Below are 288,358 nucleotides of genomic sequence, written 5' to 3'. Positions count from 1 at the left end.
CTAGAGACCTGAATTCTAGATTTAGCTCTGCCACTAATTGGCTGAGCGACCTTGGGCAAGTCCCTTTCTCTCTCCAGGTCTCAGGGGGAATGTGATGAGTGGTCTTTGAGGTCCTCTCAGTCCTGTCTTTGACCGTATGCCTTCCCAGTGGGGTGATATCACCCTCAAGGAGGCAAAAACTCGTTCTTTGGGGGGCGAAAAAATCTTAAATATTCCAATGGTTTGTGGTACTCCAAAGGGCCAGGGTGTATAAATAGATATACAGTATATTTGTGGTATTAAAATTTGATGGGGGCGGGGGGAACGATTAGGGAAAAAAATGTCTAAGAAGATTCCTTAGTGGGTTGATACTGAAAAAAGGGGTGAGAAACACTCTTCTGTTGCAGAGTAGAAACTTCTCCCTGAACTAGGTCTCCTGATGTGGGGATCTCAGTATGAAGAGTCCCCAACTAGATCATCAGTGCCCTTGCCTTATTCAGCTTTATATATCCCCAGTGTAGACAACAACAACATAATAATGATGATGATATTAATCATAGTAGCTAAACAACTGTTGGGTGTCTGTTCTAGACATGGTTCTAAGTGCAATACGCTCGTTTAACCTTACCAACGACTATGTGAGGGTAGGAACTATTATTGACCCCACTTTATAGATGAGGAAACTGAGGCTCAGAGAGGTTAAAGAACTTGCCACAGGTCACATAGATAATAATTGATGGAGACAAACTTTAAATCCAGGCACTCTTAACCCCACGCTATATTGTTTGTACTAATAGCTGTGGTTAATAATTATTAAAATAACAGCAACCCTCTTTTCAGCATTTACTATGTCCCAAAGACTATGCTACGTACTTTACGTATATTTGCTTGCAGAATCCTCACAACAATGCTAATGGTATGGAAGGTGGGAGTTATCCCCATTTTACAGATGGGGTAACTGAGACTCAGAGAGGTAACCTGACTTGCTCAGGGTTATGCAGACAGCGAGTGGTAAGGCTGGTCCCCCAGCCCTGTGAACCCCCAAATGCCAAGCCAGGCAGGGTCCTCTGAGTTGCAGCCCCTCTGAATCCCAGAGCCACAGAGCAGGGGCCCAATTACCCTTCTTCCTCATCCCCAGAATATCCTGCGCCAGACAGAGGAGGGGTCCAACCGCCAGGAGAATGCCCAGAAGGCTCTGGGTGCTGTCAGCAAGGTTGGAGGGGGATGCTGGGGCTGGAGGAGGTGAGGAGGCGGTAGGGAGGGATGGAAGGGGTGGAAGGGAGTGGGGGTGGGTGACTTGGCTCCCCTTACCCAGATCATTGAGCGGTGCAGCGCCGAGGTGGGGCGCATGAAGCAGACAGAGGAGCTGATCCGGCTCACGCAGAGGCTGCGCTTCCACAAAGTCAAGGTCAGATCCTGCCTGGGCTCCCTGCTTCCCTTTCTCCGCGGTGCTGGCGCTGCAGGGAAGTCAGAACCTCCTCCCTGCTTCCTCACAGGCCCTGCCCCTGGTCTCCTGGTCCAGGCGCCTGGAGCTGCAGGGGGAGCTGACTGAGTTAGGATGCAGAAGGGGGGGTGTGCTCTTCGCCTCCCGCCCCCGCTTCACCCCCCTCTGCCTGCTGCTCTTCAGTGACTTGCTGCTCATCACTCAGCCCAAGAGGTGGGTCTCAGGGAGGGAGGCAGCCCAGGCAGGATTCCAGCTGGACCCCTGCTCTCCCTCTGAACTTCCTTTTCCCTGGGCAGTGGGCAGCGGCTACAGGTTCTGGACTATGCCCATCGCTCCCTGGTCCAGGCCCAGCAGGTCCCGGACCCATCTGGACCACCTACGTTCCGCCTCTCCCTTCTCAGCAACCACCAGGGCCGTCCCACCCACCGGCTACTCCAAGCTTCATCCCTGTGAGTTGTGTCTCTTTCAGAAAACACCCTGGGGACCCTCACTTGACCTCTCCGAGTCCACCACCCTCCTCCCTAATCTCTCTCCTCCGAAGCCCGTGCCTAACTAACCCCCAGGAGGATCTCCGGGGCCAACTGTGACCCTTCCCTCTATTCCCACCAGATCAGACATGCAGCGCTGGCTGGGAGCCTTCCCTACCCCAGGCCCCCTTCCCTGCTCCCCGGGCACCATCTATGAGGACTGTGGTGAGTTCCCTAGAGGGGAGGAGGGACGGAAAAGTGAGTCTTCAGGGGAAAATGGGGAGAAGCTAAAAAGAGTCTGGATCCCACTGTAATGTCACCCACCCCGACCAGACTGTTCCCAGGAACTCTGTTCAGAGACTTCCACACCTGCCAAGACTGAGGGACGGAATCTGGAGTCCAGGGCTCCCCACAAGCACCTATACAAGAGCCCCGAAGGTGAGAGATTCTTTTACTTATTCATTCAATAAATATTTATTAAGCACCTAGAGGTGCCACTCGCTGTTCTCGGCACCAGTGAACCAAACACGCAGATATTCCTGCCCTGCTGGACTATACATTCTAGTGGAGGAGAAACAATAAAGAATCAACAAGATAAATAAGGAACATATATACAATGGAATATTACTCAGCCATAAAAACAAACGAAATTGAGTTATTTGTAGTGAGGTGGATGGACCTAGAGTCTGTCATACAGAGTGAAGTAAGTCAGAAAGAGAAAAACAAATACCGTATGCTAACACATATATATGGAATCTAAAAAAAAAAAAATGGTTCTGAGGAACCTAGGGGCCGGACAGAAATAAAGACAGAGGCATAGAGAATGGACTTGAGGACAAGGGGAGGGGGAAGGGGAAGCTGGGACGAAGTGAGAGAGTAGCATTGACATATATACACTACCAAATGTAAAATAGGTTGCTAGTGGGAAGCAGCTGCATAGCACAGGGAGATCAGCTCGGTGCTTTGTGATGACCTAGAGGGGTGGGATAGGGAGGGTGGGAGACGCAAGAGGGAGGGGATATGGGGATATATGAATACATAGAGCTGATTCACTTTGTTGTACAGCAGAAACTAACACCACATGGTAAAACAATTATACTCCAATAAAGATGTTAAAAAAAAAAGTAAGTAAATTATACTGTCTGAAGGTGGTAAGTGCTGTGGGAAAACGAAAGTGGAGCAGAGTCAAGGGGGGGTCAGGAGTCCCGGGGTTGGGTAGGCTTACATGTTTAAGTAGGGAGGTCGAGGCGGACCTTGTTGAGGAGGCACCGTGTGAGCAGTGACTTGGTGGAGGTGAGGAATTTAGGCACGTGGTGTCTGGGGGAAGAGTGTCCCAGAGGGAGACAGGAGTCAGGCCGGTGTGTTTGAGAAGCAGTAAGGAAGCCAGTGTGGCTAGAGGGAGTGAGGAAAACGGGGAGAAGCAGATGACATCATAGGGGTAACGGGGACCAGATCACGTGGGTCCTCGTAGGTTCCTGTAAGGAGTCTGGCTCTCACTCTGCGTGAGATGAGCAGTCAACGCACGGCTTGACAGAGGAGGGAGCCCGCTCCTCTTTTCTTTTTTTCTTTAACTTTTTATTGGAGTATAGCCTATTAACAATGTTGTGATAGTTCCAGGTGCACAGCAAAGCAACTCAGCCATACTTATACATGTATCCATTCTCCCCCAAACTCCCCTCCCATCCAGCCTGCCACATAACACTGAGCAGAAGGACCCCGACCCTCTTTGATGTTGACGTTTCCTCCACCTCTAATGGCCTTTTTACCAATTCGCCAAGGCTTCTCCACTAATCCCCGCACCCGCCATGACCTTCAGGCGTTAGACCCCACTGGGCCTCCTCTCCGTCCTGACCTGCCCCCTGCCCTGGTCCCACTTAGGCCCTTGTCTCTCTTTCCCCAGGCTGGCTGAAGGGGCTTCCTGGGGCCTTCCCTGCCCAGTTGGTGTGTGAAGTCACGGGGGAGCACGAAAGGAGGAAGCACCTTCGTCAGCACCAGAGGCTCCTGGAGGCTGTTGGGTCCTCTTCAGGCTCCCCCAGTGCCCCCCAGCCCTAATGCAGGCCGGGGGGACGGGGTGGCGGCACAAGTTGGGACAGCTGGCAGCCTGGCACAGAGGAGACAAAGCCCATCCGTCCATTGGATTTGCTGTCCGTGGAAACGCTACCTCAGTGGCAACCAATAGGGACCGAGCTTCAGGACTGGGCAGCCAATGAAAACAGGGCCGTCTGAGCCCACGCATGAGGGAGAACGAAGATGGCTTGAGTGGATTGCCAGTGGAGACAGAGGCTCAGTGCAGAGTGGCCAGTGGGCGCTGAGCTGGCTGAGCCTCTGGCCAACGAGTATCCCTGCTATGCTCACAGCCAAGAAAGAGGAAGCTAGGTCAGTACAGCTAAAAGAGGGCTGCACTGGAGATAAAGTCCTAGGATAAAATAGCCAACAGCAGGGACACATCCAGCCAAAGAAGATGGCGATCTGGGCCCAAGACACCAGTAGGAACCCTGCTTGGTGCTATAGCAACGACCGTCTTGCCTTTTGAGTCTGGGAAGTATTAGATTCCATTCCTGGGGTGCCTCCTGTGTCCTCTTAAGCCACTTCCTCTCTTCTAGAAGAATCCAGAGTGTGTGTCTCAGAGAATCTGTGTGTGTGCACGTGTCTGTATACGTATCAAGGAAGGTGATTTTGCTGAACATGATGTATGTGTGGTCTTGCCCCCTTCCCAGATGATTGAATCCTCGATTTCTCCCCTCACTCCCCATTTTTCCTATTAGTCTCCTCAGGAAAGACACTAGGTCTGAGCTCCAGAGGAGAATGTGCTGGGTGTGGCTGGCAGCCAGAGGCCAGAGCTGGGGATGAGAGGCCTGGGTTCGGCCTCCATAATCCCTACCTGCGGATCCTCCAACCTGAACTATACCAGCCATTCAGCCTCGGCCTCGGGCTTCAGGCTGGCTCTGGGTCCCAGGGTCGAGTGAAGAAACAGGAGCCGTGGATCTCGGGCCAGCTGAGCCTCTAGGGCTTTCTTGCCTTCATCCTGGTCCTTTCACAGAAACACTGGGCCAAGCAGTGGGGAGAGAACAGAGAACCAGCATTACTGCCTAATCCCACCCAGAGCATCTGCTTCCAGATGAGAGACTGTCCCCGCACAATGCCAGAAGGAGGTGAGGAATGGAGACAGAGCGGAGCAGACAGTTGCTGGCAAGGGGGGGCCCGGGCCTGGCACAAGGTCATCCCTGAGCTAAGCCATCGCACCTTCCCTTCAGCTCATGCATGGCAACTTGCCCAGGACAGAAACTGCCACGCCGACCACTGGAGGTGCAAGGACTCTGGGAGACTGAGAGGGAGAAAGGCACTGGCATTTGGCGTGTCCATGACTTTGGGGATTCACCTAGCACAGTGCCTGACATATGAGAAACCCTCAATAAATGGTGGAGCTGCATTGAGGCTCTCCTGGGAGCATGTGCTTAAAGGAGCAGTGGTTTCCAAATGTGACTTTATTAGGGGGGAGGGGCTGGTTGAAAAGGGGTCCTTTGAGAGCAGGGGTCAGCTCTGCTGGGAACTGGGGCTTGGAGACCAGGTGCAAGGTGTGTTGGCGCACTCATAGCTCCTGAGGGATCTATGGCGGTGTGATGGGAGGAGGGTTGCAGACGCTGAAGCAGAGAGCTGCTGCGGGTTGGGGAAGAGGACTGGCAGAGCCAGATATGGATGGGGCTCTGGCAGGGAATGAAGATGCAGCAAGAAGGACACAAAGGGCAATCAGTCAGCAATAAAGATCCTTTACTGACCAGCCAAGCATCTCTGTGTCTAATTTATTTCAATTCTACTTATTTATTGAGTGCCTTCTATGTGCCAGGCACTCTTCTAGGATCTGGGGACCCAGAGATGAAACAGACAAAGGCCTCGACCTCAAGGAGCCTACATTCTGGGGGAGCAGGTGGGGGGAAGTTACTAAGTAAACAAGTTAGTAAGAAAAGATCAGGTAGCAGTGAATGCTATGAAGAAAATATAGCAAAGGCTATGATACAGAGTGGTGTGTGTGTGTGTGTGTGTGTGTGTGTGTGTGTGTGTGTGTGTGTGTGTGTGTGTGTGTGTGTGTGTGTGTGTGTGTGTGTGTGTGTGTGTGTGTGGCTTTGGGGAAGACCCTGGAGGAGGTAACATTGAGCTGAGACAAGAAGGGAGCATCTGGGAAGATCTGGGCAAATGGCACGCTAGGGCTGGTCTCAAGGGGATTGAAGTCCAGGAAGAGAAGGCAGCGGGCATGGGGAGGGAGCTGGCCTACAGGCTCCTTCCTTTCCTAGTGCGGGAGTCCCTCCACACAAACTCCCCTCTTCCCCTGACATAGAGAGACAGACACACATCCAGAGGCAGACACAAAGCTGCACATGTGCCCCATATATGTTCCATCTCAACTCCTCACTCTCTCCCTGAGTCCTGCCACTTAAGGAAGCCTCCAGGCTCCAAGTCAGAGGTTCTAATATTGGGATGATGGGGAGATGGAAACCAGTTAAGAATTGTTTGAGGGAAGTAAAGACACAAAATATAACCACATGTTCCAAAGGGATGGAAAGACAGGGAGTGAAGGGGACTGTCATGTTTCTGTTATCTCAGAGGCCCCTTTCCATTTTGGGGGGACCTGAGTGTGTGTGTGTGGTCCTGGAGGGGTCTGCATTCTGCAAGCCTGTTGGAGAGGGTAGAGGGGCATGAAAGAGGCAGACGTGAGGGAGCAAGGACCGCCAGTAGCATGGAGAAAGTGGATGGGAGAAGGAACGGGGCCCTGGTAAGAAAGACAGAGAAAATGGAATAATGGATGGTGGGGGCGGGGGAAGGTATGGGACATCCCTGGCAGTCAGAGGTTAAGAGTCCGCGCTTCCACTGCAGGGAGCGTGGGTTTGATCCCTGTTGGGGAACCAAGATCCAGCACGCCTCGCAGCGTGGCAAAAAAAAAAAAAAAAAAAGGGAGGGGGTACAGGTGGCAGTAAGTAACTTAGTATTAGTTCCCCTAAGCTCTCTCGCTCCCTTTCCTGAACACCCTCTGCCAGGCATCAACTTCTCTGTGTATACAGCCTCCTCCTGATGTCCATCATCCTCTCCATCCTGTGTTGCTCCTCCCCTTTCTTGCCCCTCTGGCTGCCTTCTGCAATTTCCTTGTAGGTGTGGCATGAAGACCCATGGGAGGAGAAGTCTCTCTCAGTGCTGCCCTGTCTGGCATTCCAGGCACGGTGGTGTTACTAACATCCCAGGTGGTAGAGAGGTACACTGACTGGCTTGGGGCATCCTGGAGCTGCCATTGCCCCATTCCTTCATATTCTATCATTCTGGGGAGGTGGAAGAAACAAACATTTTCACAGGCTTAGGAAAGGCTCACGTGTGTCTCAGACCTGGCGGAGGTGACTGGGGAGACAGATTGGGGAAGCCAGGCTCTGGTTGCGAGGCTTTCTCTGAATCAGTACGTGCTCTCTGCACTCACAGCCCTGCTCCTCATATCTGTGGCCTCCATATTTGGGGAGTCGATGTTAATGCAGATAGGATAGGGCTCTGACCTCCCTTTGCACTGGCCCTTCTATGGGCTCTGGGTCAACATCCTCGTGGCCATTGTTGCAGGTGAGGCTGGTTGCAATCATGACCTCAAGCAACAGGTGTTTGAGAGGAGCCCGCTTCTCCCCACAGCCTGCTCATTAGCGTTCTCTCCTCTCCTTTTAGCCCCACCGACCCCTCAAGCCCACTTCCTGCGATCCATGCCACAGCCCTTCAACCTGGCTCTCTGTCCATCCCTGAAAGCTTTTTTCTCTCCCTCCTTCCTCGCAGGGCTCGCATCTCGTCAGCTACAGTGGTATCTGCTGGTTCCTGTCCTCCGTGTTAGACAGTCGCCCAGGCAGGCATAGCATCCCGGTGCAGGAGTACCTCTCCTCCAACAGCGTCTCCAGAGAACTCCCGGAGGCCGCCCCGTCCTGGCTCCCCAGTACGCCCTCTCCAAACTACCCGCTCTCCACCCTCCAGCGGCCCGAGAGCGCCCCAGGCCAGAACAAGGGAAGCAGAGGGGCAGAACTCCCCGAGGATTCACTGGGACCCAACCCGTACTCCCCTCACCCCGGGGCGTGGCCAGGACCCTGCATGGACCCGCCTCCTGGATTGGCCCCGCCTCCAGGCCGAGCTCCGCCTCTCCCTGTGAGGCTGAGCTCTCCCTCTCCCTGCGGTGGACCCAGACCTACTGGTCGAGGAGAGCTTCCCGCACCCGGCCTTAGCAAGACTTCTGGCCAGGCTCGGTCTCCTGCTTCCGCCCCCACGGAGGAATCCTCACGAAGTTGAGGCGCAAGCTCTTCGTCTGCAGTCAACCGCACGCCCACGCCCCCTCCCCGCGCTGACCCTCCGAACTCTTGCTGTCGCCCCGCCTTCCCAGGGCAGGCGTTTAGCAGATTATCAACTTCGGACCCTATTGGTCACCTAGGCGCTCAGCTCCCGAGCATCGGAGGCCGGGTTGGCATTTTCCATCGGTCCCTGCACGCACCTCTGTCACTGGGAACCCAGCCTTGCCTTGATGCTTTTCCAGATTCACAAAGGGAGGCAACCTTGAGTTTAGCCGACTCTAAACCAAGAATGCATAGAGGCAGCCTGTCTGTGTCCTTCAGTTTATTGCCCAGGCCACAGAACTACCCTGAGCCCTGGTCCAGAGAGCTCAGAAGCATTTTCTCTTGGGGAGGAAACTGATTCATTTCTGAATATTTGTTTTCTTTTCATATTTGGGGTGAGAAGAAACAAAGTAGGCTGAGAAGAGGTGAGAATCAGACAGAAGTGCTGACAGGTGTTGGGGAAATGTCAGTTAAAACCAATAAACATTTCCTGAATCTCAGCTAAGTGCCCAAATCAAAAGGAGGATGGAAGGGAGAAAGAGGAAGACAAAGTGGGTGAGAGAGAGAGAGAGAGAAGAAACGTAGGAGGGAGGGCTTGTAATGCAGGGGTCAGATTCTGGCCTGTAAAGGCAAAGAGGCCTTGGATTCAGGAGCAGGACCAGAGACTGATTTTCCATAATATTGCTGATTTTTTTCCAGGTTGCTTTGAATATACCCAAAACTCTCAAGTGAGACTGTCCAGATTCAAATGCTGGCTCTACCACTTATTAGGTCTGTAACCTTAGCCGTGGTTCGATCCCTGGTGGGGGAAGATCCCACATGCCGTGGAGCAACTAAGCCCGTGCGCCACAACTACTGAGCCCGCGCGCCACAGCTACTGAAGCCTGCACGCCTAGAGCCTGTGCTCCGCAACAAGAGAAGCCACTGCAATGAGAAGCCCGTGCACCACAACGAAGAGTAGCCCCCGCTCGCCGCAACTAGAGAAAGCCTGTGTGCAACAACAAAGACCCAATGCGGCCAAAAATAAATAAATAAATAATAAATTAATTAAAAAAAGAAAAATTAGAAACTGGCCGTTTGTTTTCCAAAGTGTCTGTACCATTTTGCATTCCCACCAGCGATGTATGAGAGTTCTGGTTGGTATCCTGCTCTGTGCCTTGGCCAGTACTTGGTGTTGTCAGTTTTGTCGTTTTTGTTTTGCGTGCCGGTCCATTAGGTGTGTGGTGCTATCTCACTGTGGTTTTAATTTGTGTTTCCCTAATGACTAATGATGCTGAGTATCTTTTCATGTGCTTCTTGGCCATTCACATATCTTCTTTGGTGAAGTGTCTGTTCAAATATCTTGGCCTTTTAAAAACTGGGCGGGTTTATTTTCTTATTATTGTGTTTTAAGAGTTCTTTAAATATTCTAGATATAAGTCCTTTATCAGATATGTGATTTGAAAATATTTTCTCCCAGTCTGTGGCTTATATTTTCATTCTTCTAACTGCATTTTTCCAAGAGCAGAAATTCTTAATTTTGCAGTCATTTAAAAAAATATATATTTATTTATTTACTTATTTGTCTGTGCTGGGTCTTAGTTGCAGCATGTGGGATCTTCATTGTGGCACATGGAATCTTTAGTTGTGGCATGCGGGATCTAGGTCCCTGACCAGGGATCAAACCCAGGCCCCCTGCATTGGGAGCGTGGAGTCTTAGACACAGGACCACCGAGGAAGTCCCTGCAGTCACTTCTTGCTTTGTTTTAAGCAGCCATTTTTTTCTTCCTACTTCTGTTTAGTTGGTATATAGAAGGCAATGGAATGTCCCACAGGGGCAGAACCAAGCAAGCAGGACACACACTGGCAAGTGGGTCTGCCCATCATTCTCCCATGTGCCCAAAGCCTCAAGGTCAAAGGGCATCCTGGGAGGAGAGTGGACCTAGCAACCCAGATCTCTTACAGTCTCATTCTTTACTCAGTGTGTTATCCTTGGGCTGGCAGCATGGGCACCACCTGGGAGCCTGTCCGAAGTGTGGCGTCTGCATTTTAATGAGATGCCCAGGCCAGGAGTGCACACATTAGAGTTTGAGGAACACCAGCAACGACAGGCCCACATGAAGGAAGGATGCACATTTCATAGATGTGAAAGGGAGGGAACATTGCAGCCACTGAAATGAATTCTGGCCACTGAAATGTCCTAGCAATGCCACGGGTCTGGGAGCTCACCACAAAGGAGATTCATGCTGGTGTTTGTACCGGGATGAGCTGGCCTGGGGTAGGACTGTTTCTGAGTGTAATGCAGGTAGCAAAGCACGTTCACGTGGACAGTCAAGGAGTGACCAATAAGTCTGTGTTCTCGAGTCCATGTTCTAAGCCCAAGTCCATGTTCTCCAGGTCGGCTTTGCCCATGGGCACTGAGAGGCTATTGTCCCCTAAGGATGTCTAAGCACCTGCCCTTACGGATGGAACAGTGGGGCACCTTCCTTCTCAGAAAGCTCCCAGCCTTGCACTCCATTCTGGCTGCATCTCTGTACCTGTGTGAGCAAGTGATCATTATTTGCTGACTGCTCAGCTTCCTTTCTTTTGGGCAACGATCCCTCCCCAAATCCATGTGGTTCTGGTGGGCTGTCAGTCAAGGCATCCCGGCCAATCAGACTCTTGGGATTTGGAACCCTGCCCAGGAATAGACAAGGATGGAGGTTTGGGGGGAACAGGAGGGAAACAGCGGGAAGAGAGACCAGCTCATGCTAATGATACGTCCATGCTCCCCTGGTCTCTGTTTAGTTCTAGGCCTGGATGTTCTGCTTCCCCCCGAGTCTGTGTTTATTCAGTATTGCCTCAATACATTCCTTTTTTCTTAACTTCGTCTGGGTTCGCGCTTGCAACCAAAGAACTCTCACTGATACAAAACCTTGCAAGATAATTGGCCAGGACTTCCCTGCGGTCCAGTGGTTAAGATTCTGCGCTTCCACTGCAGGGGGTACGGGTTCGATCCCCTGGTAGGGAAAGATCACTCATGCTTTGCGGTGCAGCCAAAAAATAATTTAAGTTAATTTAAGTTAAAAAAAAAGATAATTGGTTAGCACTGCTGCTAGCCCATAAGGGGTCTTTGTGCCTTTAACCTTGTTGTTAAAAGGCAGCACCTCTGGGCTTCCCTGGTGGCGCAATGGTTGAGAGTCCGCCTGCCGATGCAAGGGACACGGGTTCGTGCCCCGGTCCGGGAAGATCCCACATGCCGCGGAGCGGCTGGGCCCGTGAGCCGTGGCCGCTGAGCCTGCGCGTCCGGGGCCTGTGCTCCGCAACGGGAGAGGCCACAGCAGTGAGAGGCCCACGTACCACAAAAAAACAAAACAAAAAAAACACTTTAATAAAAGGCAGCCTTTCTGAATAGATGGAGGTGTAGTTGACTTGGCAGAGAACAGCACCTTTATGAGATACAGAACAAGGCGCCTCTTCCTCCAGGCCCCTGGAGCCCCCTTGGCGGGGCTCGGCTTGTTGAGCAGAATGCTGGCTGGAGTTCAGTTCTCACTCACCTCCTTTGCTGCGTGCTCTTGTGCAGTGCCCATCCTGCACAACCTTACGTGGAGACTCTGTTGTCAGGTCGCCCACATTTCCCTTCGGCTCTTTCTCTTCCTTCCGCCTTCTAGTTTACCTCTTCTAGGCTTTTACTGTGGCAACATCAAGGTTGATAACAGCTATGTTTACTTTCATAGCCGTAGTTAAGTTTTCCGTGCTTTGTCCATCTGTTGATTCTAAAAACTGAAACTCGATGAAGAGTGTTTACCTTACATACTGTGACTGTATAAATATCTTTCATTGCAGAGCTAGTAATCACTAACATTATATTTCCTTTCTTGAGGAAATGCTGTTGGACTACTTTTAATTACCTTTTGAAAAACAATATTTGATACATTCACAGGGTTATATGAAATATATGTTAGTTATAAATGATTCGAATATAATGAATACCCGTGTACCTATCACCCAACTCAGGGACAAATTACTTATTGCCAATAACATGTTATGTACCAGTGTAACCCTCCCTGTCCCATTTCCCTGTAAACTGCTCCCTCAGTTTTGCATCAGAGTTATTCTAACCTGCAGCCAGGGAAGCTCGGGAATTTGCCCACCAATTCCCTATCTGTCATTAGTTCATAGGTCAGCCTCCAGACCCGGGTGACCCTGACCATGGCTCATGGGATGGCACCTGTCCCTGGCAGGGCCAGAGAATGTTTGGGCTTGGGATGGAGAGACAGCCCGCGGCTCTGGCGGCTAAGGACAGCCCACAATATAAGGGCCACATTTCTCACCACGTGGACCAGAGGAGGAGGTTGGTTTGCAGAGAAAGAGCAACATGGTCAGGGAAGGGACTTCCCTGGTGGTCCAGTGGGTAAGAATCCTCGCTCCCAATGCAGGGGGCCCGGCTTTGATCTCTGGCCAAGGAACCAGATCCCGCGTGCCATAACTAAGACCCGCGCAGCAAAAATTAATTAATTAATTAAAAAAAAAGATGCTCAGGGAGGAGCAAGACGAGAGTCCAAGTGCTACGGTCTGAATATCTGTGTCCCCCAAATTCGTATGTCGGGAAAGTAACCCACAAGGTGACGGTTTTAGGAGGTGGGCCTTTAGGCGACTCCACTTTCATTAATAGGATTAGTGTCCTTATAAAAGAGACCCCATAGAGCTCCCTAGCTCCACGTGAGGACACAGCAAGAACTCAGTGACCTGGAATCGGGCTGTCACCTGACCATGCCAACTATGATGGACGGCACCATGATCTTGGACCTCCAGCCTCCAAAACTATGAGAAATAAGTTTCTGTTGTTTATAAGCTACCCAGTCTGCGGTATTTTGTTATAGCAGTCCAAACAGGTTAAGACACAGAGGAAGAGTCCTCACAGGATTTGAATTCTGTTTTTTTTAAATTTAATTTTATTTATTTTTTATACAGCAGGGTCTCATTAGTTATCTATTTTATACATATTAGTGTATGTATGTCAATCCCAGTCTCCCAATTCGTCACACCACCATCACCAACCCCCCACCACTTTCCCGCCTTGGTGTCCATACGTTTAGGATTTGAATTCTTGATTCCAACTATTCTGAGGTCCAGCTGGACACGTGACCTCACAATCCGTAATTAACTCCCCTTTGGCTTAAACTAATTTTGGTTCCCTTCCATCATTTGCAGCCACTCATCGGCAAGGATGCCTGCCAAACACCTCTGTGTTTTTTGCTCCTTCTCTGTTTGCTAGTAAAAGAGTGCAAAACAGTTAAAACAACTTAGCAATAATAACTCCACTTTCTGGGAATTTACCAAAGTGTGCTTTTTGTTCATTATCTTATTCCATACTCAAACCAAATCTAGATGAGTATTATTGTGCTGTGTTACAGATGAGTAAACTGAGGCATAAAGAAGCTATAGGGGGGGCTTCCCTGGTGGCACAGCGGTTAAGAATCCGCCTGCCAACACAGGGAACACAGGTTCAAGCCCTGGTCCGGGAAGATCCCACATGCCGCGGAGCAACTAAGCCCGCGTGCCACAACTACTGAGCCTGCGCTCTAGAGCCCACGAGCCACGACTACTGAGCCCACATGCTGCAACTACTGAAGCCCGTGTGCCTAGAGCCTGTGCTCCACAACAAGAGAAGCCACCGCAATGAGAAGCCTGCGCACCGCAATGAAGAGTAGCCCCCACTCGCCACAACCAGAGAAAGCCCATGCGCAGCAACAAAGACCCAACGCAGCCAAAATAAATAAATTAATTAAAAAAAAAAAAGGAAGCTCTATGAATCCTGCAGGTTCACAAGACCATTAAGAGAAAGGCCCGTTATCCATGCCTCTGCCTGCTTGACCTGAAAGCCTGTGTTCTTAACCTCATGTATCACTGTCTTTGCAAAGTGAACCACCACTGGTGGGATCCAAACTCACATCCCAGATTTGAAAGTCTCCTTCCTCACGAGAATTCCAGAGGCTGACTGAGGTCTGGAAGGCGTGGTGATCAGGCTGCTGCGAGTGACGCCGATTTATTTTCCTATAGCTTAAAAGGGAGCTTAGAAAAATCTTCTCAGACTGTGTGACACCCCCATGTCCTCTCCTCATGCCACAAGGGCCTCTTCATGGGCTGCTTCAGGGCTAGCTGCCCCCAGAGCGAGCCACCTAAGAGAGCAAGCTCCGTTGCCTTTTATGACCTAGTCTTGGAGGAAAAACACTGTCACTTTCATCATATTTCTATTTGCTGGAAGCAAGTCGCTAGGTCCACCCCACACTCAAGGGGAGGGGAATTAAGCTTCACCTATTGAGGGAAAGAGTATCAAGAATTTGTGGGGGGACTTCCCTGGCGGTCCAGTGGTTAAGACTCTGTGATTTCACTGCAGGGGGCGCAGGTTTGATCCCTGGTCAGAGAACTAAGATTCCGCATGCAGCCCAAAAAAACAAACAAACAAACATAAAAAGGAATTTGTGGGTCTATTTTAAAACTACCAGAGTTTGCCTTCTGGTCACAAATGACTTACATTCCTCCCTCATGACAAATATGCTCACCTAGCCCAAGGTCCCCAAGCATCTCATCCCATTCCAGCATCAACCAGCTGAACGTCCAGACTCTTGCTGTGTTGTAAGTGGGGGAGTTAAGTCCCCTTTGTGGAGTCTTTGAGGATTATTCCAGCGTGGCTGTGGCAGTGCCACCTGAGAGGCGTAAGAAATTAGAGGTCCTAGAAGAGGGGCGCACGGCATGCCACGCAGGGGCCACATGGGAGGAGCACCCAGGGAGCGGGCTCCACCAAGCAGATGGAGAGCTGAGAGCGAGAGTGAGGACCCGTGGGCAAATGTCTTTACGGGGTCAGGGTGGAGTCCACAGGCAAAAGGCATGAGGGGATTTCATTGGTGCGTTTGAATGTCACTAGGTCACAGAGAGGGGAGACCAAGAAGGGGAAATTGTGCCAGGAACCAAACCAGCCTGATCACACTGGTGCACCTGGTTACCTGGTGAGGCATCAGGGAAATATGAAGTTTCAAAAATTTAAAATACATTTGCCAGTTGTTATGGGCTGAGTTGTGTCCCCCCCAAATTCATATGTTAATCCCCAGTACCTCAGAATGTGACTGTACTTGGAGACAGGTCTTTAAAGAGGTGACTAAGTTAAAATGAGGCTATAGGGTGGGCCTTACTTGAAATGACTGGTATCCTTGTAAGAAGAGGAGATTAGGAATAGAGACACCAGGGATGTGTGCTCATAGAAGAAAGACCATGTGAGGACTCAGTGAGAAGGTAACCATCTGCAAACTAAGTAGAAAGATCTCAGAAGAAACCAAACCTACGTGCACCTTGATCTTGGACTTCTAGTCTCCAGAACTGTGAGAAAATAAATTTCTGTTGCTTAAACTGCCCAGTCTGTGGTACTTTGTTATGGCAGCCCTAGCAAACCAATACACCATCTCAATCAAGTCCAGGTACAGATGAGGCTCTTTGGATGTAATTCCTTAAGTACAGCTCCTGAATACCTGTGAACTAAAGAGACAAGTGATCATCCCCTGCATACCCGAAATACAATGGTGGGACAAAGGATAACCATTGTAGACATTACCGTTGCGGTACACAGGCCTCTCACTGTAGTGGCCTCTTCCATTGCGGAGCACAGGCTCCGGACGCGCAGGCTCAGCAGCCATGGCTCACGGGCCCAGCCGCTCCGTGGCATGTGGGATCTTCCCAGACCGGGGCACGAACCCCTGTCCCCTGCATTGGCAGGCGGACTCTCAACCACTGTGCCACTAGGGAAGCCCTCTATCAATTTTTTAAAAAGGAGAAAACCAAGTGTGAAGAAAGAGAGAATATAGAGTTTAATTTTCTACAATGGAGAAAACTCAAGGGTTATACTTTCCTGCCTCCACAGAGCATTTGACAGAAACAGGTTGAGAACCCTTGCTGTACAGCAAGGAATGTCATTGAAGGATTCAACCACTGGGAAGGAAGAATTGTTCTCTGTGGGGGACCACTGTTTGAGGGTGAAGCTTGGTCAGTGGGATAGAAACTGTCCGTGGTATTTGTGAGAATTCTGGCTCTGTGTCTGTTTATCTGCACAGGGATTTGTCAAACACTACGTTCTACTGAATCCCTGAAATATACTTATGTACGGAGGGGAAAATGGCACAGGGGCTGGGGGCTTTCAGTCACCTTTTGGGATCTGCAACCTGGGCGATGAAGACTGATTGCATGGGAATTCCCTGGTGGTCCAGTGGTTAGGACTCTGAGCTTTCACTGCTGGGGCCTGGTTTCAATCCCTGGTCGAGGAACTAAGATTCCCCAAGCTGCATGATGTGGCCATGCTTGCATGGAACCCTGCTTCTGCAAGCCTAAGACTTACTGCCCTGTATCCCCATGTTCACAGGTCCCCAGGCCTAAGAACTGGTCACAAGAAGGCAAAGCTGTCTGTCTTCTTGGTGGGACTCTGACAATTAAAAAAATTTGTGGTGGGGTGGAGACACCATTTCAGAGTTACAGAAAAGTTGCAAGAACAGTACAAAGAATTCCTTTATATTCTTCACCCAGATTTCCCCAAATGTTACCATTACTACATTGCTTTGTATCCCTCCCTCCCTCCCTCCCTCCCTCCCTCTTTCTACACACATGCACACACGCACATACACACTTATTTTTCTTTACCATTTAAGTCGCAGACATGATGCCCCTTTCCCTCCCAATACTTCAGTGTGTATTTCCTAAAAACAAGGACATTCTCTTCCATAACCACAGCACAAGTCTCAATATCGGGAAATTAACATTGATATAATAATATAACATCAGATTTTGCCAATTGTCCCCGTGATGTCCACTGAAAAGAAAGTCCTGGATCATGCACTGAATTCATTTGCCATGTCTCTTTCGCCTACTTTAACTGCAACAGTTTCTCAATCTTTCTTTGTGTTCCTAACATTGACCAGTTATTTCGTAAGATGCCCCTCCATCTGGATTGGTTTCATGTTTCTTCATAATTACATTCGGGTGATGCATTTTTGGTAGAAACATCAGAGAAATGTCGTTGTGTTCTTCTCAGTGCATCATATCAGGAGGCACCAGTAGTTGTGCCAACAATGATGGGATGCTCATTTGATACTGCGTTAAGGTGGTATCTGCCAGGTTTTTCTACTGAGGATCTTACCAAGTCTATTTCCCCTGTAAGAAGTCCTCTGATGCAAAGGAGGCAGAATGTAGAATGTTCACTGGTGAACTGCAAACAGTCCTTCAAAACTCAGCTTAAGTGACCTTTGTGTGGGTCCCTTGTAAATCTTTGCTTTGTGCCCTATTTCAGCATTTAGCACTCTCTATCACGACCAATGACTTGATGGTAAACCAGCATGGTGTCTGGCACATGGTTGGTGTTTATAAATGTCAAATGGATGGATGAAAGAGAGGCTAGAGAAGTGGGTGGGTGAGGAGAGATGCAAGAGGGAAAGCCAAGACTGATAGATTTCAAGGAGGCTCTCTCCCTGGTACAGAGAATACCTGCATCTGGAGATGCGGAAGGGTGGCAGCTGCCAGGTGTCAGGACTGGCTCCCTCCACTCCACTGAGGGCAGAGACAGTGTTTCAGGGTTATTACTGGTGATGTGGGTTAAGTGTTGAGGCAAGATCCTAGGGGTCCCTGCAATTAAGGCAGGATTCCTGTCACTGCATCAGGAGAAAGGCATAGGGAAAGGGGATATCCTCCAAAGAAGAGCACAGAGGGGGGCAAACACCTGGTCACTGCATGGCCCACCTGTGCAAAACCCAGGGAGGAAAGACTCATGAGACCTCATCTGCTAGTCATGTCAAGGGAAGTGTCTAAAAGTGAAAAGAAATCCTAGACCAGCAGAGAAGTTATTCTGAACAAGGAGCTGCTCAACAGAAAGGATGTACCAGTTCAAATTAAATAGAACAGGAAGATTCTACAAAGGAGACTTGGGGAAACAAAAGACAAAATGTCAGGACCAAATTTCAAATGGAAAAAGGGAAAATATAATTAGATCTAAACCAAAAAATACATATATTTAATCAATTATAAATAAGAAAAGTAGATATAAGATAAATGCGTCTGTAAAAGGCAAAGCCTCATATTAAAGCGGAAAGCCAACTGCCTCAGGAAGCTCAGATTTCCTGTCCACTTTGTTTGCTAGGAAAACACAGCAGAGCAGACCATCTGGGGTAATTAATTCTGGGGTAAAAATATCAGAGCCTGGGTAAACAAAGATTAGTGCCAAGATAACAGTGATAAGGTGGAACCAGGAACCAAAAAAAGAAATGAAGTTTTAATAATTCAAAGGAATAGAATTTTGGATAAAATTCAGAAGAAGATTCCAGGGACAAACTTATTCTGCCATTGGCTAACTTGTGCACAACAGAGGGTTCTTACCCTTTTATATTTCAAAGTATCTCAGGTTTCAAATCAATTTCTGGAAAATTTCTCCAAAACAAAAGGAAAGATGTGTAAATCACATATTTAAAAACGGCTCCCCTCCCCACCAAAATGTTTCCCCTTAAAATTCTATTGATACAACCCAACGCCACCAAATCTGAAAAGGTTAAAATAACTAGGCAGAGGTAACTGGCCCACACAGTGTTGAACCTCACCTTGGCAAACCCTGCTTTAAATGGTCTGTTGCACAAAAGTCCAGAAAGCATGCAGAATAATTTGGAAGCAAGAGTTTAAGTCTGAGCTTCTCAGACACCTCCCCCTTCCTGTCTCAGAGCTAACTAATGACATTCCAATGTGTAGGCTCAAAAAACTACCGGGAATAGAATCTCAGAAATATCAAAAGAAAATGTTTTTTCTTCCCCTACAGCTGCAAAAAAAGCAGATTCTATTCCACAATATTAGGCTAGTTTTGATAAAGTCATAAATGGAAAATATTCACTAAAGCATCAGTCTCTGAGTCTCCCATCTTCTCTCAAAATATTTGCAAACCATATATCTGATAAGGGGTTAATATTCAAAATATTTAAGGAACTCCTTCAACTCAAAAGCAAAAAAACAAATAGACCAATTAAAGAATAGGCAAAGGGGAACTTCCCTGGTGGTCCAGTGGTTAAGACTCTGCGCTCCCACTGCAGGGGGCACAGGTTTGATCCCCGGTTGGGGAACTAAGATCCCGCATGCCATACAGCAGATATCACCTCACACCTGTTCGGAATGGTATTACTAAAAACAAACAAAAGCTAAGTGAGTGTTCGCAAGGATGTGGAGAAACTGGAACTCTGGGACAGTGTTGGTGGGAATGTAAAATGATGCAGCTGCTATTAAAACAGCACGGAGGTTCCTCAGAAAATTAAAAATAGCAATTAAAAAAACATAATCCAGCAACCCCACTTCTGCATATTTATCCAAAAGAATTGAAATCAGGATCTGTATTTGCACGTTCATGTTTGCTGCAGCATTATTCACAATAGCCAAGATGTGGAAACAATCTAAATATGTACTGACAGATGAATGGATAAAGAAAATGTGGTATACATATAAGGGAAGTTTATTTTATTCGGGCTTAAAAAAGAAAAAAATCCTGCTACATGTGACAACATGGATGAATCTTGAGGACACTATGCTATATCAAATAAGCCAGTCACTGTGTGATTCCACTCCCACTCACGTGAAGTATTTTTTCAAATAGTCAAAACACATAGACGCGGAGACTGAATGGTGGTCGCCAGGGGCTGGGGGGAGGGGGAAATGGGGAGTTGCTATTCAAGGGGGTATAAAGTTTCAGCTATGCAAGATGATTAAATCCTAGAGATCTGCTATACAACACTCTGCCTATAGTCAACAATACACTTCAAGTTTGTTAAGGGGGGTATATCTCATGTGAAGTGTTCTGACCACAGCAGAAGTGTGTTTGAAAACCAGAGTTGCTCTGTCCACTGCACTCCTGAACCACCCCGGGGGCAGATGGAGAACCGAGGTGAATTCAACCTTGAAGGTTGAGTGTGTCCTGACCCAGGGCTCCAGGACAGGCCTGTGGCTTGGAATGTGGCTGGACGCGTGAATATGCAGAGGGCGCTGAACCTTGTGCCAGTGGCGGAAGCCAGGAGGGAGGACCCAGTCCAGCACGGACTCGACTAGGACTTGCCCACGTTGGCTGCTTTCCTGCCTCCAAATCTTTTTTTTTTTTTTTTTTTTTTGGAGGAAAGGACTTGCCTGTTTGGCTGGTCATCCTGGGTAGAGACGGAGCTCTGTGAAAGCTCCCTAAACTGGACGGAAAACAAGCCCCTCCCCCCATGCCCATCCTCTCACACACTTTATCACAATTGGGATCATTATTATCATCATCCCCATTTTACAGGCGAGCTTTGAGCTCAGGGGATTTGTTCAAGGTTACGTATCAAGTTTACAGGCTTGAGCCTGTGGGAGAAAAATGCTGCAGGATCCTCACTTCACTGTTAAGTCAAATCATCTTTAGCCCATTCTCCATTTACTTTTCCTAGTAAAATTGAGTTCCATAGGCCACAGAACAGAATCCCAGAGATTAGTCTTAAAAAATGTAAGTCTTCATAATTAACAAAAGGAGCCTCAGAAAGATATGGCAACATTCCCTCTCTCCTGCGGACGATGTGGAGGGAGAGACACTGTTTTGCATTTTAAAATTAAGCCAAGGGGAACTCCCTGGCGGTACAGTGGTTAGGACTCCGCCAAAACAAAGCCAAATAATCTAGTTGGACAAGGTATTAAATTAAGATCTTTCTCAAGAACTGATATTGGAGATTTGTATGAATGTTTGTAACTGGTAACTCATTTTTTCTGTCTTCTGTTAGAATAAATCTGCCCTTGTAAGTATCATTTAAACAGGAGGGTTTTGTAAGCCTTCTAAGACTTTGGAAATTGTTGCCATACCTCATAAAAACTACCTCTTAAAAAACTGTCACACTGATTGGCTCCTGCTATATGGGTTGAACTGTGTCACCCCAAAGATGCTGAAGTCCTAACCCCCATCTCCTGCCTGGTACCTGTGAATATGACCTTATTTGGAAATGGGGTCTCTGCAGATGATCAAGTTAAAGTGAGGTCATTAAGGGTGGTCCCTAACCCACTATGCTAAGGGGAAATTTGGACACAGAGACAGACACACACAGAGGGAAGATGATGTCAAGACATAGGGAGAATGTCATCTACAAGCCAAGGAACACCTGAGGCCACCAGAAGCTAAAAGAGGGGCCTGGAACAGATTCTTCCTCACAGCAATCAGAAGGAACCAACGCTGCTGACATCTTGGTCTCACACTTATGACCTCCAGAACTGCGACACAATAAATTTTTGTGCCACTCAGTTGGTTACAGCAGCCCCAGGAAATGAAAACTGCTGTCCTGAATACAGTATAACCATTACTGTAGTTCCTTATCAGTCAGATATGTTAAAACAAGACAGTATCGCTAAACATTTTTCTCCTCTCCCCCATGCATGGCAGAAAAAATAAAAACCCTCAAATAACTTGAATCTGTTTCATATAAATGGACAGCCCTGATCTGATTACAAGTCCAGTGCACTTCCATCCCACCACAGCTGCACCAGGGCACAGCTACCTGTTTGTTTTTTTTCTGCAGTTAACCTCTGCTCTTTCCTTTTGGCCGCTCTTCTCATTAATTTACAAGTGCTTTTTAAAAATTAGGTTCTGTGCACAAAGAATGTCGCCTGCAGTATCAGTAAACAAAGGATGTTGTGACCATCAACTCATGAGTCCCTGCAGCCGCCCACGACTGTGCACGCTGAGGAGTCAGGATGGAGAAAAACAGGATACTGGTCCCCAGTTAAGATGCGTATCAAAGGGATAATTTCAATAAGCCCAGACTCTTGCATCTTCCCATACATAGAAAAGTGCTAAGCTCATTAACTTGAGATGTCTGTGTTTTTTAAAAAAATTAGCAGTAATCTTTTGATGTTCGATTACCTGTTTTGGGTTTTTTTTTGTTTTGGGGTTTTTTTTGGTGCCAAAACTGCTATATATCCTGGCTCTTCCCTTACCTCTTTGGACCAGTCCCCCAGAGCTATCTGAGAACCTGTATCCCGGGCTTAAGTCCTCAGTAAGTCTGCTGAATAAACCATAATTCTCAACTTTTAGGTTATGCATTTTTTTTCAGTTGACAGTCCCTTATGTCTGTTTTAGATGTTGCAAATATTTTCTTCCAGCCTGTCATTTACCTTTTTCTCACTTTTTTAAAGGTATTATTTTTCATAGATATTTAAAATTTTTATGTAGCCAAGTATAGTAACCTTTTCTTTTATGGCTTTCTCCATTCCAAGATCCCCCAAATCTCCTTTTAGTTTTGTTTTTTATATTTAGGGATCAGACTTCATTTTTTTCCAGTTGGACAGCTATATGATCCAGCACCGTTATTTTTTTTTTAATTGAGGTATAATTGACCAGCACCATTAACTGGATAATACAACCCCTCCCGGTTGTGAAATGCCCCTTTTATCATAAATTCCTAGAGGCATGGGTCTGTTTCTGGCCTTTATTCACATTCTGACTTCATTTGCCTTTCTTTAGCAACAGGCCACAGAAATGCATATGCAAAAATGCTGCAATGGCCCAGATGGTGGCCAAGTGTAGAACGCAGGCTTGCTTCCTGGGGGTTACCACTTGGTCCTCTGCTGCCGTGCAGAGATGCGGGGGGCCAGATCTTCCAAGTTTTCAAGAGGTGCTGGACATCCAGATTTTTATATGAAATCTTGTTTTGAAAGTGGTGGCAATTAATTTTTTACATTTAAAAAACATTAGGTGGGGCTCCCCTGGTGGCAGTGGTTGAGAGTCCGCCTGCCGATGCAGGGGACACGGGTTCGTGCCCTGGTCCGGGAAGATCCCACATGCCGCGGAGCGGCTGGGCCCGTGAGCCATGGCCGCTGAGCCTGTGCGTCCGGAGCCTGTGCTCCGCAACGGGAGAGGCCACAACAGTGAGAGGCCCGCGTACCGCAAAAAACAAAAAACAAACAAAAAAACACATTAAGTGGACAAAATATATTTGCAAATTGAAAGCAGTCAGTTCTGTTCCAGATGCTGAAATGTGTTAATGTAGAGTAAGGCTGGACCGGGTCTAGGTGTCCACTCCCGCTCTCTCCACTGCGACCCTAAGGACCAAAGGAGGAAGACAGATGCAGCAGCTCGGGAAGCCTAGGTTATTTGTGGCCACCCCTGGGAAAGGCAGTAGTGTCGTGCCTCATTTCACCTCCCACCCACACGAGTTGATGATGTGGTTCCTGGTTTGCTCCGCAACCAGGAAGTCAGCATGCGGGGAGGGCTGACAACATCAGTCGAGTTGGGCCTCCAAGGCCCTGCTAGCCTGAGCGATACAGAAAGGATGGAACGTGAGGTGCTGGCCAAGGATAGAGCAAGATTCTGGTCCCCCTGAAACAAGCTGGAAAGTGATATCATCTCCTCTCTAATAATAATGCAGCCTTCCTGGATATCCAGCTTAACACTGTTTAATCAGCAAAGGAATGGCAACGGACAGAGATCTCCAAAGCTCACAAGGATAAGATCTGCTGATAGCAAGGACAACTCACATCTAGAACTTCACATGCCTTATCTCACTGTCTTTCACAAAGACCCCATGAGGCAGGCGGCATCAGGGCTGTTCTTGCCTCTTTCAGAAGAGGAAACCAGCGCCAGGGGCAATCAGAATGGTTTTGAGATGCAGGAAGAATGAACGGGAGAATAAGGGACTGCAGCCCCCTTCTCCTTCCCAGTGTCCATCTCTGAAGAATCATTTGTTCACTCAGCAAATCCTTTCTGAACACCTCTGATGGGCTATGTACTCTTCCAGGCCTTGAGAATACAGCAGTGCACAGATCCTGGGCATTACTCTCCCCTTTACTCTGAACTATGACCCAGACTGGCCTTTGCTCTATTCTTCTCTGGTTGGAGCAGTGACCTCAGGCCAACTTTTGTATTTTGCTCAGGAGTGCTTAGTTGTTTCCCTGCTACTAGTCACTTCCTGGAATGCACTGACCCTTTCCAAGAATACATGTTGTGCCGTGCCTGAGGTATAGAAAACTGGCAGACTCAGACCCAAATCCCAGCCATGCCTTAATCTTGACCTATTTTTAAAATGTTTCAGACACATCACACAATAATCCCTGTGGGTGCCATTCTGAGAGCGGGCATGGTACATCAGGTTTCTCTTGAAGCAGGCAATCTCTGGGGCATGTTAGATCAACCTCTTTTCTTCTCATTATTTGTCCTTCACCTACATCTTTTTCTCTGATGCCCCCATCTTCTGGGTTATGTGTCTAGAAGCAGGAACAGGCACTAGATATATGTAAGGCAGTCCCACCAGCTCTACAGGCTTCAGACCCCATCAGTTCATGTTCTGCAGGCTAACATACTCTTCCACTGACTGTAGTTGGTAGAACTGCAGCCCCCCAAAAAGATACGTCCAAGTCCAAACCCCTGGCATTTGTGAATGTGACCTTACTTGGAAGAAGGGTCTTCACAGATGAAATTAAGGATCTTGGGGGACTTCCCTGGTGGCAGAGTGGTTAAGAATCCGCCTGCCAATGCAGGGGACACGGGTTTGAGCCCTGGTCTGGGAAGATCCCACATGCCATGGAGCAACTAAGCCTGTGCGTCACAACTACTGAGCCTGTGCTCTAGAGCCCACGAGCCACAACTACTGAGCCTGCGAGCCACAACTACTGAGCCCTTGTGCCACAACTACTGAAGCCCACAGACCTAGAGACCGTGCTCTGCAACAACAGAAGCCACAGCAAGGAAAAGCCTGCATACTGCAACAAAGAGTAGACCCCACTCGCCGCAACTAGAGAAAGCCCACTCGCAGCAACGAAGATCCAAGGCAGCCAAAAGTAAATAAAAAGGATCTTGAGATGAGATCATCCTCAATTAGGATGGGCCTTAAGTCCAATGACATAGATTTGGTGTCCAACAGTGTCCTTGTAAGAGACAGAAAAGGAGCACACAGACAAGAGGGGAGAAGACCCACGTGCAGATGAGGCAGAGACTGGATTTGTGCTCCTCTAAGCCAATGGATGCAAGGACTGCCGGCAGCCACCAAGGAGAAAGGCATGGGATGGATTCTCCCCCCTCAGAGCCTCCAGAGGGACGAACCCTGCCAACACCTTGATTTCAGACCTCTAGCCTCCAGAACTGTGGGAGAAGAAAGTGCTGTTGTTTTATGCCTCCACATTTGTGGTAATTTTTTATGGCAGCCCGAGATCAGAGACCCAAGTTGCTTTCCCCCTGTGAGCCAGGACTACCATGGACAGCTTTCCTGAGAGTGTGGCCTTCATTCCTTTCATCTGGGGCCTTGGCAACAGTTCTCAGGTGGCTACACGGTGCCCAGAGGCAGGTGTCTGTTCACCAGCAGAAGAGACCTGGGGCCCCTTGGGAGGTGCTGGGCTCTGCAGCTTTAGGAGGAGTGGAATTGACGTCCTCGTCCATGTCAGATCGGTCTGCTCCGACCTCAGCTCTTTCTTCCTGCCTGATCCAAAGGCTGCTTTCTAGCTGTTCTTCAGCAATTTCTAGTTCTTCTTCTGTTTGTAAAACAGACACAGTTTCCCGGGGTAAGTGTGAGGAATAGAGTCCAAATTTGGCTTTACAACCAAACATCGCCTCATATGGACTTTGCTGCAAGGAAACATCAAAGGCCTGATTCCTCACCAGCTGCATGAATCGCAGGCCTTCAGCCCAGTGATGCGAATGGTGACTCTGCATCCAGGCACTTAGCATGCTCTTGACATCACGGCTTGCTCGCTCCAGGGAGCCCTGGCCTTGGCCAGGGTGGTACTTACCAGGGACAATCTTTAGGTCTGGCCATACCTCATTGAGCTCATTGACAACCTGGTTTGTGAACTCCAAGCCACTGTCAGATTCTAACATTGTGGGTGTACCAAGAATTGTGAAAATATCCAACAGGACAGAGACCACCTCATGGGCCTCTTTGGCTTTTAATGGCCGTAAAATAATAAACTTGGTCAAGTGGTCCTGGTAATACAAAATAAACCTGAACTCACCATCAGCATTTGACTGCATGTCAAGGATTTCAACTTGGCATCTGGAGTCAATGTCCTTAAATGGCATGGGCTTGGGTGCGAGGCCTCTCTTGGATACTGGGTTCTTCTGGTGGCACTGTTTACACAGAGTCAGATATAAGACAATGACTTCTTTGGTGACGTTCCCATATTTTCCTTGAAGCTCCTTGAGCATGCGCGTCCGCCCGCCATGGCCAATACTGAGATGTGTGTCATGAAGAATGTCAAACAGCTCTTCCTTGTGTACATAATACCGTATTCGATCTCGTTCTCCATGAGTAGCCTCTATTAGTTTCTCTGTGCCTTGTACAGAGATCACATCATATTTTGCTGCACGGCGATAATCACGTGATGACTTCCTCCCCTTCTCCTTAGCTTCTTTCACTTCCTTTATTGTTTGAAAGTACTTTTCTTTGGAAAATACCTTGCTGTTGTAACTTTTGCTTTCCACTAACTTTGTCACGCTGATGAGAAACTTTTCTCTCATGTTACTTATCTCCTTTTCCATTTCACTTGGATTTGAAACCCCAGGGGGATCATTTCCAGCTCTCTGTGGCATCATGGAGAACTAACTGGAAGAAGGATCCTAAGAAAGGTAGAAAGAAACAGAACAAGGTTAAATTTGCTGATATTCCATCTGGAAGACTTTCCCTCTAAAGTTCCTCATTAACTCTTTCATCTGATTTTTGAACATATGGAAGAAAGATTACTAAAGTAATGGTATAAAGCAATAACAGAATAAAGATAACTAGAGGGACTTCCCTGGTGGCACAGTGGTTAAGACTCCGTGCTCCCAATGCAGGGGCCCCAGGTTCAATCCCTGGTCAGGGAACTAGATCCCACATGCATGCCGCAACTAAGAGCTCGCATGCCACAACTAAGGAGCCCACCTGCCGCAACTAAGATCAGGCACAACCAAATAAATAAACAAAGAATAAAGATAACTAGAGGGCCCACTGGGTCCATTCATAACCAGAGCATGTCAACAGAATTTTATATCAGCAAGATATATATACAGATATGTAGTAATTTTTGACTTTAGGCAAACAGAGTAACTAATAAAACTGTTAGCTCAAACAGTGAAACCTATTAATTCGTCTTTGCTAACTGAAGAGGAGAGGATAAATGGAAATGCCTAAGGCAATAATAGGCTGATATCTCGTCCTCCATTCCTTTTAAAATAATATAAATGGGAGAACGTTGCTAGAAGGAACCCACATAACAATAGTAAGTTGTGAACTTGAAGTTAGCACCAGAGACGGCTTTTCAGCTTTCCCACGATCAACTTAATTTCTTGTGGCTGAAGAGTCTGTCCTCATTTTAGGAGACTCAAGGAGAACGCGGTGGGATTTTTGGGGGATTTTTTTGGCCGCACCACGTGGCTTGTGGCGGGGTTGCAGGGGGATGGCGGGGGGGAACCTTAGTTCCCCGACCAGGGATCGAACCCGGATCCCCTGCAGTGGAAGCGTGGAGTCCTAACTACAGGACGGCCAGGGAATTCCTGGGATATTTTTAAATGATGGTTTTCCCCATCGATTGTACACAGGATTAGTAAATGAAGACAAGTCCTTACGCTGAGGGACTGGCTTCTTGCAACTGTCCAGCATTGTGCCCCTGCTGCAATCCTTCTGAGAGGTCTCTTGACACTTCCAATCTCTGGTCACATCCTCAAATGTCACTGCCTCCCGAAATGACACCAGCTGCTGCCACAGGGACGGTTCTGTCTCGGGTCCTGGGCTAAGGAGTAGCTGCAGCAGGACTAGGAAAGAGACAGTAGAGGTATTGGGAACAAAGGCGTGCCCACATGCATGACTGAATGTCAGTCATGTGAGTACTACACAAAGAAAAGATAACGGAGGGAGAGGAAAGGTCTCATATCCAGCAAGATGAGTCCAGCTACGTGGGTGAGGAAGAGGGGTTTTGTCCTCCTGGGAGGTCTGTAGGCCTAACCTGTTTTGACACTGCCGGAGCTGGAGCCCACATATTTCCAGAACGAAGAGAGTCCAAGAGAACTTGAGCACTCCAAGGCCAGGAGACACTTTCAGGTACAGGCTTGGTGGTTCTGACAAGGCAGCAGGGCCTGTTTCAAGAAATGAAAAGATTACATCTAGGGACATAGAGATATGTCAGGAGATTATCATGCCAAAGAGATACCCCAAATGGAGTCCACACTCCACCAAGATTGGAGAATTCCTCCGGAAGAGAACTTGATACTCAGGTGTCTAAACCGAGGTTCCTCAGTTAGAACAACTCTGGAACACAGGATGGTGATGAGGCCAGGGGAAGAGTTCATGTGATGATCACAGGAATTCCAATAATCTTAGGCAAACAAGATCCCTGAGATGCCAGCCATCAGATGAAGAGCTGAGGGGTAGGGCAGAATTCTGAGAAGCAGAGAAAGATGGAAACATTTAAAAAATATATATATATATATATATTTTAGTATTTATTTGTTTGGCCATGCTGGGTCTTAGTTGTGGCACACGGGATCTTGGTGTGGCATGCATATGGGATTTAGTTCCCTGACCAGGGATGGTACCCGGGCCCCCCGCACTGGGAGTGTGGAGTCTTAACCACTGGACCACCAGGGAAGTCCCGATGGAAACAATTAAAAGCTCTGAGCAAGAGTCTCAGTTAAGCTGAGCCTGCTTCCAGATCCTGAATGTCCTCCACTAAAAAGGCTTCGAATTCCCTCGACTGGCATCACTGGTTAACCATGGAACATTCCTGATTCTAAAGACACTACTGACTGTAAAACCACTGACATAATAACAATTTTCTTTTGACAGGAAAAACTGAGGCCCTATATTAAATGAACATATCCAGATGGGTTTTTTTTTGCCACGCCGCACGGCATGCGGAATCTTAGTTCCCCAACCAGGGACTGAACCCGTGCCCCTTGCAGTGGAAGTACAGAGTCTTAACCACTGAGCCGCCAGGGAAGTGCCCACACATCCAGATTTTTTAAAGGTGAAAAACATGCATTTCAGGATCGAAGAAACAGAATGTTTTTAATATGCTCTTTAAGCCTGAGCTCAAGACCCTCAGTGCAAACTGACATTTTTAAAGGCTCTGAGAATTCCTGCAGTAAGTAAACCAGTCTGTTTCATCCACCAGTCCCATATAATCACTGACATGGGGCTTTGTTTCCCAAAGAATATGTATTACCATCCCACAGTCCTTAGAAGAGACTTGAAACCACAAGATATTCAACGGGATGCAGGAGCACCTTCCAGACTCCTCACTGAAACCAGCATCTCTCAGAAACTGGCTGCACTGGCTGCTACTTGAGGCCCTTCAAGGAACTACACGGGAAGGAAAGGCCTCATCTCCATCCCATAAAAGAATGAAGAAGACACGCTAGAAATAGTTTATAATCAAAAGATGGAAAAATCTCAGTCTTTAATATGAGAAATGGTCCTTACCCTATACCATGAAATTCTAAAGCACAGCCCTAGAGTCACATTTGGCTAATAGACATATGTTGGTTAGTCTACCCAGTTGTTTGTTTTTTAAAAATTGAATGGTTTACCTATATTTACAGACTGGGGAGTTCATATAAAAATCTAGGTTTCTGGCTTTCATGAAAAATGGGACGATCCAGTCATACTGGGAGCTTTGCTACTTGGCAACAACTGGCTGGAGTAGAGAGGCAGCCACTCCCTTTAGATAGTCTACACTCTGTTTCCCACAGTCTTTAAGCCAGCTACTAACTATTCACCTTAGCTGCCCACCCCTGTAGTTACCTGAGTTTTCAACACCTGTTCTAAAGCAAAAGGAAAGAAACGAGGCCCCAAAGAAAGATGGCCAACTTCCTGGTGTGATCTGTGCTGGCGGGCTGATAAATGAGCTTGTTTAGAGAAAACTGGAAAGATCTTCCTTCCTCACCCACCTGCGAGTCTTTGCTTTGGCTGTCCCGGACCTGGAACAGGTTCTTCCAAATCACACCCAGCTCAAATCAGCATCCTTCCTGATGCACTCCAGCTGACTGCCATCTCTCCCGCTTCTGAACAGCCTGCACCACTCACTGGAGCGCTTTGCATTTTCAGTCGACTGGTTCAGGTGTACAAACATAGAAGGCAGGGGCTGAGGCTTCTACCTCGCTGTATCCCCTCAGAGGGCAGATGAATACAGAGCTGAGACGAAAAATGTTCAAAGGGCATTTGTCAAACACTTGGCTTACAAGTATAGAAGAGAGGCATTGCAGAGGCATGGTAAGTCAATTTCTGACGCTATTATTTACTGTGAGTAGGCTGGGCAAAGTTACTGAGGCTTCATTTTCCGCAACTATAAAATGGGGAGAATACCACTCTCCATCACAACGAGTTGTTGGGAAGACTCGGTGACAATGCAGATAATGACCTGGTTCGGGCATCAAGTCCTTTGTGCCGTCCTGGGTTCCGCGGTCTCGGCACCACCGCGCCAGGCTCCACACGGGTTCCGCCTGCTAGTCGGGCCCGCCCACTCCTCCAAGGGCGGCCAACTCCGGGGGAGGAGTGAAATGAATGAGCCAGGCCAGCGGGAAGAGAGGCCGATCCGGGTGGTTTTGCAGGAGAGGGAGGTCCGGAAGGGAAAAGGAATACTCCAGGGCCGCTGTGCTTGGAGCCCGCCCCACCCACGGCTGCGTCCGCCAGCGCCGCCCAGTCCTTTCCCGCCCGCGTGGGTCCGCGGCGGCTGAGGCCGGCCGTGCCGGCCGGAAGCGGCTCCGCGCCGGCCGGAAGCCCCGCCCCCCCGAGGGCCAGTCCGCAGACGCCGCGGCGGGAAGAAACCTTACTCCTTTTCTCGGTTACGAAGGCTGTGTTCCGGGGTCCTGCCCAGCCTGCAGCGTGCTCGGCGGAAGCTGCGGTGAGTGAGATCACCGAGGTGATAGCTGGGGCCGGGCCCAGGTGCGACCCTTGGCTAAGCCAGCCACTAACTCAGGTCTCCGGCGGCGGCAAAATTGGTCACCTATTTCCACACGTTGTCGTAAAGGCTCCAAGATAAGTAAATGCTCGCCTCCAGCCTGGAAAGTAAACCCCATTCATCGTCCTACACGTTTAAATGCTTAAGTCTAGAGTGAGGAAGGTGTTGCCAACAATTACTCTGTGCATGGTATCACTTAATCCTCTAGGAGAAACTGCATTTTAGGTGAGCACTTTTTGCTTCAGATTGTAAGCTGAAGATTCGTTTTGGTCTAACAGCACTCACAACATCAGTGCAGAAAACAAGGTTGTAAAGGGGGTCCTCGGGTATTCAGCTTTACCCTAAAGTGCTGCTGCCTCTGTAAAAGAAAATCACTATTTTATCAGTCCCGACCTCGGAATATTGTTAGAAAGCATTTCAATCATTAAAGAACTGATGCTTGGGACTTCCCTGGTCGCGCAGTGGTTAAGAATCCGCCTGCCACTGCAGGGGACACGGGTTCGAGCTCTGGTCCTGGCAGATCCCACATGCTGCAGAGCAGCTAAGCCCATGCGCCACAACTACTGAGCCTGTGGTCTAGAGCCCGCGCTCCCCAGCGAGAAGCCACCGCAATGAGAAGCCCAAGCGTAGCAACGAAGACCCAACGCAGCTAAAAATAAATAAAATTTTTTAAAAAGAACTGATGCTCAAAGTTGGTTAAAAAACCAACTCTCTCTAAACAGTACTTTTCATTACTGGAATCAAGCCACAAGATAAGGGTAGTCCGCCCCTAGATAGCTAACATCACCTGAACTTCCCTGAAAACTGACCCACCAAAATCTAGTCAGCGTCTCAAAGCACCACACATAAACAAAGACTCTTAATTTTAAGTTTTTAATGAAAGTTGTAAACAAGATCACTTCATTCCTGCATCTTCTCAATTGTTTCTTCCTTATATTTGCCCTTTTCCTTCCCTACTTGGCGAGACTTGGCTTTACGTTCGAGGATCTTTTTGCGGTCTTTGTCCAGTTTTAGTCTGGTGATAACCACCTGCAGACAAATAAGAAAAAATGCTCCTGAGCTTTAAACAATTACCAACACAGAACACATGGGAAGCCCAACATTCAGTGCCGTTCCCCACACCTGTGGGAGTGGATGCCTAAACACTGAAGCGCCAGAAATGATTCTTTACCCCCAAACCTGGCTTAAATTTAAACGTTCACTAATGCTCAGCCAACAAAGGAGAAGGCAACGTGGCACTGGTGGTTCTTCTCACGTCCTCTTCTGTGCTTTATTTGAAAATCAGCTTTTTCTACTGCAAAACGTTTCAACTATTCCACTTCTCTCAGTTTTATAAGCTAACAAAGTCATACACGTTTTTGTTTCTATAGTAACGTTAGTACCACAAGGTTGGAAATTAAATGTAGCCTTCACACATGCTTCAACCTGCAAAACCTTTAGTGAAGTCATAGAACAGACCTTATTCCAACAGACTTGTCACTAAAGACACCCAGATTATGATAAATTTTAGTCTTAGAGAGGAAGGTGAGGGAAGGCAAAGACAGCACTGAACAAGGTCTGGAAATATAGCATAGCGACCAAAAGACAATCTCCACCGCCATGGAGGTTATATCTAATATCAGATGGAATGCTGGAGGACAGGGGCTAAATCATGATCGACATTAGGCAAAGCCTCACGGAAAGGTCTATATTTGAACAGAGACCTGATAAGAAGGGTAGAGTATTCCAAACAGAACAGCAAGCACAGAAGTCCAGAGGCAGAAGAACTTCTAAGTTTAACAGGTGTGTTTCTCAAATTTGAGTGTGTCTGGAGGGCTTATTAAAATAGACCCCTGGGGGCTTCCCTGGTGGCGCAGTGGTTGGGAGTCCGCCTGCCGATGCAGGGGACACGGGTTCGTGCCCCGGTCCGGAAGGATCCCGCATGCTGCGGAGCGGCTGGGCCCGTGAGCCGTGGCCGCTGGGCCTGCGCGTCCGGAGCCTGCGCTCTGCAGCGGGAGAGGCCACGGCGGTGAGAGGCCCGCGTACCGCAAAAAAAAAAAAAACAAAAAAATAGACCCCTGGGTCCCACCCCCATATTCTGCTCCAGTAGACCTGGGAACAGAATGTACAATTCTATGAAGTTGCCAGGTGATCCTGCCAACCAGCAGACACACTGAGTAGCATGGCTGTAGGAACAGTAAAGAGTCCAGTGGACTAGAACACGGAGAGTGGAATAAGGTGACATCAAGAAGTAGCTGGTGATGGGACCTCCCTGGTGGCGCAGTGGTTAAGAATCCGTCTGCCAATGTAGGGGACACGGGTTCGAGCCCTGGTCGGGGAAGATCCCACGTGCCGCGGAGCAATTAAGCCCGTGTGCCACAACTACTGAGCCTGTACTCTAGAGCCCACGAGCCACAACTACTGAAGCCCGTGTGCCGAGAGCCCGTGCTGTGCAGCAAGAGAAGCCACCGCGATGAGAAGCCGGTGCACCACAACGAAGAGTAGCTCCCACTCGCCGCAACTAGAGAAAGCCTGTGCGCGCTGCAAGGAAGACCCGATGCAGCCAAAAATAAATAAATAAATAAAAAGAAGTAGTAGCTGGTGATCAGTCTTGTAGGCCACTCAGATGGTAACAATATTCTGGATACAATGTGACTGCAGTCAACAGGTCTTATCGACTCATGTGGGGTATATAATAATGACATTTTGGCCTGAGCCATTAGGACAAAGCTGCCACACACAGTGACGGCAACAAACTGCAAGAGGGTTCAAGGATAAAACCAGGAGTTTAAACATGTCAGGTATGAGATACTGATTGGGTATCCAAGTTGACATGCAAACTAGTCAACTGGATATTGAGGTTTGTCTGGAATAAGAGATGAAGATGAGCCACAAAGAAGGAGATCAACTGTCAAATGCTGCATTAAGTTCATAAAACACTAAGAACTGGTCACTGGATTGGTGACCTTGACAACGGCTCATCTAGTTGGGGGCAAAAATAAGACTGTAGTAAAGAATGGGAAAGCCTTCGCTCTTAAGAGATACACACTGACGTAATTAGAGGTGAAGTGCCACGATGTTTGTAATCCACTAGTGGGCAGGGAAAGGGGCAAAGAAAATGGTAGTTGTGAATTCTAGGTGAAAGATATGCAACAGCTGTACTAGTCTTGCGACTTTCCTGTAGTTTGAAGATTAGATTTGTGGTGCCAACTCAAGATCTTAAAGAAACGAACAGCTCATTATCTGAATAGGCACCAAGCACATTTATTACCTTTATATTAAACATATTTTTTTAATTGAGGGAAATTAGACAGCAGTATTGGAGAATTCACATTGAAGTCCAGGACATGAGAATCAGACCATTATCTTCTATTTTGGCTTAGGTACCACTATCAATGGGATCTAGACCCTGAGGTCCAGATTTTTTCCATCTGCAAATGACTTAATACCTACTTTGCAGGGCTGTAAATGTGCCTTACTGTTTACTCAATTCTGTTTAATACACAGGATATCAGCTCCATATTATCTAAAAACTACCCAATTTCCTATATTTTAAGATCTATTCATTTTTAGATTGATCGATCAGCTTACTAATAGCTTTTAAGGAAAAGGTACATTAAATACACATACAAAATAACTGTTAAAATTTCCTTCTCCCCTCTCAAGCATTCTTAAAAACACCCACCTTGCTGGGGTGAATGCCCACGTGGACAGTTGTGCCATTAGCCTTCTCCCGCTGCACTCGTTCAATGTAGATGACATACTTCTTCCTGTAAACCTGGACTACTTTGCCAATTTGCTGCCCTTTGTAGTGCCCTCGTACAACCTAAATGCAAATTCAAAAATAAAAGATGTATGTGGTTAAAAGAATATTAAACTTGAAAATCAGGAAACCTATGAATCAGGTAAACATCATTCACGTTATCAGATATACAGGATCTTCCAATTTTGAAAGACCTAATCATTCATGGAAATGTGCCAATAGTTCTATCTCTGGCTTCAATTAACCTGGAAATAAACTATGCTCCATATAAATCTACAGTGATGGACAGTGCATCCTACAACTGATGACCCACCAGCAGTGGTGGGCTTGTTAAAAGGTTAAAAACGAGGAACAAGCCCACCTTGGTTTTTTGTACCGAGTTGACAAGGAAACTGTCACTCCATCTCAAAGGGAACAACAGGCCATAAATATTAAATTCACAACCCATTAAAGGGCCCAACTAAGTGCCAAAGAGTGGGCAGCAGCTAATATTTAAGGAAACATGCCACTTCTTTCCGAGGTTAACTAACATCGTTCTGTACCCGCAAGTCCCAACGACCCTCAGCTTGCCAAAGGGCTTCTGAACAGCTGTTTCTTCCCAGTTGGAGAAAGCAGAGACTGCCTCCAAAACCTACTGGCAATTTTAGCGCCAGCACAGGAGCGACAAATGGCTATTCATCTCATGAAATGCTGGTAACGTGTCAGCTGCTTTAGAGACTGCTTGAATCTTAATCACTAGCTGCAAGTTACAGCTAAGAAACATCAATAGACATTTTCACTTAAATAGACTTGACAACTTATTTACTGGTACTCTCAAACAATCATGCAACTACAGCTCACTTGTAACTCATATATGGATTTTGATTCAGGCACAGAATTGTTTACTGGTCCTCAAATGCCTCTCCAATGCCCAAACACACCCAGAAAAAGATAACTCCAAACTAAGATTCTGGTTCCAAACCCCCTTTCTTCTGTTTAATTATGACTGCATCTGACGCCTGAGACAACTGATTTTCACCAAAGTGTAAAGGTGAAGGAAGCTACGTGCTTTTTGTTTAGTCCCCAGCGCAACTCCTTTTGCAGTGCTGTTCTGGGAGCCAATGTCTCAGATGTATCGCTCTCAGAATGCAATCCATCGTCTGTGCCTAACGTGCGGGATATTCGCCAAGATGACCTGAACACGGCACATACCTGAACTTCATCATCCTTCCGGATGGGCATGGATCGGACATTGTACTTCTGTCTCAGCTCTTTAGAAAGAGGGGAAGACATAATTTTCCTGCGAATGTGGGAAGGCGCATTGAAATGCCTTTTCCGGTTCTTGCTTCGGTCAGAAGTCACAAAGGGATTGAACTTCATTTCGGCTAAATAAAAAGTTAAAAGAGGTGTAAACCCTTAAATGACCAAATCTCAGTTTACAAACAAGTAACTGCAACAATTTCATCTGGAAAGTTCAGAATGCTCACAAAAGCTGTCACATTCTTTAACTTCATCAAAAACTGCTTGTAGTGAACTGCTTTACTGGGATGTTTTCTGTATTTGCTTATGGAACAGAAGAACGTTCCATTACCAACACACCTGTTGTAATTAAACTTTTTGTTTACACTCTCAAACTGCATAACCACTGCGTAAGAAAGCTAAAACAGGCCTTATATTTCCGCTGAATTAGGGCAAAGCAGACTGACAGTTCAACATCACATCACGTTTTAGAAAGACCAACCAACGTTAATCTGCGAACTTGAGCGTGAACACATTTAGCCCCATCCCAAATGAATGAAATCAGGCCCTCATCCCGAACCTGGAAAATGCACATAACTCGGGTCCAAAAAGCCTTCCAATGGGCGAGCGCCGTCTGAAAGTTCAGTAGATTTACCAAGAAGTTATCCTGAGACCATTCTTTAGGAAACTACACTGCCCAGACTAGACTCCATCACCATAGGCCCTCTCCCCTTCAGCTCCCGTTTCGAAGTCCCCAAATCCTCTTTCCTCCTCCCTTCCCCACCCCGGCGGGCCTTGAGCTAGAAGAAAGGTCGAGACCATCCTGGCCCCCCTTCCCGGCTGCTACTCGGCCACTGGAACAGTATCGGGGCCCCCGGGGTCGAGATACACCGTGCCCGTGAACGGATGGCTGCAGATTATACGCGTTGTCCCGGCAAACTCACCCGTTAGCGCTTCAGCGATGGCCACAAAAGGGAAGAAATCCACACACAGCTTCCGGTTTTGTAAGTTTCCGAGAGGTCTCGCGAGACCGATGTTTCTTGGAGCGAGAGAGGCGCAGAGTTTGAACGCGGACGGAAAACTGGGACAGAAATTGATCACTAGCGTCATCTCGTGGCTCGGAGGGGAACTGCAGAGCCCTTCTCCAGGTCCTGGTACGTTCCGTGGGAGCTCTGGGTTCTGCAGCTGCGTCCTCTGGGAACGGTGGTTCCCGGGCAAGTGGCGGGGGCTGCTTGGGGTCTGACTGCTCCGCCGGGTGTTGAGGGAGCTAGCGGCCCCAGGGACCCGTGTCCCTTCACTCGAACACCGGGCAGCGGGTACTCCCTTAGCCGGGAAAGGGCAGGTCCTATATTTGACCGCCAGGTGGCGCTGGGACTCCGGCCGGCCGGTCACCTCGGTTACCTGGACCCCGGGCCAAGGGCGTGGGCCTGTCGAGTGTGCCTGACAGGTAACCAGCCAGCTCCAGCCCGGCGCCCGCAGCCGCCCCAACACCAATGTGTGTGCTGACTGCTCCGCGGGGCCCGCCCGAGGTTCGGCTCCCGCCGGCGAGGGGCCTTCCGAGGACTGGGGCCGCGGGTCTGCCCCCGCCCCGCGGAAGTAGGTCTGAACCCGCGTTTCTAACGAGCTCCCAGGTGATGCCGAGGGTGCTGGTTCGAGACCACACTTTGAGGATAGCGGCGTGAGGAAGCTTTTCCACGTAGAGAACTGTGCCCTTTTCTTTCTTTTTTTAAAAAATAAATTTATTTTATTTATTTATTTTTGTCTGCGTTGGGTCTTCATTGCTACACGCCGGCTTTCTCTAGTGCGGTGAGCGGTCTTCTCATTGCGGTGGCCTCTCTTGTTGCGGAGCACAGGCTCTAGGCGGGCAGGATTCAGTAGTTGTAGCTCACGGGCACTAGAGCTCAGGCTCAGTAGTTGTGGCGCACGGGCTTAGTTGCTCCATGGCATGTGGGATCTTCCCGGACCAGGGCTCGAACCCGTGTCCTCTGTACTGGCAGGCGGATTCTTAACCACTGTGCCGCCAGGGAAGCCCCACTGTGCCCTTTTCTTAATTTTACTGCCTGCTCACATTCAGTTCAGGATCTGATGGAAGCAGGGCAAGGGGGTGCGCCCTCCTGAAGGATTGCAGGGCGGGGTGAACTCCCGCCGCGTGCCTGGCCGCGCACCTAGTAAGCGATCGGGTTCTGTTGAATGAATAACGCAGGTGTCATACTAGGGGAAGACACACGTTTCATGATACTTAAGACGTGCAGGCTGGCTTCCCAGCCCCTTCTGATAATTCCCTATATGGTCCCACTTTGTAGGAACCCACTGGGGTCAAGTCAAAGAGTGAGAAACATATCCTTGAGGGCCCAGAGTGGAGTCAGTGAAGAACATGTTTTCATGATTTAAAAATAGTTGTGTTCTTAAATATGCTGTGAAGATATAGCCCCGGATTTTATTTGTTATTCAAAACTTCAGTGAGAGCAGAATTCTTCTGCTGCAATTCTTTTCAACAAATGTTTATGGAACATCTTTCATGGGCCAGCCAGGTTGCACCCTGGAGCTACAAAAGGCAATTAGTCAAAGTTTCTGCCTGCAGGAAGCTCACTGTCTAAGAGATGAGATAAACAACAAAATTAACAACCACAGGACCCCAGAGAAGTGCTCGCTGAGCCTGGCTATCCTTGGTGCCTGGGTGCTTCGGGAAGAGAAGAGAACTCTGGGGTCCGGGAAGACCTGGGGTGAAGTCGCCCTTTAGTGAACTTTGAGGAATGTTAAAATTAGCTCCAGGAGGCAGAGGGAATAGCTTGAGGGAAGGCGTGGAGGTGTGAAGCCCATGACACACTGTCACCAGGTGCCGGGTCCCTGTGGCTGGCATGAGAGGGATTCAGAGAGGAGCCCATGGGGCTCTGGGGTTGAGCTGAGTTTGACTTGGACACTGAAAGTCGTAGGGAGCTGCTGAAGGCTCCTGCCTCCCTTTCTGGTCTTCACCTTCTCTCTCCTCTGTCTTTACTAGTTTCCTTCATCGCCTCTTCTTCAGGCCTCCCCATCATCTTTCTCTCTTCCCACAAAGGTCCTCTCTGTTTCTTCAGCCTCCCCATCATTCTCTGCTGTCACCCAAGCCTCTCAGGCCTCCCTCCCTCCATCCAACACAGTCATCGAAATTAAACTCGAGCCCACCCACCATGTGGAAGCATAACCACTTTACACAGTGTGAAGACTGTTGGAAGTTTTATGCACAGATGCAGATGACTGCTAGCCTAGTTATACAGTCTGTTTATCTTCACAAGTGTCTGTTGGGCGTCATGGCGCCACCCTACATGAACCTCTGGCCACCTCACCTCTCCACATTCTTCTTACGTTGAGTCCTTTTTTTTTTTTTTGCGTCTTAACCACTGGACCTCCAAGGAAGTCCCCAAGTGAGTCCTTTTAAACTGGCTCCTTCGGGTCATTTTGAGGGTGGTCTTTGTGTAGCCCTAAGACACACCAAGGTAGGTATTATCCAGGCTTCATGCCTACATCCCTGGACTAAACTTTTTTTTCTGGACCACAAACCGTCATGTTTACTTGTTCATTTGTTCATCCATTCATTCCTTCACTCATGCATTCTTCAAATATTTATCCAGCTTCGACTCTTTCCTAAATTCTGTGCCAGACACTTGGTATGATCTGAGCATCTTGTATGATCTTGTCAAGGAGCACGTTGTCTAGAAGGAGGAGATGGACTTGTCAACAAACACGCATCATCAAGTGTCTCGGGAAGATGGCGGAATGCAGCAGGGGACACAGCACAGGTGCGGCCAATTCTAACCAAGGTAAGGGTTGGGGGAGGTTTTATAGGTAACCCATGAACTGTTTCTGGAAAGCTAGGTAGGAGTTTTCCAGGTAGACAATGGGGGAAGCGTGCTCCAGGTGGAGAGAGCTACCCAAACGAGAGCCCAGAGGCCTGCACCAGCATTGCTTGTAGGAACTGCCAGTAGTTTGTGTTGAGAATTAGTTGTGGCGCTCCTTTGTTCTGGGTTTGAGGAGGACGAAGGAAAGGGACAAGTTGTGAGGGTGGGCCAAGGTTGTTTATTTTGTATCAAAAAAGGACATTTGGATCGTGAAGGTCAAAGAGAGAAGTGGTGATTGCAGAAGAGCTGCCCGCGTCCTCAGGCTTCACTGAGGGCAGAGGTCACGGGCCGAGGGGCAGAGCGGTCTCTGATGTGCCTGCCCAGACTCCTGGCAGCCCTGGCCTGGGGCCCACCAGTGAAGTATGCATCCTTCGGCTCGCTGGGTCGGCCTAGACTGTGTATGAGAGTTAAAGGTTATTGTAATGGGAGGTGGCAAAGGGAGTGAGTGTGTGTGAGTGTGAGAGTGTGTGTGTAAAGGCGGGGGTATGCCGCTGGACAAGGGGAGAAGGAGAGGAGTGACAGTTTATGTTTAACCTCGGGGCATCCGTCTGCCTGTCTACCTATCTATCTATGTTATCTTCCTGTAGTGCCCTGACCCAGGGTGGTTGCTTAAAGCGAAAGATTTTATTTGAGAAAGAAAAGGAAGGACAGAGAAGAGGGAATCAAAACAGGGAATTCCCTGGCAGTCCAGGGGTTAGGACTCCCACTCTCAATGCCAGGGGCCTGGGGAGTTGGAGAGCTAAGATCCCACAAGCCGCGCAGCACAGCCAAAAAAATCGAGAAAGAGGAAATCAAGATGAGCACATTAAATGGTGGGGCCCAGAGAAATCCCTAGGAACTTAGGAACGCTGAGAATATTAAACATTTCACCTTCCTTCCTGGGTGCCTGGTAAGCCTAAGATGTCATACCTCGAACGAGACACATCAGCTGACACTCTAGAACCACAGGTCAAGCAGTCTGGCGGCTCCTGGGGCCGACTCCTCACTGGGCAAGTGTGTACACTGAAGATATCTTTAGCTTCTGATATAATTTTTCAATTTAATGTTCAGATAATACCTACATTTACTTGGTTCAAAAATCCCTAAATACCAAAGGTAAAGGGAGAAGTTCCCTTTCCATTCCATCATTTTATCATCCCCATCCACAGTTCACCACTCTTACTAGTTTTTTTTTGAATATTCCCAATTGCTTTATGCGCAAATAAGCAAATCAGAAAGTAAATTCTTTTTCATTTTTTTGGGCACGCCACGCGGCATGTGGGATCTAGTTCCCTGACCAGGGATCGAACCCGTGCCCCCTGTAGTGGAAGCAGTCTTTTTTTTTTTTTTAACATCTTTATTGGAGTATAATTGCTTTACAATGGTGTATTAGTTTCTGCTGTATGACAAAGTGAATAAGCTATACGTATACATATATCCCCATATCTCCTCCCTCTTGCGTCTCCCTCCCACCCTCCCTATCCCACCCCTCTAGGTGGTCACGAAGCACAGAGCTGACCTCCCTGGGCTATGCAGCTGCTTCCCACTAGCTATCTATTTTACATTTGGTAGTATTTATAAGTCCATGCCACTCTCTCACTCCGTCCTAGCTTACCCTTCTCCCTCCCCGTGTCCTCAAGTCCATTCTCAGCGCACTCTTAACCACTGGACACCAGGGAAGTCCCGGAAAGTAAATTCTTATGCCCCCACTTTCTACACAGGTTGTAGTATCGGATACCCAGCGTTTCACACCTTGCCTCTGCCCATCGGCCATTGGATCTTGGAGACTTTCAGTCAGTTTGCAGGTCCTTCCTTGTTCTTTTTACAGCTGCATGACAGTTCCTGCATCTCAAGTTACACAACCAGCCCCTTCCGACTGGCATGCAGGGTTTCCCAATTCTTTGTTTTTAGGAACAACACTGCAGTTACATATGTCAATGCCGCAATATGCAAGTGTATCTGTCACATACCTTTCTAGAATGGGAATTGCTTGGTCAAAGTGGACATTTGATAGATAATGTCAAATTTCCCCTCCTAGGGGTTTTATCAGTATCCCTTCCTACCAACCTCACGTGCTTCCCTCAGCGTTGGCAGCAGGGTGAGTTTAGACAAGCTAATAGGTGAAAAACGGGATGCCAGCAGAATTGTAATTTGCACTCCTTTCACAAGTGTGGCTGACTAAATGTTTAAGAGCCGTTTGCATTTGTGTTTTCGGATGGTCTTTTTCATTTAAAAAGAATTATCCTAAAAGGCCAGGCTCATCGCTTCCCACATGCATTTACAGTGTGTCTGGAATCTTTGAGAAAATATATAGCTTTTGACATTCTTTGAAAATAAAAGGAGTGCTATCTACAAGTCACGACTGAACAATATGGAAACACTACAGGGATTTCGAAATTAACTTTCGGCAAACACAACAGAATCTGAAGAGGCTAAAAGCAGGTCCCCAGACATTCATGACACTGTTTGAAGCAGCCTGGGTGTGGTTAAAACTGACTCAGTAGAGTCTTTGTAAATGTAACATTTTAATTCCTGTAATAAACATTTTTCCCATGAATCCACCTGTACCTCCCCCAATAGCACCTATGTTCTTCTCTAGTCTTGAAAAGAAGCCCATAAGTGCATTAAATCAACTCTTTCTGTGTCCCAATATCCCCTGCAGGTGGATCCCATCCCCGAATGGTCCCCAAATGACCACCATTACAGGCTTTTAGGAACTAGTTAAGAGGGTGCTACTTCTTTCCCCACAGACAGCGAGCTTCGCTGAGAGAGGCAGAGGCTGTGGAGAGCTTGGCTGTTGGCACACCTGGGCTCTGAACCACCCATTTCAGAAAACAGCTTGAGGTTTTTGCTGGTTTTAGTGCTAAAATTAAGATGATGGCCCACTGACTTATGGGCCTTAATAAACAGAAGATAGCTGTCCCCGAATGGCTCGCTCCCCAGACAAGACCCAATCTGAGCTTTTTCTAGTGTCCTCATCAAGGACCCCCAGCATAGGCGGGGTTCCCAGGTGATGTGACCTTGGCCAGCGCCGACAACAGCTGGGTTCCAGCGTTCACTGAGACAGAAGCGTCTCTGCCAAGCACAGCTGTCTTCTTCCCCACCCTTCCTCACCCAGCCCAGCCTGGGAATCCACCCCGGGAACTGGCCCAGCTGGTGTGGCCTCTAATGAGTGGTTGGTCATGAGGAAGAGGAGAACCTGGGCTGGGAGGAAGCCCCCAGGGGTTCGTTTGCCCACATAGTTTTCAGCTGACTCAAGTCCCGGCCACCAGGCTTCCCCTGCACTGCCCGCTTTCCACACTATCCTTGAAAACCCCAGGACTCAAAATTTGGACCATTCTTGGGCCGGGGAGGCTTGGGGAGACCTCTGGCTCTGTGGGCCATTCTGCTGGCCTCAGCCTCTGTCAACAAACTTCCGACTCCTGATGTGGCCTCCACTCCCCTTTTCTGTTCCTTCCTCCAGGAGCTCCCTGAGATCAGCTTCTCCCTCAGGGAAGACCTTCCAGGCTGGCACCCTTGCCCAGCTGTGGGGTGTCATGGATGGGGGCTGAGATTCCAGGAAACACAAGCGCCTTTGGCCCCTGCGCCACCCCTTCTGTTTATTGCTCGGAGCGGGTTGGAGGACCCTGGCTGGGAATTCTGTCCTGGAGGAGTCCTGCCCTTGGCCCCCTCTGGGATGTACCCCACGCAGAACCCCAGCTGGGCTCAGGCAGGTCACCTGGCAGGTGAGGACTACCCCTCGGGGCTGGTGAGCCCACAGGACGGAGCAGCCGCCCATCTCCCTGCGTTGCTTGGCTCCAGCCTAGAGGAAGGGTCAGCTTCCCCGGAGGGTATGCCCCTGCTGCTGTTTCTGAGCAAGGGTGTCCATCACGCTTTCCTCCCTGGCCTGGAGCCTGGAGTTTCCATTTCATTCAGCCCAGAGCCTGGCTGCTCAGCCCAGCCCTGGCCTCCCTGTTCTCCCTGAGACGCACTGGGAGCAAGGAGCCCGGGGTGGGGAGATGCCACTGGACCTCCAGCCAGCACCGCCCTAACATCCCTTCTGCCCCTGGCCATCCCTCAGGGCTCGGCTGACACCCCCCAGGCAGCCTGGCTGTGTGAGCGGGCAGCTTCCAGAGCGGCCCTCGGGCCGGTGCCCCACTCACGCGTGCTTCCTCACCAGCAGCACCCAGGGCAGGATGGCAGCCACCACGGACACCACGGCAATGAGGACGATGAGCAGTAGGGCCTGGAAGCGGCTGCAGAACGACCGGGTGGAGCTGGGCACCGGGGAGGCCTCCAAGAGCTCGGCCAGGCTGCGCCCGGGCAGGATGCTGTCCTGCTTCCCCAGGGGTATCCCATGGCTGCTGATGAGGAAGATCTGCGGCTCCCGGAGCAGGCCGGGCGGCGGGTCCAAGGGCACGACCAGGGTCTGAGAGCTCTTGTCCAGCTTGGAGGGCCAGCAGGAGCTCTTCTTGTCGAGGAAGGTGACGTAGCGGCAGACGGGGCAGACGACGGTCCTCTGGACCTGCCCGTCCACACGCGTGGAGAGGAGGTACTTGACCAGGCAGTCATGGCAGAACATGTGGCCACAGCTCAGCGTCCGGCTGGCGCCCTCCATTTCGCGGAACTTCTCGTAGCACACGGGGCACTCGCCGCCCAAGCTTTCCTTGCTCTCCCCCTCGGACATGGCCGCACGGGAGAGCAGGGCCCTGGCTGTGGGCGGGAAGGGCCAGAGCATCAGCGCCTTTCCCTCCTTCGCTCCCCTGCCGGACCCCTCCGGGCCTCCCGGCACCCCGCTGCCTCCGCCCCCTCCTCCCTGGTCCTCTCCCGCTGCTCCTCCTCCAGGGTCTACCGGAAGTAACCCCGGACCCGCCGGAAGCGATGAGGGGCCGCTTCCGGAAGGGGGATTGGGAGACAAATAACGAGAGCTCCCAGCCACGCTGGGCTCTGGAAGGAGGTGGGTGGCGGGGGAAGGTGTACCCTCCCACCTCCAGCCCGACGGGCACTCGCTGTGAGGTCACCGCCTCCCGCTTCCTGGTTCCAGGCCCGAAGTGGAGGCCGGAGGACCCATTTCCCAGGGGAAGCGGGTGGCTAAGCGGTTGCACCGGCGGCCTCAGTCCAGGCCTCAGTGTGGGCGTGTGCCCAGAGTGGCCGTTTTCCAGAACAGCCTCTGCTGCTGCTGCTGCGTTTCCCCGCTTGGGCTGGCCGACCCACTGGGTTGTGCGCAGACCCTGCGCCGCATTCCTGTGTGCCACGTGTGGCTGTAAAGCAACGAGGGGTTTGAAAATGAAACTCCAAACTTACACATCCAAATGACGGCTGGCCGGCCGCGCGGTCACGTCAGGGAGCTGTGGGCTCCTTCCTTTGCCCGTCACAGCTCACTCATCCTTCAGACTCTTCCCGGAGGCCTTCCCGAGGCTGCGAGAGAACCTTCTGATTAACCTCTGTGAGGGCAGATTTTCATCCTTCGAGGATACGTCTGGTATTTGGAAATGGCCAAAAGTCACCGGGTGCCCATTCTGGTGAGAAAGCAAATGAGTACTCAAGTGGCATGAGATTGTTTTAAATCAAAGAAAAGGAGTCACCATGATGCAACAGGTGGGTTTCTAACATTATCTGAGAGCTAAAGAGAGGCTCCAGCAATGCTGTCAGCAACGGCAACATTGTTGGATTTAGTCCAGTTTCCCAAGGTGTGAACCTTGATGGGAAACACCTCTTTGGGTATGTGATGTGGTGCAAGTGTTCTCATTATTCAACGTGTCCCCAGTATCACAGCTGTGTCATCTAAACTCCTCTAGAACAGCCTCTTCCTGTTATTGATATATCAGTGATGTAGACAAAGGCCCCTGGACACACTGACAACTAGAGCTGTGTGGCAGCCCCCAGATCTGAGAGATGACCTAGTGAGAACAAGGTTAGTTACTAGGAAGGACGAACTAGAGTTGGTTTAATCACAAATCTTTTGGAATCTCTCCCCGCTCCTGGCTTGGTTCCAAGTCCATTTTGCCAAGTTGAAAACTTGGTCCCATAACCAAGAAAGAGCAAAAATATGTAGAGGGAAGGGTAGGGGACTGGGGACCCTGGTGGCAACACCAAAGCCTTTGCAGGGGTTTTCAGGCTTTGGTCTCTGAAGTGGTCAGTGTGGCTTCCAGGCTGGGGTGAGGGTTCAAGTGCTCAGACTCTGAAGCTGGCTTCAAATCCTTGATATACCCAAGGATATATCTGTATAACCTGTCTGAGCCTCGATTTCCCATCTCTAAGGTGGGGTTGATGATAATCGTACCACCTTCCTCTCAGCGTTGTCCAGAGTATTAAGTGAGGTAGCAAGAGTGAAGAGTCTGGCTCGCAGTAAGTGCTCAATAAACGGTAGGTGTCATTGTTAAGGCCGCCGAGCCCTTTCCCCTCCTGACATCTGCCTTCCGGCCTTCCCTCTCCTCCCCAGATGTTCCTTATTACATAAGTGACTAAAGAATATCACACCCCTGACAGAGGGCAGCTCCCATCAAATTAGAATAACTGAACAGGATGACAATAGATTAGGTAAGTGATGGGCAGTAGATCATTAAGATGGTGATTCCAGAGTTTCTCAGACTTTTTACTTTTTTGTTTCATAACACACTTGCAAGTGTCTAAACTGGGGTTATTCTCAGGATGACCTAGATTTTCTTAAGCCGACCAACTGCTAACATGTCCCCCTGCATCTCATTATTCCCCACAGGCATATGGTGGCAATTCCATCCATCCAGTTATTCAACAAATATTTATTGACCGCTTGCTGCGGGCTAGGTACTGAGCCAGGCATTGGAGATATGCAGTGATCAGGAAAGCCCTTCATGGGGCTTCCCTGGTGGCGCAGTGGTTGAGAGTCCGCCTGCCAATGCAGGGGACACGGGTTTGTGCCCCGGTCCAGGAAGGTCCCACGTGCCACGGAGCGGCTGGGTCCGTGAGCCATGGCCGCTGAGCCTGCACGTCCGGAGACTGTGCTCCGCAACGGGAGAGGCCACAGCAGTGAGAGGCCCCCGTACCGCAAAAAAAAAAAAAAAAAAAAAAAAGAAAGCCCTTCATGAAACTTTAGAGCCTAGGGGACATTTATAAGTTTTCTTGAAAAAAGATTTTTTTAAAAGGAGGGATGATCAATCGCTTAAGTTGTTTGGGTAACTAAGAAGTAAGTTATCAAGACAGGCAAGAGAAGTAAAGCAGGGACTTCCCTGGTGGCACAGTGGTTGAGAGTCCGTCTGCCAATACAGGGGACACGGGTTCGAGCCCTGGTCTGGGAAGATCCTACATGCCGCGGAGCAACTAAGCCCGTGCGCCAGAACTAGTGAGCCTGTGCTCTAGAGCCCGCAAGCCACAACTACTGAAGCCCGCGTGCCTAGAGCCCGTGCTCTGCAACAAGAGAAGCCGACGCTCTCTACAATGAGAGAAAGCACACGTGCAGCAATGAGGACCCAACGCAGCCAAAAATAAATAAATTTTAAAAAGGAGAAGTAAAGCAGTTAGATAAGAGAATGCTGGGGGAAGAAAGGACTTCTGAGGCCATTTAGGAAAATCTAGTTTTATAGGTGAGCAGACCCAGGTCCAGAGATGGGGAAGTGACTTGTCTGAGGTCACCTGGGAAGGAGAATGGAGAGGGAGATGGGAGAGAGAGAGAGAGATTTCATAGATAGTATAGAAAACATTAGAATCAGTTGATAGATTGGGTGGGTGAGTAGATATTACCAAATCAGGAAGCACTTTCCTCCTTGGGATGAGAAGGGGAGCAGGGAGGACTGAGTTTGAGGAAAAATTAAAAGGATGCAGGGGATGCAAAAGACATCCCAGGTCCCCACTGGTGGCTTCTCTGTGCAGTCCCTTCCCCATCGTGTGCTTCGGGAGAGGCATGTCACTCACGTCTGGACAATGCCACCCGCCCTCCATCCCCACCTTCTCACCTCCCTTTCTCAGTCTCCCTGATGCCTCCCTCCTTGCGTCCCTCCCTTTCTCTTAATTCCATTTCATTCTCCATCCTTGAGTTCCTCTTATGGGCCTGACTCTGTCTCGAGTGCTGGGGCAGGGGAGAGGGCAGCAGAAGAAATGCAAGGAATAATGCTCTGATTTGGGCACAAACTAGCTAAATAACAGTGCAAGACATTATCTACCAAAGGCATCCCCATTGGTGCTTCAGGAAATTTCGGGGAAGGAGGGCTGAAAAGTCTTCCTAGGTGAGATGGGACCAGTGTTGAGCTAATAAATAATTATAACAGCGACTATTTATTGAACACTAGTTATGTGCTTAGCATTTTGCATGCCTTCCTCATTTCATCATGACAGCGACTCTGGGAGGGGGATATTATTTCCATTTTACAGATGAGGAACCGCGAGGCTTAAGTAACTTGTTCAAAGTCAGGCTGCTAGTCCTGGGCAGACCCAGGGTTCGGGGCCACGTCAGTCTGGTTACGTGGCCCATGCTGCGTACCACCCTCCTGTAGTGAGGGTTCAGATGCCTCCGTGGAGGGCGTTCCAGACCTTGATCCAAGGAGTAGGTGAAGAATCGAGAGCAGGGTGGCAGAATCGGAGGTCCCAGCCCTCACAGAATGTTTCTCTACAGAAACACTGATCTAACAAGCATCCAGGGGTGAGCGTACCTCACGAGAGCTGCAGAATCCAGCTGTATATGTTAAATATGTACAGCTTGTTGTATGGCAATCATACCTCAGTAAAGCTTTTTTTTTTTTTTTTTTTAAGGAATAGATGAAGCCTGGATGGGAAAGTGATTCCCCAGACTTCCCTCCTCAGAGTGATTGTAAACGGGGCTGCCCCTCCAGCGCCTGGGAGGCAGGGGAGGACGAGGGCCAGCTCAGGGGGAGCCGTCCTCATGAAGCCCCAGTGCCTAGTTTCACCCACAGCAGCCCACCTCGAGGACTGGAGGGGAGTGTCACCAGCCCAGACGATCCCCGCCCCCCACCTTGGGACAGTGAGCCTGTGAGGCAGAGTGAGACTTGTGGGCACCGGGTTTCCCTCCTGGATTCCCAAGGCAAGGCTTTGTTGACCACTTGCTCACCCCTAGACACCATACACACACACACACACACACACACACTCCACACACACACTCTCTCTCTCACACACACACCCTGGCATCAGTCCAATGTCAGTGCAGAGCCCTGCCAAGCTCTGACTGGATCCCACTCCTTCCCTGCCCCCAGCCCGGACCCCAGACTCACTTTGGCTGGGACCAGGGCGAGCAGCATCTGCCTCTCCACCCGGGGCCTCCATGGAGCAGGTCTGAGCCACCCAGAGGTGCTGGGCGGGTGGCACGTCCTCCTGCCGCTGTCACTGTGACAGCCACTGCCTCCAAGGCATTTCCTAGTGACTGAGCAGGTCGGGAGGACAGCACGGGGAAGTGAATGTCGGCCAACCCGTTTGAGGCTGGGAGGCTCCTGGCGTTGCCCAGGGGTTTGGCCCCTGCTGGAGTCAGGTGATGTCGATGAGGATGCTAGGAGAGGAAGGGCCCCTGCCTAAGGAGGAGCCCAGGGATGGGTGCTGGAGACAAGCAGAGGGTCTCACGATGGAGGCGGTGATCCAGGAGCTCTTTGACTGAGGCTCCCCAGAGATAGGTCTCCGCAGCCCAACAATAAAAGTCATACAGCCCTTCAGCCTCCTGGATCCATTTCCGCGATCCTCCCCTAGCCCCCTGCTCCCCTGCCATGATAGGGTGAAGGGGTCAGTAATGCTTTGCCACACAAAGTCATACACAAATATTTGGGTGATGTGCTTATGTACATTTGTCCTTCATCTCACACGCAAAGGGGCTCAGAGCTCCAAAGACCAAACACCATGGAGATAAAGAAGGAGGCAGAGTAAAACAAAGAAAGTAGGGCTTCCCTGGTGGTGCAGTTGTTAAGAATCTGTCTGCCAATGCAGGGGACGTGGGTTCGAGTCCTGGTCTGGGAAGATCCCACATACGGCGGAGCAACTAAGCCTGTGCGCCACAACTACTGAGCCCGAGTGCCACAACTGCTGAAGCCCGCATGCCTAGAGCCCCTGCTCTGCAATAAGAGAAGCCACCAATGAAAAGCATGGGCACTGCAGCTTGTCGCTTAGCCTGCATGCAGCAGCAAAGACCCAACACAGCCAAAAAAAAAATAAAATAAATAAATTTATTTAAAAAAACCCCAATAAAGTAGAAATGCACACCTGCATGGAAGGAAGTCCCTGATATCACATGAAACAGTAAGTTTCAGGACAGTCTCTGTGATTCTGTTTATGGAAATGATGATGATATATTATCATTTTTATAGAGGAAAAATCTGGAAGATACCTCCAACTTGATAGTTTTATCTCTGGAGGAACTTTTTTTCTTAATTTATTTATTTTGACTGCTAGGGGTCTTAGTTGCAGCATGCAGGATCTTTAGTTTTGGCATGCAGGATCTAGTTCCCTGAACAGGGATCAAACCCGGGCCCCCTGCATTGGGAGCATAGAGTCTTAACCACTGGACCGCCAGGGAAGTCCCTGGAAGACCTTTCTGACTTATACATTCCTGTGATATTTGAATGTGTGTTTCTTTCAAGATCAGGAAAAAATAATCAAGAATAAGGCAGGGACTTCCATGGCGGTCCAGTGGTTAAGACTGTGCTTCCATTGCAGGGGCACAGGTGCGATCCCTGGTCAGGGAACTAAGGTCCCACATGCCGTGTGGCGAGGCCTAAAAAAAAAGAATAAGGCAGGAGTCCTTGAGAAATTGGTTTTCTTCTGACAAAGGAGGTTCCTGGATCCAAGGCACAGCCAAGCATGAGTGTGACCCCCCCCCAGGGCACCCCATGACGGCCCCTCCCTCACCCAACCAACCCTGGCCTGGCTCCATGGCCACCTTGAGGCTGGGGCGGGGGAGGACGGTCAGGGCGTTGCACCTGGTCACCTCGCCCACGGACGCTGTACCAGCTGTCACGACGGTCTCTCACGTTCTTTCCCCAGGAACTGGCTGTGAGGAGACCCAGGCAGGCCTAAATTTAGCAAATAGAAATGCAGACTGGGGACTTCCCTGGCGGTCCAGTAGTTAGGACTCCGGGCTTTCACTGCCGAGGGCCCAGGTTCAATCCCTGGTTGGGGAACTAAGATCCCACAAAAGCTGCGTGGCTCAGCCCCCCCCCCCAAAAAAGCAGACAGCCCAGATGAATTTGTATTTCAGATAAACAAACAATTTTTAGTATAAGGGTGCTCAATGCAATATTTGGGACCTACTCATGGGTAATGGGGATCGACTGTATGGTGACAGATGGAAACTAAACTTTTTAAAAATTTTATTTATTTATTTATTTATGGCTGTGCTGGGTCTTTGTTTCTGTGCGAGGGCTTTCTCTAGTTGCGGCGAGCAGGGGCCACTCTTCATCGCGGTGCGCGGGCCTCTCACTATCGCGGCCTCTCTTGTTGCGGAGCACAGGCTCCAGACGCGCAGGCTCAGTAGTTGTGGCTCACGGGCCCAGTTGCTCCGCGGCCCAGGGCTTGAACCCGTGTCCCCTGCATTGGCAGACAGATTCTCAACCACTGTGCCACCAGGGAAGCCCCAGACGGAAACTAAACTTATGGTGGTGAGCACGCTGGAGTGCATACAGAAGTAGAAATAAAATGTTGTATGCATGAAACTTACATTATAAACCAAAAAAAATTAATACTTAGGCTCTATTTATACTAATAAATTATCCATTGCTTATCTAAAACTCAAATTTCAGCAGGCATCCTATATTTCATTTTGCAACTCTAGTCCCAGAGGGCTGGCCAAATCTTTCTCCTTTTATCAGCACCTCCAGGGGCACCTTCAGCAGTGTGGCTTCTGACTCTGCCAGGGCTTCCTGGGGGTCCCTGAAAAGAAGCCCCAAATACCCAGCATCAAGGCTGTGTGTGTCCCCCAGGGAGGGGACTGAGCCAGGCCAGGCTGTCCTTAGACTCAGACTAATGCAGCGGTCCCCAACCTGTTCGGCACCAGGGACCGGTTTCGTGGAAGGCAGTTTTTCCGTGGACAGGAGGGCGAGGGGGTGTTCAGGCGGTAATGCCAGCAATGGCGAGTGGCAGATGAAGCTTCGCTCGCTCACCGGCCGCTCACCTCCTGCTGTGCGGCCGGGTTCCTAACAGGCCGGTACTGGTCCGTGGCCCGGGGGTTGGGGACCCCTGGTCTAATGTGATGTGGTTATAGTGGAAAATCTTTTCCACTGGTCCTGCCCTGCCATGAAGCTTGACTTTGAGGATTACTTTGAATATATAAGTATTTATTATCATAGTCTGTCATGGTTTTGTGTTCCAAAATAAGAATTCCACTTTAAAAATCATAGCTACATATGTATGTATAGGTATGCGTACACACACACACACACAAACACCCCTTACCTGAGAGAGTAAGTATATCAGCTGGGGAAACCTTAGCTTGAATTTATTTATCAGGTTGCCTCTAGCCATCTAGCAAGGTCCTAACAGAGTAGGACATAGGACAGTTTTTAAAAAAATATATTTATTTATTATTTATTTTGTCTGTGCCGGGTCTTAGTTGTGGCGTGCAGACTTCTTAGTTGTGGCATGCGGGCTTCTTAGTTGCCTATGGGATAGCCTTAGCGTCACATATTATGGGGTGGTGCCCCCTCATTTTTGACCCCCAAGGAGCCCTTCTGCACATGTGCAATGTTTCCCTTGCTCCAAGGATGGGAAACGTATGACCTCTTGATCTTTTAACAGAGTTCAGTCCCACTCCGTCCCTGCCATAAAAATGTCCAATGTCTGGTTATTTACCCTATTTTTGTTGCTGGTTTTTATATCGAGGTGCAGATCTCGAAATATAGACAGGAGTCTGGTCATAAATATGTAGTCCTGGAGCTCGTTTGTCTCTTGCTTCAGGAAATATAAACAGGGGGCTGGTAATGAATGTCCCGCCTGGAGCCCATCTTCTTCTCACCCCAGGAAGTGTAAACAGGAGGCTAGTTGTAAATGTCTAACCTGGAGCCCATCTGTCTCCTGCCTCAATCAGGGAAATGCAAATCAAGTGTCAAGTGCCCACCCCTGCATCCAGTTGCAGGGGCCCTGCTTGGTTCCAGCCAGCTCAGAGGCTGTTTTGGGATTTCAGTTCATTCACACCCCTGAAAAATCTCACTCTGTCTTACCTGTTCCCTTTGTCCCCTGGGCTCTCTCCCCATTATTACATGGCCTGGGGCTGCTGGTAGCACAGGGGAGACCTGAGGCCTTTGAACAGAACACAGGCCCTGCCGGGGCACCTGGCTTGGTAGGCGGACAAGGGCTGCTCTCATTCCCAACTCGCCCCCCTTGGCCCTCAGCCCCCTCAGTCCCACCTGCAGCCCAGCACACAGCAGCCAAAGAGCATCTTCACAGATGTTACCCTGCATCCCTCTCCTCCCTCTGAAGACTTCCATGGCTCCCCACTGCCCTCAGTACAAAGCCCACCCCCTCAGCCGGCACATGAGGGCCTCACTGCCTTTCCCAGACTGTCTCTGGACATCCTCTTGCCCTTGGCTGTCTCATGCCACACAGAGTGGCCAAAGTGCTGGCTTTTAGTTTAGATACCTTGAAGGCCTCAGGCTTCTGGGGCTCTGTGATTTTTTTTTTTAATGCCTTTAAAAAAATTTTTTTTTCCTGGCTGGAATGCCTTTCTACCTCATCACCTCCCCTCTGGCATCTTTAACTTTAAAGACCTTGTAGGAGGGGATCCTAACTCATCTCTGTCCATTTTTGTGGGCCTGGTGTCTATCAATAGTGCTCAATAAATCACTGTGGTTTTTTTTGTTTGTTTGTTTTGTTTTTTTCCTTTGGGCCGCATCAGGCAGCACGCGGGATCTTAGCTCCCCGACCAGGGATTGAACCCAGGCTCTCCTCAGTGAAAGCTCGGGGTCCTAACCACTGGACCGCCAGGGAAGTCCCTATCAATGTTTGTTAAATGAATAAAGGTAACCTCTGAAGCCTAGCTCACGTGTATGGGGTGTGTGTGTGTGGAGGGGTGGCGCACAAGAGAAGTTTGGACAATGCATTCTCCCAAAGTCATTCTCCTTTCTATTCTAGACGCCTTTGGAATCCATACCAAGATTCCCCCCTCAAAGTCATAGTGGACTGAAAACCTCAGGTCTGGCTGGAGACAGGAGGATGAGCCCACCACCGGGGTAGGGGCTTACTCAGCCACTGTGCACCAGTGTTGTTTTAGGAAAAGCATGATCTTGGACAGGTTCTCCGGGAGGTGAGTCTGGGGAGAGGAGGGAAGATGGGCCGGGGAAGAGGAGGACTTGTGACGGAATCTGGGGCTTTTAAAGGAGGAATCCCCCCGGGGAAATCTTAATTTAGTGGTTTGTCTTGGTAATTGTTGCCACATCTAAGTACGCTTGTTTACTTGATTTTTCTTTAAACAACAGCAACAAAAACCTACCCTCTCTCATTCTGAGCATCCATTCTGTGAAATCACAGGTCTGATGCTCTAATTATATCCTTAATAAACAGCAAAATGAATACATACTGTTAAGTAAAAAAAAAAGTTTCTCTTGTGTACCACCGGAAGTCGTGGCGCGCACGGGCCTTGGCGCACGCTGATCTGAGACGTACGATTGGGGGATGATGACCCCCAAGGTCCGGAGCCGATCTCAGAGCGGAAAGAAGCCACTTCAGGATTTTTCAAGGCTGAGCCCGAGGCTGGCTTTCAATGCTTGAGAGCCCATTGGACGGGAAGCCACAGAGTGGGGTCAACCGAAGGAATCCTGAGAAAAGGAGAAAAATAGCTTGGACTTGCGAATGAAACTGGCAAGGACGGACGGTCACCCGAGGGTGGGGGCTGCGGGAGGAGACAGAGGGCAGCAGGGGTGGGGTACTGGGAGAGCAGGAAGGCTGAGTCACGCCGCAGCCGCGCACGAGCCGCTGTGGGCTGTGTCCTGCAACTCACCTGGTCTGCGTGCGCCCCGCCCCACGCCCTCCCACCGTCGTAAAACACACAGACCCCAAATCGCCAACTGTAGGGGGCCGAGATGCTCTGAGACAGGTGGGGGAAGGGAAGCTAAAGAGCGGGGAAGCCCAGAGATTTGCTCGCTGGGCGGTATGTGGAAGGGAAACCTCTCCCCACTTCCTGGGGGTGGTGGCAGCTGCAGAAGAAAGACTGCTTGAAATCAGTCTTTGTTGGAGGATTTTCTGAGTCTTCACTCTTCATCCCAGAACTGAAAGCCTCCCTGACAGCTGAGAGGCCTCAATGCTTGAGACAGGTAAGACCAGGGTCAGGGACAGAGTCAAGAGTGAAAAAAAATTTTTGTATTTTTTCTGATTATAAAAATAGCATTAGTGTTGAAAAAAAGTGGAAATTTCATACAAGCACACGTGAAAAGGAAAAACATAAGCTCTATACCACCTCCACACATAACTATTATAACTATTTTGGTGTTTATTCTTCCAGCCCCTATATATATTATTATATATGTATATATATATATGATTATGCTAAAGATAATTATATATTATATAATATATAATTATAATATGTGATGATTTAAAAATAAGTGGGATCACACTGAATAAATACTTTCAGGATCTGATTTTTTTCAATTGTTATCTTGTGATCCCCAATAAATTTTCTTTTACACCCCCATTTTTATTTTTATTTATTTTATTATTATTTTTTGGCCACACCCTGCAGCTTGCGTATCCCAGCTCCCCCACCAGGGATTGAATCTGTGCCCCCTGCAGTGGAAGGGAAGCTCAGAGTCCTAACCATTGGACTGCCAGGGTACTCCCATATGCTCTCATTTTTAAAAAAAATTTATTCATTTTTGGCTGTGTTGGGTCTTCGTTGCTGCGCATGGGCTTTCTCTAGCTGCGGCGAGTGGTGGCTGCTCTCCGTTGCGTTGTGTGGGTTTCTCATTGTGGTGGCTTCTCTTGCTGCGGAGCATGGGCTCTAGGCCCGTGACTTCAGTAGTTGTGGTGCGTGGGCTCAGTAGTCGTGCCTTGTGGGTTCTAGAGCGCAAGCTCAGCAGTTGTGGCACATGGGCCTAGTTACTTCGCAGCATGTGGGATCTTCCCGGACCAGGGATCGAACCCGTGTCCCCTGCGTTAGCAGGCAGGTTCTTAACCCCTGCGCCACCAGGGAAGTCCCCAGAATTATCTTTTTTAAAAATGTACATTAGTTGAGTTTTGCTTCTGGTCATGACAGAGTGGCTTGTATCAGGCTAGGATTCCTTTAGAGAACAATGTAAAAATTAGATTCCCCCCCACCCCCACCCCCCCACACACTCACAGCTGTTTTAAGGCTTTAAGAGTAGCCAAAGTGGGCAGAACTTAAGTAACCAGGATCCGGTACAGAAGGAAAACCCTTTGAAGTGAGGGGGATCATCTCCACTGCTTTCCTTAAGGAAATTCCTTACAGTAATTTGCTGATTTGCTTGGGAGGCATTGAGGCTGAGCAGAAAATGGTGGCCTAAAGTTTTGGCATTATCACAAGGCTCAGGAGTTCAGGAGCTGACAAGAAAGAGGGACCTGAGAAACACTTTAGGGTTTCAGCTGAGACCCCTGAAGGGCTATGATCTAGGAGCAAGGGCAATCCAGAAACATACCAGCCCATACAAAGCCAGGAACATCTCAGTTCCTGATTGTATTAAATGATTTAACCCTACTCTAACTCCCTGGAAACAACAACAAAAAAAACCCCACAAACAACAACAACAAAACCACCCTCCCAAGGCAAAAGGAAAACCCCAGAAATTTCCATCTCTTCTGGAGAAATAACATAATCCAGAGCCTCTATGGTTTTTCATTCTACACAGCATCCAACATTTAACAAAAGTTAACAGATATACTAAGAGACAAGACCAAATGAACAAAAACCAAGAGAAAAAAATAAATAGTAGACCTGAAGGAGAAAAAGATATTGGTATTATTGTACATGGACTCTAATACATTCAAGAAAGTAGATGGAGAACTAGAAACAATTTTTTTAAAAGAACCAAGTGGAAACTCTAGCATTGAAAAATACAATTACTTAAAAACAGGAAAAAAAACCCCAAACCAAAACAAAAAAACTCTTTAGATGGGTTTAACAGCAGTTTTTTGTTTGTTTGTTTGTTTGTTTTGGGGCCACACTGGGAGGCTTGTGGGATCTTAGTTCCCTGACCAGGGACTGAACCCAGGCCACAGCAGTGAAAGTGCTGAGTCCTAACCACTGGACCGACTGCCAGGGAATTCCCAACAGTCGGTTAGATTATAACAGAAGACAGGATTAGTAAACTGAAAGACAGGTGGGTAGAAAATATTCAGTCTGAAGCATGGGAGTGGGATAAAAAAGATGGAAAATACAGAAAAGAGCATAAGAGAGTATGGAATGTGATGTAAAGGTCTAAATACATTTAATTGGATTCAGGGAGAGTGAGTGAGTCGTTCTGAAGCAATAGGTGAAGAGTTACTGATTACAAATTTTACAGTATTAGTGAAAGACATTAAAACACAGATTCAAGAAACTCTACAAATCTGAAGCAAAATAAATACAAAAAATCCCTACCTGGGCAAACTAGTAAAACTTCTGAAAACCAAAGTCAAAGATTATTTTAAAAAATGGACTGAGGGCTTCCCTGGTGGCGCAGTGGTTAAGAATCCACCTGCCAATGCAGGGGACACGGGTTTGAGCCCTGGTCCGGGAAGACCCCACATGCTGCTGAGCAACTAAGCCCATGCACCACAACTACTGAGCCTGCACTGTAGAGCCCGTGAGCCACAACTACTGAAGCCCGTGTGCCTAGAGCCTGTGGTCTGCAACGAGAAGCCACGGCAATGAGAAGCCCACAAACCACATTGAAGAGTGGCCCCTGCTCGCCGCAACTAAAGAAAGCCCGTGTACAGCAACGAAGACCCAAAGCAGCCCCCCCAAAAAAATAAATAAATAAAAGACCTTAATTAATTAAAAAAAAAAGAAGTTGGAACAAAGAGGTTTACAAACGAAAACAGAGACTTCATTGCCGAGAGAGCTGAACTAAAAGTACTACTAAAGAACATTCTTTAGGCAGAATGAAAGTGACCCCAATGGAAGCAAAGACATGCAGGAATGAATGAATGACAAGAGGGAAATGTGTGGGAAAAATACACGAATATTGACTGTATAGAATAATAATATTGATAATATCTTAAGTTTAAAAATGCATGAAAAATTAAAATACTTGACAATAATAGCCAAAAAGCAGGAGGAGGATATATGGAGTTAAATCAATCCTAAGATTCTTGCATTAGCTGGGGAGTGGGATTGCTTGATAACCATTAAAATAATAGTGAAAGGGCTTCCCTGGTGGCGCAGTGGTTGAGAGTCCGCCTGCCGATGCAGGGGACACGGGTTTGTTCCCTGGTCCGGGAAGATCCCACATGCCATGGAGTGGCTGGGCCCGTGAGCCATGGCCGCTGAGCCTGCGCGTCCGCAACGGGAGAGGCCACAACAGTGAGAGGCCCGCGTACCGCAAAAAAAAAAAAAAAAAAAAAAGAAGGTAAGCAAGGTTTAAAATAGGGACATTTCTTAAAAATGTCTTTGACTAATTATATTTCTTCTGCTATGAGCTTACCTGTATCTTTTGCCTTGTATACTATTCGGATGCTTTCCTTCTGCTATTGATTTTAGATGGATTTAAATATAGGTAAGTAGAAATATGTCCATGTGAATGTTGCAAATACTTTCTTATAGGGATCAGTTTTAAATTTTTATGCCTTGGTTGTAACACTAAGGGCGTGGTTTCACCACTTGCTTTGATGTTAGTGAAAAGAGAAATGGACAGGTCTTAGGCTTTACACCCCTAATCAATTGAACTGAACTGAGGTCAAGGGAGCAAGCAAACCTGAGGTGCTGCATTCTTGTCATTTAGAGAGTATGGAGTTATCTGAACCAGTGATAGGAATAACGAATGGTGAATGTTGAAGTCTAAAGAAGGAAGAGAAATAAACCGGGCTGGGAAGAACTACAACAATCCCCAAGAGAAGGCTCAGGCGCCGCACACAAGTAGCTGCCGCTTTGGGAGGGGATGCCTGGAGCAGAGACGTGTGATGCATAGCTAATCACGACCAGCAGGTGGCGCTCTAAAGCCGTCCGATTGCTCTCCAGACTTCCAGAGTTGAGATTTTGCTTGAGCACCTAGAAAGTGGAAACTGAGGCCCCGGGAGCTTCGGACCCCTAATTTTTGGCTCTGTGATCTAGAGCAGCGGTCCCCAACCTTTTTGGCACCGGGGATGGGTTTCTGTGGAAGACAATTTTTCCACGGACGGGGGTGGGGGCGTGGTTCAGGCGGTAATGCGAGCCACGGGGAGCCATGAGGAGCAGCAGATGAAGCTTCGCGGGCTCGCCCGCCGCTCACTGCTCACCTCCAGCTGTGCGGCCCGGTACCGTCCACGGCCTGGGGGGTTGGGGAGCCCTGCTCTAGAGGCAAAATCCCCAACATCTAGAGCCCTGTGGGGTTTTTTTTTTTTCTTTTCGGTACGCGGGCCTCTCACTGTTGGGGCCTCTCCCGTTTCGGAGCACAAGCTCCGGACGCGCAAGCTCAGCGGCCATGGCTCACGGGCCCAGCCGCTCCGCGGCATGTGGGATCTTCCCGGACCAGGACGCGAACCCGTGTCCCCTGCATTGTCAGGCGGACTCTCAACCACTGCGCCACCAGGGAAGCCGAACCCTGTAGAGTTCTTTTTCTATGCTTGCTTTGCCTGTGGGCGCCTGAATTCCATCATCTCTTCAATTCAGTGGCTCAAACCTTGATGAGCAAACCGATCACCTGGTTCTCTTGTGAAAATGCAAATTCTAATTCAATCAGACTGGGGTGGGGCCTGAGGTTCTGCGTTTCTAACTAACTCCCTGGTGATGACTCACACTCAGTAGTTACGAAACTTAGAACATGCTGACTCTAAGGTCCTTTCTCTGCGATGTGGGAGGTGGGAGAGTTTGCAGCTTCCTGGAGTAAAATCTGAAATGTCTACAAGTTAAAGTTGGGCCAGTTGCGTGACCTCTTGGGATCTCAGTTTCCTCATCTGTAAAATGGGAATGGTGACGACCTTTACTTAGAGAGTTATTTGAAGGTTAAAGCAGGATATTGTATGTAAAACATCACAGTGCCTGGCGCCTAGTAAGCCTCAACAAGGCTTGGGGTTACACTATGAGAAGTATGGAGACGGGCAGCCCTGGTGGGGTGGTACCTTGGAGGGAGCAAGAGGTGAGGGGCAATCCTTAAGAAGGTGCCATCTTAGCTATCAAGAGATCTGTCATCTGAAAAAAAGGGGACCTTTTTGTCATCTGGCTGAGGACAGAGAGCCAGGAGGAGAGCAGTTCTCCTGATCAGGTTGTAAACGTAAGGCTGCTTTTGAGGGAGATTTAAGTAGGCTGCAGGCTACGCGGGCTTCCTTCGGGAGATGGGTGAGGGATGGGAAGCAGTAGTTCCAGGCAGCTTGAGCTGCAGCTTTCATTACACTCCCCCATTTCACATCTTTAGGGGCTTTAGGGGTTGTGAGAAGAGCTAAGAGGAGCCAGGGATCGCCCTGGTCCTGCCCTCCTGCAAGGCTCTGCTACAGCTTGCAAAACCATTGCTATGGCGACCTCAGCCCAGATGCCGGAGTTTACCAAAACGCTTTAAATATGGCGGTGTTTCCATAGCATCTTTTTTTCTTTTTATAAATTTATTTATTTTTGGCTGCATTGGGTCTTCGTTGCTGTGCGCATCTTTATCTAGTTGCAGCGAGCGGAGGCTACTCTTCGTTGTGGTGCATGGGCTTCTCATTGCAGTGGCCTCTCTTGTTGCGGAGCACAGGCTCCAGCCTCGTTAGCTTCAGTAGTCGTGGCCTGTGGGCTCAGCAGTTGTGGTGCAAGGGCTTAGTTGCTACACAGCCTGTGGGATCTTCCCGGACCAGGGCTTGAAGCCAGGTCACCTGCATTGGCAGGCGGATTCTTAACCACTGTGCCACCTGGGAAGCCCCATAGCATCTTTTTTTTTTTTGCCCTGAAGTTATGTATTTTAACAGCTTTACGTGTAATGTTCATATATAAAAAACTTTAAGTGCTTTCCTCCAATTAAAAAAATCTAAAGAATTCAAAAATAAGGCATTCAATATTTGAAAAAAGTACAGATTTACAAAATGTGCAGATTGTGTCATGAAAACTCCACACTAACATTATACACTTGGAGAAAATACAAGCAGGATATATTACACCTTTATGTAAGCAACAACTTAGTTCACACCATGCAATAAAAAGTACATTAATCAAGATACACTAGCTTTTGTAGATTCTAAACTGAAGGACTTTTTTTTTCTGCAGAATCCTTAAAACCTGTGGCACTTAAAATTTGTTAGCCTTTCTACTGCGAGGTAAATTACACACAACAATGATGAAAAAGATGAACAGACCAGTTGTGTATTGTGAATCATTCCAGCTTTGTTCAATAATGGCCGAAACCCTTTTCTCATCTCCTCGTTTGTTTTCCTGATAAAGCTGTGCTGCCTGCCTATTGGCTGGACTATTTGGATTCGGTTCATCCAGCAGGGACTGAATTGATGTTAAGAGAGAAGCTCCTTCATATATTGGACTCCATTGATCCTGAAGGATATCTAAACATGTGCTACCATCAGCGTACACATTCGGATGAAGCATTTTGGATAAAAACCTAACAGCTGGCAGTATATTTGGATACTCTTCAGAAAATTCTGTTACTGGTTTAAAAGTACCATCTTCAAAGGATGTCCCTTCTGGTCCAAATATAACTGCATTCCAGTGCATGATGTTGTTTTCAGATGGTGCGCCACTGACACCCACAGGTGGGTCCTCTTGCAATCACTTGAAATCCCGCATAAGCCTCCTCCAGGGCGGGTCAGCATGCTCCCCAGCTGCCCGCAGTCAGTCTGAAAGCCCCATGGCATCTTAAAGGTCCATGAACATTTATGGACTAACTTCCAGTGCTCTGCTGGATGTTCCTGGGGATACAGAGACAAAGCCATGCAGCCCTTTCCCTGTCTGGGTGACCTTGGGGAGGTAAACATCACCATGGGAAGGAATGATCAGTGAAGGGCCTCAGTAGCAGTTCTTAGCAATGGTGCTTGTCCTACGTGGTGGGACTTAATGACACACGGGACCTGCAGCCGCTGTGGAGGTGAGAGGTGTTTGGGGTGACTCTTCAGACCAGGATGGTCTGACCTGATAAAGACTAAAGGAGTGGGTCAGATTTGGAGAGGCAGAAAGGAGGGGGGGATGCCACAACCCACTAAAGGGACTAATTGGATGTATATGAAGCCAATTACACACGTTATCTCATTTAAGCCCAAACAATAGTGTGAGGTCAGTACGGCATTTCATTTTGGGAAAATGTGGAGACGCACGGCAACCCGTTCAAGGTCTCGCCGCTAAAAGTGGTAAGTGGAGGCTATCTGACTTCAAGTTCTTTCTTTTAAGTACCACATGTGTGCTGTGCCAGGCTCTGTGCATCTCTTCTTCCCCTCGCCTTTCCCCTCAAATACAGGGCCGGAGACATACATGCATATAGTGGACATGGGGAAGCTTGAAGTTCCGGCTAAAGAGTTAGGGATTGAATTTGTTTTTTTCCCTTCCCCAGCCCTGAAGTCTTGTTCAACAACAGCTGAGCGATGAGGCTGGCAGGATTGCCTCACTTCTAGAAGGCCGGCCCCAGCCTTCCTGGCCTGAACCCACTTCCTGTCCTTGTGCCTCTTTTGTCAGAAGGTGATTCTCACACTTCCTGTTGATTTCTATTTTGTTTCAGCGGCTTCAGCTCCGGCTGCTTTGTGCTGCTGTTGATCTCATCAGAGAGGGCTGGGACACGGGACCAGGTACGTTGGGATGGTGGGGAGTTGGGGGGTCAGCTTGGACAAGGTCTGGGCCAGGTGAGGGCCAGCTGGCAACACGCCAGAGTTGGGGTGGGGGGCTCCTGGTGGACCCTCTCTGTCCATGTGGTCAGGGGACTGTCAGAGGCTGAGGTCAGTTTGTGAAGTTGGCTGTGTCTCTGTGTTTGGGGGTGATACCAGGGGTTGGCTTTGGTGGTTTGGTGGTTTCCTGAAATCCCATCACCTTGATTTGGTTGTATATTACCTGAGCTGCCCAGGTAGCATTTTTCTGGGTTGCAGAGAGACCTCCTTGGGTTCAGACAGGTTTATCTGAGGTTGACTGAGACGCAGCCGGTGTGCTGCTTGCAATTTTGCCAGGCTGACCAAGTTGGGGCTTGTGATTAAGTCTTGGCTTCTTGCCTTATTTATGGGCAAGTCACTTTCCTGTGAACCTGTTTTCTGGTTGACACAGTTGTAAAATATCTCTGCTTTGTGGGATGTTTGTGATGCTTGAGCAGGACAATGATTGTGAAAGTGTTTTGTAAACTATAAGACGGCATTCTCAGGGTTAGAGGTTACTTTTATTTCATTTTCTTTGTTTTTAAAAATAAATTTATTTGTTTATTTTTGGCTGCGTTGGGTCTTCGTTGCTGCACGGGCTTTCTCTAGTTGCGGCGAGTGGGGGCTACTCTTCGTTGCGGTGCGCGGGCTTCTCTTTGCTGTGGCTTCTCTTGTTGCGGAGCACGGGCTCTAGGCGCGCAGGCTTCAGTAGTTGTGGCTTGCAGGCTCTAGCGCGCAGGCTCAGTAGTTGCGGAGCATGGGCTTAGTTGCTCCGTGGCATGTGGGATCTTCCCAGACCATGGCTCGAACCCGTGTCACCTGCGTTAGCAGGCAGATTCTTAACCACTGCGCCACTAGGGAAGTCCCAAGCCATCTCGTTCTGTTGAGAAAGACTCTCTGATCTCCTGCCTGGAGGGTAGAATCCAGGCTGCCAGCATTCTTGGAGGGTCAGTAGGGGAGGGAATTTGGGGGTCTCATCGTTTGATATGAAGCCTTTGAAGAATCCTCCCTCCCTTTATCCCACTTCCCTTTCTAGTGTAGTGACAGCCTTGCCCTCTGGTGTGCCCAGTGTCCCTAGTTCTGGAGCTTCTCTGGTTTAGTTTCTCCAGAGGAGAAGCCTTCTCCTCCTGCTGGGCAGAGGGAGAGCTAAATGCCTTGGCTGGTCAGTTACCTGGGCTGTGAAGTCTGAGTGCTTTGTAAACACACTGTGCTTTCAACAGCATTCCTGTTTTTGGCTCCACCCCACCCCGTCTTCTGACATAGCTGGTACTTCCAATTCCTGGGCCTTTCTGCGGTTCAGAGGCACACCCTGCTTGCTTCTGGTTGGCATTCAGTTTCCAGCCTTCTCTGATGCAGTCCATCAGCTGCCATTCACCATTCTGCTTGCTGTCTTCCAAGTCTGTTGACGTCTGCTCTCCCGTACTCTGTCCTGATGGGTTTCTACCTTTTAAAATTTGTCCTGGGCTTCCCTGGTGGCGCAGTGGTTGAGAGTGCGCCTGCCAATGCAGGCGACACAGGTTCGTGCCCCGGTCCGGGAAGATACCACATGCCGCGGAGCAGCTGGGCCCGCGAGCCATGGCCGCTGAGCCTGTGTGTCCGGAGCCTGTGCTCCGCAACAGGAGAGGCCCGCGTACCGCAGAAAAAAAAAAAAAAAAAAAATTTGTCCTGTCTTTTTTGTGATGTTTCAGGAGGAAGTGGAGATACTTGTATTCAATCCATTGTGGTAACTGCTATAGTCGTAGCATTTTCACTTGGACCAGTGTTGTCTGAGAGTGTTGGCTTCCTCACACTATTGCCAGAACTGGGTATTATCATTTGTTTTATTTTTTTAAATTTTATTTATTTTTATTATTCGTATTTCTTCAGTGAACCACTTATTTATGTTCATTGCTCATCTTTCTACTGGAGTAGGATAATTGTTAAATTGTTAACATATGGCCAGCTCAGGAAAGAGGTTTGTGGTCGATCCCTTATTTTCTTGTATATGTGATCTCAGAGCATAGGCTTCAGAAAACAGCAGTTCTTAATGACTATGTCAAGAATTTGATGAATTTTTTTCTCCTTTGGATTATAAAAGTAATCTGTGTTCACTGTAGGAAATTTGGAAAATACAGATAAACACAAAAAAGAAAATATAAATCGCCTAGAGATAGCCACCAGTTATAAATATATCCTTCCAGTCTTTTTTTCCTGTGGGTATATACTTATAAAAGTGGAGTCATTTTATTTTGTATTCATGCTTTCGACTTACTAATCATAATTTGTTCTCATATTATTACACAGTGTTCTATTACATTATCATTCGTGGCTACCTGGTATTCCATTGTGTGGATATATGATCATTGATTCAGTCAATTCCCTTTGATGGACATTTAGGGTCTTACTGGGTTAAAATTTGCATCAACAATTTCCTCTTTTGGTCATGTCCCCATAAAACCTTGTTTTCCACTGTGTATCTGCTGAGCAATTTCTTTTTTGGGGGGAAAGGATGAAGGTAAACATTAATCCTTTTCTGGTTAAATTATTACTCATTCCAAATTATACAGACTCAGGGAGATTTTTCTAGCACTTTTTTTTTCTGTGGGTCAGAGGGAGAGATGGGGAAGGGTCACTCTGGGATTCTCATTAGATTCCTCCACAGCTTTCAATTAGAGAGAAAATGATGAGGGGCAAAAGCACCAAGGAGGAGAGATGTATGCAATAATGAGAAAAAAGAAGCTGACCAGGCAGGCATCTGAAAAAAATCATCCAAGAAATAATAGCTTAAGAGAGAGAAAACCTGAAAGAACAAACTGGTCTGAGAGTTGAAGACCTGAATTTTTTCCCTGAGTCTGTCATTAAACTGTGTGTCCTTGGGCAGGTTGCTCAACCTCTCTGGTTTCCTCATTGGCATTCCTCATCTCAGGTAGCTTTCTAAGTTCTCTTATCTTCTGAGGTTCTATGAATATAGACTTTGTCACACTAGCTGTGTGATTCTGGACAAGTTGCTTAACTTCTCTGAGACATGGTGTTCTCAGCTGTAAAGCGGGAACACTAATATCTACTTCATAGGGTTGTTGTAAATGGATGTGTGTAAAGCACTTATCACAGGACCTGTCCCAGATGAAGTATCCAATAAATGAAAGCTTTTTAAAAATTTTTAATAGATATTTATTGGAGTATAATTGCTTCACAATACTCTGCTGGTTTCTGTTGCACAACAAAGTGAATCAGCCATATGCATACACACGTCCCCATATCCCCTCCCTCTTGAGCCTCCCTCCCATCCTCCCTATCCCACCCCTCTAGGTCATCATATATCACTGAGCCGATCTCCCTGTGCTATGCTGCTGTTTCCCACCAGCCAGCTATTTTACATTCGGTAGTGTATATACGTCGATGCTACTCTCATTTCGCCCCAGCTTCCCCCTCCCACCCCATGTCCTCAAGTCCAGTCTCTATGTCTACCTCTTTATTCCTGCCCTGCAAAAGGTACTAGGTTTATCAGTACCTTTTGTTTTAGATTCCATATATATGTGTTAACATACGGTATGTTTTTCTCATTCTGACTTACTTCACTCTGTATGACAGACTCTAGGTCCATCCACCTCATTACAAATAACTCAATTTCGTTTCTGAAAGCTATTTTTATTGCATGCCAGTTGTTATGTAAAAGGAGGGCAATTATATCATCCCACACCCTGTGTATTGGAAAGGAACTCTGTCTTCTTAAAAGCTGTTTCCAGGTTCAGTCAGCAGCTGGGACGCATGCCAAGGGGCACAGTACAAAGTCACCACTGGCCTCGGATCTCCCTTTGCAGTGCATTCCTCCCTGGCACCTGGATGCTGTCCAGATATGGGTCAAGTAAACACCCTCTGCTCAACACAGATAAATAGGATGCGTGGATGTTGGTCCATAGGGGAAGCAATAGGAAACCCCACTTTCCAAATATAAAATACCCGGAAATGTAGCCGAAGGGGAACTGAGCCCTAAATGATATGAATCACCAACGCGAGATGCTATTTAGAAAACGCTGACATCCTTTCAAGCGGTGATTAATGAGCACGGAGACAGGAGGAAGAAGTCGAGGGTGTAGCTGCAGTTTTGCTGTTCGCTGCTGTGCCTTCTTGGATAAATTACCCTATTCTGTAAAATCAGGAGGCTGGATTCTATTTTTTTTCCCCAAAGGACAGTCTGTACTACTGGTGGCACGCACAGTGATGTTATGTGGTGCAGAGATGAACATTTGACATTTTTATAAAACTTTTTATTTTGTATTGGAGTATAGTTGATCAATGTTGTGATATTTTCAGGTGTACAGACATCTTTCTTAATGTATATATATATATATTTTAAAATTTTTATTGGAGTATAGTTGATTTACAATGTTGTGTTAGTTTCAGGTATACAGCAAAGTGGATCTGTCATACATATACACGTATCCACTCGTTTTTAGGTTCTTTTCCCATATAGGCCATTACAGAATATTGAGTAGAGTTCCCTGTGCTGTACATAGGTCCTTGAACATTTGGCATCTTAATAGTCATGTATTTAACTTATGAAATAGTAGGGAAAATACGACTAGCAATCAATTCTATAATTTCATACATATGATTGTTTTTTAAAAAAATATTTATTTATTTATTTGGGCTGCACCAGGTCTTAGTTCTGGCATGCGAGATAATTGTTGCGGCATATGGGATCTTTTTTTAGCTGTGGTATGTGGCATCTTTTAGTTGTAGCATGTGGACTCCTAGTTCCGGCATGTGGGGTCTTGTTCTCCGACCAGGGATTGAACCCGGGCCCCCTGCCTTGGGAGCTCGGAGTCTTACCCACTGGACCACCAGGGAAGTCCCCAATATGATTATTTTTTAAGTTCATTTTCTTAGAAAGTGATCTGATTCAGAGAAAAATTCAAAGATGAAAAGCAGAAATGGCAAATATCGTGAAGGTGGTAAAATTGGAGCATCAGATGTGGTGGGCAGAATAATAGCCCCCAAAGGTGTCCAGGTCCTAATCCCCAGAACCTGTGAGTATGTTACCTTTTATGGCAAAAAGGACTTTGCGGTTGTAAGTTAAGGATTTTGCGATGGGGGGATTATCCTGTTAAGAAGAGCTCTCCGATCTCCTGCTTGGAGGGTACAGGCTGTTGGCATTCTGGGAGACCATCAGGGAAGGAGGCTGGGGTCTCATTTGATATTCAGCCTTTGAAGTATTCCCCTCCCTCTCCGGCTTCCCCCCCCTTTTTAAAAAACATTTATTTATTATTTATAATATTTGACTGTGCCAGGTCTTAGTTGAGCATGGCATGCGAGATCTTCGCGTGGGATCTCCGTTGCCGTGTGCGGGATCTTTAGGTCCCTGACCAGGGATCACACCCAGGCCCCCTGCGTTAGGAGCACGGAGTCTTAACCACTGGACCACCAGGGAAGTCCCCCGCTTCCCTTTATATTGTATTGATTCAGCCTTGCTCTCCCGTATGCTCAGTGTCCCAGGTCTGGAGCTTCTCTGGTTTAGTTTCCCCAGAGAATAAACTTCCTCCTCTTCCCCCTGCTGGGCTGGATTATCTGGGTGGGCCCAACATAATCAGAAAGGTCCTTATAAGAGGGAGGCAGGAGTCAGAGAAGGCAATGTGATAACAGAAACAGCCACTGGAGTGATGCGGTCTTGAGCTCAGGAACGCTGTGGCCCCTAGAAGCTGCAAGTGGCAAGGAACTGGTTCTCCCTGGAAACTCCAGAAGGAAACAGGCCTGCCAATACCTTTATTTTAGTCCCATAAGTCTCATTTTGGAATCTGACCTCCAGAACCATAAGAGAATCAATTTGGGTTGTTTTTAAGCGCTAAGCTTGTGGTAATTTGTTACAGCAGCTTCAGGAAATGAAAACACCAGATGTTAGATGCACTTGAAGGTGGTTTATTCTGCAAGTTCAGCGATCCCGAGGCATAGCAAAGGAACGCTGGCAGGAATGCGACTGTTCTTGGTCACCTACCCCCACCCATCTAGGACGGGGCTGACCCTGCCATCACATTGGGCAAACTGGCCAAGGAGAGGCAGGGTCTAAGTGCCCCGGGAGGGTGCGGGAACTGTTATCATCTGGTCCAACCTGCACATTTTACAGATAAAGAAACTGAGGCTCAGGGAAGGGAAGCAAAATCACCAATGATGGAGCTGATTCTCCAGAGAGGAGCAAACACCTGAATTCCTAAGGTGGAGGTTAGGGAAGACGAGCAGGCGGGACTGGGCTCTCACACCAGGGTGGGGAACCCTGAGAAGGGGTGGTGCCTGCACCTTTGGCTCGAGGAGGGTGGATCTTGCCACCCTTTGATCACCTCCTCTGTGTGTCTGCGCCTCTTGCTTTATATCTTTTTTTTTTTTTTAACTTATTTTTGGCTGTGTTGGGTCTTCGTTGCTGCGCAGGGGCTTTTTGTAATTGCGGCAAGTAGGGGCTACTCTTCGTTGCCGTGCGCGGGCTTTTCATGGCGATGGCTTCTCTTGTTGCGGAGCACGGGCTCTAGGTGCGTGGGCTTCAGTAGTTGTAGCTCGCGGGCTCTAGAGCGCAGGCTCAGTAGTTGTGGCGCACGGGCTTAGTTGCTCCGAGGCATGTGGGATCTTCCCGGACCAGAGCTCAAACCCGTGTCCCCTGCATTGGCAGGCGGATTCTTAAGCACTGTGCCACCAGGGAAGTCCTGTGCTTCCTCGAATATCTTTTTATCAGGGTTTTAACAACCATCCTGTCAACAGAAGACTTTCGAAAATGGTTGAAACAGCAACATGCTTGAAGAAAGGGCTCCCCTGCTCCCCGCTTATCCTGCCCCCAGCACTTTAATTAATGTCTTCTCTTCTGCCTGGACTGCATCCCTCCAAAGGGATGCTTCTTTTCTTTTTATAGAAGGGACATTTCTACTGTGATTAACAGCAAACCTAGGATGTTTTATTTCTGCATTTCAGCATTTATTTCTGCATTTCAGCATTTATGAATCAAAATTGGCTTCTGTGGCCAGGACCCTCCTGAGTAAAGCCCTTTCTCCTAATTTTGAGCAGAAGATATTTTCCATGTAGAGGCCCCCAAAACCCCCTTGTTGCAATTTTCAAAGTGGACATCAAGGCCTGTGTTGTTATTGTACAGGAATAGATGAAAACTACCGTGAAATTGCCTCAGGTCCCATGGACTGTCATTTTAAGGTATTAGGTTATAATTATAAATGGTCAGGGTATTGATCCCCTTATTTAGACAATGGTCACCAGACAAGTGACCCCTGGAGAAGCAATCCTTACATTCCAGATTACCTATAGTTGACGTCCCAGATGGTTCTATCAAAGTCCCAAATATCATTATGTCGTCAGTTAATGGATGTGTAGAAGATATGACATTTAAAAGATTGTGGGGTGGAAACTTTACACCTGTGGAACCAGCACATATATGTTTACCGGAGAGAATAACATCAGATTGGGCTAACTAGGGAGTCATAGCAGGAGAAATTCTTTGGTTTTTTTGGCCACGGCATGTGGCTTGCGGGATCTTAGTTCCCTGACCAGGGATTGAACCTGCGCCCCTGGCAGTGAAAGTGCAGAGTCCTAACCACTGGACCACCAGGGAAGGGAATGAATTCTTATGATCTGTGCTATAGAATTAGGAGCCCTCCTACTGAAGCTCACCGACACCTGAGTGCCATGTCACTCTTGTCTCTGCTAGAGTGACTTGGCTGAAAGGCTGGATTTTAAAATGGTCCTAAAGCCACAAACTTAGGAAAATCATTTGGAAAGAATTTTGAGGAAATGATCTTGCTTTGTTAAGTTTGGATGCATTCTTTTTTTTAAAAAAACTTAAAAAATTATACAGAAAAGAAACAAAAAAATATTTAATTCTGGTTAAAAATACAGAAAAGAAACAAAAAAGGAAGGACAGATGAGAGAAAATTACCTGTGATCTCACCTTCCATAGATGACCACTGTTAACATCATTTTGGTATCTATCTTTCCAGACATTTTCTAGGTAGAACATATGTATGCATTTGTTTTACAAAAGTGGGATCCTATTATACATATTGTTGAGTTAACTGCTTTATTCATCTGTTTCATTGTTAATATTCTTTCATACCATCATTGTTACCAACTATCTACTATTATATTGTGTGGCTATCACATAATTCCACTTAACGGATCTTTTCGTGTAGGTTGTTTCTAATTTTTTTGCCAAACAGTGCTTTGATGAACATCCTCATGGATAAATCTTTGCACACATCCTTGATAAATTCTCTTGAGGTAAATTCCTAGGAGAGGCTAGATCGCAAGGGCTGCATATTTGTAAGTTTCTGGCTCACGCCACTAAACTGTCTGCCAGGAAAACTCACACATGGGGCACCCACTTCGCACCGTACACGAGAGTGCTGGTTTCTCTGTGTTCTTGTCTCCACTTTGTAGTCTGATGTTTTAAAAATCTTATATGTTTGTTGGATGAAATATAGAATCCCTTCTTTGCTTTGCTACTTTGAATGGTTTTGATTTGGAGCCAGGTGGAATGTGATATGTTTGTTAGCCCCCTGTGTTTTTCAATTTTGTCAATTGCTCATTTTTTAATAGGGGAGTTTTTTAGTAGAGTTCTAAATGATAAAAGTGCTTTGATGAAAGAAAGAAAAAGGAGAAAGACGGAGCAGCAGAAGAGAGCAACGAAAATAACTCAGAACCTAACATTCTCTGCAAGTTTTTTATTCACTCAACAAATGTTAAGGGCCTACCACACGCCAGGTGCTGCCTTTAATGCCACCCTAAGTATAAAATATTGAAAAGTCCTGGCTCCTTTCCTCCTCAGTACTTATAACTGTCTGACATGCTAATGTTTCTTTATCTGTTTTCGGTTTCCATTCTTTCCCTTCTTTTCTGTAAGCTTGTTTTGTTGCCTGCCCTATCTTTGGGGCCTAGAACAGTGCCAGGCACTCAATTATATTTGTTTGATGGTTGAATTCATGATCTTTCATTCCTGGTAACTTTGACTCATTGGTTTACTGGTAATGGGAGTTTGGCTGAAATTGCCTGGTGACAGTCAGCTCAGGTTGGTAAGAAACATTCCATTTCTTCTAAGCCCTGTCATTTCATTAGGATGGTTTGGGAGTAGGCAAAACTGGTGCCACCTCGTCTGTGCAAAGGTGAATGAGCAGATGCCGCTTTTGTCTGGAGACAGTTACACTGTTTATGTAGGTGTGATGTCAGCAGCCCTTGGGGTTGCCAGGTGTTAACCAAATTAGCAGTGTGGTGCCATCCTATCCTGTGGATGTGGCTGTCACTCTGGGGTGTGGGTAGTGACCATAAAGGGGCTGGGGTGGGGGCCAGGGCTGACAGTGAAGACCGAAGCTTGGGGGGGTGGAGGCCCTGAAGCCAGGAAGCCCACGAGGCTGCAGACAGCTCCAGAACAGGAGGAAGTCCACAGTTCAGGTAGGCTTCTGGGGAAGAAATGGGGAAGCTCCGAGAGATTCCTGGGGGCACGGCAGGATATCCGGGTCCATCGATAGGGGAAAGAGACTCTGGCAACCTCAGTTTGCCCCCCAGATGAGGACGAGGGCCCTTTCTTTCCTGCTACCAGTAACCAGGGCAGGACGCTGGCGGGAAGGCCTGTTGTTGCAGGCTTTACCTAAATTGTCCTCATTTTTCTCACCTGCAAGAGCCACTTGTCAGCGAGCTACACCTGGAGGCCCTCAGAGGGCGAAGCATCCTGCCAGGGCCAGAAGCAGGCCGCATTTTCAGACACTGCAGAAAGGGAAGGAAGAGCAAGGAGATTTGGAACCTAAAACCCCTCATAACAAAGTCATTGTACCCACTTCCTGCCTTTCTGTTGACTTACAGCCAACTGGAGTTTGAAATTTAGGGGACAAATTCTATGGAAGAGCTGAGGTTTGGGAGCCTGAGTTGCTTTGGGTAGTTGGTGAGCACTGTTTGCTCAAGAAGCTACCGAAGATGCGATAAAGGCAACAAATGGAAGTTCCTTTTCCCTTCGGTACAGGGATGCCCTAGGCTGAGCTCTTGATGGCTGGCTGGGTCAAGGGTTAGGGACCCACCAGAAGTGGGCATTAAAAAAAAATTTATTTTATTGAAGTATAGTTGATTTACAGTGTTGTGTTAATTTCTGCTGTACAGAAAAGTGATTCAGTTGTGTATATATACACACACACATTCTTTTTCATATTCTTCATGAAACCATATGGTTTATCACAGGATATTGAATACAGTTCCCTGTGCTATACAATAGGACCTTGTTGTTAATCCATTCTATGTGTAATAGTTTGCATCTGCTAATGCCAAACACGCAATCCTCCCTCCCCCCGCCTCCCCTCCCCCTTGGCAACCACAGGTCTCTTCTATGTTTCTGTTTCATAGATAAGTTCATTTGTGTCATATTTTAGATTCTACATATAAGTGATATCATATGATATTTGTCTTTCTCTTTCTGACTTACTTCACTTAGTATGACAACATCTAGGTCCATCCATGTTGCTGCAAATGGCATTATTTCCTTTTTATAGCTGAGTAATATTCCATTGTATATGTATAGATATATATACTTCATCTTTATCCTTTCATCTGCTGATGGACATTTAGGTTTCCATGTCTTGGCTAGTGTGAGTAGTGCTGCTATGAACACAGGGGTGCACAGGAGTGGACATTTTTGAATCAGCCATGACCTGGTTATCATTCCTTATCTTGGAAGGGGAAATTTACCATCTGGTTGAAGCCTCTGGCATTCTGTAGACCACCTAGCAAGTCATTCATTCAACCAATACTTAGTGGCCACTCTCTGCCAGGCACTATGATAGAAAGTAAGATAAACTTCTCTATTTAAGGCACCTGCACATATTTTTACGTTCTTAATTTCACATCTCTGTTGCCCTTTATTTTAAGGGCCTCGAAGGTTTTACAGCGAAGAATCCCCCGAGCATTAAGCCCTATTTTCCCTCAGGCAGCAGCCCCTGCCACACCTTATCCTCTTATCCTGGTGTGTTTCTTTATAGTACTTGTCATGACCTGACAGAAGTAAATTTGTCTATTTGCTTACTGTCTTCTCCATTAGAATATGAGCTCCATGGGGGTGGGGTGTGCTTTTTATAGTTATATGGTTGAAGCCCCAGGGCCTAGAACAGAACAAGCACTATAAACCCATAGCTGATGAGTGAAAGACTTTATCAAATCACTTCTCACCTCAAGGTCCAAGTGTATAGTTTTTTTAAATTTAAAAAAAAAACAACTAGTAGTTATTGTAAATTACAAAAGCAAAAGATGTTGCTTTGGAGATTGTGGATGCTATAGACTGAGTTTTTTTAGTATTTATTTATTTATGCCTGCATTGGGTTTTTGTTGCTGTGCACAGGCTTTCTCTAGTTGCGGCAAGAAGGGGCTACTCTTCGTTGCGGTGCGTGGGCTTCTCATTGCAGTGGCTTCTCTTGTTGCGGAGCATGGGCTCTAGGCGCGTGGGCTTCAGTAGTTGTGGCATGCGAGCTCAGTAGTTGTGGCGCACAGGCTTAGTTGCTCCGTGGCCTGTGGGATCTTCCCGGACCAGGGCTCCAACCCATGTCCCCTGCGATGGCAGGCGGATTCTTAACCACTTTGCCACCAGGGAAGTCCCTATAGACTGAGTTTTAAGTTTGGGGCTAGAGAAAAGTCATAATTGCTCATGATATAAATCCCAGTTCCTTTGTAACCTAGCATCACCTAAGTTCAGCCTTTCAGACCAGTGAAAATCTCTCTATATGGTAATTTTTCTCAGAATGTGGGGCATTTTCCAGAAAGTGCTGTCAGTCTTGCATTTGGAGTTATTGCCACCAAACCATTGATTCATTTGCTCACCTGCTGCACTGTGTGGCTTGCAGGATCTTAGTTCCCCAATCAGGGATCGAACCCAGGCTCTGGCAGTGAAAGCGCCGAGTCCTAACCATTGCACTGCCAGGGAATTCCCTCTGTGACTTTCACTGAAGCATGTTAAATGAGTGTTTGCCAAGTGCCTGTTGCTGGCAGATACTAGGACAATCAACATTATTCCTGTGCTCAGTGAGCTTTGGTTCCTTGGGGGAGGTCAGACACCTCCATGACCAAAAGGCCGTGTTCAGTAAGTCTTCTGTGAACTATGCAGGGTTCTACATAGTTCCTTCCTCCTGAGAGGCTTTAGGTATCAGGGAAGGCTTCCTGGAAGAGGTAGCAATGAGTGAGACTTCAAAAGGCAGAGAAGAATGCAGGCTGGCCCTAGGGAGCAGCTGTAGCACATCGGGCAGTGGAAGTCAATAAAAGGCCCAGAGAGGAAGGGAATTGTCCATTTGGGGTACACAGTGGAGGGTCTGATTAGACCCAGCTAGGTAAACTGCAGGACGGAGACAGGAGAAGTGGGTTGGAGTTGCTTTGGGAGGCCCTTGAAGGCCAGACTTCGTAGTGTGTATTTTATCACAAAAGCAGTAGGACGCCAAAACAAGTTTTGTTGCCCTTGATGCTCTGTACACAGTGGGATTTTAGAAAGGTTATTCTGATGGCGGTGTGCACTGCAGGGCTGGAACAAGAAATTTGAGGGAGAGAAGTTCAGGATGAGGGAGAAAAGTTCAGGAAGGGATACTTTGGACTGGAGAGATTCAGGGGCAGAAGACTGGAAATGTATTTGAGAGTTTATGAAGGGAAAGTCTTTCAGATTTCATTTCACGTGAGTGAAGTGAAAGCTGGGGAAGGGGATGATGAAGGGTGAGTTGACGAGGCTTTTGTGCCTTCCTGACTAGGGGAGTAATGACACCATTGGCAGAAACGTGAAACCCTTTCTGGAAATTTCAGCTGTGGCAAATGGAGAATCTCTTTGAGGTTTAGACACAAAGAGCTGGAGGTGGTGATGGGAATCTCGTGGAGGTATCCAGCAGGCCATCAGTAACTAGCGGGCCTCTGGGAGTCCCTTGCCCAGCTTGATTGATGCCCCTGTAGCTTAGCAGAAAACAGTTGGCCAAAGAGATACGGAGATCAGACTGAATCAAACCTTTGAGGTGTCTGCTCCCCTGATTCACTAGCTTCTTCACATGCCCCATCTCAGAGTTTTCACGGCAGGCCTGTGTGCACCGCATTCCCTTTTGTGAGTGTGTGAAGTGGCTGGAGTCCACATTCTCATTGGCTGGAGTCTGTGTTACTGTCCAGACCTCTCCTAAGGCAGCTGGTCAACCCCTCCTCTTCCAGCGTTGGAACCTGGCCTCTGTTTCCCGGGTCTCAGAGTTTGTGGTAGGGAAGATGGGATGCTCTCAGGGACTGTGACGTTTGACCACCTTGGCTTGATCCAAGAAACACCTTGGATTGGGACCCATGCCTCAGCAAACCCCTTCCTAATGGTTTATGAAGGCAGAGGGTGGGGCAACCTTCACTCACCTTTCTACCTTCACAAAGCTGATTGTAACTTCTGTTCCCCTTAGAGGCTGCCTTCCATCTTTACCTCCACTTTATTTCTCTGGGATGGACAAACTGGAAGCAGGGAGTGGGAGAAACTTTGGAGAAAACTCAACCAACACAGAGGAGGGAGATCAGTACAGGGCTTTGATACCTCTGAGAGCCCTGCCAAGCAAAGGCCATTCATTAAGATGGGGCCAACACACCAGTCCTGACAAATACCAGCTCTGATCCAGGCTGGGTGGGAGGGGTGGTGGCCTGGAAGATGATGCCCACATTTTCTGCGGGGCCTGGCCTGCCATTAGGTGACTCAGTGTGTTTCCCAGGACTTGGCAGGGACCAGAGCTGCAGCCTTTATTTGCTCTTGGGGTGGGACTGTTCCTTCTTGGCACCAGATGCACAGGAAGGCCTCCCTGCTCATCACCTCTGGGGCTCTGCTTTCCTGGCTGAAGCTGTGCCCTGATGGATGAGGTCACAGGCTTCCATGATGTCCCAGGTCACTGGGCTTGCACTAAGACCTGCTTGGGTTTAAACCTCAGCTCCCCGAGCCTCAGTTTTCCAGTATATAAAATGCATGTAATAATTTTAGCCTCCCAAGCTGCTTGTGAGGAAATGTATGTAAAGCTCTTAGCATAGGGCTCTAGCCCAATAAGTAGTCGTTATTAATAAGTGGCCTCTCACGTTGCGGAGCACAGGCTCTGGACGCGCAGGCTCAGCGGCCATGGCTCACGGGCCCAGCCGCTCCGCGGCATGTGGGATCCTCACGGCACGAACCCGTGTCCCCTGCATCGGCACTCTCAACCACTGCGCCACCAGGGAAGCCCATCCCCTTTCTTGAGTGGCAGTAGAGTAGTGGTTAATAGTGTGGTTTCTCAAGTTAGATAATCCAGACTAGGTGGGTTTGAACCTTGAGTCCTCTTTTTTGCAGTTAAGTGACCTTGGGCAACCTCATCTTACTGGTCTTGGTCTCCTCTTTGGTAGACTGGGAATAATAACAGCACCTATCTCATGGGGTCATTGTGAGAATTAAAGTATGCAAACCAAGCATTTAGCACAATTGCCAGTACATACAAATGGAACAACAAAAGTGAACTACTCATTATTATTACTATCATGATCTTTTCAGAGTCTAGTTCGAGGTGCCATCCTTCCCACAATCCCATTAATTACTTCTTTGATTTTCATTGATTTGGACACCTCTTAGAATCTATCTTGCACTGCTCCTGTTTATGTCCATGCCCTCAAAAATATAACGGGACCTCCCAGGCTCACCTTGTTCTCACCTTGAGACCTTACACATCACTGTGTCCTCACAAACCCAATCCCAAGAGCACTGACATCAGAGAGAATTATGTTATACATTACACAGCAAAAGTTCCGAAAATTGTTTTAAAAACAGCTCTATTTCTTCAAGTTCTCACTCCCTAAGCAGTTGCCCATCCTCCTCTATCTCAGCCAGTTCACTCCGCCCCCCCTTCTCCAAGTCTTCTGGAGGGGAATATGTATAAATAAAATGGATTCCATTAGTTGGGGGCCCAAGGGAATGAAAACACATACATACGCATATTTACATGAATAAATATACGCTTAGATATATAAAATATGCAAGTGGAAATATTTATATTCCCTCGGTTCCCTCAACGAGTCCAATCATTCATTCAGCAAATATGTGAGTTCCCACTTTGTGCCTGGGACCAAGCTATCTGCTGGGATACAAAAGGAATGAGGCTCCGGTTCTCATGGAACTTACATTTATTACTAGAGGAAGACAAGAAGTAGTATAAAATTTCAGCTAGTGGGAATGCCGTAGAAACAACAGAGGTGTTCGTGAGAGGGAGTGACGAGCGGGCTAGAATACGCCTGAATTGGGTGGTCGAGGTGGACTCGGAGGTGAAATCCGAGCCGAGGTTCTTCTTATAAACTGGAACACTGAAACAGACACTTGGAGGACTTGATGGCGGAAAACCGGGAGGCAGTTGTCATCCACGGTGATGCCACCTTCCCGAACGTAGAGCCTTCTTGGGGAACCACGAAGGTCGCAAACGACACGCAGTGGTGCCCAGAACACCGGCGCAGAAGGCCGCCGCCAGCTTGACGGCAGCGCGCCGGGCCCAGCGCGGCCCGGCCCCCCGTGACACCATTCTCGCCACAGCCCCGCCCAGGCCGCCCCCGCGCTGGCGCGCATGCTCAGAGCCCCGCCCCCGTGCGTCACAGAATGGCCTCGGATACCCAGGCAGCCTCTGACGTGTCGGGGAGGAGGCGGGCGCGGAGGTGCGCGGAGTGGAGCTCAAGGCTGCGGAGGGGAGAGGAGCTGAGCGGCTGGGCGGGCCTGACCAGGCCAGCGGAGAGGAGACTGCGGTCGAGCGGTGGCGAATATGCGCTTTTGACATATTGGAGGTGAGCCTGTGGTGCGGGGCCGCTCCCGAGGGTGCCGCGCCGAGTCGGCGGCGCCGAGGCCTGTCCCCGGGGAGCCTGCCAGCCCGGGGGCTGTGTCCGAGGCCCCGCTGGGCCGGGCCCGGGTTCTGGGGCGACCAGTCCGGCGGTAACTGTTCCAACCGCTCTTAACTGCCCCCTCCCGCCCTGGTCCGAGGTGTGGCCCACCGGGGCGCCTGGAATGGAGCGAGCCGGGCAGTCTCCCTAGGCTGTGCCCGTGTCCGCGGGTTGGGTGAGGGATGGCGGGGACGAAGGCCGGGACGTGGCACCATGGGCCCGGGCGCTGGTGGCGCAAGGAGCGGCTCCGTTGGAGGTGGTGGCGACAGCTTAGCCATCCTCCTCCACCGCCCCTCCCCCATCCCATCAGCTGGGGGGGGGTGGTTCGGAGCCGGGTTGGATTTAGAACTCCTCGCGGGAGAGAAGCGAGGGGCCAGAGCGGAAGCAGCCCACCTTGGGCTCCGGTGGCATTCCCGTGACTGCCTGTCCCAAACTGCTCATCACCCCTCTTCGAGTTCAGAAGAGTGTCACCAAACGGGTTCGGGTTGCTTGTGCTGGCCTTTCTTTTTTTGTTGTTGGTAAGCAACGAAGTAATCCTTTACGTTTTGCCAAGGAACTGAGGGTTCTTTCACTCTTGATAATTTTGTTACATTTCTGTAGCGCCTTTACTCGTTTCAGAATACTCTCGCTATCTCCTTTGAACCTCATCACCTGGTTAGTGGCTGTGCCTGATTCTCTTCTCGCCATTTGACGGATGGGGAAATTGAGACCAGATGGGGTGGGGGCTTAAGTGATTTCTACTGTGGATTCTACCAGCCGGTGAGGGGCTTCGCTTGGTCCAGGATTTACATCTCCCGGCTTGGAGTTCTGGTTTCTTTTTGTGGGATTTTTATACCCTTCTCAGCTAGAAAGCAAAGTAGAAAGTTTGCCAAAAATATACCAGAAGCTAGTAGGAAATGTGTTCGAATGTTTTTGAGCAGACCTACCTAGGATAAGAACTGCTACTCATATGTGAGAGAAATCCTACACTGGTACTTGGTCATGGTTGCTGGCTAATTATTTTGTCTGATAAATTGTGCTGCTTTTAATCCATTTATGAAACAGGGTAATGGCTTTGCTAAGTCATGAAGTTGGTGGGGGTAAAATGCAGCATTAAGTCATGTGTTGAAGAGAATAAAGGGGAACTAAAATACCTCCTCTGAATCTTTATTAAAGTTATTATTTAAAATCAGATATCAGAAGGAACAACAACAAAAAAACCTTTGGTTAGCCCTGGTTGAAGTTGACTGGGTCCAGATAGAAATCTTATGAAGCAGTTGTTTTTCTGTTTTGGCTTTTTAAATTAAGTAAATTGAAATTGGATGAGGAACACTTAAGTAGAAACCTCAGTAAAAACCTAGATTGCTTTTGTGACATCTCCAAAACTTATTTTTATTCTCATTTTAAGTCATACTGGGATAAATTTGGTTACTAATGCTTAAAATTACTTCTGACGTAAGTTTCTGAGCACTTCATAAGGTAGAAAAAGAAGTTTGATAGGACCAAAGGGGAGACCATATTTATGATTGACTTTGAAAAGGTTAAAATTCTGTATGTGTCACCTTTGGGAGTAGAAGAATTTTGGTAAAAAGGTATCTATTATCTATTGTGAGTTCCAGAAGAACTCTTCCAGTCTCACTAGTCCATTCTACAACTATTAACAAGGAGACAATATCATATGAAATGGATTTTCTTAGCATTGCACAAAGAATAGTTTCTTTGTAAATATAGCATTTGGGACAGGCAGTTTTATACCCAAATGAGTTGATTTGTCAGTTGCTAGATATCTAAAGGTCACATACAGTATCATAATGCCCCATGTAGAAGTTGTCATACTTCTGGGGTTCACACTCCATCTGTATGGGACAAGGTATTGAGGGAAGATTTGGGTAGTGCGGAAGAGTATATAATTATCTACTTTCATTTCAGCTTCAGAAGATTGTAGATGTGTCATTAAAGCTTTTTCTTTTTTTTGGTAGCAGTATAGTTTTCTGTATTGACTTTCTGTAGTCTAATATCTCCAGTTACATAGTTTCATATAACACAGTGGACACATCCTCCTGCTGTAACTTGAAGCAAAATGAACAGATTGTCTTTATAGCCCCTGAGAAGGTAGCAAATTTTTGTTATTTGTAAAAAATCCAATTTCTGTAAAGGCTGAGTCTCATGAATAAAATTAGAGTGATAAAGCTGGATAATAACAATTAGGCAGTAGAAATGAGGTATGACCACAAAGAAAGAGCTTTTTGTTTATTTTTTAATCTGGTTCTTCAAGGCTATTCCAGAAGAGGTTTTAGAAATGTTTTCAGTAATGGTGGTATCACTGAAATATGCACATAGCTTCCAGAAGTGATTAATTTTAAGGAATCATTTGTATGTTCTAAATTCTGAAGTACATTTATTTTGTGGTTATACTTCAAAGGTCTGCAACTGAACGACCAGTTTTTAAAAATAATTTAACGACGCAACTAAGACCTGGCGCAACCAAATAAAAAAATGAAATTTATGCTGCGTTTACTGTGTTACTGCCAGACTCCGTACTAAGTACTTTCAAATGTTAACACACTTAATCTTCATAACAACCCTATTTTAATTATTATCTCCATTTTACAGGTGAGGAAGTGGGTCACTGAGTGGTTAAGTAACTTGCCCAAGGTCAACTAGTGAGTAGAGGACTCTGATTCCAACCTGGGCAGTTTGGCTCCAGGGTCAGGGCTCTTAACTGCTATGCTGTGCTGCTCCTGCCACTTGTTACCCTCTTAAGTGTTTTTAATTGGTTTGTTTGGAAAAGCTGATGGTCATTTTAGTAAAAGGCTTCTGGCATAGATTACTGTTCGAGGGACCAATAAGTGACTTGTAAAAGTAGCCTGTTAATTAGAAAAATTGTAGTCTACGTTCAACTCACATAAGATTCAGTGAGAAAACAGAAGCGAGTGTGAAATAAAAACACATATTAAAATAATTTGGCTAGAATTATTTGACGCTGAGCTAAGTAGTTGGACAAGGAAAATACAAGAAATAGAACTAGATTCTCAAGAAGTTTCACACGAAAGGCTATTTAAAACCTGAGTCGCCAGGGGACACTGATGGAAAAATTGGTAGTTGTATTAAGAATACGGCCCTATTCAAGAACCAAAAAACAGGGACAAATGGACACTTTATAGTATACCCAGAGGTGTAAACAGTGAGATTCCTCAGGGAACACTACTTAGCTAAGTACTCTTCAAAGTAATAACAGCTGTAGGTCCTCTGATACTGTATAAATGGGTCAACAACAACAATGAAAAACAGCCTCACACAGAAAAGTTTCAAACTGGGCATGTGAACGATAACATTTGTAGATAAAAACAACCCTAACCCTATTTGTAGAAGGGTTGGCTCCACATTCAAATACATTCAAGTAAATGTTAGATGCCAAGGGAGGCATCTAGTAGTCATTATGAACTTCTATAAGGACTTTGGCCCATGGACCAATCGCCAGAATCATCAAATACTGCACAGTAACAGGAGTACTGGAAACTGTAAAAGTATCCTACCTGCGAATAGAATGTTGACATGCTGAAGTAGCATCAGTCACTGAACTCCAGAAAGGCATGTTTGTAATCTAGAGAAGTTCCAAAGCAAGACAACAAAAATATTTAAGGGATCCAGATGGCTGCCAAGTGAATACAAAGCTAAAAGGACAAGAAATATTCACTTTGAGAAGACCAAGGCTGAGAGGTATTATCATCAAAGTCTACAGAATTAGGGCCTAAAAAAGAATACAGACTTGTTTACTAAATCCTAGAATCTTTAAAGGGAGCAACACACTAAATGTAAATTTAAGACCAAATAGTACTGTGTTTTGATTTCTCTGGAGTTTCCAACTTGCTTTTTTTTCTTGTTGACACAAGAGTGATGTCCTTTTATCATAACCTCAGATTTATCCAGCTTCCCAGTCATGGTGTCTGTTATGGGGTTCCTCCTTTTTCCTGGAGCCATCCATCTGGACTGAGTGACTCTCGGGGCGTGATGGACTAGGCTTCATCTTGGGATGTTTCTTCTTTGCAATCCTGGGTTGGAGCCACTATTTCCTATAGCCTGTGCCATCCAGGTCTTGTTCTCTCTTTTGTAGCTGTCTCAGGAGATGTGTAGGAGGTAACCCTCCTGAGTTCTTGTATGAGAAGAGTTCTCTCATTTCCTGAATTACCTGTTTCCTCTAGGTTCAGTAGGTCCTAGGATTTTCTTACTCATGCTGCTGGCTTTTCTCATTTGTCTGGTGGTTCTTGGTTGTCCATTTATATTTAAGAATTAAGGGCTGGACAGTGATTATTTTAGGTAGCTAGTGTGCAGCAGTTATCGCCAAGGCTCGCCCCAGTAAGTCCCAGCCGCTCCCTATTCTGTGATGTGGAGCCTATGCTGAGCTTTATAAGTGACTGTGAATGTGGCTTGGCCTGCCTCAGACTGATAATTTCGTCTAGCCGAGAATGATAGGTTTTATAATCTTGATTTAATACATGGTGGTGTGTTGTGAGGTAGAAATAAACTGCCCACACATCTTTTGACTTACACCATTTCTGAAATGGGAATTTCGATATTAATAAAGGAAAGCAGTACTTTGAAAGCAAAGAGGGAATAATAGGAAAAAAAAAGATTATAAGTCAGATTCAAATATTAGACTTCTACGGCGTTCCATGTTCCTGGTGAGGCAGAAGGAATTTATAAGACACAGGTCCTGCCCTTGGAAACTACCTGGAGAGACACAACCTTTCATCGCTCTTCAAATATTGGTTTTTTTTTTTTTTTTTTTCCGGTATGCGGGCCTCTCACTGTTGTGGCCTCTCCCGTTGCGGAGCAGAGGCTCCGGATGCGCAGGCTCAGCGGCCATGGCTCACGGGCCTAGCCGCTCCGCGGCATGTGGGGTCTTCCCGGACCGGAGCACGAACCCATGTCCCCTGAATCGGCAGGTGGACTCTCAACCACTGCGCCACCAGGGAAGCCCCAAATATTTCTTGTTTAAAATAAAGTAGCAGCAGAACTTTGCTTCTTGTGTCCCTTAGATCTTCATAACATTTTGCAATACCATAATTTATTGATTGTGTATGAGAAACTGAATATTTGAGCTGCACATTGATACATGGTTGCCAGTGTTCCAGTGGCGGATGTGTCTCTCCAGATTTGAGGACCAGCACCCAGGAGCTTCTTTACGGCTGGATTCATAGATTTCAAATGTAATTAACTTTTTTTTTTTTTTTTGCATTTTGGGAAAAGACCTTATGTAGAGCATTCAAGGGACACAATGATTGTTGCCTCACCCTGAGGTGCTTCTCTCATGTGTCCTGTAATTATATCTTCAGCTGGGTTGTCAAGGAGACCTAGGCAATGAGTCTGAGGGGTTTTTGATGCCATGTGGTGATGCCCTTAACTGCTCTGGATACTCTTCTGAGATACAAATAAGCCTCTTGCTACTGGATTAGCCTCATCTTCATTCACACCTTACTACAAATTAAATTACAGTTACAAATAAGATTATCCCTACATCTGGGGAAATTGAATAGGAATTGGGAACTTTGATGAAGAGTTAGGATTATAGAATTAATCAGTATTATTTACTAACCAGTATACATATTTGAAGAAACAAGTCAGCTAGTATAGTCCAAACCCTTATTAGATGAAAAAACTGAGACTTTAAGAGATTAAGCAGATTGCTTAATTGCCATTGAGGAATTTAATGGCAGAGTGGAAACCCTAGAACCCAGTCTCAGCAGGACTCCTAACTGTGGGGTTTACGTTTTAGTATGCTGTCATGCTATAACGGTATCTTCAAGAGTAGAAAAACAGACAAAAGTGTGCCAGTGTAGGGGTACTAAGCTTAGAGGAGGGTGCATTTGGTCCACTGAATGTTTATCCAGCACTCAACAATGTCTGACACATTGTAGGTGCTCAGTAAACGTCTGTAAGCACTATGTACTTTCTCTGAGCAAAGTGCTGTGCTTAGTGCCAGCAAGAGATGCCACGTATGTCAAGGACCATTTCTTTTCAGAGAACTCTTAGGCTGATTGGTAATTTAAGTTAATTAGAAGATTGACTAATATGCCAAAAGTAATAATAGACAATGTGGTCAGAAAAGACTTGACTAAAACTGTAAGAAGTCACAGTAGGCCGCAAAAGCATCACACTAAATGTATATATTGATAGTTACATTTTAATTTTATTCAACTAGAAGCCATTCTTGTGTCTCTTTGGTATACCTACCCTCAAGTTGAATTTGTACTGTATTTGTTCTTGTCCATGTCTTTTCCAAACATTCGTGAGTAGTGAGTCCTGCTGGATGAATTCCGTATTCTCTACAACTTCAAGTTTTAATTTACTTTTAAAATTTATTTTTGGCTGCTTTGGGTCTTCATTGCTGTGTGCGGGCTTTCTCTAGTTGTGGCGAAAGGGGGCTACTCCTCAACGCGGTGAGATGGCTTCTCTTGTTGCAGAGCACGGGCTCTAGGCGTGTGGGCTTCAGTAGTTGTGGCACGTGGGCTCAGTAGTTGTGGCGCACGGGTTCTAGAGCGCAGGCTCAGTAGTTGTGGCACATGGGCTTCATTGCTCCGCGGCATGTGGGATCGGACCAGGGCTCGAACCCGTGTCCCCTGCATTGGCAGGCGGATTCTTAACCACTGCCCCACCAGAGAAGTCCCTATTAATTTACTTTTAAAGCTGGCCTTGAATTCTTGCTACCCAGTATAGATTAGGTTGAATCAATTTTGGTTTAATTTAATAAATATTATTGAATATCTGCTATTGTGCAGGCAATGTGCTGGGGTTGAAATCAGTAAGAATAATACACAGCCTAATAGGGGGAGGTGTAAGCAAATGCATTATTATGTGGTAAATATATGCATGAAAGCATATTCATGGAGGCCAAGAGTTTGGGAGATTTTAGTGCTGTCTGGGTGAGGACAGGAAATGATTTCTGGAAAAGGTGACAGCTAGGTTTTAAAGGATAAATAGGAGCTTTCTAAATGCACAAGGAAGGAGAGCTATTCCAGGGAGGGAAAATATCCAGACCTGAAGCAGAATGGTGCATTAGGACACTTTTGAACAGTATTGCTGGAATATAAAGTAGGATGCTTGGGGAGAGGGTTGTAGGAGGTAAGACTGAAACACTTAGGTGTGAATCTAGGACAAGCCCAACGTCTTTGGTATTCCATTGGGCCTGACAGTCAGTTGGGAATTTTAGGTAGCCAGTCTAAATGCAAGGTTAACTAAATATATATATATATATATATTTTTTTTATGGTACGCGGGCCTCTCACTGTTGTGGCCTCTCCCGTTGCGGAGCACAGGCTCCGGATGCGCAGGCTCAGCGGCCATGGCTCACGGGACCCGCCGCTCTGCGGCATGTGGGATCTTCCCGGACCGGGGCACGAACCCATGTCCCCTGCATCGGCAGGCGGACTCTCACCCACTGCGCAACCAGGGAAGCCCAAAATAGATATTTTTTAACCCACTCTGAAAGCCTTGGGAGAAGAACCAAGGTGAAAGAACATTGAAGTTGGAGAATTAGTGGACTTATGGAGGAAGCTTGGGACTTAAAAGATAATTAACAGGAAATTTTTAGAAATGTAATGATAGTAAATTATTGGGAATGTGGTCCCTGATCTCCTTGAAAGGCTACCTGGTATAAAATGTTTCAAGCAGGTGTTTTGAAGCAATTGTACAACAGAGAAGGGCACGCAGCAGTAGCAACTCTAACAGTAAGCTTGTTTTCTGTCACCTGATTCCCAGAAGATCAGTTCGCTGTGAACCAGCTGCAGGATGATTCTGTGGGGTCAACTCCCCAGAACCTAGTGCCGCCACCAGAAGCGCTTCACGTGGCTTCCGTGACTTTGTTCATCTCCTCTCCTGACCCGGTCCACAATGCTGGTGGTCCCTGTGAGTGGGGCAGTGAAGTGATTTAGGTGCCTGAGCTTATTGTAATAAAGAGTTAACTGCTCTTAGAATCTTTCGTGTTTGACTCCCTCCAAAATGCTGCAGATTTAGTGTTGTCCCAGACTTTATACTTTTACTAAGATTCCTATGTTCTCTATTAATTTATTTTCGTCTTTAATATTTCACAGGCTTTCTTGATCATGGATGGTGAAGATATACCAGATTTTTCAAGTTTAAAGGAGGAAACTGCTTATTGGAAGGAACTTTCCTTGAAGTATAAACAAAGGTAATGTTGAAAAGCATCCTAAAAATAGGAGAGGGCTTTGGAATACATAATCTCTAGTTTGCCTTTTTTTTTTTTTTTTTTAGCAAAGCTAAATTTAGAGTTTCTGATATAGGATTGGGATTCTAGAAATAGTCATAGCATTGCTTGTATTTAAATAATGTAAAAATGACATAAATCCTTATATTACTCGAATTATTAAAATAGTAAGAAAACTGTCATTTGTGATTTCTCCTGGTAGTTTACCTCCTTTTATAAAGCTTATTACTGCTCTTGGCCATCTTTGGCCTGCTCGGTGTACAGATTCTGCCTCGTCATTTTGGTCTTTTGGAGATTCTGATAAGCTCTCTAGGGCTTCATAGGGTAGGCTTTCTTCAGGCAGGTGTTATCAGTGTCTGGAGCCAGCAAAGCTTTGAGGGAGGGGCAAGAGCTTCAGGGGTATATGGAGCATTTTATAAAATCTCAATCATTTCAATTAGTTGGGAAAACTTGTAGATAACCTTTTAAGTACCAAAACTTATCTTAAATTTCTTTTTAAAAATGAAATCTTTCTAAAATATATATACATCTTCCAACTTTGGTTAACAGTTTAGTAAGACTTATCAGACCTTTTTTTTTTTTTGGGCTGCATTGGGTCTTCATTGGGTCTTCATTGCTGTGCACGGGCTTCTCATTGCGGTGGCTTGTCTTGTTGTGGAGCACAGGCTCTAGGCTCGCTGTCTTCCGTAGTTGTGGCTCGTGGGCTTCAGTAGTTGTGGCTCGTGGGCTCTAGAGTGCAGGCTCAGTAGTTGTGGCACGTGGGCTTATTTGCTCCGCGGCATGTGGGATCTTCCCAGACCAGGGCTTGAACCCTTGTCCCCTGCATTGGCAGGCGGATTCTTAATCACTGAGCCACCAGGGAAGCCCTGTCAAACCTTTTATTGCTATTTCGCTGTTGTTGCTGAAGCCAGTTACTGTACTGTGCTAGTGGATATGGAAAGTGTGCGTCTATGGCAGGGGTTCTTAGTCTTTTTGTGCCATAGGTGCCTTCATAGGCTGGGGAAAGCCTATGGACCCCTTCTCAGAATAACATTTTTAAACGCATAAAATTAAATAATAGAATTACAGAGGAAACCAATTACAGTGAAAAAACAAATCTAAATGTTAAACTAATTTGTGGATAGTAATATGTGCTTCTTTATCAATATGTTAAATAAGAAAGGGGTGAAGTGTATAAAAAATGAATCCTTTTGAGGCTTATAATTTATTTTCATTGAATCCTGAATATAGAGTAAGAGATGCAAAATAGATGGCCTTTATTGTTTAGTATATTTTATGGTAGCATAACGTTCAGGCAAAAATTATTGAATTGATATATAATCATCTTCAGGATGATCCTTATGCTTCCTACTATAACTGATCTTTCCCGCTTTGTTTCTGATTAGCTTCCAGGAAGCTCGGGATGAGCTAGTTGAATTCCAGGAAGGAAGCAGAGAATTAGAAGCAGAGTTGGAGGCACAGTTAGTACAGGCTGAACAAAGAAATAGAGACTTGCAAGCTGATAACCAAAGACTGAAGTATGAAGTGGAAGCATTAAAGGTAATTGTGGCAGTAAAAGCTGGTGCCTCATTTGCTGGGTTTTATTAAAATGAGAAATACATTCTTTTAGGTGGAGCTTAAGAGCAGCAGGCAACATAAAAATGTAAAAAGGCCTAAAGGGAATTTTTGACAAAAACTGTTTGCTTTCATGGAACCAAGGGAAAGGTGGTTTAGAGCTCAGGAGTTCACTTGGAAACTGTAGCTGTCCGTTTTTTAGCTGTAATGTTCCTAGCTGTAATATTACGCTGTAGTTCCTATAATTTTCAAAAGCTGCCTGATTATTTGTTTTGACAGAGTACCTCATTGTGTGGCACTTTAAAATTATATTTGTATGAAATACACATTTATTTCATTATGGTTCGTAGTCCCTTTAGTTTTGGAGTTTAGTTTTTAAAAATTCCCTTCTAACAAGGAAGTTTCAGGAGTGAAAGATTAACCCCTTTTTGCTGCTCTTCCTCACATGCCTAAGCCAGATGCTTGGGGTGTTCCTGTGTCTGGGCAGTGGGGTAGGTTTGGGGAAGGTGAGGTATAGGGAATTTGAACTCTTGTCAGTCAACTTTGTGCTTACCTGGGCTGCATTCAGCCTAAGAACCCGGAGGTTCCGCCACCAAGATTGAGGTTTCTAAGGCAACGGTTTCACTATTTTACCTCTTTTCAGAGAGATCATTATTAAATTTCTTTGAGAGGAGAACGATTGACTAATTTTATATGAGTTAAGGCACTTGGAATGAACGTGTCATTGTTTTTAAATAGTGTAAAAAGGAGAGAGGGGTACCATCAACTCAGATTGTGGGTGAATCTCTTGGATCCCACCCGCCCCCGTCCCACCCCTTACTTGAGTTACATCCTTTATTAAAGAAAACTATATGTTAATGACACATGCTTTCCTTCCTTATACCCACACCTTCAGGAGAAACTGGAGCATCAGTATGCACAGAGCTACAAGCAGGTCTCAGTATTAGAAGATGATCTAAGTCAGACCCGGGCCATTAAGGAGCAGCTACATAAGTACGTGAGGGAGCTGGAGCAGGCCAACGACGACCTGGAGCGGGCAAAGCGGTACGTGAGCGGTGTGCCTTCTGTTGCAATGACCGAAGTTGGCAGTCAGTGATTAGAATTTGGTTTTAGGCTCAACCTATCACCTAGATGTTAGTTCCAGAGCATTTCCTTTTGGTATTTCATGTCACCTGTAACTCGTCACATTGAAACTTACCAAAAATCCTGATCTCCCCAGATAATGCCCTTCCACGCTTTTCTTTCTGGTTTTCCTTTTTCCTCCTTCTTTCAGGTACCATTGTTGATCCTGTTGGTTTTTCTTTAAAACATGTCTCATTCATTCCTCCATCTTCCCTGTATGTTCTCAGTACTACCACACTTCTTGAAGGTCCTCACATCTTATACCTGAATCCTGCAGTTAATTCCTAGCTGATCTGTCTTTAAATTTTCACTGCTTTTTATTCTCTTCTGTTTTAATACTGACCAATGAATTGTCTCAAAATAATGCTTTTATTATGATTTTGCGGAACAGCCTATAGTGGCTTGCCGTTACTTTGCCAAGATTGCATATATCTATAATTAGTTGTTTCTTAACCATTCCAAACTTAATTCCTATTACTTTACAATTATTGTCTGATATTCCTTCCCTTAGTATCTGAGTGACACTTAAATGCTTGGCATGATGCTAGAGTTGAGGATACAAAGATAAACTAGCCACTGCCCTTGGGCGTGACAGATAGGGACAATCCACGTGGTAAACACTGGTACAGAGGAATGTACAGACTGCTCCAGGGCATAGAGAAGGGCACAGCTAAAGTGCTCTGTGGTAACTGGGGAAGCTGAGTCTGCAAGGAGGAGTAGATGTTAACCGGTGAAGAGAGAGGTGTGAAGGCAGAGAGGCAGGAAAGTGCATGAGGTATTAATATTTCACTTTGACTGAAGTGTGTAAAGACAGTATGGATGAACAGATGAGACTAGAAGATGTTTGGGGCCAGGTTGTGGAGAACCTTGTGCTCAGCTATGTTTGAAAGTCATTCTGTAGGCAAAGAGGTGCTCCTTAAGAATTTTTAAACAAAGGAGTATTATCAGATTGTGATTTGGGAAGATAATACTGAGGAATTGAAAGTAGGGAGGAGGAGATGTGAAGACCATTGAGGAGTAATCTAGGTGATGGATGAAGAATTAAGCCAAGGGCAGAAGGTTGGAGGAGAGCAAATGGAATTGAGAGGCGTTTTGACAGTTGACGGGAGGTGGTAAAATTGGACGTGGCATTGAGCAGCGGTCCCCAGCCTTTCTGGCACCAGGGACTGGTTTCGTGGAAGGCAGTTTTTCCACAGACAGGGACGGGGGTGGGGGGTAGGGTGGAGTGGAGGGGGTTTTCAGGTGGTAATGTGAGCGATGCGGAGCGGCAGATGGAGTTTTGCTCACTCATGTCGCTCACCTCCTGCTGGGGACCCCTGGCATTGAGAGTTCTAACTTGAGGTTAGGAAATTTTATTTCTGTAGCACATAGTGGGTAGAGGGCACATAGCAGGTATCTGTGAATGTTTGCTGAATAAATAAGATGAGAAATGCGGGAAGAAGAAAAGCTTGGTAGGAAGAAAGTAAATAGAGTGGGACCTGGGACTGCGTTTTAAACTAATTCTTAGTTAATTCTTAACATACTCTAAAACTATTAAAAAGTTTTCTTCCTGAAAATATGTAAACTTCATTGACTCATGTTTAAAGTCCAATGGGGAGATATAAATTGTATGATAAGTAGGCTTCCTTTAAGACACTTGAAGGAATTTAGATGGGAATTTAAGAGAAAAGAATACATTGAATGGCCCCAAATGGTAGTAGAGACACTAAATGCACCAGAGGTCAGAAGGGGGCGAGATCATTCTCTTTTAACTGGGCCAGGCTTTCTAGGTCAGGAAATGGCATGAGATAAACTGACAGTTTCCTTTTGTAGTAGCTATTTGCACGTTATTTATTTAATTCATGGACTCTCATTTTTTTTTTTTTAGGGCAACAATAGTTTCGCTGGAAGACTTTGAACAAAGGCTAAATCAAGCCATTGAACGAAATGCATTTTTAGAAAGTGAACTTGATGAAAAGGAATCTTTGTTGGTCTCTGTACAGAGGTTAAAGGATGAAGCAAGAGGTAAAATTTATACTTAAAGAATATTTATTACCTTACTGTCCCTGAGCGAGAGTGCTAAGCTAGCTTCAGGATCAGCTTTTTAAAGCTACACCTTTATATGCTTTTGTCAAACACTATGCTAAGTACTTTGAATCTGTTTATTCAATATCTACATCCTCAACTCTAGGAGGTAGGTACTATTATCCCCATTTTATAGGTCAGAAAACTGAGGCACAGAGAGTTTGAGTTGTCAGTAGGGATTCAAACCCTGGTCTGTTTCCCAAAGCCTTAACCATTACCACTGTGCATATATACTGCTTGGTTTGTTTGGAGTTTTTCCTTTTTGCTTGTCCTAAATAATTTTGTCATGCACATATTAGCATTACCTATGTGTACATATTGCTGTATACATATTATACATATAGAGAATATATACTTTCTTTTAAAATTCTCCTTCCCTCCCTCTTTTTTTCTTTCATGCATGTTAGAATGCAGAATATTGTAAAGAAGAAACTAAAAGTCTCTGTCAATCCCTTTATCTTGAGAGAACCCACTAAGAGTTTGGTGTGTTTCTTTCCACTCTTCCCTGTGACTATACATAAACATATCTGTATATTTTTTTCCTTTATATAATTGGAACCACATTATATATACATATATTTTTTTTCTATCCTCCTTTAATATAGTGAATGTAATCCATGCCATTAAAAAAAATCTTTTGAAACAGGTTTTTAAAAATGTATAATATTCTATTATATATGATTTTTTTTGATGGGTCCTTTATTATTGGTGGTTAATTTTTTGCTGTAAATAGTGTCCTTGTACATAATATTGGGGAGTATCTTTGATTTTCTTAGATTCTTAGAAGTGGCAAAGGATACAAGTATCTTTAATGGTTGTGATGGATGCTGCTAAATTACTTTTTAGAAAGTTGGTAACTTTACACTCTGGCAGTGACTGAGTGTCCTTCTCACAATGTTTACTAGTATTGTGAATAATAAAAACAGATTTTCTTTCTTTCTTTTCTTTTTTTTTTTTTTTTTTTTGCGGTACGGGGGTCTCTCACTGTTGTGGCCTCTTCCGTTGCGGAGCACAGGCTCCAGATGCGCAGGCTCAGCGGCCATGGCTCATGGGCCCAAGCCGCTCTGCGGCATGTGCGATCTTCCCAGACTGGGGCACGAACCCATGTCCCCTGCATCGACAGGCGGACTCTCAACCACTGCGCCACCGGGGAAGCCCCAAAAACAGATTTTAAAATTATTTAAAAATCTATTTGAAAGTTGAAAATTGATATCACATTGTTTTTAATTTGTAGTTCTTTGGTTACTACTTGTGAGAACTTTTTGCTAATGTTTATTTGCTCTTCTAAAAATTGTTTTTTTCATGACTTTTCCTTTTTTGGGGGAGGGTTTATTCATCTGAATAACTCATAATTTATATAATGTATAAAATATTAACTCTATCCTATTTTTAAGTTTACAATTCTGGTTAAAAAAAACCACGTAACATAAAATTTACCATCTTACCCATTTCTAAGGGTACAGTTCAGTAGTGTTAAACTATGTTCACATTGTTTTGTAGCTCTCTAGAACTTTTTCATGTTGCAGAATTGAAGCTCTTTGCCTATTGAACAACAAATTCCCATTTCTCCCTTCCCCAGCCCCTGGCAACTGCAGTTTTACTTTCTCTCTCTCTCTTTTTTAAAATAAATTTATTTATTTTTATTTTTGGCTGCCTTGGATCTTCGTTGCTGTGCGCGGGCTTTCTCTAGTTGCGGCGAGCAGGCGCTACTCTTCCATGTGGTGTGCGGGCTTCTCATTGCGGTGGCTTCTCGTTGTGGAGCGCGGGCTTCAGTAGTTGTGGCATGCAGGCTCAGTAGTTGTGGCTCACGGGCTCTAGAGCACAGGCTCAGTAGTTGTGGCACACAGGCTTAGTTGCTCCGCAGCATGTGGGATCTTCCTGGGCCAGGGCTTGAACCCGTGTCCCCTGCATTGGCAGGCAGATTCTTAACCACTGTGCCACCAGGGAAGCCTTGCAGTTCTACTTACTGTTGTTAGGTATGACTACAGTAGTCCCTTCTTATCCGAGGTTTAGCTTTCTATGGTTTCAGTAACCCATGGTCAGCTGCAGTCTGAAAATATTAAGTGGAGAATTCCAGAAATCAACAATTCATAAGTTTTAAATTGTGTGCTGTTCTGAGTAGCAGGATGAAATTTTGCACCATCATGCTCAGTGGACGTAAATCATCCACTGAGGGTCTTAGAACATATGTTCCTCAGATAAGGGAGGGACTACTGCACCCTAGATACCTTATATAAGTGAAATCGTACAGTATTTATCTTTTTGTGACTGGCTTATTTCACTTATCATGTGTCCATAATGAACATGGATGTGCAAATATCTCGGTGTCCTACTTTGAATTCTTTTTGATACATACCCAGGAGTATGGTAACTTTGTATCTTTTTTTTAATAATAAGCAAGTATTCTGTAGGTCAGTTGTATAACTGGAAAAGAAAACATTAATTTTGGGTTAAAAATTCAATATTTCAAAACAAGAAAATAATTTGCAACTATTTTGACTACTTCCTTTCAAAACAAAGTATTTCATAGGATAGTTAGTAAAAAAAAAAAAACCAAGCCATTTAAAATGACAAAAATACACTTCATTGATTTTGTAATAATCCCCAAACTACATCATCATTTCAAAATAAATGCAAATGAGTTGGTAAAGAATATTTATTTTTGTGTCATATATGTTCACTGTGAGTTCTACTTTGGACTCTGCCCTATTTCTTTTTTCATATAGGCATAAATAATTGTTCTGTTAACTTTATAGCATTTTTAAAGTCTAAATGATCATGTAGACAGTAGGGTTGTTGTCATTTTTATTCCCCTGGAAATAAAAATTGTTAAATAGGAAATTCGTTTTTGAGAAGTAGTAATTTAGGAAGAGTGTCTTTATGCCATTTCAGATGTGACTTTGCTTGATGTATTTGCTTCCTCTAGTGAATATTACTACTTTTGCAACATTTTACAGATTTAAGACAAGAACTAGCTGTTCGGGAGAGACAGCAGGAAGTAACGAGAAAGTCGGCTCCCAGTTCTCCAACTCTAGACTGTGAAAAGATGGATTCTGCTGTCCAAGCATCACTTTCTTTGCCAGCTACTCCTGTTGGCAAAGGAACAGAGAACAGCTTTCCTTCACCAAAAGGTTTGTAGTGTCTTTTCTTTTTGAACCTGTGGTTGATTATCCACTTAAGAGGCTTTGCTGGTGAAGCAGGGGTTGCTAAGGTTTAAGCAATCATTTTAATTTTTTTTTTTTTTGGCCATGCTGTGTGGCATGTGGGATCTTAGTTCCCCAGCCAGGGATCGAACCCATGCCCCCTGCATTGGAAGCACGGAGTCTTAACCACTGGACCACCAGGGAGGTCCCTAAGCAATCATTTTAGTTTAAAAGTTGGTTAAATCTAGCACTGAGTGAAGCAGAAGGCATTGTTCTCCTAGGCCAACTCATTAGTAGGAAGCAGTGAGATGAGGGCTACATTTAAGACAAGAGCAGCTTAATAAATTGAAATTTTAATAAAGGGTTTTTGTTTTTGTTTTTTCTTTTTCGGTTTGCGGGCCTCTCACTGTTGTGGCCTCTCCCATTGCTCTGGACGCGCAGGCTCAGCAGCCATGGCTCACGGGCCCAGCTGCTCCGCGGCATGTGGGATCTTCCCGGACCGGGGCACGAACCCGTGTCCCCTGCGTCGGCAGGCGGACTCTCAACCACTGCGCCACCAGGGAAGCCCTTAATAAAGGTTTTTAAGGGAAGTTTATTTTTTGACTATAGCAGTAATACATGTTCATGTAGAAAAAATGAAAAACAAGAGAAAAAATAAAATCCATCTGCAATCTTAGGGCTCAAAGTCAACTCTTATTAACACTTTGAATTTTTTTCTATTGTGTGTGCTTTTTTGTGTTTGTGCCACCTTGTTACACACAAGTTTTGGGATCGTATTTTTTTTTTAATTAATTTTTATTTGAGTATAGTTGCTTTACGGTGTTGTGTTTGGGATTGTATTTAAATGCAGTTTATTTCTTTTGCCACTTGACATATGGGAGACTAGAAGGCTTTATACACAGAAAGTACAGAGACTCACTGAGTTACCATTCAGACTTAAGATTGGCTTGGGTGGACATGTCCATTCTATAACATGCCTCAGTAGCTGCCATTTTCATAGGTGATGTTCAGAGTAACTGATGAATAGTACAGAAAGAATATGCCTTTTGCCATCAGTCAGGGTATTTTTTTAAATCCAGGTAAGCTGAAAAACGATTTAGTAGCCACTAGATAGAACGTTAAGAACGGAACCCTGAAGCTCTCAATTGAGATTTATTTAGTTTTTGCAGCTTGGAGATCATATTTCAGCTACTTCCACACCCCCCCCCATACTTTCTTCTCCCCCAATGGAAGCTGTCTTTCGTCACACTTTTTTTAAAAAATATAGGACTTTATCTTTCAGAGTGATACGAGAAGGTTTCTGTCTGGGTGGTTAGTGCACTCCATGTTTGTGCTGCCCAATACAGTAGCTACTCCAATGTGACTATTTAAATTTAAAATTTTTATTGATTTAAATGAATTAAAATTTAAAATTGAGTTTCTGATTGCGTTGGCCACATTTCAAGTGCTCAGTAGCCCTTGAATAGATAAGTCACCCTATTTTCGTCTTTTTATGAGCTGAGGTAAGATATGTGAAAATTCTGTATAGTTACGTTATTGATTGTACTGGTATGTGCTGACTCTGCTGCTGAGAATACAGAGCAGGCAGTATATAGATTACAGCAGTCATCAGAAGCTCTCGTTTTTCGGAATGGCTGCTTGTGTATTTGAGGACCTTAGAATTACTAGCATTTGAGAATTAACAAAGCTTTGCTTTTATGTTACTAATTAGAATTATGCAGATAAATTCTGAAAACTCTTTAGTTGAGCACTAATCAGAATAGTCTGGAACCTCAAGGGGGTGTTAGTAGGACATAGAGCTTTGCTCTGGCACAGGTACAGTAATGTCAGCCCTAGGGCAGTAATATTTGTCCAGTCAGACATGTTTTTCGATTGGAACTGACAGCATGAGCTTTCACTGACCTAAAAGCTGCTGTTTCATGACAAGAAAGTCTGCACAGACACAGTGAGAAGCCAGAGGTTAGAGAAATCAGTGGCAAGATTGAAGAGCTGATCTCTACGAAGTGGTCTAGCTCTAATTGTGTTTTATTGATAAAATGCCTGTTTCCAAAAAGCATTCAAGACAACTTACCAGAAAAGTACAGATTTAATAATACCTAAAATATAAAGTTCGAGGGGAATAGGGAAAAACAAGATCCAGAAATTCCTGCCAAGAGAAGTATAGCAGTTTATTTGTATCACATTGAGCACCTGTTATGTGTCAAGTATTACTCAGGATGTGGGGAGGATAGTGGTCTAATAAGACTAAGTTGCTACCTTCAGTGTGATTATATTCTAGAGGACAAGGGTAGCAGCAGCAGCAACAAAAGCATTTTACCTGCTGATTACAACTCTGTAGAAAGCAGATAAAAATAATAGTAACATTTATTGAGCACTTACTGTGTGCTCTGCATTTAAAAAATTTATTAATGAATTTAAACTTAACAACAACCTTATGATTTAAGTGCTATTATTAGCCCCCTTTCACATTTGGTTACTTAAGGTCACACAGTTAATGGCAGAGATGGATGTGTTTCTAGCAGTTTAGCTCCAGAGCTCTTAACTGCTATGCTTTAATATCTCAAAAATAAATTGAAGAAATGTGCACGGCTGAAAACCTTTGCTGAGGGGCATGAAAGAAGATGTGAATAATTATCATGTTAAATACCATGATTCAGAATAGGAAGACTTAATTTAGTTGCAATATCCATTTTCCCCAAATCATTCAATAGTTTAAATTTCTAATAAAAATTCTAATAGGATTTTTAAGTTGTGAAGTTCATTTTAAAGTTACTCTGGGGCTTCCCTGGTGGTGCAGTGGTTAAGAATCCGTCTGCCAACACAGGGGACGCGGGTTCGAGCCCTGGTCCGGGAAGATCCCACATGCCGCGGAGCAACTAAGCCCGTGCGCCATGACTGAGCCGGCGCTCTAGAGCCCGCGAGCCACAGCTACTGAGCCCGTGTGCCTAGAGCCCGTGCTCCACAACAAGAGAAGCCACCGCAATGAGAAGCCCGCGCACCGCAACAAAGAGTAGCCCCCACTCCCCTCAACCAGAGAAAAGCCCACGTGCAGCAACAAAGATCCAATGCAGCCAAATATAAAATAAAAATAAAACTTTATTTATTTATTTTTAATTTTTTATTTTTTTGCGGTACGCGGACCTCTCACTGTTGTGGCCTCTCCCATTGCGGAGCACAGGCTCCGGATGCGCAGGCTCAGCGGCCATGGCTCACGGGCCCAGCCGCTCTGCGGCATGTGGGATCTTCCCGGACTGGGGCACGAACCCGTGTCCCCTGCGTCGGCAGGCGGACTCTCAACCACTGCGCCACCAGGGAAGCCCCTAAAACTTTATTTTTAATAAAGTTGCTCTGGAAGAGTAAATTTGCAAGAATAGTCAATAAAAGTTTGAAATAGGTTAGTAACAAGAAGAGGCTTTGCCCTTTAGGAAATATATTTTAACACTATAATAACTAAAGCAGCATATTTCTGGTAGAATAGACAAATAATTTAATGGAACTTGAAATGTATAGAGAATTCAGTGCGTGGTTTTAGTGCCATTTCAGATGAGATAAGTCTTTTTCACTGAATGGTATTATGACAATTAGATATCCATTTGGAGGGGAAAAATTTAGATATTTGATGAGTTTACTAATCTAAGTGGTGAAAAGTTTTTTAGAAAAACATTAGGAGAAAATGTGGGGAACATTTTTATTATGTTGCAGTGAGGAAGCCCAAGGCTCCCCCACAAACCACAAAGTTGAAGAGATAAATGTCACACTGGGAAGTACAACATATATAAGAGAAAAGGTGAATATCTATAGTGTATAGTGCCCTTGCAAATTGATTAAAGACAACCCAGTAGAAAAAAGTGCAGAGATTAAACAGATGACTTCCAGAAAAAAAGATTCAAATGACTCTTTGATTAGGGAAACAAAAATTAAAACAAAGTGACTATCAAATTGGCAGGAAATCCAGAAATACTTGTCTAGATGTTTTAAGGGTATATGTCCTTTTAGCATTGTTTATAATGATTAAAAATTGGATATAATCTAAACATCCAATGGAGATATTTGTGGTATCTCCACTTTACCCACAGTTTGGAATACTATACTGATTTTTCATTGAGCGTATACTGCTTTGTAATATCAAAACCCAAATGTAAAGGGAACTGCAAGAGTAATCACTCACCTTTTATTTTTCTCTAGCTATACCAAACGGCTTTGGTACCAGTCCACTGACTCCTTCAGCTAGGATATCAGCACTAAACATCGTGGGGGACCTCTTACGGAAAGTAGGGGTAAGCCTTTAATTATTTATCACTAGGTGTTTCAGCTGCCAAGGTAATGAATTATTTCTTAATTTGCAGCGAGGGAAGAAAAAAGGATACCTTCCTGTGTTAAAGTCTGTAATTAAGCTGAGAAACAAGAGCATCCAGTGACCAGCTGAGACTGTGAACACCTCCAGGGCTCAGCCTTGCCAGTGCCTCTGCAGAGGGTCCCTGCGCTTAGCTCCCAGGTTCCCACTGGGCCTTCTTCATGTTCCCCATGGCTGTTACTAAAACATCGTGATTCCTCCTACTTCCTCTAAGGCTGTGTGTCTTATACCGCCCTCTGATCCTTTTCTTTGCTCTGCTTGCTGTCCTCCTGGTCATCCCCAGGCTTTTTCTTCATAGGACTTCCGCATTGGCTCATGACATGAATTTCTTCTCTTAGTCATACACGTCTTACTGCTGCTTGGCCCCCTCAACTCCTGTGCTGTCTCCTTGGCTCTAACCTTGCATTCCAGAACATTCCGGCTTTTGGAATATTAAACTTGGTTTTGTGCTTACTCAATTTTTTACTCTGTGTAATACCTACTCTTTGACTTTATCGAGAGCAGTACTCTTGTTTTGATTTTTCGCTTATCTCTTGCTTTCACTTTGTTCCTACTCATCTGTGATCCACGGATCGCTTACTCTGCCATTGTTGACTCATGGGCTCTTTGGCCATGGAGGAGACCTGCAGCCTGGATCAGTCAAGGAACTGGATTTCTTTCCTGCATCCAGATCGCAGGAAACAGTCATATGACCTCGTGGATTTTTAAGCCACTATAAAGTTAGCATTTCTAGCATTAGTCCGTTTTCTTTCCTGTTTCCCTCAGTGACTTTTCTCTTTTCAATAATCTACCCCTGAAACTTCCCACTATCCACTGCCCATTCACTTATTTTTGTGTGCGTGTGACTCTGAAAAAAGCAGAAATTGCATTATACTTTACATAAAGAAGAAATGGGAGGCCAAGATAGAAGGTCCTATTGTTACCTTTTCTGGCTCATAAAATTATTGTCTGACCGTCAGATTAACTCTAAATCTGCATTTTAAAGTTACTATAAAAAGTAATGTGTACAAATCATTCATACATAGAGTAATCTTCCCTTACTCCTAACATAATTTCTTTAACCTAGCTGTCGTAAGAGTTGCGTTGTAATAGTGTAACCTATTTGTTGTAACCTATAACTTGAAGTAATGTGCTTGCTTTTCAGTATCTTAACAACTTTAAGCAAAAAGATGAGGAATTTAACTTACATCTAACTTACATCCTCCTAATTTTTTATTTTTTGTTCTTTTGGTTATTTTTATAACTTTAAATAACATGCTTAAACCTATGTTTATGAATTTATTAGACTGTATCTCAGCTCCCTGTTTGTGTGTCTCTGTCCCTTCTTGAGCTCTCCATTGGTTGGTTCTGAAAATTAGTCAACAGCACCTAAAATATTATGCCTACATGTGTATTATTTACTGAATAATCATAGAGGAGGAGCTGGGCTCTAGGGCTGTTTTACTTGTGCTGCTCAACAGGTGTTTCAAGCATTTTGTTCTTTACCTATTATTTACTCAAAACCATATTAGGTTTTTTCATATTTGTATCACAGTTGATATGTATGTCTTTTTCTTAACATTTTTTTAAATTGGCCATCTTTTTTTTTTTATTATTTTCACTGCGAAACAATTTTTACAAGATCACAATAAAATAAATAAAAAGAAAAAAGCTAAAATCCTGTCATTTCAACGAATTCAACCATTTTTATTTTTTTTATTTTTTTATTATTATTTTTTCAACCATTTTTATTTTTTAAAATTACATTCAGCCTTTGTATGCATATATAATTTGTATATCATTGGATATTTTTGTTATCATTGGTCTTACTTAGCATTTCTGATTACCTTTGTTTTCTTGTGGAGGGAAGAAACATACACTTTCTTTGCTATATCTTGTATCTTCCGGCTTCTTATTTACTGAGTGCTCTGATATGCTTCTAGGGCTGCTGCACTGCTGTCAGCCTTGAATTTCTCTTCATTATACTCTTGGGTTAGTTCTGCCTGTTCCTGGACCCCATGTTGTCATCTTTGTTCCCTGTTTTGCTTTAGTACCTTAAGTAGTTTATTTAGAAATGGTGCACGAAAGTTGAACTTAAGAGTCCTTGCATTGTTTACACATTCAGCTGACAGTTTGTCTTTTAAGGTGTCGTTAGAATTTTTGGTCTGCTGTTATCCTCCAGCCCCTGCATACTTTTATGAATATTTCATTTTCTACTTCTTCACACTACTTTGTCCACTGACTTCACCTGGAAGCCCCATTCCCACTCTTGCATCCTCTTCCACTGAGAAATCAAGGCCATCTATTTAAACTTTGTTTTCCTCTCTTAACCTTCTTTTAGTACTCTCCTATTATTACCTCTGTGGCTGTTCTTCCTTTTTATCTCAGTGGTAAAAGTATCACATTCCTCCCATGGCTAATTTTGTCCCTCTGTGCTTTGGATCTCATTCCTTCCAGCCTTCTCATCTTTATGTCTCCTGTATCTTCAGATTTTTACTATATGTTTTAATATTTATATGCAATATTTATATATAATGTATTACATATATATACTTTATATTTACTATTTGTACTTTATATCTAATATTTATATATTACATATTATACACTTTTTAAACCTTAAGAGCAAAAATAAAAGCAGCTATTCTTTCCTTTTACCCTGCGTCTCTCTTTAGCTGTCATTCTGTTTCTCTTTTCCCTTCCCAGCCAAGTTTTTGAAAGCATGTCTCCATTTATCGTTAGCATTTTTGATGGCATACACACTCCCCAGATAGCCTAGTCTGGGCTATGTTTCCTGCTCACTCCACTCAAATTGCTCACTGATGATCTCAGTGCTGTCAAATCCAAGGGATGCTGTTCTGTCCTAATTTTACTTGAAACGTTCAACACTGACTTATTTTTTTGAAATGGCCTTCTTTTCTCTGCTTTTCTGATGCTGTGTCGCTGTGTCACGTCTGCTTGCCTTCCTGCCTGTTCCTGTTGGTCACCTTGTTGGGTCTTCATCTGCCCACCCTTTCGGTGTTGATTTTGCTCAGAGTTCTGTCCTTACCTTTCTGATCTTCTTCACAACCACAGTTTCATCTCCTACTTGGTGTGGATATGGTCTAAATCTTGATTTCTAGGCCACTGTTTTTGACTGCCAGACCCAGTGCTTGCATTAGGCTGTCTCACCGACACCTCAGATACAAGTTGTGCCTGTTATATGATAGATTCTCAGCAAATATCAGAACAAATAAATGAGTGTCTTGAATATAGGAAATTAATGGCTCTCAATTTTTTATTGTGTATGTGTCTATTTAAGAAGATGCTGAAAAAATGCTTTTTCAGAGCTTGTCCTACAAGGTCACTACCTCTCTTCCTTCTTCCGTTGTTATTTTACTAGGTCATGGTACTTTTGTTTTAAGAAAGGAGAAGAGAAAGAAGTTTCAGTCTGTTTCTGTTGCTCTGTCTTAATAGCCGTTGTTGAAATTATGGGGGGAGGGTTCTCAGAGTGGAATATGTTATCTGTAGATTTAATTTTTTTAAATAAATTTATTTTATGCATTTATTTTTGGCTGCGTTGGGTCTTTGTTGCTGCGTGCGGGCTTTCTCTAGTTGTGGTGACGGGGGCTACTCTTCATTGCGGTGCGTGGGCTTCTCGTTGTGGCGTGCGGGCTTCTCGTTGTGGTGGCTTCTCTTTTTGTGGAGCACAGGCTCTAGGCACATGGGCTTCAGTAGTTGTGGCACGTGGGCTCAATTGTTGTGGTGCACGGGCTCAGTTGCTCCTCAGCATGTGGGATCTTCCCTGACTAGGGCTCAAACCCACGTCCCCTGCATTGGCAGGCAGATTCTTAACCACTGTGCCACCAGGGAAGTCCCTGTGGGTTTAATTTATCTATGTATTCCACATTCCTTAGAGTCATGGATAATAGGATTGGACTATTTTTTGTCTTTTTTTTTTTTCGGGGAGAGGGGTTTGATTTGGTAAAGTGTTTGTGGGAAAGGGGGAATTGGTGATATTTGTGAGCAATGGAAATTGATGAGAAACTTCTGTTCTCTTCATGTCATCTGTTGGTTTGTAGAGCCTGGCACTGACCAGGTGTTGTGGTGACAGGTGCTAAGCAGGCACTCAGTTTAGAGGTAAATGCTAACGGGCTGGTGTCATTTTCAGGTGAATTATTTAATTATAGACGAAGGGTATTAGACGTTTTACAATGTGCTCTCAGAAGTAGAGTAGCATTTAACTTCATGTGAGGTGTTGTAAATGAACTTATCCATTCTGATACAGTAGAAATGACTAACCTGAAGCCCTAAAGAAAGAATTGGCCGCTTTAAAAATTTTTCAAGTGATGTTTTTGCATTCTTTAAAATGCCTGCTCCCAAAACACGCACACGCACACACCCAACTAGCCAACTAACAGTCCACAACTTAGAAAGAAACAGTGGATAGGGCCAAGAGACCTGGGATACATCTCTGTATACTGTGCCACATTTTTCTTAGTTGTAAGGTGAGGATTATATCTGTATCCCTCAGTAACACTGAGAGAAGTGTATATTCTGAGTTCATTAGAAAGGGAGTCAGCATAAATATTCCCTCTTTCTATTAGAAAGGTGATTGATATGGCTTAAACAGCCACCATTATCAACTGAGAGAATAAGATTTGAGTCTGGAAATAGAAATGGTTTGAAATGCAAATTTTTATGTGCAGCTACTGTTTTGACAACCAAATCATTCCTTCTTCCTTTTGTAGGCTTTAGAATCCAAATTAGCAGCTTGCAGGAATTTTGCAAAGGACCAAGCATCACGAAAATCCTATATTTCAGGGAATGTTAACTGTGGGGTGATGAATAGCAACGGCACGAAGTTCTCTCGATCAGGGCACACGTCTTTCTTCGACAAAGGGTAAGTCTTGGAAATTCTAAACGTTAATTTTTTGGGTAGTGAAGTTGCCCATTATTAATTGAGCTTGTTGAACTTTGAAAAGATAAACTCAGTTTGATAAACCTACCTGAAGCGTTATCATTGAGATCTTAGGGGACATGAAGTCTGTTGTCTTCTAGTCCCCATGGAGTCTGTTGCCCTGGGAACCCTGACTCTGAAGCTTCTGTCCTGGGAAGCAGACTCTTGAAAGGCAGCTGTGTTAGGCTCTGGGGATTTAAAGATGACTATGATGCAGTCCTTGTGCTCAAGGTGCTTGCAGGCTAGTAGACTTTCTTGGCAAATATTTGTTAAGAGTAGAAGAGAACATGATGGTCATGTATGTGTGAACTCTTCAACAAACCTTCTGTCTGAAGATTTTAGAAAAATATAAAACCACTGGATCAAGTACAGTTTAGGAGATACAAGTTTTGTATAATGTGAAGATGTTTTTTGGGGAATTGAGAATTAAAAAAAATTGTTGTAAGATTAAAGCAGTGGTACATCCTTAATACAAAAAATATGTCAGTTGGTACAGAGTATATAAAGTAAAAAGTGTTTTCTGTTTTCACACTGTTTTTGCATCCTTATAGTTATTCCTAGGCATGTAAAATCATATTTTTATGCATCTGCTATACACTTTTAAAAACTTATGGGCTCCTTTATTTTATTTATTTAATTAATTTATTTATTTTTGTCTGTGTTAGGTCTTCATTGCTGCGCGCGGGCTTTCTCTAGTTGCGGCGAGCGGGGGCTACTCTTTGTTGCGGTGCGCGGGCTTCTCACTGCGGTGGCTTCTCTTGTTGCGGAGCACAGGCTCTAGGCACGTGAGCTTCAGTAGTTGTGGCATGTGGGCTCAGTAGTTGTGGCTCGTGGGCTCTAGAGCGCAGGCTCAGTAGTTGTGGAGCACGGGCTTAGTTGCTCCATGGCGTGTGGGACCTTCCCGGACCAGGGATCGAACCTGTGTCCCCTGCATTGGCAGACGGATTCTTTTTTTTTTTGGCTGCATTGGGTCTTCGTTGCTGCACACGGGCTTTCTCTAGTTGCGGCGAGCAGGGGCTATTCATCATTGTGGTGCGCGGGCTCCTCATTGCGGTGGCTTCTCTTGTTGCGGAGCACAAGCTCTAGGCACGCGGGCTCCAGTAGTTGTGGCTTGCGGGCTCTAGAGTGCAGGCTCAGAAGTTGTGGCGCATGGGCTTAGTTGCTCCACGGCACGTGGGATCTTCCCGGACCAGGTCTCGAACCCATGTCTCCTGCATTGGCAGGCGGATTCTTAACCACTGTGCCACCAGGGAAGTCCCTGGGATACTTTAAATACTGCTCTACAATATGCCTGTGGTGACTTATATTGCCAGTATCTTTCCGTGTCAGTACATATTGTTCTACTCAATTAAAAAAAAACAAACCAACAAAATGCTGCATGCATATACTCTTGTATGGGTGTGCCTTGGTCTAGGTAACTGGTTAGGACCTATGGTCTGAGATGCTGACCGTGTGACTTAAGGTAGCTGGTAGTGGAGCAGCAACTGAGGCACCAGTGGTCCCTTGCCACTGTCTCTGCTTTGAGTCATAGAGGCAGCTTGTCCTTGTTCTGTGAAAGCAATATAGAAATTTTCACAACTTCTTAAAGGAACTTGTATTTTCTGCTTTCCTCGGTGACAGTGGCACATTTGTGGAGGCCTTGATTTGATACATAGTCCACTCTAAAAAGCTTTTTGTTGTTCATCCTTGTGGAGTGGAGTGTTCTGGTTTTTCTCTCTCCCTTAAGAGAATTCTACCTTGAAGTATATGTATTTAATTAAGGAGCACATTCTAAAATAATATATAAATCAGGGCTTTCTTTATACACATTTCATTAAAAGCACATTCTAAAATATCAACATATAAATCAGAACTTTATTCTAACCGTTGGGGCTCCTCAGTGGTGGTAAGAATAAAATTAATATTCCACATGTTTAGGAGTTCCAGGCAACCTTGAGGAGTGTCATTTTTTTTTTTTTTTTGGCGGTACGCGGGCCTCTCACTGTTGTGGCCTCTCCCGTTGCGGAGCACAGGCTCCGGATGCGCAGGCTCAGTGGCCATGGCTCACAGGCCCAGCCGCTCCGCAGCATGTGGGATCTTCCCGGACCGGGGCACGAACCCGTGTCCCCTGCATCGGCAGGCGGACTCTCAACCACTGCGCCACCAGGGAAGCCCAGAACAAATTTTTAATTGTATTCTTTCTGTTAAGAATGAAATATGGTTTTGTGGGTTGGCTTTTTCTCAAGTGTTTAGTTTACATGGTAAATGGATTGTATATGCACACTCAAATATTAACCTATTCTTGCTCGAGTTACGTTTGTAGTTGCCATCTTCCTGAGGATAACTCTCGTGTGGGTTTTGCTATGTTCTTACTTCCTTGCTGCTTTGCTTTGATTCTGGCTTCCTTTTGGCCTGCCTGGCTTTTTACCTCTGGCCTTCCTTCCTGCTCACCTGGTGACTAGATAAAAACCATGATGGCATATACCTGCTGCAAAAGGAAGGGGTAAATATCCCCACTCCCAGCTCCATTATTAGACCTGGCTGGTTAAAAGCATAAATGACAGTTCTTGTAGAAGTGTAGCTTGTAGTTTCAGCATGAGAAGAAGCTTTCCATTTAAAAAAAGCCTTTGGCTCTAGAACTTGCCTGCTGCCTCTCACTCCAAGGAGTCTGTCTGTAGCACTGTTACTGTTTGGGAGAGTTTGCCAAAGTTGGTTTGCGTGCGTGTGCACGTATTTAATGTGTGTGTATACACTGTGCGCTCCTGCTTCCCTCAGAATCTTGAGATGAAGCAACGCCTTACCACGTAAACATAAAGCCTTATTGTTATGTATTGCTTTATGGGATTTGAAAATATTTTGTAAGTTCTGATTAGTTGAGGGCTTCTTGGAGTCAGGATTTTATCTAGTCTGATCACTTCAGTCCCTAAAATGCGGGTTGCTGGGCCTACTTCCCTTTTGTTGCTGTTTCCTCCAACTGCTACCAGCTGTTCATATCACTCATCCAAAAGGACACCAGTTCACATGCAGTGCAGTCATTTGAGTTCTCTCAAAAATGTTCTTGTTTTCTCCATAGCTTTTGTTTAGCTTCTTACGTATCACTTGTCCTAATTTTGTAAGCCAGTCTGATTTCTTTTGGGTTGGGTGTAGGTGAACGTAAACTAATTTTAGGGCATGGTGTGAAAATAGTATTTGTATTACTGTTTAATATTTTTTCCTTTCTTTTACTAGGCAAGAAAAAGTTATATTTCCCACGTTGTTCATGGGTAACTGAACTTGTTTGCTGTGCTCTTTCATTCTTAATCATGGTGTGTGGTGGAAGACAAGTTAACATTAACAAACTGGTTTTACTAACTGCATGGGGCTGACTGCTTTAACCAACTTCCAGCCCATGAGTGAGCTTTCAAGTTCCTGTTTGATTTGACTGTGCACCATTATTATTGGTTCAGCTGTGCAAAACAAAAACAAGTTAGCTGTAGTGGTCCTGGGGCGGTTGTGAAGTGCTCTGATGGTACTCCTGTTATAGGTGGGAGTGTGGTAGAGGTGACGCCAGCCGTCTTGGGGCGGGGGGTTGGGGGTCACTGCCAGGCCCTGGGACCCGCATATGACTGCCTCCACGGGCCTGGGGTGCTTCCTGTTACCCAGTGTCTTCTGTTTTCTCAAAGCAGCACTAATGATATTGGATTCTTGCTGTGTGGGGACTTTCCTCTGTGCTCACGCTTGTGTTCCCTCAGGACACTGGAATGGTAGATGGGGACGTGTATAAGGGCTGCCTTCCTTTTGAGGAATGTAAATTTCAGTTTGCAGAGCCTGGGCCGAGGACTGGCGCTGTGCTGAGCTTCCATTTATCCATATAGCTGGAAGACTGGGGTCTGGAGTGTGTCTGCCTGCTCTCCTGAATTAGCTCTAGCCCAATCTCTTCCTTTTCTTTTCTGCCCTCTCAGGTGTACCTGTTCTTGCTTTGACAGATTTAGTCCCCATGCTTTATCTATATTGTGTTAAATTTATTATCCTCCTGACCAGCTTCTAAACATGCATTGGTTCTTTTCCCTCTTTCACGTCTTCTGTTGCCATTTACAGCTGACCTTTAGTTCCTTATCTTAGCTGGATTCTCTATTTTTCAGACTCCTAAACTAGATTTTTGTGGTATGATCAGGAAATTTTATAGCTTCTGGAACCTTTTTTACTTAGATGATTCCCAGATCTGTATCTCCATCCCTGCCCATTTTTTCCTCCATTCAGTCCTGTGTTGTCCACTGGGACATTGCCCTTCGGCTCTTTTGCTGCTCTCTAAAACCAAATGGGGTGAGTATGGAGATGTTTCTTTTCTTGGAAACCTTTCCTCATTGCACAGCTTTGTGGTTCCCTCAAGGGACCTCCCCAGACTGATAATTCTGCCTCTAGGTTCAGCTTTCTCCTTCCTCCTGGTCTTTTACTTACTGATTCTTGACTCCAAGAGGGGAGCGAGGTAAGACCCTGGGGGATTGTTATTCTCTCTCTCCCATAGAACTTTCAAATCCAGAATTCCCATCTCTGTCCACACAGAGAAGCTACGTTATCTAGTTTCTTGTTTTCCCTTTATATTTTGGATCGCACTGCTTAGTTTTCCCATTAGAGCAACCTGCAGTGGGAGCACCAACGTGCTTGTTCACTGGAGCCTGTCGGGTGTCCCTGGGCCAGGAGGAAACTGAGAAAGGATAATGGCCTGGGCATCTGGAGGCAGGTTGTGGGCCCAGCTCCCCATTGACAAGCTCACAGGGTGCACTCAGGTGAATGGCTGGACCTTCTCCTGCTTTTGTTTCCTTGGCAGTATAACAATGGGGATGAACTTAACATTCCTTAAAGGTCCATTCCTGAAGATGTAGGAATCTCAGTCCTAAGCCTGCATGTGGAGCCGTCCTCACATTTGCTGCTTTTGCACGCCTGTGGGACAGGCGCCAGGTTCTTCTTGGCACCCAGCAGTGCTCCCTTTCTGCCGAGTTTTGGGGACTGTCTGTAGCCCTGCCTTCTGCCATGCTCTGTGCAGCTCGGAATCTGATGTCCACATGTGTAAAGCTGAAGCTGTTTGTGAGGCCTGCCTAGTTAGTTCTCCCTGAGGTTCTAGGAGAGGCAGGCATCAGGGCTCTGGGACCAGGCAGACAAATGACAGACAAATGGCTTATTATGTGAGGGCTACAATGGCATGTGGATGTGGGCTCTGTCCCCAGAAGAGGCAAAGGCATACAGCCTTGGAGGATGGGGAGGGATGAGTTAAAGTTTTCAGATGTGATGAAGCTCAAATATCAGACCTCCCCAGCCCAAAGAGAAAAGAGAAAATCTTGAGTGTGCATCACTGAGGTGGAAAATGGACAACAGGGAGAGATTGCACTGGTCAGAGCCCCTTCTGTTGCTCTTGGCCTGTGCGGGTAGCATGATTTCCAACTCAAAATCTATACGCAGGTTAGTTTCTTCAGATGTTAACTGTTCTTCAAAGTAGTCAAGGGTCATTAGTCAAGTCTCTTTGCATGCCTGTTTCTCCAGGAGGTTGCCCTCACCTCTTCAGTGTATGAAACTGTCATCTTGATCTTGGTGGGGAATGTGTCTGTGTTTTGCTTTTTTAAGAGAACCTCTGTCCATGAGTCTGTATTCAACTCCCTGGGCCCCTCTGATGAGTAGGCCGGTGGGGACAGTGGTGGGTACGTGTGGGGCAGTCCGGCCCCTTGCACTTGGTGGCATCTCCCAAGTTGTGAGTGGGACACATTTTCCTAGGAAGTTTGTCAGTGTGGAAGGGCTGCAGTGGTGTCCTGAGAGGGGCTGCAGGCCTTGCACTCATTCCCTCATTGCTTCCTGAGGCTGTGCTGCTGGGCGCTGGGGCTGGGGCGGGGCTGGGTCCTGGCTGCAGGTGCTTGCGCTGGGCGGGGCTGGTGTCTCACAAGGTGGCAGAGAAGCCTACCCATCTGGCTTTGCTTGCTGAACAATTTAAAAAAGTTATTTTTCTCCCCCTTATTTAAGATGTTCCTGTACATTGTAGGAGATTTGGAAAACAACAGAAAAGTATAAAGTAGTAAATAAAATTTACCCACAACTCAGAGGGAAGAAGAGTAACTATTGTTCCATTTTCCTTCTGTAGTATATGTGGGGGTGCGTGTGTGTGTCCACACGTTCTAGATTTAGCTCTGGGTGGTAATGTCTAGCTGTATAAGGGGCTGTAGTCCAGAATATATACTACTCACTGTTTTGCCTTCATATTATGGAGCATATCCAGTTTGGTAACCTGATGCTTTTTCCACCTAGCGTTAATTACATTCGGAATATTTTCCGTGCTGTTAAGAACCCTGGAATGTGTTTTTAATGGCTGTATGATATTTCATTGTTGCTTTGTACCCTTATTTATTTAGGTAGTTCCCTACTGGTAGACGTTTAACCTGCTCTGTTGGGAAATCAATCAGGGCTGTGGCTGCCACGGCCAGTGTGATGAAGTTGCCGAGAAGGGAGCAAGTAGTGTCATCACCCCCAGGACCACAGGCTTCTCACGTCTCTCACCAGCTCATGCTCTCTAGGCAGCTCTCTCCCCTGGGCCATCAGGATTCTGCTCTAGGCCGGGAAGAGGAGTAGTTGTAGAGAGCAAATGAATTTCGCTGTGTGTCGAGTGATTTTAAATGACAGTCTCTCTTTCTCTTCCCTTCCTTCTCTGCTCTGGCCACCCCCGCAGGGCAGTAAACGGCTTTGACCCGGCTTCTCCTCCTCCCGGTCTGGGCTCCTCGCGCCCGTCGTCGGCACCGGGTATGCTGCCTCTCAGCGTGTGAGTGCCTGGCCTCCAGGTCGGGGCTCCCGCCCTCCTGCAACAACCCAGGACACCCACGCCTCACCCCTCGGTGCCCGGGCCCAGCTCGTGCCCCTCCGTCTGCCTCCCCACGGCTGGCAGAGGGCAGGCTGCATGCAGTGGCGGCTGCTGGGCCCTGCCCAGCCCCAGGACTCTGCGCGACATCAATACTGGCTATTTTCTCTTCTCGCCGTAGTGCCGTTGGTTTCACATGATTGCACTTTTGTGGGTCACAAGGTGATACATACACGTATTACTTGGTCACTGGATGCAGAAGTACCCATTCATCACACCTGCCGCATAGCCCCCTCCCTGCTGTACTGATAGGATTTAGTTATGTTTAGGACATTGCAGATCTTCTAGAGGTTCTCCCCCAAATCAGGTCGACGTGTGCTCTCCTCCTGAGCTCCCACCCAAGCATCTCCAGTGCTCATGGATCATGTGTCCCCCACCTCCACCCCCACGGTTTGGGCCTGTTGCTGGCAAAGAGTCAGGAAGGTCACTGAATTAGGGAACATTTTCTGCACCTTCTGGTTTTACTTTAGCAGTTATCATTCCATAGACTAGCCTCCCAGAGCAGCAAAATGCCTGTCTGAGCTCAGGTGGCAGGAGCTTCTGGGACCTGGGCACGTGCAGGGCTGTGCCCCTGCCGTCTCCTCCTCCTCCATGTGCCTGAGACTCGGGGCAGGGGGTGGTGGCAACCTCCTCGCCAGCTCTCTGGTCCTTTAGTTAAATGACACCTTCAGAGTGTTTTTGTTTTGTTTTCAGAGGGCCTGTCCAGTTGTGTTAGGAAGGGTTGAGTGGCCTGATTCCAGGGACTGGCTGGTGCCAGCTCCTGGGGGCAGACTGACCATAAGTGGTTGTCCCTGTGCATCCTTTGATTACTCTCATGCTGCATTTACTGTTTACATTTGTTTTATTGTACATAGGTTTGTAAACATTATTGCCTAAGATATTTGTATATAACTTGGGCTTTGTAGCTTTTATTTATTCAGAACTCATATGGCATGTTAAAGACTTATGATGGTGTCCTACTCTGGGCAGCTGTGTAGGATCATCACGTGGTTAAAAAAAATACTCCCCCTCAAAAAAATCTTTTAATGTGGAAACAATAAATTTCACAGAAAAAAAAGAAAAAGGATTGAGGTTGCTTTATTGGGTTTCTGCCATCCTGGGAGAGAAGAGCTGGAGTTGCAAAGCCAGGTTCAAATGTCACTTCTGTTGTGACATGGGACACGGGGATGTGGACAGCAGCTGTGGAATAGGGCAAAGAAAATTCAGGCGGCCTCAGGATGTGTGAACAGGCATTCTCATGCTGACTGTTTTTTATTTATTTTTTTAAAAATTGAAGTATAGTTGATGTCCAGTTTTACACAAGTTACAGGTATACAATATAGCGATTCACAATTTTTAAAGGTTATATCCCGTTAATAGTTATACAGAGTACCGGCTGTGTTCCCTGTGTCGTACAGTACATCCTCGTGGCTTATGTGTTCCTCATGCTGGTTCTTGATGCTGGTTTGTGCTCCTAGCTGTGATTTCCAGGAGAGCCTGAGAATAGCCCTGGCCCCGTGTGGGAATCTGGGAGGAGGGACCTGCACTTTGAGGGAGGCAGCTTGCTAAGTCTTGGAGTAACCGCGATGGATCCAGGAGCTGGTCCTCCTGCTGGGCTGCTGTTCATGACACATGCTGGTGTTCTGGGATTAGAGGTTACTTGGATCCGGTCTTCTCTCCTCATCCCTTGAGAGAAGGTGCCAGATGTTTAGTAGCAAGAGACAGGGTGACTGGACTTGAGGAGCGAGTTAACTGGAGCATCTGTACTAATGTGTCAGATTCTGAGCACTGCTTATAACAAAGAGCATAAACGGAGTAGTTTGTAGTTTGAAGACTATATGTAAATGAAAAGTAAGTGAATCCAGTTCCTAAGTGCATAAGAAACATTAAGGTAGGATACCTTAAACCTTTTTTCTTCTGTCAGTATGCAGGCAGGAATAGCTTCTATTAGTTGTTCCTGGAGATTTCATCATAAGTTGACTCACGAGAGACGCTTGTCCTGGTGTGTGTGTGCTGTGCCCAGCTCTGCTGGCGGAACAGTTGAAAAGAAAACTCCAGGTCTCTTACTGATGGGCAGACTCCCAGCTTCTTTCCCAGCCATCATTGGAAGGGTTGGATTAGATCAGAGGTTTCAACGTTTAGCAGACCTCTTTGTTTATGCAGGAACCCCAAATCTAAAACATAACAAACAGAGCTACTCTGGTTAAAGTAAGGATGAGTTCTGGAGCTTCAATCCTTTTCCTTGGCTCCCCAGCGATTTCTCACTTCCTCTCCAGCTGCACACCCCTGGGATCATCTCACCAGTTGTTATTCAGGCAGTGGCTGGGAGTAGGGCCCTGGCTGCAGGGGCCCACGTGTTATTCACTGATGTCTCACCACTGCTTTGGGTCCAGGAGAGCACAGGCCAGGTCCGTGAAAGTACGGAGTGTGCTGCTAGGCTTATTTCTGGCCCCTTCAGGACTCCCACATAGTTTTGGTTTTTGATAGCTGCAGCAGCCCTTGGCATATGACCCCCTGAGGAAGCTGGTTGATTCCCCCAGCCTCTTTTAGCTTTCTCCGTGGATTCCAGATCTTCCTCCACTTACAGTGGGATTACGTCCCAGTAAACCCACTCATTGTAAATTGAAAATGCGTTTAATACACTTAACCTACTGAACATCATAGCTTAGCCTCGCCTACCTTAAACATGCTCAGAACGCTTAGCCAACGGTTGGGCAAAATCATCTAACACAAAGCCTATTTGATAATTAAGTGTTGATTATCTCATCTAATTGATTGAATAGTGTACTGAAAGTGAAAAACCAAACGGTTGTCTGGGTGCAGAATGGTTGTAACTGTATTGGTTGTCGACTCTCGTGATTGTGTGGCTGACCAGGAACTGCCCTGTCCAGCATTGTGAGAGAGGATTGGGCTGCATATTGTTAGCCTGGGAGAAGATTAAAATCTAAAATTCAAAGCATGGTTTCTATTGAGTGTATCGCTTTTGCATCATGCTAGAATCAAAAAAAATCTTAAACCATTGTAAGTCAGTGACCCTCTGTATCTGGTTCAAGATGCTGCTTTGTACTTGCTCAAATAGAGCATTTGCTTCCTGGTATGAAAGTTCTACTAACTGCTTGCCTGTATAGCTAAAGGTCCTCTGAGTGGGTTCTCTTCCTAGGGCTGCTCGATTGCCAGGTTTGCGTGGCTCACACTGAAACCTTCAGGAATGAGCTGCCCCTGGGCTGGGTCCACATGGTCTCCCCTGCGTGGAGGGGGCTGATTTTCCAGGTGGCAAAGGACAGCTTCTTGTCTCCAGATATTTTCGTCTCACCACCCATTCCCATCCCTTGCTCCTGAAACATCTTCCTGCATAAAATAGGAGCCAGCTGAGTGGCCGGAAGTGATACCCCACCAACCCAGTGAGGAGCCAGAAGCCACAGCTGGGGTGTTGAGTCACAAGTAGGCAAGTGGCAACTAGACACAGTGACCTGGGCGCAGGATGAGCTGGTTTTGCCTCGGTCTACAGATGGGAAGGCGGGCCCAGGGTTTAGGTGACTGGCCTAAGCTCACACAGCTGGTTCACGGAAGAGCCAGGTTTGGAAAGGAGCCCAGTGGTTTTCTGCTGTCTTCACCACCTTGTCAAACTCGAGGCCTCGCTGGCCTTGACTCTGTCTCATGCCTCAGGAGGTGAGCTGATTCTGAACGCTTGGAAGTGATGCGCACGAAGGCGACACAGCCTTTGCAGCGGGAGGAATGCGGCTCATCCACCCTCCTCCTCTCCCAATCTTGTCTGTCGTGTGTGGACTCTGTTTCTCTCAGAAGCTGTCTTGGAGACGCCATTAGCATCTCCTGCGAGCCAAGGTGGAAGCTGGCACCTCTGGGGAAGGGGACATGACCTGGGGTGCGGCAGTGGCTTTAGGGGGCAGCCTGTAGCCAGGTCTCTCCTGCCTGGCCGCTGGTGGGAACAGGGCCTGAGGGGGGTTGGGTCCAGGCTGTCAGTTGTCCGCACTGTTTGCCTAGAGGATGCTAAGATAAGCCTTTTCTACATTCTGACTTTTACTTCATGGGTTGTTTTTCTCTCTATATTTGCCTCAAAGTTTGAAACAAATTGAGAGCACTAGCTTGGCCTTTAAAATTTGAATGTGTTTACTGAATTCTTTTCTAAAAATGGGAGCGGGGCAGGAGGCATCTTTGCAAATCATTTTCCTATGACTTAGAGCATCTTATCTAACAACTGGTCCCATGACTTAAAAATATGATATATGGGAATACAGTAGCCCTTTTTTAATTTTAAGGAAAAACAATCTCTAGTAAATATTAATGTAACAGACTTCTTTTATGAGATAGTGCATGTGAAGAGGCAAATTTGAAAACAGAGCGAAGCTTATGGTGCTGGTGTTTGTGCCACGTGGGGTTATGATTTGGAGTCATGCTTTATCCTGCTGCCCACCTGCACCCACAGGAGTTATGTTAGTGTTTGGAAACTGAACAGATGTTTCACTTGTTTACCTGTGGGGTGTTTTCTAATCCGGTATCAAGTTTGCTGCCCCCATTGAAATATGGGCATTCTGCTTGGATCATGATATGCAGGTGGAGGCCTGGGAATGAGGTGCTGGGCTGGCAGGACTGGGCAAGTTTTCTGTGCGTGGATCAACAGCGACGTCTGTGTGAGGCTCAGAGCCTTGTCAGTAGATGGAGCTATGAAGCAGTTTTTTGGTTCTAAAAAAAGTGAGTGCTTTAACTGCCCACCCTCCCCAGCAAATCCTGCTGTCACCTAGAATTTAGGGGACTAGGTACACTTTTACATATTGGTGTCACTAAATTAGCCTCTGTAAGTCTTGACTCAATCTAACAATGTGATAAGCTGTAACAGCTCTTCATCTATGGTAGTAAGAACAAACAAAATCGGTCTCAACAGTACTAATATAAATGTCTGATGGCAGGGGAATGGAATGGTTGGGATGACTTATCAGCTGAACAAAAGACCACAGAGCCACTGAAATGTAAGTGTGCAGTTGTGCTAATCTGTGGGAATGGAAATGATCAATGAGGACACAAAATAGATGAACATGCAATTGCAGCTTTATAAAAAAAATCAGAAGTGAAATGAAAAGATGAAAATAGTTTACTATTTGTCAAGGTTCTAAATTTTCCTGTAAAGTTGCTCAAATTTTTTAAAAATGGAAGTAACAAGACTGATTTCTTTCACTGCCCCAGTTGGTCTGAAGAATTGTGCTGAGTAGTTCTGAGAGTTGACCAAGTAGCACAAAGCAGGGGGCTCCCTGACCTGCCAGGTGACCGGGCTGAGTCATACTTGGGGAAATTTTAAAGTGCAGGTTCCCCCAGGTTCCACCCCAGCGCCAGCCTAGTGAGGAGAGTTCTGTATTTCATGGACTCTCAAACGTCAGCAATTATAAGACACACCTTTATTTTGTAAACCGGTAAGAAAAATGCGCCAGCTGGAACTATGAAAACACCTATCGTTTAGACTTTGTATTTATTGAAAGTCTAAAAGACTTCTTTATGCAGATTTTCATCACATCACACTTAATTCATACACAAAAAGGAAAATGTGAGAGATAGTCCTAAAACTTCATTGTGATTCCAACGTTCTGAACTACATTTTGACCCAGAGTTGTCCTTGTCCGTGTTTTCCCAAGCAGTGTCATCCTCTGCGCTGCGGTGAGCACTGGTGATGCAGTACTTCTGAAAAGCATACTCTACTGCTGGCTCCAGAATTTTACTCTAAGCTGCTGACACTCATTCTACAAGATCTGACGTTGGGCTTTATTGACCTTACCAGGAGTCAGGCAATGACAACCACATGACAACTGCCACCTCCTGAAGGCGATTATGAGATGCATGAGCTTACACGTGAGAACAGGAGCATCTTAGCTTCTGTGCAGTGTGGTCCTTTGAAGGAGCCAGCGCTCTGCTTGGATGTCTCAGTCAGACCCAGTGTTTAATAGTCTGATTATGTCACGTTACCTCTTGAATAAGGCTTCGTGACATCCAGTTAGCGGGGACGGATTCCATTATTGGGCGACTTTGAACAAAATAAACAGACCTCACTGCTGTAGTGCATCAAACACGAATTTGTAGTCTTGGTGTTAGGGGTGAAGGGCGTGTTCATACTTCGTGCGTGTGGTACGTAGGCACTGTAATTACAGTTAACGTTGTCTTTGGAAACTGGCGTCATGTCATTATATCTTTATAGTGTTTCATATTAGATTTCTGAAAAGAACTGTATGATTTGCTAGATTTCCAAATGACAGGTGGCTACACGAGGAAGTAGACTGCCTGGTTGGTCCTGACCGTGCACAGGACATAGCATTCTTGCAAATGCTCAGCCTTTGAGAAAGCTCTTGGTGAAGATCTTTTCCCTCCCAGAGCGACTGGGAAGCTTCTGTGGATGGGGACTCGCCTCGGGTCTCAGCCACGGGCTTCACCCAGGCCTGCCTGAACTAGGGGGAGTGGAGCCATGTCTCCACTTTCTAAAGATTCCAGCCTATGGCCTGTTGTGACTTTTTTTTTTTTTTAGGGGCGGGGCAGGAAGTGGTGGTTCCTAGCCTCAGACAACCGTGAGCTCTTTTCTTCCGCAGTCTTGACAGATATGTCTATTGTCATAGCAACGTTGGCGTCAGGAGGAAGGGGCCATGGGTCAGTGATACCCAGAGCCATAGGGAGGGCCGGTTGTAAGATATCGGTCTTCTAGCTCATTTCATCTTCATTGAGGTTTCCAGGGATGGGGAAGATTGGTGACAGAAGTAAATGTGATAGGGCACTAGTCTTTCTGATATCAGAATGCCCAGGACAGTCAGGCTAGGCACAGATGTGTTATCCGTACCAAAGTAATTTAGAAGAATTTCCTAGAACGTCTGCATTAAAAAGAGCAGCAACTGTGGTGTGGCAAGGGCAGACAGAGCATTTAAAGTGTACGTGACAGAGTTAAAACCCCAGCAGAGCTCATCTAAACTTCATTTCCACAAAAGGCTAAGGCTTTCCCACGTCTTGCCTGAGTCCTTCCTCACGATGGACCATACACCTGTGGGGTGGCAGCCGGCCTATTGCTTTGTCTTTGACACTCAGAGCCCGGCTCCCAGGGATTGGAATCTGTTCATGTAGATTATGTTTCTCCTGATAGGCTGAGTAGTTGGGAAACAGTGTGACATTAACACCAGTTAAACCAGCCAGCAGGGAAGGATTCTTTTTGAGAAAAACAAGCCTCTGAATTCCACAAACCCCTGGACTGAGATATTGAATGCAGGGGTGAGAACACACCTGAGAGACGGTAAGTGCAACTCACCTTTTTTTCCTATGGTAGTGACACAGGAGAAAGGGAACACTTTTGCCCATTTTTCACATCCCCACAACTGCCGAGCAGCCTAGGTATATAGTTCAGACCACCAGAATCAGCCTAAGCTGAGCATATCATGGAAAACCCCCCAGCATTCTCTACATGATTGTGTTCCCCTAGTATTTCTCTCCAGCCTGTCCTAACGGGCTCACAGCTGCCCTTGGATCTCGTCGCCGAATCCTCCCAAAAGCATTTTTAATGTGCCTCCTGCCTGAAAATGTAGTCTGAAACGTCTTGGACCTCTTAATCCAGTAATGAGCTTCATTGGTTGGTGACTGGAAACCCTCCTCAAGGCTTCATCCTGCAGCCCTGGATTGCTCCCTTCTCCATCAACAGTTGGCGCTCCAGCTCCAGCAGCCCTTTCCTTCCTGATGCAGCTACACACGGAGGCCATCGGTGAGAACAGGATCTGTCACCACGACTGCCCAGACTTAGCCTGTCATCCGACAGTTTCTGCGAGTGCAGTGCCCTCAGATAAAAGCAGCCTGGCTGTCAGCATTTAAACTCTCTGTAGCTTCCAACCTCCGATCAGACCACAGGTGGGAAATCGAGAACAGAAGGTGAGAAAACAGATTTCACATTCACATGATTATTCTTGTTTATTGAGGTCTGTTTATTCTCAACGGGTGCTTTTTCCTCCAAGTAAATATCCAAGTAAATAGAGCAGGCGTAAATATCTATAATGAATAAATTTATTGTCTTACAAAAATCATTGTCTAGAAATACGGGAATACAAGAAAAGATATTTGCAGTCAGGTGTCTGGTGGTCAACAGCCAGTACAATTCATAAAGGGGGAAAATCAGAGATTCCAAACCCACATGACAAATTCTTCCTAACAGATGTTAAAGCTTTTAACCCAAAAGGTTTGTGTTTTCAAGCATGTTGCAGAGGATCAAGGATTTATAATTAACACTGATTCATTGTCACTGAATGTTTATAATACCACTTTGACTAGAGAGGTACATGATATATGAAGCACAGTCAAAACTTAATACATTAGATTGTTACAGAGGCAAATAATATATTTAACATTGTCTTAGTACTGTAGTGTCTAAGGCACTTTCTGTAATGTCAGTTTGATTAACTAGCAACCAAAAACAGAATGCTAAATGTTCACTGTAACACTGTCCCAAGGGGGAGGGGAAAGGAGAAATCAAAAAGGAGTCACATCCACTGGCATGTCAACATTCAGGCAGGTGGCATCTGTTCTCGAGGTTCTGTCAACCTCATCAACAAACTTGGAACAAGTCTCGGACACAAAACCAATATTCCCATTTTGGGCTCAAAGCAGCGGCTGAATTTGCAAGGTCAGCATGAGAACCTGGCTGGCGAGGGAGGGTATCGCCCGAGCTTCTGCTCCGGGGCCTGCAGCTGCTCGCTCCAGAAGCGAGGAGCACACTGGGGAAGCCGGGGCCTCCGGAGGCCCTCCTGCAGTCACTGTGATGGCTGCCCCCAGGGCCTCAGCTGGGTGGTGGCCGCTGTTCTTTCTATGCACAGACCGGGCCGAGGACAGTTCACGTGAAGAGAGGGGGCACACCACGACTCGAGGGAGGTAGGCATGGCCACCCCACATGGACGCCGCTTCCCCACATCCAACCCACCCCTCCTAATCTCTCCAAAGCCCCTTTCACAGTTTGCTCACTGAAATAGTGTTGATCATTATTTGAAGGAAATGAGAGCTACAAGTGCAGTTTAGGTTCCACAACGTTCTAAGAGACTTGACGTGGCTGAGGAGGCAGGGGCCACATGAACACAGAACTAAGGTTAAGGTAGCTGTCCGTACGACAGAGCATGCAGAGCGACTGGGCAGCAACCCCGGGGCTGCCCCAGCGACCGGCAACGGGGTCTAGAGTTTGTTTGAAAAAGGGTTCTCTTCTTAACATGTATTATAAAATGGTCTCTTGATGGATATATGGAAAATAGACGCAATCATGAGACGATCTGTTTAGTATGTGTAGGTTTTGTGTATATATATATATATATATATATATAAAAAGGGGAGCAATTGTACCTAAATCTGAAGCAGGAGACAGTCGTGTAGGCTGCAAGTCCTTAAGACACAGTTGATCTCTCAGGAGTCGTGCGGTTCGCCAGTCCCCCAGATCTGCAGGGGGCCCCAAGGCCGGGGCGCTGGGGGACTTCCCGCCTGTCCCTCGGTATCGCCTCCGCCGGCTTCCTCGGATCTACTCAGCCTGGGGCGGCTGCGTCTCATTGACGTCACTGGTCTTACTTTCTGTGTCGTCATCCGACAGCTCCAGGGAAGCGCCCTCGATGTGCAGCTGGCGCCGGCCAGATCGGCTGGCGGAGAAGCTGATCGGGCCTCCTCGCCTGGAGAGCAGAGAAGGTGTGTGGGCACGACCGCAGCAGCTCGTGGCTGGCAAGTCGTTCAACCGCCTGACGACTCAACTTCCAGCCCTTCCTCAAGACGCACCAGCTGGGGCGGTGGGCAGATGAGGAACAGCTCCGTGCTTTCCCACCTCTCCCACACCCGCCTGCGGGACATCATCCTGGGAGGGCCCCGGAGCCCTGGGGGTGGCTGGACTCAGCCCCCTGCTCACCATGGGCCAGCCTCTCCCCAAAGGGTGGAGAGTAAATGCTCTGTTTAGGCTTTGTGGGCCACCTAAGGTCTCTGTGGAACACTCTTATTTGTCTTTTTACAGCCTTTATAAATGTAAACACCATTCTTAGCTCCCTGGCTGTACAGGAGAGCAGGGCGCAGACAGGATCTGGCCCATAGGCCACGGTTTGCCAACACCTGTGCTAAGCTGTCCTTCTGGGGGAGAAGGTGTAGCCTTGGCTCCCCGTGTTCTGCCCTCACCCGGGACGCGGACAGACACCTGGGCTGGCTCCCAAGCCTCGAGCCATGTATTCGCACAGCCCACTAGCAAACGCGGAGCAAATGAGTGGGCCTGTTGCTCCTCCATCCTCAAGGACTACTGACGGTCAGGGATCCTGAACAGGTAAACAGCCAAGAACGAAGAGCTGGACAGGAGCCTGAGAAACCACTGCACCCGGAGCCCATGGACGCAGCTGTTTGCAGGCTCTGGGTGTGACCTCACGGAGGCCCGGGGCACTCACCTCAGCCGGTTCTTCAGCGTGCTGACCTCGCGGCTCAGGCCCTCGTTGGCCTCGGTGGCGTCATCCAGTTCCCGCTGGAGTTTGCGCCGAGACGCGTTGGCACGTGTGGCTTCTTCCTCTGCTTCCTCCAGCTGCCGTTTGAGCTGCTTCATCCTGGCGTTGGCCTTCTCCATCTCGGGGAAGTTACACGAACCAAGTCACACCAAACCGGTGAATCCAAATTCGGCATCGCTGCATCCTGAGAGTGTCAGCATAGGCCTCTGCCCTGCCAGCCACGCGAGTGCACACACGAGTGTACCCACACACACGGCAGGCATATACACGTGCGAGTGCACTGATGCCCAAGGCCTTTTGACCAGCCTGCTATTCTCAGCAAAACCATGTCTATGCAGCAAATTATGCTAAAGGAAACTTAAAAAAAAAAACACACCCGCTTTTCATCCCTGAGTTTTCTGCAGAAAAATGACAGTTTAGTATCTTCACACGAGTGCCCTATGGGACTGTGAAAGGGAAGGGCTAGTCCCGCAAGACGCAGAAGAGCCAACAGTGTGGACAGTCTCCAACCCCAGGAGATGCTCCATTCATTTTACACCTCTGTTCAACACAGGTGTGTTGACGTTCTGTTTGATGCAAGTACAAAGCCACTCTGGAAGACCTGACAGGAGAACTCAGCCTGCCCACTGGATCCCTCACTCCTGAACCACAGAGACTGGCCAGTGCCCTGCGGGTCCAGCTCACACCCACCCAGAACTGCCCTCGGTGTTGCTAGGCCCTGAGCGTGGGGGTGAGAAGGGAAGGCCAGGCTGGGTGCCTGACTGGAGCGGGGGAGGAGGAGAGGGGGAGGAGGAGAGGAGGATCTGGGCCAGAGGCACTGGATCCTCAGCTCCAGCCACGGCGGCAGGTCTCAGAGAGGACCGAGAGCCAGAGAACACAGCCCCCACCCAGGTTTTAGCCAGTGCAGACCTGACCACAGTCCAAAGCCCTATCAGCACATGCCCTTGGCACTGAGAAAACAGATGCCTGGACGCAGACAAGGAGGACCACTCGGGTTCCACATGCTGTACATTTGCTTTCTCTTCCCTTTTCATTCAACAATGTATCCACCCCTCCATCCAGCCAACATTCAGTGACTGCCAGCTGTGCCCAGAACTATTCTAGGCATTCAAGAGATGACAGTGGGTGAAACAGGCAGAAATCTCTGCACTCATGTAGCGTCCATTCTAGTGGAGGAAACATGATAACTTCAAGGTCAGTCCAGGCCTCACACTTCAAGCCTTCCTGACGTGCTCTTGCCCACTCCGGGGCACTTGGGGGGACTCACGGGGCAGGGCCAGGTCCTAATCACCTCTGTATCCCCAGCACCCGGGAGTGAGTGGCAGGAACAAGGAACAGCACATGTTTGTTGAAACGTTAGAATGAAGAGTTGCAAATAGCTCTTCCTCATTCACCTGGTCAAATGGCAACACGGCTGGTTTTGCATCCGTCTCCTTGCTACAGCATTTAGAGTGGAAGACGTGTTCCTCCTACCTGCCTTCTGCCCTTACCTGTTCTTTATACTGGTCGGCGTGGCGGCGTTCATCCTCGACCTGCATGAAGATTTCCTTCAGCTTCTTCTCGGTGCGACGGACGAGTTTGTTGGCGGCTGCTCTTTCCCTGTGAAAATGAAAATGATCAACACGTTAGTTTTCCCAATTCTTGAAATGAGTATTTTTTTTAAGTCCTTTTCTGTGGAAGATGGCATTTGTTAGAGTGCTTTCCGGGACCTCTGTATCATCGTGATCAATATGGCCCAGAAACGTTTCCCTTCTGGTCAAACTGTGGATTGCCTTTAACGTATTCTAATGCTTGACAGGTAGAAAAACTGCATTATTCCTTCACCATGTTAATCACTTTGTTTAGTGATCTACCAAAGATCAAATGTTACATACAAGCTACCTGTCACGTATTTGAGTGTAGAGTTTTTGAAGACAAAAACCTTAGTTGGTTACTCTAATCTCCTAACTTTTCAGCCTGGAAAACAAAACAAAGACTCAATTTATTAGGCAATGGTTTCAATTTAAAATTTACTGACTACGTACGAAGATGCTAGAGCAGCTGACACTGAAACAACGCCCCCATCCCTCCACGCTTCACGTAGGAGTCAAAGCACCATGTTTCTAGACAGGCCTCCACTGTCCCACATGAAGCAGAGGGAGCTTATTTGTAGGACTCCACTGAAAACAGAAAAAGTTCTTTTGTTCCTCCACAAATGTTATGCAAAAACGATAGTGATGGAGTCAGCTGAAAGAGCGAGTCATGTTAATTACAACCAACAGTAAACAAACCCTTAACTGTTAGAGTTGAATGCAGGGGCAAGTCTGGGATGCTGGTTGCAGAGGATGTCAGGCTCTGAGCACAGACCCGCATTTCTGGGCCCCAAGCTCCCCGACAGGAGGGTGAGCTGAAGGGCTGCTCTAGCTCTGGCAGTCTGTGATTTCTATCCTCATAGATTTGTAAATGCCTGCCAAAGGCTGTGTTGTGCAACTCATAAACTTCAGAGCGGTTTACGACAACAGAATGGAAACTGTCGAGCAGTCCCTTCCTCAGGGAGAAAAAAAGCTTGTATTTTTGTCATACTGCATTTCTTCTCTGCCAACAAATTGTAGCATTTCACGTGATGCCACCAACTCAGGCAATCGACTTTGGGTAGAGATGTAAACTATGGAACCAGGAAGTCACGGGGCACAGCGCGATGAGCCCTCAGCTAAGCCTGGGAAGAGCTGACAGGTGAGCCCAGCGTACCCTGAAGGGCTCACACCACCACCTCTCTGGTTACACGTGTTCTTGTCATTCTTCCCCTGCCAGGGGAGCTCCCATGGGACAAGGGGCATGTCTGTGTCATCTCTGACTCACAGGCTAAACCTGGACCTGGTCTGTAGCAGAGACACTGTAAAAACCTCTTACTTGGCCTCCTGCTCAAGCTGCTCCTCCAACTGCCCAATCTTGGCTTCCAGGGCCGAGATGGTGGCCTTGAACTTGGACTTGACAGCACCCTCCAGCTCCTGCAGCTTGGCCTTCAGCTCCTTGTTCTGCCGCTCCAGCTGCTGGCGCGCATTGTCGCTCTTCTGGGCGGCGCTGCGCTCGGCCGCCAGCTCTGCGTTCAGCGTGTCCACCTGGAGAGGAGATGGGTCAGTCGTGCGGGGACAGCGCGGCCCTCCCTGGGGCGGCCGCTGCGTGCCCACCTGCAGCGTGGTCTTGCGGAAGCGGTCGTTGAGCAACTCCATGTTGCTCTGCTCCTCTTCAAGCTCCTCCTCCAGCTGTGCTATCCGTGCCTCCAGACGCCGCTTCTCATCCAGCAGCGCAGACCTGCCGGGCGAGGAGGCAACAGCTCAGAACCGGTCTCCACGGTACGGGAAACTCGAGGGCGCCTCCACCCACCCTGCTGCTGGAAGCCGAGCAGCACTGTTGACTTTTCTCTTTCCTCTGTTCCCACCCCAATCCGCCATGCCTAGCTGGTTACGCTTCCAAACACACCGCCCACTTCTCTCCATCCCCAGGCCTACCACCCAGGCCAGGCCCCATCATCTCTCGTCTAGACCGGTGTGCAGCCTTCCCGCTGACTGCCCTGCTGCCTTCTCCAGCTCTTCTCGGCAGCCAGTGTCAGCTTTAAAAGTGCAAAAACATCCTGGCATTCCCTAGCTTTTCTAGTGCACCGAGATCAAATGCCAGGTCCAAATGATGGCGTGCTAGAAAATGACCACGATGAATACTCAGTACAGTAATTGAATGGAGAAAGCAACCTCTTAATTGGAGAAAAAAAAAAAAAAGGGCTTTTAATGAAAAATGCATCCAGGGTAAGGTAAGTCTAAGGAATGTGCTTGTCAAACCTAATGAATCTGAAAGCGAGGACTTGCATTGCAAGGCTGTGCACCCTATGGAAACCAGTCTGGTTCTGAATGTCTTTCCTGCACACCTATGTGGGCATGACTGGCACAGGGAGGTGTGACCTGCCGGGGTTGTGCAGCCAGCCAGGGGCCGAGGCAGGCAGCCCGGAGGCTCAGCATCTCGTGCTCATCTTTCCAGACTTTGAACAGATGAGCAAACCAACTACTGACTCCTAGATGCCAGACGACCCCCATGGCTGTCTCAGTGCCACGGGCGTGCCCCAGGGGAATGGGCCCAGTGCCCATGAAGATGGGGGCGGGGGGGGGCACCACCGGTTGTGAGATGCCCGTCCCTTCCCACCTGTTGCCAGGAGACTCACTTGCCAGAGGCGCTGTTGGCGATCTCATCCGCCAGCTCATCTCTCTCCTGCTCGGCGTGTCGGCGGGCTCGCTCAGATGAGGCAAGTTCCTGAATAAGTTCAGACCGTGATGGAAGCTCTGGCTGTTAACAGTTTCCTCAAGTGTGAAATCCGACAGTGCCTGTAGCTGCGGCCACCTTGCTCGAGGCACTAAGTGTGCCTCCAATTGCAGTCAGACTTGAGAAATTACCCATCAACTTCTCTGACGTTAGCCAGGTAGAACAGTGTCAAAGTATGACCACTTTGCCCAACTGAAGCAGTAAGATGGTCCAGTACCATATTAAACATGGATAGTGAAATTACACTAGGCTACAAAGATACTAAAATATATTTATCTGGTCTTAGAGAAATTTCAAGGGCAGATATATTTTTTTAAACAAATGGATGAATACGTAAACAGACAAACCTCCTGCAGTTGAAGGATTTCTGCTTCCAGACTCTTCAGTTTCTTTTCACTCTCTTTGGACTGAGCAAAAATCTCATCCCGGGATGCACGAGCTTCTTCTAATTCACGTTGGTAGTCCTTCATCTGAGCCTAAGATTAAATAGGAGGAAAGTTTTGGGGTAGTGTCCATTCTTAGTTTTTAAACATGATATTTTTCTCCAGATTATAATATGTATGCATTTATTGTAAATATAAAAGTATGTGGAAGTGACAGAAATAAGACAAGAAAACATTCAGGCCAATACCCCTTATGAATACAGATGTAAAAATCCTCAACAAAATAGTAACCAACTGAACCCATCAACATATTAAAAGAATTATACATTGTGTATATTTATATACCTTTATACCCCACCATCCAAGTGGGATTTATCTGAGGAATGCAATGTTGATTTGATATCCAAAAAATGAATTAACTATATGATCATCTCAATAAATGCAGAAGCAGCATCTGACAAAATCTAACACCTTTTCAATATAAAAACACTCAATAAACTGAAGGAAACTCTGATAAAAGGCATCAGTGAAAAACTAACAGCTAATATACTTAATGGTCAAAGATTGAATGCCTTCCTCTAAGATAAGCAATGAGACAGGGATGCCTGACCTCGCCCCTTCTGTGTAGCACTGTAATGGAGATTCTAGTCAAAGCAGTTAGGCCAAGACAAAGAAAGAAAAGACATTCAGATTGGAAAAGAAGTAAAACGAGCTCAATTTGCAGACGATATAACCTGACATATTGAAAATCTTCAGGAATCCACTAAGAAACGATTAGAACTAATAAACGAGTTCAGTGAGGCTGCAGCATACAGGATCGACATACAGTCAGCTCTCCATATCTGTGAGTTCCACATACGCGGATTCAACCAGCAGTGGATCAAAAACATTCAGGGGAAACAAATGCTCAGAAAGTTCCTAAAAGCAAAACTTGAATTTGCCACATGCGCAGCTATTTATATATCGTTCACCTTGTATTAGGTAGTATTATAAGTAATCTAGAGACGATTTAAAGTATACGAGAGGATACGCATAGGTTATATGCAAATAATACACCATTTTAGCAGGGTACTTAGGAAGGGAAGGAGAGACCTTTTTTCTCTCCCCCCCACCCCACCTTTTTTGGTTGTGCTGCACGGCACGTGGGATCTTAGTTCTCTGACCAGGGATCGAACCTGTGCCCCCTGCAGTGGAAGCGCGGATGCCAGGAAGTCCCAATACAGCATTTTACATCAGGGACTTGAGCATCTGAGGATTTTGGTATCCATGGAGTAGGGGGAGTCCTGGAACCAATCCCCCTTGGATACCAAAGGACAACTGTACAAAAATCAATTATATTTCTATATACTAACTATAAACATTCTAAATATTAAAGCAATTACACTTAGCATCAAAAAGGATAAAATTTAGCTAAAGTATAAGACTTGTACATCAGAAACTATAAAATAAAGCATCGTTGAAAAAAAATTAAAGAATAGCGAAATGAGTGGCATGCTAGCCATGTACTGTTAAGATGGCAATAGTCTCCAAGTTGATCTTCCAAGTCAACACAATATAAGAATCCAAGTGGGGGGCTTTGGGGGTTGGTGGGGGGAGGCAGAAATTGACAAGCCGATCCTAAATGGAATTGCAAGGAACCCAGAATACAGTCATGAAAAAGAAGAACAAAGTTGGAGAAGTCACACTTTCCAACCACAAAACCTGCAGAGCTACAGCAATCAAGACTGTGGTACTGGTGGAAGGACAGACATAGAGATCAATGGAATGCGACTGAGAGTCCAGAAATAAACACAAGTCTATGGTCAGCTGATTTTTGACAAAAGTGCCAAGACAATTCAAGAGGGGAAAGACTAGTCTTTTTAACAAGTGGTGCTGGGACAACTGGATATCCATATCCGAAAGAATGAAACTGGGTTCCTATATGAAACCATATAACAAAAATTAACTCAAAATGGATTTAGAAAAAAAGCTAAAAATATAAAACTCTTAGGAGAAAACACAGGACTAGATCTTCAGGACTTTGGATAAGGCAGTGGTTTCACAGACCTAACAAAAAGAGAAGAAACAAAAGAAAAGATAAATTGGACTCCATCAAAATTAAAAACTTTTGTGCTGTAAACAATACCATTGAGGGAGTGAATAGATAATCTAGACAATTAAAGAAAATATTTGGAAACTGTATATCTCCTACAAAACATCCAGAATGTATACAGAAATGTTACAACTCAATTACTGAAGACAACTCAAAAGCTTAGCAGAGGACTGAAAGACATTTTTTCCCACATATGATATTGGCCAATAAGCACATGTAAAGCTTTTCAACATCATTTGTCATTAGGGAAATGCAAATCAAAACCACAATGAGGGACTTTGCTGGTGGCGCAGTGGTTAAGAATCTGCCTACCACTGCAGGGGACACGGGTTTGAGCCCTGGTCCGGGAAGACCCCACATGCTGCGGAGCAACAACCCATGTGCCCCAACTACTGAGCCTGTGTGCCACAACTACTGAAATGAAGCCCACGTGCCTAGAGCCCGTGCTCCACAACAGAGAAGGCACCGCAATGAGAAGCCCGCGCACTGCAACGAAGGGTAGCCCCTGCTCGCCGCAACTAGAGAAAGCCCGTGCGCAGCAACGAGGACCCAACACAGCCATATATAAATAAATTTATATTAAAAAAAAAACCACAATGAGATACCACTTCATACGCACTGGGATGGCTATAATTAAAAGATGGACAATATAGCAAGTGTTGTTGAGGATGTAGAGAAACTGGAATCCTCATACATAGCTGGTAGGAATGTAAAATGTCGCTGTGGAAAGACCGGGCAGTTCCTCAAAGTTAAACAGAATTACCGTATAACCTAGCAATTCCATTCCTAGGTATATACCCAAGAAAATTGAAAACACACATCCGTACAAATATATGTGAACGTTCATAGCAGCAGTATTCACAGTAGCTAAAAAGTCAAAATAACTCAAATGCCAACTAATGAATGGATTAATAAAAAAAATATGGCATGTCCAAACAATGGAATATTATTTGGTAATAAAAAGGAATGAAGTACTTATTTATGCTACAACGTGGTGAACCTTGAAAACATGCTAAGTGAAAGAAGCTGGTCACAAAAAGCCACATATTGTAGGATTCCATCTGTATGACATGTCCAGCATAGGCAAATCTAGAGAGACGGAAAGTAGATTAGTGGGTGGTCAGTGTTGGGTGTGGCAGATAGTGTGGAGTCACAGCTAATGGCCCAGGGTCTCTGAACCAAAATGTCCAAAAGGCGGCAGTGGGCGATGCTGGCACAGCCCCATGCATATTCTAAAAAACAGCAAAGCATGGGTAAATCGAGTGTTGTGTGAATTGTATCTCCATAAAGCTGTTAAAGTCATAGTAATATAATTTACATTCTTTGTAATTAGCTGGTCAAAGTAAAAACCTTTGTATTTAGCTTTTTAAAAAAGTGTAAGGAAGCAAATAAGCTACTCATAAATCTATTATCCAGAGGTGACGTTTCCTTCTAAACTTTTTTTCTAAATGTGTACATCTACCTGTCTATATATAGAAGTTTACACACGTGTGCTGAGTTACAAACTAAACTGCCCTCCCTACACTGTATCTTCCTGTGTCACTGCATACATATCCCCATCATTTGAATGGCTGGCAGTCCACCTACATTTAGGTTATTTCCCATCATAAATAACACTTCAGCTATGATCTTTGCATGTAAGTACTTCTCCTCATATTTACATTTTGTTAGAATAAATTCTCAAGACGCAGAATCACCAAGGTCAAAAGGAATGGAAACTTTCTAAAGCTTCTGTCCTAACAAACCTCTCTCCAGGGAAGTTGTGCCTACTTATATGAAAGGGCCCATCACATCCTGCCAATACTGTGAGTTACTACAGAAATCACTTTTTGTCACTGTGGTAGTGAAAACCGGCACACCATCTGGGTAGCAAAAGTGACGATTCAGTGAGATGGAAAGGCTCACTAAAGCTCACGGCGCTGGCGGAGGGGAGTCGACACCACTCTCCTCTTGGTGGCTCAGTGGCTGCATGTTTAGTTGAGCACCAGAGGCTGTTCAGAGCCCCCAAAGCTTGTCCCTGGTGGCTGCCGCCCTGCTGGTGACTCCACCCCGATCAGTCCAAGTGGGGCAAGCACTGGCCCACTGCAGACACTGGAGCTACACACGTGCCATCTTTATGGCCCGTGGCCCCAACCCACAGCCGAGGCTGACGGCTGCACTGTGCTCTCTGCAGGGGTGACCTGGCAACCCTGAGCCTGCGGGCAAGACGGCAGGCTGGGTGCTGCCCGGAGCCCTTCTCCCCAGCTTCACGGGCCATGTTGCGCTTGATCTAAGTAGGGCCAGGTGACACCTGCCACCACCAAGGACTGACGGCTGGCCGCGCTTACCTGAAGTTTGCGGAGCTGCTTGATCACTTCATCCCTAGCTTTGTTTGCAGCCTCGATTTGAGCTTCCAGGTCCTTCAGGTCTATTTCCATTTTCTTCTTTGAAGCCACAGCGAGGGCCCGCTGTTTCCGCTCATCCTCCAGCTCAGCCTCCAGCTCCCGCACCTAATGGACCGCATGGGGTTACGTCTGGTCAGACCCAGGTGCCCACACAGAGAACCGGCACATGAGGGCTCGGGTTACTCTGGAGAGGTGCTGCCTGCCACTGGGCAGTTATGACTGTTATTAGCAGTTAATTTGTACAGAGAGATCTTTAACCACCATCACTGGTACAAACCATTTCCACCGACCACAGCAAAGGCACGTAAGGAGGCAGAGCTCACGGTCTCGGTGATGCAACGAGACTGGCCCATGTGCCCAGAGCAGAGTTCTCGGGCCAGCACCTTGCGGGTGGGCCAGCACCCCGTGGGCAAGCCAGCCAGGATGCAGACCCTCCAGCCCCCGTCGGGCCTTCAGGTGACACACCCTGCTAAGTCCCTTCTGAATCCCTGACCCACAGAAACTCAGTTAATGCGTGTTGTTTTAAGTCACTAAGTTTGAGGTAAGTTGTTATCTAGCAATAAATGACTAATAAAATAAGTATTAGTGGACTGCAAATAACAAAGCAAAATTAAATCCATCTCAGATCCAAGACTTGATACCATGAACTCCAAGGGACTGAGAAAATATCCACAATTAATTTTTAAAGTAAACTTTTAAATTAGAAGTTTAACATGCACTGAGGAAAGTATATAAATCATAAGTGCCCAAGCAACTTCTTAAAATTAAAAAAAATGTAAATACCTAGAGGTTTCCCTTTAAAGAGTGGCTTAATGAGGACGTGTGATCTGACCTTCGGAATACTCTGAATCACCTTGTCAGGTACATATTGATTCTTCCCTTTATCGATACTCATGAGACTCACAGAACTTGAACCTGACTACATGTCCCTGGAGATTCCACTAAGGGCTTTTCAATGGATATCCTGGCTTGTAAGTAGCAGTGATATTATCTGAGAAATAGGAAATCAAAACCAGTTGTATTACATTTTAAAGAATAAAATTATCAAAAAAAAATTATCAAATGACCAAATAAATTTCCTCCAGCTAATATGTTCCAATGTGAATGAATAAGATATTGACCCAGAACTGGGCTTTGAGAACAAACCAGTTCCTGTTCCGGGGGCCACTCTTCCATGACCTACCTGTTTAATGAGTAGCCGCTTCTTTTCCTCGTTCTGCTCATCTCTGGTCTGCAAGTCCCTCTCGAACTGGGCCTTCATGGCCTGCATGTTGACCTCCAGGCGAAGCTTGGCGTCTTCTGTAGCCTGAAGCTCATCTTCCAGCTCTTCCAGCTGGGTCCTCATTTCCTCCACCTGCTGCTCTAGGGCCCGTTTGGATTTTTCAAGTTCATGAACCTGGACCACAGGAAGCACAGGGAGGGGATGACCCTTGGTGGAGGGACAAGCAAGGACAGCAGTTCCTGTTTATAGGCACCCCACCCCCTTATGCATCCTCCCCTCCCACTGCAGCTACACTAGTCCTCATTTCAGAACGCGCCATCTGAATGACAGGCCTGATTTCTTTATTCACATGTGCTCTAGAGTCGATCAGTTACTCTCCCATGACCTTGAAGCCGAGAGACCTTTAAAAGCCATGAACAATAAAAAGAGCGTGGTGTCAGGGGAGTCGCCTGTTGACCGGCCACTGTGTCGAACATAGTACATCCCTCTTGCTGTGGAAGGTCATTTGTATTGAAAATGCACGTGTGGAGACTTAACGTACTAGGCGTGTGAGGCCTGCCAAGCAGGGTGCAGTGAAGAAGGGGTTTGACCTTCCTCTGCGCAAAGATCCCCACCACACACGTTTCCTAAGTTCTCGGTGCCAAGCGCTGTGCTGGGTGCTCCCCCTTCACGTCCCCTCTGATCCTGGAGACGATCCTTAGGCAGGCGTGCGCAGGTGCTATTATGATGTGTCCCTTTGGGGTTCACGGCCATGTCAGCTCTCACGTGGGCAGGAGAGGCCTTACGACGTGAGGAGGGCCTGTGTCTCTTAGTGTCTGGCACTCCACAGGCACAAAGGAACGCTTGTGGAATGAACGTGGGACTGTCGATTGTTCTAAAGAAAACTAATGTGGAACAAGAAAACGGAATCAGTTGTGGAATTCTCTCTCTACATTTTACTACGTAATCCTGGCCATTTCTACTCTAGGAGGCCTCTTCTTGTCCACGGGGCTGGTCCCCAGGCTGTAGGAGACTCAGCAGGAAGGTAGGACAGTCCTTCCTCCCTTATGGTGTGGCCAGAGAGTCCGTGTCCCAGGAAAATGAGCTTTTATCTTTAGAGAGGACTTTACGCCTTTCAGAGCACAGCCGCAGCAGCTTCATGAAACAGGCAAGTATCACGTCCATTTGACAGAAGAGGAAACGTAGGCTTAGGCAGGTTAAATGGGAGCTTGGGGGAGAGTCAAGCCCCGAACCTGTTCTGATCCCCAGGCCTGGGTCCCCATCACTGTCCTCAACGCCTCGTACACTAGGGGAGGGGGGAGGGTAAATAAAAATCCCAGCAGCTCCTGGGGGAGGCGTGTGCAGTGGGAGGACAAGAGGGTCCCCCCGGCTCCTCTCCAGCTTCCCCACTCGGTGCAGGACACAGATCCCACTGCCCTCAATCTGAGGGGACTTCAGGTGCTTGCGTGTGATACACCTGAGGCTCAGGAACAGAGAAGCCCTTCATTTAAAGGACCCCCGTCGGGATGCAGCTTAGGGCGGGGAGGGCCTGTGAAAGCGACAAGAACTCCCCGCCTGGCTTTGGCACAGTTAACCGAGAACAGACTGCAGAAAACCTGATGGCTTATCCTGGGAGTCTTTAACCCCCTAATTACATACAGGCCAAGACACTCCTGGCCCGCTCCGCTGTAGGGCTGGGCCTCCCCAGAGTCGCCTGCCTGCCCCGAAGGCACCGGTCCCCGGGACACTCACGTTCTTGCCCACGTCGTCCTTGGAGCTCATCAGGTCCTCCATGTCTGCCCGCAGCTGCTTGTTCTGCCGCTCAGACTCTTCCTTGGCCTCCAGGGCCTCCTCAAGGGCACGGGCCAGGGACAGGGCTTTGGTTTCCTTCTCTCTGGCCTCTGCTTCGGCCCGGTCTCGCTCCTCCGCGTAGCGGGCAGAGATGTTCTTCTCTTCTGCTAACAGCTACACGGGATGGCGTTGGGAGACAGTAAAAATCGATTTCAAAAGCAACAGGGACTCCTCTCATTTGCTACGTGCCTGAATTATTGCTAAGAATATCAGGCGTGTTCTCCTGTTTCCTTCTTTATGCTGGTCTGCTTTTTCCAATTTTGCTATAAATACATATTGCTCTTAAATAAGAAAGGATTATTTTAAGCCGAAATGACAAAGGCGAGGGCTTTGCCAGGAGGAAACACGTGTGGCGCTGGCCCTGGAGCCCAAGGGTGGGGAGCGCTGGGCACCCACCTGATCGAACTTCTTCTGCTTCTTCTCCAAGTTGGAGACGATCTGGCGCTGGTGGTCCAGGTCCACCAGCAGGTCATCAAGCTCCTGCTGCAGGCGGTTCTTGGTCTTCTCCAGCTTGTCGTAGGCCAGGGCCTTCTCCTCCAGGCGCTGGCTCAGTGCTTCCACGTCTTTAAGGAGCTTCTTCTTGGCTTCTTCCAAACTTTCAATTGTCCCCAGGTCATCATCTACTTTCTTCTTGGTATCTGTCAACTGAAGGAAAAAAGATCACGATTAAAGAACTCAACTGGATTTCACACTTGAGGAATAAAGATAAAACTTGTTTTCAGTATTCTGTCAGAAGAAATAATATCAAGCAATACTATGCGTCTCTGAGCAAATGGATCTTAGACCACAAATGTCTTCGCTAATCATCTATAAAAGGATGACTGGATTGGAATTTACATAGTTGACACAGTCCGAGGGTCTTCACCTTGCTCCCAACAAGACCCAATTAACTGTCCCAAATGGAGTTGAAACCACCCAGCAGGGCAGGGACGTCAGCTGCTAAACACACACACCGAGGCCACACGGCGTCCCGAGTGGATGCACGCACCTGGGCCTGCAGGGCCAGCACCTGCTTTTCCAGGTTCTTCCTGGCCTCTTCCTCCTCCTCCTGCTGCTCCTGGAGGCTGTTCTTCTCCTCCTCCAGCTGCCGGATCCGACTGCTCAGGTTCAGTTTTTGGCGTGTCTCTTCCTGAAGAAGCTCCTGTTTATTTTTATAAACGGTCAGTACTTAGGTTATGGTAATCACCCAAACCACAATGCCTCTATTAAAAAAAAGAGTCTCAGTGTGTGAGAAATACCCAGTGATATTAACAAACAAGTGATTTTAAAACACACCTGATCATTTAACAAGTGCCCTTAGTACAATATTGCTTTAAAGTTGTTCACGAGGGAATTCTCTGGCAGTCCAATGGCTAGGACTCCGCGCTTTCACTGCCGAGGGCGTGGGTTCAATCCCTGGTCGGGGAACCAAGATCCCGCAAGCCGTGCAGTGTGGCCAAAAAACCCAAAACAAACTTGTTCACGAGCAATGGCAGCGTCACCCACCCAGGGGCCCAGGCCAGGGACCTGCGAGCTTCCCTTTCCCACATCTTTTATCACTCCTGGAATCCTTTCCTGTTTCTCTCAGGTCAGCGTTAATGAACGAAAACCATGAGAAAAATGTTTAAAATGGCCAGCAGTGCACGAATGTATAACAGGACTGCTGCCTGGTGAACCGTACCCTGGTGAACCGCACCCCAGGCAGCGCCCGGCCAGACAGCAAGAGCCGCCTACCAGGCACCCGCACATGCCTGCTAGACACAGGAACCGCAGGCTCTAGATATGAGCTCAGAGGTGAGTTCCTGAGCATCAGGGCTGGTTTTGGTGCAGGATGGTTGAAAATAAACGTAGAGCAGAATGACTTCCCTGGTGGCGCAGTGGTTAAGAATCCGCCTGCCCATGCAGGGGACACGGGTTTGAGCCCTGGTCCGGGAAGATCCCACATGCAGCGGAGCAACGAAGCCCATGTACCACAACTACTGAGCCTGCGCTCTAGAGCCTGCAAGCCACAACTACTGAGCCTGCACTCTAGAGCCCGGGAGACAACTACTGAAGCCCGTGCGCCTAGAGCCTGTGCTCCACCACAAGGGAAGCCACCGCAATGAGAAGCCTGTGCACCGCAACGAAGAGTAGACTCCGCTCGCCGCAACTAGAGAAAGCCCGCATGCAGCAATGAAAATCCAACTCGGCCCAAAATAAATAAATTTATATAAAGAAAAAAAAGTAGAGCAGAAAATCAGAAAGAGGTGATAAGAGGGCAGTTCTGGGAATAGCATGTTTCACCAATTTACAGATTACAGAAACAGCAGAGTTACTATTAACACTCCACCCCCGGGGGAAATACCTGTGTGTCCTGGAGTTGAGACTCAAGACCAGCTGCGTCCTTGGCAAACTTAATACCCTTTTTCTCTGCTTCTTCTAGAAGAGTTGAGACATTATCCAATTCATTCTGTAAGGAGGAGTGAAAGGTTATGACTCACTTCAGCAGCAGGCAGAGAGAAAAGAGTGGTGGGTTCTGGACCCTAAGTGCACACAAAGCGAGCATATCGTGGGGAGGAGGGGTCAGCCTCAGCTGAGGAGGGCTCACCACCGAGAATCTGCCGCCCCCGTGAGCAGGCCCTGAGCCAGCCACCGCAGAGCCTCCACCTACGGCCCGGACAGGGAGGCTTAGGACGGCAGAGCCCACACGTGGGGGGCGTTCTCCTAACTGGCTTGCTATCTTGTTTTTCAGCGTCAAGAGACAAAAATTATACCAAATCCTCTGAAAGAGTGGCTGCTGTCCTATGTGAGGAGGCTCACGATCAGCAGGTGTTTTATTTTAACCCTTTTTCACACGAAGATGCACCATCCCTATACTGGGGGGAGGTGGGTAGCGGGCGCGAGTGTAATTCATTTTCTTAGAGAACTTGAAAACTTTATCACACAGATTCAGATAAGTTTAAATTCTAAGAGTCACAGCCCACAGTTCTTTCTAAGCTGAAAGAAAATCTGGTATGATATACTTATCACGAATATGTAGCTATTTCTTATGGTCAGATTTTATGAATAATGTGGTAAAAACATTTTTTTCCTTTTTGTGTTTAATTAATGATAGCTCTAAAATACCTCCCCCCCTAGAAACCCCCATGGCGTAAGACCGTCTATGTTTTTTGTGGGGACAGTGGGTCGCAGACAAAAGGAACGGGAGCTGCCCTTCGTTCTAGTCTGTCCTCTAGTCACGTGAGCAAAGGGAAGGCACACGGAGGACGTTTCTATACTTGAAACTCAAGCTGATGGCATTTGTTTTTCCTCATTTTAGCAATGCCCTTCAGAGATCCCCCCACTTCATCAGTCTTGGCAGCAGCGGGGCGGGGAGGGCTGTGGACTCAGCAGAGCCCAGAGGCAGGCAAGCTTCTCACGTCCTCATCCACCAGACTCACCCGGGGGGCGCTGTGAGCTTCAAGTGGGAGAGCGACACGAGGAGCCTAACGTGGACCTGAGGCAGCCCGGGCGCCCCCAATGTCAGTCCCCTCCCCACCCCGCCAGACACTGGGGGCGACGTCCAGGAAAGGCTTTCCAGGCCTACCTGTAACTTATTCGCTTTCTCGGCCAGTTCCACCCTGAGTCTGTCTCCTTCCGAGACCTTGGCGTGGAGCTCCTGGACCTGGGCGTCCAGCTTCTTCCTCTTGTGCTCAGACTCGGCCTTGACCTGCTGCAGCACTTTCACCTCGCACGCCAGCTCCTTGTTGTCCGTCTCCAGGCCCTGCTTGTTCTTCTCCAGATTTGCCTTGAACTAGGAGAGAGAAGGGAGGAACACTTCACTCGCAGTTCTACAACAGAGGACGCAAAGGGCGTGGCTTTGGTGTCCGGAGAACCGTGCTGACATGGAGTGAGCCTGCAGTCGACATCTGTTGCATAAATGAAGGAAGACACCTGCTGTTCTCGGAGTGTGAAGACTTCTGTGGGCGGAGCACCCCTGTACACCCCGCTCAGGGCAGCAGATACAGTATGGGGGGGCGCTGGCAGCACCGCGGGGGGCCAGCATGTGAGAGGCGGAGGCGGGAACGATGAAGCAAGGGCAACGATGTGTGCAGTGCCTGAGACAGACTGGAGGCGGGAGGGGCAGGGGGCAGGGCACCAGGGACACCCAAAGGGCCTGGCGGCTTCTGGGCAGCAGGTGAGCGAGAGCAGGACGTGCAGCTGCTGAAGCTTTAGAGCTCAGTCATCAGGAGGAAGAGGGCTATCAGTGAGAGGAATATGTGATTTAAAAATAAAATCAGGGGCGCCTGGCTCCCCCAGGCCAGCACTGTGCTCTCAGAGAGCGGCCGCTGCGGGAGCACCTGGACCCCCGCGCTGCCCACCGACGTGTCCCTACCCTCTTCGCCTGCTCTAGCTGCTCCGACAGCTCCTCCAGGGCGGTCGCGTGTCTCTGCCTCATGTCCTGGATCTGAGCCTCGTGGTTCTTCGTTTCCTCCTCGAGAGCTTTCTTCAGCTCTGCCACTTCTTGTTCACGTTTGGTGCTAGAGAAACATAATTTTAGAGGAAGAAGCTCAGAATTAGTTGAATGACTAAATTAAATGCACATTTTTAAAGTTCTGCTTTTGTTTGAAACATGACATGGATTCCAGGAGGCTGGCGTGTCTGTTACTGGGGTAGCGGGAAACCTTCCAGAACCAGCATGACCCCCATTCCACATGCGACTTACAGTCGAGACACGGTGTAATGTCCCTAAGGGTCTTCGGACGTCCGGGGCAGCCTGGGGGTATCACAGGCCAGGCACTGCTTAACACAAGATGCCAAAATGCCTGCCACAGCGCCAGCAGGCATTTCAGTAAAACCGGAAGAGGGTAAATCCCCAAAAGGGCTGGTAAAGGCTCATCAGGCGGGACACTGCACCCCGACAAAAGTGGGGCTGAGCGCCACCTTTAATTTAAGCGCACAGCTTAACACTGAAACCAGTTAAGGTAAATACCACTCCTGCCGAGAGCTGCCGTAACACCGAGAGCTTAGAGAGCAGTAACTTTCCCATCACTCTGCAGCACAACTCTGGCAAACTTGCTCTAAAACCCGTGGCCAGTCAAAGCAGTGACGTATATGCTGATTGCTGTGTGGGCGCACTTTCCTCTCTACAAGGAAGCGAAATCTAGGGGCTGCGACCAGCTGCGGCAAAGAGAAAAGGGGCCCAGGTGGCTGCTAGCTGCGTGGTGGCAGGTCACCAGACAAAGGGAGCCACCAGAGTCACGGTGGTGCAGCCTGGCTCGGCCACACGTTCACTGGAGGCGAAAGGCGTGCGGGGGTCTGGCCTTGTCCTCTGCAAGCTTCCGTGCAGAGGAAGGGATGGATGCTGGAGGTGGGGGAGGGGCACCGGCATCCAAGCATCAGCCCGACAGGACAGACTCCATCGAGGTTACTTCAGTTCACCCCCCATCTACCAGATAGCAACACCATTTCCCCTGACGCATCGGAACTGCAGGCCATCCGACCCCTTCACCAGCAGAAGCAGGGAGTGCTGTGTTGGAGCACATCCACGGTTTTAACCAATATGCACATACTGGACTTCCCTGGCGGTCCACTGGTTAAGACTCCGTGCTTCCAATGCAAGGAGGGTGGGTTTGATCCCTGGTTGGGGAACTAAGATCCTGCAAGCCTTGCAGTGTGGCAAAAAAAAAAAAAAAAAAAAAAAAAAAAAAAAAAGCGCATATCATTGGTACTTTTTTTTTTTTTTTTTTTTAAAACAAGAGTTGAAGGGAAGAAGTGAGCAGAACCTTTTTTTCTACCGTGGTTGAAAGCTCAGCTGAGAAAGGCTATTTCAACCAAGTCTAATCATTAGACTGTGGGTTCCAGCCCACAGTTCAGTGGTTTCCAGATATTTAAAAAGCAGGTATTTTAAAACCAAGGCCAGGACTTAAAACTGCTAAAAGCAGAGCTGCTCTGTGGAGGCGGGTGGGAGGGCTCGGGTGGCTCTGCGGGGACACACCCTCCTGTTGCCCTGAGGCCCTGCGTGTTAGCGGGCAAAGTCCCTGGCACGTTATCAGGCTCACCTCCTCCGCTTCTTCAGCACTGAGCGCTCCGGACACCCCCTGTCTGACCTCAGCCTGACGGCTCGGCACGGCTTCTCTCCAGGCCCAGAACCTGACGGGCACACGCCCCTACCCACCTGCCTCTGTAAGTGACCCCTACTGCCCTCGCCTTGCTGCAGGCTTTCCCTTAGCCCCCTTCTCGGGGGCAGGCTCCCCTTCCCACCACGCACAGCCTGGGACAGGTGGCAGGGGTGTGGGGGTGCGTGCGTGTGCAAGCAGCCAGGTCTACCCGCCAAGGCAGCCTGGGGATTCCTGGGCTGGCCTCACGCGCCCGGCAGCTTGGGTCTTGAGGAGGGAGGAGCCGGTCAGGAGGCCAGCAGGGGCCTCGGGCAGCCCACCTGCTCACCGCTAGTTGCGCGCGCTCTCCCGGGACTTCCCGTGAGTCGTGTCTGGCTGCACTCGTCACTTTCCTCTTGCCTACGCTCGGCGGCTGGCCCATCTGTTACGTGGGTACCTGCACTCACCTGTCCTTTTGTCTTTGTGGACACGGGCCTCCTCCTCATCTGTTTCCTCACCACTGTTCATCAGACCAATTGCTGCAGCCAGCAGATGCCCAAACAGCCCCATCTCCTCCTGTTTCTGTGTCTGTCCGCTCTAGCCCTCTGGTCCCTGCGCCCCCCTTACTTGGTTCAGGTGTGACTCTCCCTCCAGCCAGGTGTGCATACCTGGGGCTTTTCTGATCACACCTCCCTCTGTGCACCTGGCTGGGGTGCATCCACCCGCCCTGTGCTTTCCACCTACAGGCGGTTGGTTTCTAACCACCGAGATTTTGTTACTGTTCCACGTGCCACTGTTTCCAGGAGGGAGAGAGGATGCTCGAAGTGACAGCATACAGGAAACACCCCACTCCCCGAGGACGAGCATCTCTGCCCTGCCCCCACTCACCGCAGTTCCTGCTGAGCTGCTGTGGTGTCCAGCGTGTCCTCAAGCTCTGTCTTCAGAGCTTCCAGCTCCTCACTCAAGTCCCTCTTCTGCTTTTCTGCCTTGTTCCGCGAAGCCTTCTCGGATTCAAAGTCTTCCTGCAGCTCAGCAAGCTGGGCTTGCAGCTCTCGCACGACTTTAAGCGCGTTGTTCTTGTGCAGTGTCTCGTCGTCACCCCTGCGGAGACACCCGGGCACGGGAAGCGCTCAGAGCCGGCGCCCGGGGACTCTTCCCACAAGGAGACCCTGAGACACCACCCCCAGCCCACGGCCCACGGCTTGGAGGCCCAGAGCTGGTATCAGGATGGAGCCTGGGTCCTGTCCAAAGGGCTAATAAAGTTCTCCGTGAAAAGGTAGGACCATCTCACTTTAATGATTATAATATTTAAAAATTCCCTCTCAAGCAAATGTTCTTCTAGTTAAAACACTGCTCAAGGTAGCGGTCTTGTCCGTCAGATTGGTTCCAGCCCACGGCAAATGTGCAAATTCAGAGAAGTTCTTGGAACAAAGTGGAAGCAGACCCGCCACCTTCACACCCTCCACTCTACGCCTCCTCTATCCTCTGGTGCATCTTTTTGCTCACGTGTGATTTAATGTGGGTGGATGTTCTGACCGGGGATGGGTGGGAAGTTTGAGATGAGGGAGGGGAAGCTGACACATGGGAGCAGGTGGAGAATTTTAGTTCTGGGTCTCAGCCCTCACCTCTGTAAGTGGCCGAAGAAAGACCAACAGTGACAGAGGCAGAGAAGAATTTCTGTTATAAGATTTTCTTGATTGTAATAAATTATAAATTAAACTGAGTCCTATGACCATGTAACCAAATAGTTATTGGTTAAAGAAATGAAATGAAATATTAGCATAAATGAATTTACTATATATGACTTACATTCTGTAACTGAATGGTTTAGGACTGAGTAGCAAATCGTGCTACAAGAGGGGGGAATACTTCTGAAAAGTGATTTCCTCTAAACTTCTAAATCGTATTGAAATTAATCTGTAACGTACAGAAACCAGAGCATTTGATATGGTTAAAACTGTTGGTTCAGGTGTGAATTTTCAAGGATTTCATGATATGACTCGTGATTTTTAAGTGTAAATACCAAGAAGGATTGATGAGATTTTCTGGCTGCCCCATCACACATGCTCCCTGGTCTCCCAGGCCCGTGTCACACCCAATGACGAGGAAGCCATACGTCGGTGTCCCGGGGTCTCTCTGTCGGGACCCCCTCCAGCCACATGCCTAGCGCAGACCTGGCCAGGGCGCCCTGCAGCTCCTCCTCCTTCTTGGCCACCTGGATCTTGAGCTCGTCAATCTGCGCCTGGAGCTCGGCGATCTGGTCCTGCAGGTCTGTGGTCTCACCGTCCAGTTTCCTTTTGGCCTTTTCCAGTTCCTGGCGGGTCTTCTCCTCCTTCTTTAAGCGCTCTTTAGGGCAAGAAACAAGAAGCCCTTCAACACACTGAATGTCATTCCATATGGACAAATTCAAAAAGTAAACTGATTAAAGTTGAAAATTAGCCGTTGCGTTCTAAAGCACGTCGCTGCCAACCGCTCCATCACCTGAAACCCATCAAGATCAAACCGAAGGCGAGATATATTAGTAGGAGGGTGGGATTTTCAGGAAGAAACTGGGAGGATTCTAAGGACATCCTTCCACAGGGAGCGGGCCCCCGCTCTCAGAGCCAAAGTGACCTGGACCCTGTGCTGTGCCCGGGATCGCAGAGGGCTTGGCAGAGGCGGGGTGGCATGTGACTCCTGTCCCCCCGGCTCCCCTTTCACCGGGAATCCCTGGTTTGAACCCAGACTGCAGTTCCTGAGCCCTGAGGGCGAGAGGGCAGAGTGTGGGCATCTCCGCCCGCCCTCTGAGTCCTGCAGTGATTCCTTAATTAGGGCCGGGATGCTTCCCTTCACACACTGTCCTCACCCACCCAACAGTCAGGTGAGAAAAGGACAGGCCTACCTACCCTTCCCAGAAGAATCGCCTACAGGTAAGGATGGTTTATGGAAAGAATTTCAGGCTGACAACAACGAGGACAACAAAATCCTAAATATTGTTTTAGAAACCACTCATTTTCTCCCCGTTATAAACGACCACACGACAGCAGGGTGTTAAGAGCCAGGTTCTTCCTCCTCTGTCGATGCCAGTCTCCAGCTGCGGGTCAAAGGGAAGGTTTTCTGGGCTCTTTCCAACTTCCACCCTCTTTTCTTATTTCTTTTGCAGAAGGCAGTGATCCATTTTGCAAAAATCCTAGCATTTGCTGACATGACTTGGGCCATCAGAGTGAGACACTGCTACCGTGCACAGAGTCTCCTGTCCCTGTCAGGTTTTGTGTCAGCAGCTGTCCCTTTGTGAAGGGAAACCTAGGCACCTCGACGCAGCATTTAGATTAAACACATACAAATTTAACGGCCTGTACAGCTCAAACTTAATTTACGTCCCAACTGTGTCCACCAAAGGGCAATCTACTTTACTACAGGACCTAACTTTAAAAGTTTAAAGATAATCTAGTGCCGTTTGATGACACTAAATACCTGGTGACTAGGCAAATGACGACACCATATAAGAGGGCTATTTTAATAGCTGAACCCAAACTGATGAGCGGTCCCCATGTACATTTTCTATCACAGCATGTTCTGATTTAAGTAGAATCTAAAGGCTCACATGTCCTAGCCCTAAATTTCTCTAGCCTCCAACACTCACCTTCTAAGTCTGAGATCATCACTTCTTGCTTATTCCTGATCTTGGCCAGGTTTTTTGCCTTTTCTTCCTCTTCAGCCAGCTGAGAGGAACACTCAGCAATGCGATCTTCCATGAGTTTCTTTTCCTGAATAGGAAAAACGGCTTCAGAAAAGGCATTCAAAATGACAAGTGGGTTTGGTTATTACTTAGAAAACAAGTAACGTTGGCACTGTCACCCCCAGCAGGCGGTATATTCCAAAAAGGCAGGAAAAGGAGGCTCAGGACCCTCCAGAGCTTCGCCCGCCCACCTGGCCTGCAGTCCCGCAGCCGGTGCTGAATGTATTACTGCCCAGATGGGAACAAGTCGTCGGTGAGTGTCCAAAGGGCACAAAATGTCCACGTTCAGTCATCTCAGGGATTAAAAGGATGTTTGGTGGATTAAAAAAATTAAATAGTTTCTGTCTTTAGAAATCTATACCAACTATAAATCTGTAGAGACTTAGAAAACTGAATAAATGAATTTGAAATCTTGAGAATTTCCTGTTTGAAGCCACTTTCAGTGAGAGCATTGACACAAGTATTTTCCATATTCTAAAAGCAGCTCTTGGACTCCCCTGGTGGCACAGTGGTTAAGAATCTGCCTGCCAATGCAGGGGACACGGGTTCGAGCCCTGGTCCAGGAGGATCCCACATGCCGCGGAGCAACTAAGGCCGTGCACCACAACTGCTGAGCCTGTGCTCTAGAGCCCGCGAGCCACAACTGCTGAGCCCACGTGCCACAACTACTGAAGCCCGCAGGCCTAGAGCCCGTGCTCCACAACAAGGGAAGCCACTGCGGTGAGAAGCCTGTGCACCTCAACGAAGAGTAGCCCCTGCTCGCTACAACTAGAGAAAGCCCGCGCGCAGCAACGAAGACCCAATGCAGCCAAAACTAAATAAATAAAATACATTTATTAAAAAAATAAAAATAAAATCAGCTCTTAAATGGAAATAGTCTCTTACTTTGATAAATTTGGAATTTTGGTCCTCGAGAAGCAGAATCTCCTCCTCCATCTTCTTGATCTTGGCCTCTGCCGTCACCTTCTCCAGCTGCAGTTTCTGGCGAGCCCCCTCCTCCTCGTCCAGCTGCTCCTCCAGGTCCTTGGGGAGAAGTACATGCGGTCAGTCTCCACACTTTCTCTATGAAATTCTACACATGCTAACAAGCAAGGTCAAAATGAAAGGCCAGTGTTTGATTTTCAAAATGGCAGGGTTATTTTTAAACATATACAATGTAATTATGGGCTTCCCTGGTGGCGCAGTGGTTGAGAGTCCGCCTGCCAATGCAGGGGACACGGGTTCGTGCCCTGGTTCGGGAAGATCCCACATGCCACGGAGTGGCTGGGCCCGTGAGCCATGGCCACTGAGCCTGCGTGTCCAGAGCCTGTGCTGCACGACAGGAGAGGCCACAACAGTGAGAGGCCCCAACAGTGAGAGGCCCACATACCGCAAAAAAATTAAAAAAAAAAATAAATAAATAAAATGTAATTATGTGAAACAGACACTTGTGTCCACTATAGGTTAAGTACAAAGTGGGTCAGTCCTTCTAGAAGCCAACATGGAAGAATGGAGCAGCTCTGAGAAAGAGCATTTCTTTTAAACCAGCGGTTTCAGGAAAAGGCACAGATGTGATTTATATTGAAAAGACCTGTAGCAAAGTGTTATTTATCACACTGAGGAACTATGAACATACTTCAGAAGAGTCTTGGTGATTGAAAGTGGGTACATTTGTAAAATGGGATAATGTGTAGTTATTAAAATCCATACTTTAGAATAGTAGTAACACAGGGAAACTGAATAATATAGTCCAGCTACATCAAACACATAAGAGAAAGACAACTCAGAAACAACCATGGAAATAGTACAGGTTGGTGAGAATGGACTGTCTCAGGTCAGGCGTGCCGTGCCGTTCACAACATGAGTGCACCGCCAAACTGGGTGGGATTCCAGAGTTTACACATGGTTTTCCTATAACATGCTTCTCTTTATTTCATACCCTACATTATTGTAGCTAATAAACATATGCATTACAGAACAGAGTTGTACATACAAATCAATATATGGCCAGTTTAAGAAATTTTCAAGGGACTTCCCTCGTGGCACAGTGGTTAAGAATCCACCTGCCAATGCAGGGGACATGGGTTCAAGCCCCGGTCCAGGAAGATCCCACATGCCACGGAGCAACCAAGCCCGTGCACCACAACTACTGAGCCTGCGAGCCTAGAGCCCGTGCTCCGCAACAAGAGAGGCCACCGCAAAGAGAGGACCACGCACTGCAACGAAGAGTAGCCCCCGCTCGCCACAACTAGAGAAAGTCCGTGCACAGCAACAAAGGCCCAACGTAGCCAAAAATAAATAAATAAATTTATTTAAAAAAATTAATAATAAAAGCTCATAAACACAGAGGTTAAAAAAAAACTTTCAAGAAGGGTAATTTTGGCTAAATAATTTATCACGGTTGATTCTGTAATGAAACCTCTGCACAAGATTAACCTTTTTTGTGAAAAACTTCAAACACACATATAAGTACAGAGTAGCATGGTGATCCTGACACAAATGCATCAGCCCAAGCTTAACAGGCATCAGCTCATGGTCAGTGGTCACTTCTAAACCCCCAGCTTCTCCCTCCTCCACTGCGTTATTTTGAAGCAAATCCCAGACATCATATTTCACCTGTAGACCTTCAGGCTCTATCTCTAAAAGATGAAGACCATTTAAAAATACACTTGTTTGAACTGGAATCCAAATAAGGTTCACACACTGTGATTGATAAGACCCTTAAGACTGCTTTAATCTCTAGGTTCTCTTAAATTTCTTTCTCCTCCCTTTTTCTCACCATTTATTTGTTAAAAAAAAAAAAAACCAAAAGGGCTTCCCTGGTGGCGCAGTGGTTGAGAGTCCGCCTGCCGATGCAGGGGACGCGGGTTCGTGCCCCAGTCCGGGAAGATCCCACATGCCGCGGAGCGGCTGGGCCCGTGAGCCATGGCCGCTGAGCCTGCGCGTCCGGAGCCTGTGCTCCACGATGGGAGAGGCCACAACAGTGAGAGGCCCACGTACCGCAAAAAAAAACAAAAACAAACGAACAAACAAAAAACCAAAAGAACCCCACAGGTCATTTGTCCTACAGTTTCCCAGAGTCTGGATTTTGTCCACTGCATCCCTGCACTGCACACTCCTAAGGTGACAAAAGCAGTGAAAAGAACAGTGGGTCCAGTGTAATTCAATTAATGAATCCACATATATCTGTTCAGAAATATATGCAAAAAAATAATAGGGATTAATGGGATGATGGGTGGGAGGAGACTTCTAAGTGCGATTTTATATTCTCTGGGTATTCTACAATATAGTGTTATAATCAGGGAATTAATACTGAAAACAAAACAAAAACCAAAAACAGCTCTAGTAGTTTTTGGTTGAAAAGGAGACAGATCAGAAATCCCTGAAAGCCTCACTTGTGTGGGTGGGGGGAAAGGACAAGAGACCAACAAGGTTGGGTTTTCCCAAGAGCCATGCAGTTAATATAGAATCTCAGATATTCCATAAGAGGGGGAAAATATTTAATAATAACATTACCATAAATATTTTATAATGTGTTTGAATTTACAATGGAGATATTAAGGTAACAGTGCAAAAACCCAGTGAAAGAGTCTAGAGTAAAGGTTATGAAGATGGAAACTATTGAAAAACAAAACAAGCGAACAACAACAACAAAAAACCCTGTTCTTACAAGGGAAATGCTTGTTTTCTAAAGAGAGTAATGCAAGCATTTCATGTGAAGTTGTTAAAACGTGGAGCGTCAAACAGTAGGTTGGGGAGACTGGAGATGACTCTGGGTGTCCCTACCCTGTGTGAGTAAAATATTATCACTGAAATGAGCACATGCTCTGAAACAAAGAGAAAATCAAAATGGAAAACGAATTTGAAAAAGGATACATGTATATGTATAACTGAATTACTTTGCTGTACACCTGAAACTATCACACCATTGTTAATCAACTATACTCCAGTATAAAAATAAAATGTTTTATAAAAAAAGAGAAAATCAAAACTGTTGATAATACCACCAGAACTCACTATTATTGGTGACTATTATTCTAGATCTTCTGTACGTCCCCTTATAAAAATCATACAGTTTGTAAGTTATATACTTTTAGTTAGACCTTACTGTGTATACTCTTTTGCAACTCCCCTTACTAATGTATTATAAATACCCATAAAAATAGACATCTTTTAAATTTATAACTGTATATTATTACCATAGTTTAAGAATCCCCTATTGTTAGATGATTAGTAGGCTTCCACTGATTTATGCTTTAAGTCCTAGAACTAGAATTGCTGGATTAATGTGTACTTTTTATAGCTTTCGTGATATTTTGCCAACCTATTATGGGATACTGGAAAGCTGTTTGTGTTGAAGAACGGAGAGGGCCTGGACAATTTATTGTATGGGGTATTTGCCAAGGAAATAATATGATATCTTTTGCGGTTCTGAGACATGTCTGAAATGTCTGTGCTTTGCAAAGATAAGCCAAGTGGTGGGGATAAAATTAAGGGAGAGATCTGGAAGAAAGAAAGTTTGGTGCTGGACCCATGAAGCAGCGGGGGCAGATACAGACACCCTGACACTCAAGGCCGTACTGGATAGGCTGGGGTGGGACTCACGGAGAACGTGTCTCAGGGCACAGGCACAATCACTGTCGTCTGCATCACTCATCTGGGTGTTCAATCAGAGAGAACCGCGCTTCGTGTGAGGACAGCTGGATCTCAATAAGAAAGCAGCTACCAGCAGGAAGGGCTAAGTGTTTTATTCTGATTCCTGGCCACCTCCTGCGTCAGTGCTGAGCATTTATTATGAACCACACCACCTCGTAGGTGTCTCTAATGGATGGAGTGAGCAGTGGAATTATTAATGAGAACACAACGAACAAACTCCGTCCCCGCAGACCCTGGGACGCATCCTCTAAGATGCCACAGCAGAACATAAAAACGATTCCTGTTCAAAATAACAAATCTGCGTTTGGAGGAATCTATTATATGTGTGCTTCGAGTGATCTTTTAAAGGGGTGGGGGCGGTGGGGAGAAACGACTTATTACTTAGGCGTCTGTTGCTCCTCAATGGACACAAGAATCCAAACCCAGAGCCTCTCTTCACTCAACAGATCCATCTGGAAAACCCCAACTATAATCCTAAATGAAGCTTATCACAGATACCTGGATGTGTGCTTGCATTTTCTTCTTCTCATTTTGGAGGATTTGGTTTCTTTCTTCTTCTTCTTCAACCCTAGACTCCAAGTCATGGAGAATCTCTTCTAATTCCTGCTTCTTAGCGGCAAGTCTTGCCCTCATCTCTTCTGCTTCAGCAAAGAGCTCAGTCTCTGCTTGTAGTTGCTCTGCCAGGATATTCTTCTCTTCTAGCAGCTGCAATCACAGTAAAGCGCCCGGTGCTATGACTGGCCGGTTGTGCACAAGAGACAGTCACTGGGACTCCAGTGGCCAGTGCAGGTCGCCCAAGAAACCCGGAGTTAAAAATACATAACGTCACTCGCAAAACTTTCAAATATATCTTCGGCTCTAGCAAAATAAGCTGGGTGAAAACTTGAGACAACAGAAACGACGAAAAAGGTTATCCTGAATAATACATATTAAATTCATGCTATTTGAAAGAATTCCCTTTCTTACTATTAAGGTAATTCACAGAGGGACCAAAGAATAGGAGGAGAAATATTATACGAATGCTATGAAGTTCATGGTGACTGAAGCCATCTGGTATCAAATGATATTCTGGCCTCTACTGTTAAAACTTTTTGGCCCTGAACACATCAGTCCCATCACTGTCAACTACAAACCTTTCCTGAGTCTCTGCTTTGTCCGTGAAGCACGGCTCCCCGAGAACGGGATGTGGACTCAGGACCACCGCGGCTGGAGAACAGGCAGCGGGGTGCCTTGTACTGTCTCATCCGTTTACTTTTTTCTAGGTCCCTTGTGAGCAGTCACAGGAAGGTGCTAATACCAGAAGTGTCACCGGTGTTAAACGCACACCTGATAGCAAACTTGATCATCTGGGTGTCCAAAGGGTGACAAAGGCAAAAATGCAAGAGCTCAGGCTGATTTCAGTTTATATATACCCCAATGCTTGGCCTAACACATCTGCTACCTCTGTGCTCAAACGTCTATAAATACACATAAAGTAAGATGCTGTTTATTTGGAATTCACTGGGTGGGTCCCTATCCGCGGGATCGCGCATCTTCTTTCAGGGCTGAGCGGGAACTGGTGAGCTGTACCTGTTGGTGCTTCCTCTCCATCTCCTCCAGCTCCCCTTCCACCTTCGTCTGCTTCTCTTTCACCTTCAGCAGCTCTTCGTCTTTGGCCTGGAGTTCCTCCTCTTGGCGAGTTACTTGTAGGAGCGGCTTCACCTACGTTCACGACATTGAACACTGACCGTCGCACCCTGCACCTCCCCGCCCCCGGGCTTCTCTTGGTCCCGTGCGTGCCACCCCAGGGGGAGCCGGGCGCCCACCTTGGTGAAGACGCGCCACCACTGCCAGTGCCGCAGCTTCAGGTATGCGGCGCAGTTGCGCTGCAGCACCTTCAGGGCGCTCAGCTGCTGCTGCTTCTTGGCGAAGGCCCTGAAGAAGAGGCAGGAAAACTAGTTAAAGAAAACCGTGGTTTTGTTTTTGTTTCGTTTTGCTTGTAAACAACAATCATTTATTCCTCACAGTTCTGGAGGCTGGGGAGTCCAGGATCATGGCCCCGGCAGATTCCGTGTCTGCCGAGGACCCACTTCCTCACTGACAGCTGCTTCTTGCTGTCGCCTCACATGGGGGAAGGGCAAGGAAGCTCTGTGGGGTCTCACTCACGAGGACACTAATCCCATTCGTGAGGGCCCCACCTTCATGCACTAATCACCCCAAAGGCCCCACCTCCAAACCCCATCCCACTGGGGATCAGATTCTGGCGCACGAATCTGGGGGACACATTCAGTCTATAGCAAATAAGAGAGCACTGGCTTTGACAGCTGCTGTCACAGGGGACGTCCTAGAGGGAATGTTCTTTGTGGGCTGGGCTGGGGATCGGGGACATGACCACGTCCCTGCTGGATGGCGGGCCTGCTCCGCCCACCTCAACTCTTGTCGCGGGACCTGGCACTCTGTTCACAGACGCTGCCGGGAACGGCCCCTGCCACCTACCCCCAGACACACACGTACGTACGCGCACGCGCACGCGGGTGTGAACAAGGCCCTGCTCTCCCCCTCCCTTTGCTGCGCTCCTCATCCATCCTCTATTAGATACTCCTTCCTTTTTGGATGTGTCCCAGGAGAAACATCCCTCTGTCTTTCTAAGGTACCCTTTCTCCTCCTTCCCTCCTGGACTGGACCTGCAGATCCTCATGCTGACGCCTCTCATCTACAGACGGGCTCAGAGAAGCCCTCCCCGAGGACCCACGCTGAAGCAGGACCCCTGTATTGTCTGTCTTGGCCCCTTGTTTGTATCCTTATTTAGAACGTGTATCTGCTTACCTGGCTCTCGGTCCCACAGGACAGGGACCTCAAGTCTCCCGCGCTCTCGTATTTCTAGCACAGAACACATGCTTATTGGCACAAGCACACACTCTAAGCATTTAATACATGATTTCCCGCTTACTTTCTGGCTAGGTAACCTCTGCAAACAGCCTGAAAGAAGATAATGATGTCGGTAATCTTTAGATCTCTTTCTTCCTCCAAGTGCGCTAGAACCCCAGCTCTGAAGAATATCTTGCTCTGCCCGATCCTGTACAAGTTTGGGTCCAATTCTAAAGCCCGGATCTGAGAGAGAGAGAGTCCGTTTGTTATCTTTGCTACAGGAAAGATTGTGTCAACAGCCCACGAACCAGAAAAATCCAGAAGAGCTTACCATGCGCTCACAAGCCTGTTTGCCATCCATAAAGCCCTTAGGAATCGCATTTGGAGTTAGGATCTCGTATCTGTAAGAAAAGCAGCCCAAAAGCCTTTTGTAAAAATCTGTGGAAATGTTTACCTACTAACTATGAGTTCTGCTTCCCCTCAGAGGCAAGGATATGATGGGCAATCATGTCGAGTGAAGAGTAAAGAAATGACCAGCTGATAATCTGAGGTTTTCTGCAGATCTAGTTTCTATTTCTTAAAAGCAGCAGCAAAATGAAAATGCAGTCATTTCTCCCAAGTCAGAGACCGTGTTTAAGAAGTTGTGGTGGAGAGGAATCAAAAGCATGGTGATTTTAGAAACTTTCTGTTTTTTATTTCCCACAAAATGTCCACATCCTTAAGACGCAAGCGGAATCTGGCTCTTTGCGTGTCGAGGCACTGTCAACTTGTAGGCATTTATTAGCTAACAGAGAAGGCTGTAAGAGCAATGCTTGGAGGGCCTCTGTTTAGAACAGGAGGAAGGGGACTTCCCTGGTGGCGCAGTGGTTGAGAATCCACCTGCCAATGCAGGGTACACGGCTTTGAGCCCTGGTCTGGGAAGATCCCACATGCTGCGGAGCAACTAAGCCTGTGAGCCACAACTACCAAGCCTGTGTGCTGCAACTACTGAACCCTGCGCGCCTAGAGCCTGTGCTCTGCAACAAGAGAAGCCACCGGGATAAGAAGCCCATGCACCGCAACAAAGAGTAGTCCCCGCTCACTGCAACTAGAGGAAGCCTGCGCACAGCAATGAAGACCCAACACAGCCAAAAATAAATAAATTAAAATTAAAAAAAAAAAAAAGCACAGGAGGAAGTCTCAGGGTGACTCAAAACAGCACTGGGCTGGGCGCACATATGTTCACCGACCTGCACACTTGAGGGCTGTGCATTTACTATATGTGTGTTATACCCAAGAAAATAAATTTTAGCACAAAGACAGTGGCTGTATTAAAAGATGAATCCTGGCTACTTCAACCAACTTTGTATTTTGGATGCTAGTTATGTTCCATTTTCTTCTATCAAATAAAAAGTGAAGGGCTTCCCTGGTGGTGCAGTGGTTGGGAGTCTGCCTGCCGATGCAGGGGACATGGGTTCATGCCCCGTTCCGGGAGGATCCCACATGCCGCGGAGCGGCTGGGCCTGTGAGCCATGGCCGCTGAGCCTGCGCGTCCGGAGCCTGTGCTCTGCAATGGGAGAGGCCACGGCAGTGAGAGGCCCGCGTACCGCAAAAAAAAAAAGTGAAAATCTACCAGCTCGTTTATCATATGGTGGGGCCATAATAAGGGTTTCCCCGAAAACCTGTAGGGATTGGAACAGTTTTTCAACTGGATTCCCTCTGGGAGAAAGGGCTACTCTTCGACCTGCAGCACTGTTTATTTTATGGAAAAACAAATGCTTCATATTTGGAAACTTGATTTCCAGGAGCAAAGAGGAAAAAGGCAAACTAGACTAACTGTTAAAGAAAATTACATAATACACTTAAAAAAAAACTGTTGTCCATCATATGTTTTCATCCATTTCTACTGCACACTGATCTTCTCCCTCTTGTTTTTTTCCTAATTCTTTTCTAATCTCCACCTATTTCCGACCCTACTTTAGTAAAAGGATTGTAAGAACACACACACGGGCACACACAGTGGGAAAAATATATACATACACACGTACACAGATATATTCATTGAAAAAAAGATGGAAAGAAATGTCCCAAAGTGCTTTTAGGAGTCACACCTGAATAACTTATATTTACTTTTAACGTATTTAAAATTTTTCCTAAAAGGAACATACGTTATTCCTATATTTTATTTTTATTTTATTTCTTGCGGTACACGGGCCTCTCACTGTTGTGGCCTCTCCCGTTGCGGAGCACAGGCTCCGGACGCGCAGGCTCAGCGGCCATGGCTCACAGGCCCAGCCGCTCCGCGGCATGTGGGATCTTCCCGGACCGGGGCACGAACCCGTGTCCCCTGCATCGGCAGGCGGACTCTCAACCACTGCGCCACCAGGGAAGCCCCCTATATTTTAAAACATCAGTTTAAAAAAAAGTTATGCTTAAATCCCAGGTAGAACTGTCTGAATGAGTGAACTGTAAGTTCTCAGCTCTGTGTTTCCTCACAGCTGCCTCAGGGTCCCAAGGCCCCCGTCTTTGCTGCGCCCAGAGAAGTTATGAGCACCCTGCCTCTTTGTAAAGTAGGCACTCAATATTCCCGACCAACGATAAAGGGAATAATGATGACCGCCCTCCTATATGAAAAGAGAACGGAAACCCTCCAGGGAACAAGGAGGAGTCTTTTCGCATCATCTCACTGTTTGATTCACATTCAGATAAGCTTTGATACACGCAGAACCCAGGTAAAGGTGAGCAATACCTCTGTCTGAATTCCTGGAAAACAATCCGGTTGGGGAATCCCTGGCGACAGATTCGGATCCCTTCCAGGACACCGTTGCAGCGAAGCTGATCCAGCACTAGGTGCGGGTCCAGTTTCCCAGCCTAATCGAGCAGATGACAGTGTTAGAGCTCCATCTCTGGGACCGGACCTCGATCCGCCTTCAACACCCGCCTCCGTTCTGCTAAGCACGTACCCGCTTCTCGTGATTCGGAATGATGCAGCGCACGAAGTTAGGGTTGGTGTTGCGGAGCGTCGCCATCAGCTTGGTGAGAGATTCTTTGTAGAGCTGCCCGACCGTACGGAACATGCCCTTCTTGGTTTTATAGGCAGAGCCAAAAGCTGTCTCCGTCATCCCCGTCACTTGGTCCAGACCCACGATCCGGTCCACTGGTGGAAATAAAAAAGACAAGCGAAAATAAGGCAACTCTAACTCTTGGGCAGGGAAAGAAAAGACAGAGTGAGAGTGCAGCAGCACAAGCTTTGTGGGACAAATGATAAGAGATGCCATAGAGGTAGGGCAGTCAGCATATTTAGACACTGCACAAGCCGTGGACCTAAAAGCCACACACTTCTAGGGCAGGATACTGTAGCGCTTTGACAACTTCGTACCGCACACCAGCAGGTGCCTCCCACTGCACTAGTTTCAGGAACTCACTGCCTGACACCATTGGCCTGTCACATATACAGTTATTTGGTAGATGCAAGATTACTGGCTGGCATTGATACACAAACCGACACGGTGACAAGTCTCAACATAGGAAATGGCTTCTAAAAATGTACATTGAGATATACGTTTATACAAAGCAAGTCCACTTAGTGAACATGCTCAGCAGTTAGGGACCAGAGTCACTTCTTACGGGTCATTAGATTTCCAAAGAGAAAGGCCAGCAAATGCAGGAAGACTGGATCACCTCAGCTCAGGTTTTTAGGAAGGAGTAAACTTCAACTCTTTCCTCAAAGCATGGATGACACTCATGAAAGGGCAAGAACGCTCCAGCGGAAGGAGTCTTCTGAAAAGTAATCAGTGCCCGAGCTCAGTTCAACGATGGTTAAACCTCTCAGACGCTACGCTCTTATTAAAGCAGTGGACAGTGGCCACTGTCCACACACCTAACGCTTCCCGTGATGGGATCACACGCAGAAGCCCGGCAAGTGCACCGGCCACCAGCCAAACATTCGGTGCCTAATACGCTCTCGTCAAAAAAAATCTGATGAATGAACGAAACACACAACTGAAATACTTCTTTAAAAAACCAAAATATCAGTTGAACGACCCCATCCACGCTCTCTTCGACCCTAGCAGTCCCCTCCGTTTCTCCCGTCTGCGCCTGGGGCAGAAAGCACGTGGGGACCAGGCACCACGTGAAGTGCTCTCTCAGCAACACCTCAGTCTTGATTCCAATCCTTGCTTTCCAGTGAGGTTTTTATGGAAGAGGCGACCATGGCCCAGGAGGTAAGGGAACTTGTCCAAGTCACGCAGGCCTTCCGTGGAAGCTGCGAGAAGGGTGGACGACGCCTGCACACTGCCTACACTTTCCCCTGAGTGAAGCCACCAGACTCGAGGGTTGAGGGCAAAGCTAGCCCTGCCGGTGCCCCTCGGAGACCAACACTCTTCCCTGGGCCTTCAGCCCGTCTCTCCTCACCAAGCCTGCCCCTGCACGCGCCACGACAATGAACTTCCGTGAGCCACCCGCTTCTGTCTCCTCAGAGCCGGGCCTCTTTCTAGGCGGTTCCCACACCTGCCATTCCTCATCCTTCCCGCCAGTTCCTCACTGTGCAGCCGACTGGCTTCCAGGCCACCCTCCCCCCACACCCCATTCCACTCAGGCCATGACAGGCCCGGGCCTTATTCAACTTGACCCTGGTCCATTTACCTGTTGACCGTCACAGCAGCATTCTAGAAACTCGCCACGCCTGGCTTCTCTTGTGGACTAGGGACCCCACCTTCTCCTGGCCCTCGACCCACCTCTCTCACTACCACACTCTCCTTGATGACTTCTCTTTTGTGTTTTCTGTACATCACGACGCTCACTAAGGGCCCAGACTCAGCTCACCTAAAATCCTTTCTAGAATAAGACAGGACACAAGTGCGGGCAGAGAGCATTGGACCAGAATTCCTCAAGCCCCAATCTCATCCTGGGCGATCACATCATACCTGACCTCCCAGCACCAGTCACTGAACACCTATATTCTGTCCACCCGGAAGTCACACAGCTGCCTCTGCCTTCCACACAGTGCCTCTCACGTCTGCTTTTCTCAGTATCACCCCCCTCTAACCTAGTGCGACGCCTGGCATATAACATGCTTGATACATGTATGTTAGCAAATAAATGAAGTAAACGTTAAATGCTTTCATAATTACAAACAGTGAGAAATGCACTGAAAGAAAAGAACAGGATGCTGCGAGAAGGATGGGCGGTTAGAGACCTCTCTGGAGAAATTACGTTTAATGCCTTAAGGGTAAGGACGAGCCAGTGCGGAGATCACTGCAGGCAGTGGCAAGAGCAGGCGTGAAGGACCAGAGGCAGGAAGAAGTGCAAGCAGCTGGTGCCAGTGGGGCCTCAGGAGTGAGGAGGTGAGGCCACGCACGCAATAGAGAATGGACTGGGGGAGGGGTCAGGGAGCAAGGCGTGGCCCATGCTGTAGTCCAGGCTCTGAGAGAGATGATGGTAGGCTGAACTTGGAAGATCACAGAGGAGATGGTGGAGAAGGAAGATTCCAGATGTGTTTTGGTGGCAGGACCTCCTTGCTCTTAGGATGAACTTGGTATGAAGAATATGGCAGAGGGCGAGGGCAAGAACTCCTGGGATTTGGGCTTGGGCAGGCAAGTGGCTGGTGACACCACTGGGAAGATGGGGAGAGAAGGGGGTTCTGTGGGTAGAAAGATGGATCCAGGGGCTTCCCTGGTGGCGCAGTGGTTGAGAGTCCGCCTGCTGATGCAGGGGACACGGGTTCGTGCCCCGGTCCGGGAAGATCCCACATGCCGCGGAGCGGCTGGGCCTGTGAGCCATGGCCGCTGAGCCTGCGCGTCCAGAGCCTGTGCTCCGCAGCGGGAGAGGCCACAACAGTGAGAGGCCCCCGTAACGCAAAAAAAAAAAAAAGAAAGATGGATCCAAACTCTATTCAAGTTTGGGGCGCCCGTGACACACTGAGGCGGAGATGTCAAGTGGACAGTGGACAGTCTGCTGCTAAGAATAGAGGTCTGAAGGAGAAAAGGTAGATTTGGGGGTTGCTGACTTGCAGGTAGGATTTAAAGTTACGGGACTGGATGAGCCCCCTAAAGGGCAAATGACCAGAGATGGGGGCGTGGGGCGAGCCCCAAGGTCAACGTCCTAAACTGAAGCACATTCTCCCCATCCCTCCTCCTGTATATCTAGTGCAGACGTGGCCACGGGTTACTCAAGCCAGAAACCCGGAGTCGGCCTCCATGCCCCTCCCACATCCAGCTGCTGATTTACTGGAACTAGTCAGGACAAGCTTCCAGAGTCTTCAGTCCATCCGTCCTCTCCACTGCCCTGGTCTGTGCGACAACGCCCTACCGGGTTCCTTCCTCTAGCCTCACTCTCCCATTTCATCCTCCACCCCTGCAGCCACAATGTGCCTTCCAGTTACACCTTTGTCACGATTAACAGCTGTGTCTAAAACTAAGCAAGTTCCTTGCTCCTAGACTTAAAATCCTTCCATTTCTACGTCTTGTAGGAAACGGTCCAAATAACAGCCCAGCAGCAGAGCACAGGGATGAAGAACTCTACCCAGAGAGTCAGAAACACCTGCCACCTACAAGCTGCGTGAACTTGGGTCTAGTTACCCATCTTCTCCCAGCCTCAGTTTGTTCCTCTGTGAAATGGAGCCAAGGTGACCTACCTTACAGAACCGAGGTGCCTAGAAAGCATGAAGTGCTCGGTGAAGGGACCTCCTGTCACCTTCCCTAGACGCCAATTCTACAAACCAGCTGCATTTTCTCAAAGACACAAAGCTCTCAAGTCTTCACCCTTTCCTCTCTGTCAGGAACCCCGCCTCCTTGCAAACTCATAATGGCTTTTAAATCTCCATCCCTTTCCCTACCACCTCTTCCCGTCCACCTGCCTCCAGGCTAAACAGGCCACTCCCTCCTCAAAGCTTCAAATCACATACGTCAGACCCTGGGATGACACTTCCACTCTGTTCCCTGTATATTCCTGCTGGACTAAGCTTCCGGGGACGTCTCTCTCCAGCATGGAACACACACAGGGTCCTGAGAGCAGATCCCTGGTGCCCCTGGGCCCCTCTGATCACCAGCTCAAATGGCTTCTTCTGCCTTCCCCACGTCCTGACGTTGGCCTGAGCATGGTCCCTGGCACAGAGTAATTTTTTTTTTTAAACAAATATCCACTGAATGAACACAAAATTACCCACAAGAACAAGTCACGCCCATAACAAAAGAGAAGGAGCCCCACGCTGACTGCGGGGGGTTTAGCCGCACCGGTCTGCAGCTCTTTCCCTGAAGGGGCAGCTCCTCTTCCATAGGGCAGGGTGGCAGGGACCCGCGATGCAGCCCCGGGCAAGGACCACTTTTTTGTTGTTTTTTAAGTAATAAACAAAAAATATAATCATAATGAGCCTGATTTTCAAATTTAACTTTAATAAGGGTAATCCAAAGCTAAATATTCAGATTTTAAAAAAAGTAATGCTTCAAACTTTCAGTTTTTTTTTTTTAAATTCAAATACTTAAACTCAGGGTTAGTTTCTACCAATGAGTAAAATTATTGGGTAAAAGAGAAACACTTTGGGAACTTCATTAAATGATTTGGGCCACACTAATCATATATGATTTCACTCAAAAATTAAGACCTAGGGCTTCCCTGGTGGCGCAGTGGTTGAGAGTTCGCCTGCCGATGCAGGGGACACGGGTTCGTGCCCCGGTCCGGGAAGATCCCACATGCTGCGGAGCAGCCCTTGAGCCATGGCCGCTGGGCCTGCGCGTCCGGAGCCTGTGCTCCGCAATGGGAGAGGCCACAACAGTGAGAGGCCCGCGTACCAAAAAAAAAAAAAAAAATCAAGACCTAGAAAAACCTCTGGGTTTTTGTTTGTTTGTTTGTTTTTGCGGTATGCGGGCCTCTCACTGCTGTGGCCTCTCCCGTTGCGGAGCACAGGCTCCGGACGCGCAGGCTCAACGGCCATGGCTCACGGGCCCAGCCGCTCCGCGGCATGTGGGATCTTCCCGGACTGGGGCACGAACCCGCGTCCCCTGCAAAGGTAGGCAGACTCCCAACCACTGCGCCACCAGGGAAGCCCAAGAATGGCTTTGTTTATCCTCCTCCTCCATCCAGGAAAGGCTGGTTAGGCTGCTGGTGGGCACTGCAATTCATTACTTGGTTGCCCAGTGGCCTGAAAAGAGTTCCAAGTATTTTATACGAACAACTTATTAATCGATAAACCCTACGCGGACAGTCAGAAATGAGATGAGCTCCACAGACCTGCGATCTCTAAGGGCATATTCATAGTTTAGTTTTACGTAAGGAATGGTGTCGTCTGCAGCCGGAATGCTTAACTGGCCCTTCTTCTAGCGGACGGTCTCAGGAGACAAGAGGAATACATGAGATTTCTGTGTTCTTTAAATCTGTCCATGGGCCAAAATACTAGTGCTATTATTTCATTTGAAGTATTTAAGCCAGTTCTTCAGAAACTCTCTCTAGATGATAGAGCTGGAGACCAAAAAGGGGGGGAGAAGACTGTCTTAATGTTAACTTCAATACCCAGACACAATGATTAGGAAATACATCACACACTCCCATCCTAGAGAAGCCTCTAGTCCCCAGCACGGTGCCAGGCACATGGTGGATTCTCAGCGCTCATTTACATAGACTAAAAGACTGTTCTACCCTTAAGGTACACTAAAATGTTACTAACAGTTGAAAATGATTCCGAAACAAATATTTAACTTCTATGAGTTCCCAGAGACAATCTTAACATTGAATCGTCTATCTCCAGGGTACGGCTATTACACAGTAATAACAAATTTGCAGTGGTTACATAACTGGGTTGTAGAACCGATCTGTTAAATGTTCTAGAGTGTTTGGGAAGTTTGAGAAAACTTCCAGAAGTTCAGCAGCTGACAGGGAGCGTGTGATTCAGGAAGAGAGCAATCTGGCCTCCCCCAAGCGCCAGTGTTAAGGTGACCTGAAATTTGTCTCCCTTACCCACCCTCCCCATCTGTACTTTCTGCCCCTGCAGAAGCCGAAGTTTGGGCACACAGGGAGCCCCACGCTTCCCGCCAGCGCCTCCGGCACGGCTACTCCTGCTTTCTCCTGCGGGCAGGTCCCATGAATACGATTCATGCCCACCGCGGGCAGCACAGCATGACTGCCTGTCAGCGGGACCTCGGGGCACTGAAGAAAAGAGGACCTGCGTGAGACGATGGCCAAGGAAATAAGCATTTATTGATTTTCTCTGTTTTCTATAATTAGAACAGCAGCAGCAACGAGGGTGCGACAGCAATTACGGTAGCTGCAGAGGCAGCCACGGCAAGTGCAAGGCCAGGCAGGCAGCGTGTACTCAGGCACCTCCCAGGCTGGGTCAGGCTCTCGCTGCCTCCTCTGATACTCGCGGTGACCCTGAGAACTAAGTGTCACTGTCCCCACTGGACCTCGGGAACTGGAGGTGCCGTCCCCGGAAGCTGCTTCTCCTCGAGCTCCCAACTCCGGTTAGAACTCAAGATAAAGAAATAGGAAAGAGTAGAATATGCAACGATGTATAAAACCTTCATCCACTGAACACGAAGACAATGAAACTGCGTACAGAAACCGGATCAGACCTAAACCAGAGAGTCTAAAAGGCACTAAAAATGGGGGTTAGGACCAGTGGATACAATCTATACGGAGATCCAATGATGACCGTTTTTATCAGTCGTGCTACTGGATACTAACGACTCACTGAAGGAAAAAAAAAGACTGGTTCAAAGTCTTCGAAGTCAGAACGTCATCATTTCTGTTATGCCAAGAAGGAAGGGAAGAATTCCGGGGCCACTAGGAGATGAAGGGAGACCCCAGTGGGGCAGCCCTCCCGCAGACCAGGACCGAGATCTCCCTGCTGATTCCCAGCCCCAAGTGAATTGCTGTCACCACGTTTCAAGCGCTGCTTCTACGAGAGATTGAAAAGGGTGGCGGGAGTTCTCTATTGACGACGAAAACTTGCTTCCTGTACTTCTCACAATGTCTCCGGTGGTCACCCTTCCAGACCCATCAGCTGCCGTCCAGCGCTCGTGGGGGGTCAGAGAACCTAAGGGTACTTCCTACCCTGTGAAGGACACGGCAGGTGTCCGCTAGCATCAGGGCAGATTACACACAACCGTCCCTCCGACACAGTTCGCATCAGGACCAAAGCCACAAACTACCACCCCTATCATCACAGGCCCTTTTAGTCTAAAAACCCCGCCTACCACTTTGAGGTTAGGGAACCCGCTTTGCTAATTCGTTGCATCCTCCATTACTAGTTTATCCCAGGAGTCTAGAGTTTCAACATATATTTGGAAGAAAACAGTCCTTTGGTTTACAGCAGAAACTTGCATGACCTCCTTATTCTGCCTCTAGGAATTCTGTTCCTTTCTCTCCTGCATTTGCTCTTTGATGGTTTTGGAAACCTCTCTTTGCCCCCATCTCTCATCTTTCTCCTCAAAAGCCCGCACATTCTTCTAATGCTGTTTTCCTAACCTTATGTCTCTACTTAGAAGCACAGGGCCCGCGGTAGCTCTCTGTCATCTCGTTGAGAGGCACCGCCCACCTCAGTGTGTCAAAGGCCATCACGATTTGATCCTGAGGAACGCCTTCATCCACCGTCTTCCGAGAAATCACTGAAAATACTAAAGCCCATGTTTTCATTTAAAACCCATTACCCCTCCCTGGGGTTTGAATCCATGAGCACATGTTGAGGAGAACATTTCTGCTGGAGAAATATCAATACTACCTACAACTTCGAAGACCACCTGGGGCCATGGTGGATGGAAGGCCCTCCGGGGTGGGGAGAGACTGAGACCCCGACACTCGGGTCAGCCGGCTGACTCAACCAGAGGCCACCTCATGAGAGAGACGGACCAGGCACGTTTCCAGTGCCCAGGCAAGCAGACGGGAGGAGGGAGCCGGCTCCCTCAGGGAATGGCTTTGTCTAGGGTGGCCCTGTACCTGATCCTGCAGGTACAGAAAAGCACCTGGTCCACAGACCCCGAAGATCACGGCCCCACAGGAAAGAGCATCTGTGCTGCAGGAGAGGGAAGGCCATGGTGGGAGGGGCTGGGCGAGGCTGCTGCCCCTAGCTGCTGGGTGTGGGACACCCACCCCCAGACTTCACGGTGCGCCGTCTGGCGCCAGGAGCGGGGGAGTGATGGGGGCCCACGGGCTGGAAGTCTCTTAAACGGTTAGAAATCCAAGAGTTGGAGGAATGAATTTAAAGAGGGAGCTCTACTTTGGGAGAAAGTCCAAAAGATCGAGCGCCGACCTTTCAACAAAGCGTAAGTTCCAGGCAGACCATAAGCTTCAAACTACCACCTAGCTCTTCCTCTCCCCACTTCCTCAACTCTCTCAGTACCCCCGAGGCCAAAGATGGCTGACCTTGAAGAGTTCTCCTGTGGACTAGTCATCCCAGCTCACGGAGCAGCCTTCGGCATCGTCTCCCCCTCCCTCCGCCCCCCTGCTTGCAGCTTCTTTAACAGCACGTGAGCCAGAACTGACCCCAGGAATCTTGGATCAAAACGGGTATGTTTCTTTAACATATTGCTAAAACACTTTCGAGATGGGTTCGGGTCTCAGCATTATGTTCCAAAAATCATGAAGGAAATTTTATAAGATGAATTTGACTTTACCTTGGAGTTTTTACTGCTTGACAATTTCACTAAACAACTGGAAGGTTAGGTGATCTTCATTTATATTAGGCTTTTGGAGGGCCTCTTTGCCACGGTTGGGCTGTATTCTTTCCTTCCTTCCATCTATCTATCTATCTATTTTTAAAGTACAGTCGATTTACAGGTTAGGCTGTATTTTAAACAGGGCTAAGGATTCAAACCATAAGGCCCAAATGTGTGAAAGTCAATTTCAGGTTCAAGGTACAGGTTCTAACACTCCACTCTTCGTATCAACGTGCACATATCAAGCCTTGTAGATAGTTTCATGGCTTTCAGTTCAAAAGGGCAAGTAGCCAGATATGCACATAAATTCCAAATAAAAGGCATAATGATGAGACCAACATACGTGAGATAATTATGTAATTATTTGTTCACAAAATGTTAATGACTTGAAAAAAGAAAAAAAAACCCCACTCCTCCTTGGAGTTCCTTAGAGTTGAAAATTTAACGGTAACTCAAAGACAAAGGAGATATTATTACTGGGCACATCGATTCCTAACAATTCCCTTAGAGGACTGTGTATCAAACGGCACTACTGGAAAAGGTAGTGACAGACCTTTTGCTCTGCGGTGCTTACAGGCTACGCATAAAAGAAGCAATGTGTAGGCAGTAGCGACTGAATTGTTTATGCGCTCAAACAGTTGCCTTGAAGGATAAATAAAACTGAGCATGAAATGAAGGTTCATGCAGGTCTATGAGCAAAACAAAAACAAAAACCCAGAAACCAAGCCCCCGTCCTCCCAGGCCACCCTGCCAGGCCCCCCACCCCGCAAGTTCTTCCTCTGGGCTGAAACCCCTTGTGTTTGGAAGACCTACAGGCTTTATCCATTCACCTGGTGGCTCATGAAGACCAGAAACACTGTCATAGAAAGAAGCTCTCTGAATATTCTGAATCTCTAAAGCAGAGAAACAGCAAAAACAGGAGGACAGAAGGGCAAATACACAAACACTTCAGTTAGTGTGAAAGACATTCGACATCACAAGTCAACTTTGCAATCGGGCTACAAAAGCAGCTAGTCCAGGGCAGACCCCATGCAAACATTACTGTTTAGAGAATTTGCACATCTGGACAAAGTTCTGTATAAAATAAATGTATACAGCGGAATCATTCCCAACTCCAGGTGTGAGCATTATATCATATTAATGTCAAATGGTTACCCCCATGTAAACGCAGGATGAAATTTAAGAGTAATAAGGTACTATTTGCGTTGTCTTTCATAAAATTATCCTCCAATTAGCAAATTAGGACAAGACTGCAGCAAGTTAGACCACTCTGGAAAAGGTAAATATTAGTGGCATTTACTGTCAAAAATTCACACTGCTGTGTAATTTTATTTCCCATCCAGATTTTGGAAATATAATTTACTTCAAATACAAACTACGAATAGGTAACTACCACTAAGGAAAACAAAATTCTATTGTAGCAAGTTCTATTGTACAAAATGTTAAAGCAACTTCAAACCATAACTAAGATGATACCTATTGATCATACCGTTACTCATGAAAATATCATAGGACATACATTTACATGAAAATGTAATTTTTAGGTCTTTTCTTCCTTGTACGTTAGCCCCCCAGAAGTGGCAAGAAATCCGTGTGCAGCTGGTAGAGAGATCGCAAAACATCTTTCAGCAAAAAAGTAGGGCACTGTGAATCTCTAGGGCAGGGCTGCCACCAATAAATCTTATTTCTCCTGGTTTGGCCTGGAGGAAACTCTAACACAAAGTTTATTTTAACATGAAATGCTTTATACTCAAGGCATTGCACCTTCACAGGCAAACTATATTCACGCGTCATATAACTCATACATTCAGTCAACCTGTCATGTTCTGCCTCTGCACTGATGTGGCTGTAACAAGAGAAAAGTGATCACATGCTTTTCCAGGGCTACTTTCTTTTCCTAGAGAAGAAGCTCCCCTTCTCCCAAGATATCTCTACGTCCAGAGCGAGCATGGCGAGTTCTCCACCCTACGACCCTCTTCAAAGTCCTGAGCCTGCCGCTGACCTCACGCGTGCAACACGCGGTCCTCGAAATCGGAGGAGCCTGGCATTAGGCTCCGCCTGCCCCTCCCTCCGATGGTGGGCCACCTCTGAGAGCCTGTCACTCAGATTAAACTGAGTAACCGTCCACCTGAGCTGACGGATGGCAGGGCGTCCCACTAAGAGAAGCGATACCAGGAGAGCAAACACACAGGATGAGCCCGGAGTGGATGCCGGCACAGCCAGGTCACAATGGGGAGAGGATTTCCGCTCAGCCCATTTGGACAAAAGTGGCCACACGTGCTCCCAAGCTGGCCACGTGGAGAAAGGTGAGGGCCCCGGCAGGGCCTGAGCTGTGGGCCAAGGACAGGTGGACAGGGCTTGAGCCAGGACGGGAGGGCCCCGCAGGCCACACGCCTTTCCTCTCAGAGCTTCTGCCATCAAGTGAGTAACCTGTCTGTAGCCAGTCCATGAAAAGCACAGAAGGGCAGGTAAGGGCTCTGCAGATGGGGTCCTACCTGTGAGACACGTCACCCGCACCTGTGACACGGAATGTGCATCATATCATCACTGCAGCTGCAGCCCCCATCTCCACCCTCACCTGCCGGATCTCACACTCTTGGCGCTTCTGACCCGCTGCTGCCAGAGGCCCTGCCGTACCTGGACGGTGAGGCGGGGAGTTAAAGGAGCCTGGAAGGAGGAAGCCGAGGCAGAGGCGCCTCGGTCCCGTTCCCGCCTGTGTGCGTGTCCTGAGTTTCCATCTGGAAGAAGGCCCTGGGCGGCAGGGAACACGCCGGTAGTGGTTCCCGAATCCACCTCACTGCTGACAAGCGTGGGCGGTGAGCTTGTCCAGCGTGGCTGGACGTGCAGGCTCACAGGAACAGGTCAGGGGCTCCAAAGGTGTTCCCCACAATATTGTTTTTGGTTAAGAAGTGAAAAGACAAGAGTCAAAAGTGGCTCACAATGTCAGAACCAGTGTGTAAGCCCAGGACCTGCTGTCGTGATTCCCCAAACACCTGCTTCTCTTCTCATGCAAAATGAAGAGAGAAAATCTGTTTTTGAGACTTTAGCGGTAAAATGCTAGTTTCCTCTGTTCCTCTTCTCCTTGGCTTTCCTTCCACGGTCACCTCGCGCTGAACTCCCCGCTTCCGGGGTCTTTCAACCCGATCCATCCAACAAACCACTGCCCGCTTTGCTTCTTCAAGTTCACCCTGTGTCCCTGCCCTGGCCCGTACAACTACGGATGCCATCTAGTCAATGAAGTCAAGCTCACCTGAGACTGGCCACCGCGTTACTCCGTGCTCCGGCTTCATTTCCTGCTCACTCTGCCTCCTGGCCCCAGCCCTGCCCTAACGCCCCAACGGGACACTCACCCCGAGCTGGGATTTTCCACTTCTGCCCTGTGATCGTTCCTTCTACCAGCTTCACCCCCGCTTCTTCCACACCAACATCACTCCTAGAAATGCCATCCACCCCTAGATGAGTGGGTTCGCAGAAACCTACTCACCCTCCGTGGTTAAGGCCCCAACAGGATGTGAATGTTCCTCAGGGGGTGCTGGGAGACTGCCCGGCCCTTAGCACGTGCTCAGGAAATGCTGGCTTTCTTTGTTTCTTCAACAAAGTATTATTTTTCAAGGACAAGGAAAACTGCCTCATCCTTCATGACATCTGACCTTAGCACCCCAGGAACAAGGCAGTACCCGCTCAGCTGTCCCCGTGGCATTCATCTCAGGGGTCTGCGACACTCAGCCATCAGATTGAACACAGCATTTCTGACGGGCAGCGTTACTCCTTCCTCCTCTTTTTGTGACGTTTCCTGTGCACCTTTCCCACTGACCTGTGCTGCTCTTCCCAGCCCTGTGGACCCGGTGGCCACCAGAGCTCAGGGTCCCTTTTTCCACGCTAGATCCATTTCTCAGACCCACTCTCACACTTCCCAGAACAGGGCCAAGAGTCCCTCAGCCACGTGGGCACCGCAGACACCACCTTAGGGTCCTGCTCTCGCCTCAATCCTCACGGGCCCCCCTAGGCTGACCAGGTCACCACAGGTGACAGCGAGCACGCAGCAGCCAGGTGAAAACCTCCATCCAATGGGACAGTGATTAAAAGCTTCTGTTTTACTTGCTGGAAACCTAACCCTTCCCCCAGCCCCTCCCTGTACACAGTCTCATGCACACGATCTCTCCCCAGGACACGTGCGTGTACGTGTGCGGTGTGCCCACCCCTGCAGGCTCCCTCGCACTTGTTGGAGCCGATGTACGTGATCTCGACTAGGCTGTCTTTGGTAGGGTCATCACCCCCCTGCTCACTTTCTCTGTGGTGGCTCTTCTCTTTCTGTCTCTTTCCTTTTGTCCTGATTGCCCTAAGCCCTCTGATCTGCCTTCTGGGTTTCTTTCTCTCTACCTGAGGAGACAGCTAGATGGCAAGGTCTTGAGATGCTTATAGGAAAAGAAGTGAGCCAGGTAACTGACAGGCCTGGCCTCAGGGTCAAAGCCTAGGCAGGGGCAGATCCAGAGCTAATCTAAGGTACTGCATGACCTGAGGCCAAGTGAAGTGGTGGGGACAACCAGGACGAAAGCGTAGAGAGAGCTAAAAGCCAGAAGATGCTGGTCCCACTACACGTACAGACACACAGCTGCTTTGTTCTTCTGGTACCAGCAAAATCTCTAGCCTATGATAAGATCACCAAAACCTTCACCTGAGGTTCATGTAAACCAAAGAACTATGGGGACTGACGGAAATAAAAACAACTGATCTATATACAGATGGTCTGAGTTTAGTCACCAGCCACTTCGCGTGTGTGTGGAGGGTAGGGCACTGGGGGAGGACGCAGCTCGGCTGACCTGGACACGACACAGAGAAGATGCACAAGGCTTCTCAGGTTTTGTATCCCAACACCCTTGGATTACAACTGCACTGGGACCAGGGTGGCCTGAGGCAAAAGTGTAGTTCTTTATGGCTCTGCTACTAGAATGTTCCTACAGCACCTGACCAAGAAGGCAGATGTCTTATTACCCAAGTTTTCTTAAAGTGGGTAAATTCCGATACAACGGCAGCCCTGCTCTAGGGAAAATAAACAGCTTTAAAGTAAAAAAGTCTACACACGTCTATAAGTAAAAGAACCATATATAACCTTAACTGTAAAAGATTCCGCCAAGTTTGATTACAAACGCAAGCACATTCTCACCATCCTTCCAGAGCTCTGCCACAAATCTGTCGGAGGACTGATGCAGGAGGGTGGCCACGTTGTCATTCAGGGGGTCCATATTCTTCATCAGCCACTCGTCCGCCTTATAGTCCACCTGCCGGGCCAGAGCCGGGTGCGGCAAGAGGGAAAAGACAAAAACAAGAGACATTTCCAGCCTTCACCTAAAACGTTCACGGGACCGCCCCACCCAGGTGGAGGATGGCAACTGCAGGCTCAACCCAAGATTCCCGGAGCCCCGCCCTGTTCCCTCCCCAACAACCAATCAGAAGAAAGTCACACACGCTGCAGCCCTCACCCCAAATTTTACCTATAAAAACCTTTCCCCCAGGGGCTTCCCTGGTGGCGCAGTGGTTGGGAGTCTGCCTGCCGATGCAGGGGACACGGGTTCGTGCCCCGGCCCGGGAAGATCCCACATGCCGCGGAGCGGCTGGGCCCGTGAGCCATGGCTTCTGAGCCTGCGCGTCCGGAGCCTGTGCTCCGCAACGGGAGAGGCCACGGCAGTGAGAGGCCCGCGTACCGCCAAAAAAAAAAAACAAAAATAACCTTTCCCCCAAACTCTCGGGGGCTCAGGGGTTTTGCGCACGAGCCACCCGTTCTCCTCGCTTGGCCCTGCAACAAAACTTTCTCTGTACTTCCCCCGTTCCACCCCCCAAATAAGTTCATAGAACAATCCAAAAAAATGGGTTGTCTCGAAGGAAGTGCATTTGTAATATGTACTATATTCAAGGGTTTGTAAGTGTATATCAGCACGTTTGTTACAACCTTCATCAAATGCAGCAAAATCTCAAACACAGCACTTTTAATGCAGTTCTTTCACTCTTACCTTCCCTGCATAATGTATAATGCAAAAGTCAGCTTTGTCTTTCAGTTGACGAGGTTTCTGAAACTTGGAGTGGGACCCTTGCTCTTGAACTAGTTTTTCAACAAAGGTCTTATCTGTGGCTTTAGGGAACCAGCACTCTTCATCCAAAAGGGCCAGCACGCCAGGAGGGTTAGCCTGATAACAGAGGCAAGAAGAACTGACACGTCTTGCACGTCACTGTACATACAAGGATGTTTTCCACTGGGTTTAGCAGCTTAAATCCCAAAACAGTTAGAGCTTCGTGAAGATCTGTGCAAATCAAACTGCTAGGGTAGCAGGTAATGGCAAATCGTAACTATCATGCAGACACTGAGATCTCAAACTGCTCAACAAGTACTGGTAAGAAAATGGATGAGTACCGTATCTCACAAACTTATAAAAAACTAATTCCAAGTAGATAACTCCCCCAAAAGTAGCAAATAAAAGACACCAGAAAGGAACTGAAAGGTGTAGAGACAAAACGGAATCTTTATATTCAATGACTGGCTGGATAAATTGTTATAAACCCTCAACTAGCTGGAATGCTTCAGACATTTTATACCCTAGTCAATTTAAGTTTCTCTTTAAGTGATGATTAAATAAAACGAGCACTTCACGCTTGGTGAAATATTTAAAACTATTGTTAAGTAGAATATATGGAAGGTGATGAAGTAATTTATCAATTACTTCATTGGTTTGTTTTATCAACAAATAAAATAGAGCCTTCATTTCACTCAACTAGTTCACTGAAAAAAGCCTTAGAGACTTAAAGACACGGAGACATAAGATAGATTAGTGGCCCAGGGGCTGGGGGAGGGGAACAGGAGTGACGTTTCCCTCTGGGATGATGAAAATGTTGTGGAATTAGACAGCGGTAATGGTTGTACAACTCTGTGAATATGCTGAAATTCACTGAATTACATACTTTAAAAGGGTGAATTTTAGGATAGTGAATTATGTCTCAAATTAAAAAAAAATGCCCAGAGCTTGCCATTCTCTGGGAGCTCGGAAATCAATGGAACGACTTCTTTTTTGGAGGAAAGTGGGGTACACGTGAAAGCTAAGCGAAATATTTAATGATGGCCTATTTTATAGTGCTTCGGGGGTCATCGTTTATTGCCACACTGCAAATATGGCAAGTTTCTGATACAAGACTGAGCGTACCAATTCTAGGGCACAAGGATGAAATCAGCTTTTGGAATAAATCTCTTCAGACCAGTTTTCCTCAACCCACAAGGCCTTTACGTTTACTGCAGAAGAGCTGGCTCTGCGCAAATATTGCTTAAAAAGTAACTGGAGGTTCTAGTTAAACATGAATGAAACAGTGTAATAATGTGGTCACAGGAAGGCAGAGGTTAACAGAACAGAGCAGGTAGAAGCAGCGGAGAGAATCCTCCCCGCTCCGGGAGCCCAGGACTGAGACCCTTACTCCCCGGCTGTCTAGTTTGTGGCCCCTCTACCTGAAAGGATTTGCAGGGTTCAGAGCTGCTGAAAGAACACTAGAATCAAAGGCCACTAGGCTTAGGTGATCCTAGGGTCCAGGACGGCATTTAATCCAATTTACCCCACTCGTCTGACATCTTTGAGAAATGAAGTTCTAGATTAAGATAAGTGAAACACCCATCTTTCTGCCATAATTTTTACGTTTTTAATCTGTTTCAATGAAAATATTTCTAAATTCTGAAAAAGGAGCCAAATATAATTCAATCTTTTCTGAAGGACTAAGTGACAGCATGATTCAGAAGATCCACAATTCTGTCTCCTTTTCATTTTTCCTACTTCATCTTTCAATGTCAATATCTCTTATCTCTTTTCCTTTTCACTGGGGATTTCTAAAGAGCTTTAAGTTTGGGAGACCATGTTTTGTCTCGTGGTCAGAGTACTGTAAGAAGCCAGGCGGAGCCCGGGCTTGTGAGAGATGAGGGCAGATGCCCAGGACAGGCAGGTGCCCCGACAGTAGTCGTTTTAGGTATTTTTCTTCTGGAAAAAGTTGTCCTCACTCTCCATTTTGAAAGGACCCACGATGGAGTCATGATGCCGCATCATTCTACATGCTATAGTTAAACTCCCTATGATTATAAACTCTTACAAGGTTTTGAAAAACCTTATAAAAAAGCATCTTTGTACTTATGAGGATAAGCTTTAGTTACCCCCCAAAATGGATGTGCAAGACCTGTCTTATTCCCAGCTAGACACGGTGCCCCTTTATCACCTCGGACGTGTGCCCAGGACAGCCCCACACCCTTGACACGTGCCGAGCGCTGGAGTGAAGGCAGCTGCCGCCACCTGCGGGCAGCGAAGGCCCACGTCGGCCAGCGCACGGCCCTACGCGAGGACAGGACACGGCCGTGAGAAAGGACAGCTCAAGAAGGGTCTTACTGGCATGCTACTCACTTTTCAAATGGGCATCCCTTTCCTAGGAAATTTAGACTAGAAAATTATCTTAGCACCCGTGAGACAGGATAATGCCCGTCTCAGTTGATGGCGAGAAAACACTCAAGGCACCGCCTGCGCGGGAGCTGAGAGCCAGAGGGCGGGGAGAGGATCTTACGGGTCTCTCGATGAGGTCGATGCACGGCTGCAGGTCCAGCCCGAAGTCGATGAAGTTCCACTCGATGCCCTCGCGCTGGTACTCCTCCTGCTCCAGGATGAACATGGTGTGGTTGAAGAGCTGCTGCAGCTTCTCGTTGGTGTAGTTGATGCACAGCTGCTCGAAGGAGTTCAGCTGCAGGTGCCGGGAGAGCCATGTTCCAAACGGGGGGTGGGGGTGGGGGAGGGACAATGAGTCAGCTAGTTCTCAGAAAGTTCTCGAAGAGTCATTCATCAGGTCTTGACTACCCTACTGAGTCCATGAGATGACAGTGACTAAACCGAGGGGAGTCTCTCTTAATCTCTGTCTCTCTCTCTCACACTCACACACACACACACCCATATCACATTACTGCGAAGCTAAAATGAGAAAATGATACTTAGTGTGCTGAGTATCTACAAATAAAACCATTTTGATTAGCGAATGGTTAATGAAGAGAAATGAATAAATGAGAAAGAAAGTGAGAAAAAGAAGAGAAACAAAGAGACTTGGGAAGGCCAGAGGCCAAGGAGGCAAGCACGTCTCCATGAGCTTTGAGGGTCCAGAGGACAGATGGGCTGCGGCCTCCTCTGCTCCTTACTTAGGCCACCGGCTCCAGAGTGAGTTAAGGAAAACAATAGTAGAAACAAATAATAACCTTTTCATCTGTTACAGACATTTCTTTTTCCCTCTCTGTGAAATCTGCCCATTTCTCTATTGTGCCGCTGATGGGATGAAACATGGATGGATGAAGTAACAGGGATGATTTTCTTAAAGCAGTCGCCTTATATGAGAAGTACTCAGCCTTTTCTTCTGCTTCCATGCTGTCCACACAAGTACCATGGGCCCATAAACAACCTCTTTCATTATAAAGTGATCTTTAATTAGGGAAGGTTTAATCAAGCCCCAAAGAATAGACTTATAGTCTGAAAAAGCCATTCCAATCTTTCCTGGGAGGTGTCACACTCAGCGTCTTAGAACGAGGTCACGCTAGGAGGGCCAGGGCAGAGCCTGCCGTGTTCAACACCGTATTTCTAGTGACCCACATCAACACCTGCAGACCACCCGATGGTGGGTGCTCGGTTACGCTTATGTGAATGCATTTTGCTCTGTCTTAAGATCATGAGATCTTAGTGCTCTATTTAGCCTGAGCTACTACATGTGATGGTATTTTTCTTTAATGGATTTCTACTTGTCTTCATATTTAAGCTACCAACTGTATTTTAAAATAATCGATTTTTAAATTGGTAACACATGGTATAAAATTAGAAATGTACAGAGAGTTGCACTGAGAAGTCTCACTCCAGTCACCCACTTGCTCTCCTGTAAGCAACCACTGTCACCTATTTCTTGTGATCCTTCCAGAAATAGTCTGTGCACTCATAAATGTGTGTGACCCTGATTTTTAAAAAAACTTAACAACGCATCTTGGAGTCTGTAATATAATGCCACCTCATTCTTTATAATGGGTGCATAGATCTCTATTGCATGAATATATGTAATTAATCAAACCAGTCTCCTACGGTGAGCATACATCTCCTAACAGTGGACATTTTCCATTCTTTTCCGTGACAAATAACACTCACTAAACAATCCTGCATTTTTAGCGTCTAAAACATTTTCCTTTTTTTTTTTTTACTGTCTGTGTATATTCGTATGTCAAAACCATACAGCTTTATAATTTTTTATCTCTTAATATCCTCTTTTCATTTCTTTTTCAGAATTTTACTATCTATACTTGAATTATTTTTCAAATTAGTTTTAGAAGCAGGTTGCCTAGTCCTCCTCTACCCCTTGAAATAGGTTTTAAACAAGTACGTTCACTTTAAAGATAAATTTGGGGGAATTCCCTGGTGGCACAGTGGTTAAGAATCGGCCTGCCAATGCAGGGGATACGGGTTCAAGCCCTGGTCTGGGAAGATCCCACATGCCACAGAGCAACTAAGCCCATGCACCACAACTACTGAGCCTGCGCGCCACAACTACTGAAGCCCGTGTGCCTAGAGTCCGTGCTCCACAACAGGAGAAGCCACCGCAATGAGAAGCCTGTGCACCGCAACGAAGAGTAAGTAGCCCCTGCTCACTGCAACTAGAGAAAGCCCGCGTGCAGCAACAAAGACCCAATGCAGCCAAAAATAAATAGATAAATAAATAAGATAAAAATCTATGCTCTTCTTGATGTTAAAAACATATTTTTTAAAAAAGATGAATTTGGGGAAGATTTACACCTTTACAATGCTGAATTTTCTCATCCAAGAACAAGCTATATTTTTACATTTCTTTAAGTCTTTCATTTTTTCACAGTTGCACTGTAAAGTTGTCAACTAAATCTTGCCCATTTCTTCTTAGGTATTTCATCTGTTCTTGTTGGCAGCTGGAAGTGGGGGTCTTTTCTTTCACTGTATCTTATGATTGTTTATATACAGGAAGGCAACAGACATGCAATTTGCACGCAGCCACCTTTCATGGTTTTTCAGTTATTCACAAATCAATACATATTAAAGCAATCTTGGGGCTTCCCTGGTGGTGCAGTGGTTAAGAATCTGCCTGCCAAGGCAGGGGACACGGGTTCGGGCCCTGGTCCGGGAAGATCCCACATGCCACGGAGCAACTAAGCCCGTGCGCCACAACTACTGAGCCTGAGCTCTAGAGCCCTCGAGCCACAACTACTGAAGCCCGCTCACCTAGAGCCTGTGCTCCACAACAAAAGAAGCCACTGTAATGGGAAGCCTGTGCACCACAACAAAGAGGGGCCCCCGCTCGCCGCAACTAAAGAAAGCCGGTGCACAGCAACGAAGAACCGACGCAGCCAAAAATAAATAAATTAAAAAACAAAAAACATATTAAAGCAATCTTTTATAGTGTCAGTGGCAGTCTGGGGGATAAAACCGCTTATACCAGTAATAGTTCAGATTTTATGAGGACAGACTTATATAGTCCAAAGGGGTTCATTTTAAAATAGGGCAATTCAGTATCCAACTGGTCAAAGCAGCACACTGATCCCAAGAAGTACTTAATTCAGTATTTGTGCCTTGCTATATAGTGTCTATCAAAGGAGAGATAAAGATACACATTTTTAGGAGACCAAAATTTTATCAACGTTTAGCAAAACCACAGCAGGTATGTGACGACAAACCTTTGATGGATTGATGGTGAGTGTTTGGAGAAATCTAGTCAGATTAGTAGTGAAATGTATTGAGGTGCACCATCAAATCCTGTGGGTGTATCTTCAGAACAGAGTCCACTATGTTTCCTCATCTCTTGATCTCACACAGCTGCTCCTGACTCCCGCTCAAGCCAGTGCCATCTGGCCGCCAGGCTACGGCAACGCCATCCTCCACTGGCTCCCTGCTTCTGCTTTTCCATCTCCCACTCCATGTCTCCAGCTCCTCTGCCCCTCTGGTCAGCTACATCTAGTCCCACTGGCTTTCTAGCAGTTTCTCACATCTGACAAATTCTCTCCCATACAGGACCACTGGACCTACTCTCATTATGCTGGGGCTTCTTCCTGAGGCCGGGGGCTTCTCGTGCTCCACTCTTACTGCTGCAGACACATCTTCCACGGTGGGCCCCTGCAAATTCCTTCTATCACAGCCCCCCCCTCACTTCATTACCCAAAATTCTGAGAATTTTGGGTTTCTGTCACTCAATGTTTGACTCTCTACTATCAATAGAATGGCAGGGACTGTACCTACTTATCTACCATCATATCCCTGGTGGCTGGCACTGCAGCTGGTACAGAGGGAGCCTTAAGTGTTACTTGTTAAAAGAGTAAACAGAAGGAAGGAAAAGCAGGAGGGAGAAAGATATACCTCAAAAATCTCAAATCCAGCGATATCCAGGATTCCAATGAAAGACGCCCCTTGCCGTTTGGTCCTATCCAGAGCTTTGTTGATGCGGTGTACGAGCCAGCGGAAGAGCCGCTCATAGGTAGCTTTTGCCAAAGCTTCTACTGCAAAATCTGCCTGTAATTAGACAACATCAACCTTTTATTCCAGAAATAATCTCAACAAAACACTAACAGCTGTTTGATGGAGGGAGTTTAAGGAGCTACAGCGCCCCCAAAACCCTAAAAGAGCACTGACTGCTTAATCCTCTCTGAATTTTATACATCAACAGAGGGTATTAGTACAATTAAATGTACACTGGAGATAATCAATGTAGGAAATGGGTGGAGATGCCCAGTAAAAATAAACTCTTCCCTCTGCCCCTGGGGTTCTAGGCGGCGCATCTGCCCAGAGTCCACCAGGAAATGGGTGAATCTGACGCCCGCATTCTTGGCGCTGTCTCCCCTCCCCCCAACAGGGACAAGGGAGCAAGCAGGGCACCGCCCTGTTGGGCGGGACCCTGAGGTACATGCCCTGGGGAACATGTATGATCCAACTACCTGGGGAAAACTCACGGTGATATTTCAGATTTCCTTTTTTTACAAGTCACCTCTAAAGATGTTCTGAGAGAAAGTACTCAATTAGTACCAAGAAACATCCATATTATAGAGCTTCTGCTGATTCGGTTGTTACATGCCCATCAGAAGGTCTAATGGCCACGGTCATCATTCAAACAAACGTGTGACAGCAACTGACGTGAAACTTACTTGTTCTTTGGTCTGTGCTTTCTGCACGTAGTCTCGGCCGACCTTGATCCGGGGGGTGAGAATAGCCCGAGTGAACTCCATCACATTCATGCCCAGAAGATGGCAGAGTTTCTGGGCAACTAGAGGGTAAAAGGTCTCCTAAATACTAGGCTTCTACTTATGATTTAGTCACAATATATTCAGTCAACACTGGAAACACCTGAGTAGTTATCAAATTGTATTAAGAAATTAAATATAAGGCACAAGGTTGGGCAAGTTTTAGGTCTGATGACAATGACCTTCCCCCTTTCAAATGAATAATACTCATCCTTAGGCTATATAAGAGAAGATGAGCCAGCAATTACTTATTCTGGGTAACTTAATGCAAGTTACTAAGTCTTAGAACCCATGGATAAGGCACAGAATGAGAAAAACGGTGTTTGAAATAGTTTAAATCATCATGTTACCAAGACAACTAATCATGCCCATATAGTGATCCTAATAATATTCTAGTAGGCAAGAAACCTAAAGGTTATTAAAATTATTTGATTCCTCGGCTAAAAAGCTGCTAATTTTGTTACTGTTGATTCTCACCAGCATTAGGGCACCCACCTCAGCAGAAGTTCACTGTCTAATGTCACTAAGGTCCAACAAGTGTTCCAATTATTACAATAAATGTTTAAGTGTTAAAATAACAATAAAATTCTATAAGGGTAAGTACATTTTAAATCACGTTAGAAGCATAACCAAGTTCCTTCTCAAAGACGCACTGCATCCTACCCCCCTGTGATCCAGGTGAACTGCTGGCAACCTAGCAGCACCCTAGGTGGGCAGGGCAGGCCGTGCCTCAGCGAGCACTTCCTTTGGCTTGTGACTCTTCTCGCCAGCTTTTACCAGCTGCCCTCCTCAACCCCTACGTCCTGCCTCCTTTTAGTTAACCTACATGTGTGCTCGTGTGCACGTATTGAATGGGAAGTTGAAAAATACAAAGAAGCAAGAGGAAATTGCCTACACTCTCGTGCTTTATCACGATAAACATCATTTTAGCAGCGAAAAAATAGACTTTAGAGTGTGGGTATACCTTGGCTTACTTTCCTCTACCAGGAAAACAAGTTCCCTTATAATTGCATCACATTTTCTACTCCCTAAGCCTTATTATCCTCTTATTTGCCATTTATGCTTTTTTAAAAGAGTCATATTCAATCTAAAAGGTAGTAATTTGCCAATATCGCTCTGAAGGCAACTCCAGGGAGGCGCATGTAAATGTTTCAGCATCACTGGAAACGGAACCATTCACCCTGACTGCACCCCGTGGTCATTTTACATGTGCCTCCGGCCTCTGTTCTCCTGTAGAGAGGTGGTTAGATCTGGCAGTCTTTTTTTGGTTTTCGTTTTTGTTTTTGAAGCAGCAATAATGACCCTAATTTCCCAGCTCTCCCTTGGTCTGTATGTGATTGTTTTTTCAGATTCTATCTAGTTTCAAACTGCCTTATAGCCAAAGCCCAATAATCAAAACGTGCTCTTCCTTTTGGTTCATTATTATGTTTGTGATAAATTTCTGTGATTAAATGTATTTTTTTCTTTTGAATTTGTGGTGCTCTGGTACTACTGGTTAACAGCTATTTGCTATATTTACCTTATTCATGGGGCGGGGAGTGGATAAGGAGGAATGCGCTGTAGAGATTCATATGTTTAATAAAGATAATTTTACTTTTCGTACTACAGACCATAGTAGAGAATAAGTCTTTTTTAAGAAATGCCACTTTGGTACCAACATGTAAAAATGCCATGGGAAATTAATGTATAATAACATATTAATAACCTGATGAAATACGCCAGTCACAAAAGACAAATACTGAATGATTCCACTTCTACGAGGTGCCTAGACTAGTCAAATTCATAGAAACAAACTAGAATGGTGGTTGCCAGGGGCTGGGGGAGGGGGAAATGGGGAGTTATTTTAGAGTTTAAGTTTGCAAGATGAATTCTGGAGACTGACCGCATAATGATGCGAAGATACATTCAGTACAAGTGTACTGAACTGTACACTTTAAAAATGGTCAAAATAAATTTTGCTATGTGTAATTTTATCACAATTTAAAAATTTTTAAATATTGATAACCTGAAAAACTCTGTAAGAGAAAGAAATATCACCAATACTAAAAGAAGTCCAAGTGTGTATGCTCACTTCAGGCCCTTATTTTTTGATCCTGAGTCAAGCATCAGACTAAAATATTTACAAATGAAATATCTGGGACTTGCTTTGAAATAATCCAGAAAAGCGGAAGTGAGAGGTGGTATGAATGAAACACAACAGGCCGTGAGCTGGTGACTGTCTACGGCAGGTGACGAGAATGTGGGGAGTTCTCTACACTCTTCTCTCTCCTATTACATGTTTAAATTTTACTGTAATTAAAAAGTACAAACTCTTAACACACTGCAACACAGCAAGTGTTAATTAACCACCACGACCTAATATAGGTAATAATTTGAGAAAAATTATTTATAGAGTTGTAATTTTTTAAAGCTTCTCATACAATTAGAAAGAGATTTATTTTACTTTCATTACTGGTGATGTAGTGAACAGCAATGAAGCAATGACACTGGAGCCATTTTAGTTGTTTTTTTTTTTTTAAAAAACAGTTGTTCTGTAAATGAAGCAGGAAAAAAGGAAAAAGGAGGGAAGGATGGAAAGAAAGAAAAATAAAGTTAGAAAGAGATAAAGGAAAGAGGAAAGAAGAAAAGAAAGAAGGAAAAGAATAGAGAAAAAACAAAAAGAGAGGGAAAGCCTTGCCATTATGAGACATTTCCAGATTTTCAGGGAAATTTTCAAATGCCATAGTCTATAAAATTGTATGAAAAAGTAACAAATCAAGGGCATTAAAAAAACAAGGAAAACAAAATCAACCATTATAAGCTAAAAGTTATCTTAAAATAACAAGTAGAGGACTTCCCTGGTGGCGCATTGGTCAAGAATCTGCCTGCCAATGCGGGGGACACGGGTTCGAGCCCTGGTCCAGAAAGATCCCACATGCTGCGAAGCAACTAAGCCTGTGTGCCACGACTACGGAGACTGCACTCTAGAGCCCGTGAGCCACAACTACTGAGCCCACGTGCCACAACTACTGAAGCCTGTGCGCCTAGAGCCCGTGCTCCACAACAAGAGAAGCCACTGCAAGGAGAAGCCCTCACACCACAATGAAGAGCAGCCCCCGCTCGCTGCAACTAGAGAAAGCCTGTGTGCAGCAACGAAGACCCAACGCAGCCAAATAAATAAATAAATATTTTTTAAAGGTTAAAAAAAATAACAAGTAGGAAACCTATCACATTATATTTTAAAAAGTAGAAACACACTTGGCTGCCTTGTCTTTCAGAAGGGTGACCTGATTCTCTTCTACCTCTAGGTCAAGATTTCCAAGCAAACTTACACTAATACATTTCTTGTTCTAAATCTTAAACTGCTCGATTTTAAGTCTTACTTAACCACGTGAAAGCTACATGGAAGAAGCTGGCCCAAATGTCAATCAAAATACTTTGACTGAATGATATATTTCATGATCCTGGAAATCTAAAGATTTAGGACGAGGTGCAGAAGCTTTGTCAGGAAATGGTGGTGATGAGGTATCAGGAGACGGACAGGTCCCTTAAAAGGGTTACACAGAATTAAATTAATATTGGTTACAACAAAGAAGGCTGATTTCCAGGGCAGAGACTGTGATGCGTGTCAGCCTTCACTGGCCACGGTGGATCCTGTGAGGCAGGACAACGTCCTCGGGTGATCAAGCATTGGAGTCAATACACTGATTCCTCGGTTTTCTTTTTGTCTCCAGACCTTCAGAAGCAGACCCCACAAGGCTTGCAAACATTTTATGGTTCACAAACTTCTGTCCTTGACCAGTGTGAATTTCAATCCATTTTCGATATTTAAAAGCTTGAAGATTTCATATTAAAATCTAGGTTTCCAGCTTTCTTTGAAAAGTCAATTCTAGTTGGCAGCCCTGGGCCTATACTGCTGCCAAGGAGAAAACTGGCTATAGAACCTGGCAGCTGCAGCTCCGTTTCAGGTGAGCCCTGTGGTCTCTGCAGCCTGTGCCCCCTTCCACCCCCCGGTCCTAACGCCCCATGGCTATGGCAGAGTCTCCACTGCCGCGTCTCACCCTGCACCCCATTCTCTTCCCTCCTTTATGGAATCAGAGTGACCCTTGCTCCTAGGCACGTGGAGTCTCATAGGAAACACTTCAGGAGGACTTTTATGCTTACGTTGTAACATGTTTTTGGAGAACACAACAGACCACGGAAATAAAATCAGTATTCATCAATTACCTGTATTCTCCGGCATGGAAGCTTGATCAGTGTTTCGCTCCTTTTTGAAAGAAATATTTCCGAACTGTAGCACTGAAGATACCACCTTAAGCATTGCTTTATGTTGATATAAAAAGAAAAGAATTAATTAAGATATTGCATCAAAATGTAGCAGACATATTCTAACTTATTTTGTGCTAAAAATTAGCTATACAACATTTTTCAGTAAGACAAATCTCAGGATTTCATAAAATTACAGGCAGTTCCCATTAGCTTCTCAATCATTTTCTAGTTCAGGTAATTTACCCCCAATTTATAAGTCTTATGAAAATTGAGCATCAGAATCTTATGAGAGAAATCACACATACACAGAATCTCTTCGTGGGAGAAGCCCATTATATGCATTGCTTCCATCGTCTCTTGAAAGTTATCTTTGTCTTGCTGTCCCGGAATAGGAATATAGCCATTGGAGAGAAATCTGTAGTTATTAAATCCTTCAAGGAGCAAATCAGCTGAAAGAAAACGTAACAGAATACAACGTAATAAAGAGTCAGCAACAGACTCAAGCACATCCCCACCTTCCAACTGCACCCACACGGCAGAAGAACATGCAACCCATCACCACCACGTACTTCTTCTTTCTTTATATGCTCATGTTAAATACACAGACATAAGACAGTTTTCCATTATCTGTACAATGAAGGAAAACGATGATGTAAACAACAAACATCTAAACAGGGGCCTTGGGGAACAGTGGTTTGTATAATATTATATTTGAAATCAGAAAGCTGGGGTATGATAATCTTCCAGATAACTCAACTTGATTTTCAGATTTAAATATTTTAGGCATCTTTTGAGGGAAAGCTTTCAAACCCATATCCTATGTTCCTATATTAGCAAGGAGTTTATAGCAAACACTATGAGGTCAATGTGAAGACTGCACATGGGCTTAGATAAAGACTTGGGTATGGAAGGTGTAGAATATGGACCAGGCAAAATGCTGAGCCCAGACAATGCCTTGAAACTGTTTCTCCAAGTCAGTCTGTTTAGTGGTACATTGCCTCTGAGAGTGATGTCTGACACAGTAATAGTCTGACAGGGTATTATAACGGACACTCCCACTGACTCTACGCTTCAGGGTCCATGAGTTAAGAGAGAACTCAACCGACTCCTTCAAGAGATGTGTTCTTAAGAGCAGAAGGACGTTCTCAGGAGCACTCAGAATAGTAAAACAGGTCGTTATCCCTTCAGTAGATGTTATCACGTGCTCCTAGCTTTCTGTGTAACTGGCTCTGCCGCAGAGGATTTCTCCCGATCGCCTGCCCCCATCCCTTAATTCTCATTTACATCACATTGAGCTTCTACTGGGTATCGCTTGCTTGCTTGCGAGAAGCAGCACGGACTTTGAAACTCAGAAGAAACTGGAAAGTTGTGTACCTTCTCCTCTCCCTCCTGACCCAGCAAAACTCTGACCCAGAACAGAATTTACTTTTTACCCTGTCCAACCCTAAACTTGTGATTCACAAAATAAATCAATAAAAATCCGCACAGGTTCTTTCTAGTACTACTGGAAGCATAACACATATTCGGTTGTAAATCTAGGAATACACATGTTTATTCAAGTTAATTTTATTAAGTAAATTTATTTTCTCTTACTTTTGTATTTATAAACTTTGAAATGGAATGTGTATAAAAACACATCATTTGTCTTCTAATTTAAAATTATTTTAAAAGAAAAGAAACAAAAGTACAAAAGATAATATAACACCACCCCTATGCTTGCCACTTAAAGTACTGATCCCATGGCTTGGAAGTTCAACATCATTTTCGTAATTTAACCAGCTAGGATTCTGGTGTATGTGTATAAATCTGTTTCCCAAAACTGTTCTCTTTCTCAAAAAAATTTTTTAATATTAAAAAAGATACTCAACTGAATATAAAATAGTAAAGAACTTTGTAACTTACACTTCAGATGTTCTCCTGCTCCAGATAACAATTGGTAAAAGATATGAAAAGTACGTTCATCTTTTGCTTGACGAACAGCACGAGATTTTTCCAGAAGGTCTGAGCAAAGGAGGTTAAGGGTGACACTGAAGGCAGGAAAAGCCTTTTAACATCAGAATTACTATCACAACTTCACAAATAAGGAAACCAAGGCACAAAGAAATTACTCAAAATAACACAGCTGGGACTTCCCTGGTGGAGCAGTGGTTAAGAGTCTGCCTGCCAACGCAGGGGACACAGGTTCAATCCCTGGTCCAGGAAGATCCCACGTACCGCGGAGCAACTAGGCCCATGCGCCACAACTACTAAGCCTGTGCTCTAGAGCCCATGAGCCACAACTACTGAAGCCCGTGCGCCTAGAGCCCGTGCTCCGCAGCAAGAGAAGCCACCGCAATGAGAAGCCCGCGCACCGCAACGAGGAGTTGCCCCCGCTCACCGCAACTAGAGAAAGCCCACGCGCAGCAACGAAGACCCAACGCAGCCAAAAATAAACAAATAAACAAACAAATAAATAATAAAAATGCGAAGCATTGTATGTAGAAAAACTTAAAAAAAAAAAACACCAGCTAATAAGTGGTAGAGGTACAAATCAAAACTTTGTTGAACTCCAAAATACATGTGCGTAACTCCTGTCCTACCCCTTTGAGGCCCCCACTCAGCGCCTGCACGTCATAACACCGCGCCTCCGCCTGGGTAGCAGGACGCACATCTGGGGCCTGCTTGGGTTCTCTGTCCACGGGGCCTTGATGCTCCCAGCGTGTCTCTGGGTTGAAAGCCACACTGGGCTCTCAGAGTCTCAGTTTCACTGCTTTGGGAGAGGACTGCCTCCTCTGAAGTAAACCTTCCCAGGGGCCACCAAAGTGAATTATGTGTGTACCACACAGCCTGATTTTAAATCAGACTATCCCAAACACATCCTCCACATCCGGCGAAAAGTACACTCACATGAACGATGCTCCCCGGTATGAAGAAACTCTAGCTCCGTTCGCCTGTCATTTTCAAGTGCTTCTTGTGTTTTCTGGCTCTGAGCATATTTAGAGACACAAAACACAGTTCTGAATTAACAGGAAAAGTTTGATTCATCCCTCACCCGAGGGATAGAAGCAGTGTATTTCTATCACTAAAGAGCAGTTAACAAGTACCAGAGTACTGTCACCTGTGTCTTTCCTAACTGGTACATCATCATTCAGAATCATTTCTAATTTATTATCTCTTAAATCAAATCAATTCTTTATATACCTATCATTCTTTAAGGCCATTCTATGCATGCGACATTTCTTAAGACTAGTCTATGTATTTGACTTTTTTTGCCTCTAGTTTTAGTCTGCTTAACACTAACTGAAACTACTTCAGCTCTGTACATCAATAAGGTTTGTTTTGATGGGACATGCTCATCCCACCAGTATCAGAAGTAGATGGTAAAAAATGGGCTAACACGGCAGTAACTGAAGATGTTTTCAACATATCGGTATTCACCTAAACGTCCTTACAGCACACAAACACTTCCTGGGTCGATGTACAGGTACCCTCACCTCAGTGGGACTCTCCACTTCCCCAGGCATGTGACCAGATCATGACCTGGTGTTAAAAACAAACAACAACAAAATACCACTTTGGAGTTCATATTCTGAAGTTGAAGGTATTTGAACAAGTCACAATCTCTCTGGGCTAAAGTTTTATCATCTGGATAATGGGAGAGGTACCACAGAGGGTTGCCACGAGGCCACAGGAAAATTAAATCATTCTCTATTTTGAATAATGTGATTATGAAAAAGGATACATGTTTCAATGTTGGCCCCAACGATATAGCCAGTTACGTCAAAGTTGATCCGAATAAACTTGCCCTGAAAATAAATCACAAAGAGAAAACTGAAAATAAATTAAGGACACAGGAGATCTGACACTATATTAAAACAATAAGCCAAAGTACCCTGTCATGTATCCATGAATTGCTTACAAAAGCGGATCTTACATATTGCCCCAAATAAAAAGCCTCAATAAATTTTAAAATGTAGGGTTAGGATAGGTTACTCTCCTTGACATAATAAAAATGAAACCCTAACCATTTAGAACTTTTTAAAAGCTCTTCTAAATGATCTGAAAGATTTTAATAGCTTTAAAGGAACACTATGCCCAGCCCTATAATGCTAGACTTGAAAAAAGTAAATAATATAGATGACTTCCTAAGAAAACAAATCCATTCAGGAAAACAACAAGAGAAACCTTGAACCGACCATAATCATAGAAAATAATAAAATATAATTACTCCTTTAAAAATGATGGATTGGTCTTAAATAGTTTTGCAAATTCCTAGGGAATATTTGATTGCTTTACTACATAACTGTTTCAGGGAAACAAAAAACAGCGATTCTTTCATAATTCATTTTATAAAGTTGTCATAACACTGAATACCCAAACTGGTAAAGAGATCATAAAAAAGGGAAAGCAATATAAAAGCAAATATCTTACTTATAAACACTGACATAAAAGGCCAAATTAAATACTTTGCAAAATAAAGGAACATAATAATGATAAAAAATTCCAGGACTGCTAAGGACTGATACTGGTAAACATACTACTGTTATTCAGCAAATGAAAAGGCAAGGGATTGGAAGGCTTTCTTTATAGAAGTGGACAGGCAGATTCTAAAATTTAAGGGAAATGAAAAAGATCTAGCAAAGTCACAACAATTCTGAGAAAGAGGACCAGAGCTTGAGGACGTGCACTACTGGATTTCAAGAAGCTATAAAATTAAGACACTGTGGTATTGATTAAAGGACAGAGATACAGAACAATGGAGCAGAGTCCAGAAATAGACCACGCACATTCGGTCAGTTCATCTTTGACAAAGGTGCCGAGGTAATTTAACAGGGAAAGGACCAGTCTTTTCAACAAGTGGTGCTTGAAAAATATGCAAAATGAAACAAAAAGAACCTAGACCCTTACCCCACACCATATACAAAAATTAACTCAAAATAGATCACGGGGCTTCCCTGGTGGCACAGTGGTTGAGAATCTGCCTGCCAGTGCAGGGGACACGGGTTCGAGCCCTGGTCCGGGAAGATCCCACATGCCAGGGAGCAGCTAAGCTCTTCATTTCTACACCGTCCACTTCCTTCCAATCACTTTCATATACAATTCTGCCTTCAGCATTTGTCCCTTTACAAACCATACTGCATAAATGCTGATCCACAAACATTACACAAGATGAAAGAACACTGTCACATGGCCGTTTAGTAAAACCAGCGGTCCAGATTCTTATTACAAAATTCTGAGTTAGGAAATCCTTCCTGTTGAATGACTAACTGGATGCCAATGACACATTTCCTTTTTGTCTTTAGAAATAGATTGTTCTTGAGTTTGAGAAAATTCAAGGCTATACCATTTGAAGACTCAACCTGAGACTTACAGAACCAATTTCACTGTCATCAGAGTCTACAACGCTGCCTGTCTCTTTGCATTCATCTTCGGATTCATCTAATATTTGTGAAATGTGTTCCTCTGTCACTTTACTGCTCTTTGTCATTAAGGTGAAAACTTCTGATTTTTTCAATTATGTTCACTGAAATCTAAAATCAGACTACAAAAATACTATCTGTAGCATTCTTTCATACCTTCTTGAAAGATAATGCAATTCTTTGGGCAATACAATAAGCAAACAAAAGGATGACGCAACAGTCACTGTTACAGCCTCCTTCTAGGCAATTCCATTAGTCTTATTACTTTAGTCTTTTTTTAAAATAAATAAATAAATTTATTTATTGGCTGCATTGGGTCTTCATTGCTGCGCACGGGCTTTCTCTAGTTGCGGCGAGCAGGGTTTACTCTTTGTTGCGGTGCCTGGGCTTCTCATGGCGGTAGCTTCTCTTGCTGCGGAGCACGGGCTCTAGGCGTGCCCGTGGGCTCAGTAGTTGTGGCACGTGGGCTCAGTAGTTGTGGCTTGCGGGCTCTACAGCACAGGCTCAGTAGTTGTGGCACACAGGCTTAGCTGCTCCGCTGCATGTGGGATCTTCCTGGACCAGGGCTCGAACCCGTGTCCCCTGTGTTGGCAGGTGGATTCTTAACCACTGTGCCACCAGGGAAGCCCCTATTTTTAGTCTTTTTAAACACTGTTGGGAATAACTGATGAATAATGATGAATCAATTCCAAGGATGATGAAATAGCAAAATGTTACAAAATACAGAAAAAAATAGGATCACTAAAACCCTTAATTTTTCTTAGATTTATAAAATGGCCCAAAGGACTCATATGGTAATTATGAGAGAAAATGAGTTTTATGGTATTTTTTAAAATAAGTCATATTTGTTCTTGTTTTGTGGAAGACCCTTAAGAAACAATAAAGTTCAAAACTATCAGTCCTTACAAATCATTAGAACTGCTCAAAAAAAAACCTCAAAAACTAAAATCAGGTCCTAATGTTATAATGAGGATTAAAATTCTTTACAAATTTTAAACAGCTGTATCATCTATACACTATTTCATTAATAAAAAATTACTATTTTAAGAGAGAGTAGTCAAGACAATGTTATTACTTCAAAGCTGCAAAGATTACACTGCCAACACAACTGCTCAGATACTTTTTCAAACTTCTCACTTTAACCCTGCAGAAAGGTTAATCAAAATCATATCATATCACCTAATTCTTACTGAATATTTCACTTAAAAATTCATTATATAGTAATACAAAGGTTCAGCTTTCAATAACTTGTCTAATTTATTATGTATTTATCTACATGCTGTTTAAGCTTTCAACTTCTTATACTATTTCCTATTCCCTTTTCTTTACCACTCTACATTAGAAGTTCAAAATTCATTAAACAAAAGAAATTCTTTATTTGGGCAAAAGGACAAAGTTATCACTGGTAATGTTGAACTCTAATAACTTTAAAATTTTAAATTGAACACTATCCATTTTATATTTGGTGAACTTATTTTTCCTTTACTTCATGAGAAAACGTAAACTAAAAAAGGAAGTTAGATTCAAAGGAGAAAAAAAAACAAACTAAAATTTTTTAGTTCTTTTGAACTAAAAACATGGGCTTCTGAACAGGTAACCTAAAAAGAAATGTGCCCAAATAATTTAGACATGTGATCACTTACCTGGATAAACAAAGTCACCAACATACAACATCTAATTTGCTCATCCGTTCCCTAGCCAAATCGGTTCCCTTTCCTTTTTATAACTGGCATCCGCAGTTGCTCTAACCATTACAGCTAGTGCCAGAGAAATATCTTTTGGCTAAAGGAAAAGCGCCAGGCAAAAAACTAATGAAAAAAGAGGATGGAATGAGAAAGCCTACATGTGGGAGAAGGCAGAGTGGACTGGGGGTGTCCCTCTGGCCCTGTCCTGACCCCAAAAGAAACCAGTAACTCTGAAAACAACCTACTCAGTAACTAATAAATCTTGGTTCTATTTTTAAAACATTTTAACAAAACAAAAAAACCTTATAAAGTTGAAAATTATCAACTCTCTATGATATGATACTCATGTTCAGCTATTTTACGAGATCTACCCAAGTATCGATACTTTGACAAGAGAAAAAAGCAAAATTTCTGAACCAAAAGGAAATACTTTACTGAATATCCCCCAAATGGCCTAGGATTTAAATATTCCCCTTAATGTTGAACACCCTGGCAAATTAGGTAAGAGGCAGGCCAGGGGATGTGAAATCACTTCAGTGTTAGTCTTGGGGTGGGGTCAGGGGAGAAAATAAAATATATAGGTTGAAAAGCTTTTCCGTCACATACATAATAAATACTCTTTCAGAATGAACGTTTTTATTAACATACAAATCTAAAGTGGAAAAGAAGCAGAGTTTTACTTTTAAATGGGTTGGGTCGTCTCATCTTTTAGACATGATGTGAAGAAACTTGTGGTGAAGATGCCCACACTGTATTTGATTCCCATATAGGTCAGATTATGGTACTCAGAATATTTAACCAGGATTTCGCCAATAAAAACAAAAACAAAGGAAAAGCAAAAAAAAGGACAAGTACATTATGTGTTAATGATAGAGGATGCATTTTGATGCCAGGCACATTGCTTCCCAATCCAAGGACAACGAAGACAGCATGTTACTGCAAGAGTCTGAACAGCAAAGATGGCCAGAATCCTCTCTCTTATGTAAAACAGAAACTAAAGAATTTCACTCAAAAGATGCAATAGGACAACCTGGATATTTTGATACTGTCAAGAAAATAAGAAGAAAATTATCTTACTTAAAGAATTTTATTCCTTCTGAATCGACATTGGCTTTCTGGAACTTTTTCGGTGGGTGGTTAAGACGTATCCATAGTTATTAAATCTAGAGTGTTAGCAACTTACTGCAGGGACAATGCAGGTTTGTTTCATGCTCTGAAAATACTTTCCCCCTTCCTAATCTGGTATTTAAAGTTGTCATAAGGTCTGTAATTTACCTGAAAACATGTTAGTATAGATAGCGTGCTATGGATGTGTACTAGTTTGCTCCAGGAAATATCTCCACTCTGGAAGCAGCTATTTGCCCTAAATGGGAAAACCCATTCGGGAAGTAATTAGTTAGGATTTAATCCCAAGGCCAGATGGCTATTGTAAATGCTTCAACTATCTTAATCTCCAGATTACACCAGAAGCTTTGTTAATTAGTAAAATGAGTTTTCTTGTGAACTAAGTGGCCCCGTTACTTAGTGTAACGGATGTTAAGAAATTCCTAGGGAAAAATGAGTGACATTAATAGCCATGGACTGATTGGAAATACACAGATGTCCGCCAGCCAGTCTGGTGTGGGCCGGGTGTCAAGGCTGCAGCGAGCCCCAGGGGCTGCAGGGTTGGGAGGGCAGCCATGGATCTGGAGGATGGGGGTTGCGTGGTGCAGATCGCGTTCTGTGTCTGATACTGTCACATTTGCCTCGGTAAATCTTTACAGAAAGGCTCAGTGAGGCAACACAAGACAGAGCAGCAACTGTGTTCAATTTACCCACAAAATTGATTCTGGTGCCTGCTCGGATAATACACGTGAGGGCGCAGAATTCTGACTCACTTTCATTGTAACCTGGTAGCCAAGGGGTAAGGAGGCACCTGGAGGCTTTATCTAGCTTCAAAAATTAGAGGCTAATTAGCTACCACAAGGTACGTAAAACGGAATTGCCAAATTGGCTTAAATCTTTGCAAAGGAAAAAAAAAAAGAAGAAATAAAGGAAAAGATTTGTGCAGATATGGTAAGTGATCCCTACTAAAACTTTCTAAGATGAGATGTATCTGCTGATACAATCATTTTGAAACGGAACTCCATTGCTAAAGTTTCATTACAAGACATTCATTTTACATAAATCTCCTCCATCTGGAACGCATTTCACTTGTCCATAAACAGAGAGCTGGACTAATTGTGAACGATTATTTTCATAAGGGCAATGCTCTCCTAAAGAATCCCCTTCAATGCAAACCATGAGCTAGTCACCTTTGAAAGAAAAGATATTCTTCAGGAAAGTACTTGTCTATATCAGATCAAAGAAATGGAAACAAGTGGATTCTAAAATTTACAGAGTTTATAGTTTCTAATATTTTCACTGCAGGCATGTGGCTTGTAAGTAATGACCACACGAAATTCCACTGTACACACAACTCATCTTTTAACGTCACGTCACTCTTTCGGTCTGACGTCCAACTCCAATCCCAGCCCCAACCCCAGGCTGGCCTGGCTGTGAGGCCAGCAGCTCCCAGGCACCTTCTGCCCACACTTCTAAAACTGGGGCATACGCACTATGGAAAACAGGGTGGAGGTTCCTTAAAAAGGTAAAAATAGTTACCATATGATCCAGCAATCCCACTCCTGGGTATATATACGGAAAAGACGAAAACTCTAGTTTGAAAAGATACGTGCACACCCCAATGTTCACAGCAGCCCTATTTACAGTAGCTAAGACAAGGAAGCAACCTAAGTGTCCAGCAACATATGAATGAATAAAAAGATGTGGTACATATGTATACAACAGAATACTACTCATCCATAAAAAAGAATGAAACATTGCCATTTGCAGCAACATGGATGGACCCAGAGATTATCATACTGAGCGAAGTAAGTCAGAGAAAGACACATTACACACATTATATGTGGAACTAAAAAATAATACAAATGAATTTATTTACAAAACAGAAACAGACTCACAGACATAGAAAACAAACTTACGGTTACCAAAAGGGAAGGGTGGGGAGGGATAAATTAGGAGTATGGGACTAACAGATACACACTACTACATATAAAACAGATAAGCAACAAGGATTTACTGTATAGCACAGGGAACGATATTCAATATCTTGTAATAACCTATAATGGAAAAGAATATGAAAAAAATGTGTAACTGAATCACTTTGCTGTACACCTGAAACTAACATGATATTGTAAATCAACTATGCTTCAATTAAAAAAAAAAAAAACCAAAAAACTGGGGCATGCATATTCTCAGAGAGCCTGGCACGTGCAACACTCCCTGAGCTCAACTGTACATGATGGCATGTCATCAAAAACACATTAAAGGTAAAACTCAACTGAAGGTGAGCTCTGTGAGGCTGCAGACCTTTGTTTTGTGCACTGATATATTCCCAGGGCATAGAAGAGTGTCAAGTGCTTAGTAGGTAACCACGCTGTAACAATGGATTCCATAAATACATATACCTACTATGTACTTACACGTGGGAGGCAGAGGCAACTAAGGATCCGGAGAGCAAGGTGGATGGGGTCCCTACCGCCAGAGATCTTACATGCCAGCAGGAGAGAGATCACAGATGAGCAGAGTGCCGACTACAGACTGTGCTACAAGGGAAATCAGCAGGACACTGGGATAGAGGATATAGAGGAAACCTCCTCAGACCAGGTTTGAGACGAACAAGGAGTTTAAGGAAGGGAGAAGGAGAAACGTGGACAGATGTGAAATACGTCCTGGAGGTGGAACCACAAAATTCACTCCTGGCTTGGACATGGGCCGTGAGAAAAAGGCTCAATCAAGGATGATTCCTAGGCATTTTGTTTTTCTAGGTTTTGTTGTTTTTATTTTAAGTTTAAGCAACTGGGTGACTTGATGGTACCATTAGCTGACGTCAGACTTAAAAAAAGAAATTTTGAACGAAGAAAACAAGTTCCATTTGTTAATTCAGGAAATCCATTAGACATCCAGTGGAGATAACAAGTAAGCAGCACAGTGCCTGGCAAAGGATAGGTGCTTCACAGTTAACTGAAATGCACAGCAAAAAATCTAAATTAATAAAATTTAATTTAAAAATGAGTCTACACTGGCTACTCTCTAACCCCCTGAGAAACAGTGTTGGCAACACCCACAGGAAACTGCTAAAGGGTGTTTTAACTGAACATGAGTCAGTCAACGGAACTAATTACTTCACTATTCTTTATGGACCTGCTAAAATCAAGTTCTCGTTGTATTGTGCAGTTAATGCCTTATGATAAGAGTAGCTAGCACTAAACTCTTTAAAAAAATACTGTACGTATCAATATAAAGTTGACTTTCTAAGAATTAAAGCCCAAAGTCAATATTAAAGATACGTTTGTTTCTTGGTTGAATGAATAGCTAAGAATACTGCCTTAATCAAAAATCTTTTCTAAACAGATTAGCTTTTATACTACAAAGCTACAGTAATCAAGACAGTATGGTACTGGCATAAAAACAGAAATATAGATCAATGGTACAGGATAGAAAGCCCAGAGATAAACCCATGCACCTATGGTCACCTAATCTATGACAAAGGAGGCAAGAATATACAATGGAGAAAAGACAGTCTCTTCAATAAGCGAGGCAGTGGAAAACCGAACAGCTACATGTAAAAGAATGAAATTAGAACACTCCCTTACACCATACACAAAAATAAACTCAAAATGGATTAAAGACCTAAATGTAACACCCGATACTGTAAAACTCTTAGAGGAAAACACAGGAAAAATACTCTTTGACATAAATCACAGCAAGATCTTTTTTGACCCACCTCCTAGAGTAATGAAAATAAAAACAAAAATAAACAAGTGGGACCTAATTAAACTTAAAAGCTTTTGCACAGCAAAGGAAAACATAAACAAGGCAAAAAGACAACATTCAGAATGGGAGAAAATTTCGCAAATGAAGCAACTGACAAAGGATTGATCCCCAAAATATACAAAACAGCTCATGCAGCTCAATATCAAAAAAAACCCAAACAACCCCATCCAAAAATGGGCAGAAGACCTAAATAGACATTTCTCCAAAGAAGACATACACATGGCCAAGAGGCACATGAAAAGATGCTCAACATCACTAACTACTAGAGAAATGCAAATCAAAACTACAATGAGGTATCACCTCACACCTGTCAAAATGGCCATCATCAAAAAATCTACAAACAATAAATGCTGGAGAGGGTGTGGAGAAAAGGGAACCCTCTTGCACTGTTGGTGGGAATGTAAATTGATACAGCCACTATGGAGAACAGTATGGAGGTTCCTCAAAAAACTAAAAATAGGGCTTCCCTGGTGGCACAGTGGTTGAGAGTCCGCCTGCCGATGCAGGGGACACAGGTTCGTGCCCCGGTCCGGGAAGATCCCACATGCCGCGGAGCGGCTGGGCCCATGAGCCATGGCCGCTGAGCCTGCGCTCCGCAACGGGAGAGGCCACAACAGTGAGAGGCCTGCATATCGCAAAAACAACCAAAAAAAAACAACTAAAAATAGAACTACCATATGAATGAAATTAGAACACTCCCTAACACCATACACAAAAATAAACTCAAAATGGATTAAAGACCTAAATGTAAGGCCAGACACTATAAAACTCTTAGGGGAAAACATAGGCAGAACACTCTATGACATAAATCACAGCAAGATCCTTTTTGACCCACCTCCTCAAGAAATGGAAATAAAAACAAAAATAAACAAATGGGACCTAATGAAACTTAAAAGCTTTTGCACAGCTAAGGAAAACATAAACAAGACGAAAAAACAACCCTCAGAATGGGAGGAGATATTTGCAAATGAAGCAACTGACAAAGGATTAATCTCCAAAATTTACAAGCAGCTCATGCAGCTCAATATCAAAAAAACAAACAACCCAATCCAAAAATGGGCAGAAGACCTAAACAGACATTTCTCCAAAGAAGATACACAGATTGCCAACAAACACATGAAAGGATGCTCGACATCACTAACCATTAGAGAAATGCAAATCAAAACTACAGTGAGGTATCACCTCACACCTGTCAAAATGGCCATCATCAAAAAATCCACGAACAATAAATGCTGGAGAGGGTGTGGAGAAAAGGGAACCCTCTTGCACTGTTGGCGGGAATGTAAATTGATACAGCCACTACGGAGAACAGTATGGAGGTTCCTTAAAAGACTAAAAATAGAACTAGTATATGACCCAGCCATCCCACTACTGGGCATATACCCTGAGAAAACCATAATTCAAAAAGACACATCCACTCCAATGATCATTGCAGCAGTATTTACAATAGCCAGGACATGGAAACAACTTAAGTGTCCATCAACAGAGGAGTGGATAAAGAAGATGTGGCCCATATATACAATGGAATATTACTCAGCCATAAAAAGGAACGAAATTGGGTCATTTGTAGAGATGTGGTTGGTCCTGGAGTCTGTCACACAGCGTGACGTAAGTCAGAAAGAGAAAAGCAAATATCGTATATTAACGCATATATGTGGAGTCTAGAAAAATGGTACAGATGAACCTATTTGCAGGGCAGGAATAGAGACACAGACGTAGAGAACAGACATGTGGACACAGGGGCATAAGGGGAGGGTGGGACGAATTGGGAGATTAGGATTGACATATATACACTACCATGTGTAAAATGGATAGCTAGTGGGAACCTGCTGTATAGCGCAGGGAGCTCAGCCCAGTGCTCTGTGATGGCCTAGATGGGTGGGATGGGGGTGGAGGTGGGAGGGAGGTCCAAGAGGGATGGGATATATGTATGCCTATGGCCGATTCACTTCATCGTGCAGCAGGAACTAACACAGCGTTGTGAAGCAATTATACTCCAAAAAAAAAAAAAAAAGATTAGCTTTTACTATATTAGATTGAGCATACTTAATGATGATTATTCAGTAGTACAAGCACTTTGGAAGGTGGAACCCCAGCTGAATCAGGGTTTGTTGAGAATTCACACTGAATGGGTAATTCTTGCTAGAATCAATCTTGCTAGGAAACAATCTAAGAAATTCTTCCCACCAGTAGAATGTAAAAGAAGTTCCCACCAGAGTTATTTTATCAGCCTTTGGAACAGGATGCGTCAATAACAAGCATTAAGGAGACTTAAGTATAGTGATTGCTCTGCAAATGAATTTCAAAAAGTGATCAGCTTAATTTAGACTACAAGTTAAAGGAACGAACTAGAGCAGAGTTTCTCAACCTCCATATAACTGACATTTGGGGAGAATTCTGTTGTGGGGCCTGTCCTGTACATTGTAGGGTGTTTAGCAACATCCCTGGCCTCCACCCACAAGACGTCAAACGTGGGATCCCCAGGGGACCCCAAAATGAGAACCAGCGATCTAGAGTAATGCAAATTACGGATTGTAACCTACGTACGTCAATATGGAAATCTAATGATCTCTGGTAGCCAACTTCCAAGATGGCCTCAGTAACCCCTACCTTCTGGTACTCGGGTCACCTGCTCTGGGGGATGCCGGCTGCCATGTCGTGAGCAAGCGTCACGTGGCAGAGAGGCCACCGAGGTGTGGAACTGAGGCTTCTTGCCAAAAGCTACCCAAGTAAGCTGGGAAGCTCCTCCAGCCTCAGCAGGCGTTCAGATGCCTCGGCGCTAGCCAATCACACAGTAATGACGACCTCACGGGAGACCACGGGCCAGAACCAGCACTCAGAAACGCTGAGACGATAAACGTTTTACGTCACTAGGTCTTCGGGGAATTTGTTACATAGCAACACGTCTATCTGTCCCAAACACAAAAACCTCAGCAGATGAATCTTTCCCACTTAGTAACAGAATCACTACATTCTTTACCAAAGGACACACAGGACTGCTTAGTAGCCATTTATCTTTTCTAGGCAAAAATGAGACAAATGGGTACAAAAGTGTTTTTCTTGAATTTGAGTGTGGTTTGGGGGGGGGCGGTGGGCTAGAAATCAGAACAGACTGGTAACTTGATTTATGTGGTAAAAGAAAACATTTTCCGCTAAGAAGTCCTTGAAAATCTTCACGGAGATGCACATACCAAAGCTGGTAGCTCACTGTGCCTCCCGTCCCAGGACACAGCCACTGAACACAGGGCTTTCAGGAGGGGGAATTCCAGATGGAACTGTGGCCCCAGCTCAGGGCTGGCGGCCCACAGAATGACGGAAGCCCACAGGGCAGCTCCGTTTCCCCAGAGCCAGAAGTCACGCCATGCTTCCTACTGACACGGGCACATTTGTTATCCCACTCTGTACAGAAAAAGCTAGAATAATTACTAAATGAACTTGGATTAAGCAAATCTTCAGATTGTATCTTACTGGGAATAAACGATATTCCAAGCAAACAGTCCCACACTTCTTACATAACTTGGCTAAAGTCTCTTGCACTTAAACTACCTCTGAGGGTGTTACGGGCTGAATCGTCCCCCACCCCCAAATCCGTATGTTGAAGTTCTAACCTCTAGTAGCTCAGAGCATGACTGTGTTTAAAGAAAGGGTCTTCACAGATGTAATTAAGCTAAAATGAGGTCACTAGGGTGGGCCGCATCCAATATGACTGGGGTCTTATGAGAGAAGAACGGACACAGACACATGCAGAGGGAAGAGCACGTGAATTCACAGGAGACGGCTGTCCACAAGCCAAGGAGAGAGGCCTCGGAAGAAACCAACCCTGCCAACACCCTGATCCCAGACTTCCTCCAATTGTGAGAAAATACATGTCTATTGTCTAAGCCACCCAGTCTGTGGTGCTCTGTTTTGGCGGCCCGGGCAAAGGCATACAGAGGGTTATCTAGCTACCTTTGTATTTCCTGGGTCCTCTGTGATCTGGTGGCATCTCCTAATCACAGAAACCACATCGTCAGGAGATTAACGTGCGGACCCAGAGTAAAGAATGTCACAGTGAACCCGATTTCCAGAAACTGCCCATCAAGGGATTGTTAGAATTGAAGTCTCTGATTCTGGCCTTCTTAACTTTAACCAAGACGTCTAATATCAGAGGAGGGAGGAAAAACATAGAATTAACTCGAATGACTTAAGTAGAAATAACAGAAGTTGAATGATTTGCTATTAAAGTGTCGACTCTAAGCAGCTGGAAAGGGGAGGGCCATGTCCTGTAAGTCACACTGAGCCGGCTGTCACTCAGGATAACGTCCCCAGACTAGGCGCGCAAGCCGGTCGGGCTGAGGAAGAAAGTAAAGCTTTCAGCGAATTAAGGGAGTCGAACGGCTGAGAGGAAATTTTTGAGGAGACAAAATGTGAGGGACAAATTATTCTGAGGTCCACATCCCATAGAAATGGTAATGTATGAAAAGAACAATTTACCACATCCAATTCCAACTTCGCTTGTTGAGTGTTCACTGTGCCTGGTTCTGTGTTAAGTATTCAGCACGCATCTCATTTAATCTCCACGCCAACCTCATAATTACATATCATCCCCAATCAAACACGAAGAAATAAGTTCAGAGAGGTTATATAATTATACATCCACAGAATAATACATAACTATCTATAATAAACATATGATTAAAATTACTTTCCCATTTGTTTTGCTTTTTAAAATGTGACTACTAGGAAAATGTTAATTACACGTAACTTGCATTGTATTTCTGTTGGACAGCCCTGTTCCATACTACATCTGTTAGGAAGGAAAGTACTTGATTTGCTTAATCATGGTAGACATTCAACTAGAAGTCTGAGGAATGAAAAGTTTCTGGTGCTTTTAAACTTACAAAACGAGATGAGTTATCATTTTTCACAGTCTTTGCGTTTCCAAATGATTCCAGGATTGGATTTGCTTGCAAAAGCTGCCGTTCAAGTTCCCCCTAAAAGACATTACACACACACACACACACACACACACACACACACACACACACACACAAATACAAGCAAATATATGTTAATCTAACATGTCTACTCCAGTCCTCAGGGAAAAAAAAAAACAAAGCAAAACCAAACACTGCCTCTTTTGCTCAGTATTTTCATTTTATTTGCCATCCAGCAAACTTTGTTGTTGGCTTCTTACCTTGGTCTTATGGGCTCTGCTAAAGGAAAAAATTAGCATCTATCATGTGCTCACAAGGAGAAGAAAATGTCACATTGCACAGTGATGGTAAATTTAAGGACGGGGCACATAAATTAAGTGGAGAATTTTTAAAATAAAGCAAACTGGTTTTCATGAAATGAAATTTAGCATGATACTTCAATTAAGGACATATTAATACTTATACTCCTACTTATTTCTACTTTGCCTCGTTCCAAAGATTTAAGGCAGCAAATTCTAATAATTTCCACTGTACTGGTAATAAGACTTGCCATTTTTCCAAGGGTTTCACATAACATCTTAATGATGTAGACAGGGCAATGTCCTCATCTCCGGTTTCAGAGACGACAAAGATGGCGATGCTACTGAATTCTTGCACATATTTAAAAAGCTAAGTGTACTGTATTTGGGTATAATGGTCATTACTTATATGCAAATTAAGCTATAAAACAGACTTTACAAACAAAATACGTTAAGTATATATATGCTTTAATCATGAAACACAACAGAAGGCTGTATGGGGAAGCATGAGGCATTTCTGTATCCCTGGAATGTAATTTCAGAATTACACTGTAGGACTTAAATAAATCTGCTCTTTCCAAACACAAATCTTACCCCTGTATTTTAAAATACCCACAGTATACTAGACCTCAGGAAAGGATAAAAACTGCTAGCTACTGTGATGCTCTAAGCAAAAACAGAGTACAAGGAAGCTCACATAAGATTTTAAAATTAATGGCCACCTGCCCTGTGACGTATTACACTACCATTGACTCCAAAATCGGGAACAGATCTATGCCACACATGCAGTCTCAGGATCTGACCCAGGTGTGGTTCACTCCACTGAAAGGGTAGGAAATGTTCCTGAAGTATGTGACACAGCGAGGCGCTGCAGTGTTACACGTCTACTCTGGAGCATTTATCTGGACTGTCCCATTGTCTGGATTATTTTCCCAGGTTTTATCTATAGTCTACTACTGTGTTCAACTGAAACCAGCCAGGAACCAGTCCTGCCATGTGAATGGCATGACGTGGCATCAACTCACATTCCTGGCTTTAGCTAATATGCTCCCTGTATGGGGGATCTTCCCGTTTATGGACTTCAAGACACCAGACTACTTCTGATGTAAATTTTCCTAAACACTACATGCTGTCAAAGTTTCTTAAACATGGTGTCCTGAACCAACGTTAATGGCTGACAGTCATCACTACGAACAGCAGCCGTTGTGCTGTGACGCAGAAGCACAACCACCCCTGGAGGTTAGCGGCCACGGCCATCACTGCGCCTGTGCTAGCATCTCGCAAAGCTCTCGGTGCGCTGGCAATGCAGTAATGATTTGGGCTCCAGAATCCCTTAACCTCACTCAGTCTGCGTGATCGGGGCGTAGAAACTGTCAGAAAAACCCGGACTTGATAAGTGGGGCACTGCCTTTACCTGACACTCCTACGGTTAGATCAAGGAGTCAGAATACAGATGCCTTAAAATTACACACTATCCTACCAAATCATAATAAAAATACTTTCAATAATAATCTATCTTTAAAATATTTTCCTAACTTGGAGGTAGAACAAATATTATATACCTCATTTTAATATTCCCTAGACACGGCTTCAAGAACTCTGGGTCAAGTTTATAGATTCTTTTCTCCTTTGCGTGTGTATGCGCGCGTGTGTGTGTACACGCACGTGTGTGCATGTGATCCACTGATCCTGATTCCATTCTTTCTTCTCTTGCCTTAAAGGCACCGGCTGTATACCCTACACGAGGTTAGTCAGTATCACGCCAAAATGATGCTCTGTGAACGTTTGCTGAATGGGTGGGTAATCAGCGGTCCGAAGACATTCTAGCAGTATTTGGGGAGGGGATGGTGGTGAGCCAGAGGTGGAAGTAAGATTTGGGTTAAGGGTCCTCGTAATCACTGTCATAACCACAGGCCTGGGTCCCTGCTTTGAAGGCCACAACATTAACAGGAATGTGGTGGTACTTCTCTTCCAATGGATTTTTGACATCATTGAGACCAAGTAAAGACCTCAAAAACTCATAAATGAATCACAAAGAGCTTGACACAGAGCTAATCATCATAAAACACACAAAAATGATCTTTAAGAAATTACCACTAAAATTTGACCATTTCTGCCTTGAATAATTTCACATTTAGATAAACAGGGCTAACAGCTCTCAACCAAATTATGAAGCCATTTACAAACCATCAGGGGACAGTGACTAAGTGCTAACCTCTCTGCTGGAACTCGGATGGGCAATGTCCCTTTTCTATTCTATATAGTAATGAGTAATGTCACTTGCGAATGTGGGGAAAAGAAATCAGCATTAGCTATTTAAATTATTTTTAAAGTTCTAAGTATTTAGAATGATACGATGCTTTAAAGGTTTACCAATCGTGATGAAAACTATACCCTTGTGTTTATTACACAATATATTATATACACTTGCTATATGATAGATATAGGATGAGTTTTAAATTGGTTAAAAAAAATTATATATATACATACACCTCTTTCAAAACTCCAGTTCAGCCAGCAAGGGGACTCGGGCTGGACTCTTGCTGCACCTGTAGGCCTGATGGGCAAAGCTGCAGGCGTCCCACTGACCGCAGAGTACGGTTGGAAGCTGGCGGCAGCAGTCAATTGCCATGTTTAGAACCAGACTCTCATCTCGAGTGGCAGGCTCTAGTTTCTGTGCTTGTTACCTGCTATCTATCACCTTTCTGTCTTAGTTCAAGGCAGTTTAGACCAGTAGATAAGAGTCATCCGGAAGCTGCCATCTAGAGGTGGATGACTCAGGAGTCAGTGGGCAGGTGGGCTGGCTTGAAGGGGTCATTCCCAGGGGATGGTCCAGTCTAAGAAATTAGTCGTCCTCAAACCTGCTCTGAAATCGTACCACGTCCAGGCTTTGGAGTGGCCCTGAACACTGTGCCAGACATCGAGGGTCTGTAACAGTGACCTACGATGAGGGAATATGGGCACTGGAGCTGTACTTGCTGTTGGCCGGGGCATTAAGCCAAACGAGGACTCATTTTGTTACGGTAAATAAAAGTTGAGAGGTAAATGGTTTACTTCTTAAATACCGTGACCTTAATTTTGAAAATTTATTTCTTACATTTGTTCCTATTTCTATAATGAAGTTATAAGGTAAACATAAAAAAATCGGTCACTTCACACTGCTAGGATGGCCTTAATAAAAAGACAATGGCAAGTGTTGCCCAGGATATGGAGAAACTGGCCCCCTCAAACACTGCGGGGAATGTAAAGTGGTGCAGCCTCTGTGGAAAAGTTGGGCAGCTCCTCAAAAAGTTAAACAGAAAATTACCACAATCCAGCAATTCCACTCCTAGGTATACACTCAAGAGAACTGAAAATGTATGGCTACGTGAAAACTTATATATTGCAGCATTATTCGTATTGGTGCCAAAGTGGAAACAATCCAAATGGCCATCAACTGGTGAAGGGATAAACAGAACGTGACAAATTTAATAGAACAGGTTATTATTTGGCCACAAAAAGGAATGCAGCACTTACACAAGCTCCAGCATGGATGAACCTTGAAAACATTATGCACAGTGAGAACCACATATTATATGATTCCGTTTGTATAAAATACCCCGAATAGGCAGATTCAGAGAGACAGGAAGTAGATGAGGGATTTCCAGGGGCTGGGGGAACATGGAAGGTGATTCCTAATAGGTATATGGTTTCTTTTGGGGGTGATGAAAATGTTCTAAAATTGATTGTAGTGATAATTGCATAACTCTGGGAATACACTGAAAAAAAAAAACAAACACTGACCTGTACACTTTAAAGGAGTGAATTTTATGGGACAGGAATTTAAATCTTAATAGAGTTATTTAAAAAAAAGAATGAGCAAAGAGACAAAGGCTCACAATATCAGGAGCCTACAAATGCCTTCCACTTTGTTTTTACAATTTATACTGCTGTTTAGTAATAAAATGCTAGCAATTGACACAAACTGTTCCTGGGAATCTGAGTTTTGCCAATAAAGTTCAACATAAATTTGGAAACCAGTGATATTAAACCAAGAGAAACACTGCCTTTGCAAAGTATAACCATTACTTTACGGTAGTCATCCTCAAAATGGGGCGAGGAAGGCATGCCTGCGGGCGCCCGGGAAGGGCAGGGGGTGTGGGGAGAGAAGTAAGTTCTCGACTCAACCCTCCCCAGGGTGTGAGCAGTCCCTATGCTCAGGAGTATCTCATATTCCTCAGGTGCGCTGGGGAAGAAAAAGTAATTGAGAACCAGCAGTCTTCTCATGTTTCTAAAAACATGGCATAGCTACTACTTGACTAGCTTTAACATAACCTTGGGGAAAGCAGCATGGAAGATTCTGCGCAGAGTGCGAACATGCAACAAGACATGCAAATCAGTAATGACAGTGCAGCACGGCCCAGAGAAGCTGTCGCCTCGCCTTCTTGAAGGATACCTGCTTACGGGGGTTCATTTGACTCAAAGTAAAATCTAGGGGTAGGCATGCTACTCACACACCACAGGGATCCGCTCTGTAGTTTAAGATGACATCGAAACAAAATGTTAACAATGATGATTTATGTAATCCGCAGAGGATTTGGAAAAACGAAATCTGTACGTTAACTATTTAACACTATCTTGCTAGTGATCTAAGTACATATTAAAAGGTCATTTAGCATGTACTCTAAAACACAAAGAAAAGCTGGTTGCTGGTCTAGAGATTCCTTCTTTAACTGGCAAAGAAGCCCTTAAATATCATATAGGATAATGATTATTTCATTCATCCTCCCAATGCGTATCACTGGTCTGGTCTACAGCTAAAAGCAAAAGGACATCCTGGGCCTTCATAGGTATAGTACAGCTTTAGTGTCTGAGAATTTCTTAAGAATTCTAAAAAAGATATCTGAACGTCTCAGTATCTGGGACTATTCCTTTAGATGTTTCTGATCGTTTATGTTAAGAGATTGTTTTCATAACACTATCATTTCTTGCTTTATGCTAGCTTTGCACCACTGTGCTTGTGGAAGACACACCAGCACCGTTCCAGTGCGAGGGAATGGGCTGTCCAAGTACAGACGCCCCATTCTATCCAAGGCATCTGGCTCAGCTCCGCCCTCCCTCTCTTGCCAAGTAGCAGGAAATGCTCCGGTTCATGGTTTGTTCATTGCTATGCTCTGCGGAGCTAAAAGGCGGGCATCTGATAATTAGGAATAACATTCCTCTGCTACTTGCCCTGGATAAAGAACACCCTAAATTTATGTATTAAATACAATGAGACTTTGGGGTTAAAACACTTACCAGGCCCTACAATGTTAACAGATCAGAAATTTTTTAAGTTGCAACTTTTCGAGCTGCAGCCCCCAATTCAAACTTTAACGTGTGGCATAAAGTTAGGTTTCCACCTGCTTAGGGAGTATTAAAGTAATTCCACCTGGTAATTGACATGTGAAACCCTAAGTTTACAGGCTTCATAAACATATGATTCAATGTCATGATGAAAGGGTAAATAAATATTAAAATTCCTCTAGAAAACAAAGGTAAAGCAAACGGGCATGCTGCTTCTCAGGAAAGAATAAGCCTCAAAGCAACACAATTTCAAAACTCAATATTTTGTTCATAGGAGATGTTGCTCAGAACTAATGGTATTTGTTTCTAGTAGAGATTCAATCCAAAGACAGAAATTAGTGCAAACACTCATGACTTAAGAAGCATAAAGAAAAGCACTTGCCTGGTGTTTCACTGGTTTAGGTGATTCCTGCTGCTCGTTACAAACAGATAAATGCAAACGTTAGCGAGTTTGGGTCTTTTCCTAGCGGTAAAGCCACACACATCCAAAGCACCAAGTCAATGTGCAGTTTAGAACTGTGAAAGCTGGTATGCCTGGCATCTCTCAGGGAGTGTTAACTACTACTTCTCATACCTACAGATTAAGGATAACTGACGTCTACATTCTCACCCCTTTTCTATCATCAATTCTCCCCAAATTTCTATCCTCCCCTCGGGCTGCTGTGGGTGGTAGCTCTGTAGGTTCAGGAAGAAGCGCTGAAAATATCTGAGGATCTTCTTTTGGTGGAAACGAAGAAGCCTTCCTAAGCACTGCTCATCCATGTTTAACAATCCCCACCACAGCTTTGTAAGAAATTAGGCTTCGAGTTACAACCGTAATTCCAGTTTGCCCTGGTGGAATCGCTAGTTACTAACAATTTCCTGATGCCCTAGCTCCCTCCTTGCTGGGTGGGGAGTGGCGGAGACAAGGGACCTGTCAATTACAGCAGCACACTGAGGACGCTTGCTTTCTGATTCTTGTTTCTGAAATTACAGAAGAATAAATCTAAGGGTTTGAAAAAACAACAGCAGAACAAACACTTACAGGAATATTATGGTCCTTTCGTCCTTTGTGTGAAGAAGCGACATGAGCAAGGTACTGAATGACTTTCTTAGTATTTTCTGTCTTCCCGGCACCCGATTCACCCCTGGAAGAAATATTAACACAGGCTGCTTTACGGAAAGCACAGCACACACATTCCCAAACTATAATCGACAAAATTAAACTGAGTTGGAACAAGAATTAGTAGAAAGTAAAAAGAGAATAGGTAGGGAAGAAGAAGAAAAAAAAACTATCACCAATAGTTGGAAAATTATTATTTTTAAATGGCATAAATTAACCCAAATATGTTTTGGTAGATGCCAGTAAGGGGACAGAGGAAAATGTTCACAACGATTTTTTTTTTTCTCCTTGGAATTGGGGGCTCCTCCAGAGAAGTGAAGTTTATTAGAATGTTTGTGAAGCAATGCCTCAGCGCCAGAAACACATCCAGCACTGGAAACAGAATTCCTAGAACAGTTAAGTTAAGGCAATTTAATCTGAAGGAGCTGAATGAACTCTGGGATGTCCGCGGATTACTGACAGCATCTTCAAGGCCACTAGACGCCCTCTTGGCTCATCCCTCAGACCAGGCTGACGGTGGTTCTCTCCCCTAGACCCACACAGCACCTTGTACATGCCTCATACACACATCTTCACAGTGATCACCAGCCTCACCCGAGGTAAGGACAAGGCCCCATGCGTTTGCTGATTTGTACGTTTGTGTAGTTTCTTTTTTGTTGTTTTTTTTTTGCGGTATGCGGGCCTCTCACTGTTGTGGCCTCTCCCGTTGAGGAGCACAGGCTCCGGACGCGCAGGCTCAGCGGCCATGGCTCACGGGCCCAGCCGGAGCCGCATGTGGGATCTTCCCGGACCGGGGCACGAACCCGTGTCCCCTGCATCGGCAGGCGGACTCTCAACCACTGCGCCACCAGGGGAGCCCTGTGTAGTTTCTTTTTAATCCACGTAACCTTGTGCAGTGTTGACACACAGCCAGGACGTAATTTGTAGAGAAAAGGAAGGAGTGCTACGAATTTTGTTATGAACTGGGACAAATGCTATCACTTCCTATGTTTTCTATCTTCAAACGAGGCTGGCACATTTCAAAGGTTGCTTTTCATTTCTACTCAGTACTAAGCTTGAAATTCAGGCAAGCTGCTAGCTTACAGTGTGATCCTTGAATTATGGCCTCTCTGATCAAATACCTGAGGTTCCCCAAGACCCTGGCAAAGCAAACCTACCTGGACAACGAATAAAATCTCAATTTGGATTAAAATGAAAAACTGTAATATATAATTAAATTAATTTTCTAAAAATCAACAACAAAAACACCCCAGGAACTCAAAAATGTTATTATACACACGGCCAACTAGTGATCCTCTATGCCTCTTTTATTTAAGGCTTAAAAATCTATTTTTTCAAACTCTGACCCTTTCTTGAAATTGTACTTGGAATTGTACTATCTGAACTGCCCCCAACATGAGTCCTTTAGGTTTCCTGGTTGCATTACCTCCCTAACTCTCTGCACCCAAACACCACCGAGGTGTTGGGCAAAAGGGTCCTATTGATCACTTAGTTGTATGGCTTTGAGTAAGGAAATTAACTTCTCTGGAAATGGACATCATCATTGGTAAAATGTAGGAATAGGATTAGACCCTTTCCCGCTCCAAGATTTGATGATTCTAGATACAACCCACTTACTGGTGTCTAAGAGTATTTTACATATTAAGCTTATTAACCACCATCTACTGTTGTATTAACAACTGTCCCCTTCTTTGTTTTGCCATCTAAGTCTACTCTTAGGTACTCCAATCCACCAAACCTTCTATTAAGGTTTCTGCCTGCTATTCAGGCTTCGAAAGGCCTTTCCAGCACTAACATTATATCCATCTATATTTTCATTTCTATATCATCTATATTATTAAAACCATCTATATTTTCTTCCAAGACTTTGATGGTTTCACCTTTTACAACTAAGTCTTTAAGTAATTTGAAAGAAAAAAAATGTATGGTCTGAGGTCAAGATTGAATCTCATTTTCCCCTCAAATGATTGCTGAATTCTGTTGAATAAATGAATATACGTCCTACACAAATTTATTCTAGGCTCTATTTGATAATTTTTTGTTCCTGTTATTAATTTCACCACCCTTATATTTTCTACCTGGCTACCGTTGGTACATAGATAATGATCTTCGTTCATTCATTTATTCAACACATATTTGCAAATCATCTTCTATGTGTCGGGCATCCTTTTAAGTGCTAGAGATAGAGCTGTGGACAAGGTCCTTGTGCAGCTCAAGATCAGCAGAGACTTAAAGTAAACAAGAAAAACAAATGGGATATTACATGTGAGGGAGGCGACGAAGGGAACAAGGAGGCGGCTGAAAGGGAAAAGGCAGAAAAGCAAAGGACAACTCCCTGGAGATGCCATGGCGGGAAGGAGCCTCCTGAAAGGTGAGCAGGACCAGGCAAGAGAGGGCCTGGGGCAGAGCATCCAGGGGGATGGGAAGACAAATGCAAAGGCCTCAAAACAGAAAAAAGCTCGGTATAGGGCTTCCCTGGTGGCGCAGTGGTTGGGAGTCCGCCTGCCGGTGCAGGGGACGCGGGTTCGTGCCCCTGTCCGGGAGGATCCCACATGCCGCGGAGCGGCTAGGCCCGTGAGCCATGGCCGCTGAGCCTGCGCATCCGGAGCCAGTTGCTCCGCAACGGGAGGGGCCACAGCGGTGAGAGGCTGTTCAGGATTTAGATAAATAACTAGCAAGGCAGACAGTGGCAGTACCTCCTGCCGAGGTGGGAAGGGGTGGATGTGGTGTACCCTGGAGCCATGGGAAAGAATCTGGATTTTATTCATGTGTAATTTGGTAAGAGCTATGATGTCGGTTTTCTTTGTTTTGTTCTTAACTTTATTCAAAACGTCTAGTGTTTCAAGCTAAGCATGATGTTGGCTGTTGGTTTCAAACAGATAATTTTTCATTACATCAAGAAACGAGCCTCATAGAGCCTGGGGATGACTTGTCTTGGAAACAGCTGTGATCGGTACTCGTCAGCTTGTTCGCCTCTGAGGTTTCCCAGCTAACCCCTCTCAACTGGACATGCTTCAGTGTGTCCTGGAGGCATTTTTTGCCCCCATCTGTCACACTTACTTGGCTGTACTTGACAACCACCTATGAACTCTGCTACATTTTCCATATTTCAGGTCTAAGGTACCTCCGGCTAATAGAAAATATTGCTTCAAAGACAGATGTATTCCAATACCTTACGGTTGAGGTCCCAAGAGGGGAGACAGCTTTATACTCTCGCCTCAAAATGGGGATAATAGCTTCTGACACGTAAGGTTATTGTGAAGGAAAAAAATACAGTCCATCTAAAGCTTATAATTAGTAGTCAGTAAACATTACCCATTATTGTCCACTCAGCTGTTCACCCACCACATAGGAGGGAATTTGAATTACTAAACTCTCTACAGTGTTAGTAAAGTGGTTAAGAAGTGGGCCATGGTGTCCTGGTGACCTACTTAGATTCAAATCCCATCTACCACTTCCTAGCTTATGGGGCTTTGGGCAAGTTACTGGGCTCTCTGAGCCTCAGTTTATACTCCTTTAAAATGAGATCCGGTTACTTCAAAGGACTGAGATAATGCATGTAAACAGCACAGCATGGCACCCAGCCAGAAGTTTCTCCATAAATGTCAGTAGTGGTAACAACTATGACAATGGTCAACAGTGATGATAAAGAAATTGACAGAAGTAAAAAAGTGATAACCTCTGATTTGACTATGAAAGACGTGGCAGGATCAAAGGAATATAATTCTTAGAAAAGTTTTTTTAAGGGGAAATGGCACATCTGTCCCAGATGGAAAAGGGGGAAGTAAAGCAGCTTGAACAAAAGTAAATGGGCAGAGCTCCCCTGGGGGCGCAGTGGTTAAGAATCTGCCTGCCAATGCAGGGGACACGGGTTCGATCCCTGGTCCAGGAAGATCCCACAGGCTGCGGAGCAACTAAGCCCGTGCACCACAACGACCGAAGCCCACGCACCTAGAGCCCGTGCTCTGCAACAAGAGAAGCCCGCGCACCGCAACGAAGAGTAGCGCCTGCTCACTGCAACTAGAGAAAGCCCCCGCGCAGCAACGAAGACCCAACGCAGCCAAAAATAAATAAATATATTTTTTAAAAAAAGTAAACGGTCAAGGGAACCACAAAGAAAGCTCAGCAGACTCCTCTTGAAGAAAATTAGGAGAATCCTCAAAGGTAACAACAGGCCAAGCCCTCAAAGAGTGAAGAAGACAAAGGGAATCTGACCTCATTTCCACCAACGAGACAAGATCTACCAATGCACTAGTTCTATACTGTAAAGGACGGCTTGTTTCATTGCTGGTCTCTGGGGCACAAGTGCAAGGTTAACGGGAGAACAGAGCAAGCAGCCTGCTGGGTGGGGTGCCCTGTTGGCTGTTGCAGCACATACAGGATGTAAAAGATCAGGAGTTTCTAACCTGAAGGGGTTTGTGTTTTCCAGAGAGATCTGTGGCTTTCACTGGCTTCTCAAAGCAATGTGCGATCCAAACAATAACATAAAAAACCACAGTGGTGAGAAGCACTGATGCAGACGGTTAACGCATGATCAGTTCCGAGATCTTTCTCTGAATCCCTTCCGGACTGTGGGTATTTCCCCAAAGAGAACCCTCCTTTCCCAGATTTTAATTGGTTTTGCTTTTATTCTCTCTGGATATTTGGAACAGCAAATTCAGTCTAGCTTCAAAAACACTCTTTGCCTGAAGTTCTTGCTTTAGATAACCGCAATTAGAAAAATACATATTTTACATAAAACATATAAATATACATATATATATATATATAGCATTACTCAGTGACTTCCTACAGTTTCAAAACTCCGTTCTATTAGAAAGCAGCTTACTAGGAAGATCGAGATAGACTTGGGTTCAAGTCTTCTATTAAACACTAATACCAGCTAGTGTCAGCCGTGGTATGTGAATGGAGATAACAGGGGTATTGCAAAGATCCATGGAGATGACATTTGCAAAGATGTTCGTTCCTGTTTCTGCCACATTTGCCTGGAACATTTTAGACTTCTGTTTACAAGTTGATTTGCATACTCGCTCCCCATAATATAGCTGTCACTGAGATGCAGCCACAGTGATCTAAAACCCCCCACGTTTTAAGACTTGAGGACACATAAAGCAAAGAGTCATTAGAAAAGCAAACTGAGGTCTAGAGAAGCTCACTGTCTGACCTAGGGTCATGGTAGAGCTGGGACAAACCCAAAAAAAACAAAACAAAAAAACCTATCCAACAACACAATGGTTTTTAAACTACAACACACTTTTTGTTGCCTTCACTATTTTTTTTAAGACTATTTTTTTTAAGACTATTTTTTTTAGAGCAATTTTAGGTTTACAGCACGATCGAGAGGAAGGTACAGAGAGTTGTAACCCCTGCACCCCCGCACACAGCCTCCTCTGTGATCAACATCGGTCACCAGAGTGGTACATTTTTTTACGTAGGATGAGCCCTAAGTTCATAGTTTACATTAGGGTTCATCCTGGGTGTTCTGTGGGGTCTGGACAAGTGTATAATGCCTTGTATCTACTATTACAGTATCACACAGAATATTTTCACTTCCCTAAAAATCCTCTGTGCTCTGCCTATTCAACTCCCCTCCGCCCCCCACTCGCCCTGGCAACCACCGATCTATTGATGCTTACTATCTTCATAGTTTTGCCTTTTCCAGAATGTCATCTAGCTGGACTTATACGGTATGTAGCCTTCTCAGATTGGCTTCTTTCACTTAGTAATGTGCACTTAGGGCTCCTCCATGTCTTTTCATAGCTTGATAGCTCATTTCTTTTTAGCACTGAATAATACTCCGTTGTCTGGATGTACCACAATTTATCCATTTACCTACTGAAGGACATCCTGGTTGCTGCCGAGTTTTGACAATTATGAACAAAGCTGCTATAAACTTTCAAGTGCAGGTTTTGGTGTAGATAGAAGTTTTTAATCCTTTGGGAAAATACCACGTTGTCTGATTGCTGGATCGTATCGTAAGAGTACGTTTAGTTTTGTAAGAAACCGCCAACCTGTCTTCAAAAGTGGCTGCGCCATTCTGCATTCCCACCAGCATCTAGTGAGGGTTCCTGTTGCTTCACATCTTCAGCAGCATTTGATGCTGACAGTGTTCCAGATTGTGGCCAGTCTAGCAGGTGTGTAGTGGTGACATGATGTGGAACATCTTTTCAGGTGCTCCTTTGCCATCTGTGTATCTTCTTTGGTGTCTGCTAAGGTCTTGGGACCATTTTTTAATTGGGTTGTTTTCCTACAGTTGAGTCTTTTAAGAGTTCTCTGCATATTTTGGATAACAGTCCTTTATCAGTCATGTCTGGCTTATCTTCTTGATCTCTTGACATTGTCTTTTGCAGAGCAGAAGTTTTTAATTTTAATGAAGTCTAGCTTATCAATTATTTCTTTCATAGATGTCTTTGGTTTTGTACCACAAAAGGCATTACCACACCCAAGGTCATCTGGGTTTTCTCTTATGTTATCTTCTAGAAGTTTTATGGTTTTTCATTTTACACTTAGGTCTCTGATCCATTTTGAGTTCATTTTTGTGAAGGGTATAAGATCTGTGTCTAGATTCTTTTTTTTCTTTTTGCATGTGGATGTCCAGTTGTTCCGTTTGTTAAAGAGACAATCTTTGCTCCATTGTATTGCCTTTGATCCTTTGTCAAGATCAGATGACCACATTTATGGGGTCTATTTCAAGGTTGCCTTAGCTATTTAATCAATTCTATCGATTTGGGTAACTTAAAACTTTTCAGGTATGTTACTTATAGCAAGAATCAACTAACTGTTTGAAATCCAGGATGGCTTATCATTACCACTTAATGTAATATTTGTATAGGACATAAAATTCCTTAACAACAAAAGAAAATCTACTGTCACATCCTGATAGAAGACCGATATGAAGCAACCACTGTTTTATAATACAATTGTTACATTATATACAAACACACTTAAAAGGAGAAAAACTAGAGTTAACCAGCAGTTAGAGTCATAAAATGTAAGCAGAGTATTCTTTAAAAGGGGGCTTAGAGAACAGAGTAACTTCTTCACCAAGGGTGACTGAATTTTAATTATAATGAGAAGGGAAGTCAACATAAGGATTACACTCTTAACAGGATTTCACTTCCAATTACATTGGGTGCTCTCCCATGATCAAGGAAGTCCTTGCCGGGATACTAAAGGATCCAAGCCACCTGCTTGGTCATAAGTGGGAGAGCTCACACTGCCTGGCCTGAGTCTGCAGAAGTAAAGGCTAGTTGGGGAGCTGTACGCAGATGAGGCCAGAGGGTAATTTACAAGTTCATCCTTTTAGGGGATAAGTAAATTAGAGAGTAAATGACTAAAAAAGTAGAGCTTAAACAGGAGCTGTCAAACTACTTAAATACTGGTTTTTTTAAAAAATGGTGCTTCCAAATGTATTTTCTCTTTGTGATACCTTTGTAAACATAGGTACTTAATATAAAATAACTACTAAATAAAATTGACTAGTTATTCTCATACAGAAATCTTAATTAGCTCAGCTGTGTACTAAACTTAAGAAGACCTGGGCTTCCCTGGTGGCGCAGTGGTTGAGAGTCCGCCTGCCGATGCAGGGGACACGGGTTCGTGCCCCGGTCCGGGAAGATCCCACATGCCGCGGAGCGGCTGGGCCCGTGAGCCATGGCCGCTGAGCCTGTGCTCCGCAACAGGAGAGGCCGCAACAGTGAGAGGCCCGCGTACCGCGGGGGGGGAAAAAAAAAAAAAGAAGACCCAGGTTACATACTCCTAGAGTTCTTTATTTGGTGGATCCTGAAAGGCACCAGGGAACATATCATATTTTCTTAAGTCTGGGATACCTTGTTTAACATTTTCATATTTCTCAAGTCACAATGTAGCTTGTAATAGATATAAGCATGAAAAGCTATTTGTGATTAAATATCATAACCGGTAGATTATTATAGAATTACTAAGAATTAAAATATGGTGAGGCTAAAAGAAGTGAGGGTAGGAATTGGCTGGATACAGGAGGGAACTTTCTGGGGTGATCATAAAGGCAGTGTTCTCTATCTTGATAGGGGTTTACGTTACACAAATAACTCAGCACTTATATACTTCAGATCTGTGCGTTTCATTATATGTAAATTTTATCTCAAAAGATAAAGATGTAAATATTGGACTTTAGTTAACGTTATGTATGAAGTATTCAGGGGGGAGTGTGCTGACCTTTACAAATGCATCAGATGAAGGGATTAACAGCCCATCAAAGTGGTTTTCAGTTTAAACTGAAAACTATCTGAACAATCAGCGGCCACAGAAAGGAATGCCATCCCGCCTTACGCAGAGCCTCCTGAAAATACAGCTGCTACGGGACCCCACCCCAGGGAGTTTCCGGATTGGGAGGAGAAGTCTGACCCCTAGCAGCAGGAAGTGCAAATTCAGCTGTCCACTGGCATCATAAAGCCTGATAGAACCCTCCATACTTTCCCCCAGAAGGCCTGAGCCTCCTACAGCACTCCTCCTTTTATTAAATTTAGTATTTAAGCCTTTTATTTCTGGTTTTCAGCAAGTTACTCATCACTGAGCACTCCCACACGCATGCGCGAATACACCCTTGTCTTTCCTCGTGTTTGTCTGTTGTCAATTTGCAGACACCCAACCACAGGACCCAAGCTGGAAAAGTTTTCCTCCCAACACAGACAATAAAATGGATTGATAGATGGATAGAGCAATGAACAGATCAATATATAATAAAGCGGAGGCTTCCCTGGTGGCGCAGTGGTTGAGAGTCCGCCTGCCGATGCGGGGGACACGGGTTCGTGCCCCCGTCCGGGACGATCCCACATGCCACGGAGCAGCGGGGCCCGTGAGCCATGGCCGCTGAGCCTGCGCGTCCGGAGCCCGTGCTCCGCAATGGGAGAGGCCACAACAGTGAGAGGCCCACGCACCGCAAAAAAAAAAAAAAAAAAAAAAAATATATATATATATATAAAATAAAGCAAGTATAGTAAAATATTAATGGTAGAATCTAGGTGGTAGATATATGGGTCCTGACTGCAAAATTCTTTCAACTTTGCTTTACGTTTGAAAATATTTATAATAAAATGTTCAGAAAATTCAATTTTAAAAAAAAGAAAGAAAAGAAAACAAACATGGTACTTGATGACTGCTACTTTGTGTCCACAGAGAGATAACCAGCTGCTAGGAGACTTACCTCATAAATCCAAGCCTGTCCATGGATGCAAATGTCAGTCTAAAATGACAATGACTATCTAACTGCATGCCTGTAATGGGCACTTTTGGTGACATGAGTAAATCAGTGCCCACTAACCTTTGGTTCTGTCACAACAGCAGTCATCCCCTCCCCCAAGAGTTTCCTGCTTCCAGACATTCCAAACAGTCCTTAACCAAAATGGTCACCCAAGCTCCCAAACCACCCAGAGAGGAGAGGTCCATGTCCTGCACCTGGTCCCCTGCGTATTGCATGCGGGCTCACTGCTACTGTGACACTGCAGACAGGTGGCACACAAGTTCTATTCCTCTCTCGCTCCTGAGCAGAAGGTAGCTTATTACGCTCATTTCACGGAGCTTCAGTGCCTAGATTCTTGTGGCGACTTTATATTAACCGGTGCTGTATAAGAAAGAATTGCTGGTGTTTGTTCCTGATTCCTGGGAGGGAGCCTCTAAGTACCTGGAATGTCTTTGTTATTCATGGTGGGCAGTTCAACAGCTCCAGGATGGGGGCTGGCCAAGCTGAGAGCCCAAACGGGTGATTAGAGGTTTGGCTTTAAACCATGTGACATGAGCCTCACCTCTTGGGAGTGGATACTGATTCAATCAATCACGCCTACATAATGAAGCCCAATAAAAACTCTGGACTTTGAAGCTTAGATAAGCTTCTTGGTTGGTAATACACACTGATGCACTTGGAAGGGAAGTGACCAGAGTACATGGCAGCTGTGCCTTTGGGAATCCCCAGACCTCAGCCTCTGTGTCTCTTCTTTTGCCTGCCTCTGACTTGTCATTCTAGCAAAGTATCGAATCTGAGCGGGTAGTGGCAACCCCCAAACGTGTAGCTATTTAGTCAGAAGTACAGGTGGCCTGGGAACCCCAGAGCTTGTGGCTGGTGTCTGCCCAGCAGGCCCACGTAGAGCAGCATGCCCAGGAAGTCAGGGTCAGAAGTGCTTTGAAACAGTTTTAAAAAGACATTTGCAGATCACGTTCTAAATAACTGACTTTGGGGAAGAATACAGCCAATGGAATTGAATAAATAAGTAAGTAAAGCAAAAAAGTGAACAGACTATTCTAGAATATAGAATTAAAATGAAGAGATGTAAGGAATGCAAAGCGTGAGAGCCTGACAGGATTTAAAAGTTATTAGAAACACGTTGAGGACTGTTATAGAAATTCGAATATGGATTGTACATGAGATGACATTACTGAATCATCGTCAATCTTCTCAAGTGTGACAACGGTCTGTGGTTATGTGGGAATGCCTTGCTCTTAGGAAACGCCTGCTGTGTACCTAGGGGTAAAGTGTCGGAATGCCTGCCAACTTGCAAATGGTTTAAAAAAAAAAAAAGTGCTGTGTGTGTACAAAGAGAACTGACATTTAAGTGAAGGGTATACGGGCACTTAAAGTACCATTCTTTCAACTTTTCAGTAAAATTCAGGTTTGAATTTTTTAAAATAAAAACTTGGGGAAATGCATAAGCAAAGGTTAAAAAAAGGAAAAAAAATGAAGTAAAGAAAATGTAAAAATTTAAAAATCACTGAAGTAGGGGATGGGTATATGGGGGTCACCAACTATTCTATTTTTGTATAGGTTTGAAGTTTCCAAATAAAATGCCTTTATAAAATGCTATCAGAAAGGTTTTACTCTTTGGAGACACATACAGTATTCACTAGTTTCTAAACTTCCTAATCTGTACTTAAGCCTGTTTCTTTGATTCCTACTTAATTAAGAGACTCATTCTTTTGTTTGCATTTTTATCCATTTCCTAAGTATGTTCAGTGTGCCAGGTTCTCAGGGGATAATTAAAAAGCAATGAAGGTAAGTCACAGTTTCTACCTTACTGTCTAGTTATAAAACAAGACCCACACGACCTAAATAGGTAATGAATTGCCGTCTATTAAAAAAAAAAAAAAAAGGGCCTGATGAGGGGAAATCAGTGTGGGCTGCAACTGGCTGTATCAATGGGCATATTTCCTCCCTGGAGGGAGAAAGAGGCTAAAAGGCAAGGAAATCAGCCAGGATCCACCAAGATGGGCCAGATAGTAGGTGCTGGGCAGGGCTAGGACAAGACAGGAGAAATACGAAACGAGGTGACGACCAGAAATAGGGATATGAACGAGAGCGGGGAGTCCAAACACAGGGCAAGATTTAAACCTTGAGTCTGGAAACACACAGTGTTGATGCTGGAAAGAAGGATATTGAGAGGATATTTCTACATCTTGTCTGTGTAGGAATAAAGGTTAATTTTTAGGCATGTTGAGTTTAAACTAGCATTTATTCCCTACTTCACACCCTGTGCTCCACGTAAGACCAAATTACATGGAATTGCCTGACACCATTTCTCACCCGCTGTCCCCCATGCCTGAAGGTTCACTGATTCTTTAAGAAGTCCCGAGGGATTGTGACAGGGATGAGGGTCTAGAAACTCACCTGGCTGCATGGCTGCCCACCTGAGCTAGAAATCCCCTAGAAGCCAGAAAGGACCAGCCAAGGCTGCTGCCTCCCAAAGGCCCAGCTCCCCCCACCCCGCCCCTTCCCCAATGCACCAGGGCCCAGAGATGAGCTCTGCAGGGGAGCCTTGAGACTCACACCCCTGCCAGCCTTGGTCACTGCCTCAAATGTCCTTCCTCTGCTCTCATGGTGTGTTTTCTTTCTCCTGATCCCAAACCCCATTATTTCCTATTCCCGCCCCCCTCTTTTCCTCTGTACTCTCTGGGCCCCTCATTCCACAGTGTGCAAAGTCACCCATGTTCTCAGTGTCCTCACGGAACACTCCCTCCTCCGCTGGCCTCGCTCCACATCACACACCTGCACACGTACACGATCAGGAAGAAAGTCAGGGGCAACCTTCTCACTCTCCCTCATGTCGCTTCCAGACCCTCTTGTTATAAAGCCTCTACCCCTCGCCCCCGCCTCTCTGAGGTCACGTACAGCCTAACGGTTGTTCTGACACTTGGATTTTTGTCTAGTAAGATCATTAAAAACAAAGAAAAACCTCCATTCCCATTTCAAAAAAGCACTTTTTATTCCAAAAAAAAAAATAAAAGGAAAGGGTCTTATCTTAGAATAAAGGATATTCCTCTAAGTGAAATAGTTTAGCTTTTTGAAGGGTTTACTGGAGGCCACCATCCTCACACTATCACTCGTGTGTGTGTGTGTGTGTGTGTGTGTGTGTGTGGTGTGGTCAAGCCTCTCCTCTCCTCATGTGAGTGACACACCCCCAACTCAGGCCCCTTGGCTCCTTGATACCTTCAACCCCGATGACCTTCACCCCCGATGACCTTCAACCCCGATGACCTCCCGCTCCCGCTCTGCTTCAGCTGCCCACTCCTGTGGCCACACTGAGGTGCTCCCAGCTTATCACCTGCGGCCACACCACCCACTCTCCCTGCTCCTTCTGCCCCGGTGTCCCCAGGGGGACCTGTCCTCTAGTTCTCTGACCCAACTCCTTCCTCCCTATCAATCCCCCCTCGTTTGCCCATATCCCAGGCAGGGTCCATCGTGACAGTTTCTCTGGCCAATGTCCTCAGTTCTCTCATTTCAGTGACCCCCCCGTCTGCACCCACTTACAAAAACCGTCCCAGCTTTGGTTGGATTGAATCTGGTTCCATTCCAACACCCTTGTGGTGGACGGTCCACAGCAACAGCCCCAACTGTTTCACATCCTGCTGCACCTACCCCCTTGGCTAGTGTTTCACACACTGACCTTGGCCTTGGCCACACATCTGGCTTGGGAATGGGGCGGCAGCAAGTGTGCACGACCCTTATGCACTGGAGCTCACTCTCCTGCTGCTCTTGGCACCTGTCACCATGTTAAAACCAGGGCTGGCCTGCTGGAGAATTAAAGGACCTACAACCAAGGCACCCCAGCCAGCCAGCCAGCAACTCCCCCCTTCCCCACCCCCCGTCCCAGGTGAGACAGCTCAGCCTGGCGCCGCTCAGCACAAAGGCCCAGCTGAGCCCAACCCAACGGCTAGGAAAACTGCTTTAAGTCATTAAGTGTCGGGGTGGTTTGTGGTTTAAGAAAAGCTAATTCAGGGGCTTCCCTGGTGGCAGTGGTTAAGAATCCGCCTGCCAATGCAGGGGACACGGGTTCGTGCCCTGGTCCACGAAGATCCTACATGTCGTGGAGCAACTAAGGTCGTGCTCCACAACTACTGAGCCTGCGCTCTAGAGCCCGTGCTCCCCAACAAGAGAAGCCACCGCAATGAGAAGCCCGCACACCGCAACGAAGAGTAGCCCCCGCTCGCCACAACTAGAGAAAGCCCACGCGCATCAACGAAGACCCAACGCAGCCAAAAATAAATAAAATAATTTTAAAAATAAGTAAATTTATATTGATTCGTATAACTCAGAGGCTAAACAATGCTGGAAGAAAATTTACACAACAGGGAGACTAGTGTCAGCTGTTTCTGCTTCTCCCCTCCCCCATCCTATTAACACCAAAGTTTCTCTTCATGGGAAGGAGAGAAGCCACGAGATGGGAACTTTCTCAACTCCCAGCCTCCCCGTCACTCTAGAGGCCTCGCGTGCCCCCAGGTCCCGGCCCAACACCCACCCCGTGCCCTCCGCGCCCCTCAGCTCTCTCTGCCCTGCCCCTATCTCCCTCTACAGCATTTAACCTCTCCCACATTAAACACACCATCAAAAACAACAAAAGTCGATTTCTCACCACTAATCCACTGCTGCAATTTTCACTTTCTCAAGTCCTGTGGAAGTAGCAGGCCTACACTTGGCTTTTTGATTCCTTTTTAAACTTTTTCACACACACACACACACACACACACACACACACACACACACACACACACACACACACACACACACACACACACACACACCACCCCCCCCCGTCATTCCTCAACTGCCATCTGGCTTTGACCTCCCTCCCCACCCCCAGTGCACCTCAGTCGACCACCGCCAGCCTCCTGCTCTAGCGCTAAATCCCACACCCGTGGTTCTGTATATTTCACTCAATCTCAAGGGCGTCTGACGTGCTGACCCATTCTGTGGCCCACGGCTTGGGCGTCTCTGCGGCGTCTCACCCCCTTCCCCCACCCTTGAAGGTCGCCCCTCCCGGGGATCCCACACTCTGAGGTGCCCTCACTCACCGCGTGGCTGCCGTCACCCAGGCCGCCGGCTCTGCATTCCGGGCACAGCTCTGACTCCACGTTCACGGGGCCAGCGGCCGAGTGACAGCTCCTCTCTGGAGAGCCACAGTCACCTCAAAGTCTGTCCTCCACCAAACTCCTTGCCTTCCACCCCGAACCTGTTCCTCCACCGAACTCCTTACATCCTGAACCTGGCACAACGCCAGCCTCTCTGAGCTCCCCTTTCTCGGGCGTGTGAATCACCGAGTCCCGCTGCGCCTGTCTCCTAAACTCCACCCGAGATCCACCCACTTTCCTCTGGCTCCACGACCACCTCTCCACCTGAAGTCACTTCCATCCCTCGCGGAGCTAACTCAACAGCCTCCCACCTGGTCTTCACGTGTTCACGCTTCCCCGTGCCTCGTCCCCGCCGTAGCCAGCGTGACCTTCCTAACATTTGAATCTGACCGCTTCCTGCCATGGGTTCTCTTCAATCCTGACTCTCCAGCACTTCACACACAGCACACAGGCGCATGATATTAATGCTTCCTGGGTGGTGCGGGTAAATTCCCCAAATGCCCAAGAGGTCAACACTTGGACAAACAAACTAAAGATGTAAGTTTCACAGATTAACGTTATGAAATGTGTGAAAAGCCCAGTTCGACAACCAAAGAGTAACACCAAATTTAAGCAACTTATATATTGTAGTCTTAAAACAACAACTGCAAGGTTTCCATCCAACTCTTGACGGCTCCCTTCCCCCTCCCCCCATACAAAAAAGAATGGCTTTTACTTTCCAACAGAAGCGAAAAGAAGTCTGAACGTTCAACATTTACTTACGTGCAAAGAATTGACTGGTCCTCACGATCTACAAAACAAAACAAAACAAACAAAAAAAAAAGAAAGTGACCATTTGCCTGGTTTTTAAAAAATTTGATATAATAATAAAGTTGCAGTGATAGCCTCTAAAATACTAGTAGCTCTGCTGCTCTCAGGTCAAGTTAACTCTTCCCAACCCTATTATATATTATATAGTCCTAAATCCAGTCAAGTTCATCATTCTAATGCCAGATTCTCTGGGGTAGGTAACAATGCAGGCTCAGATGACTGTACACGTCTTATCAACCTGGACCCTCCAGCCTGGCTGCCCATCAGAGTCAACTGGGAAGTTGTATAAAAATGAACTCCACAGAGCTCCACCTTCAGGGGGAGGGACTGAAAACCCCTTTTTAAGTAGGTTCCCCAGGTGATTCTGATGCAGGGCCAGGTTTGGAAACCACTGCCTTTCCAGAAAACCCACCACCAGAGGGGAATCATTATTAATTTGACCTTAAAGGAGAAAAAAACCCACAAAGTACCAAACGCTGAGTGGAAAAGGAGATTGAAGGAGGATAAACATCTATATGAGGTTTAACCACTGTCTCAAGTCAGAATGTTAGATACACCCAAAATAACAAAAGGACGTATGATGAAAAAAATCGAACATGATTTTAAAGGGATGAATGATTTAAGTATTCATATTCAGCTCAATTTTTCAACTGAAAAGGTGAAATGCAAACCCATGTGTAGTCCAAGGACAAAACCACCTGTGTAGGTTGTATGACTTCCAATCACTTACAAGCATCATTATCTCTATTTTACAGACGAGGATGTTCTTTGAGGAAGTTAATCCTCCAGTCACATAGCTACTGGGGGACAAGGATTCAGGTGAGAACCCAGGCCTGTCTGCCTCCAGTGCCTGTGTCCTCAACACTCCCGACCAAGACTGTCACTGCCTCAAAAGGAACTGCGGTCATGAGGTCACGAGGTCACGAGGGAGCATTTCTGTCGCTCCCTACGCTGTGCTTGCTTTTCCATCAGAAAAGCCATCACGTGCCCAATGAAGGTCTCACAGTAGTTCAGGCATAGATAACCTCCATCAAAGAGAAATGAAGAGTTCCTTCACTACGTCATACTCTTTTCATATAATATTATTAAAAGAAACAAATCCATTCATAGACTCTGTGTATAAACTGGGTTATAGCAACAGCATATTACTGCCCGGCCCCTTGAGTCTAATTTAATTCCTAATAATAGCTCCTAACCACTGTTTTCTCCTTCTTTCTGGCTGCCATGGGCAACATAGTTGATGTCTGCCCCTTTATTGGTTCACTTTCCCAGGGACGCGCCATCTCCTTTCCTTGGCATGTCCTTCCCAGATCCATGACCACTTGGATTACCCCCACCTGCCCTTCGTGCTCAGCTCAGCTGTATCTCCTCTGAGGAGCCTCCCCAGACCCTCTTCCTCAGGCTCCTCCCTGTTTCCTTCTTTTGACCACAGTATTCTGGAGTTAACAAATGATACTGCCAACTGCCTGCCCCACCAGCATGTGCTGCCTGAGATCACAGACTGTCTTGCTTCTTTATTCCCAGAATTAACAGTCAGCCACCTGTCCACTGAGAGAACCCAGTACAAGGAGCCAGGCTGGGCACTGGCAAGACACTGGGAACTGGAATCTTCTGTCCTAGTTCCAGCCCCACCACAAACTTCCCACAGATCTATAAACGAGGCATTGATTCCTTGCTGGTCTCGGGTTCTTCACCTATAAAACTAGGATTTTACCAAGTTTTTGCATATTATTCACTCTAAACATGAACCCTCACACCCCAAATTCTCCTGGTCTGAGCAACGTCTATAGAACTCCACTTCATAGTTTACAATGAACTTTATACTCTAAAAACCTATAAATATAACCAGACACAGCCTTAGAGTGACATTTAAGGGAAATAACTTCATGTTCAAAAATGCAACTAGCCTTCTAAAAAGAGTAGAGACTCATTTGATAGCTCAGTTATTTTCCAAAGCACCTTTCAAACAACACATACGGAGGTACTCAATAAATCCACGTTGAATTAAATCATATTTTCAACAGTGAAAAAGGTTTCAAATCAGTCACCTCAGCTCCTACCTTAAAAAACTAGAAAAGCACAAATTAAACGCAAAATAAGTAGAAGAAAAAATGATAAGGAACAGAAATCAATGAAATGGGAAACAGGAAAAAAAAAAACCAAAAAAAAAACAAGTGACCAAATGCTGGTTCTTTGAGATCGATGAAACTGATAAATCTCTAGACAGAATGATCAGGTATAAGACACAAATTACCAATATCTGTAATAAGAAAGGGAAAACCACTATAGATCCCAGAAATACTGAAAGGATAATAAGGAAATATTAGGAACCACTTTCTGCCAAAAAATTTGACAACTAGGATGAATGGGATAATTTCTTTAAAAGACATAAACTACTAAAGTTCACTCAAGAAGAAACAATAACCTAAATAGATGTAAAAAAGATATACAATAAAACAACATCCATTCATGAGTAAAAACAAAACCAAAAAACTCAGCAAACTAGGAATACAAGGGAACTTCAACAACTTGATAAAGGGCATCTACAAAACACCTACAGACAGTTAACATCATCCTTAATGGTGAAAAACTGAATGCTGTCCCCGAGACCAGGAATAAGACAAGGATGTCTGTTCTCACACATATTCAACATCACAAAGAAGAAAAATAATTAAAAGCAGAGACTTGAAAAGGAGGAAATAACAATGTCTCTATTTGTAGAGGACATAATCGTCTATAGAGATAATCCCAAAGAATCTACCAAAAAACCTTTCAGAATAAGTGACTTTTGCAAGGTTGCAAAATATGTCAATATATATTTTAAAAATAACATTTCTATATATAAATAGTGAACAATTGGAAATTAAAAATTTTAAAGTTCCATTTAACACTACTAAAAACAGGAAATGCTTAGTTATACTAAGGGCTATGTTATACTTAGATATAAATCTAACAAAGTATGTGCAAGATCTATATACTAAAGACTATAAAATACTGATGAAATAAATTAAAGATCTATATAAATAGAGATAAACCATGTTCATGGATTGGAAGACTCAAAACTATTGTCAATTCTGTTCTAATTGTTCTATAGAGGCAATGCAATCCAATCAAAATGTGAAGTGGGACCTTTTTTAGAAAATGACAAGCGAATTTCTATAATTTATATTGAAAGACAAAGCAACTAGAATAGAGAAAATAATTTTTAAAGAATGATGGTGGAAAATACACTATTTGATTTCAAGATTTACTATATGGCTATTGTAACCAAGACAGTATGATATCTGCAAAAGGACAGACATACAGATCAAAGGAACTGAGAATCCTGAAAAAGGCAATTCACTGGAGAAAAAAATTGTCTTCTCAACAAATGGTGCCAAGATCAACTGGATATCCACAAGCAAAACGATGACCTTCAATCCATACCTTGCACCATACATGAAAATTAACTCAAGATGGATCACAGACTGAGTGGGAAAAAATTGCAAATCACTTACCCAATAAAGGACTTGTAACTAAAAAGGACAAAGAATTCTCAAAAATGAGTAATAAGGGCTTCCCTGGTGGCGCAGTGGTTGGGAGTCCGCCTGCCGATGCGGGGGACGCAGGTTTGTGCTGTGGAGCGGCTGGGCCCGTGAGCCATGGCCACTGGGCCTGCGTGTCCGGAGCCTGTGCTCCGCAATGGGAGGGGCCGCAGCAGTGAGGGGCCCGCGTACCGCAAAAAAAAAAAAAAAAAAAAGAGTAATAAGAAAACAAACCATCCAATTTTTTTAAATGGTCAAAAGATTTGGACACTTCACCAAAGAAGACATACAGGTGGCATCAAAAGATGCTTAATATCATTAGTCACTAGGGAAATGCAATTTAAGACCACAATGAAATATCACTACACACTTATCAGAGAGACTACAGTTTAATAAAAAACTGACAATACCAAGTGCTGACAGGATGCAGAACTGGAACTCTCCATCCATTGCTAGTAAGGTTGAAAAATGGCCCAGCCATTTGGAAAAAGTTTGGTAATTTCTTATAAAGTTAAACATACACCTACCATGTGACCGAGCAATCCTACTCCTAGGTGTTGAGCCAAGTGAAATGAAAACTGACACTCAAAACACCCGTATACAAATGTTTCTAGTGTCTTTACTGCCAAGAACTGGAAACCATCTAAATGCCCTTCGAATGGTAAGCGAATAAATAAACTGTGGAACATGCATCCAATGGAATACTGCTCAGAACTAAAAAGGAGTGAAGTATTGGTGGATGACGCTCAAATGTACTATGTTAGTGAAAGAAGCCACCCTCAAAAGGATAACTTGTGTATGATTACATGATGTTCTGGAAAAGGCAAAACTATAGTGACAAAGGAAAAAAAAAATCAGTGGTTGCCATGGACTAGAGGGGAGGGAATTACCCTAAGGAGAGTGTAGAAATTTGGGGGGAAGATAGAACTGTTCTATACCTTGATTGTCGTTACACAACTATATGCATTTGTCAAAAGTCAAAAAACTATGCACTAAAAAGGCTGAATATTACTGTATGCAAATGATGCCTACTAAAATTGTACATATTAGTTTTCCCATCCAGCAACATGCTGTGCCTCTACATTTAAGACTTTTAAAAAGTTTTGCAATTTCTTATTCAGGTTCTGCCTATTTTTGTTTACTGCTACCATATATATTTCTGGCTAAAGAATAAGTACATTTTTAAACTTATCACCCAGTGAAATCCCTGTTTCATCCCCTCACTAACCCTTCACTCTGATGCCTGTACCCTCTTAGTTTTCTTCATAGCACTTATCACTATGATATTGGCTTTATTTATTTTCCTGTATCTTCAATGAGATAACAGTTCTCTGTAACACAATCACTGGAAGGGTTTTCCTACATTTGACAGCCTCTCAGGGTAAGGAGTGTTACTGTCTCCTACTGTCTGTATTCCCACATTATAAGATTCAATACATAGATTCAAGGCAACTGTAATTCATTATAAAACATTCCTTTTCCTGGCATAAAATAATGCCCTTTGTCCCTGTTTCTGCTGTGACGTCTACTTTAGACTTGAGATGACTTTAATTGGTGCTCCCTTTTTGTACCCATTTGGCTGAGGAAATGCCCATCACCGCACTGCTATTCTTTTTCTACTTTGAGATGTCTCTCTTGTAAGGGGCATATGATTATATTAGGCTCTGTTATTTACAGGGGGTTAAAAGTATTTATATTTGCCGCTGTATTTGGTGTTAACCTGTTTTCTGACCTTTTGAAGCCTTCCTTGATGTTCCTTTTAAACGACGGTTTGTTTTCCTTGCTTTTCTTTCTCCTAATGTAAGAAACTTGTACCCAGTTTCAACATTTTTCAAAAAGAATCCTTTAACCTACATTTTAAAGGTTCACATTTTGATGTATATCAATCCTAGTCTCAAAAGACTTATTCTTAAAACAAGAGAGGGGTAGTATATGTGCTTATTATACTAGGACATCCCTTGGTGTGTCAGACATCATTTCAAGACTGCTGCTCAGGATCCCACTATATAAATGAGCCATCCTTTTAAGGAATTACTTATTCGTGGAACAACTGGTTATTTCCATTGTTTCTCAGGAAGCTACTGGAGGTTATTCTCCATCCAAAACAACAGCGTATGGGATCCATAAATTAAGAAATACAACCACGGGGCTTCCCTGGTGGCGCAGTGGTTGAGAGTCCGCCTGCCGATGCAGGGGACACGGGTTCGTGCCCCGGTCCGGGAAGATCCCACATGCCGCAGAGCGGCTGGGCCCGTAAGCCATGGCTGCTGAGCCTGCGCACCCGGAGCCTGTGCTCCGCAGCGGGAGAGGCCACAACAGTGAGAGGCCCGCGTACCGCAAAAAAAAAAAAAAAACCCAGGGAAAAAAAAAAAAAAAAGAAATACAACCACGGAAAGAAGCAAGGAGGACTTTCCCTGGTGGTCCAGTGGTTAGGACTCCGTGCTTCCACTGCAGGGGGCACAGGTTTGATTCCTGGTTGGGGAACTAAGCTCCCGCATGCCGCAAGGCGAGGCCAAAAATAAAACACACACACACACAAAACACACATACCCTTAAAACACACATACCCTTTGATCCAGCAGTCCAGAAAGAAGCAAGGAATTTCCAGAGCGCAGGCAAAGGCAAGTCTGAAGACCGCTAAGTACAGACTGGAGGATAAAGGGTCCCCAGAGGTATGCCTCCAAGGGAGGAAAGACACTGATAAATTATGGGATACATGTCTACGCATTGAAAGAAGACTTGTAGTTCTGTCAAATCAATGTAGCAATTGCAGAACTACTCTGTTCCCGCCAAATAGGAAAATTACTAACCCCAGGGAAAACAGCAAATTGTGTAAGAAAGGAAATGTGATCATAGGAGAAATAGTTTAAATGCTGAATACTAAAATGCCAAAAAATGTTGATTTGACTCCTATCAGGAAGATGGGGGCGGGCAGTTAAAAACTCTTCTGTCATAATAGGAAGTCTATAGAAAACACTGGAAGTTAAAAAAGAAAGAAAGAAAGACTATCACAAGCCTGTTACTTAGAAATATATACATATACAAGAAACAGATTAAAATATGGTTTTCTCTAAAGAGGAAATCCAGAATGGGCAGGGGTAGGACAGGTATCTCTTGTTTCTTTTTCAATAATGTAAGCCTTGCTGTATACGGTGTGTTTGCTTAACTATCTTCACGTATTACTTTTTAACAAAAAGTAAAAAGTAATTTAAGCATTCAAAGTTCTTTGACAATTTCTGATCTTGATGTTATCCAGACTCTTCTGCATTGTTTAATGGTCTAAAACCATTTAGATAACACAGGAATTATCTAGTCCTTGAGATTAGATAGACTTCACCACTAAAATTATCTGGGCCTTGTGTCTTTGAGACATAAAGGTAAAACCTCTGACAATCTTTACCATTTCTCCCACTGGCATTGTTCTAAGTTTTCCACCTTATTTTGAGTCAATTTTGTCTCTGTTTATAGTGTTATAAAACCTTTATTCTTCCTGGTGGTTCTCTCTTAGTCACACTCGCCAAATTGTTTGTCTATTTTACGGTCTTTTTGTGGAACCAGTTCAAGTTTTACTTAACAACTTTATGTTTTTCCTCTTGTTTAGGTTCATTTCCTGCTGTACTTTTTAAAAAATTGAGGTATAACTGACATGTAACGTTATATTAGTTTCAGGTGTACAACACAATGATTCAATATTTGTATATACTGCAAAATGATCACCACAAGAAGTCTTAAGTTAACATCCAGGCTGTACTTTTAAAGAACTTCTTTTGTGTGTGTGAAATGACACACAGAAAAGCTCATGAGACAATACAGCTTAATAAATTATCATAAAGTTGTCTTTTATCCATCTTGTGAGTAAAAAGGCTTGTATATAAATTTTTGTTTACTAATAAAAATATTTATAGGGGCTTCCCTGGTGGCGCAGTGGTTGAGAGTCCGCCTGCCGATGCAGGGGACGCGGGTTCGTGCCCCGGTCCGGGAGGATCCCACATGCCGCGGAGCGGCTAGGCCCGTGAGCCATGGCCGCTGAGCCTGCGCGTCCGGAGCCTGTGCTCCGCAACGGGAGAGGCCACAACAGTGAGAGGCCCGCGTACCGCAAAAAAAAAAAAAAAATTATAGCTATGAATTCTTTCTTAAAGCAGTTTTTGCCTTAAGCCATCAATTTTTTACATGTGATATTTTGTTGTGGTTAACTTCTAAAGAATCTGTAATAGCAGTTTTGATTTCTTCTTTTACCAAAAAGCCATATAGATGAATGGCTAACAGCAAAAACAGTAAGAAGAACTCATTAAACAAAACTCCTACAAAACAAACCCAAGTGGAAATCTGTTAATACCTTGTCTTACTGCACTGTGGTCAGAGAATGTGGCCTGATCTGAGATTTTCATTGGTGACTTAGCATCAAAATTACAAGCCAAGGTTGTAAATGTTTTCTGCTCGATGGGCAGCAGTACTGTATATACATTTTCCAATTCAAGCTTGCTAAATACTGTTGATCACATTCTTTATACTCTTTCTTTTCTCTACTTATCTCAAATTCTGAGAGAAACACATTAAAGCTCCCTCTATAATTGTGGGTCACATTTCCCCTGTATTTCCAATAGCTGTTGTTTTAAGTATGTGACACGATGTCAACGGTATAAATGGAAGTATTATCTGAGTCTTCTAGAGAATTATGTCACACTGTTCCTCTCTTAAATCTCCCATCTCTGCTCCCTCCGCCTCACTCTCAGCTGGGACCCTGCTTCACCTTTCCCTGAGAAAACAGGAGCGCTTTCACAAGTTCCTACCACCAACAATATCTACCCACCAACCGACAGATGCTTTCAAGAAACATGGCTGTGAAGGGAAGGAGAGGATGGAAGAGAGAATTTGCTTTTTTAAAGTAACGGGGAAAACTTCAGCACATTTAATGCTAACATTAGGAGCCTCTAAAAAGGGAAGCAGAAGACGGTCAACACTGTGAGCTTCCTGAGACGGATTCCTAGGAGAGATGGGATGGGCATCAGAGGTGAAGGAGCTGGGAAGACGGCCTTCACAGGAGTGGGCGCAGGACAGGACGGTTTGTAAATCTGGCTCAGGAAGCTGCGGTAGCTCCTCTCTGGTGGCTTCTAATTTCTCCATGGATCAGGGGAAGAAGCCACCAGCTGGGGAGGAGAAGGGGACGCAGGGACCTAGGGAGCTGAAGTGGGCAGGGGCTTGAGACAATCATTAGGGAGAGTGAGGTTATAATCTTAATAGACAATCAGGGAAGCAGTGTTCTGCCTGACGTCTGGGCTCATGATCACGAAATTAACAGGAGTATTGATCTGTTCAGCTGTATGAACAGAAGACTCCAGGGGCATCAGCAACCCAAGGAAGAGCCTTAAAAAAAGACAAATGTCTTGGTTGACTTAGGGTGAGAATTTTGCCAAATAAGTGTAACAAAAGAACAAAGGGACAGGGGGCGTAGGATACCGACAGAAGACGCTGAAATGGCAGACTATAAAATGTAAACTACACAAGGAAGAAAGTCAAGGCAGTTCTGAGAATCCACAGGGGAAAAGGAGAACAGCGTTTGGACCCCAGATCTAAACGGAGTCAAAGAACATGGTCAGGAGACTTGCTGACTGCACTGCCAGGACGGAAGGATTTTGCCATAGAATTTCTGAAATATTTGAAAAATAAGATCACTTCAGAAGGTGGCACAGTCTAGGGTGTCAGCAGCGTAAGTCAGAAGGGAAGAAGATTAAGAGAAGATTAAGAGACCGGGGGCTGGCTGTTCACGAAAAACTAGGAAGTAACACAGGGTTACAGCAGGGCTTGAGGCAGGGAGGAAATGACAGACGTGTTGGGGGCCAGACAGACGCACTAAGGAGGGAGGGGAGGAGGAGGGGGGGGAGGAGGAGGGGGGGAGGAGGAGGGGGGGAGGAGGAGGGAGGAGGGGGACCCAGAAGAATGCTGCTACAAGCGATGAGGGGCAGGCAGAGGAGGGGCAGTGTTTTCAAGGGGTAAAGAGTATTTGTTAATAGTCCAGCAGATGCACTGCGAGTAAGGACACTGACCCCATCTCTTAGCACATAGGATCGGAGTGGAGGGCCCATACTCAGGGGAAAGCCAAGTTTCAGTTAAAGCCCGGAGGAAAAGAAAACACTTGATGAAGACATTGAACACATAGGGAAGTTTGCACATCACAGAGTGGGAGTTACCTGAGGCGGAAATGAAAAGAGAGCATTACGGAAAACGAAGATGTGACCGGGAAACAAAAGAACAAGGAGATGTGGATTTCCTTCTAAGACTCCAGGAAGAAGGTAGAATCTCAGGTCTTAGATACGCATGGGCCCCCCCGCCCCGCAACTACTGTTAACAGCAAAATTTGCCTTTACATCCGTCTAGGTCAACAGAAGGTGGGTGGCCGTGTTGGCTGCTACTGAGTGGAAGCTGGCTGGGGTGGACGGCCACGGGGAGGGGCAGAGGACGAGGCGCACACGGGGTGCTGGGGGAGCCTGGAATAGTAATGGCCTTAGGTCCCCTCGCGTGATTACCTACCGGGCACAGGTCTCAGTGTGCTGCGTTCAGTTTCTAACACGCAGGACTGCGAATGAGAAGTCTGAGCCCACTGACGCCCTCTCCACCGAGATCACCTGATGTCGCCCTATCCACACCACGCTGCGTTAGACCAGGCATGTGTCTCCTTTCAAGGTTCCTGCCTGGCACTAGGGGACCCTCTCAGCTTCAAGACTCAAGTCCTTCTTCAGCTCTGGTGAACTTTTTCAAAAATATCACTTCTCTCATGGCCCCTGAGAGTCTACAGATACGGAGAGTCTATACCACGTTTCCTACTCTTTCTGCCATAATTTCCATCAGTTTCTTTTTGCTGTGTATTCTGGAAGAACTCCTTGAGTCGGTCTTCCAATTCATTGCTTTAGTCCAATTATGTCAATTCTGCTATCCCATGCTTTCAGAGTTGATGACTTTTGCAAGCAAGTGTATGTCCAAGAACTCTACTTTCACGCATGCAGTCAATGAATATTTCTTGAACAACTACTATGTGCCAGGCACACTCTGCATTTTTTTTTTCCAAAGTCCCACTGGTTGCTTTTTGGGGGGGGGGGGGCCGTGCCACGCGGCACGTTGTGATCTTCATTCCCTAACCAGGGATCGAACCCATGCCCCCTGCACTGGGAGCACGGAGTCTTAACCACTGGACCACCGGGGAAGTCCCTCTGCATTTTATTGATGCAATATCCCCTAGAATCTAAAGTTAAGGGAAAAAAGTAAGCTCTCTTCTGTTTTTTTGTGTTAAAAAACCAAACTCTGTTCAGTAGGACCATCTGCTCTGAATCCTCCACATGGTCCCGTCAAGCTACAGGTCCTCTTCGTAGGCCCACTGACGTTTAGCTATTTGCTCCCGACTGTAACTGAAAACCTAGATGGATAAGCATCGGTAGCTGGTCTGAGCTTCATGAGCAGTTGCTGTTGTTGACTGTGTCTGACTGCTCTAGCAGACGTCCCACCCGACTGTGTTGTACCCTATATCAGCAGGTAGCCCCCTACTTATAGAACAAAATACAGCAGAATTGTTTAGAGTGGGGTTTTTTTTTTGTTTTTTATTGTCTGTTTTAAATTATTACATAATCAAAACTATCAACTAATTCTTTTAACTTTCACGTGGCAGTTTGATTGTGGCTAAGAATGTGTCACGTTGCCTTGGTTTTGAATCCTCGTTCATATACCTCTTACTATTTACATTTTCTTGGTCAAGTTATTTAACTTTTTGTGCCTCAGCAAAATAGGGACAGTAATTCTATTTACTTTATAGGATTGTTGTGGATTAAATAATACACATAAAGCATTTAGCCCAGTGCCTGGCACATAATAATATTCAATACAGGTTCATTCTAGCATTAGTGATGATATTAATAATACCATATACTGGTAAGCCACATCTTCCTCATTCTGTATTCATATAGTTGGTTTGGAAACCCAGTAGTGGGGCATTAACATTTATCCCTCTTAACTAGAGTCAATTCACCATTCAACCTGTCAAGAGCTTTTAAAAACTCTGTTTCTTTTCATCAAATGTATTTCTTTTTCCTCCCAGTTTCATGTCATCTATAAATTTTACAGGCATGCATCCTATGTCTTCAAGTATGTTGATTAGAATGTTGGAAAGGGCACAAACCCCTTGGTGCACACCCTGACGCCTGGCCAACCTCTATCATTAACCAGCATCTCAGGCACAACTTTGCAGCATCCAACCACGAGGAGATCACAGGGGCCATGGAACGCCATGGAGAAGTCCTAATTCTCTGATAACACTGTCTACTATATTCCCCTTCCTACTCAGTGTAAAGTAATGTGAGGAATATTTTCATGCTGTTTCTAGACTATTAACAGTAGATTCTAGAATGTTTCTTGGCAGGTATAGATCAAGAGTGGGAGCTCTTGATCTTAATATAAAGGGGAGCCTCTTCCTCTTTTTAAAAATTAGAATTATATAATGTGAGACCATCCCAGCCTTCTGGAAACTCCTGTTCTATATAATACTTCAAGGAACAGGGGTTCGATAGTCTCAGCTGTGAGAATGTATTTGTTTAGAAGAGACGATATGGATTCAATCAGAGGAGGAGTGTACTTTGGCCAATTTCTTCTCCCATATAAGGCAGTGTGCTCATTCATACAAATACTTTTCTGCATGTAAAGATCATTCTTCTTAATGGAGACACAGAATGAGACACAGAACAAAAGCTGATGATTTTCCTTCTCTGTCACCTGACTGCAGTTTACCACAGTCATGGCCATTTCTTAACATTCTTGGCTCTGAACCTAAGAAAGGGTTATTAAATTGAATCTTTTTTAAGCCTAAGCTCATTTTGGACTCTGAACGTCTTCTTACCCATCGATGCCACTATTCTAGTCCTAAAGCACTTCCTGTTTGCCTCCGAGGACCTGGTATATAAGAAGAATCCAGATGATACCTGCGTAGGAAATGGGTATTAACTCCCTCACACTACCCTTTAGACCCAGCACCCAGGCAGCCTTTCCAGGACCTGTGAGATTTGATGACAGGTGGATGCAGCATACTCTGCTTCCTGAAGACCTCGTAGATTTTATTTTACTTTACAGAATTCATTTTTAAAAAAATAAAAGGAGAGAGAGGGAGAGTTACTATAGAAGATTTCACATAGCGCTAGGAAGTCCCACGTTTAAATGTCTGTATAACACAGAGAGCTATATTCAATATCCTGTGATAAACCATAATGGAAAAGAAGGAAAAAGAATATATAAGGGAGTTCCCTGGTGGTCTAGTAGTTAGGGGCCACCGGGGTCACTGCCGGGGCCCAGGTTCAATCCCTGGTCAGGGAACTGAGATTTCACAAGCCATGTGGCATGACCAAAATAAAAAAAAAGAAAAAAAGAAAAAGAACATGTATATGTATATAACTGAATCACTTTGTTGTACACCGGAAATTAACACAACATTGTAAATCAAACTATACTTCAAGAAAATTAAAATTTAAAAAAATTTAAAAGGAAAAAAAAATAAATGCAGTCTTGTTACTCAATAATGTTAACTGCATTCAAAACTGCTCCGTCCTAGTTTTCAAAAAAAATTCCTCCATAAATCATTGCGTCTGAAGCCATAATTCCAATTAAGGACTCTTCAAATTTATATTTCATTCAAAACCCAAAAAGGAAACAATCAAAACCCACCAACTCCACACATGCTGTTTAACTTTTGTTGGGTCCTTTTTCATGCCTTTAAATAAAAAATATTTTATAATCTTTCTTTCCCCAATGATGCATCCACCTTTTCTATTATTCTTCCTGTTGGTTTTAAAAACGAATGCAGTAGAGCTTTGATTATACTGGCTTGTGGTGGAGAGATCAAATATATATAAAAACTAGATGCTTCTTAACAGAAAAATTAACATGAAGTATTTACGAAGCCCCAAGCATACTTACCGGATGCCTATAGAAGATGGTCATATTGCCTAGTCTAATCTTAAGAATTCATAATTTTTCTACAATAAATATCTATCACTTTTCTTTTTAATCTTAAAAAAAAAAGTAAAGCCCTCTGTAGAAAAGATTGAGGCATTCTAAAAGAAACCAAATTATATTTAAGAAATTCTGAGTAGCATTCTAACATTTCCAGTTACCTTGAAGCATGCATCTGTAAGCAGATTCAGATATGGCATAGATGTGTGGAGGCATCTCGTGACGTTTCTTCCCTCTGTACATTTCAATAATATTCTCAGAGTAAATGGGAAGATTCTTGTAAGGATTTATGACTACACAGAAGAGTCCAGAATATGTCTAGAATAGATAAAAATAAAACACAGTGTTAAAAAAAAAAACAACTGCATATATCCACAGGATCCAATCAGGAGACAAACCACACAGTAATTTGAACAGGGGACCTTTATCATTTGCACAATTAATCTATCCCTAAAATTAAATCTCACCCATAATGGGCAATTCCAAACCACAAGCAGTTCTCCTACAGAGAGCCTAGTAAGTGGTACTTCCTAGATTCAATTCCCTCATCTGTCAAATGGAAATAATAATATATGCTTCATGGCTTCATGAAGCCACGGGTCATTATTCAAACAACACGTCATTTGCTTTTTCACACTCATTCTCTCATGAGTGTACGAGGTATGAAACGTTCATTAAGGTAGTTTCAGATTCCACATTGCAACTCATCTTTAAGGAAATACCGGTGGCCAAGTTTGGGTACAGTATCAAAGGAGAATATCCACAATTATCTGGAAAGGTTATTATTAAAGAGTTTTTTTTTTTAAAGTGTAAAACATTTTTACTCTTCTAATTTTTTTTGCTTTGGAAAATATAGGGGTTTTTTTCATAAAAATAATTTATGTCAACTTGTTATAGGTTTAGTTTTAAATGAGTTGATAAATATTTAAAATCTGTGTTTTACTTTCTAAACACAGTAAATATCATGAAATATAAACAAAAACTCTTTGGGGGCCCTCAAAAATTTTTAAGAGCCACTAGTCTAGAAGATAAAAACCTTCCTCATCGGGCTTCCCTGGTGGCGCAGTGCTTGGGAGTCCGCCTGCCAATGCAGGGGACATGAGTTCTAGCCCTGGTCTGGGAAGATCCCACATGCCGCAAGAGAAGCCACCGCAGTGAGAGGCCCGCGCACCACAACAAAGAGTGGCCCCCGCTCGCTGCAACTGGAGAGAGCCCGTGCGCAGCAGTGAAGACCCAACACAGCCAAAAATAAAAAAAAAAAAAAAAAAACCTTCCTCATCAGTAGGGTAATCATTATTCAGAATTAATACTAGGAGCACTTTTGCCTTTGGGGTTTTTTTAATTCACATGGAATGATTTCTGAGAACTGACTCTGGGAATTATGGAAAATCAAGAGCGGTTAGGATTGCTGCTAGATGCTCCAGTCCTGGTGCGGCTGAGGGCACCTCAGCCGCACCGGGAAGCAGACCCTTTACTTCGGATGATTCTAAATCTAAAGGCAAGAGGACCTTAGAAAAGGCCGAGGACCAGTGGTGCTCAGCTCCCCAGGCAGTACCGAGGGGCTTCTAACCAACAAGCTGTGTCCAGAAGGGCTGAAAGTCCTGGCAGTGGCCACCAGGAGGCACTGTCGGGCCCACTCTATTCTGAACGTTGCAGTGAATGATGCTGAAAGGAGAAAGGCGGCCAAAAAAAAGTTTAAGTGATCAGAACCACCTCAGCAGCTGTTCTCCTTTATCTTTGCTTCCCTCCCAACGGAGGCTCGGATGTGGAATGCACTTCCTACCTAGATTAGCGCTTGGGAATAAGACAAAGGCAAGCAAGGGCCCTGCCCTGAGCTCACTGATTTGGGCTGTTTGCCTGATTCCTAAACTGATTACTGTTTGCCTGAGGCCACAGTAGTTACTTGCCCCTCCCTGGGTGACCGCTGGGCCTGAAGCCGTTGGCTTTCTCGTGTCCGGCATCAGACCTCCAAGAACCCGGGCTGGCTCTCAGGCCACCCACCCAGCAGCCTGGCACCTTCTACCTAGTCTCTAGTCTAACTAGGCCAGCCTCTCTCTGCCACCCACAGGACAAAAAGGCAACGAGAGACAATAAAAACAGAGATTTTATTAAGGGCGAGAAAACTAAGGAGAGGCAATCTCAACATTTTAATTTTTTATTGACTTTAATTTATACACAGGAAATTTGACAAATCGTAACTACACATCTCAATGAATTGTTATATATACAACTTCCACTTTTTCCTTCAAAAATGAGATAAGAGTCGATCGTGAAGCTACAAATTCTGCATGTCACTCTTTTGTAAGAGGAAAATAATTACAGACTGCCAAAACAAAACAAAACAAAACAAAAAACCCCAAAACCTCCAAGGAAGTCAAAATACGCCAATTCCGTTTAACATCCCGTAGCATGTACGGCATGGTAACAGATCCTAATGAGGACATTTGCAATCAGAAATCATTCCAACGTGTGTGTCTATCATGTGTTGGGGACTTTTCTGAGGACGAAGATTACAGAGATGGGTAAATCTCACAAAAAAAACAAGGTTGAATAATCATCAGTATCCTATGCTTGCCAAAGAGAAGCAGTAATAGAGGTTTAAGTGGAAATAGTAAACTGAAGTGCTTAAAAAGCTAAGCTTCTATCTTGAAAATTAGCTCAAATGTTGGGCTCCTGCGCTGAAACCAGTACTGTACCACATTTGTCCTCCCCAAGTCACACGGAAGGAGGGCGATGTGTTGTTAATTTCTCTGGAGGCCTTAAGTTCAAAGTAAACGTCATTATTAAGCATTTGAATACATGCGGAAGATACTAAGCACCTTCTTATCCGCTCTAGGGGATGAGGACAATAAAGATACACTAAGCAAACAAGACATAATATAAGGCACTGAAAAGAGAGTGATACAAAAAAAGAAAGATGAACAAGCCTTTTAAACAGAGAAACTCTGGAGCGGAACACACGACAAACCCCACTGAAGGTCATGGCCATCTTGTCGGAAACCGTACAACTAGGTACTGAGTCCAGACCTAGAGGGTCTCTGATGTTCTTTTTAAAGACTAGTAGGTTAAAAGGACGGATAATGGAATTCCTATTAAAATAGTACAAACGTGGGGCTTCCCTGATGCTCCAGTGGTTAAGTGCTCCCAATGCAGGCGGCCCAGGTTCGATCCCTGGTCAGGGAATTAGAGCCCGCGTGCCGCAACAAAGGTCCTGCGTGCCGCAACTAAGACCTGGAACAGCCAAATCGATAAATATTTAAAAATTTAAAAAAATAAAATAAAAGAGTAAGATGTAAAACTTGGTGGCCGGGTATATCCACGGCAGAGTGAAGCGCAGTCTAGCTGACAACAGCTTGCTCTGTAGAAGGTGAGAGAAAAGAGCCCAGACAGGCAGATTTTGTCCACTCTAGGGGATCATGTATCAGAGGTCCTGGAGAGAAGAGTGATGGAAGGAAAGAGGCATTCCTGAAACCGCATAAACCTGGCAGCCATATGGAGAAGAGACTGAAGGGGCAAGAGGTGGGAAGCAGGAGGTAGAGACCTCCCAGGCACAGTAACAGGCCTACAGGAGAGAAAAACAAGACAAAAACGGAGCTGGGATGAGTCATGAAGAAAGCGGTCTGGAGATTCAACAGCAGTCAGGACTCTGAATAGAGAAAACCATTCAAGCCTCAAGGTAAAGATGACTCCAAGGTCGTCAAGTTAAACATGACTCCAAGGTTGTCAAGTTTAGAGATGGAAAAGTAACAAGTGGACGGGAAAAATCATTTGATTTGAGGGGAAAGATACTAAATCCCCTTTTAACATATTGAGATTGTGGTACGTTAAAAGGAGATTCATTACAATAAGGGAGCCCAGGAGAATGAGTGCCTACTGAACCGTTGGAAACACTGGAATCCTAAAGCCATGAGAACATTTTGAAGAACTGCAAAGCCCTGAAGAAGTTTGCAAAGGCTTTAAGACACCAAGTAACAGGTATTATACAAAAATACTGGCACCTTTGCGACCACCTAGAGGGGTGGGATAGGGAGGGTGGGGGGGAGGGAGAGCAAGAGGGAGGAGATACGGGAACATATGTATATGTATAACTGATTCACTTTGTTACACAGCAGAAACTAACACACCATTGTAAAGCAATTATACTCCAATAAAGATGTAAAAAAAGAAAAAAAGAAAAAAACTAGCATCAAAACAACCTTAAAATTTTCCCAACAGTCTGTGCTGCGTTATGCCTCCAGGCTTCTCCATATGCTGACCACTCTGCCGGGAATGCCCATCTCCTATCCAGTATTGGGAAATGTTGCTATCCTTTAGGGTCAGGCCTCAGTCTAAGAAAACAGGGATGTGCATATACATTATTACTTCATAGCTTTGAAGGATTAGAGAACCAGGAAACAGAGGCAGGTATAGATATCAGTGCAATAGAGCAGATACAACAGTCTCTTATTAGGAACAGGGGATTGAACTGGGAGCATCACCCCAACTTACACCCCGACCGCTGCTCTCAGAAGAAATCAGACCGCCGCCCAAAAAGGAAAGGAAGAGAAGAAAGAATAGGTCGCTCACACCATTTGCAAACACCACACCTAGATAAAATTCACATGTGTATTTAAAAAACAACAACAGGGCTTCCTTGGTGGCGCAGTGGTTGAGAGTCCACCTGCCGATGCGGGGGACGCAGGTTCATGCCCCGGTCCGGGAGGATCCCACGTGCCGCGGAGCTGCTGGGCCCGTGAGCCATGGCCGCTGAGCCTGCGCGTCCGGAGCCTGTGCTCCGCAGCGGGAGAGGCCATGGCGGTGAGAGGCCCGCGTACCGCAAAAACAAAACCAAACAAACAAAAAAACAACCACCACCCTATGTAATAAGGAAAAGATCATCTTCCAGAATATTCAGAGAAAGAAATGACCTCTGGATATTCTCTACAAAATAAGCTAAAAGAAAACTTTAGGGAATAGATTTATGGCTGCAACAGAATGTAATACAACATGGACTCTTAAAGAAAGATAAAACAAAGGCAAATAATAAAAGAAAAAGAAGGCACAAAGATAAAACCAATTTAAAAAATACACAGAGGAAAGATGAACATGGAGAGTAAAGAAAAGATAACTAAAATATTAATCATTGCTCCTTAGGGAGGAAAAAAGGTCAAAATTCTGTAAAAAGAACAGTAATCAAAAATAAACTTGAAGAAAACTGTCTGTGCCTGGTTGGGGCGGGGAGGTGTTGTAATACACATTGAGTTAAAAAAAAAATTCATCAAGCTAATAATAACAAGGAATGATGACATTAGACTATCACCATTTTGCTTCCTAATGAAATGATGGATCAGGACAGTGCCCACCACCGGCTCTAAAACCCTCGGGTGAAGGTAGACACTCCTAAAGCACAAATCAACCTGACGAAGCCCAAACTGAGTCACTGATCCATCTCAACACTGTAAACTGAGAGACAGCTGGCATCCTGTGCGTCCTGAATCTGAATCAGATCGAGCCGCCGCATCCAACTACCAGCTTACAGAAGGCACCACAGGTATGCAATCAACAAAATCCAGACTACAGGAAATTCAACAGCACAGCAGACCTTGGTTTTTTTTTTTTTTTTTTTTAAAAAAAGCCACTCCGGAGGAGGGTAAATACCCCAGGCATTCAGCTAGAACCCTAACTGCTACACCCTGAGTGTTTAGAGTATACCAGAAATAGACCAGCCCAAAGCCCAGTTGGGAAGGATGTAAATCCCTGACTGATCTACACGTGCTCCATCCCCTTCATCTAACTGCCTGCCCAGAGCAAAACTCTAGAACCAGCTTGGTGTCATGCAGAGCCTCAAATTAACTTCACAATTTTATATACAGTAGGTGGCACGTAAGGCAACAGTTGTGACTAAAATCCAAGATAATATGTGGATTCCCTGTGAGGCTACTTTTATTGCCTTGGATTATTATCTTGTACAGTAATATGCTGAAGTAATTAAAAGAGATGATTGAGATTAGTAAAATTGATAAACCTCTGGTGAGGCTCATTTAAAAAGGGTGGAGCAGATTATCAGTATCAGGAGTGAGAGAACATCACTACAGATCCTACAGGAAAAAAGAGGGTATTATGAACAACACTATGCCAATGAATTTGAAAATTTACACGAAATAGACACATTTCCAGAAAAACTCAATATCAAAACCGACACCAAAAATTTTTAATCTGAAAAATTCTGTATCTATGAAAGAAAAACGTCCCCACAAAGGAAACTATATCATTATTTTAAAATGAAATAACATCAATCTTATCCAAGCTCTTCCAGAGAAAATACAAAGATAAAACATTCCATGATTCATTTTATAAAGCCAGCATAATCTTGATAGCAAAGTATGACAAGGACATCATAAGAAAGTAAATTTTTAAGTCAATCTCATTTATGAATATAGATGCAAAAACTCTAAACAAAATACCAGCAAACAAAATCCAGGAATCCAGTAATACATAAAAAGAATACTTGGTCCTTGCAGGTTAGTCTTAGCACTAAAAAATATAGTATATAATTCACTACAATAACAAAATAACCAGAAAATCACACTATCACCTGATCAGAAACTGGAAAAACATGTGATAAATTAACAACCAATCAGTATTTTTAAAAATTCATCCATGCGGGATAAAAACTAGGAACAAGAGGAAACTTCCCTGAATCTAATAAAAAAAAATTCAAAACAAAACAAGTCATTCTTAATAGTGAAATATTGAAAACTTTCCCTCTGACATCGGGAATGATACAAAGATGCCTCCAATAACCACTACTATTCAACAAACATTTACACTTCTTAGACAATGCAATAAAGTAATGTACAAGAATTAGAAAGGAAACAACAAAAATGTCATTATCTGCAGACAACATGAGTGTGTTCAACACGACATCCAAAAGAATCCTCAGCTAAACTATTTAATCAATTAATAAACTTAGTAAGGTTGGTGAATATAATGTCAATATACAAAAGTTAACTGTAAAAAAACATGGCAACTGTATTTCTACCTAATGGTAACAATTTAAAAACAACACTTAGTTAGTCCCTGGTGGCGCAGTGCTAGAGAATCCGCCCGCCAATGCAGGGGACACAGGTTCCAGCCCTGGTCCCAGAAGATCCCACATGCCGTGGAGCAACTAAGCCCGTGTGCCACAACTACTGAGCCTGCGAGCCTAGAGCCCGTGCTCCGCAACAAGAGAAGCCACCGCAATGAGAAGCCTGTGCACCGCAAGGAAGAGTAGCTCCCGCTCACTGCAACTAGAGACAGTCCGAGCACAGCAACGAAGACCCAACACAGCCGAAAATAAATAAATAAAATAAATTTATTTAAAAAATAAAAATTAGGGCTTCCCTGGTGGCGCAGTGGTTGAGAGTCCGCCTGCCGATGCAGGGGACACGGGTTCATGCCCCGGTCCGGGAAGATCCCACATGCCGTGGAGCGGCTGGGCCCGTGAGCCATGGCCGCTAAACCTGCGCATCCGGAGCCTGTGCTCCGCAACGGGAGAGGCCACAACAGTGAGAGGCCCGCGTACCCCCCAAAAATAAATAAATAATTAAATTAAATTAAAATTAAAACACCACTTAAATAGCATTAAAAAAATCAAACACCTCGGGGCTTCCCTGGTGGTGCAGTGGTTGAGAGTCCGCCTGCCGATGCAGGGGACACGGGTTCGTGCCCCGGTCCGGGAAGATCCCACGTGCCGCGGAGCGGCTGGGCCCGTGAGCCATGGCCGCTGAGCCTGCGCATCCGGAGCCTGTGCTCCGCAACGGGAGAGGCCACAACAGAGAGAGGCCCGCGTACCGCAAAAACAAACAAACAAACAAACACCTAAAAATAAATCCTACAAAAAATAAATCCAACAAAGGATATACACGGCCTCTACAAAAAAAACCTAAAACATATTGAGAAAAATTAAGAACTAAATAAATGAACTAGATGAACAGATATTGTAAAGATCTCATTTCTCCTCCAAAATGAACTATAGAATCAGCAAAAACCCAATAAAAATTCCAATAAGGTTGTGTGTGTGTGCGTGTGTGTGTATGTATGAAAAACTGACAAGTGGGTTCTGAAATTATACTGAAATGCAAAGCACCTAACACCAGAACAATCCTAAAGAACACAAATGAGAGAACTTACCCTACTGGACACCAAGCCATAGTCTAAAGCTGTAATAATCAAGACAATGTGGTGTCAGCCCAAGGACAGGCACAGAGACCCGTGACACAGAACAGGTCGTCAAGCACACATTTATGAGCATCTGATTTACAACAAAGGTGGCGCTTCAGAGCAGTGGAGAGAGGGCTACGTTTCAGTAAATGGCACTGGGTCAACTGAATCGCCATTTGGGGGAAAAAAGTTAACCTTGCCCCTACCTTATACCACACACAAAATTAAATTCCAAATGGAACTGAGGCTGACCCTAAGAAATATATCAGCAAATTCCCTTCTCCTCTGGCTTCAAACTGAGTTAGGCAGCAGGAGATTGAGGGTAGGGGGAGAATGAAGTCAGGATGTTTATCCCCCAGGCCCCTCCCTGCTAGTTGTCTGCTTCCCTCTAAAGGCGGCCACAATTCCTACCAGGAAGCCCTCTCCACGTGGCATCCTCTCCCAGCTGAGGTAACAGCTCTTTGTTCCTTTAAAGATGAAGATGGGTCCAGGGCTCTCAGCCATCACTAGTGCTGGGATACTGCGACATTTCTGCATCTGTTTTCTAAACTCTATTCACATGTTTGTAAATCGTCCCCTTATTAAATTCACAGAATACCTAGTTAGAGGGCCTTCTGTTTCCTGCTGGAATCTGACTAACTTAGGCATTATCTAGAAAAGCTGAAGATATGGGTTAAAGATATGCATGTCCTATATCACCCAGAAATTCCACTCCTAGTTATACACCTTCTAGAAAGCCATGCTTATGTGCACCAGGACACGTCCGAAACTGTTCATGGAAGCACTGTTTGTACAATAATAGCCACAAAATGGAAAAATAAAATGTCCAAAGACAGTTGAGAGGATAAATAAATTGGGGCAAAAATCTTACAATGGAACATTACATTCCACAAAAAGGAACGAAACACTCAAACTTTTATAGTTCAGGGCCCTTTACCACTCTTAGAAATTGTTAAAGATCTTAAAGAGCTTTTGTTTTATATATTTTTATACAAATATACGTACATACATAGTTTTTAAATGTGTATTTACTCATTTAAAAATAACAATAAATAACATTTCTTATGAAAAATAACCTTTTGTTTTCCAAAATAAAAGTGAGAAGAGTGGTACGGTTTTATATTTGCAAATCTTTTATTGTCTGGCTTAATAGAAAACACTCAATTTTCTTAATAGAAAACACTCAACACTCTTTTTCAGCATTTAGTCTACTGTGATGCTGTTTTGACTGAAACACATGAAATTAGCCTTACACTGATATTTAACTGGAAAAGGGAGGAGTAGTTTAACAGCCTTTTCATGTAATTATAGATATTCCTCTTCGATACTATACCAAAACTCGACAAGTAAGAATTTCTTAAAGATTAGACGCAATGTAGCATCTGACACCCTGTCCATGAACTTTTCATACTCTGTTACATACATCAAATCCATTGGCTAAGCTTGCACAGGTGAATGAATCTTTTACCCAGGCATGATTTTGTAACATCATGTACACATCATTTGGAAAACTCTGGTTCGATGAATTGTTCAAGTCTTCCAAATGATGACATTTCACACTATATGACGTTAAAAAAAAATCACATTCATTAATATTGCCATCTATCTCTCATCAGGAAGGTTTTAAGTGTTGACAAGCTGTCAAGTTCACAGTGGCAGATACAAATTCTAATTTTCATGTGAAAACTCAAATTTCATCATTGTCAACAAATGCATTCAACTGTTTCCTTTAAAATGACAGGCTCACTTTGTTCATTTTCAAGAAGATGTCTGCCAAATACCCCAGTGTGAATTAATCAAAGCTTATCTATCAGCCATTCTATCAAATAAAAGGTATTCTGTCAAAAAAAGTAGCAAGTTTAGTTTGCAACTCAAATAGCTACACACGTGCTTTTTTTCAAAGCAACCATCCTAGTTCAATATGCAGCAGAAGCGCTTTATGCATACTTGTCATTTCATCACACAGAATATTAAAAGATGTGTTCTCAAGAGCTGAAATAAATTCAATCATTCCTCCTGCTTTACCAAGGACATTCTGGAGTGAAACTGGATTAGTACGACCACCAGTACAGTTTGGGGTCACTGCTTTTACCCACGATAAGGTGTCAGCAGTTTTCCTCACCGTTGCTTTTACACCATCAGTACCAATGTCAACAATAAAAGGGCAAATAAAGTCTTCAATAATCATGAAAATAGTTTGGACCTCAAGGATCCCATGAAACGGCCTTAAAGAAACCCTAGGAGTCTGTAGAGCACCCTTTGAGAACAACTGAGTTACATCAACACAAAGTAATATGGGTGAATCTTAAAATTGTAATGCTGAGCAAAAATACACAAAAAGGTATGTATTAAGAGAGGCATTCATGTAAAAATTCATCAACAGGCAAAACTAAACTATATTTTTAAGGAATGCAATACTTAGTTTGAGAAAACACACTGGGAGATTTTAAGACACTTCTTAATAATCAACAGACCAAGAAGAGAGAAATTAGTAAAGTTTAAACACAATTAAAAAACTTAGTCTAACGGCCACATATAGAACTCCACACCCAACAGAAAACACATTCTTAACAAACACACATAACACTCATAAAAACTGACAATATGCTACATGAAGCAAGTCTCACAAAAACAAGGAGTGTGATTATATGGACTATATTAATTTAAAAATCAATAACACAAAGATAACTTAAAAAACAACATTTAGGAATTTTAAAAGTATACTTTTAAATGGTTCATAGGTTAAATAAGGAATAATAGAAGCTAGAAAATCTTTAGAACACTAAAAATACTACATGTCAAAATGTGTGAAGTAAGCTAAAACGTAGTAGAGAAGACATCTGCAGTTTTTAAGTAGTTTTATTAAGAAGATGAAAATTAATGACCTAAGAAGGTGGAAGTTGGGGAGATTAAATCCAAAGAAAATATAAGGAAATAACATAACCAAACCTGTTAGTAACTTACCTAAATGAACATATGTTATGTCTTATCTATAGAAATATGTCCCAATGGACTTCCCTGGTGGCGCAGTGGCTAAGAATCCGCCTGCCAATGCAGGGGACACAGGTTCGAGCCCTGGTCCGGGAAGATCCCACATGCCGCAGAGCGGCTGGGCCCATGAGCCACGACTACTGAGCCTGTGCTCTGGAGCCTCTGAGCCACAACTACTGAGCCTGCACTGTAGAGCCCGCGAGCCACGAGACAAGCTACCACGATGAGAAGCCGGTGCACTGCGACAAAGAGCAGCCCCCGCTTGCTGCAACTAGAGAAAGCCCGTGTGCAGCGACAAAGACCCAACACAGCCAAAAATAAATAAATAAATTTATTTTAAAAAAAAGAAAAGAAATATATCCCAAAGGTCCTATCCAAGTTATTATAGTACCTATACCACGGTACCTCAATTGATCAATTTCAAGTGCTGGGTGAATTCCAAAGCCCAAAACTATACCCTTCACTCAGTGTTCAGCAGCCACGGCCATCCACAGCCCCATTCTCTTAGTAGGTTTCTTTAGAGTCAAGCGCTCCAACGTGAATCTTCCATAGGAACCCTTTCTCCACCCCACTAATTGAAGGTATGATCCTCCCAAACCCTCACCTCTGCTGTGACCTTAGTACTTCAAGAAAAAACTCAGGGCTTCCCTGGTGGCGCGGTGGTTGAGAGTCCGCCTGCCGATGCAGGGGACACGGGTTCGTGCCCCGGTCTGGGAAGATCCCATGTGCCGCGGAGCGGCTGGGCCCGTGAGCCATGGCCGCTGAGCCTGCGCGTCCGGAGCCTGTGCTCCGCAACGGGAGAGGCCACAGCGGTGAGAGGCCTGCGTACCGCAAAAGAAAAAAAAAAAGAAAAAACTCAGAGACTTCCCTGGTGGCGCAGTGGTTAAGAATCTGCCTGCCAATGCAGGGGACACAGGTTCGAGCCCTGGTCCGGATAGATTCCACGTGCCGCGGAGCAACTAAGCCCATGCGTCACAACTACTGGGCCTGCGCTCTAGAGCCTGTGAGCCACAACTACTGAGCCCGCGTGCTGCAGCTACTGAAGGCCACCTGCCTAGAGCCTGTGCTCCGCAACGAGAGAAGCCACTGCAATGAGAGGCCCGCGCACCTCAATGGAGAGTAGCCCCTGCTCACTGCAACTAGAGAAAGCCCACGGGAAGCAACGAAGACCCAAAGCAGCCTAAAATAAATAAATAAATTTTTTAAAAAAGAAAAAAACTCAGATTCTCCTGCTGTAAAGCCCAGGGGGCCGTGCTTTGAAAAGAAACCCAGAAATTCACTCCTGTTGCCCCCGAATTAAGCTGGAAAAAAAAATCAAACAAACTCAATAAAAGATACTTGCAAAGTCTTAGAATTATCATGAGAAATGGCTACAAAAGACTAAATTGTCTTTTCCCTCCTCCTTCCCTTTTACCCACAACTTCCTTCCCCTTTCTCTTTCCCTCCTCTCTCCTCCCTGCAGCAGCCCTCGAAGGCAGGGTGGGGTCTGGGGGCAGAAAGGCTCCTTTCCACAGCGCAGCACTCCACAGCTTTTTGGTTACGTCCCTGCATTTCCAGCCCTTTGCAATTCACCGCACCAGGTATCATCCAAAATTGATTCACCTCTCAAATCTCAGATGTCAACATAATGATCTGACCACAATCTCTTAACTTCCCAGTTTTCTCACTCCCTCTCTCCACTCCTTTCTCTCCAGACAAAAATGTGGCCACCTTACACATTCAGTTATTCAGTCTCAGCTGGATTCCCAATGCTGCGCTCCAATTGTTTTCTTACCCTTGGCTTCCTCCCCTTTCCAAACCTTACGCATTCTCAAGCCACCTTCCTCAAGCCACCTTCCGGACCCTGGTGCCTCTCACCCTTACTTTGCATCCTAACTCATAGAGAAAAAAATAAAATAAAATAAAATAAAAGAGACCACCAGGCTTGATTCAGACTACTCTGGCAAAGGTCATGAATGAACTACTCATTCTCAGATGTTCCCATGGCTAGCTCCCTCCTATCAGTCAGATTCCAGCTCAGATGCTACCTTCTCAAAGAGCCCTTCCCTGACCCGCTGGGGAAAGCCATCCCATAGTCCTGTTTTATTTCTGTATAGGATGTACCACAAAGGCAGGGATTTGGCCTGGCCTGTTCACCACACTCTCCCCAGCACCTAGAACATAGTAGGTGCTCAGTAAACATCCACTAAATAAACTAATTCTATGGGAAAACGACTTCTGCTTTGCTGAAGTTCTGAATTATACATGGATGTTAGTACCACACTCTTTGCATAAAATTCAACTTCTCTTTTCCAAATTCAGACCATTACAGCGTCAACCTTCCCCTCTACTTCTCTTCATTCTAAATCTACATTCGATCTACCCTGCCTTCTTTCTTTTTTAAAATTTATTTTATTGAAGTATAGTTGATTTACAATGTTGTGTTCATTTCTACTGTATAGCAAAGTGATTCAGTTATACACACACACACACATTCTTTTTCATATTCTTTTCCATTATGGTTTATCACAGGATATTGAATATAGTTCCCTGTGCTATACAGTAGAACCTTGTTGTTTATCCATCTTATATATAATAGTTTGCATCTACTAATCCCATACTCCCAATCCATCCCTCCCCCCCTCCCCTTGGCAACCACAAGTCTGTTCTCTATGTATGGGAGTCTGTTTCTGTTTTGTAGATAAATTCATTTGTGTCATATTTTAGATTCCACATATAAGTGATATCATATGGTATTTGTCTTTCTCTTTCTGACCTACTTCACTCAGTATGATAATCTCTAGGTCCATCCATGTTGCTGCTAATTACCCGGCCTTCTTTAAATCATTGCCACCCATGTCTACCATCCCTTCAAGCCTCTTTTGGCATTAGAGATTCTTTCAGTATCTGGCTTGCATTTTCCTCTCAACCCCGATCCCTTATTACTTTCGGGAACTTCTATATGGTCACAACACCGTCAGTGACTGTGACACATGTGTCAACTGCTAACCACAGGACAACCCCAGCCTCAATCTCACCCTGAACTGTTTCCTCTTAAAAACCTCAGCATTCCGCTTTCCGACTTCCCTGTACCCGATGACCTTGGTCTTGCTCCTCACTGAAACCTCTAAGCTTGCAGCCCCGCCACTTTATACCCCCTGGATATACACTGGATTTCCTACCAATCTGCCATCTGTATCCTACCACTAATGCAACTCTTATTACCATATGAAAGTCCCTTATCTTTCTGCCACAGGCTCTCCCCCCTCTTATTAAGCTCCAGAGCACCACTACACAAAAGTCTCAAACATCATTTTAGTATATTTAATTGCAGACTGGATTATTTAAAATTATGTGTTAAGATTTAAAGCAAAGCGAGACTTGGGTAAGCAAGGGACAATCTTTCTATCTTTAATAGAAATAGACACGTTAAACAGAGAGTATGTGAGTATTCCACATCGATTAGGACAGCATGTGTAATTTCCATTAATTCCCAGTCACCACTTCACATGATTACTTAGAGGGCATACTTACATAGATAAGTCCTGAATAGTAACGATCCTTCAGATTATGCAAAACAGAAGCTTCATTCAAGCATGTCAATTCTGCCATATCCTCCACCTTGGAAAACTTAGGTGGGTTCATCTTCTGAATATCATCTTTGTTGACCATTGCTTTCTTTCCATTCTCCGCCAACTCCACCATAACTTCATCTCCCCGCTCTTCTTTGATACTAGCTGCCTCGAAACCATGGCGTTCTGATGGAATCCACACTAGCTTTTTAGCCGTCCAATCCGCCTGAGTGGCAGGGTTGTAGATGACCGCCCTGTCCACAAAGAGATACCTCTCCGGATCTTCAAGTCCAGTTCTCTGTGCCATTGTGAACAGAAGGGATCCAAGAGCGACTGCCTCTGCGAGAAGAGGAGAAGGACAAAGTCAGATATTCCAAAATATACGATGGTTCACAAATTTTACTCTTCTAAGAAACCTAAAACAAACGCTTTGGTAAACAGAAAGCGTGAACTTTGAGTGAAGGAGCTGCGGTAGCCCTCTCCGTGGCCGTACTAACTGGGTTTCCAAGGTAAATTTCAGGCCTGACCACAAATGATGACTCTGGTCGTCTGAGGACCACTCAAGATGTAGCCTGTCGCTGACGGCTGGAAAACAAGCAGGAGGGAAAAGCAAAGTTCCAGTTTCACCCTTTTTTCCCTCTCCATCTCCTATTTCACCCTTACCACAAATTAAACAGGGACTTAAGAAGGGAAAGGAAAAGGAAGAAAAAGAAAACAAAGTTTCATGACAAAAGGCCCATGGAGTGCTGCTGGACCACCAGGATGTACTGATAGCTACAGAAATGCACAGTGGCTGCCAGCAGACCGCCCCTCAGGTCTAGAATGTGCCTCCCATCCTACCTTCAGACAACAGACTCGACGTTCTTCCTTACAATCACCCCAAGCCAGCCCCCTGCAGCTTTGCTATGGCCCATGTGGCCTCAGTGTGATCACGAGACCACAGGGGATGAGCATGTAAGTTGGCATCACACCCAGCCTTTCAAGTATGTGATGGGGGCTGTTCAGGTCTCCACTGCCAGGCCCACAGCTGCTCCCCGCCGGTTCCTCTCCTGCATCCCGTCCTTCATCAGGACTCACTCCTCCACTCTGGTCTCTCGCCTCTAAACAGACTCCATGCCCCTTTAGAGTGTGGGGACTGGAAGCAAACAGAATATTCCAGACACAGTCTGACCAGTGCAGAAGAAAAGGAACTGTTCACAGCCTTAGGCCACACTGGGGAAAGCACTGCTTCTGTGACTTTTACAATGAACAGTATCTCGAGACCTAAGTGGTTTACTGAGCGCTCATTTACGGTTGGTTCACAAGGAACTGTCAGCGAAAGCTCCACTCGTGGTCCTTGAAGCTACTTCTCCTCTTATACTTGTGGGATTGACTTTTTGGATCAAAGGACAGGATTTTACATTCGTCACTCACCTTTCTGATGTGACCCGTCATTCCTGCCTGACAATATCTTTCTGGAATCCAACACCATCATTAAATACTAATGTTATTACTCCAAATTCCAGGTTATTACAAATCTCATCCAAGTCAATGAAAGAAGGCAAGTGAGTAACCATCAAACCCTCCCAACTTTTCCCTCTCCCCAAAATGACGGGGATTCTTGGTAGGCAACAGAATGGAAGGCTGCAAGGGAAATCATGAAGTCATCCAAAGTTGTTATGAGGCTCTTAACCTCGAGGCTGTAGACAAAGTTCAAGCTCCGTGAAGTCACTGAAATGGTCTAAAAACGTTGTACAACTTTCTTGTGTATCTGTGCTTTTCTGAGGAGAACACGTATAACTTTCTTCGGGTTCTTAAAGGGATCTATTTATCTTTGTCCTAAAAGATTAAACACTGATAGTGGGTACAAGATACTAGCCCTTTCAGTCCCAGTAATAAGGTACTAGAATCAAATAGCTAAGATTCTTCAGAAACTGGTTGTTAGCAATGTAAAGGGTTACAAACACTCATGCCCTGGGGCAGGGTTCTCAAACTTTGGCAAGGGCGCCAGCAACACCTAAAGGGCTCATTAAAATACAGACCTCGGGGCCCCACTGCCAGCATTTATGATTCAGTAGGTCTGGGGTGGAGGACCCGATAATTTGCATTTCTAACAAAAACTCCCAGATAATGCTGGACCACACTTCGAGAACCATTCCTCCACGGTTCTCTGGTTGCCATGGTGAACCACTGTTACTACCAGGTATGCTGGAGTAGGAAAAAAGGTTGAAAACCAATGTTTTAGACTAATTCATATCCTGATTTAAAGGATATGCTAACGTTTCAAGGGGTATACACTTGGATAAAACAAAAATCACAAAACAGAATAAAACAAACAAAAGAATCACAAAACATGTAACATTAAGACTTCTACCGATAGAATTGCTAATATGCTCTCTAACTATAATTGCAGTTGCCTTCGTAGGCATCCATGTGGGAGAGGGCAATAGAGAAAATATTCAAGCACACCACATGTACATACTGAAGAACGGTTTCAAAAACCCATCACCTCTCCGGACTGCACTGATAGGATTATTAACAAGTTTTCTGTCTTCCCAACCTATACACTCGCTACCCACTGCTAGGAAGAGGATGGCTCTGAAATGGGAATTATCCTGGATGACTGTGGATACAGACAATAGGACACACACTCTGCCTTAGGAAGGACAGTCTCTTAAAAGAGAAAATATCCAACTAGAACAAAATACGATAACAAGTTACTCTTATTCTTATTAGGTATAAACTGTATACCCCATACAACACTTCAGAAACTGCCTTGCTGCCTGTACGTATGCACACATTTCTTTACTTTTACATTAGACATGTAATTATATGCTTAGATTTAACAAATGACTATAAATTACAGTAACTTAACAGGTCATTTCTAGGGCAGGTCTTTTTTCTTTTTTTAAAAGTAAATCATGGCTTTATAAATTATTTGATCAAATCAACACATTTTAAATTTATCAGTACGTACTTTTTCTAGGTGGGGAACCACCTATAATTTAATATAAGGGAAAAAAACCCACAAGAGATCACAATAGTGTGATTACAATATGCTCCCGATTTTGTGTGTGTGGGGAAATTACATAAACACTTTTTTTTCTTTTTGTTTTAAAAGAAACAAATAGTCATTGGGTCTTCACTGGGTAGTGGGATCACAAACTACTTTTAATTTTTACTTTTCCAGAGTTTTCTACAACTAACTAAACACTATGAGGATGGTTTCCTGTCTTTGCCATACAGTGAGCTTACCCCCTGGTCCACAGGAGGGCCTCTATATACCTACTGATCAATACTACATGAATGGTGCCCACCCTCACTGTAAGCTTCAGCTTCTCCTCCACCACCAAAAGCTAACCATTCCTTCAAATCCTAACCCAACGCCACCCTTTCAGAAGTTCTCTTCAGGTCAACCTGGCAATTTAATCCTTAGCCTTCTCCTAACATTTTGCACCGCTCTCCTGGCATTCTTCTAACCCTCCCTCGCCTTTGTACCAGAGGACTCAGGTAGTAGGTGCTCAAATCCTTGTTTAGTTGACAGAGTCCCTGAGGCCAGTGAAGATGTTTTGTTCATCTTAACTCTTCACTTGTGGTTGCCAAATATGTTGTATTTTTTTCATTCCATTGTACATTTGGTACCTAATCTTGATAATGCTGGTATTTAATAGGGAAACCTCTCCCAAATGCTTTGCCTTTCAGAAAGGATAATACTAGAATTTTGAAAACAGCAGATACTGTTGTTATATACCACTAATCATGGCCAGGCACTATTCTAAGCAGTTTATGTATGTATTAACTCTTAATCCTCACAACAGCCCTACGTGGTAGGTACTATTCATATCTCCATTTTACAGATGAGGAACCCAAGGTTCAGAGAAAGCCAATAACTGGCTGGAGGTCACAAAGCTAACGAGGGGCAGAGCTGGGAGTAAACTCAGTTCAGCTCCAGAGCACATGCTACAAGGATGGAAGGTGAGAAGAAAACTTTGAAGGGCATGTAGTACACTACATACTGCCTCTCGGATCAATTATCAATCATGGCTTCAAGAGTAGAGGCTCAGGGAATTCCCTGGAGGTCCAGTGGTCAGGACTCTGTACTTCCACTGCCGGGGGCCGGGGTTCGATCCCTGATCTGGGAACTAAGATCCCACAAGCCGCCAGAAAAAAAAAAAAAAAGAATACAGGCTCGGCCAATGAACGCACTAGCACAATCTAGCAAAGGCTTTGTATTTTATAGAAAAAAAAAACCCTATATTGGGGGAAAAAAAGGAATAAATAGGAACATCTTTGCAACAGACAGAATCTGAAGGTTCTTGGTGTCATCTGAAATAACTGCCTAATTATGGGTGAATCATTTATCTGTGCACAAATTAGCTCCCTACAGAGCCAAAGCCCCATCCCCTTCATTTGCTTTTAGACACACACACCCCTGGGCTCCATCTCCAAGGCCATTTTAGACTCTCAATGAAGTATCACCCAGGAAACTTCTCGACTGCCTCCCAGCACCTACTATAGGTACAGGCACAGAAAAACAGTTTTATGAATATCTTGCATATAAAAAGCCAAACAAAAATGATGGATAAGGGATCCATATGATAGCGCATCTCTCTAAGACGGATAAGCTAAAACAGAATTGTCCCAATTTGTGTAACGCTACCACAGAGGTCACTTACATTACAGAGACCTGTAAGTCTGTTCATTTATCAGTATCCTGTTCAACCAAATGAGCAGAAATACAAACTAAGTGCAAAAGGACACTATCGCTATTCATGGCCCAAGCCACCTCTGTGAGTATCTTTACACCGCGTTAAATGTTTCTGAAACGTGGAGCCGACACCAGGAATTTTTATTCTTCCTATATGACAAGTAAGTACATCATCTGCTGAAGCCTAGAGTCTTTCACCATACAACGCGCCCTTCAAAATTTCCTCCATCTCACCTTCCATCCAGCCTGTCTTCATTGAAATGATTTCCCTAAGGAGTCCAAATAAAAAGCCAACCTCTCGGGTCACATCCCTTTGCAGCAAAAGCTAGTGCTGTATCACACAATTACACCATATGCTTTCTCCAGATAAGGACGAGAAAGAACTGAATTTAAGATGCAGAAGTAAGGAGCTGCATAAAATGGCCACTTTTCCAGCGTCCGTGACAGACAGGGCATACTTAAACATCAAAAGCATGCAACTGAAGGAGTAATTAATAAAGGTGGATTGATGAAGGAAATGAAACAATAAATACATTAAAGTTTTCCAGAGTGAGATACTATCAAGAATAATTAAGCCTGACTCAAAGAATCCTCAGCTTCAATGTTAAAAAACAAAAATCTCAGCAAAGCCGAAGTATTATATTTGATATTATATTATTCAGCGAAAACAGCAGTCTTTGTTTCATTTGCAGTCGGGATCTACCCTGCCTGCTTTCCCCTACCCCACCCCACCCCCTTCCATCCACCGCAGTGATCTCGAAGGGAACTGCAGAGGCCCCAAGGAACAGAGATAACGGTCATAGGCAGAGGCCACGTTACCCAAAACTCACCAGCCGAGCTCAGACCAGAGTCGCCAACCTCCTTCCCAAGGCCCTAGTTGCCAGGCAGGCCAGCCTGGGCGCCTCGCCGGTCCCCGGGCCGCATCCACCCACCGCAGGCCCACAAAGCCCCCGCGGACGCCGGGACTCCGCGCCTTCAACTTCCCTCCGACCCCATTCCAGGCCGATTTTATGGGATCAGGGTGTGACCCCCACTGCAGAAGGCCAGGAAGAGACTCCGCGCCGAGCCATGCCCAGATCACTTACACAATAAAGGGATCCCGAGGCGAGGGCTGACCCTCCCCCCCCCGACCGCCCTGCTGCAGCGCGCCCCCGCCACATTTCCCGCCTCGCCCCCCCAAACCGCCCGGGCCTGGCCGGGTGTCCACCCCCGGCCCCCGCCGTCCCCAGAGCGCCTGGGAAGACGCCCCCCCGCTCCCTCGCCCAGCTCCCCCGGGACCAGCGGAGCCCGACCCTCCCCAAGCCGGCGGCCGGCTGCTGAGACCCTCACCCGCCGCCGCACGCCTCCCGGGCCGTGCGCAGCCCTGCCCTCCGGTCCCTTCACCCCGCAGGTCCCGGCGCGCCGCCGGCCTTCCGAGCCCTCGGCGAACCCCTCACCGCACTCGGGATGCCGGACCCGGCCTAACCCACCCAGTGGCCCTTCCCGTCCAGCGCTCCCCCACCCCCAACCCGGATGGCGCTTTCCAGCCCGCCCCAGGACTCCCTCCCCTCCCGAGAGGCAAGCACAGGCTCGCGGGACCCCCGGGGACACCCACCAGGGCACGAGGCCCCCCCAACCCCGCGCCCCACGGATCCCGCACGCCTAGTATCAGGTCAGCACATGCCCACCCGCAGATCTCCATCCCCAGCCCCCCAGGGGTCGTCCTCCCGCACACCCAGGCCCTAATCCCTGCAGGGGTCTCACTCTCAAGGACCTCATTCCCCGCCCCTCCAGGGGTCTCTCCACCCACCGGGGTCCCGTTAACCACCCCCAAGGTCCTTCCTTGCGCGAATCTACGGCCCCTGGAGCACAAACCCTCCGCCCAGAACCCCTTCTGTCTTCCCCAGCTCCCGCTTCGGTTCCGTTCCTGCCCTACAGACCCGCCCGGGCCCCCAGCCGGGGATCCTTTCCTCCCCCACAAACCGTCCCTCGGTTCCCGGCCGCCGCACTCGGACCCGGGAAGCCGCACCTCTCACCTTCAGCCGAAGATGGTGGCGCCGGCGCACGTCCCCAGCCGCGACCACAGATCCGGCGCCTCAGTCCAAAACCCACCGCTGCCTCCGCCGGGCTCCTTTAGCACTGCTACTCCGGGCTGCCCCACCCCCTCCCACCCTCATTGGGCCAGCTCCACGCCCGTCACCACCGCCCCCAGACCCACTGGTCCGTTTGCGCGCCCATCTCCAAGGGAAAACGTTAGCAACCCGAAAGAAGCTACCTTCCCGAGGTCCGCTCCCTCCACCCACCTGAAATGATGCTCATTGGCTCCCGCTCCCAGCCCAGGCCTCCGAGACCCCCATCTCATAGGCTGAGCCGCACGCCCGTCAGAGATTCCGGGAGGTGCGGCCGGGGCAGTCGCGGGCGATTGGCTGGCTCGGGAGGAGATGGACAGCTGCGGCTGGCTGGGTGCCCCGCGATTCCGCGGGGCAGAGGGTGCGGACCCCGCAGCGGCCTCGGCCGTGCGGACCGCGGGGCAGGTGTGCCACGGCCGCAGCCCCGAGCTCCGCCTGGACGCGCCTCGCCCTGCCGTCGGGCTGCAGGGGGCAGCCCAGTAAAGTGCCTCGCCGCCTCCTCTGCCTGTCGCAGCCGGCGTGTCCCGCAGCGGGACCGGCTTCCACCGCGGAGTCGCGGGCCTCGGGCCGCGGGCGCTGCCTGCAGGGGCGGGGCCGGAGCGCGGTCCAGAGGCCTTACGTCACTCCCGGGGCAGCTGGGGGGGTGGGGGCCGCGGCTCGGCGGCTCACCTGCAGTGGGGGAGGGGAGGCAAGTCTCGGGCTGCTGCTCTGCCCATGCGCTCCGGCCCTAAAGCTGGGGCCCCGGCTTCAGTCGGCGGTCCGCGCTCCCGGCACTGTCGCGACCCCCGCCTCCAGGCTGACCCCGCCCAGGCCCTCTGAGCGGCGGCCGCCGGACAGCTTCCTCCGCTGCTGCGGTTTTGATGTTTGAAAGGGGAGACGTCTCCCTACCCAGACTCCTGGCTGGGCTGAGATTACAGAGGATTGAGAAGCGAACCCCCCTTGGAGAGAAGACTTGGGAAAAGGGCTTAACCTCATTCATTCGTTCGTTCATTCATTCATTCAATAGAGCTCCCTACTTGAGAGGGGCTACGAGGAGGTTCTGTAGAGCTGTCTTATCCCCCAGGGCCTATTAACTTTTCAAAGGCCTTAGAAAGCGTTTGAGACCTGAAGAAGAAGAAGAAAAAAGCTCCCAGATAAGGAAAGGGAACCAAAAAAATCAAAGTTAATCAATATTTAATGAAACGTCTGCAATATCCAGTCAACTGCAACATGACCCTTAATTAATTAATTATAAATATAATAAAGTTTAAGTCACAAGTCACAAAATGATTTCTTACAAAAACTGAAGTTTATCCAAATCTTTTCAAAAAAATTTTACAGCAAGATGTAGTTATTTCGTGTTGAATGTGGGTGCATTTTATTATTTATGATGTAAGTGGCTAGGCCTAGGAAACTTCCGGTCTGGTAAAATGTGAATAAAGCAAAAAACAAAACAAGGCAGGAAACGATAAGGAGGGGGTGGTGCAGAAGATTTCAAGGCAGCTGAGTGCAGAGTCCCTCCTGGGGAAGTCCGAATCAGGTCCTGTACTGTCCTTTGTCCTAGTGCATCTTGTCCCCCACCCCCATCAGCCTCCTGGAGTAAGCTGCCCTCTGTCCAGGGCAGCTTGTGACTTGGCTCCATGAAGTCTGTCCTCCTTAATGCAACCTGCACATGGAGTACAAGTTAACCATACATAGCATGTGAACAGTATTCCTCTTCTGAATTAAAAAAAAAAAAAAAAAACACAACTTTTTAGAGAACACCAAACACTCCATCTCTAATGCCTGAGTCTCAGCTTTGCCAGCCACTGAAGTCATTTCTGAATGCTTAGAGTATTCACACACGAACAGCCCCATCAGCCACCAAGTCTGTGGTTTCCCATAACTTTAAAACAAACTCAGTGGACCATCAGAAGAGGAGGGCAGGAAGCTCACCAGAATTCAACATCACAAAGATGTCAGTCTTGAAGAGAAATCAATAATCAAGAGACTGTCCCCAGGAATTCCCTGGCAGTCCAGCGGTCAGGACTCTGGCGCTTTCACCGCGGAGGCCAAGGTTCGATCCCCGGTCCGGGTAACTTAGATCCCGCAAGCTGTGTGGTGTGGCCCAAAAAATATAGAAACTGTCCCCAAATGCATCTCTAGCCGTGGCATCTCTGCAGCCCTTGGGCCCTACATTTTCAACTGTCTGCCAGAGGTGCCTACCTGGATGGGAGGACAACTGCAAAAGCAGGAAGCCCCAAACCTATTTTCTTCCCACTTCCACTTCATCCCTCCACCCAAACTCTTTCTTCCCAACTTCCCTTTGTCTGTTAATGAAACCAGCCTTGAAACCTCTTTGATTCCTTCCTCTCCCTTGCTCCCCCATCATGTCCCCCTCCACCTCAGTCATCTAGCCAGCCAGGCTCAGAATTCTAACTCCAGTCTCACCTCATGTAGCTCCATCCCTGAACCTCTTGCCATTTTGATCAGGAAAACGCAGGATTTAGGACCACATAGACCTGGCTTTGAATCCGTCTCTGCCACTTACTAGAGCCTTAATCTTTGACAAATTCCTTAACCTCATCTCTAAAAAGAGGATACAGGACTTCCCTGGTGGCTGAGTGGTTAAGAATCCACCTGCCAATGCAGGGGACACGGGTTCAATCCCTGCTCCGGGATGATCCCGCATGCCGCAGAGCAACTAAGCCCGTGTGCCTCAACTACTGAAGCCCGTGCGCCTAGAGTCCATGCTCCGCAGCAAGAGAAGCCACTGCAGTGAGAAGCCTGCGCACCGCAACGAAGAGTAGCCCCCGCTCACCGCAACTAGAGAAAGCCCGCCCACAGCAAGGAAGACCGAAGGCAGCCAAAAATAAGTAAGTTTATTTAAAAAAAGAAAAGGGCTTCCCTGATGGCGCAGTGGTTGAGAGTCCGCCTGCCGATGCAGGGGACACGGGTTCGTGCCCCGGTCCGGGAAGATCCCACATGCTGCGGAGCAGCTGGGCCCGTGAGCCATGGCCACTGAGCCTGCGCGTCCGGAGCCTGTGCTCCGCAGCGGGAGAGGCCACAACAGTGAGAGGCTCGCGTACCGCAGAAAAAAAAAAAAAGAGGATAGAAATATACACCTGAAGGGCTCGTTCAACAAGTATGTAACAGGATGATTTACTGGGGGAAAAAATGGCATTATGAATATATAGATTGAAAATTGTCCTTTTTTTCTAATCTACAATTTCATTACAAAAGAGTGAGAAATCTTTGTCCTCTCTCCATAGTAATTTTTGCTGGCAGTCTAGGCTGCTTTTACCCCCAAAAGAAAAAGGTCACAGACCACTGTTTTGCAGAGTCTAGGTCACAAGTCCAAACTCATTCCCTCAGGGCAGTTCCAGCCCACGAACCTGTTTTGTTCTAAGCTGTTTTGTTCCGTCTGTACAGCGCTGATATGAAGCATTTTTATTTTTATAAATTTGAGTGAATTCCAACATTTAAAAGTCAAGAGCTATCCAACATCATTAGCCATTAGGGAAATGCAAATCGAAACCATAATGAGATACCACTTCACACCCACTAAGATGACTATAATCAAAAAGGCAGACAATAACAAATGTTGGCGAGGATGTACAGAAAGAGGAACCCTCAGTCATTTCTGGCAGGAAAATGGTGTAGTCACTGTGGAAAATGGTTTGCCAGTTTCTTAAAAGTTAAACATGAATGTACCATGTAACACAATTCTATCTTTCAGTATCTACCAAAAAACAACAAAAAAAAGTAGGATATATATGGATACAAAAGCTTGCACACAAAGGTTCAGAGCAGCATTATTCATAATAGCAGAAAAAAAATGGAATGTCCATCAACTGGTGAATGGGTAGACAAAATGTGGTGTACCCGTACCATGGAATACTATTCAGCAATAAAAAGGAACACACTACAGTTTCATGCAGCAACATAGATGAACCTTGAAAACACTATGTTCGGTGAAAGAAGTCAAAGAGACCACATATTGTATGATTCCATTTACATGAAATATCCCCAAAAGGCAAAGCTATAGAGACAGAAAGTATGATAGTAGTTGCCTGAGGTAAGGGCTGGGGTGGGGAGGACAGTAAATATACATGTGGGATCTTATTGTGATGATGAAAATGTTCTAAAATTGATTTATGGGGCTTCCCTGGTGGCACAGTGGTTGGGAATCTGCCTGCCAATGCAGGGGACACGGGTTCGAGCCCTGGTCTGGGAGGATCCCACATGCCGCGGAGCAACTAGGCCCGTGAGCCACAACTACTGAGCCTGCGCGTCTGGAGCCTGTGCTCTGCAACAAGAGAGGCCATGATAGTGAGAGGCCCACGCACCGCGATGAAGAGTGGCCCCCGCTTGCCGCAACTAGAGAAAGCCCTCGCACACAAACGAAGACCCAACACAGTCAAAAAATAAATAAATAAATAAAATAAAATAAATAAAAATAAAATAAAAAAATAAAATTGATTTATGGTGATGGTTACACAACTGGATAAAGTTACTAAAAGGTCACTGAATATTATGCTGTGGATTACATGATTTTAAAAATATACCTTAATAAGTAATGTTTTAAAAATATAGACAAAAGAGTTCTCTCATGAAAATCCAGATTTCTGGCTTCCCTTGAAAACACAGAAGATCTGGAAATTCCGCGCCAATTCGCTGATGCCTTAGCTGCTGCTCATTTTTAGACAAAGCTTGTGTTCTAGAGCATGCCTCAGTCACCACTACTCTCTGTTGTCTCTTGAAGCCAACCTGCTTTATTCACTGACATTATTTTCCTGGTCTTTTTTAGGCATCTATTTGTGTTCTCAGTCTCTGTCATGCCTGTCAAGGGATTTCACGTCAGATCATTCCAGAGAGATAAGAGAAAGGGTGGTATTTTTGAGTTAAAGAGCTATTTCCCTGACAGTGGTGAAGGAGTAGGAGATCTGGGGTGCCCATGACAAGAGGCCCCATTTCAACAAGATTCCTGGAAGCGGTAGGACTTCGGGGCAGAGGCTACTGTACTGAGCCCCTCACAGCCCACCCCGGGGAAATAATTCCTGACTGACAGGAAGGATCGATGCTCAACTGTGGCATTTTGAAACAGCAGGAAGAACAGTTAAAAACAAACAGAAAACTTCTAATGATCTGAGAAAGAAGGAACCGTCCAGAATTTTCTTGGGCCCCTTAAGCTCTGGAGTTTTGGGGGGAAAAGAAAAAAACAGAAGTTTCCTGAAAATGACTAATTTAAGACTTCTCACCAGCCACGCAGGATAAGGCTAACTCAGATTTAATTTGATTTAGAAAAACAAAAGCACGATAGTCCTTGCATCCTAATGTCTTAGAGCAACTTGTACCTGTGAGAAATGCTTACTATCTTTTGCATCTAGGAAGAGAGCAGGTGTTTTTAATCTGGAGTCTGTGGAAACCTAAAGAGTTTTAGGGGTTTTATAAAACCTCTGAAATTGTATGCAAAACGTATTGTTTTTTCTTCCCCCCCTGGGGAGAAGCTGTACAGTTTTTAGTAGATTCTCATAGAGGGCTCTGATCCAAAAAGATTGCAAGAATGCGATATGGAGCTTCCCTGGTGGCGTAGGGGTTAAGAATCCGCCTGCCAGTGCAGGGAACACGGGTTCGAGCCCTAGTCCGGGAAGATCCCACATGCCGCGGAGCAACTAAGCCAGTGTGCCACAACTACTGAGCCCGCAAGCCACAACTACTGAAGCCCACGTGCCTAGAGCCCATGCTCTGCAACAAGAGAAGCCACCGCAGTGAGAAGCCCGCGCACCGCAACAGAGAGTAGCCCTCACTCGCCGCAACTAGAGAAAGCCCGCGCGCGGCAACAAAGACCCAATGCAGCCAGAAAAAGAAAAAAAAAAAGCAATATGGCATGATAAGTACTACATTATGGGAAGTACAGCAAGATCCAGGGACACATAAGGGACACCTAACCCAGAATGGTGGCAGGAGTGGGGGTGGGGGAAGTTCCAGAAAGTCTTCTTAGAGAAAGTCATTTTGAAAATATAATCTGAAAAATAAGGCATTAACCAGACAAACCGAGGAAGAAAGTACTTTCAGAGAAAAATAATACATAGAAGAGAGAGTACAGGGCTTTCCAAGCTCAGAAAGAACTTCAGAGCAAAGCTACCGCAAAGTGAACAAGCGTGGAGGAGTGTGAAATAAGGGACTGAGGAGGTAGGCAGGGGCCGGATTGTACGTGTAAACCACGAGGCAGAATTATTTTATCTGGAGGACAGCGAGGGAGCTATGGGAGAGTTTTCAACTGAAGAGTAAAATGACCAGGTTTGTGTTTTGGAAGCATCCCTCTGGTCATAATATAGAGGGTGGATTAAAGTGGGGGTCAGGGTAGGCCAGTGAAGAGGCTGCTGCCACAAACAGTCCATCTGAGAGATGATGGTGACTTGTCTAAGCAGCCTGGAAAAGATGTGGTCAGGTTGTGGTGATGGCGATTGCAAAGATTAACTGAGATATTGAAAGTGCCAAGCCAACGTATGAAGATGTTAAAGTGCCTCGAACGTGCATGAGGATATCTGCAGGTGCCTAGCAGAGTATGAGTTGGTTCCCTTCCTCCACTTTCTCATGGCCTCTTGAATAAAAATAATCCCTCACTGTACCCTGTACACACATTTATCAAAACACCTATCAAAACTCCTTGTAAGTTTTTTTTTATCTCCATCCCTGTATCCTCCCTTCGAAATGAGTGCTGTCCCAGAGAAACAGAATGGGAGCCACCAATGCAAGCCACATATCTAAGTTTAAACTTTCTAGGGGCTACATTTTAAAAGTAAAGCAAAATAATTGAAATTAATTTTAATAACATATTAACCCAATATAAAAAGAATATTACATTTCAATACGTAAAAAAATCACTAATAGGCTATTTCGCATTCTTTTTCTTGTGCTAAGTGTTCAAAATCTGATGTGTGTTTTGGACCTACAGCACATCTCATTTCAGACTGGCCACATTTTCAGTGCTCAAGAGCTACATGTGGCTGGTGGCTACCAGAGCGGACCCCACAGTGCTAGACTGTAAACTCCGTGCAGGCAAAGTCAATGTTTTCAGCTGTATCCCCAGGAACTAGCTCAGTGCTCGATACAGAACAGATACTTAATAAATGCTTGTTGAATAGAAAGATGGAAAGATGGAAGGATTGGATGGATGAGTGGATGGATGCATGAGGAGATCCCTTCTCGCTTTCCAGGTGTCATTTCAGCTGAGTCTGAATCCCCATCAGGACTGCAGTGGTGGAGGATAATGGGCTGCAAGGGCAAGGATGCAAGGAACCGAAGCATGGGCAGGGAAAAGTGATACCAGGAGACGGTGGGAAGTAACAGCATTTGACTAAAGAACGGAATACTTGCTGCAGAAAAGAAGGTGAGATGTAATACTGGAGGTTCCTGGAAGCTGACACTGAACCTTATACACATCTGGGGAGTCCCAAACTTCCAGTGTAATTTCCATCAGTAAATATTTAAGGAACAAATGAAAAGAGAGGTGAGAGGACGAGGCAGCAGGAAAAAGACAAGGAAGCAAAAAGAGAAAGGGAAATGTTATTAGCAAAGTGATAACAACTGCTGGTGTGAATGTTGGCAAATAACAAACAATAAGCAAGTTTCTTAGAGGGTCCAGGTTATCTTGATGGAAAGAGGAACAGGTCACTGGAGAAGTCTGAAGTCTGGTCAATGGTTAGAGATGGAAACAGGGTCATTGGTCTCAGAGTATCTGTGGTTGCTGGTGGATCAGACCTGGTGGGAAGAGGGGGAGTCACATTTTGGTGCACAGAACCGCAGTTTGAAATCAAGCCTGATTGCTATTATATGACGCAGCATTATTGCCACCTCGGCCTTAAGGAGCCAGGCCTGGTTTGCATTGGTCCTACTCATTAGGTGAAGAGAAAATCAAGAAATTGCCCTGGATTTGCTAAAAATGGGTATGACTCTTCAGGAAAAAAAAAGGGTGTGTGGGCATCTCATTGGAGGTTGTTTTAAAAATCCAAATCAGTCTATTCTTGAGAGATATATTTTATCAAAGGCTTTTTTTGTTGTTGTTTAAAATAGTGGTCCACAACCTTTTCGACACCAGGGACCGGTTTCGTGGAAAACAATTTTTCCATGGGGGAGCGGGGTGGGGGATGGTTCAGGTGGTAATGCAAGCGATGGGGAGCGATGCGGAGCGGCAGATGAAGCTTTGCTCGCCTCCTGCTGTGCGGCTGGGTTCCTAACAGGTTCCTAACAGGACTGGCACCAGTCCGCGGCCTGGGGGTTGGGGGCCCTGGTTTAAAACATCCTGCCTGGGGGACTTCCCTGTTGGTACAGTGGTTAAGACTCCGTGCTCCCACTGCAGGGGCCCCAGGTTCGATCCCTAGCCAGGGAACTAGATCCCACATGCATGTCGCAACTAAGGGTTCACATGCCACAACTAAGGAGCCCACCTGCCACAACTAAGACCCGGTGCAACCAAATAATTAATTAATTAATTAATTTTTTAAAAAGTGAAACATCCTGCCTGGGAATTCCCTGGCGGTCCAGTGGTTAGGACTCCATGCTTTCACTGCCGAGGGCCTGGGTTCAATGCCTGGTCAGGGAACTAAGATCCCACAAGTCTCACGGTGCAGTCAAAAATAAATCCTGCCTGATAGTGGGTATGTCCTTAACCTCTCTGTACCTTGATTTACTCTTGTGCAAAACAGGGATAACAATACCTACTTAGTAGGGTGGCTATGAGGCTTAGATACAGTGAGGTAACACTTGTAAAGGTCTTGGCACAAATTGGCAGTCAGTGGCGTTCCTCTTTATCATCACTATGATATTCATCAGCAGTATCATTACCCTTTTGAAAGGACTTATACACAGCCTTTCAGAGGAAGCTTATCGTGTTCTTCCATTATTTTTTCTTCCATTATTTTCTCTAGATGTATATTAAGAGTACTGTCCCTGGCTTGGAGTTTTAAATGAAGAATGCATACCCTGTAGAAAAAAATCATTTACGGCTATCAAAGTTCTTATAAAAACTAAATTAAAAATATGAGGTGGGGGGCACAGTGGTTGAGAGTGGCACAGTGGTTGAGAGTCCGCCTGCCAATGCAGGGGACACGGGTTCGAGCCCGGGAAGATCCCACATGCTGTGGAGCGACTAGGCCCAGTGCGCCACAGCTACTTAGCCTGCGCTCTGGAGCCCGCAAACCACAACTGCTGAGCCTGCATGCCGCAGCTACTGAGGCCCACGCGCCTAGAGCCCGTGCTCCGCAACAAGGGAAGCCACTGCAATGAGAGGCCTGTGCACCGCAAGGAAGGGTGGTCCCCGCTCGTGGCAACTAGAGACAGCTGGTACACAGCAACGAAGACCCAACGCAGCCAAAACTAAAAATAAGTAAATTTCTAATAAATAAATAAATAAATCCCTCTCAAAATGTTAAAATTTTTTTAATTTATATATATATATATATATATATATATATATATATATATATGTATGTATGAGGTAGGGACTTCCCCAGCAGTCCAGTGATTAAGACTCTGCTGCCAATGCAGGGGGTGTGGTCAGGAAACTAAGATCCCACTGCCATGCAGTGTGGCCGCAAGATTAAAGAAAAAGGTAGACAAACAATGCTAACTGGAAGTTACATATACACACATAGACCTCACAAATAGCTTACCTATAAAGGTCCTCTCTGATAGACATACAGGTACCTCTACACTTAGGAGCATGTGCTCTGTACATCTAAGCAAGAGAAATGTGAAGGGATAATCTCAGGATTTGAAGTGCATCTCAATGTCACACAGGGCCTCTCACAGTAGGTAGTGTGGCACTGCAGATGAACGTCTGGACTCAGCAGTCAATTAAATTGGCTCTACCATTTACAACTATGTGACCTTGGCCAAGTGATACAATCTCTCAAAGCCTCAGTGTTTTCATCTGTATAAGGGGGATGATGATGATGATAGCACAGATTCCACGGGATTATTTTAAGGATTAAATAAGATAACATTTGCAAAGGCTTGGCCCAGCATTCGAATCCTAGAAAGTCTTGTCAACAGAATCTAGCTATCCTTAAGTGCTCAGACTGGGATCAGATCAAGTCTCTGGACCCAACTACCAATTTACAGAAACTATAGAGGACAGAGGAACATGTTAAACCATACCAGAGGAATGGAATCAGCAAACTCCAGACTGTGGGAAACACCACAGGACAAACAAGCTGGTTTCTTCAACAAATAAATTGCAAGGAAAAAATAAACAACAACAAAATGATGAGGCTCTGCTGTAGATTAAAAGAGATTTAAAAAACACATCAGGGCTTCCCTGGTGGCGCAGTGGTTGAGAGTCCGCCTGCCGATACAGGGGACGTGGGTTCGTGCCCCGGTCCGGGAGGCCGCGGAGCGGCTGGGCCCGTGAGCCACGGCCGCTGAGCCTGTGCGTCCAGAGCCTGTGCTCCACGACGGGAGAGGCCGCAGCAGTGAGAGGCCCGCGTACCACAAAAAAAAAAAAAAAAATCAACCAATTGCAATGAAACCTTCTTTGGATCCTGATGCAATGAAACCTTTTTTGGATCCTCATTCAAGCAATAAAACAAATTATAATAATGTGTGTGTGTGTGTGTGTATAAAATAAAATTTATGAAACAAATAGAAATTTGAATGTTGACTGAATATTGGATAATTATGAATTATTGCCAATTTTTTATGCGTGGTTATGGTACTGTGGTTATGTGACACTAAAGAGTCCTTTTATTTTTGAAATTTACACTGAAATATTTACAGATGAAAGAATATAGTGTCTGGGATTTAATATACATATATATATATATATACACACACATATATATATATATGTCCCCCACCCCGCCCCACACCGCACGGCATACAGGATCTTAGTTCCCAGACCACGGATCGAACCCATGCCCCCTGTACTGGAAGCATGGAGTCTTAACCACTGGACTTCCAGTGAAGTCCATGGGATTTATTTTAAAATGGCATAGAAGAGGGGAAGTGGAGAGGGTACAGATGAAAGGAGTTTGGCCATGAATTGTTGAAGTTGGGTGATGGGTACAGGGGAGTTTATTATCACTTGTCTTAGTCAGGCTGCTATAAAAGAAGTCCATATAATTGACAGCTTATTAACAACAGAAATTCATTTCCCACAGTTCTGGAGTCTGGGAAGTCCAAGATCAAGGTGCTGGCACATTCAGTGTCTGGTGAGGGCCCGATTCCTGGTTTATAGATGGCTGTCTTCTGACTGTGTCCTTATGTGGCAGAAGAGGGAAGGAGCTCTCCAAGGTCTCTTTTACAAGGGCACTAATCCCATTCATGAGGACTCCACCCTCATGACCTACTCATCTCCCAAAGGCCCCACCTCCTAACACCATCACATTAGGGGTTAGGATTTCAACACATGGATTTTGGTCCCCCCGAAATAACATTCATTCCATTGCATTACTGGTCTCTCTACTTTTGCATATCTTTGAAATTCTCCAATAACATAAAATTCAAAAATTATTTTTGTTGATATGATTTCTACTGGAAGGGCTAGATTCTAAGGGAAAGGAAATGAAATCCTAGAAAAAAAAATAAGAAATTCCTCAGGGAATTCCCTGGCTGTCCAGTGGTTACGGCTCCGTGCTTTCACTGCCGAGGGCCAGGGTTCAATCCCTGGTTGGGGAACTAAGATCCCACAAGTTGCGCAGCACAGCCAAAAATGGAAAAAAAAAATTCCTCAGTTTGATTTTCACAATCTTGCATAATATGATCTCAACCTACCTTCTCAAATTCCTGTCTCCTGCTCCTTCATTACAGCTGTTTCTCCTAATAATCACCTCTCCTTCGCCTCCTCCATCTGTCTTGCTTTTTTTTTCTGGCCATCTTCTCCCCTTTGCTTATGCCATTATATTTTCCATTGGAGGGCCCTTTCTCCACAAATCCACCTGGACAAGTCCTCCCAGGAGGACTTGTGTCAGGGAGCCTTGCTGATGCTCTTCAGTGTGAGAAACACCACTGGGGAGCTCAAGCAAAGGCCCCTGTTCTCCTCAATTTTAGACTCAAGTTTCATAGTTGTGCAGCATTTTTGGCATATTCGGAAAGGGTGGTTCCTGCTCTGCCCTTGAATGTTCTCATGAAAGATTTCCCAATTTCCTTCTATTGAAAACACTGATGGGTGTGAGCCCACTGATAATAATAATAACACTATTTTCCATACCAGGTATTTGAGAGTTGGCTGGCGGGAAGCAGAGGAGCTGCCCAGGAACCCAGCTTTCTCAAAGGAGCTCCAGACCTGCATCTGCCCTTCAGATAGACATGTGGGAATCACAGAGTCTAGACCTTTATGGATGGAAGAGCCTGTAGAAGCTGCCTAGTCATCATTTCACAGATGAGACACCGAGTCAGGGACTTGCGCAACAGCACAGAGCAAATCAGTGCAGACCTAGGACTCAGCCCTAAGTCACCTGTCCACTCTCCATACAGGGTTTTCTGTGTGTCATCATTTTCAGCCGTGGCAATTTTGTGGTGCACCTACTGTGTGCAGCACTCCTACTGTGTGCATAGAAAAATAATACAGAGCATCTCAGAAAGGGTTGTAGAATTCAGAAGATGCTCGTGTGTTTAGGCAGGGAGTGGGGGAGGAGTGGGGAAGAACTCATGGAAATAGGGCTGGTTCTCAGCTTGGACAGAAAAGGGGAGAGGATGGCACAGGTTATCAAGATAATGGGGAGGGCTTCCCTGGTGGCACAGTGGTTGAGAGTCCACCTGCCGATGCAGGGGACACGGGTTCGTGCCCCGGTCCGGGAAGATCCCACATGCCGCGGAGCGGCTGGGCCCGTGAGCCATGGCTGCTGAGCCTGCGCGTCCAGAGCCTGTGCTCTGCAACGGGAGAGGCCACAACAGTGAGAGGCCCGCGTACCACAAAAAAAAAAAAAAAAAAAAAAAAAAAGATAATGGGGAGAGAGGTCTAGAAGCCTGAGGGAGATTTAAGTAAAGGGATGCCCATTGTTCCCCCAAAGCATCTATTCACAAATCATGGAGACATCCAGTTACCTTCTCTTCCCTGCAATGCCTGACAGCCTGTGAAAATGCCTAATACTTTTTCCAGTTGGGGAACTGATGGGCCAGAGGCTCTTGGCTCAAGGCCAAGCAGGTAATATCTAGATAACACCCAGCGTGATGATTAAACAGAGATGTTTTGGAGACACAGCCTGAGCTCAAATCCCAGCTCAGTAGTGACTTGACCTTGGACGAAGTCAAGTCCTTCCTACTTGTCAGGGTCATGGCATGAGCTCAGGAGCTGCTGTACATAAAGTGATAAGCACAGTGCCTGGCACACAGGGAACCGCTTAGTAAATGGCAGCTGTTATCCTGGTACTTTGCTCCTCTGTCTCCCTCGTCCTGGCTGCTGAGTCAACAGGAAGTTGGCCTAGAGACAAATGAGCTCCCCGGAACATACCTGGAGTCAAGACCTATTAAAAGTTTCTCTCTCTTCATGGCCACATCTTTCATTTCGGGGAAAATCTGGAAGAGCTAAACTGGGAATGGAAAATTTGCATCTGACGAAAGGTATGTGCAAACACATGTTTGCAAATGAGGTCAAGGTTTCAAAATACCCCTTCTCTGACAGATGAGTCAAGCCCCACACAGTGGTCTTACTATTTACCGCACATGACGGCACATTCTCCCCGCAACTGATAGGGTCATTTGCCAGGAGTTATATTGGAAGGAGTTACTCATTGGAAAATGTGGCTGCATTGCCCAGACTGAGATCTGAACTTGGACTTCCAGGGATTTCACCCAAAATAAGCTGAATTCCTCAGTTATAATTGTCAAAGAAACACGGCCAAGGAATCTGTGTGCCCTACCAACGCCAGCTCCTGCTGGGAAAAGTGTGGGTCCATGCAGGGGATGCTCACGGCTTTGAGTGGGAAAGCACAAGGCACTGGGCTCTTCTGACCCTCACGGCATTTAGTCACTGCCCAGGACTGTGACCGATTGGTGGTCGCTCATCCTTTTCCTTTGAGATCTCTCTTTTCTTATTGTTTCATAACATTGCTTATATCCCTTGTTGTTATTTAATCTTGCAAGCTCCTGTGAGGACATGGATGACGCCTTATATTTTGTTGAACCGCCCTGCCAAATCTAATCCAGAGTCTACTACAGAGAAAGACTGTAGTTGTTCACAGACAAAAGATTCACATTCCGGGGCTTCCCTGGTGGCGCAGTGGTTGAGAGTCCACCTGCCGATGCAGGGGACACAGGTTCGTGCCCCGGTCCAGGAAGATCCCACATGCCGCGCAGCGGCTGGGCCCATGAGCCATGGTCACTGAGCCTGCGCGTCCGGAGCCTGTGCTCCGCAATGGGAGAGGCCACAACAGTGAGAGGCCCGCGTACCGCAAAAAAAAAAAAAAAAAAAAAAAGATTCACATTCCTAGTATATTAGGAGCTTCTAAAAATGGAGAAGAAAATAACCAGTAACACCACAGGAAAATGAGCTAGAGATATGAATAGATAATTCACAGAAAAAAGAAATGAAAACAGTCCTTAATCATATGAAAAAATGCCCAAACTCATTCATAATAAGAAGAACATAAATGAAAACTACACAGATATTATTTCCAACCTATCAGATTGGCCCAAACTCAAAAGTTTTACAACACGCTCTTGGCAAGGTTGGTGGAGAAACAGGTACACTCTGCATTACCGGGGAACCATGTTTTATTATGTAAGAGTCTATTGCATTTGTATACTCTTTAACGAGTGTATTGTTTGTGTCTGTGATACGTGGAGCCCCCTAAAACACGGATTCTGGAGCAGGGACCCAGGGTGGGAATCCTTTTACCGAGTTCTAAGGATAGTTCTGCTTTGGAGTCATCTCTAATGAAAAGAGCAAGGTGGAGAAAAGTATGTACAGAATGTAAGAAAGGATGTATCTTTTTTTTTTATCACAAAAGTTAAGCCATACTTTATTATTTTTTTAAAAGTATCTATAGGGAGAGAAAGGAAATAGAGTAGAGTCCCAAGGATAGATGGTGGATTTCTCTAAATGTACCTTGTTTGGTAGATATGACTTTGGAACCATGTAAATATTTTATATAACTAAAACAAAATTAAAGTTTAAAAAGGGTCTTGGGGCTTCCCTGGTGGCGCAGTGGTTGAGAGTCCGCCTGCCGATGCAGGGGACGCGGGTTTGTGCCCCGGTCTGGGAGAATCCCACATGCCACAGAGTGGCTGGGCCCGTGAGCCATGGCCACTGAGCCTGTGCGTCTGGAGCCTGTGCTCCACAACGGGAGAGGCCACAGCTGTGAGAGGCCCGCGTACCGCAAAAAAAAAAAAAAAAAAAAAAAAGGGTCTTGGGGCTTCCCTGGTGGCACAGTGGTTAAGAATATGCCTACCAATGCAAGGGACATGGGTTCGAGCCCTGGTCCGGGAAGATCCCACATGCCGTGGAGCAACTAAGCCCACAAGCCACAACTACTGAGCCTACACTCAAGAGCCCACAAGCCGCAACTACTGAGCCCACTTGCCACAGTTACTGAAGCCAGCGCGCCTAGAGCCCGTGCTCTGCAACAAGAGAAGCCACCGCAATGAGAAGCCCGCGCACTGCAACAAAGAGTAGCCCCTGCTCACCCCAACTAGAGAAAGCCCGTGCAGCAATGAAGACCCAACGCAGCCAAAAAAAAAAAAAAAAAAAAAACCAAGCAAACAAATTAAATAAATATTTTTAAAAAAGGGTCTTCATTGAAAATCTAAAGTAAGTGAAAAAAAAAAATGAACCCAACTCTTTATCCAATTTGAGGCATAACCACACAGCCAATAAGTATTCCAAGGGACCTGAAAGCATAGAAACTTGAGGGCACATTCCTAGTGGGATAATCCTAAGGACAAAGGGAACTGTTGGAAGGAAGGAACGAAGGGGGGCGGGGAAGAAATCTTGAACCGTCTTCAGTAATCATATTGCCGGTGATAGGGTTGATGTTGCTATTCTGACACTGTTACGTGTACTCTGTGGGTTAAACCTGATGAGTAACTCTGTTATATCGTCAGGAACCAGGCGTTCAGTATCGGAGAAAGCAGGTATGTATGTGAGATAGATGAGGTTAAGTAAACACTTTGCAGTACTGCATTTGAACCGGAATTTAAGCAAGAATTGATGAAAATATTCTGTCATTGAAAAAAGTATTTCCTAGTTCTGCCCATGGAAGAAGTCTAGAAACAGCGGGCACCCCTAGAGCAAGGAGCACCCCTGGCGGCTCTATACTGTGGTCTACAAATGCTATCAAACATAGGCTCCTCAGGGAAATGGCTGAGTCCAGGGCTGAGACAGGAAATATACAAGGCGAGCTTGGAATATCTTATCATAACAGAAAGCAAGGAAACAAAATATGAAAAACTACTAAGTTATGACAAAAGGACATAGGAGCTAATTTGAAGAGGCTCCCTCTGGCCAAATGCGGGAGCCATAGCTTGAGTATCATGATGATAACAATGGCAATGAATTGAAACATGTTAAATATGTTTAAATACATGAGTTCACAATGATTAAAACAAAAAAACAAATTCATGGGCTACCTTTGAAGAGGGCAAAGGAACAATCTCATGACTTAGAAAACAAGTAAATAGACGTTAAAAAAAATCAAGCATTTATCTTGCCTTTCCTATATAAACTGGAACTGCAGGATAGCCAAAGAATTGACGAGGGAAAAGTTTTTTCCCTAAATAAATGACAGTTAATAAATGACAAAGGAATGGTAGACTTGGAATGTCATTGCTTTACAACCCCCTGCAAATATTGGATCTAGACAATAATCGTCAGCGGATACTAACATAGTAAAAAGAAAACCAACCTGACATGGTTCTCCTGGTGGAAGTACAGAATGCACCCCTGAGTTGTCCAAAAAAAAGAAAGAAATCAAACCTAAATCTGACTGAGCCTCTAGATCTCACTACTAATTTATCAGAAATACAGAGGACAGAGAAACATGCTCAACGTAGCCATAGGAAAGCAATCTGAAAAACTCAGACTGCAGGAAATTTTAAAGGACAAACAACTTGATTTCTTCAACAGTAAATTGCAAAGAAATTAGAAAGGGAGAAAGAGAGTGGAAGAGAGAACCGTGGATCGAGATCAAGAGACAAAACATATATCAGCTGACCTTCCCTGGTGGCACAGTGGTTGAGAGTCCACCTGCCGATGCAGGGAACACGGGTTCGTGCCCCAGTCCGGGAGGATCCCACATGCCGCGGAGCGGCTGGGCCCGTGAGCCATGGCCACTGAGCCTGCGCGTCCGGAGCCTGTGCTCCGCAACGGGAGAGGCCACAACAGTGAGAGGCCCGCATACCACAAAAAAAAAAACCATATATCAGCAAACAATATATGGACCTGATTTGGAATTTGATTCAAACAAACTGTTTAAAAAATTATATACAGGTAGAACAATTGGGGGATTTGAATACTCATTAGATGTTTGATAATATTAAGGAATTATTGTTAATTTTTTTGTTGTGATAATGATATTGTGTTTTTTTGTTTTTTTAAAAAGAATCCCTATCTAGAGATACATGCTGATATATTCAAAACAAAATAATATGATGTTGGGAGTCATTCAAAATAATCTGGGATGAGTGAGTAGCATTACTGTTGAAACAAGACTGTCTATGAGTTAACTGTTGGAAGCTGGGTGACAGGTCATGGTCGGGGGTGTCCTCAAACTCTTCTCTTTTGCTTATGTTTGAATTTTCCATAATAAAAACTTAAAAATAAGTTAAGATTAAAACGTGGTTTTAATTACAAAAATAGTGCATGCTTTTTGAAAAACATTAAAATAATACAGGAGTGTAGAAAGTGAAAGATAAAATCTCCTCAACCCCTGGCCCTTGACCTCAGCAGTAATCACTATCAACGGTTCAGTAGATTCTGTGGTAAGATTTTGTGTTACTAGGACTTCCCTGGTGGTCCAGTGGGTAAGACTCTGCGCTCCCAATGCAGGGGGCCCGTGTTCGATCCCTGGTCAGGGAACTAGATCCCACATGCATGCCGCAGCTAAGAAGTCTGCATGCCGCGACGAAGATCCCGCGTGCCGCAGCTAAGACCCAACACAACCAAAATAAATAAATAGATAAATATTAAAAAAAAAAAAGATTTTGTGTTACTGCTCAGACATTGTCACTATGCTACTCTAAGGCGGGAGTATGCTTCTTTACCCTGCAGTGCTCAGGCTTAGCCATGGAACTTGCTGGACCAAAGATTCTTTAAGAGCCAAAACACGGTTTTCTCTTCTGCCACAATGTTCCAGAAAGTTCGATCCCAGAGTGAAGACAACAAAGCCACAACCAGCCGATGACACCCTGGTGTACATAAGCAAACCTTTATTGTGGCAGACACTGAGATTTTTACAGTGATTTAGCACGGGGACACAGCCTCACCCATCCTGACCGATACAATATCCTTCCAAGCCTTTCGCTGTGCATGTATAAAACAGTTTTTTCCATGAATATTATACCTATTACACTTCAATTTGCTTTTTTAAAAAAACTCAATAATGTATCATGGGCATTTGAGTCTCTTTGAAATAAAACCAATCTGAGTTCCCAAAGGCCCCAAGATAGTTTCCTAAGGCCAGAGACTTCTGTTTCTTTAAAATGTGGGTCAATGGAGAAGTTCTCCTGAAAAAAAATTCATGCGGGAAGTCAGCTGAGTGGGTCAGAGTGTGAATTCCAACATTAGCGCCCTCCTTGTCACGGGAGTATAATTGGCAGAGGAGCTGCATGACTCCAAGGCTCTTCCTGCTGGAGGAAGGCAGGACATCTACGAGGCTGTTAAAGTGCCGGTCTTTCGGGACTTCCCTGGTGGCACATTGGTTAAGAATCCACCTGCCGGGCTTCCCTGGTGGCGCAGTGGTTGAGAGTCCGCCTGCCGATGCAGGGGACGCGGGTTCGTGCCCCAGTCTGGGAAGATCCCACATGCCGCAGAGCGGCTGGGCCTGTGAGCCATGGCCGCTGAGCCTGCGCGTCCGGAGCCTGTGCTCCGCAACGGGAGAGGCCACAACAGTGAGAGGCCCACGTACCACAAATAAATAAAAAGTAAATTAAAAAAAAAAAAAAAAAAGAATCCACCTGCCAACGCAGGGGACACAGGTTCGTGCCCTGGTCCGGGAAGATTCCACATGCTGCGGAGCAACTAAGCCCGCGAGCCACAACTACAGAGCCCACGTGCCACAACTACTGAAGCCCGCACACCTAGAGCCCGTGGTCTGCAACAAAGAGAAGCCACCACAATGAGAAGCCTGCGCACCGCAACGAAGAGTAGCTCCCGCTCGTCGCAACTAGAGAAAGCCCGCGCCCAGCAGCGAAGACCCAAGGCAGCCAAAATTAAAAAAAAAAAAAAAAAAAAAGTGCTGGTCTTTCTCTTTGTAATCTTATAGGCGCTGCCTGAGGTTGGAGGCGAAATCCTGGATTTCCTCAACAGCTTGGAGTCAGAGGGCTTTTACTGCTATTATGATTACAGCTGAAGTGCTGGGAGAATTGAGAATTTAGTTTTTCGGTTATACTATCAAACTCAATCAAATTGGCCCCCCTGGGTTTCCTCTGTCTGATAGTGGCACCTCCATGTTGCCAGGTCCACACACTGGAAACCATCTTTCACTCTCCAGACCACTAGCATATGAGCTCCAAGGGGACAGAGATCTGTCTTGTCCACTGCCGTGTCCTCAGTGTCTGCAACGCTGCCTGACACACAGTAGATGCTCAATAAATATTTCATCAGTGAATGATTCTAAGCACTTGCCAGGTCCTCTGACTTCTTCCTCTATAATTTAGCTTCGACCTGTAATCCTCTCATTCCCATTGTTACTACCCATGGTGGTTTAAAGAGAGCCACCATTCTTGGACAATGCTCCCATTGAGTGGGGTGTATGTCCTCAACTCTTGAACCTTGGTGGATTCTGTGACTACTTGAACCTATAGCATATGGTAGAAGTGATGGAGTGCCACTCTCCAGGCCCAGGATTTAAGAGGCTGGCAATTCCCACTTCCTGTCTCTTGAAACTCTCACGCTTACAGCCCTGGGCTGCTGGACAGGCCCTGAGAGACTACATGGAGAGGGAGAAATGCCCAACTGAGACCAGCCTTCCAGCCATTTCTGCCAAGGAGCCAGACATAAGAGCAATGCTCTCCTGGACCTTCTAGACCATCTCAGCCTACCAGCTGAATACCGTTGAGTGACTCCAGTTGGGTGTTCTGTCCAACAGAAGAATTATTCAGCCGAGCCCTGGGCTGGTCCACACAATTGTAGCTGAGTCCAAATTCCTGATCTCCATGATTGTAAGATGTGATACTATTGTTGTCACTTGAAGCCATTAAGTTTCAGGGTGATTTTTTAATGCAGCAATACATTACCGCAACATTACCCTGCTTGGGACCTTATAACTTCTTACCTGGAAAACTGACTCCTACATTCAGTCTCCTGCCATTCCAACCATGCTCTACACCGCTCAGTTGGTTTTCTTGAAGAAGCTGTAGGAGTCCTGTTTAAAAAAAAAAAGAAAGTTATTGTCAACAGAATATGGCCCAATCTCTTTAGCCTGCCCCCACTGGCCTTCTAAGATCGCTCTTTGAACTCAACTTCCCAAGTTCTCCTATTCCTCCTATTTCTTATGTTCCAGCCAAATTCAAGCTTTGGTCCACCCCCTCGACACCCCATAATTTTTATTTTGTTCATACAGTTCCTCCTCCTGGAACGCCCTTCATCTCATCCATGTATGTGCACATCCTCCTTGCCTTCCAAAGACGTCCAAGAATGTCAATTTCCCTAGTGGAACTAATCTCTCTCCTGAATTTCCACATCATTTGATCTGGGGCTCTCATAAAATGTTCCCTTTTCTGCCTTTTTAACATTATAATTTAAAACCATGTCTTTAACTTCCTCATAGACCAGGGACTCCCGGGAGGCAGAGTTCATGAAGTCTTATTACTGAAACTAGCAAAGAACTCAGCTCTTGGTAGATCCTTAATAAATATTTGTTGGACAAACAGGAGGATAAATGGGTGAACGGGTCAGATACATTTGCTAGAACCACGTCACCGGGCCTCAGGTCTTCTCTCCATTTCTCAGCTCTGTCTTCTTCTGTCTTGGTTCCTTTCAGAGGCAGGCTTCGCCAGCTGGCGGCACAGATGGTCCCTAGCAGCTTCACACTTACACCCTACCAGTTTCACACCCTCCACCGAACAGGGTGCTTCTTTTTTCCCAATAGTTCCAGAAAAAGTCTAGGGGTGAGGACTCACTAGGCACAGAGGAGGCCTTTCCCTGAGCCAATCACTTTGGCTCTAGCCAAAGGGATGGACTGTCCTGATTGTCTAGTCCTGGGTTTTCAAGAGACCCCAGGAGCTAGAGCTGGAGGTGGTGGTAGAGGGAATTACCCTAAAGGAAAATGACGGGGCTGTTAATCAAGGAATGCAGAACGGAAGTTGGAGAGGGAAGACAACAGATTCCACCCCACCCATCCTGGGAGGGGCGAGCAATCTCCACGGAAAAGGTGTGCTTTTCCTCAAGCTTAGCGTTAGGTACCTGCTCTTTACTGGACCCTTTTAAAGAGAACTGTGCTGGGAATTCCCTGGCGGTCCGGTGGTTAGGACTCCACGCCTCCACTGCCAGGGGCCTGGGTTTGATCCCTGGTCGGGGTACTAAGATCCTGCAAGCCATGTGGTGCCGCCACAAAACAAACAAACAAACAAGGAGATCTGTGCCAACCAGGTAACAGGGTATCCGGGCCCATGACAGCTCCACTCCACTAGCTCTGTCCCCTCCCCATCTCTGCTCCTTATCCAAACCGCCTTCCATTTGTCTCTGATTTGCCCTTCCTCACCAATCACGCCTAACTGTCGTCTTTCCTGGTTCCCTATCCCTCTTAGCATCCATGAGCATGAAACACAAGAGCTGTTTAACACCACTTCCCTGCCCAAGCCCACCTGAACCACCACCGCATATTTACATCCTTGGTCTGCTGTTGGCCATCAGGCAGAAAGCCCATCTGAATAGTAAAGAGACAGAGCCCTGATGATATTGCTTGAGCTCCTGAAGCCAGCCATACCTGAAGCCAGCTATACCTCTGTTGTGGGTTGAACGGTGTCCTCCAAAAAGAAACGTTGAAGTCCTGGGACTTCCCTGGTGGCACAGTGGTTAAGACTCCAAGCTCCCAATGCAGGGGGCCCGGGTTTGATCCCTTGCCAGGGAACTAGATCCCACATGCGTGCCGCAACTAAGGAGACGGGGAGCCATAACTAAGGAGCTCGCCGGCCGCAACTAAGACCTGGTGCAACCAAATAAATAAATAAAAATTTTAAAAATGATAATAATTAAACAATTCTTTAAAAAAAAGAAAAAAGAAATGTTGAAGTCCTAACCCCTGGCACCTGTGAATGTGGTTTTATTTGGACATAGTTTCTTTGCAAATATAATCAAGTTAAGATGAGGTTGTATGGGTGTCCTTGTAAGAAGATGGGAGTCCTTACAGGAAGAGGAGAAGAGATCTAGAGACAGATACATAGGGAGGATGCCACGTGATGATGGAGGCAGAGATTGGAGTGCTGTGTCTACAAGCCAAGGATTGCTGGTGACACCAGAAGCTGAGAAAAGAATGGAACAGAATTTCCCCTAGAGCCTCCAGAGAGGGAGAGAGCTTCCAGAAAGAAGTAACCTTGTTGATACCTTGACTTCAGCCTTCTAACCTCCAGAACTGTGAGGGAATGTTTCTGTTGTTTTATGCCACCCAGATTGTGGTAATTTCTTAGGGCAGCTGCGAAGGAAACCTACACTATTCCTATGTTTCTCCTTTACTCTCACACTTCTGCCAAACTCACGATACTTCTGACCCCTGATGCGTGAAGCCTTCCCCACACCAAGCAATTCTCTGACACCAGCGAGGTGTCCTACAATTCAACTCAATTCTGACACTGTCTACCTGGAGAAAGCATCGGATTCCACAGGTTAAGGGTTCAGTCCTACAAGACTGTCCCCACCCCGACTTCGGATACCAATTTCAAGTCCAGGCTGTCACCTGAGCTTCTAACCAACTGGCTATAGGCCAGAGGTTCCAATGACTCCCTCCTGGAGTTAGATTAATTTGCTAGAGTGGCTCAGAGAACTTAAACATTTACCTCCTAGATTACTGGTTTATTATAAAAGGACATAACTCAGGAACAGCCAGATGGAAGAGACGCACAAAGCAGGTGGGGAAAGGGCTCAGAGCTTCCATGCCCTCTCTAGGCAGCCACACTACCAGAACCTTCACGTGTTCACCAACCCAGCTTTCCAAACACCATCCTTCCGGGATTTTATGGAGGCTTCATTATGTTGGCATGAGTGATTAAATCATCAGCCATTGGTGACGGGACTCAATCTCTAGCTCCTCTCTCCTCCTTGGAGGTCAGGGGTGGGATGGAAAGTTCCAAACTTCTAGTCACACAGTTGGTTCCCCTGTCAACCAGCCCCCATCCTTAGGTGCTTTCCAAAAGTCACCTCATTAACGTAACAAGACACCTTTTATAGCTCTTATCACTTAGGAAATTCCAAGTGTTTTAGGAGCTCTGGGCCAGGAACTGGGATGGAGACCAAATATATACTTCGTATTATAAATCACAATATCACAGCAGCCCTAGGAAACTAATACACCTTCTCATTTTTTCCCCATTTTGTGAGCCAATGAATTCCCTGGTTGCTTAAGCAAAATGTTTTCTATTACTTACAGCTAAAGTCCTGAATAACACATATTACCTAGTCTATGCGCTAAGGATGCAAACGCAAATTAGACCCTGTTCTTATCTTGTTTTTTAAAATAGGTTCTTTTTAGGTTATTTTTGCAGCATTCAATCCCACTCCCCATATTTAGTATAAAGTATATAACAGAGGGTTTTTTTGGTTTTTTGGATTGTTGTTTCCTAAACCAAAAGTTGACTAGCCAATTCATTCACTTCATTCAGCAAATATTGTGCGCTTATCAACTACGGAAATCACAGTTTAGTGATAAATCAGTCAAACTATCCCCAGCGTTGCTTTTTTTCCTTTCTTCCCACCCTATCCTTCTGGGCACCTCCACCCCAAACCACCAATCTGTTCTCTGTAACTATGAGTTTGTGGGTTTTATTTGTTTGTTTTTAGATTCCACATGTAAGAGCGATCATACCGTGTTTGCCTTTCTCTGTCTTATTTCACTTAGCACAATGCCCTCAACGTCCATCCATGTTGTGTCAGATGGCAAGATTTCACTCTTCTTTTTTATGGCTGAATAATATTTCATTATATATATACACACCACAATTTTTTTTATCCATTCACCCATTGAGTTGTTTACTTAGGTTGTTTCCATATCTTGGCTATTATAAACAATGCTGCAAGTATCTGGGGGGTGCAGATATATTTTCGACTTAGTGGTTTCATTTCCTCTTGATAAATACCCAGAAGTGGAATTGCTGGATCATATAAGTAGTTCTATTTTTAATTTTTTGAGGAACTTCCATACTGTTTTCCACAGTGGCTGCACCAATTTACATTCCCACCAACAGTACACAAGGGTTCCCTTGTTCCACATCCTTGTCAATACTTATTATTTCTTGTCTTTTTGAAAATTGCCACTTTGACAGGTGTGAGGTGATATCTCATTGTGGTTTTGATTTGTATTTCCTTGATGATTAGTGATGTTGAGCATCTTTTCATGTACCTGTTGGCTATCTGCATGACTTCTTTGGAAAAATGTCTATTCAGATCTTCTTCCCATTTTTTAATTGTTTGCTTGTTTGTTTTTGCTATTGAGTTGTATGAGTTATTTACATATTTTGGATATTAGTTCCTTATCAGTATATGATTTACAAATATTTTCTCCCATTCAGTAGGTTGCCTTTTCATTTTGTTGATTGTTTCCTTTGCTGTGCTGAAGCTTTTTAGTATGATGTAGTCCCACTTATTTATTTTTACTTTTGTTGCTTTTGGTATCAGATTAAAAATAATTGTTAAGTTCTATGTGCAAGAGATTACCACCTATGTTTTCTTCTAGGAGTTTTATGGTTTCAGGTCTTACATTCAAGTCTTTAATCCATTTTTGAGTTAATTTTTGTGTATGGTATAAGATAGTGGTGGAGTTTCATTCTTTCGCATGTCCAGTTTTCCCAGCACCATTTATTGAAGACACTATTCTTTCTCCACTGTATATTTTTAGCTCCTGTGTCATAAATTAACTGACCATATATGTTTGGGTTTATTCCTGGGCTCCCTCTTCTGTTCCATTGATCTATGTATCTGTTTGTATGCCAATGCCATACTGTTTTAATTACTATCACTTTGAATGTGGTTTGAAATCAGGAAGCATGATGCCTCCAACTTTGTTCTACTTTCTCAAGATTGCTTTGGCTGTTTGGTTTGTGTGTGTGTGTGTGTGTGTGTGTGTGTGTGTGGTTCCATATAGGATTATTTGCTCTTTTGTTTGTAAAATACCATTGGAATTTTTCTAGGGATTGCACTGAATTATGTTGAGGTATGTTCCCTCTTTACCCACCTTGTTGAGAGTTTTTATCATAAATGGACATTGAATTTTGTCAAATGCCTTTTCTGCATGTCCCTACCTTTGAGTCATCCATTCTGTGGCACTAAGCCCAGCATCACCTAACATGACTGTGGCCAAAACCAGTGAGAAGTACAAGAAGAAACCCAAAACCATAATGGGAAGGCAATTTCTCACCCCTGATTAATGAAAGTAATTTATCTCAAGCACAGTTCAGACTCTGATCAAAACTGCTAATGGGAGCTTCCCTGGTGGTGCAGTGGTTAAGAATCCGACTGCTAATGCAGGGGACACGGGTTCAAGCCCTGGTCTGGGAAGATCCCACATGCCGCGGAGCAACTAAGCCTGTGCGCCACAACTACCGAGCCTGAGCTCTACAGCCCGCGAGCCACAACTACTGAAGCCCGTGTGCCACAACTACTGAAGCCCGCGTGCCTAGAGCCCATGCTCCACAACAAGAGAAGCCACTGCAATGAGAAGCCCATACACGGCAACGAAGAGTAGTCCCCACTTGCCACAACTAGAGAAGGCCCGCGCCTGGCAACGAAGACCCAACACAGCCAAAAATTAAAAAAAAAAAAAAAAAAGCTAATGGCTTCCCATCCCATACAAGATAAAGGCCAAACTCCTTAGCCAGGTATTCAGGGCGCCAGTCTGTATTTCCATTACCTCCCACTAAATGTGGCTCTTTCCTCTTCTCTACCTCCTTTGCCCCAGCCATATCAAATTACTGATTATTCCCCAAGGACACCATAGGCTTTCCAAAGTTGTTACATTCACTCATAGTGGCTCTGTCTACACATAGTCCTTTCCTTCATTTCAAAGTCTTACCCATCTATATTGGTTTCCTGGGGCTGTCATAATAAATTACTCCAAACTGGGTGGCTTAAACCGACAGAAATCTATTCTCTCATGCTTCTGGAGGCTATACTTCTGAAATCAGGGTGGCAGCAGGGCCATGCTCCCTCCCTCTGAAGGTTCTTGGGGAGGATGCTTCCTTGCCTCTCTCTAGCTTCTGGTAGCTGCAATAATCATCAGCATTCCTTGGCTTGTAGCCCATCACTCCAATTTCTGCCTCTGGTGTCACAGAGCATCCTCCCCGTCTGTGTCTGTGTCCAAATTTCCCAAGAGGACACCAGTGACTGGATGGGGACCCAACCTAATTCAATATGATCCCAAATTATAACTTGCTCACACCTGCAAAGACCCAATTTCCAAATCAGGTCACATTCACAGGTATGGGGGTTAGAACATGAATAAATCTTTTCGGGGAACATCACCCTTCAAAGCCCAGCTCAAGTGCCACTTCTTGCAGGAAGCCCTCGTCATCTGCCTACGGCATGAATGCCTAGTACTCCCGAGCTCTGTGAAGCCTTGTCACATTTGGCCCTGCGGTACAGACCCTTGTAAACTTACTGCCACTCGTGAACAACAGGACTAGGGTACGGGACTGTCCGTACCATCCAAAGACCTCGGGCAGTGCCTGTTTCACTAGTCAGAGAATAACCTATAAATGTCTGTCATTTTGAATTGCACTGATAAGGAGAAAAGCGATAAGGGAGAGAGTAGCTGTAGGGCGCATGCTGGAATGGCTTTTAAGCCATTAAAAGAAAGAGAATAAAGTTAAATCTGTCCTAATAAGAACTGAAAGGTGATTACAAATCTCGCTATTCCTCTTCTGCAGCTCCTCTGCCTCAGTGCCCCACTTGCAACAATCAGAGTTTTGGTCTCTTGCATGCTCTAGATCAGAGGGCTTTGAAAGGCTCGGAGGGGCCGAGAAGAGTCTTTGAGACCCAAGAATGGCCCCTGTCCAGTGGCTGCAGTGGTCTCGAGGCTCAAGAACAGTGAAAAATCCCCCTCCCTACGATTCCATGACAGCCTCCAGCCACAGACTCTGACTGCCCAATCTAAAACCCCAAATCCAACACGCACCAGGAAGACCTCCTGTCTCCCGCTGGGATAGTCTGGGTCCCCGCCCAGGTAATACTGATCCCAATACTAAGAGGAAACAGCCCGGCCAGCCCAGAGCCCGGCCTCGCTCCCTCCGTGGTCTCAGCACTTAACAGAAGCGGAGCTACTGCAGTCTGCTTGGAGACAAGAATAACATTGCAGTGTCCCAGTCTTCCTGAAATAGCTGAGGAATGATCGCCCAATACCCTGACGCCTGTCTTTCGAGAGAGACTTTCAGAAATAGCCCAGAAAAACACAGCTTTATTTATTCCTCTTCATTAGAATGTTTCAATCAGACACCAAATCAGGCTTTGGGGCCTGGGTTTCGGCAACCTCTTTGTTAGGGTTCCTCTCTGGTGTTTTGGTAGTTCTTGCCGAATTGGGCTGCTGATGTAGGGACTCTTCCTAAATCAGGGTCTGCGAGCAACTGGGCTTAGTAAAAGTCCCCAAAAATTCAAGAGGAAAAGAAAGTACTAAGCACAGTCCTTATAGAGCACTTCCATGGCCTGATGGAGCACTATTTTAAGCAGTTTATACAGGTAGGTAGGTGCTGCAGTAGACTGTATTATTGTCCCAAATATTCTCTGCCCTTCCTTATGGGAGAATTCTCTCTCCCCACCCTGTTGATATCATGCTCAGCCCAGGAAATGTAAACAGAGGCGACAGATGCCATTTTTAAGAACAAGCCTTGGGAATTTCCTGGTGGTCCAGTGGTTAGGACTCTGTGCTCTCACTGCCGAGGGCCTGCGTTCAATCCCTGGTCGGGGAACTAAGATCCCACAAGCCTCGCGGGTGCGGGCAAAAAAAACCCAAAAAACAAGTCTTAAGAGCCAGTGCATGGATCCACCGTCAACCACTCTTTTCCTGCTGCCCTAACACCAGCCATGTCTCAGAAAAGGGCTGCTCCTTCAGTATGGTCCAGGGGGAAGAGCCAACACCAACCTGTGATAGACATGTGATATGAGCAAGAAATAAATCTTTGTTAGCATAGCCACTTAGTCTTTGGAGCTGTTTGTCATTACAGCACAACTTAGCCTAAGCTGACTATTAACCTCATCCCCCTTTTGCAAATGAGAGAATCAAGGCACCCAGAGACTGTGCACTTTGCCCGAAAATGTCTTGTTGTTTCTTTCAACGCTCCTTTAGCTGGCAAGATCCCCGTGTATGCTCTGTTGTGCTTCACTTCCCATGGAGGTGATTAAGAATAAACAGCAGATCACTTGATCCCCAGTAGGTAGAAGAGACTAGGTCGATAGACAATAAAACATAAACTGGTTATTGAGTGAGCTGGACTCATTGGTATGCAGAGCAGGAAACAACTTTGTTCCACACCAGCGTCTTTCAGGAATTAAATGATTTCCTCATTAGAGAGTTTAAAACTGAGATCAAAACTCCAATCTCTCAACCACTGGAAAGTCTTCTCTCCTGCCCCACATTTGGGGATTTGCAACGGGGAAGGGGGTCATGGGTGGCTGCCTGATTTTCCTCCTTCACCCTTTCCCCACTCAACTGACTGCCCCAGGCTCTTGCAGAATTAGGGCTGGGGATGGGATGGGGAGGATAAGACACAGGAGAAGCCTTACTCCGCTTTAGTGCCCTCTGGGTGCGGCAGGTGGTCAAATGCTTATGAATTCTCCAGACTCATATCCCACGTCACCACTTTCTGGCCCAGGTGATATATTACCCGGCCAACCACTTAGGACCAGTTTCTGCATCCAACCTCTTCCTGCTGGGGGCGGAAGACCCACTCACATGGAATACGGCTTTACTGAGATATAGTTGGCCTACAATAAACTATACATACTTAAAGTGTACTACCGATGTTTTGTCTTTTGAAGAGGCCCACTGAACCAGAAATCAAGATAATGAACATTCCATGGTTCCCAAAAGTTTCCTTGAGGCCCTCAGTGATTCCTCTCTCCTGTCCCTCCCCCACCCCCAAGCTTTCTGGCACTAGAGGCAAATTTGCATTCTCTAGAACTTTATATAAATGGCATCATACGGGATGTACTCTCTTTTTTTGGTTGGGCTGCTTTCACGCAGCATCATTCTTTTTAGCTCCATCACGGAGTTCCTTTTCCAGAGAACTGAAGCCTGGCCCCTGTCCACAGGTGCACAGGGCCCGTGGGAAAGTCCACTCACCCGTGTCCTGACACACAATGCGAGTGCAGCCCGTTCCCAGGAAGCTGCCCTGAGCTGCTCCACCTTTATTTTCCAGGTGTGGCAGGTTCCAGTGTAAGGCCACCCCAGGGGGACACAGGCCAGGCACTCTGGCTTGGGAAAGGGAAGGGCACCCCCCCTCACCTTTGTAGCCCATGATTTGGGGGAAACCTTCCCTTTCCAGTCTCCTTGTGGACACTTTAGCTCCCCCTGCACAGCCTCCAGGGGCTGAGGCTCTGAGGCCCTGATCCGTTTGGGGGCATCACTTTACTGAGTTCTGCATAGATGATCCGGGGCCTTTCCTGAGAATATGTGGGCACCTAACATCCTATGTTCTCATCGCGGGGGCCTCAGCTGAAACACAGACAACAGGAAAAGCTGCACGTTAATACCAAGTGTATAATCACTTGGGATGTTAAAGGACACCCTTGCATAGAAATGTTCCTTATAAGGGTTCTGTACCCAGTTCCAACGTGGGTGTGTTTGCAGGGCGGGAGGGGCTCCCCACACCAACAAGCAGTTCTCCGACACCAGCTGGGCGCCCTACACATCTACTCAATTCTGACACTATCTACATGGAGACAGCGTCCAATTCCACAGGTTAAGGGCTCAGTCCCACAAGACTGCCCCCTCCCTCACAACTTCAGATGCCAATTGAAAGCCCAGGTTACCAGCTCTGTGCTTCTGATCGACCAGCTACAGATTGGAGGTTCCAATGACCTCCTCCTCGGGTTCGATTAACTTGCTAGAGCGGCTCACAGAACAGAAACATTTTACTTATGAGATTACCAGTTTATTATAAAAGGTATGTGGATGAGAAATGTCACCTGCCATATCAATAAACAAAGTGTGTGGCAGGCGATGAAGCCACCAGCCCCTGCAGCAGCCCAACTCTGCACCCTGAGGGGATTCAGGAAGGAGAAAAGCAGGATACTGACCCTAGATAGTTAAGGTGCACATCAAAGGAACGATTTCAAGGAGCCCAGACTCCTGCCTCTTCCCATACACAGAACGGCGCTAAATGCGTTAACTTGATGTCTGCTTTTCTTTCGTTAACAGTAATCTTTTGATGTTCCAACTACTTGGGTTTTTGTTGCAAAAACTCGTATGTATCCTGGCTCTCCCCTTACCTCTTCGGAGCAGTCCCTCACAGCTAACTCAGAGGCTGCCTCCCGGACTTAAGTCCTCAGAAAGTCCACTGAGTGAAACATAATTCTCAGCTTTAGGTTGTACGTTTCTTTTTCAGTTGACAGCTGTAACTCAGGAACAGCCAGATGGAAGGAGGAGGTGTAGAGGGCGAGGTGTGTGGGAAGGTGTGTGCGGAGCTTCCGCGCCCTCTCCAGGCACCCCTCTCCCAGACCCTCCACCTGTTCACCAAGCCGAAAGCTCCCCAAAGCCTCTCCTTTTGGGTTTTTATGGAGGCTTCAAGACAGAAGCTTGATTGATTCAATCACCGGCCCCGCCCTTCTCCGGAGGTCAGGGGGGTGGGATTGAAAGTTCCAACCCTCTAATCCCGTGGCTGGTTCTCCCAGCAACCAGCCCCAGCTCTAGGTGTTTTCCAAGAGTCTCTCCATTAACATAACAAGAGACACAGGCAATGCTAAGGGTTTTAGGAGCTCTGTACCAGAACTGGAATCAAAGACCAAATACCCATTTCTTACTATGAATCACAACATCACAGACTCCAACCCTGATGCCTCCAGTTGAATTTGTAACCCAAGTATCCCAGACGTCATCCGCGGATGTATTCATGCTGCCCCAAGCACAGGAGCCAGGGCCCTAGCCTCCTTGACCACACACTTTTACCAGGATCCTCTGCAAATTTTCTAGAACTCCAGACGAAATACCCACAAGACCTACACATCTGTCCTGACTCCACTTTCACCTCCATCAGCCCTGAGATCCTGGGTAACTCCCTTACTCCCCTCTCCCCAAGGACCCCCTACCCCCCCCCCCCCGCCCCCAGAGCCTGACTCTTCCAGCAATGACGAGCTCTCCCAGCCCATCTGGCTCACCCCAGCAGGGCACAGACCTCTTCCTCAAGTGCCCCTAGCAAGGCTGAGCCAGACTTCTTTCATATGTAATACCGGAAACTTGGAGGTAACAAGAAAGATAGCATGGAGGGTCTTCACAGAGGTTCCTTTCTTAGGGTTGCCAGATTTAGAAAAATATAGGCTGCCCCAATTAACTTTCAATTTCAGATAAACAACAAGGAATTTTTTAGTGTCAGTATGTCTTGTGCAATATTAAGAACCATGCAATAGTCAAGATATACTTACGCTAAGATAGTATTTGTTGTTTATCTGAAATGCAAATTTAAGCCGGTGTCCTTATCTGGCAACCCTGCCGCCTTCTGGTGTCTTTCAGTTGCCCTTGACGTGTTGTCTATCGCAGAATTCGACTTCACTCCCACCATGGGAGTATCCTGAATAAACCCTTCCTTTCCAGGGTCTAGGCTTTTCCTTCATCAAAGCTCAATGCACAAGGAGAAGTTTTCCCCTAGGAGAGTCTAAGGTTCCTCCCAAGTCCCTATTTTTTTAAAAAATAAATTTATTTTCTTTATTTATTTTTGTCTGCGTGGGGTCTTTGTTGCTGCGCGCCGGCTTTCTCTCTAGTTGCGATGAGCGGGGGGCTACTCTTTTTTTTTTTTTTTTTTAAAGGTTAGACTTTATTTTATTGCCCAGATTCTATTTTTATCTCCCAGGAATTTTTAATGGGCTTTGCCGGTGACAAAGCCCTCCCCTGCCTTTTTTTTTTTTTTTGCGGTACTTGGGCCTCTCACTGCCGTGGCCTCTCCCGTTGCCGAGCACACGCTCCGGACGCGCAAGCCCAGCAGCCATGGCCCACGGGCCCAGCCGCTCCGCGGCACGTGGGATCCTCCCGGACGGGGGCACGAACCCGCGTCCCCTGCATTGGCAGGCGGACTCTCAACCACTGCGCCACCAGGGAAGCCCCGGGGGCTACTCTTTATTGCGGGGCACGGGCTTCTCATTGCGGTGGCTTCTCTTGTTGTGGAGCACGGGCTCTAGGTGCGCGGACTTCAGTAGCTGTGGCGCATGGGCTCAGTAGTTGTGGCGCACGGGCTTAGTTGCTCCGCGGCATGGGGGATCTTCCCGGACCAGGGCTCGAACCCATGTCCCCTGCATTGGCAGGCGGATTCTTAACCACTGCGCCACCGGGGAAGCCCCGGGGAAGCCCCCAAGTCCCTGTTTTGGATCCCAGGATGACTGATCAGGGAAACAACCATTCCTTGCAGGGGAAACCCCGCCCACACCCAGAAAAATGTGGTCTTGCCCTTTGCCCCCAAAAGGGCATCAGAACAATACTCTGGAGTCAGCACATTTCCTAAGGGCTTAGGTTGCATGGTTGTTCTAGAATAACCTGGCCTGGGGGAATATCTGTGGGAGCGTCCAGGTGGCCTCAGGCCGTGCCCGTCTAGCTGCCTTCAGGGGACTCAGTCAGCCTGCAGTGAAGATAAGGCTCCCGGCAGCTTTCCTGAACCTTCTGATAACTGCTCCTGGTCTTGGACAAGACCCCACCACACATCTTTCCAGAAGAAACAATAATCTTAGAAACATCCATGATGCAGCTCCGCCCACTGTGATGCAGCTCCGCCCACCGTGATGCAGCTCCGCCCACGGGAAGACACTCATTTACATTATCATGCAAACCCCCCCACCCAGAGCAGGGTAACACGGCTACTTTACCTTTACAGAATCAAAGGCCTATTAAAGGTTTTCCTCTCAATCAAGGCCAAAATCCCAGCCTCTACTTGTGTAAACAAGAGGACAGCTTGTGCATGTAAAGTGTTGGGTTTTCCCACGCACATATAGTCACCTTAGCTTTGATAAAGGAGGCGGGAACGTACAGTGGAGAAAGGACAGCCTCTTCAATAAGTGGTGCTGGGAAAACTGGACAGGGACATGTAAAAGGATGAGGTTAGATCACTCCCTAACACCATACACAAAAATAAGCTCAAAATGGATTCAAGACCTAAATGTAAGGCCAGAAATTATCAAAATCTTAGAGGAAAACATAGGCAGAACACTCTAGGACATAAATCACAGCAAGATCCTTTTTGACCCACCTCCTAGAGAAATGGAAATAAAAACAACAATAAACAAATGGGACCTAATGAAACTTCAAAGCTTTTTCACAGCAAAGGAAACCATAAACAAGACCAAAACACAACCCTCAGAATGGGAGAAGATATTTGCAAATGAAGAAACTGACAAAGGATTAGTCTCCAAAATTTATAAGCAGCACATGGAGCTCAATAACAAAAAAACAAACAACCCAATCCAAAAATGGGCAGAAGGCCTAAATAGACATTTCTCCAAAGAAGATATACAGACTGCCAACAAACACATGAAAGAATGCTCAACATCATTAATCATTAGAAAAATGCAATTCAAAACTACAATGAGATATCATCTCACACCAGTCAGAATGGCCATCATCAAAAAATCTAGAAACAATAAACGCTGGAGAGGGTGTGGAGAAAAGGGAACACTCTTGCAGTGCTGGTGGGAATGTGAATTGGTACAGCCACTATGGAGAACAGTATGGAGGTTCCTTAAAAAACTACAAATAGAACTACCATATGACCCAGCAATCCCACTACTGGGCATATACCCTGAGAAAACCATAATTCAAAAAGAGTCATGTACCAAAATGTTCATTGCAGCTCTATTTACAATGGCCTGGAGATGGAAACAACCTAAGTGTCCATCATCAGATGAATGGATAAAGAAGATGTGGCACATATATACAATGGAATATTACTCAGCCATAAAAAGAAACAAAATTGAGTTATTTGTAGTGAGGTGGATGGACCGAGAGTCTTGTCATACAGAGTGAAGTCAGAAAGAGAAAGACAAATACCGTATGCTAACACATATATATGGAATTTAAGGGAAAAAAAATGTCATGAAGAACCTAGGGGTAATACAGGAATAAAGACACAGACCTACTAGAGAATGGACTTGAGGATATGGGGAGGGGGAAGGGTAAGCTGGGACAAAGCGAGAGAGAGGCATGGACATACATACACTACCAAAC

At 45.6% G+C, this 288,358-nt stretch overlaps 7 protein-coding genes across 18 annotated transcripts in view; 2 read left to right on the top strand and 5 right to left on the bottom strand.

The window, feature by feature from the left end:
• The window catches only part of ARHGEF15 (Rho guanine nucleotide exchange factor 15), an 11,497-nt gene extending 5,829 nt beyond the window's left edge, over positions 1–5,668 (top strand). For 5 of the 6 annotated variants that reach the window (XM_060133611.1, XM_060133613.1, XM_060133608.1 and 2 more), the window contains 7 exons: positions 1,118–1,192; positions 1,295–1,387; positions 1,476–1,636; positions 1,720–1,872; positions 2,033–2,115; positions 2,224–2,328; positions 3,791–5,668. In XM_060133611.1, the coding sequence (XP_059989594.1) occupies positions 1,118–1,192; positions 1,295–1,387; positions 1,476–1,636; positions 1,720–1,872; positions 2,033–2,115; positions 2,224–2,328; positions 3,791–3,942 (822 nt within the window). In that variant the 3' untranslated portion in view covers positions 3,943–5,668. The remainder of the gene's footprint in view (positions 1–1,117; positions 1,193–1,294; positions 1,388–1,475; positions 1,637–1,719; positions 1,873–2,032; positions 2,116–2,223; positions 2,329–3,790) is intronic. The other variant, XR_009537482.1, reaches the window with a different exon arrangement.
• A 19,181-nt stretch (positions 5,669–24,849) lies between these two features.
• On the bottom strand, positions 24,850–27,872 carry KRBA2 (KRAB-A domain containing 2). The gene is made up of 2 exons (XM_060133806.1): positions 27,787–27,872; positions 24,850–26,799 (listed from the first exon to the last, which is right to left on the bottom strand). The coding sequence occupies exon 2, from the start codon at positions 26,773–26,775 to the stop codon at positions 25,540–25,542; it is 1,236 nt and encodes a 411-aa protein (XP_059989789.1). The 5' UTR covers positions 26,776–26,799; positions 27,787–27,872; the 3' UTR covers positions 24,850–25,539.
• A 4,116-nt stretch (positions 27,873–31,988) lies between these two features.
• Positions 31,989–37,166, bottom strand: RPL26 (ribosomal protein L26). Its single transcript, XM_060134614.1, has 4 exons — positions 37,020–37,166; positions 36,049–36,221; positions 34,780–34,920; positions 31,989–32,144 (listed from the first exon to the last, which is right to left on the bottom strand). The coding sequence occupies exons 2-4, from the start codon at positions 36,214–36,216 to the stop codon at positions 32,016–32,018; spliced, it is 438 nt and encodes a 145-aa protein (XP_059990597.1). The 5' UTR covers positions 36,217–36,221; positions 37,020–37,166; the 3' UTR covers positions 31,989–32,015.
• Positions 37,167–41,429: 4,263 nt separating this feature from the next.
• RNF222 (ring finger protein 222) lies at positions 41,430–45,421 on the bottom strand. The gene is made up of 2 exons (XM_060133921.1): positions 45,213–45,421; positions 41,430–44,621 (listed from the first exon to the last, which is right to left on the bottom strand). The coding sequence occupies exons 1-2, from the start codon at positions 45,214–45,216 to the stop codon at positions 44,068–44,070; spliced, it is 558 nt and encodes a 185-aa protein (XP_059989904.1). The 5' UTR covers positions 45,217–45,421; the 3' UTR covers positions 41,430–44,067.
• A 15,771-nt stretch (positions 45,422–61,192) lies between these two features.
• Positions 61,193–61,720, bottom strand: LOC132511212 (ubiquitin-conjugating enzyme E2 B-like). The gene has a single exon (XM_060134205.1). It carries the CDS (start codon positions 61,633–61,635, stop codon positions 61,198–61,200), a length of 438 nt encoding a protein of 145 aa, XP_059990188.1. The 5' UTR covers positions 61,636–61,720; the 3' UTR covers positions 61,193–61,197.
• Positions 61,721–62,653: 933 nt separating this feature from the next.
• Positions 62,654–138,070, top strand: NDEL1 (nudE neurodevelopment protein 1 like 1). 4 transcript variants are annotated; one of them, XM_060133399.1, is made up of 10 exons: positions 62,654–62,696; positions 86,681–86,778; positions 88,200–88,353; positions 89,264–89,412; positions 91,358–91,494; positions 94,512–94,685; positions 98,883–98,974; positions 103,761–103,912; positions 136,182–136,258; positions 136,749–138,070. In XM_060133399.1, the coding sequence occupies exons 2-9, from the start codon at positions 86,693–86,695 to the stop codon at positions 136,213–136,215; spliced, it is 978 nt and encodes a 325-aa protein (XP_059989382.1). In that variant the 5' UTR covers positions 62,654–62,696; positions 86,681–86,692; the 3' UTR covers positions 136,216–136,258; positions 136,749–138,070. The 4 variants fall into 4 exon arrangements, with proteins under 4 accessions (XP_059989382.1, XP_059989381.1, XP_059989380.1 ...); XM_060133398.1 differs by lacking the exons at positions 136,182–136,258; positions 136,749–138,070 and adding exons at positions 107,177–107,253; positions 110,637–111,885 and having other exon boundaries at positions 62,655–62,696; XM_060133397.1 differs by lacking the exons at positions 136,182–136,258; positions 136,749–138,070 and adding exons at positions 107,177–107,211; positions 110,637–111,885 and having other exon boundaries at positions 62,656–62,696.
• Positions 118,815–253,952, bottom strand: MYH10 (myosin heavy chain 10). 4 transcript variants are annotated; one of them, XM_060133394.1, is made up of 41 exons: positions 253,854–253,877; positions 246,847–247,223; positions 232,320–232,476; positions 218,603–218,630; positions 203,390–203,492; positions 196,706–196,798; positions 183,585–183,648; positions 181,766–181,864; positions 180,169–180,312; positions 179,822–179,917; positions 175,520–175,638; positions 174,738–174,890; positions 170,908–171,081; positions 168,339–168,512; positions 167,495–167,609; positions 153,649–153,842; positions 153,435–153,556; positions 151,038–151,107; positions 150,789–150,949; positions 149,665–149,773; positions 149,429–149,560; positions 148,358–148,564; positions 144,110–144,247; positions 143,129–143,252; positions 141,681–141,852; positions 140,395–140,607; positions 137,805–137,949; positions 137,016–137,222; positions 135,795–135,899; positions 134,460–134,612; positions 133,868–134,116; positions 133,373–133,585; positions 131,603–131,815; positions 130,363–130,524; positions 125,908–126,036; positions 125,463–125,551; positions 124,441–124,564; positions 124,163–124,371; positions 122,764–122,872; positions 121,220–121,392; positions 118,815–120,469 (listed from the first exon to the last, which is right to left on the bottom strand). In XM_060133394.1, the coding sequence occupies exons 1-41, from the start codon at positions 253,867–253,869 to the stop codon at positions 120,325–120,327; spliced, it is 5,979 nt and encodes a 1,992-aa protein (XP_059989377.1). In that variant the 5' UTR covers positions 253,870–253,877; the 3' UTR covers positions 118,815–120,324. The 4 variants fall into 4 exon arrangements, with proteins under 4 accessions (XP_059989377.1, XP_059989375.1, XP_059989376.1 ...); XM_060133392.1 differs by having other exon boundaries at positions 124,163–124,564; positions 253,854–253,952; XM_060133393.1 differs by lacking the exon at positions 253,854–253,877 and adding an exon at positions 253,587–253,707 and having other exon boundaries at positions 124,163–124,564.
• Between the last annotated feature and the right edge of the window lie 34,406 nt (positions 253,953–288,358).

This window comes from Lagenorhynchus albirostris, chromosome 20 (assembly GCF_949774975.1).
Source record: "Lagenorhynchus albirostris chromosome 20, mLagAlb1.1, whole genome shotgun sequence".
NCBI lineage: Eukaryota > Metazoa > Chordata > Mammalia > Artiodactyla > Delphinidae > Lagenorhynchus > Lagenorhynchus albirostris.
Note: the sequence above shows the minus strand (reverse complement) of the source record. Positions and strands in the feature narration are given on the sequence as shown.

What these genes read in the sequence shown, in the direction of transcription:
- KRBA2 (XM_060133806.1), bottom strand. Translation starts at nt 26,775, where the DNA reads ATGATGCCACAGAGAGCTGGAAATGATCCCCCTGGGGTTTCAAATCCA.
- RPL26 (XM_060134614.1), bottom strand. Translation starts at nt 36,216, where the DNA reads ATGAAGTTCAATCCCTTTGTGACTTCTGACCGAAGCAAGAACCGGAAA. An exon ending in GGAAGGATGATGAAGTTCAG is followed by an intron (nt 34,921 to 36,048) that starts GTATGTGCCGTG and finishes ATTTGCATTTAG; the next exon opens with GTTGTACGAGGGCACTACAA. An exon ending in TGGGCATTCACCCCAGCAAG is followed by an intron (nt 32,145 to 34,779) that starts GTGGGTGTTTTT and finishes ATTTGTCTGCAG; the next exon opens with GTGGTTATCACCAGACTAAA.
- LOC132511212 (XM_060134205.1), bottom strand. Translation starts at nt 61,635, where the DNA reads ATGCACTGGAATGCAGTTATATTTGGACCAGAAGGGACATCCTTTGAA.
- NDEL1 (XM_060133396.1), top strand. Translation starts at nt 86,693, where the DNA reads ATGGATGGTGAAGATATACCAGATTTTTCAAGTTTAAAGGAGGAAACT. An exon ending in CAGCTTTCCTTCACCAAAAG is followed by an intron (nt 94,686 to 98,882) that starts GTTTGTAGTGTC and finishes ATTTTTCTCTAG; the next exon opens with CTATACCAAACGGCTTTGGT. An exon ending in ACGTCTTTCTTCGACAAAGG is followed by an intron (nt 103,913 to 110,636) that starts GTAAGTCTTGGA and finishes CCACCCCCGCAG; the next exon opens with GGCAGTAAACGGCTTTGACC.
- MYH10 (XM_060133392.1), bottom strand. An exon ending in CTGGATTTGAGATTTTTGAG is followed by an intron (nt 171,082 to 174,737) that starts GTATATCTTTCT and finishes CGGCACCTGCAG; the next exon opens with CTGAACTCCTTCGAGCAGCT. An exon ending in ACGCTGAAGAACCGGCTGAG is followed by an intron (nt 120,470 to 121,219) that starts GTGAGTGCCCCG and finishes TCTGCTCTCCAG; the next exon opens with GCGAGGAGGCCCGATCAGCT.